General features: G+C 40.5%; 10 protein-coding genes and 1 long non-coding RNA gene across 20 annotated transcripts; 3 read left to right on the top strand and 8 right to left on the bottom strand.

Annotated features, from left to right (window-relative positions):
- Positions 1-59885: 59885 nt before the first annotated feature.
- On the top strand, positions 59886-186182 carry ccnd2a (cyclin D2, a). Of its 4 annotated transcripts, XM_049722768.1 has the most exons (9): positions 59931-60048; positions 87086-87270; positions 100857-101038; positions 130058-130111; positions 166397-166627; positions 167941-168156; positions 170539-170698; positions 177931-178079; positions 182500-186182. In XM_049722768.1, the coding sequence occupies exons 5-9, from the start codon at positions 166433-166435 to the stop codon at positions 182671-182673; spliced, it is 894 nt and encodes a 297-aa protein (XP_049578725.1). In that variant the 5' UTR covers positions 59931-60048; positions 87086-87270; positions 100857-101038; positions 130058-130111; positions 166397-166432; the 3' UTR covers positions 182674-186182. The 4 variants fall into 4 exon arrangements, with proteins under 4 accessions (XP_049578724.1, XP_049578725.1, XP_068507187.1 ...); XM_049722767.1 differs by lacking the exon at positions 87086-87270 and having other exon boundaries at positions 59886-60048; XM_068651086.1 differs by lacking the exon at positions 87086-87270 and having other exon boundaries at positions 59935-60044.
- Positions 186183-186821: 639 nt separating this feature from the next.
- tigara (TP53 induced glycolysis regulatory phosphatase a) lies at positions 186822-233055 on the top strand. The gene is made up of 6 exons (XM_049722776.2): positions 186822-187008; positions 187689-187726; positions 187802-187923; positions 230384-230461; positions 230538-230648; positions 232489-233055. Exons 1-6 carry the CDS (start codon positions 186932-186934, stop codon positions 232855-232857), a joined length of 795 nt encoding a protein of 264 aa, XP_049578733.2. The 5' UTR covers positions 186822-186931; the 3' UTR covers positions 232858-233055.
- On the bottom strand, positions 199634-206007 carry LOC125970462 (uncharacterized). Of its 2 annotated transcripts, XR_011086985.1 has the most exons (4): positions 205245-206006; positions 205002-205115; positions 204448-204479; positions 199634-202729 (listed from the first exon to the last, which is right to left on the bottom strand). It is a non-coding gene; the product is annotated as an uncharacterized lncRNA (long non-coding RNA). The 2 variants fall into 2 exon arrangements; XR_011086984.1 differs by having other exon boundaries at positions 205002-206007.
- LOC125970451 (uncharacterized) lies at positions 206733-211204 on the bottom strand. The gene is made up of 5 exons (XM_049722766.2): positions 210798-211204; positions 208638-209076; positions 208494-208562; positions 208149-208292; positions 206733-206992 (listed from the first exon to the last, which is right to left on the bottom strand). The coding sequence occupies exons 1-5, from the start codon at positions 210899-210901 to the stop codon at positions 206831-206833; spliced, it is 918 nt and encodes a 305-aa protein (XP_049578723.1). The 5' UTR covers positions 210902-211204; the 3' UTR covers positions 206733-206830.
- On the bottom strand, positions 212201-217638 carry LOC125970445 (uncharacterized). The gene is made up of 5 exons (XM_068651085.1): positions 214147-217638; positions 213954-214034; positions 213719-213844; positions 213468-213577; positions 212201-213390 (listed from the first exon to the last, which is right to left on the bottom strand). The coding sequence occupies exon 1, from the start codon at positions 217604-217606 to the stop codon at positions 214979-214981; it is 2628 nt and encodes an 875-aa protein (XP_068507186.1). The 5' UTR covers positions 217607-217638; the 3' UTR covers positions 212201-213390; positions 213468-213577; positions 213719-213844; positions 213954-214034; positions 214147-214978.
- Positions 217639-225227, bottom strand: LOC137839555 (uncharacterized). The gene is made up of 7 exons (XM_068651091.1): positions 225102-225227; positions 223856-223875; positions 222647-222694; positions 221873-222273; positions 220235-221740; positions 217757-220069; positions 217639-217671 (listed from the first exon to the last, which is right to left on the bottom strand). Exons 4-7 carry the CDS (start codon positions 222008-222010, stop codon positions 217639-217641), a joined length of 3990 nt encoding a protein of 1329 aa, XP_068507192.1. The 5' UTR covers positions 222011-222273; positions 222647-222694; positions 223856-223875; positions 225102-225227.
- A 637-nt stretch (positions 233056-233692) lies between the features above and the next one.
- On the bottom strand, positions 233693-236490 carry LOC125970455 (uncharacterized). The gene is made up of 3 exons (XM_049722772.2): positions 235897-236490; positions 235635-235738; positions 233693-235200 (listed from the first exon to the last, which is right to left on the bottom strand). Exons 1-3 carry the CDS (start codon positions 236093-236095, stop codon positions 234823-234825), a joined length of 681 nt encoding a protein of 226 aa, XP_049578729.1. The 5' UTR covers positions 236096-236490; the 3' UTR covers positions 233693-234822.
- A 3445-nt stretch (positions 236491-239935) lies between these two features.
- On the bottom strand, positions 239936-250507 carry LOC125971295 (fibroblast growth factor 6). Its single transcript, XM_049724397.2, has 3 exons — positions 248731-250507; positions 247985-248088; positions 239936-244367 (listed from the first exon to the last, which is right to left on the bottom strand). Exons 1-3 carry the CDS (start codon positions 249077-249079, stop codon positions 244164-244166), a joined length of 657 nt encoding a protein of 218 aa, XP_049580354.1. The 5' UTR covers positions 249080-250507; the 3' UTR covers positions 239936-244163.
- A 115-nt stretch (positions 250508-250622) lies between these two features.
- zgc:77158 (solute carrier family 45 member 3) lies at positions 250623-272093 on the bottom strand. Of its 4 annotated transcripts, XM_049724391.2 has the most exons (7): positions 264187-264588; positions 262504-262755; positions 259277-259594; positions 256017-256207; positions 253798-254461; positions 252996-253261; positions 250623-252907 (listed from the first exon to the last, which is right to left on the bottom strand). In XM_049724391.2, exons 3-7 carry the CDS (start codon positions 259422-259424, stop codon positions 252437-252439), a joined length of 1740 nt encoding a protein of 579 aa, XP_049580348.1. In that variant the 5' UTR covers positions 259425-259594; positions 262504-262755; positions 264187-264588; the 3' UTR covers positions 250623-252436. The 4 variants fall into 4 exon arrangements, with proteins under 4 accessions (XP_049580348.1, XP_049580345.1, XP_049580347.1 ...); XM_049724388.1 differs by lacking the exons at positions 262504-262755; positions 264187-264588 and adding an exon at positions 271941-272093; XM_049724390.2 differs by lacking the exons at positions 262504-262755; positions 264187-264588 and adding an exon at positions 266151-266271.
- Positions 272094-272776: 683 nt separating this feature from the next.
- ferry3 (FERRY endosomal RAB5 effector complex subunit 3) lies at positions 272777-284050 on the bottom strand. 3 transcript variants are annotated; one of them, XM_049724392.2, is made up of 15 exons: positions 283668-284050; positions 280542-280730; positions 279971-280116; positions 279119-279300; positions 278692-278791; positions 278478-278602; positions 278130-278236; positions 277736-277933; positions 277288-277416; positions 277113-277181; positions 276817-277019; positions 276204-276261; positions 275980-276047; positions 274721-274839; positions 272777-274567 (listed from the first exon to the last, which is right to left on the bottom strand). In XM_049724392.2, exons 1-14 carry the CDS (start codon positions 283729-283731, stop codon positions 274747-274749), a joined length of 1731 nt encoding a protein of 576 aa, XP_049580349.1. In that variant the 5' UTR covers positions 283732-284050; the 3' UTR covers positions 272777-274567; positions 274721-274746. The 3 variants fall into 3 exon arrangements, with proteins under 3 accessions (XP_049580349.1, XP_049580350.1, XP_049580351.1); XM_049724393.2 differs by lacking the exon at positions 283668-284050 and adding an exon at positions 281006-282058; XM_049724394.2 differs by lacking the exon at positions 283668-284050 and adding an exon at positions 280837-280995.
- e2f4 (E2F transcription factor 4) lies at positions 282255-288064 on the top strand. Its single transcript, XM_049724396.2, has 11 exons — positions 282255-282658; positions 283527-283636; positions 284050-284211; positions 284567-284610; positions 284719-284783; positions 284866-285033; positions 285175-285253; positions 285455-285601; positions 285984-286031; positions 286123-286167; positions 286523-288064. The coding sequence occupies exons 1-11, from the start codon at positions 282494-282496 to the stop codon at positions 286636-286638; spliced, it is 1149 nt and encodes a 382-aa protein (XP_049580353.1). The 5' UTR covers positions 282255-282493; the 3' UTR covers positions 286639-288064.
- Positions 288065-288358: the final 294 nt, after the last annotated feature.

Raw genomic sequence — 288358 nt, 5'->3', positions numbered from 1 at the left:
TGATGTGGAATAAGCAATAACAAAATCCAGTGTCCAGGCCGGTTCACTATAAAATTATAAAATTGTCAGTAAAATACATAGAAGGTATGCCAGTTTATTAAAAATTTAGCAGGATCAAAAGGATGTTGTCACCATTCCCGAAATAAATAAAACAAAGTCAAATTAATTGCAATTACAATGTTTTGAATCTGGTTTAACTTGCCACTGCACCATATGGATGAGAATACCGTTGTGTTGATTTTTGTCTATTCATGACCATTTTCTTGGTTGAGGGAAGATGTTACTTTTTGCATTATGATCCAGCTTGCTTGAAAAATAATAACTTCCATTTACAATTTGGCATAAAACTAAGTAAATATTGGGTAGATGACAGACTTAAAGTCTCTACCATATTTGCCTTCAAGATGTTGAGGAAAAACAGAGCTAATCCCAAGGTTCAGAGTAATCTTGACAGGGCAGACTGTCTTCAAATAAACTAAACCTGCATGTTATAGTATAGCAGGAAGATTGTGATGAGCACAGGAGAGCGCAGGAAAAACACAGACAATCAACGGTAGAGATTCAATTAGAGCCTTCTTGCCATGAGGCACGACAGAAGCCCTGACCACTCTGCCACAACCAAAGAAATTCATTTGTAACCGAAATAACACTCTCAATTCAATCTATGACAACAGTACCGGTACAAAGTCAAATCATTTCATGTTGAATTTGAAAAAAAAAAAAAAAAAACGCATCGAATGTTCCAGTCAATTTCTATTACGGGATCTGAGACTCTCGGCTGAGTTAACAGCCAGAACACTTCCCCGGCACATAAAAAATGCTTCCTCCTACAGAGCATTGGCTCACAGGTAATTGGCCTGCTGATTAATTCAAAGCACCTGAAAAGCTTCCTGGCCCAGATGGGCACATAATGTGGACTCATCTCTCGCCACTCCAGAAAAAGGATTTTACTTGGAAACTTTGACTGTTTCCAGGCTACTCAAGCAGGCAGCGTCCATTGGCATGCAAATTCATCATCCCTGAGGGGGTTGTAAAGTTGCGTGCTAAGTGAGCCGGTAAAACCCTGACAGTATCATCTCCTCAGCGTCAGTCTGCTCAAATCCCTTTTCGAGTTGACAAGCTTGTCAATATTTTTACCTCACGTACGCACCTCTCATTTCACTGCACACGAGCGGGCAGGAGAGTCTGAAGTGAAAGCTAGAAAAACATCAAGAGCATCAGCTGCAGACACCAGCTGCTATCCAACAGCACTCATTTGAATGCACTTTGCCTCCTCCCTGTTAAGGTCTGCCATGTCAGTCTAAGCACTTTCAGCTTTGTTACAATGACATGTTCACTCACCTTGAAAGGGCTATTTGTCTCATAGCTTCGCAAGGTAAATGCAGACAAAAAACCTTTCATATACTTTTTCAAGAGTCACTCACTCTCGTTGTTTGGGCATGTTGTGCCTAAGCAATAAGGCACTTGAAAGTTTTGCAATTTATGCTTTTGACCGTGACAGACACCTGATGCTTGAAGCACATTCCAGAAGTCCAAAAAGATGAATGAAAGTGTGAATGCAAGCCAATTGGAGAAATTAAACAGTATCACCCTTTATTTCAATGGCTGCAAATTGTGATGCAATTCAAGCTCGGTTGTATTTCATCAGAAACCTCACACTTAATCTTCGTATTGAGCTAGCCAACAATCCACTGAGGTAAAGATAAAGAATAATGAAAGACCATGTATGGCTTAAACATATCCTTCATTTGAAACATGCCTATAATTAATGTTGAGCCAGAGGCAAGCTGGAAAAAAATTTATCATTGAATTAAACTTGGCTAGTAATGATAGACAAGTTATTCAATCAAATTCACCGCCATTATTTTAAAGTACCTAAATAATAGTAATCATGTAGTCATGTTGTCTTTTCTTTTTCTGACCTCTGCTCATCTCCCCCTATACATTTTGCAACTCCGATTTTCATCTAAGTTATTAATAAATATTGTCGATGATAAACCACACTAAAGTCTGGTTCATGATCTTTTTTTTTTTTTTTTTAGCAACACCCACACATACACACGCTCATACACAAATATATGCAATCGGACTATTATGACTTTATTGCACGTTTCAAGTCGGGTTTTCTGAAAAGTACCCAATATATCATACGCATATCATATCCTCACCACTATGACAATGATCATTAATGAGGCAAGAAACCACATTAATGTGGGACACATTTGAATCATTAAACAAAATCCCTTATGGACGTTTTGGACCTAATGCAAATGAGCATGCCTCATTACATCCCTTTATCTATTGCTTTGGTGTGGCTTGTCTTAATTTGTTTTTTTCTGTTCCTTAGTCTGTTGTCAAGAAAAATCACTCAATTTGCTTGCATGATTGAAATCATGAAAATTCAAAAAAATAATTGTTTCAGTGGGCAGAGTCTGCTGCGTTATATACCACTGATTGGCTATCTAGACCAAGGGGAAATGAAGGGAACATGTGGAGTTGTTTTATTGCTATTTGCCTTAGCTGTAGATTTTTCTCACTTGTGTACTCTCTGCTTATATTTTTTTCTGCCAATAGGCATTTTTGTCCGTAAGCATGACTGTGATTTACTGTTACCAGAGTTACCTGTATTTTTAGCACATTGTTTGTGGCAGTGTTCTGCTGCTATTCTCCATCCACCTACTTTTTTACTATTTTATTTGATAGCTTGCTTTACCTTGTGTCTACTACCTTATGCTTGCATGATCTTTTTATGTGAATAAATTATTTAAAATCTGCTTAATTTTCCACACTTACACCCGCCTTGACACTAAAAATATCAATTACATCTCACTGTCTATTACAATGACCATTGCAAAAATTTCCCTGACACATTGCAAGAATTACATTCTTCTAATAGCTTTTCACAATGTTTGCTCCTAACCTTATTTCAGAAAGAATAGGAAACAACATAATGCCATATTTAGCCCTCCACGTCCATTCCGATTTCATTCTGAATAAAGTGCAATATAAATTGGGAATTGTATTTCTGGCCGTTTTCCATCTGGGGGATCACAGTCAGCAGAGACACAGAATTGGGCGGATAATTTTGAAGCATGCATTGCTGTCTGGCCTCACTGCCCTTGAAAGACATAAAACACTGTGAGTGTGTTATGCTGGGTTTCAGATTGGTTTGTTTGCTTCTACAGGTAAATGATTCCAGTACGTAGCTCTCTTGTAGGGAAGTACGCAGAAATATGATTTTTGGGTCTCAGCCCTTGTGGCAGCAAGAAAACCATACAACACTGAGTCAATCATACCATTAACCATTTTAATGAGAATAAGATTACACCACCAACCAATGTACGGATGTAACAGCTGCTCCAAGTAGTTCACTGCCCAAAAATACCCAAACAAAACTGGTGCCTACAAACTAGTTATTTGGGCATGTGTGACCCCAGAGAATATTCTTTTTTTTTTTTTTTTTTTGCCGTACGAGAATAATGTGTAAATGCACTACAATAGGTGGTGTGTCCGCAGAAAACTATCAATTTTCGGAACTGCTTTATCCTCACGAGGGTCACGGGCGTGAGGGAGCCTATCCCAGCTGACTTGGCCAGTAGGCAAACAATGTGTTTAAAATTATGTAGTAGATTTATATTTCTTTTAACATTGTTTTTTTTTTTTACTTAATAGGGATACAATGTTATGCAGATGAGAATTTTATAAGCACATATAAAATAAATACTAAAATAAATACTATTGTTATTTAAATTTAAATACTATATAAATACTATTTATAGCCAGGGTGAAGAGATAGGGGAGTGCTCAAAATGTTTTTTCTTCCTCCTGGGGTAACAGAAAATAATTGAGAGGCATTACCTTAGACATAAGAGTCTCATCATTAGTGATTCAACAACAATTTTTCTGTCCCTCAGACCTTCACTATCTTTGTCACAATGTCTTTATTGTGCTCCTTATTTCAACTGGAAGAGGTGGTTATTTGTCCTCTACTGCTTTTGTGTTTCACCACACACAGCTGGCAGCTTTTGTGAAGAAAATTCCGTTACGAAAAGTTTTTTTTTTTTTTCTATCTACCTGTCCATCCTTCATTCCAGTAATTATTAGTATTGGCTGAAGTGGAATAAAAGACTTTCTAAGACATTGTTGTGACTAAGACGTTTTAAGGGCGGCTTGGTAGCACACCCACCTCACAGTTTAGAGGGTGCGGGTTTGATTCCACCTCCAGCCCTCCCTGTGTGGAGTTTGCTTGCTCTCCCCGTGCCTGCGTGGGTTTTCTCCGGTCACTCCGGTTTCCTCCCACATTCCAAAAACATGCTTGGTAGGCCGATTGAGCACTCCAAATTGTCCCTAGGTGTGAGTGCGAGTGCGAATGGTTGTTTGTCTCTGTGTGCCCTGCGATTGGCTGGCAAGCAACCAGTTCAGGTTGTCCCCCGCCTACTGCTGCGATAGGCTCCAGCACGCCCACGAGCCCCATGGGGACATGCGGAATAGAAGATGGATGGATGGATGGATGGATGGATGGATGGATGGATGGATGGATGGATGGATGGATGGATGGATGGATGGATGGATGGATGGATGGATGGATGGATGGATGGATGGATGGATGGATGGATGGATGGATGGATGGATGGATGGATAAAATACCCCTATTATCAAGTGTTATCCACTTTCCCCAATATACTGAGCATTCAAAACGTAGTGGTGGAAAAAGTAATTCACTCCCTTTGATAATCTGCGTCATAGATATGAATGTTGATTCTCCTTGGAAAGTTATACATATTATTTCTGTGAAATTCAAACAAAGTAATGTTTTAACTATAACAATAGCAGGTTACAGACTTTAAATGCCTGCTTTTCTGTGGAGTTTGCGTATTTTTCTAATTGTGTGAATCTGAGCATTGTTTGTTTGCCTATGTTTGTGTAATATAAAATATTATTTTACATCAAATCAGGGATGCCACAATTATTCGCACCCCTGCTGTTACTACTCCGTACAACTCTCTTTTGTCATCCTTAAATAGCCATCCTCTCCTGTATTGTTGTTGTTTTAAACGGGTTGCTTGCTACTGTGTGACAGTATTTCTATCCAGAGAAAAAAAAATCCTCTCATTCACTCTCAAACCTAGCTTTGTATTCAAATTGCGAAACACTCAAATGGGAGTCTTTCTCATCTGCACACTATATAAAGATGTGAAGGACTTTTTTGTAAAGCAAGGTGAAGTTGACACCTTACCAAAGTTGTCTCACCTTCATTTCCAATTATTGTATAGCCAAGTGCTCAGGGCTCTATTATAAACAGATATGTGTGTGCATGTGTGTGTGTGTCTGTGCGTGTGTGTGTGTTGGGGGATAGGGCTTATCATCCAAGTTTTGCCTTTCACTAAATTCTATCAAATTACATTGCATTAATATCACTGTGTCAGTAGCTACAAATCACTTTTCAATTGTTTTACCACAAATTCCCTTTAACATTCTTTCAGAAATTACATTGCAATCTCGAGTGAATGGGAAAATTATGATGTCCCATGTTTTTCAAAGTAACATAACCACACACACTAACAATTATTCCAATTCATATTTTGAAAGTTCAATGTAACCAATCCCAGGAAACAAATTCAGGGGATATCAATTGCAGGCCCAATTGTCCATGTGGCATTGTTGAAGATTAGTGTTAGAAATAGGAACAAGTGCTATTCTGATACAATTCATTGCTTGACAATAAATTGTCTGTATTATCTGTCGTGCAGCAGATCCTGCATGCCGAAGATGGGACTTGGGTCGGGTGGGAGAGCTGTGGGGGCAGAGAAGGGAAAAGCGCAAACAATTTGTATAGATAAAAAGTGAAAAGGGACCAAGCGTAACTGGATAATGGTGAATGATGTAAAACATTGCATTACATTAGAACAAGTGTCTATGTACTCCAGTATGTATCTATAAAACTATTTAATTGAGTCAGCTAAAGGGTTACACTTGCTAACATAATACTAATAATCTGCTTTCCTGATGCATACAAAAAAGGCACATTTCTACACTCATCTGAGATACTGTCGAGCGCATGAACCCCTCAATATAATTTATTCTAATCACCTGTTTTACCACCAGTGCCGTAGATCCAGACTGCTATTTACCTAAAAAGGTTAAGTGGAAAATGGTTTTAAGACAAATGTTTTCATCACTCTACTCAACGGTATCCTACAGCAATTTCAAAACGGTCACCACACTTAGAAACCACAATGTATTTGCTGTTCAATCTTGACTCGGGTGTTAATGCAGTTCTGGCAGTGTTGGATCTCAGCGTTACCAATCAGGGTGTAAGCCAGTGTAAGTTCCCACTTTAGAGATCTTCCAGAACATCTTGAACTTCATCCGCCCCTTGAGGTTGGCTTGCCGTTCTTTATTAAAAGTACTTTGCGTGCTGTGACCCCCTGTGTGAATTCCAGCAAATCAATTTCTTATTCTGCTATGTCAAGGACTGCGCCTCTCGCATGCTGCGTTTAAAAAGAATGACAGGAGCCACAAAGTTCATATCCCATATATCCCATATGCTAAAATTATGTAGCGATAAGTCAGCTTGGAACAGAGGAGCCGATATTACACTTATTTTGACACAAAGTACATCATCATAATATCATTTCAGTGCAGATGTGCAAAATCAACCTATCTGGCCAAAGCATAGCTGCATTTATATTAGAATGTCTCATCGAGACACCTGCCAACCTTCCCTTGATGCATTACGTGTTGCCACATGCATTATGACTGATGGACTGTTGACAATTTCTGTCAAAGCAATTTGTGACTGGAAAAAGAAATGCAAGTGTTTGGGGTTATTTTTGTCATTTGGATGTCTTGCATGCATATAAATAAGTGTGATGATTTTGATACCACTGGTTGGTTTTGGTTGATTTCCAAATAGGCTCAAACTGCAGATGTACATAATTTGCTTGGCGCAAGATTCCAGGGCATGAGAATAAAACACACCGTTACAAGACGACAATCATTTGAGAATAAGATGCTGGGAAGAAAGTTTGCAACAAGATTTTGGGACATACCAAAATAGCACAATTGAAGAAGAAAAACAAACACGCAAAAAACAAGTCACTATCCTGAGAGGGGTAAACTCCACACTCCCAGCACAGGCACTATGATAATGCTGACAAACGATAATGATAATTGAGTTGACAGTGAGGATGAAAATACACTGCTTTTTTTATTTTTTGGGGGGACGCGGCTGACGATGGACAGAGGAACAGACTGGTGATGGATGCGCTTTTTTCAATGACGGGGACGGACGGGTGTCAAGGGATGATTATATTATGAATAAGGATGGACAGACAGAGAGTGAAGGGTGCCCGGGTCGCGGACTTACTGACAAAAATTTGCTAAAGTGCCCACCCCTGCTAATTCTAAGCAACAAAGAGAAGAGCAGTGCTTCTCCATATTTCCTTCTCTGTTGACCCGCCATCTTAAGAATCTACTAACTACAGGCAGGAGTATTTATGGCGTCCTTTTTGCCCATCAGAGCTCAGCAGATATATTTTTATCTAACCGTAGGTCTTACATTTGCTCACTCAGATTTCTATGCTTGTGTAGTTGAAGTGGTGTGAAACTACAAATGTGCAAGATTATAATTTCATCTCAAGAATAAAAACCTTTCAAAATGGATTCTATTTTAGTTTTGAGCAGTGAAAGAAATGCACCTTTGACAAATACTCTATAGCTGAATGCAGAATGCAGGCTCAAGGCTGAATTACTTAGTCCTCGGTGGTGACAGGTTTCCATTTTGCCATTTTTGCTCCAGAAGCCCCAATGACCCCCATCAGTGACATGCGTTTTCCATTTACATAAAATGATGCTCACAGCTTTGATAAATGATTAGAAAGCCAAATTGTGCGTAGACAACTGGAGGGCTTGAGGCATTAGGAAAGTGTATTTAGCCCACAAACTAGTTATGACGGAATCAGCATCTTTGCTGGTTAGTAATGCACTCCATTTAGCTGGAATTACTTAAATACATGATAAATCAATCTTCAAATTCACACAAATCAACAAAGAAAAACAATGTGAGTGAGTATGACAATTATTCATTCATTCATTATGGTCAAATATTTAGCTGATAAATATATGCACATTTAAAATATAATGGGAAGTTTTGTCATATTGGGTTTTGTTCCCCTTGGTTTTTCCTGTTTTTCTACCTTACAAACCCTAACTGGGGCTTCAATGACTGGATATGAATTGAAACCCTGAAAATTCTGGATATATTTTAACTGAAATACTTTTGTTTGTTACCTTAGAAAACATTGCTCCTGTTTGTTTTTGCTCCAGGCAAATTTTACAAGTGAATTAATTAATTTATTTATTTATTTAATTTCAGTGACACCCTCTTCTGTTTCTGTGGCTGTTTCGACCACAATTCAGAAAGTGTTCTCACACTGCCATTTTAGTTAAACACACATTAAGGAGTGAAACATGAACATTGAAAAAACTGAGGAGCCTCTGATGTTTTCTTTGTGCACGTCTGTCAGCACCACGACAGTGAAATGATAATATGCAGGCTGGACTTGGAAGTGCAGCAATATTGAATTCTGAAATTACTTACTGGTCCATGGTTATTATGCTTAGCAAGTCCATATGGAGGAGGTTCTCAGACATTTAGCATCGGGAAAATGGAAATGTCCCAGTTCAAAAGCTTTTAAGATTGTACAGTTTTAGCATTTTATTCATTTTTCAAGCTTTTTAATTATTTGTATTAGTCCAAGTAATACCATAATTGTAGCATCTGTATTTTTTTATCTGTCACAGTTTAAAATGAAAGTCTTTATACTTATATTTAATCATTGTTTGATAAAGAGCAACCCATCATCCCCTTTTTAAGTCATTAGAAAAGTACTAATGAGAAGCGATTGGGGTATCATTGGCGAATTGAGTCTGAGGGAGCCCATTCGTAGTTGTAATTCTGCTAGGAAGATTCAGTCGTGATGTCATCTTTAATTGAAGTTGCCATAAAATGACAACCGCAGAGAATGAATGTTTCATTTCACCAAACATTTGACCTCACTTCTTGCTTGATCTCCTTTATGCCTGGATGGGATCTCTAGTGAGAGGACCTAATGTGTAAACTTAGGAGTGACGGTCTTGGGCCGAGGAGATTGCAATTAAAAGAACGAGATGAGCCATTGTCACATCCGCCCCATGACCTGCCCCTGTGTCACCCAATCAGCTCTCAGCCTTCTGTTGCGGTCTACCCAGCCGTCTCTTTCCATAATTGACCCGACTATAGTTTCCAGTTTAATTTCTGTCTTGATTGGATCATTGCTGCTATTGTCACTGATGGTCAAGCTCGTTCTCTTTCTTTCCCGAGGGCTATGTGACAAAATAAACAAGGTTTCTTCTTGAATTAGAACTCCCTGTCTTCTTCCATTACTAAAAGCAATCTCTACTCAGATCTTCAAGTTGCTCCAAATTTTAAAACCGCAGTTGTCCATTATGGGTGACCACTCACCATCTGACTAGAATGTGTTTTGAAGTACCTTTTGTAAAATAAACCACTTTCTAAATCCATCGTGAGCAAAATGGAGGAAGAGCAGTTACAAGTGTCACCCTGTCACCTAGGGACCATTTGTCAAATCAGAGCAATTGACTGAATGAGAGCATGAGTTATTGTTGGAAAGAAAATCTGCTTATGACCCAAAGACCACTAACCCCACAATCAGGCATGCATGTGGATAAACTGTGCTTTGTGCCTTTTTTTTTTTTTTTTTTCTCGCGAAGATGACTTCACCACATTGAGGGGCCAATGAAAGGAACCTTGTACTGTAATATCTTGGGTGAAAAACTAGTTTCCTTTGCTAAGACAGAGGTATAATGGGACACTAGCTCACTAAATACAGAAATTTAGAATTTAATAGATTGAACATTCTAAATGTCTGGCAATAAAAGCAAGCCAGTATGTGTGATACGGCATCTGCTACTCAAAACTGGCATAAACAAAAAAATGTCTTCTGTCGTGGCGAATTGGTTTTGGCATCATCTCAGTCGATAGAAGGAGTGGATGTACGATGCGGATATTATTCAAATCCTTGTAATTATCCACATGGGTGTTTAAGGATGCATGGAGACAGGCAGGCTTGCCATTGTGCTGTGCGCAACGATAAATGCAACCACAAACCGGATACTGATAGAACTAATTCAAACAAATTTTAAATTAATATAAAATACTTTCGGTATGGTGCTAGAATTCTGCTGTTGTCTATGTACAATGGTAATTATGAGTTCAAACAGGCACTTTCAAGATGAGGGAAGCTGATAGTTGAAATTCAGCAGTTAGTTATTTAATCATTTATTAGAGATAATTAGAAGAATCAATAAACATGAAGGATAGCTTGGCTTTTGATCTTTTTCAGATGATACTATACGCACAATGTTAAGACGTGATGGCGGTACTCTTGACTGCAGTGAAAAACTTGAAAACTCTTTCCTAATGAACTTCTTAGCTTTCATCTCTTTAATAGAAACTGAGATGCACACAAATAAATGTCGATATAAGCTAAACAGAACTAGCTAAAGTAGGAACGATTTTCCATAGCGATAATGTCACCTACAAGGTTTACTGCGCGTGATGGCAAAGGAGAAAAACGTGAGGGTGACATGAATAATAAAATGAAAATCTCAATGTGTTATAGTTTTTGGTGAAGGAACTGACTTCACAAGTAGGATAATCTTCCTCTGCACATTTGATACCATGTAACGGTTGTTAAGACTTGTATGACAGCTAAGAATTTTAAAAAGCTGGATGCATGAAGTCTTCACTTCACTTGTCATTCCAGCCTAATTTTACAGTCGTTAACATAATTTTACACTGCACAGGTAAGAATGTTGAAATTGTTCTTACCTGTTGCAATATACAAATACTAAAGCAAACAGAATGGATTAAGTCAATTTTCTATGGAGAGATCGATTCAATAGTTCAGCCTTGGTGGTGCCACTGTATTATTTTCTCATTACTACTAAAGTAAAGTCTTGAAACTTAGGAGGTGGTCTTTTTTCATACCCGTGATGAAACATCTATTTTACTGTTCATTTATACTAAAATTAGGATTTTAATCCTTCAGTTCTGTGAAGGTTACCCAACATAATGTCACAAGTGCAGTAACATACAACCACGTTAGCTGGACTGATGTGCACCATTTCTTTCCTGGTCCAGTGACAAAACTCTAACACAATTCAATACATTCTGCATTATTACTCATGTTGCTCTTCAGTACTTAGTAAGCAAAAAGGCCTTTGTGGGTAACTATACTTCACAGAGTGCTTTTATTTGTCAGATTTTATTTGAGTTTCAAGGCACGGCGAAATCCATCATTGCATTCATCAATCTAGATGAAGAAAAAATGGTGTTTTGCATGTGTGTGTAATGACATAATCTATTACCCCGAAAGCATATAATCAGTTACTACATCGTTAAACATTAGACAGGTCTAAGCGGATAATGATATGATTGTTTGTATTGCTCGTACTGTTTCCACTGTTAAATTGTACCTACACTATTTCGGCATTGATAATCAAATGTGTTTTCTTTTTCCCTCTGAATGGCCATAATTTCTATGACGGAAAATTCTGAATTACACTGAACATTATTGTAACACACAGTACAGAATGTGAATTGTAAAATCATTGCATTTTCATGGATTTTTCAGTGGTTGTTGCTTTGTAAGCCTATAGAATTTTTAGGCTGCAGATTGTGACAGTTATCGAGTTATGAGTTTTGATGCATGTATCCAGAGCAGATGGCCACTGTTCCATTCATCCAAGGCCTTAATAAAGCTACAGCTGTGCACAAGACCGAGGCCATCTACCACCATATGGGCTTTCCAAATTCCTCTGAAAAAGCCCGCTCACAAAGTCTGAATCATCGCTGCTGTGACAGTCAAGTAGAACTATATTGTTCTGTATTTATGTAGCAACTACAACTTTCCATGCAAGCCAGTTTAACAATTTTAGTGACTGAGCTTGTCAGACATAAAACTGACATTAACAAGCTTACATGGATATAAACAACGCAATGTTTTGATTTAGCAAGACAGGATTCATTAACTACAGGTTGCTGAAATATTTTAGCGTCCCTGTCCGTACCTTCATTGAATTAAGTCGTGGAAAATACAATAGAAACTCAGTTGAGTTGAATACTGAAGTATAACTCAATTTAATCAATTGTCATTTTGAGAAAAAATCTATTTATTCTGATTATCCCATTCAAACATTATTGAGATCACATGAGACCATGAGTGTACCTCTAAAGAACTCAGTTGAATGACCATTTAATGTTCAATGGAATGGACTAGTCGCAACAAAGGGTGACAAGAGAAGAAGATAAGCACAAAGTTAATTAGTGCATCCAAGGCAGTTCAGCTGCAGCTTAACCTTATGCGTTGGCCACTTGCTTCCAACGTAAACATAGACTGTTTTCTAATTTTGCAGTGTTCATCTTTTTTTTCACGTGTCTGACAGCATGCTGAAAGAAATCTGTTATTGTAATCACCCTATTCAATTATTTCTCATGGGAATTTTTTGTTTTAAAAAGCCAAACAAAGGTTAATCATTGTACTGGAACGGGATTGTTTTACAGTGTTTCCACTACATGGCAATGTTGCATATATTCAAAATTATTATTATTTGTATTTTTCTGTACACTGGAGCACACCTTAAATTACTGTTTTGTAAATGTGCTATAGATTAATGTGCTATGGACATATATCCCTCTCCACCGTAGCTCAGTTTATTAAATCCAGTTGTAGCAAATACATTGAATGGAATGAAATAGAATATGAGGTCAGTCAGTTACTGGTATCAAATTATGTTGATTAAACTCCACACTATGTTATAGTGGTATGTCAACTGAGAAGAGATGGAGAGCATGATTATGAATGAAGTCATTACTCAAAATGGGACACATCACACACATGAGCTGAACCCGAATCAGGTTACAACATGTTATGAATAAGCAATATCTGTTTAAATGTTTACGACATCATATTCTCGTTACTCTGCTTTGGTGTTTAAACGCTGTGTGCTGTTAAGTTGTTAAATCTTATTGTTGGAAACATAGATGGATGTGAGTCCAAACTTGGGACTCGCATCCATTTATAAAAACCATTTCGGTGCAAACATGTTTTTAGTTAACGATCGGTTCAATAGTCTGTTCATTGCTGACCAACTCACCACAGACATTCAAAATTGGGAATTTCTAAACTGACTGGAGTAAAGTGCAAAGACTACCAATCAGCTGGGACAGCAAATATGTTGATATTTCTAATGAATATCAATTAAATCACTTCGGGGTGTGTTGACTGAGGAAGAACAGCGAAGCATCAGCAAACTATATTGCTGCAAGGAAACTATTAACAGCAATACGCGCATATAATCTGCATGTGTGCACAAACACCTATGCGCATTTCAGAATTTGAAAATATGCTTCACATATTGAAATACACTAATTGTCCCCAACATTTTTTTTTTTTTTTGCCATTGACCAGGGGAGTGGGGAGCATAACATGCTATTGCAGAAATATGTCAGTCTGAGGGTTATCATGTACACGACCTCTACAATATAAGATAAAAAGCATCACGTTGGTGAGGTTCACTAGAAAAGAACACAATTTACCACTTACAGACAGAATGGATTCCTAGCCTTTGAAACAGCAATTTGCTTTACGCATGGATGATTCCAACATCCTTGTTCTGGATACACTCTCACCATATTTCCTATTACAGAAGTCTGATCAATAAAAAATACAAGTCTTACACTGTTCTCATTTGATCATTTGTGTAATTGGATCTTAACACAAAGTTTGCAGCATCCCATTAGCGATCTAGCTCCACCATGTGAATGTGCAGAAGAATTTATGGCCCATTTCTCTCTCTGGTATAACCCTGTGATGGAGATAACCCTCTGATCGAGGACCTTCACCTGAGAGGCACATCAGGATGCCTCAATAGAATATAGCACCGGATAAATGAATCATTCATTTTGAATGGGCATCAATTCAAAATTGAAAAATGCAATAGCTTTTTCTGATTAAAATTAATTTTTGAACCATCAGAAGGTGTCGCTCTTGAAAAAGTTAACAGCCACAGTCCTATAGATGCCCTTGTAGCTAGAGAAGCTGATGGAAAAATCTCTGCATATAGATACGGCATATATATATTTATGGCCTGGAAATAGGTGCAATGTTATATTTAGTACAGTGAATTGGTTGTTGGCTTTCTATGTATATTGTTCGACAATGTTGTATTTTTACTATTTTACACTCCTCAAGAAATAAAAAGAAAGAACTCAAATCACAAATCCAAGATCGCAATGACTGAAATGGTCTTGTTGAAAAGTCTATTATTAGATACCAAAGTGTAATTAAAGACTACGTTAAATAAAACTAAAAATAGTTTAAGTATTCATAAAAGAGATTGTATGGACTCAATTTTGATGTGTGATTTCTACAGGTTACGATTTCTGCTTGTAGCGATTGTCGTAATTAACAACCTGGGCTCAAATCAAGCAAAATGCAGTGTAATTTAAATATTTCATATTTTCTCATGTTTTTTTTTTGCCGTTTGCTGTTGCTAGCGGGGGCTTCATAACAGTAGGACAGGATTCAAAATCCATACACACATTCCAAGTGAATACATGATTTGGAAATGATCCAATTTTGGTGAATTTCCTGAAGACATCTCAACCTTTTTCCCACCTCTTCTAGTTAATGGCCTGTCTCCCACACCTTTGATACTGTGCTGACGGATGGACTATATTGTCTGTTTGCAGCACTTATGAAAATCCTGGAGGAGCTCCACAACCAGAGTAATTTTTTTTTAGGGATTTTGATACATTAAAGCAACTAGTAGTTGTGATGGATCTGGGAAAATTTAAAACTATCCAGGTTGTTTGCTGGTGCGATTCCATATACTGTATTGTCAATGCAGTTTGCGTGAATACGTGCCAGGTGGCGAGAATAGAGCGTTTGAAGCATTTTGCTGGGATTTCCATAAGTGAGCTTTTCAAGATGTCGCGTAGCCAAGAACCAATCGGTGTTGAGAATGTAATTATCACATGCTTGAAGCACAAACAGATACGCACAGCGTGGTGAAATAAAAAAAATGCAGGACAATATCATTGCAGTCTTTGAACGCCGGGAGGTATACAACGTGAACCAGCTTCCAATGCCGGCCGGGACAGAGCCAAAAAGGAGCAGGTGTGGAGAAATGACATCACTAGTTACCAGATTAACTCGTTAAACTCAAACGCTCAAAGCAGCCTCCGTGTAGTTTTGTTACACGGGGGCATTGCAGATTTCATTTTTGGTATGAACATACCATAAGAACATTTGTGTCTCAAATCAATGTTCACTGACAAAATAAAGGCAAATGACATCCATTCATTCCTGCCTCTCATTGTTTTACTCTTGTGGTCTCTTAAAGCAACTCCCATTTAGGCACAACTCAAGTTGATCCCATTAACTTGGTCATTCAAACACGTAATTATGCAACAACACACAATAATAGCCTTCACAGAACGATCATGTTCTGATGGAGAAAACGAGAGAGTGAGTGAGCTGCCACAAACAAAAGGAATGAATAGAAGTCAAACTGATGAAAAGAAGAGGGGAGATGTCAATTTTTTTACTTGAGAATCAGCTGATTTTCTGTTTATCATGCCAGCATTTTTAGAATTTTTCCGAAAAGCTATTTTTTTGTCATTATTCCTAATAAACTGAATTAATATTATGTTAATGTCTTCTAAATCCATTACTGATGGATCACTCTATATTATATTAGAAGATACATTTTTATTTTTATTTTTTGCTCAGAAGCCCGCCACATGATTATTTGTGTCAGTCTTTGTCAGGTAATTTATTGGAGGACATTCATCTGTTGATACACTGCACTACAATAATAAGGCAGTTTAATAACACTGCATTGATGAGCAAAGTTTCCATCAACAATTCTGCATTATCTGCATTCATCATTCCGCACGTCCAAGCTTGGCAACAGAAAATAGTAACTTCTCAGTCTTACAAGGGAGAACTCGGAGTTGAAGTGTTTTGAGTGCTTATGCATTTTATCAAATAATGATTTAATTCAATGTAATTCAGACATTTGGCAGTGAGCATATGGCGCAGGCTTTGCAACAGTAAAGACGACATCCTCACGACTATGGAGTTGATGTATTTACTATAATGTAATATTCTGCTAAGGGTGAGTCTTTATCAGAAAGCGTGGCCAACTGATTAGGAATGCAGTCATCAATATGCACAAAACACAGTTTACATCTTATAGACACCGACACAGACAATAGTACAATAACATGCCTGCATTCACACACTTAAAAGTGTAGTCACAGTTGAACAGCTCACTGAAAAGACCCAGGCTTTATTCAATGTGAACCCGGATTGAAAAAGCACTTGCAGGTCACATTTGAACTCCACATGTGCTTCATCCTCCACCAGAATTTTAAAAATAGTTGGATTAAAATATGATTACTCTGTCTATCCAGTGGAACCTCAACTTAAACTGGAAAAATTGGAGGAAGGTGTCATTCTTTAGAACTGACTAGTACTTTTTTTCATGACCTGAAAGCCCCCAATACAGAACAACGTTATCATTGTGTACTTTTTTTGTGCTTGGAGGGAAGACACTTGCACCTACATCTGCTCGTGTCAATGAGCCACAATGCTTCTTTTGTCACCTCCGTTATGATTAGCTGACATAAGAAAAAAACACTTGTGTACTCTACTAAAAATAACATGGTCGAGAGATGCGTACACTACAGGTGACATAAAACAACAACAACCTGTATTGCACGTAGCTGTGAGGCATCTGCATGCACCACCAGCAAACAACTCCCATTAAAATTATTATAATTTATGGAAATAAATCTCAGCTGCATGTTGTTACCTGTGTAACTTGTTATGACATCTTTAAAAGGGTCATAACACACAAACAGAATAATGTGAAGTTTTACTGCCAATGGTAGAACGGTACAGCATCCTTCATCTATAATCTAACCAGGCTGTGCTCGAATGCACTTCTCATTATGCAATTATACACGCATGCTGAAAACAGTTAATATTCACAGTGAATGCTTATGGCATTGGAGGATTTTGACCAAATGTTACTGTTGCGCTGTTGAGTGTCATTTTGTCCTCGAATTTATGCAAATGATCCTGGACATGCTGTTGTGCTCTTTCTTCTATTTATTGTTAAACTATGTGTCTTCAACTGTCACTTTCTTTCCTATCGCTGTCGACAGGTGCCAAGGAATGCGAACAAAGGTATCAGGATAAAAAGGCCTCCTGCCCAGTTATCGACATAAGCTTTTCAATTGAATTTAATGCTTGGCTGCCCTGCTGTTTTCCATCTCAATCATGTAGACGAAGCCATCTATTCTAATTTCTTGATCTCCCCTTCTTGTATCTGTGAAGCCAAACATCCATTCCACCCTGTTTTGGTACTATGCTCACATATGTTAATTAGCCAGAAAATCAGATGCAATTAATGGAATAATTAGCATTTTAATTATAATAATTGCTATGGGCATTTCCAAACAAGGGTTCCAATATTTATCATAAACAGGTGAAAATGGTGGGCAATTATCCCCTCTCGTGTCAAGTAAATATTGACAATAATGCTCGTTTGAGTAGGGAAAAGTGATTTATCCATTTTCTGTGCTGTTGCAAATGATTAAATACTGACATTGTAGAAAAAGAAAAAGAAATCAAACAGGCAGCTGACTGACCATATGAGCAAAATACAAGCATTGCACACATGTAAGTACTTTGACAATCTCTAGGGTCAAACACCTCAGTATCCATCACGCAGGACATCACAAACCCTACCGAAAACTGTTCAGACACCATCAAAGGATTAGCCTAAGGCACAATTTCTTTTGCTTTCAGTTCAGGCACAATTTCTTTGAGAAATAGACTGACAGTAGTAGTTGGTGTAGTCAGCCGAATCACAGACACATTATCAAAGTTCGGAGTGTTCGTTTGTTTATATACCGTATTTTCCGGACTATAAGGCGCACCGGACTATAAGGCGCACCTTCAATGAATGGCCCATTTTAAAACTTTGGCCTTATGTAAGGCGCACCGGACTATAAAGCGCACCATTAATGCATCATGTCATATTTTTAATCCAAATCAAATCATTGTCCATTTTATCTTTTTTATTTCAACTTCAGACGCAACAAATTACTTTATAATCACAAAATAATCATCCATAGTCTTTGAGATTCACAATTCATAGTCTTCAGCGGGCCACTTATGATTGATTTCATGACACAATGCTTCGGGCCAGTTTAAATTTAGGAATTTGGTCCGTATATAAGGCGCACCGGACTCTAAGGCGCACTGTCGGCTTTTGAGAAAATTCTAGGTTTTTAGGTGTGCCTTATAGTCCGGAAAATACGGTGCTTGAGTGAGGATTTAGAAAGTGAGATGTGTGAGGGCGTATATGTGCAGCTTTATGTCTTAATCATTCATAATGACTGAAGAACGATTTTTTTATGGTTGTCAGAACGAAAAGTGAAACATGGAATTAAGTTTCTAAAGCTGTAGTGATGTCAACCTGAAACAGAAGATTTATGCCCAATCAGTTTTCGTGGTACATGGAAAAAAATGTATCGACAGGGTCAGAAGTTGTGGTGTCTGACAATGCACGCTTTATCAGGGTGTAGCTCTAATAGTCCATGGCTTGTCTTGAAACCAGCAAAGAACAATATGAACGCCAAGTGTGCTCCTCTGAATTTTCTGCTTCTTTGCCGTCAATCAACTCGCTTAAAATGGAAAACAAAGGCAAAGTACATACAAAAAAAAACAGGAATATGTTCGTATCCCCTCTTCTAAAAAGCTTCAGACGTTGACTTTTGAAATACCTTGGAACATATGCTTTATTGATTAGCTCAATCAAAGCTTTGCTCTTGAAACGCCCAAAAAAAATCCAACATTTATTGCCCCCAAGGATAGTGAGGTGGATGACAGAGATGGCTTTGTTAGCTGGAGAAAGGGCTTTGCAAAACAACCTTACATTTTCATGCTGGACCATTTATTTCACAGAAATAGAGATAGTCAAACCATCACCCAATGGTATGTGTAAGACGTGAAAATAAAATAATAATAAAAAGTCAATTACGGACAATTTGTGGTGACACACCTCAAAAAACACCACACTTAGCCTAATTATTTGACCTCTGTGAGTCTTTTATCTTATTATCCTATTAAAGTCATTCTACTGTGTAATTGTGTGTAGTCTGAAAGAGGTGCTCATTTAATCATGGAAAAACTTTGTTTTGATTAGCCTATGAGGGGGAAAGAGACTACAGCTAACAAATCATTGTCATTAAAAGTTGAGCTATAATAAAACGCTATTCCTCTGCTCAAGTACGGTAGATCATTGCTGTCAAATTGTCCTCCGCCTCATCAACCATAAAATTACAAATACGCTGTACACCTCCTGACTGCTTTGTTTTATTTGAGATCTTCAGTGTTTTCCAAGCTTAAATTTCTGCTTAAATGAGCGGGCTGGGAACCTTCTGGATTTCTAATGAATCTTTAATCAAATGAGATTAAACTTCAAGATAGTGAGTGTCAAATATGTGCCATTTTGCAACCTACACTCTTTGAGAAAAATAAAGGAGGAGCTTTGAACAAACCACCACACCTAACCTTACGTGACATCATCATAATGTACCTGCATAGTGTGTCTATTTGTAATTCCAGTTCCAATGCGGTCTTCTATTATGATCGGATAATAATACCATATGTATGGGTCCATCCATTTTCTCACCACTTCAACTGTTCATGATACATTTACATGCACCCTAAATGGAAATAGCAGACAAAGAGGATCTGACTGTATGGTTGTATGAACTGCATAATTTAGCATGTGGTTAGACAGAGCCATTCCACCATACCTGACCTGTTCAAAGTTGTGTTTCTTTCAACTCCTCACTTGATCACCTCACATCCACAGAGTGGTCCAGACCCGTGACTCTAGCGCTCTAGTTAATCAAATAGTGTCAGGGCAGCAATAAGTCCTTGACAGGGATTTTGTCAAGAGTGGCACTCTTTATCAAAGGTTTACTTTTTCCGTGTTTTCTGCAAAATGATTGATCCCAGCATGCTCTGCCCTGCCCTTCACGCTGAGTGATGGAGCACACACATATGCATTCCTATGACTGAATGTGTGTTATTGTGCAACATAGGGATGCCAGATGGCAACAGAAATATGTTTGCTTTTCAAACAACCTTATACAGTCATGCAGTAGACTTGCAACATACAGCAAGTGTTATGATGGAGTGATGTTTTCACCTTGCCAAAAAGAAATCAGCTAATCCACTCAACAAATTAAATAATATCAACAGTTGGATGGCCTTGTCACACAATACAGTATATCTGGGCTTTGTACTTTTGTTGTCTACCTGGGCCCAATATAGTGACAAAATATTGTGAACCAATTAAACTATTATATATAAGGTTAGTGCAATGTGGAAAAAAAAATTGTGTTGTTTTCGGGTGGAATTTACCATGTCAAATGAGCCAAAATTACAGATTTTCTGGGGGGAAAAATATACTTCAAAAGTCAAACCACAAATCCTACCATGAAGAATTCCACTTCTTATTATATCCAATGGGAGCTGTTTTCAAGTTAGAGTAACTGCCAACAGAATGAAGTGTTGTGGGCAGTTTTACTGTATGTGTCAATGTTAGTGTTGAATGCTGATCTAAGATGCAGCTTCATGGAAAAATGCTCATTTTTAAAGAAAGAGCTTGATAAAAAGCTTAAATCTGCACACTTTACCAACTTTTATTTCCCTGAGTATGGGAGCATATATAGAATTGCACAATTGTACAGCAGTGACCTTACACTGGGCTTCAATGTTAAAAACCTAGAGAAGAATTTGGACAATAACAGTCTTTCTAATCGGTGATCACAAAACACTTAACAATTTGAGTGAATATAAACAGCTTTGCAGTATTGCACATTTCTTGGAAAATATATTTAGCATCCATAATGCCACAATCCTTGAGCATACATCTTTGAATGAAAGACACCCTGAATGATCCAAACCTCTAGAGCACTCAACGTTGAATAGACTTAACTAGATGGAAGAGGATTTATGTAAATAGATTGTAATTATGAACAACAATTTGTAAATCTGAAACAATCAAAAACATGGTCAAAAATAAAAAAAATCTTCCCAATTGAAAATGTGTATGACTTTTGTAAGAATGTGTAGTAAGGTCATTTATTTCACAACGTTATTACTGCAACGCATTTAAAATTTCCTATGGAATCAGTTTGTCAAACTCAAGGACCTAGGGGCAGATCGGGCTTGCAACATCATTTTATGGGGCCTGTGACGGCAAATCACGACTTCATGTCTCTTGCAAATTTTCTTCACTTTTAACAACACTGAGATGAGATATTGCAAGAATTTTCATTACTGATGCCCCCTCCTTTAATTTAAATTGGAAAAATAGTTGAACAAACAATTTACAAAATGTTTTTGTGTATACGTGATAATCGATCGTACATTTATATGAGTTCACAGTTATAAAAGCCCTCCAAGGGAAACCAACAATGTGGCCTGTGACAAAAATGAGTTTGACACCCTTACATCAATCAGATTCAGATTCTACAAAGATATATTTGCAGATTGTTCAGAATCAAAGCTTGTTGGCACTTAAGGCTCTATAATCATAAGTGGCGCAGCTGTACTCAAACCTAAAAACAAGCACATCTTAATATTTATGCCGAGCAAGCCTTATTTTTTGTGTCTGGGAATTTGGCAGACTTCCATGTGCCATCGTAGGCAATCTGGCCGACCAAGAGCTGTTCCTTTGACATGCGCTCACATGCTGAAAGTCGATTAGACTTACAGTCTGTCCGAACGACATCTAATTATTGGCGCAGGTAGTGTGACGTGATTTTGAGGAATTTGATAACGGTGCAAGCAGACAGATTTGGAGCTCCGTGGACAAGTTTGGTGGATATCACAGTATTTTACTCCAACATATGGCAAAAGCATGCATCTAATCCTCTGAGTCATTTCAGCATTCATTTCATTTAACACATTATTATTATTGAACACATTTTATATGTGTGTGTGTGCGTGCGTGTGTTTGTATGCCACTTGTGTATCCAACAACCACTCATTAGCATAGCTGATAGAGGTCAATCAAAGTCCAAGGCAAGATCACACTCGAGTGATTGAAGACACTCCAAAATAAATATTTTGCCCTCCTTCCCCCTGTTTTGTGCTGATAACCGCAAACAACAGAGTTGTAGGCTAAGTCTCCAGACAGTGGATTTACATAGTGCTTGTATGCATGTATGAGCACATTCACCGAGAAGCAAAGATTATTGAGGACCTGTCCCTATCCTGCCAACACCTGTCCAACAAAGTGAAGGACTTGACATGTTTGCAATTGATGTGAAGGCTGGGAGGGAGACTCCAACAGCTAGTGACATGTAGGTTTGGCTTGCTGTCATTAAGGAAATGTCAGCACAGCACATTCAAAAATTATGCACAAATTGTCTTTCTGGCACAAATGTTTGGTTGACCCTGCATCTGTATGCCATGCTGGGGAATGTAATTTATAATGTAAAGCACAAGGCCAAGCTTTCCTTTAGCTGAGTCAGGTCAAATATTCCAATTAAAGATGCATTTTTTCCTATGCACATTTGTGAGTTAGAGGTGAAGTATTCATATCTTTATAAATATGTTCCAAACAAATGCAAATGAGATCATGGGGGACAAGGAACGAGTCTTGCCACGAATAGCAAAAACAGCCTATATTTGCAAATATACCCAATATAGTTTAACTTAATTCAAAAGAAACATACAATTTGAGCCAAGTGAAATAAATGAAGAACCGTAATTTCTGGACTATAAACTGCACCCAAATATAAGGCACACCAGCTAAAATTAGGGGAAAATCACATTTTGTTCATTTACACTGGACTATAAACCGCAAGTGTTTTAATGTTTCATTTCCACATGTAAAAGACTATGCACAATCATGGATTGTGTTCGACCTGCGAGTTCAACTGTTTTCTTATTCCTTCTCAAATTGGAAATGACTTGATACTGTGGAAACAATTCCTTTTGAGTCTAATGGTATTTGTACATTCTCAAATACTGATTTATTGTCACTCCTGTAAATGCACTCATGAGCTCCCACGGGTCATTCATGTGCAGTTTTAACGGTTTCCAATTGCATACGGGTTTAGTGTATTCTAAAGCCCACAGTGGCCCGTTGACCAAAACTGAAATGGACATTTTCCCTCAAGCAAGCTAAACTTCCCTCTGAGAGCAAGTCTTTGCTTCCTTAAACAGCACAAATTGAATTAGGACATTCTAGCAGCTGGCAAGTGTGAAATTGAATTGAAGTGTATCTCGAGTTGTGAGACGCGGGATTTAAACACCCTGAGACTAGGCCCGAGTGGAGTCGATTACAACCAAGAAATGAGAGGAATAATCCCGGCCATCTCAAATTCACTCACGTGTGTGTGTGTGTGTGTACTCGTTTTTTTTCCTCAATGGGACAAAGAAGTCAATTAACTGCTCAGTAAGCTAAACAGAGGGAAGAACCTTTCATCCATTCATCCATTCATGTACTCCACATGGCCCTACACAATGCTATCAATCCACAATTACACTGCTGTGGCCCGAAGGAACATTCAGCCCACTGTTTATCTTTTCCCCATAATTAAGACTTTTAGTGACTGTCACTCCTATTTCACCGTCCTTGTATAGCTCGCAGCACCTTTGTTTGAGCATCTCACCTTGTTGTCTACTTCTTTGTCCTCCTTTCTTATTTTGCCATTTCCCTTTGACCCTGCAGTCAGTGATTGCACCGAGCCTCACTCACATCAGTTATTTCCAGCCTTGACGGCAAGTGTTTGCTTTATCAGTCACATTTTCTCATCCATTCTTTGCCTCTAGCAGCAGACTGCTCCATCAGTCACTGCTCAACACCCACATTCAACCTCTCTCGCCCCCGTCGTTGTGATGGCTAATTCCATCAGTCACACGCCTCTCACACACCAACACCAACCCCAGCCACTTCCATCATGCCATTAATCTATTTAAGAAAAAGCAGCAGTACACTTTCTGTGACTGCAAACTGAGCCCAGGAAGGAGGGGCGAAAGGAAGTTTGTCAAAACTGATAAAAACAGTCATGGCACTAAACAGGAGTATTAATCTTCATATTATTGTCAGATAAATGCAGGCTATCGTATCAGCTGGAATGGAGCCACAAAAAGAGTCTCCAATTGTAAAGTAGATTCGTCACACCATAAGAGATCTGCTGGAGGCAGCGTGAATTTCAGAATGTTTTGCTAAAATCATATTTGAAGCCACCCAGGGGTGGCTTTTGCCACTGCCAGGCTATAGCCTACAGATAAGAAGTAACTTACTTTTAAGGAACAAAGGTCACTCATAGACAATAAAGTGTGAAATAAAGACACATTAGGTCACAGACTTGTCTGACCTCTATGCTGGCAGCGTGGGTCCACTTTTTACACAGTCACGCTATGAATGTGAATAGGAATGGTTGTCTGTCTCTGTTTATGCCCTGCGACCGATTGGCAACCAAGCAAGGATATAGTCTGCCAAAAGTCATCTTAGATAGAGTGCAACTTCCTGCAACTCTAAACAGAACTAAAAGCCAAATATAAATGTCCACAAGTGATATAACCTTTGTGTATTACCATGACGGCTGAAAATTTTGATATTCTTGTGTTTATTGTGGCAGTCAGGAGCTAGTTAGTACGTCTCGCTCATAGTTCAGAGGTGCAGGGTTCGATTCCGGCTCCGGCCTTCCTGCATGGAGTTTGCATGTTCTCCCCGTGCCTGTGTGGGTTTCCTCCCTGTGCTCCAGTTTCTTTTGCAAAAACATACGTAAATAATAGCACATTAGGTCTGTTATAACATATTACAAGGCAATTTAAGCTTATTTTTAAGCATTACTGATGCTTGTAGTAACAATGCAAGGTGCAAGATGCAGGTCATGCAATGTCATAGACAACCAAAGTACTTCAATCCAGGGCTGCCAAAAAATGGCAGTAGCAAAGGTAGCATTAAATTGATTTTGATTGTTATTTTCTGGACAAAGTTGGGAAGTGTACTGTCTTTGAAAAAGACCAAAGAAAAATAATTGTCTTCTTACAATGGTTGATGACAGAAGAGCAAATAGTTACAATACCTTGTTGATGATGAAAGGAGGGAACGATAAAGTGTAAGATCAGAGAAAATGAGCAAAGACTGAGCAGAAAGCTTTTTTCTTCACTGAATCCATTTTTTGGTCAGGATTTCATTGAAATCGTTTGTTAACATTGATCCAGTATACTCCTTTCGTCTTAGTTTTCTTTTCATGATATGAGCGGCTGCTCTGCCGTATTCCCTAGATTTCTAACAATGCATCTCTCATTCTTTTCATTAGCTTCCCTACGTTGATTCTACCTTGGGGGAAGTTTTCTTTTCGAAGCCCCAAGTGACACCATGCCTAATGAATACAAGAAATAAATAAAATATTCATCCAGTCATTTACTATTCACTTTCCACCACATCTCATCCTTTCTTGCCTTTTCATCTGTCGGATGCGCTGACAGCATCAATCTCATTTTATTCTTCTTTCTGTACCTCAAAGTCGGATTCTGACAATCAAGCGTTGTGGCTGTCTCAAGTTTCACATACTTTTTTATGTCCTATGAGCTTGTGGGTTTTTTTTCTCCAACCAGTCCATCTTAAAAGTCCCTTCAGCAACCCATCAGTGCTTTCATTCGGCACTTCTTTGCCTTTCAACTCACATGCCACTTGCCATCACTAAATCCTTCCCTTATCACTGTGGGACTTGTCACAGAAAGGGGGAAAGAAAAAACATTCCTTAGTCTGTTATTTCCCTCATAAATCTCACATTTTGTGAGTGTGAGTGTACACCTGCAGCATAACAGCCAATATTAATTTTACTGGAAACTTTCAACTTCAAGATTTGATCTGCCCTCACTTGAGTATGAATTCATAATTAATGGCATACCAGATTTTGACTGTTTGAATAACAATCAAAGTTTGGCAAAAATGCGATGTGGCACACCATTTGTTGTCTTTTGGCTTTTTTTTTTTTTAGCAAGATTCCAATCAGGATTTGAAACAAGAACAAAATCAATAACACCTCAACACCAGCACCGTTTTCACAGCTAATGATCTTAATTGGTCTTCCGCCCAATTTAAGACGAGTAATTTTCCACGTGTGTGTGGAAAATGCAACGAGCCCTAAAACTTTGCTGTGGCCACCTGAAAAGTTGAATATTACAGGTTTACTTTCCTGTCATGGTAATTCAGTGGCGAGAGGCTACGAGGTGGGGGCCAATGTAGCCAACAGGTGCCACTTGTAATGCTCTGGGGCCTGTTTTCATGTGCAGCGCAAGTCTAGTGCAAAGCGTGTTCTGCTAGGCGGAACGCAGCTGACTTCCAGCCAATCACCCCCTCCTCCTGCCTCTCCACCATCACAAGCATGTTTTTTCCTGCATGCTCATAAGGATTCTTGCTGCATTTTTTGCTAAATAGTTAAAATTGCAGACACACATTAGACTATTGTCTAAATGACTTCACTGTGAATTGTGCCCTTTATATGGATTTGCCCCCTTAATGCCCAGGGTCCCATGCCCCACCAGCCCCACCTATTCTTTTTCAAGGAACTATCTTAATGTTCTTCTTGCTCTTCATTTTGTTATCCATCACATTGTCAATATTTAAAGGATGTTACACACACGCTAACCAGGCTAAAAACATTTCCTTCAACGTCACTAACCTGAATGTGGGTGCAAAAGCAGCACCTGTATATGATCGCACTGTTCGTACATGTCACTCTCAGCCTCCTCACTTTCAGAGTCGTGATGAGTCTTTTCCCTGCTCAGCGTCCCTTCTCTTTAAACCAGTCTCCCAAGTCCTCTAGCGCTCTCTCTCTCTCTGTGGCGCTCAACTTGTTTCTCCCGAGCTCTTTAAACACCATCATCTGGTTTTATCTCGATGTCTGGCTCATTGTTATTCGCCTTTATGGTGCAGAAATAGGACATGGAGAGGAATGCACAACATTTTAGCAAACCACGTGATGAATAACATTTATTATAATTGGCTACTACTGCATGCATGGTTGTTTTTTTTCTCATGGTAAAGTTAACTAAGGTTGGTGGTTCAACACGTTTATACATAATTTTCCATCCATCTTCTGAAGCGCTTATCCAGTCGCAAACGTGCTGGAGCCTATCTCAGCTGACTTCGGGCAGTTGGCGGGTGACACCCCAAACTGGCTGCCAGCCAATCGCAGGGCACACTGAAACAAACAACCATTCGCACACACACACCTACGGGCAATTTGGAGTGCTCAATCGTCCTCCCGTGCATGGTTTTGGAATGTGGGAGGAAACCGGAGTACCCGGAGGAAACCCACGCAGCCACATGGAACCCTGCACCTTTGAAGTGTGAGGCGATGTGCTAACCAATTGCACCGTGCCGCCATCATGTATTACCTTATTTACTGTAATTTATCACTACAATGGGACAGTGTTGCTCAGTGGTGGAGTGGACGCCTCCCAAACCAGAGATTTGAAGTTCAATCCCCAGCCATTGTGACCTTGTCGAAGTATCTTCGAGCAAGAACTCTCAGTTTCTCCAGATGCTGTCATCAGTAGGTGAATGAAGAATTCAGTGTAAAGCCATTTGAGGGCATTAAAAGATGGAAAAACACTGTAAGTGAAAGACCATTTACCATTTATGTACAGCAATTTCTCACTAACATGACATTTGAATCAATGGATTTTGCAAAATATGAGATAAAAATAAACAGAGTGCACAGGTGGAAATCATGCCAGAAAAATCACTGATGTTGTCGTAGTGCAATTTAAGGTAAAAGCTAAAACAGGCATTTGAGGCGGAGAGCCATGGTATATGTGCAAGCATTTCCTCAAGACTTTAATCCATGCATGCTGCATAATATTTTAGGTTCAATGGTCAACGACGTCTGTCTTTAGTGTTCACGTTCAAGTTAAAAAAAAAAAAAAAAAAAAGACAACAGTGATAATTTGGTCTGTGTTTTATTAGTTGCAAAATTTAGTGTGGCATCTAGGAAAGTCACATGCTCACACTCGCTATTTGATTGCTTATAACTCAGCACTGACAAGAAATATAAAAACGACATGAATACAAAATACATACCTGAGACTTTGAGATTTCATCTGGTAAACATTTTGTTTATTTATGATGCATTGATTGCAAGAAATATGTAAGAATGTAAAGAGTGTGACCAAGCCCTGGTCATCCATACATACATTTTGAAGTATTTTTATTATAATATTTCATTTTTATTTATTTTTTGTCATTTAGTCTGGTAGTAGGGGACGCCACTTAATGCTAATACTGTGCTTCAATCAGATGTTAGATATCTGTTATTTTTTCTTTTTATTATTTTCATAAAGCAGCACAGTGACCAACTGGTTAGCACATCCACCTTCCTGTTTGGTGCCTGCACGAGTTTACATCAGGTACTCTGGTTGTCCCGCACATTGCAAAAACATGCATGTTGGGTTTATTGGATATTCAAAATTGTCTCTAGGTGGGAATGTCAACATGAATGGTGGTTTGTCTGTATGCACTCTGCCTCGCCACCAAAGTTGGGATAGGCTCCAGAAGACCCACACCCCTAGTGAGGAGTACAGAGAATGGATGGAGGGACTTTTGTTGACTGAGAATAGTTTTAAACAAACGCATGTGTGAGTACTATAAAAGCTCATTGTTATCAACTTGAGCTTTAGAAGCAGAGCATCACAGTTTGAGCCCTACTGCAGACTAAAAAGAGCAACTAGATGTTGGAGTCTGTTTACTGACTACTTTCGCAGTGCCCTTGAAAGGGTGGGACATCAAGAGGCTCACATAATCAGGAGGGACAGTTCTGTAATTGGTGTTGGGCTCATCTCGGTGCTGGGAGGCAAACTACAGTCTGTCTTTGTGTTTTACCTAATTACTACAAAAGATAAGTAAAAGTAAAAAAAAAAAAAGGATTTTGAAAAATAGACATGCATTAAATCAGAAATCCTTTTGTTTTCACAGGGGTGCTTTCCACTGCATTTACTGTGTGTAGATTTACAGTACATAATTAAAAATAAAGATCACCAATTTGGCTGAAATTATGAAATTCAGTCCGTTAAATCCTCCAGATAATGCATTGAATTATGAAATTGGATATCCTCAGATCAAAATCAGGCTTCTCCTAAATGTAGATAAAGATCTGACTCATCAGATACCAGTCAATGGCACTGCAGGGTAAATGAATCAGCTACAGAGTGCCAATGAGAGGATGATGTCATGGAGTTATGCCATTCTGTTACACATCCAGTTCACACTCTGTAAGTTCAAACAACATTTAAAGGGTAGGCCATGAAAATATGGCACTTTAGAGGAATGTTCATCATCAAATATAGCAACAATGTAATTGTTGCTGACAGTGACAAGTGGAAATTGCTCTACTTTAAAATCATTGCTACACTATGTCAGAAACAATGTGCATCACCATATTTTCCGCACCATAAGGCACACTTAAAATGTTCTCAAAAAAATGCAGTTGCGCCTTTTAATAAGGTGCGCCTTTTGTGTGGACAGAATTCCAAAATCTGTAAATCTGTTGTATGGCTGCCGCTACAGGGATGTAATATGTAGACTCGATGAACCAACCAGAGGACATCACGTTTTACATAGATTGGGTAGGTAAACCAATCAGAGGACTGTACCTCCAAGTATGTACCTCCGCCGCGATTGATAAACAAATATCATCGGTTTGTACAAAGCAAACAGCATTAGAACCCTCTAAAATGGCATTGACAAAGAGACATGCTTACGAGGCATAATTCAAGCTTTCTTGAAAGCCAGGGTCATTGCCGAAGAGCAACGTGACGACGACCCAACTGTGTAATTCGGATACAGAAGAGGAGGACTTTGATGGGTTTGCAAATGAATATCGATTAACAATATTGTGAGTACAGTAGAGTATATGGTTAATTACTTGAATAAAATACAACCAAACTAACTGTCTCACCCCCGTTTCTTTTCTTTTTTTTTGTCTATCATACGTCATGCGCCCTATAATGCGGTGCGCCACATGTGTGGATTCAGTCCAGAATAGACCCGCAATTGAGTTCGAGCCTTTTAACCCAAAGCGCCTTATGGTGTGGAAAATACGGTACTCCATTATTTTTTACTTCTATGTAGTCACTGTGTCAACAAAAGATCGTAGAATCTATTCAATACCACATTAAGTCTATTGAAATAACCCACCTTCTTAATGAAATTTAAAAAGACAGAAAAGAAAGAACAAGATGTGAAAGCAGACATACCAGCTCCAAATGGACATCTACTGTTCGGACTTACTCTTGTGCGATCTTTCTTTTTCTTCATACCCTTTCCCTTTGCCATTGCCACCTACCAAAGAATTGTGTTAATACCCTCCAATCACACGTACAAAGCCCAATCTTTCCGCGCTATGAGATTCTTATCCTGTAGGATAGAAAAAAACACACTCCTTTCAATCCTTTTCTGTCCACACTCGAAGAAGCAAAACCCACATTACAGTAGGTAAGCTATCAGCCTTCCTCTTGACACAGAGACCAAACATAAACACACACAGTCTTATTTGTTGTTGTTATTCATCATTCAATCGTTATCACAAATGATTTTATAACATACTGTACACTTGTCAAAATTGTTTATTAAATGGAACATTGCATCCTTAATATAGGTTCTCTAATGGAGGCTTTGTTTGGGTGTTGCTTTTTCCCCTCTTCCTTCCCCTTGGTCTCAATTCCTCATCAAAGAAATGAAGCGCCGACTGGTGACCCGTCAGACATCTTGCTCCTGTCTCCCTCTCTTGAGTTAGGTGTCATTGTCTTTTTATGTTTCTTGGATGGGTTGAAACGGTAAAAGAAATTTCATTGTTCTGTAGTACCGTCCTGGAGGCGGGGCTCGAAGGTGAGCGTCTGGTGGCCGAGCTTTCGGCCATGGGGCCCGGCCGGGCACAGCCCGAAAAGGAAACGTGGGTCCCCCTTCCCATGGGCTCACCACCTGTGGGAGGGGCCAAAGGGGTCGGGTGCACTGTGAGCTGGGCGGCGGCCAAAGGCAGGGACCTTGGCGGTCTGATCCCCGGCTGCAGAAGCTGGCCCTTGGGACATGGAATGTCACCTCTCTGGCTGGAAAGGAGCACGAGCTGGTGTGCGATATAGTCGGACTAGCCTCCACGCACAGTTTGGGTTCCGGTACAAGCCCTCTCGAGAGGGGCTGGACTCTCTTCCACTCTGGAGTTGCCCACGGTGAGAGGCGTCGAGCAGGTGTGGGTATACTTATTGCCCCCCGGCTGGGTGCCTGCACATTGGGGTTCACCCCGGTGAACGAGAGGGTAGCCTCCCTCCGCCTTCGGGTGGGGGGACGGGTCCTGACTGTTGTTTGTGTCTATGCACCAAACGGCAGCTCAGAGTACCCACCCTTCTTGGGGTCCCTGGAGGAAGTGCTGGAGAGCGCTGCTTCTGGGGACTCCATCGTTCTACTGGGTGACTTCAATGCTCACGTGGGCAATGACAGTGAGACCTGGAAGGGCGTGATTGGGAGGAACGCCCCCCCCCCCCCCCCGATCTAAACCCGAGCGGTGTTCAATTATTGGACTTCTGTGCTCGACACGGATTTTCAATAATAAACACCATGTTCAAACATAAGGGTGTCCATGTGTGCACTTGGCACCAGGACATCCTAGGCCGCAGTTCGATGATCGACTTTGTAGTCGTGTCATCGGATTTGCGGCCGCATGTTTTGGACACTCGGGTGAAGAGAGGGGCGTAGCTGTCAACTGATCACTACCTGGTGGTGGGTTGGCTCCGATGGTGGGGGAAGATGCCGGTCCGACCTGGCAGACCCAAACGCTCTGTGAGGGTCTGCTGGGAACGTCTGGCAGAATCTCCTGTCAGGAAGAGCTTCAACTCCCACCTCCGACAGAGCTTTTCCCACGTCCCGGGGGAGGCGGGGGACATTAAGTTCGAGTGGACCATGTTCCGCGCCTCCATTGTTGAGGCGGCCGACCTGAGCTGTGGCCGTAAGGTCGTTGGTGCCTGTCGTGGCGGCAATCCCCGAACCCGCTGGTGGACACCGCCGGTAAGGGATGCCGTCAAGCTGAAGAAGGAGTCCTATCGGGCCGTTTTGGCCTGCGGGACTCCGGAGGCAGCTGACAGGTACCGGATGGCCAAGCGGAGCGCGGCTTTGGCGGTTGCTGAGGCAAAAACCCGGGCGTGGGAGGAGTTTGGTGAGGCCATGGAGAATGATTTCCAGACGGCTTCGAGGAAATTCTGGTCCACCATCCGGCGTCTCAGGATGGGGAAGCAGTCAACACTGTTTACAGTGGGAATGGCGTGCTGCTGACCTCGATTCGGGACGTCGTGAGTCGGTGGGGAGAATACTTCGAAGACCTCCGCAATTCCACCTACACGCCTTCTATTGTTGAAGCAGGGCCTGAGGACTCTGAGGCGGACTCTCCAATCTCTGGGGTCGAAGTCACAGAGGTAGTTAAAAAACTCCTCGGTGGCAAGGCCCCGGGGGTGGATGAGATCCGCCCGGAGTTCTTAAAGGCTCTGGATGTTGTGGGTCTGTCATGGCTGACACGCCTCTACAACATTGCGTGGACATCGGGGACAGTACCTCTGGATTGGCAGACTGGGGTGGTGTTTACCCTCTTTAAGAAGGGGGACCGGAGGGTGTGTTCCAATTACAGGGGAATCACACTCCTCAGCTTTCCCGGTAAGGTCTATTCAGGGGTGCTGGAGAGGAGGGTCCGTCGGGAGGTCGAACCTCGGATTCAGGAGGAGCAGTGTGGCTTTCGACCTGGCCGTGGAACAGTGGACCAGCTCTACACCCTCGGCAGGATCCTCGAGGGTGCATGGGAGTTCGCCCAACCAGTCCACATGTGTTTTGTGGACTTGGAGAAGGCGTTTGACCGTGTCCCTCGGGAGGTTCTGTGGAGGGTGCTTCGGGAGTACGGGGTGCCGAGCCAACTGATAAGGGCGGTTTGGTCCCTGTATCACCGATGCCAGAGTCTGGTCCGCATTTCCGGCAGTAAGTCGGATTCGTTCCCAGTGAGGGTTGGACAAAGGGCAGCCTTGGCGGACCATTTGTCACCGATTCTGTTCATAATTTTTATGGACAGAATTTCTAGGCGCAACCGAGGCGTTGAGGGGGTCCGGGTTGGATTTTGTCGAATAAATTTCCCCCAAAATGCGACTTGTACTCCGGAGCGACTTACTATATGTTTTTTTTCACATTATTGTGCATTTCATGGCCAATGCGACCTATATTCCGAGCGACTTTTAGTCCGAAAATTACGGTACTTAAAATTTGCAATGACAATAAATTAGATTTCCATTTTTTCAAAATTTATTTCATAAATGGTTGATTGGGAGGGCGGCTCGGTGGCGCACTGGGTAGCACGTCCGCCTCACAGTTAGGAGCGCAAATTCCGTCTTAACGAAAGTAAACAGGGCTTAATTTGAAACGCTTGCACACGGCGCAAATGATGAATGCTATCTTTAAAGCTAGAGATAATAGCTAGACGCATCATTATTACCTTGACTTGCCTTTTTCAGGTGCAAGTGTGATAGTGATTTGAATGCTTTTGAAGCCGTTAGACTTACTTTTGCATCTTCTCCCGCGCTTTGTTCGCCAAGCGCTTCTGCGAAGCAATCACACCCTTCTCTGTTGTTCAACAGAACTGCGAGTTCAGTACTCAAGAAATCACTCCAGAAAACTCATTTCATCCACGTGTTTCTGTGCAGTGTTTCTATGTTAGCCATTTTTTTCTGTGTCATTATCTTAGTCAAGGGCGGCTCGGTGGCGCACTGGGTAGCACGTCCGCCTCACAGTTAGGAGGGTGCGGGTTCGATTCCACCTCCGGCCCTCCCTGTGTGGAGTTTGCATGTTCTCCCCGGGCCCGCGTGGGTTTTCTCCGGGCACTCCGGTTTCCTCCCACATTCCAAAAACATGCTTGGTAGGCCGATTGATCACTCCAAATTGTCCCTAGGTGTGAGTGTGAGTGCGATTGGTTGTCTGTCTCTGTGTGCCCTGCGATTGGCTGGCAACCGGTTCAGGGTGTCCCCCGCCTACTGCCCGATGACGGCTGGGATAGGCTCCAGCACGCCCGCGACCCCCGTGGGGACTAAGCGGTTCAGAAAATGGATGGATGGATGGGTTGATTGGGAGTGGTACAGTATAATTTGGAACAAAATTGGCTACATATCACCCTACTTGTTTCTTTTACGTGTGGTCTGCATTGTTGTGGGAGTGAACACAGCCGACTTGATTTGTGTACAATGGAAGTGGGCTCTCTCATTCCCTTCCAATTATTCTCATGAGAGGCACAATCCTTGACATGGCAGGACCAAAAACTAATTCATTAGAGTCTATGCAGGAGATCCAAATGCACAAAGTAACTTTAATGAGTACCTGCAAGCAGTGCTCCAGGGCGATCACAGATCAGCACCATGAAACAGACACTTGGAAACTGCTTTCCATCCCAATTGGTCATTAAATGTGTGACAACGGGAGCCCAAGAATTGTTTTATACTTGGGACAATGTTGGTCAAATTCCAATTTGCACATCGTTTGAACACAAGGTAGCACAAATTAGGAAACCATTTCAATGGTTAAAAAAAAGAGCCAACAACACAGTAGCCTAGAATTCCCAGCATGCTATGGAGCAAAGTAGTTGTTCAAATTACACAAGTTTGCATTTTTAAATCTTCTGCACAATAGCCAGATGCAAGACCTACTGAGAAAAACAATGCAGAGCCCTCTTAAAACAGAGGAAGGCGAGCAATGGACTGTTTTATTTCCCCTGGATTGTGAGGGACCTACCAGTAAAATTCAGTTAGACAGCAGATAAAATTGTGGTGACCCGGTGACATATCAATAAAAGCATTAGAATATTTTAGTGAGATGCACATAAGTGTGAAATCTGGCACAGGCAAAAAATAAAACCGCTTATTCTCATTCAGGTGGCGGGTGAGCTGCAGGTGAGAGGCAAGGTACACAGTGTACTGGTTGCCATTTGAAGGGCATATATAGAGACAAACCAACCATGTCCCGAACACTCGTATGCATGTAGAAGGAAGTAAAAGTACTTGGTGAAAATGCAAACAAGCACGGGGAGAACATGCAAACACCACTCAGGAACGCCAGAGCCGAGATTGCAACCACAGAGTTGTGAGGAAATATCATCATGCCTATCGACTGTCTAAAAGACTATGAAACTATATGACTATAAAAAGGAATTTGTAGTAGAAAAAATACAAAATTTACAATTCAGGACATAATTGTTCTTTTAAAAATTCCTTCTCTTTGTGCTTTTTAGCAACAGTTCAACCCCTGCAGCTGATTATTTATAGTTCCATGAAGTGCCTATGGGGAAAATGGATTCAAAATACACACAAATCAAACATGTCCTGGAAAAAGATTTGTCGCCAATGTTCAAATGTTCAATACAAACTATCCATCCATTCATCCATGCGAGTAAATGCCAAATATGTCCTGATAGAATGCTGAAATATGACATTTCAGAAGAAATTGGTTGTCAAGACCTGTTGGTGAAGCGTTTACCAAGCTAAAAAGCACAAGCACATGTGACAAGCCAATATGCAGTTTAGAATGAAGTTTCAATCTATCACCAAGTGCAGCGAATGCTAGATGATACAAGGTCGGTCGATTAGATGAACGATAGTCGCAAGTAAAACGGGGTGAAGGAATTGATGGGAATCAAATACAGGCCCTTACTTTGGAGACAATTTATCATACTACTACGCAGTCTGTGAACACTCAAACCAAATGAATATTCATAGAAAGTGGAAGGGGGTCGTTCACTCTTGTCCTCCCATCAGTGAGAAAAGCCAAGGTAAATCTACACCTGAGAAATGACTCTGTCAGGACCCATTTTAAAAGCACAACTCAGCCCCTGTCCGCACGTTAGTCTTTCTAGAGAGCTCCACCCTCTCTAGTTGTACTTCTTTTTCAACAACTTGCTTTTTCTCTCTGAGGATCTCCTCCTTTTTACCATGCGATCATTACTCCTACTTGTCTTGCTCTCTATTGTCTTTTTTTATCTGTAGCCTCCCCTCTGCTTATTTAAACTAATAGACTGGAGCGAGATGCTGAACAGGCACACAGGCAACTCTGTGAAGTGAATGTTAAATAGAGCTTAATCCTGCGTGATTTTATTTCTTGTTTTACAGAATAGGAGTTGACCAATATTTCAATCGAGCCAGGAGAAAAACATTTATGCTTATTCCAAGACTGAGGATGCGACCTAGTTAAGTTTTTCCCTCACATGGACTTGCAAAAAAAATGTAAGATGCACCATCACTCACAAAGAAACATTTTTTTAAATTGTTTTAATTGAAAAGAGTGTTATTTAAATTTTACTGATAAGTAATATTCTACAAGGTGAATTTAATTTCCACCTAAGATACTTACACTTTTACAAAAGCATCTTTTCAGATACTTCTCACAAGACAGGTATAGCGTCCTATTCTTCTCATAGCTGACGGAGCTTCCATTAGTCAGCCTCCACACACAGCAGTGGAAGTGCAAGACTAATTTTCACTGTACTATAAGAAACTGAACATCTATCCTGTAATTGATATGAGATCAGTCCAAGGTGTTATCCACAGGCCAACTCCAGCTTCCCTGTGACCAAAGAAAGGATAAGTACCGGATTTTCCGAACTATAAGGCGCACAGGATTATAAGGCGCACTTTCAATGAATGGTCCATTTGAAAAATTTGTCCATATACATATGAGATATATACATTTGGCCCGCGGGCCGGTCTTTGGACAGCCCTGCTGTAGTGGCTCAATATTGGTCCATATATAAGGTGCGCTTGATTATAAGGCGCACAGTCGGCTTTTGAGAAAATTGGAGGTTTTTAGATGCGCCTTATAGTGCGGAAAATATGGTAGTGATTGGATGGATGGATGGATGGATGGATGGATGGATGGATGGATGGATGGATGGATGGATGGATGGACGGACGGACGGACGGACGGACGGACGGACGGACGGACGGACAGGCGGAGGGGTTGGAGGGAGGGAGGTCCGGACAGACAGATTGATGAATGGATAGATTAGTCAATCGATCAATCAATGAAATAGAGAAGAACAGCAATGAAGAGAAAAAACTTCTCTGTGAATCTTTTACAGTTGGGTCAAAACTCAAACCAGCTGTCAGGTCCCATGGAAGAGCTGACAGCAGCCAGCTTTCAACTAAGAAACATATTCCCTTCTTTCCACAGGTAGCAGGGACGAGTGCCGTCATGTGTAAAATCTGCACAAAGGTGGATGTTGTGTGATGACATCTAATTAGCTGAGGCATACATGGCTGAGGGACGGACAAGCGGGGGAAACGAGGTCGGGTGTTCGTCAGAGAAATGCCTGCAGCTCCTATTTCAGTTTATGTGATGCTGGACACAAAATAGTCTAACATCATCTTATAAAACAATTTAATTTGTGATCACCCAAGGTAACTAAACAAAATTGAGGTTGTTGGGTCAATTTGGGCAGCACTCTAAGGGCTAAGGGCTCTAAACCCTAACCCTAAAATTGTGCCAAGAATACACAAGAAAGGAGCAGTAGCAGTGATATCAGATTTGTTTGATGATTAACAGTCTCTCCTGACTGAAATGACCTTTAAGACATTTCAAACAAAAGTACATCAAATTTAAACTGTTGCTAAAAGACATTACTAGACATTTAGATACAAATAAATCATACATGGTTTTATATCGGCATCATTTTACTTTTTACGCTCATAATCCTTATAGATGATGTTTTATTTAATGATGTTTTACCATATTTGGCTTTTTTCATGTCTTGCTCATTACAGTTTTGGTTCCAACTGATCGTGCCTCTTCAGGGTCAGCCTGTGTTACCTAAAGGTGCTTGGCATCGTTTTGAATATCCATCCGTTTTCTGAACCCCTTATCCTCATGGTATATTTGTAGTTTGTATAGTTGTTGTGCTTTTAATTATGTAATATTTTAATTTACTCTTCATACCTCATTTTTATCTCAGCGGATAATTACTTTGTTTTATGAAGTATCATCCAGCGACAGGGTTATCATCTCTCTGCCAAAATGCTATGAGCAACTCTAGGAAGTAACATTAGGTCAATGAGTTCAGTTAATTTTCAGTTATTTTGTTTCATCTAATTAACCCTGCGATTGTACTTACCAGATTTCATTAAATGGAAGCATGTAGCTGACTGATGGCTGTGGCTAGTCACTCACATTTCAAAGTCATATACTCAAAGAAAATATTTTTCTTCTATAGTAAGTCTTCAATATATGAAAAAGCACCTTGCAAAGAGGAGCATCTAATTGCAGTTCTGTTCATGCACATTATTTGAATTCTTCTAGCTTATTTAGTTTCTGTCACATGGCAGTGGTGTGGATTTTCTAGTGGAACAAAACAGAAAAGCCTTCTTTAGATTGGGTAGCAACAAGCAGGCTATAACCATAAATGCTCTCCTAAATAGTCATACAGCGTGACTGCACATGTAGCATGATCAATGAATGCTGTCCATATGGACGCCAGCTTAAAAGAAAATTGTTTCCAGTAAAGCATGTAGAGAGAATGTGAAAGTGAAGTAATGTAATCTAATGAAAATCAAATATATTCTGCGAAGTGCTAAGATAATTATAACAGAAGAAAACACTGAGCAAGGTCATGTATTGAGGGCTTACATTACAAACAGAGGTTGATTTCAAATTTATTAGACAAGTAAATTTGTTTCAAAATGAATAAATAAAACATAGCTTTTGTCATTAATAGTTGGAGATCAGTGCGCTCTGAGGTGAGAAGCTCCGTCAGCCGGGAAGGAATCAGAGTCGAGCATCTGCTGCCCACTGGATGGATGGAGGGACGGACAGACGGACTGTCATCCAATGACTAAAATTCCTCCAGCTTCTACTGCATACTTAAATATTTTGAATTTATTCAGTAAGTTGTTCAGGTACGCAAGACAAATTTTGTTCATGGAGTACTTTGACGCGCTCTCCCTTTCTCAAACCTCTATTTAAAGTGTTATACTATAGATCAATGTCTTTTTACAGGTTGAAAGGAAAATAAACAGTTGAAACCTGACAAGAAACATGGGAGTTATGGTGAGCCTTGCCAAACATAATGGAAGCTATTTATTTTGATATTATATTTTTATGCCCAGTTAAAGTCTAGTAAGCCCAGTCAAACTGTTCGCATGGTGGCGTTTTTGTTCTTAATGTATTTTTTTTAAGACAGTTGGAAAGGGGAATTAGCGCCGTATTGGGCGTGAACACAGACAAATACTTACCTGTGGAATCGGTTACTCTAATTCCCTTTATATTCGGTGCAGGAGAGACGTGTGTTTTGCATGGCTGAAGCATAAACTGATTCGCAGGTGTCCATGCAGGAGATTGATGTGCACTGTGAAGAGTGTACTTGGAGACCACCTATCCTCGATCATGCATCCTGTTGCGACAACCTCCCTTTCCCATAGCTGTGCCACGGCCAGGGAAATTTTAGATTTGATACACAATTGCGTTACACCACTTGCATCACAATTTACCCATGACTTCAAAAGATCGCCTTGATAGAAGCCATTTAGTCTTGTATACGCATGGAAATAAACCCACACTATAAAGTGTACACCTCATTTCTAACATTTAAATTGCATATTATAGACTGATCTTTGAGTGGCACTTAAGCTGGTGAAGCTTGGAAAATAATAACCGGCACGTTGTTGCCATCTAGGCAACATTATTGGTACAGCATTCAGGAACAAAAGATGGTTTTGAGTTTGATATTGATATAAGTTATAGAGAAAAGCACATGCCTAAATTAGCAGTATGATAATCAGCTTTGTGACATTTCCACCAAACAAAACATTGAGATTCATAAACAAGAGTGTGAGCTGGGTTTGACTAAGATAATGACACAGAAAAAAATGGCTAACATAGAAACACTGCACAGACAAACACGTGGATGAAATGAGTTTTCTGGAGTGATTTCTTGAGTACTGAACTCGCAGTTCTGTTGAACAACAGAGAAGGGTGTGATTGCTTCGCGGAAGCGCTTGGCGAACAAAGCGCGGGAGAAGATGCAAAAGTAAGTCTAACGGCTTCAAAAGCATTCAAATCACTATCACACTTGCACCTGAAAAAGGCAAGTCAAGGTAATAATGATGCGTCTAGCTATTATCTCTAGCTTTAAAGATAGCATTCATCATTTGCGCCGTGTGCAAGCGTTTCAAATTAAGCCCTGTTTACTTTCGTTAAGACGGAATTTGCACTTGAGATGAACTCTAAATCATCTGATAAATAACCCACGCGCTACCATTTGGTGCGGAATGGAAGATTGATACAAGGGAAATTGAGCAAACAGTGGATTAATTCTTGACAAATGGCACATACGGGTCAGCAAGAAGAGTGAACAATTTTGAGGAGGATTATATTCCCTGATATTTAAGATAAAAACATTATATGGACTCAATGGGTAAATAGTCAATCTTTTTAGCTTGAAAAAGAACATTTTGGGCAGGCGTGTCAAACTCATTTTTGTCGAGGGCCGCATCATAATCATAGTTTCCTTCGGAGGGCCATTATGACTATCAATATACGTATGATACACAGTATAAGCTACACAACAAACTGATGATTAACAACAGTTTTGAAATCAGAGACGAGTAAAAACAGATATTTTAAAAAGATGCATGATAATAAAACTTGATCAATATCTTTATATTTTAAAAGTGAAGACAATTTGCAATTTTAGTATTGACACAAGTTGATGCACAATTTGTCTTTACGGGCCACATAAAATGATGTGGCGGGCCGTATCTGGCCCCCGGGCCTTGAGTTTGACACCTATGATTTAGGGTATTGAAACTTGAGCTTAATCCACTTGGACCTCCTCTATGTCACAAAAACATTGAACGTGCATTAAAAACATCCATTTTAAAGAGTTTTAAAAATATAGTACAATTAATCAATCATTTAATTCCCCCAAAATTAATCAAGGAAACAGTACCCCTTGATGCTCAATATTATTACACCACACCCTCTCTGTTCATAAGAGCTATTTATGGTGTCAATTTTTGTCTTAGCTATGGCAAGGAAAAGCCCACAAAAATGAGAGTGAATATCCAAAAGAAGATCTCCATCGCACACAGTCCATTGGACTTCTTAAATCTTCCACATTGCGGTCTGTAGTGGAAGAAGTGTGACTCATAACAAACACATTCATGCTCCCACCAGCAACTGCTCCTTACATTTTCATTGCTTTCTACACTAATGTGCAGAACAGGTCTTCTGGTAGAAATAGAAAAAGCCCTTCTCCATGAAATAGTCTTAGTCTTCCGCTTGCACGGCATAGAGAGGGTCAACAAAATCACGTTCAATAATAATAGCATCTGCCAAATAAAGACTCGAAGAATGGGGAGTATATATCTAGATGTGGAAAGAAGACAGGCTAACAGGGAGGATGAGAGCCTCATGAATATGTGCAATGGATTACAGAGGGTGTTTGTCAGATGGCTGGAGGAGACAAAAGTGTGAGACAGCGAAAGGGGTGTAAAGTAAGAATTTGTTCACAGGATTATATCTCATCAACTATTTTTGTGGGGGGTTTTTTTCACTTTGGCTTTTACAATATGTCAGCTTTTATCATGAGCTTGTTCATGTACTTGGCAGACAACAAATTTGACAAGAACACAATGACATGAGATGAAAGCGTGATCAACTAGAGCAACAGCACGGCCTTTCACTGCTCTGTCCGTCACAGGTGAATTTAAAATACTCAATGTCCTCGCCTACCTCCTCGCAAACAAGCCATTAATCCGCCCGGCGTTCTTTTTTTCCCCGTGCCTGCCGTGTTTCACGATCGCAAGGCCACTGTCCACTGGCCTTTTGCGTAATTAGGTCACTTATAACAAATACGTGAAGATACTAATGGATGACTGAGGGGACATATTTACTTTAATGACCGCTCTCCCCGTCTTCAACCTTCCTCTTCCGTTCATCCACTCACACTCTCTTTCAGGTGACGGCTTGTCAAAGTTTACAAAATGGAAGAAAGCTTTGTTTTCGTTTTCTTCCTTCAAAAGGTCACCCCCCTCCCGCCAGACTTAAAAGCATTTGACCTTCTAGCATATCACAGGTCACTGATGCTCAAACACACACGCAAGAAACCAGCAGGTAAACAACAGCCCGAGTATAGTTCTCCCATCAAAAGAGGAAAAACTTGGAATATACCAGGTAGAGATGGCCATAATAATTGATTCAGTTAAGAATGAATCTGTATATACGTATTTCCGTTGCTGAAAGACTCTTTTTTTCATGTTGACATTGAAAAACACTTAATTGAAGGACAGCTGCACTGAGTAGGATTATGCAAAGGGTAAAAAAAAAAAAAAAGCCATAAACTGTTATTTCAGTCTCAATTAGTTTGTGATGGTAGGAATTTGTTCTTTATTTTATGTTTATTTATAGCAGCTATGGAAAGTTGAGCTGGATCCGAGCTATGCCCCAACTCTTGCACACATTTAACTAATCAGTACAACACTTTATTTCTTTTATTTACTTTTTGGTGGATTCCACATTCCTTTTGTTCTTGTTCAGTTAAAAACTGACATACAGTATTAGCACAGCAAATAATTAACGATGCTTCATACTTGTAGTAGAATACCTAGTTTGTCGGTGGCTTTTGCTTTTGTTAGCTAATAGTTGTTAACAATATATTGTCAAATCCCTGCTGTAGTGGAGAAGTGACCTGAAAGGGTGAAATAGCTCAATCCACCATAAGGATTGACGTTTCTCATTAGCCTCATCATAAGTCTTTGCAGCTCATCATTTCTGTGTAAGCAGTCACCGTAACAAAAAGACCTGAAGTTAAAACACACACACACACACACAGGCAGATGCCAGGTCTGAAAGGACACGGATACAGCACACAAGCATTCTCGGGAGGAATAGTCCGCCACAGGTAGTGAGAAAAATGATTCATTGTGACCTGTCACGGACACGGCACGCTTACATGGTTGAAAAGTGCATGTATTGACTCACCATCCCTCTTTGTCATGTGATAAAAGATGGTAGTTTATGACTGCAAATATATGTAAAAATGGCAAAGTAAGCATGGAATGAAACCGGATGCACTTTCACGGTCATACCTGTTGCTCCAGGTGTGGATGTTTTTTTTTTTCATTGCGACATCTGTGAACAGCTTTTCATGCTGGATTCAAATATTTGGGTGTCTGCACTTGTACATTCACACATAGCTTGAAATGTCCCATTACTTGGTGTGATTAGCATTTTCAAGAACATTAGTTTCACATAGTTATAGTTGATGTATCAGTTCGCACCACGCTTGCATTGGCAGCTTCATTCATGTTGAAGCGTGCAGTGAAAATCCAACAGTTGCATGCAGTATATCACCTGCTTTATCAAAGTAGAATTGTTTTGAATTATTATTTCCCCTATCACACACTCCATTTCGCTCCCCTCAGTATGCAGGCAATGCCTTAAACAGGACCTTTAATAGTCCATTGAGCATCACGCCTATAAAATCGAAATCATCCATCGGCCAAGTGCAAGTGCATGATTTAAACTGTGATTCAAATCATAAAGTCTTACAAAATATTAAACATTAGTGCAGTGCGTAAGATAGACAAAAGGGGGAAAATGAATTTGAAGATCAGTTATCAGGCTCGTAAGCATTAAAAAGGTTTGAAAAATTCTTCCACCTGCTGCTCCCAGCAGTGCTTAGCATTTTCCGAACCGTTGCTCAGCGCTGCGAGACTACTCAGCTTTTCATTTGGAAAAAAAAACAAGAATTCATAACAGAGAAGATGAAAATGTGTGCACTTATTGTGTCGAGGGACTTTACAATAATAGATTCTATAAATAATTTGCTTTGATCCCATTTTGACTACCCAGTATTGATACGGCTTGTGGAAGAAGACAACAGGTTTGCGATCCTGATGCAGTTAAGTAGAAGAATATTTGCTTATAATTTGTCGATACCTATATAAATAATACGAACATGTAGACCGCAGAAGAATCAATTTTGTAAATGATTCATGTAATGATCAGATTTACCTGGGGATTATGCCGAATGATCAAGGATCTTACGGTTTCTATTTACATTCTTTAACCATTATATTAAGTACAACATGCAATCGAGTGAGAGTGGACTGAAGGTACATTTAAAAAAAATAAAAATAATAAAAAAAAAACACTTCTCACTTTAGATCGACACAAATGTTTCTATCATGTTAGTCACTCAACAATACAAGTCATGACCCAGTGCATTTGTTTACATTAGTGAGCAATAAAAAAATTAAAAAGTATTTTTTTCTCTTGCTTGCACAATGCAAGTGTGCAATAATAACATTTCTGCTCTGCAAGCCTCTACCTCTCTGACAACATAAATCAAAACTTAACATTCCTTTCAAAATTAATAATTTCTTAGTGTCCACAGAGAGCAGATATTATTTTAAGTTTCCCAGGAGGATGAAAATGTGTTTCATTGACTGAACTATTATCAAGGGGGTCAAAGGTCAGGGCCCTGGTAATTGTCAAGAAAACGTCATAATTGCACTTTCAAAACAAATGCTGAACACACACACACACACACACACACACACACCACCCCCACCACATTATTAACAGCCCTCCAAAGACAACATGAGATTTTTTTTAACTATATGATCAAATGGGAGAGTGGCTCCATCACAGTGGGAAATTAAGTCTTTATTCAACATCCCGGGAGACTATTTCTGTAAGGAGCGAATGAAATACCCAGGGGGATCCAACAAATAGAGCAGCCGAGCTATAACTCCCTCTTACTTTCTGCTTCTTTTGACAGCTCCTGCCACCTCACTCACTTGGTCCTTCTCTTTCCTCTATGGCAGAAAGAGAGCGGGTGATGGTGGAGGAGTGGGGGTGGCAAAGAAACGTTCAAGTTGGTGTCTGAGTGGAATATAGATGCGACTGGGGACAAGGGGCTGAGGAGCAATGAGCTGCACACACTCGCTCTAATTATCCATCCTCATCTATTTGCTTGTCTTGATTGTAATACAGAAGCTACAGTATGACTTGCAGATCAGCCTTTCACCTGCTCTGACAGTGACAACTTGCATGGTGCACATGTACGCGGCACACGGGCAGCTCAGAGCTTTGTGCATGTTGGCAACAAACTTGTAAAGCCATCGTGAACTGAAGACACACGTACGCGCACTCGCATTCTTACCTGGTGAAGGAGGAAAACCAAGAAAATAAAAAGCTGGACTCCCATCTCCATCATGTTCGGTGCAAATTTCTCACGGTGTGGAGTGGATACGGGTTTAGGACAGGGCGACAGTGTCAATCTGTGCTCTGATCATAATTCCACTGTTCGGGTGCCGGGGGAGAGAGACAACGCGAGTTTCGCCGTGCGCGCCGCCAGGTGACACAACTTGGCCCCAATAACAGCTGCACTGACGCCGGCACAGCGCTGGAGAGTTGAGGCAGACCACTGCCGACGGATTTTTGAAAGGGGAAGCGACTGTGGAGGGGGGAGCTGGGCGGGGAGGAGGCGGAGATAGAGAGAAAGAGGAGGAGGGAGCGAAGGTACACCAGAGTGGACTCTTCACGGTTCGTGAAGCGGAGTCAACGTGGCACGATTTCATTGCTGGACTTTAATCATCACTGCAGCTCCAATAAGGGACATTATGTCTGATCATTGCACTCCATCAGACAGCTTTCGATCTATGAGGGACTATTCCATTTGGGAGTTCCCAACACCTTCCTGAAACGTGCATGGGATGGTCATCGCAGCAATGATCGAAAAGGGCACCGAATACGAGATCACAATTTAAACTGGTTGGCAACACTAAATATACCAAGTTATTGCCATTTCTTCATTTAAATACAGTAACATTATGTTAAAATTATCAATTATTTAACCCATGTGATTCTGTCAAGTAGCCACCTGGAGAGTGTTAGACAGATGTCAAACTCAAGGCTTGGGTGCCAGATGTAGCCCTTGACATCATCATTTGGGGCGCACCAAACAAAACAAATTAAATGTGTCTACGGCATGTTTCGGTTTGTTCTATTTGTTTCGATAATGAATCTGCAACAAAATTGCAACTTTTTTTTTGTTAAAGTCATCACAAACATTTCTTTACTCAAATTCCTTCTTCACAAACTTAACGTGCAATTATTCGGATTTGTATACTATTACATTAATATGGATACAATTTAGTAAATTTCTTTTTTTTTTTTTTTTTACAAATCTGTCTACAATAGCAAAAGTTCAGATCCAAGAGAATGACTGTATCCTAACTGTGTGGCATCATAATGTGAGGAGCCACTCCCATCCCGCCCCTGCAGACTAAACACACTGTTTTGAAATGATTCAAAGCTTCAAATAATTACTAAACAGGAAGGAAGACTCATATAACTATGACTGAAATACTCTCCCCCCCCCCCCCCCCCCCCCCCCCCCCATCCATTATGCATTTATTGGTTGCAAAAAATGATTGGGCACTTCTTTCACAGTGAAGACGATGATGAGGTCATTCTATTAGGATTACAACAATATGCTATAAAAGTAAAACAGATATTTGCTGCGTTTTGTGTTTATGGCTTAGACATGGGCCATTCTACTCAACACACAATTATTCACCATGCATCGCACTTGCCTTGCATGCCTAAAGGTCGGATGTCTGTTAAAGCAGACCATCGGTCTTCCTTCAGAGGCTGAGCTATCAGCGATCACACTTAATCTTCATGCAAAGTACCATTAACCTCCAACTCACAGACAAATCATCAAGACAGAACCAGATGGACGAGGTCTCTTCTCCCACAGAGACGCTAAGCCACACAACTCTGAGATCAACTTTAATCATTTATTTTTCCTTTCTTTTGTTAAATGGTTCAATGATACAGTTATTTTTGATCTATCTTGACTTTGACTCAGGGTGAAGATTAATCCTCACCACTAGTTGTGTTGGGTCTCAGTTGTGTTTTCCATGCAAGGAATACGGTCACATTCTGTCCTCACTGAATGCGGACCATGAGAGAATGTCCAAATGTTTTCTCCGCCATAGTCATTTAGCAAAAGGGCATTGATGTTATATCATATTGGTCTAATATCTCCGAAAATGTTCGAGTTGAAAATGAGCAATGTCAGCTACAACAAAGCCAGTTTAGAGAAGATAGATCATTGAAATAATTATGACACACCACTCAAGCGCCATCGACTGCTCCAAAATGTGCAGATATGAATCTGGAGTGTTTTTTTTGGTCTGGATTTATTTTATTTTATTTTTATACTTCATAAAACAATGTTTCTTTTTGTATGTACCATATGGAGCAAAAACAGTGCCATGTGTTGACAAAGTATCTAGTCAGAAAATTAATCAAAATGAGTCATGTTGGTGTGATGCAGAACATTCTCAGAAAGAGTTTCAGAGATTATACAAAATATATACTATCTGTATACATTTTTTTATACAAAATAATTTTACATTATGGCAGTGTATCATAGAATCCAATTCCAGGATAGAATTACAGCTACTATTTTAACTAATACAACCCAACAAGTCCTTTGCACTATTTAAACCTTAAGCTGTAGCACAATATAATCGTGTACTATACATGTTTGCAATTATTCACATTCATTAGGATAATCAACCGTAACAACAACACAAACACACTGGGGACATGATGAGCTAATTAGCTGCTGTATCTGATTCAAGCCACAAAACCGACTGGCTCCCTTTTCCTCTCTTCATCCACACAGGATGAATGTATTACCAAAGCAGTTTTCTCACTGGGAAGCACATGTGCATGGTGAGTATCGCTGACACGGAGAAAGGAGGTTGCAAATTTCGACTTGGGTATGTCTGTGTGGAGATTGCGTGTTTTCCCTCAGCTTGTGTGGGTTGTCTCCTGGGTACTCTGGCAGCCTCCCACAGTCCAAATATATGTACATTACATTAATTCTACACTTCAATTTACATGAGCTGGATCGATTCTTCATGCCTTCAGGCGAGTTAAAGTCCGTTTAAAAAAATACAGCGGGACACCGCAACAAAACAAGAGACACTGAAGACATTGGTGAGATGACTTACTCTTAATGAGATTGATTTTATCGTTGTTGTTTTAGAGTAATTTGCTTGGGCTTTTATTTCCCAAATTCTAAACGTTTTCTAGTTCTTTGGGGGAAAAGAAGTTAAGAAATAATACATTTACAAAGAAATGAAAAGCTTAAGCAAATATGATGTTCCTTTAAATGTTTTGCACGTTGAATATTTCATTTGTAAATTCATTGTTTCAGTCTGGCACCTACAGCAGATTGAAATGTGTTTACATATTCTGGACCACATTCTTGAAAGTAAAAGACAATTCAAGCAATTTTCTCTTGTATTTGAGATTGTAGGGTGATAGCAGCACCTTAAAAGTATGAGTGTAAATGCCAATATGCCAGAGGGTAACAGCTCGCGGCAAGCTTTTTTCTTTTTTGGTGGAAGAAAAGCACTATGAACTTTTCATTTTTGGAACGATAAACTTAGTTGAAAGAAAATCAGTCGTGAAGTATAAACTGAACAAGTTCATTTTAAAAATTGTGAACTGAACTTTCAACTACTTTGTGTAGAAAATGAACTTTCCCAACACTGCCCAGCAGGTATTAAATATATTGGTACGAAATAGTAGTGCTTGAGCGAATGGACCCACGGTGTTTGACTCGTGTCTAGGCTGATTAAACAGATTAAAGTTAAATAGTGAGAGATGAGTGGAACCTTGTTTCTGGTTCCTATATCCAACCAAAGATATGATAAATAAAAAAAAACTTTGGGACCCCAGCCACTAGTGACATCCAATACCTTTTTTCCTTCATTCCTTTCTAAATCACAATTTGTTTTCTCATGCAATTTATGTATGGTAGAAATACCGTATGTCTTCCGCTTGTCTTATTCTCTTACATGCAACCTTTTTAACTGACAGAGGGAAGAGAGGTAGGCGCCTTGCTTTCCTGATCGAAGATGGCTGAATTGCTAACCTGTCATCCAGATGCCACAAAGCAATTCTGGCTGCCTTGGGAGTTATTCATACAAGCTTTGAACTACAGACAACATTAAAAATTGATGCATTCTGTAACATTTGGGAATGTAAGAAAAAAAAAACAATGCCATCCATATTCAATGAACGTAAAAGATTAATTCATGCAAATTTTTTAGCCCACACAATGGAACCTGTCAGGTAGTTGTTAAAATGAATTTAATACAGGACCTTACTTTATGTTCTTGACTCATTTATCTACAGTGTATTTACTTTTTGTTTTGCAGTGCGTACAACCACATAATCTAGAGAAATAACACATTTGCCACAAAGATAACATTAATGGTTTGTTAATTCATGGAAGTCGGTGTAAGGATAGAATATTATGCTAATGGCCACTTTTCTGTAACAGTGGGTTGGAAAACCAGATGGGCTCACTCACAGACATGTTTTCATGAAAAAATATTCAACAAACATTGTTGATTAAAAGTCTTCTTAATGCTAAGACTGACAGACCTTGTTTTATTGTCGTGTATATGCTCACAAAACACATTCTCCTATTTTAGCCCAACACAGCAATGCCCATTTACGCCTCCAATCCACCCATATTTGATATTCAAGGGAATTGAGCCAGCAACCCTTCAGCGAAAAGCTGTATCCTAAACCATTTGGCCACAGTTCACCCCTGAAGCAGATTTGCATGAATAAATTATTTGTGTATAATGCGAGCATCCACTTTCGAACCACAAAAAAACTGCTCAAAATACGTATATTAAACATATGCTCTATTCATCAACATCTGGAGTCTGATGAATATAATTAAGCATAATATTTACAGTAAGTTATTGAACAATATGGTATCCATATTTAAAAGTTCAATGCTACAGCAATAGCTAATATTGATCAGCAGTCAACAATAAAATCACAAAATTTTAGGCCATTCTTAAACTGTTTTGATTCTGACTGTTCAATTTGCTCTCTAAATGTGTGTCTGTGGACTGGGACACAAACGCAAAGGATCCATTGCAGGCAGATCAATTACAATTTGGACAAATGTGTCCTGAGATATTAGGAAAGCAAACTCGTGTCTAAAGAGATATATCCTGATAAAAGTAAATGTGTTAACTATTTAAAAAAAATGCCGATTTTACTTAGAATTCATTCATCCGTTCATTCGTTTGTTAGTTCATTCATTTATTTATTTTGCTAAATTACCTCAGCCTTGAAAGAGACATCTGTGCGTCCAACCGTCTTTGGATGGTCACCTCTTCAAAAAACAAGAACTTCGTTTCTGTCAGGGTATCCTTGTATCCTGCAATCACAAAAGGTAGCATATGCCAACAGTACTGGGTCACTTCTGACCCGATTATAATTTGTTGTCTGTACAAGCTATACATCATAAAGTTGATCTCACTTACGAAATCGATTGGCTTGGCAATTTCTATTAGTATTTATGTAAACATGTAGTAGCTGCCCTGTATTACGTTAGCCAGATGGGGCTTAAATCTTCTAACTGCATTTGCTAAAGGTCAAAACTAATAGACTTGGCCTCGGAGTAGTCCATTTTAAACAGACACTTGTTTGCCTATCAATAATTTTTACTGCAAGATTGTCAAATTCAGTAACAAACTGAACAAAGAAACAAACCTCTCTGAATAAAAGAGTGGATGAATTGAATAAATGACAGATTTTTCAATAGAAAGAACAGGAAACACAATGGGATTTGATTGTAATTGCACAAGTTGAAAGTGGGTAGAAAACTCAAGGCGAGGGGGTGAACGAAATATTTCAGAGATGGAGAACAACACAAGACTTGCAAATACTTGACGGGCAACATAGAACGGGAGCACTATTTCCTCATAGGAATGATGTAAATCAAGAATTAAGACAACAGGTCACAGCCATCTTTGGGGTTGGATTATCACCAGCAAAATCCAACATCTAAAAAAAACATTTGCTTTCTCCTGAGACAAAGTAATTTGCACTTATCAACTCAAACATGACATTCATTATATTTCATGGGAACTGGCTTTTAATGGGTTCTATGTACTGAATGTGTAATTTCCTTTCAGGAAAAATCTAAAAATTACATCCATTTATCCATTTTTGAAATGACAAAGTGACATACATCGATGGCATAGTTTCTTTTTAATCGTGCAACACAGATCTTTGTTGAAGTTACACAATGGTGCCTTGGGATACGAGTTTAATTTGTTCAGTGACTGCAATCTTAACTCACATCACTCTTCTCCTAAATAAAACAATGCACTATAACATACAATTTGTTATCTGTTTTATGTTTATCTGGATATTCAGATGTGTCAGTTCCTCGCAAAGGAGAAAGAAATTGCATAATAATAGACTGAATCGGTCAGGAATAAGAATAAGAAGTGTAGCCTTATCTTCAAGAAATTGCCACTACTGGATAAACACACATCGGTTCAATAATTAGAGCAATTAAACCAGTGGGTAATCAGATGAAGAGAGCTAAATCTAGGAAATGTATTTCAGTGTGTGGATTGAAGGGAACAACCTGCATCTCGTTCTTATTGAAGTTTAACCACCCAACATGATAGCGCTCAGTACATATTGCTTCAAAGTGTTATTGCTGTCCAATGTTTCGTGTAGTATCCCAATGAATAAAAAAATCAAGAGATCGGAACTTATTGTAGAGAACTACTGCTTCGTATCCTTGATGTGACACGTAAACCACAATGTGAGCACAGATATTGATCATCCTGTCTCACCTCCCTCCAAAAAAGAGAAATAAATTTGTCTCTTCAGTCGGAACAGGTGAATTACTTTTACGGTACATTGAAAACGTCTTTGAATCCTGACCTTTTCAATATACCTAGACCGATATAATTATTTTTAATCCAATGTCTAGAACAAGCTTTTGTCACCCTTTTCTTAAGTCAGATCATCTTTTGAACATGCTCAAATTGCTTTTCTGTCCAAACACAGCACTGACACAGCCCTCATTAAGTGGCCAGTGACCTTGCACTCCACTAACATAATGTCCTCAACATGTTGTTCTTTCTTGATCTCAGTTCCGTCTTTCATACCATGAACCTTTCTAAGCACATCACATGCTTCAAATTCAATCTTCACCAGCACTCCCACCATGCCTTATTTATCAGAGAGTGCAAAGAACAGGTTTTAAATGTATTTGTACGGCTGAAATAATAGAATCTAGGTACAAAAAAAAAATCCATATTAAATGTACAAACACCTATTGCATACAAGCGAATAAGTAATGAGTGTTAATCAGAGGTGGGCATTCCGTGACGAGGGAATACCAACAGATCTCAGTTTGTCACTGATGGACCATTTTGATGATAAACGCACGTTGAGTGTTTTTGATCGTGAAGGTGACTACACGGGGGTTGCGTTGAGAAAAGAGGTTTTGAGGACAGGAAAAAAAAAAAAAGAAGAACACTAATCAATGTAGTGACCGGTGGTTGTGTTAGCTACTGTTCAAAAGCTGTAAACGTAACGATGACGGATTGGCTGAGAGTAATAAAGTAGCAGGGACGAACTCTAATTTAGCTGTGACAGAAGCGTGATTAAAATAACGATGGAGTGATGAACTGATGATGACAGATTTGGTCAGCCTGGACAGATGGATGGATGGACAGATGGATGGATGCATGGACGGAGAGAGAGAGAGAGAGAGAGAGAGAGAGAGAGAGAGAGAGAGAGAGAGAGAGAGAGAGAGATGTTTATTCGGTCATAAACCTGATTCCATAATGTATGTTGCTATGCAATTGCCGTTACCCATGCTTTGTCCTGTTGTTATGTCAACGGTGATTCTGTCATATAGGGCTGATATCTTACAGTATACATAAACTCGGGTTACATTGCGCTTTCTTCCAGGTAGGACGTCTAGTTTTCTTGAGTGCCCCGACCTGCTTTCTGTTGAAACTTGATTAAGGCTTTTACTTTTCAACTATTGTGTCATGTCTGCTTCTGGGTCCATATTTGGTTCCACACTTTCATTTTGTATTTTAATAATGATCATGAGGTGTTTCATCCTTTTAACATTTTGATGTACCTTTTCATATTTGTTGGGATTGTATCTTGATTTCAATTTCAAAATCTCATTCGATTTTATTTGTTTATTGAATCTTGTCTTTGATCATTACACTGATCATAGCTGTAGGTGGGCAAGACCCCCATTGCCCTCAGCACTCTGGAGCCAGGTTTGAAGTCTGTACAGGGACTAACTGGTCCATATGAAGCATCACAATGCAAAGAGCAGGCTGCCTTAGCTGCAGGGAGCAACTCCCTGATCGATTGTCAAGCGACACTTGGGCAGCCAGAGGTATCCGGGGAGACCGTGTGCGTTTGCAGTGTCGATACTCTATGTGTCCTGCAATTCACGTTTGTTCTCTCAGTGTTCTTTATCCAAGGACGATGCAAGTGATCCATCTCTAAGAGTTGTCACAGTTTGGTTGGGTCGAGCCTGTTGTTGCTGGCTGGGTCACCAGCACCGAGCAATCTGAGCGCCTTGTTTGTTCTCAACTGTGTTTCTTTTATAATTACACAGAGCCAACATAGCATCCATATGCTTCTTCTGTTCAGACGCCACAGTCGAGTAAACCACATACAGCCTTCAGAACAAGTTGACAAACTTGTGTTTCTAAAAGTTAACCTCTGAATCTGTTTTTTTTTATTATTACTTTTACTGGTTAAATGCAAGGCATGCTATAATGTTAGGTGAAACACTTTGTCAAAAGCTTTATCTGTGCTATTCAGCATACATTCGCACCTGATCACACTGTTATCTTCTCCCAGTTCTTTTATCTTTAATGCTCGCTCAGATAACAGTAACAAGCAGAAGACTACATATTCTCAGATGAACTATTTAATGGATGCCAGAAAGATCAATGCACAGCTGTGGAGCCTTTTCTGCGGGACTGCAGAAGAAGGTCTAACCCACAACTCTGCCTAGACCATGTGACTGTGTGTGGCTCTACGGTCTTCATTGCAATCAACTAACTAACTATATTCAAATAGTTATTACATAAATAACACGTTCATCAAACCATCTGAGTCACTCCAGTTCATTAAATCCATCGTATGTGCCACATATGCGCCGCTGACGTCGGACTCGTAAATTGCATTTCTAATTATTCCACAGACCCATATAACGATATATAAAGTATATTTCAAATAACTATCATATAACAACAATATTATCAAACCATCTGTGTCACTCCTAATCATTAAATCCATCGATCAAATTCCTCATCCTTTATATCAACAAGGCCGCGTGTGCGCCGCACAGATCTAGTATACAACTATATTGTAGCGTTAACAAAGTACAACGAGTTCAACGAGCCAACAACTACTGAACTGTAACAATAAAAACATATACAAGTTGCTACACGAAATAAAATATATCAAATAACTATAACATAAATACCGTTTTCAAACCTTGTGTCACTCCAAATCATTAAATCCTTCAAACGTGGGACCCTTTGTCATCTTCGTCATCCCGCGATAGAATCCTTTGTCCTTATGTAAACAACTGCCGCGCTGCTGACGTCACTTGCAGGTCAAATGACAGTAATCCCTTGCTACATCGCGGTTCGTTTATCGCGGTTTCACTACATCACGGATTTTTTGAATTTTGAAAATTTTCGAAAAAATTCACATATAAGTCGCTCCTGAGCATAAGTCGCCCCCCCACCCAAACTATGAAAAAAAATGCGACTTATAGTCCGAAAATTACGGTAATATATGTGCAAAGAGTGTCATGGAGAAGAGAAGGCCAGTGAAAGCAAGAGAAGGCAAGATAACAACGTAGCTCAAGCAAGCTATCTAATAACGTGTGGCAAAGAGGCCTTTTCTAACATATATGCAGCCATTTTACATGGCTTGTCCCCAAATGGTCTTATTCTCCTTTGTTTTGAGCACTGCAGTCAGTCACTGATATCTATGCGTCTGCTGCTTTCCACAAATTGTTACTCTAGTCTTAGTAAAGACAAAGATCAGCATTTGTTGGTTGAAATGTGCTGAACTTGCACTTAAATGAGATGTTCAGTCCCTCTCGTTGTTGTATTTTTCTCTTTAACTGCAGTGCAATGGGACCAGACTACCTGCAGAAAATGTATGCTCATTTATCCTGTGGCCTCTGTTCTCTTTTCTTCTATTGTACCGATCAAGCCAATCTTTTCTATCGGCCAGATTGGCACCACCAGTGGCACAATGCGTCAGAGAATAAAATTCTTGAAGCTGTTTTATTCAAGCGGCGGCTCAGTGGAGCGCTGGTTAGCACGTCTGCCTCAAAGTACAGGGGGTACGGGTTTGATTCCACCTCCGGGTTTGATTCCACCTCCGGCCCTCCCTGTGTGGAGTTTGCATGTTCTCCCCGTGCCTGTGTGGGTTTTCTTCGGGCACTCTGGTTTCCTCCCACATCCCAAAAACATGCATGGTAGGCCAATTAAGCTCTCCAAATTGCCCCTAGGTGTGAGTGCGGATGGTTGTTCATCTCTGTGTGCCCTGCAATTGGGTGGCAACCTGTTCAGGGTGTCCCCCGCCTACTGCTTAATGACTGCTGGGATAGGCCCCAGCATGCCCGCGACCACTGTGGGGTCAAGCGGTATAGAAAATGGATGGATGGATGGATGTTTTATTCAGTAACTACTGTTATAAAACCAAAAAAAATAAAGTTTGAGATTTGCAGCCCATTGTATGAACAGCAATGAAGAAACTGTTTAGCCATAGTAAAGGTGACAAAGAAAATACAGTAACTGGGAAGAACAAAGCACAGAAAACGTTGTGAGGGAGGGAGACAGACAGATGGTGACCATACAAAAATAAACAATTAATGTTAGTGTTTGTGTTGCATTTTAATGGCAAATGCAGGAAACTTCTCCACTCTGGTGTAAGGCTGCCTTCCAGCTAAATAAGAAATTTTCATTTTGTATGTGCATCCACTATATATTTACCCAAAAATCTTTTCCTAAAGAGGAAAGGAAAATCTTTCAGAGTGGCAAATCCCTGAAAAGTCCCTCTTTCTCTTGTGACTTCAGGGGAGGATTTGCTGTTCCTGTCATGGTTGGAATCGACTGCTATGAATACTCATCGAGTCAGGCATCAACAGTAGCAGGTGGCACGATCTGAAGCTATCGTACGCTCAAGGGCTATGCATCGCTGCAGATTAGCTAGAAAACATAAAGTCATGACCTACGAAGAAAATGTAAATGAAATATTTTAATTCCACACATTGAAATTATTACTTTAATTCCACACATTGAAATTATGCATATATATGTATATATATATATATATATATATATATATATATATATATATATATATATATATATATATATATATATATATGCACCATTTGACCCGAAATGCCTTATGGTGTGGAAAATACAGTAGTTTAGCCCGATTTCAAGGTTACGAATTGCACAGAGTGTAAGAATATATTGAAACACAGCATAAGAAGACGTACTAAATTATGGCCAAACTCTTTTTCATTGACATTTTGATTTTTCTAAAACAGTTTTCTTACTATGAATACTGTAATTATGACCAATTTTCTAGGGTAGGTTGAGTGTTTCAGCTTCTGGACAAATGTGGGTTATTTCCATTTTTCACAATAGGCTGCATGGACATACGCTATAAAATTTTGGTTGTCATTGGTTGACATTACTTCAAGATGGAACCAGCTGGATGAAGAAAAACAACCAAAGGTCTTTCACTTGGTACCATACCTACATACAGGGCTTTAAAATAATTTGGGTTTTTTAGGCCATTCAAAGACTGCTTTTTATGAAACTATGATTATTTATTTTTATTTTTATCAAAACCCCACCCAGGAAGGCTGGAGCCCAGGATTCAAAACCCTAAATTAAAATGGAGGCGAAAAGTGCCACTTGTACCATGTGCAGCCAAAAACAATTTCCGCTTTCCATGATCCTAGTAGCATTGAAGTGTTAATGATTGCGTCCAACCTAATGATATCAAAGTATCGATCACTTGCTGTTTCAATGAAACCTCGACCCTGTAAGACCCAGCAGTTTGTCAGTGATTTGGCAGGCAAAACAAGCAGACAAGAAAGGCATTTCTGATTAAATGGATGCAATTTCAGAGTCTCTCTTTTCATGCCAATATCTGGCATAGTGGAGAGTGGACTACAGGATTACGGCCAATGGTTAACGAGCAATTTCGACATGGCTATGCTGCCAGGAGATATGGCCCTGCTGTCAGTTTAATGAGTACAACCATGCCGTGCACGGAGCATGCACGTAGGTCAATTCTTCTGAGCTCAAACAGATGTAAAGAAGCCTGATGATGTGACATTAGCACATGTAATTGAATGGATGGATAATGTATAGTGTGGCAGAGCAGTTCCAAATTGTCATGTTTTTCCCCGAAACAACGATTTGAAGTAGAGCTCATGCGTAGAGACGATAAGTGGGCTGCTACATTGAGGGATTTACTGTAAATTGTCAGAAAGTGTGACTGAGTACAAGTGCGTATTTGTGTGCCCTTCATTTACGAAAACGAAGATGCTTGATTAGAAGCACCAGGGGCTAAAACCAAACAGCCAAACTAACTATTGCTTCTAATCAAATATTCTATTCTAATCAAATATTGGTTCTAATAAATTGGCTTGTCTACATGCCAGTTGATTGGAAGCACTTGTGGCTAAAGCCAAACTGCAAGGCTTTTTACTTTCTGGACTTGGATTTGACACCTCTAATTTTAGTGGAATTTTGATTTGGACTGATCAAGTGCCAAAATCAAGTGTCACCAAAAACAAGAAGTCTCCATTGTAGATGTTGACCTGGGCTTTCAATGGAGGTTGAGTCCTCTCAGCTGTTTTGCTCATATAAACCTTATCTGAGGCAATTTCTTCTAAATGCACACCAGAGCAACCAGAAAGAAGGGCTGTAGTTGTGTGACCCATTTTATGAGTCCAGAGAGCAGCGGAATCACCATAGCAAAGTGATTTTTGGTAAGAGAACTTTCTTGGAAGGGCTGGTGAATTTTAATCTCAAATTTGCCGTTGATCTAGCCAGTGGTGTCACAAAAGTACCGTTAAGCCTTCAAGCACTGCATGAACAGAGCTGAATTACTGTACAGCATAAGGTTCAAAATATTCTCGCTCCTCAGTTCAAAATAACGATTGGTTGTGCTCTAAAGCATAAAGGGAATTGTAAACCATAGATTCATCACTGCAAGCGACCCCTCATCCTCCAAAGCCAGAAAGATCCAAAGGTTATCCAGCTAATGATATTTTATTTCACAACACAAACTTCGGAGCGGCCAGAAAGACATGTTACTGAGAAGGCAATTACAATTTCTCGCTACTACTCTCTCCCTGATGGGCAAGGTGATAATAATGACAACCACAATTTCCTTGATAGGTGATAATAACGTCAATCACTATAGCTAACATAAACGGAGTAATCAGAACTGACAATTGGACCCAACAGCCAAATGACTCGAGACAAGGCATCCAACTGAGAGACAGCCACGGTGATGGCCTATTAGAGAAGTGTAATCAGTCACACCAATAGTGAGATCGTAAACAGCACCACTCATAGTGATTGTAGAGACTCAGAATGTGACCGTTTGAGTTTTAGTCCAGACAGAGTAAAAGTTCTGAAGCAATACAAAAATAAGAAAGAAAGAAAAAGGAAAGAGAAAAAAGAAAAAAAAACATGCCCAGTTACAGGGTAACATGATTAGCACAGCAATTCTCTAATGAAACCTTTGCCAATAGTGTCTTTTTAATCTGAAACAAAATAAACATACAGAATTTTTTTTTCTGAAGTGCATTAAACTTTTAGCTCAATGATTGCAAATGATTTTCCTTTCAACACACATGTCCACTTACTGCTGTATGGGGCCACTTGCAGAGCCAGGATTTATTCATTGGAGGGGCCATGGGGGTTGCCAGGGATATCTCGGGGGGGGGTCCACAAAAAAAATTCAGAAATCGTTTATAAACATCAGTATATGTTCCCGACAGAGGACGGGGATAAATCTGGAAGAAATTCCTTGAAAAATTGGAACATACCCAAAAGTAAGCACTTGGGGGGTTGGGGGGCATATTTCGCAATGTCGCCACGGGCGCGCTTCTATGGAAGTCTAAAAAAGGCTTAACATGCTCAAATCAACTATGACCAGTTGTCAGCAAAATTCGTATGAGCATCTGTAGTCATGCCCACTTCAACCTCTGAAAATTCATAAACTATCGTTCCAATATTTAGGATGTTATGGAGGGGATAAGCCTTTTCTTCATTGCAATTCAAACAAGAAAGTTCTGAACATTTTTCCTCCAAACATCGACCTCAACGTTTTATCTCACTGAAATTATTGCTGCAAATGACACAAACAGTAAACAAAAAGTAAATGTGTTGAAATGTAAGAGATGTAATAACAGTGTTTGCTTTGCCATTCGGGAAATTATTATTTAATCAGCTTTAATAATTTATTTTAATAACTCAATCATTTCTAATAAAAGAAAGCTCATCATTAATGTATTATTTACTAGTATGTGCAATCCGTACTTTGATGCCAAACGGGCGTCAAAAGTGACGTGCAGTAGTTTAGATCCGCTTCTCATTGACTGCTTCCTTCCGAATTCTCCAGTGAAAGATGAGAAGAGGGAGGATCTTAGGATTGAGACCCGGCCCAGTGACCGATTTTTGGGGCGTGGATGAAACTCATTTCAGACCAATTGCAATTCACGCTGAAAAGTTGTAAACAAGCCTGACACGTTGGTTCAAAACTGGATGGAAGTTTGCTTTTAGAGGAAGAAAGGAAGTAGATGTAAAGCGTGAGTGACCAAACAACAAAAGGCAGGTGAGTTAACTCCGTTTTTTTAGACGACGTCACACTTACTTACGTATTTCCACGTTTGGGCTTGCATTTACCGTGTGCGCGTACGTGCGCTTGTTTTCTTCTGATTTAGTAAAGTGGCGCAAAGCTGCTGCAAACATCTGACACAAAGTAACATTTTCCTCCCACTGCTGTCTGACATTTCTGTGCAGTATACTCGTGGGACAACTTTGATATAGTAGCTACTCGTTGGAAAACTACTTTAGTAATTAGGCAAACCTTAATTTGCACCAATTGATATTGGCGCGATACTTGTTACTTGATACTAGAAGTTGTCGTACTACACATTTTTACCGCATGACATGTCCTACTAGTATGCAAAGTACTACGAGCGTGGAAAAAGCCAGCAAGTATGTTGTATACGGCGTGATTTTTTACGCGTTGGCACAGTTTGCGCAACGTGAATCCACGCCTCAGTTTCGGTATTAATTTGAGCAACCTGCTGCAGTCGACATACGTTTTCACTTGAAACGGATGTGGGTAAAATTCAAGCTGCTGAACATCAACGTGCATGTTGTGAGATCCCCTTGGCACGACTATACAAATAAGGAGGGGCTGAGGAAGAAAAGCTTCCTGTCAGCTTTGAGCTTTGGCAGGGATTCAGATGCTTTGACAACTGATTCTGCTTTGCAAGGACTATGGATGATTGAAGAGAAATGATAGTTCCATGATTAGGTGTGTTGATCGAGCAAAGTGAAAGTCCCAAAGTGCAATGCCCTCAGGTTGTACTATTGTGAATTTCACAATTTTTCAGTAAAACAAGTCAGACTGAAATCTATCATTAGCCCTATTTGGATCCATTGCGAGACGTCACTCGCCCGCTAATACCGGAGGCGTGCCGTTTCGTAAATTAATATAAGGAATTAAGTCATCAACTTGCGATAGCAACTGATACATTATGGAATCAGGTTTATGACAGAATAAACATCTCTCTCTCTCTCTCTCTCTCTCTCTCTCTCTCTCTCTCTCTCTCTCTCTCTCTCTCTCTCTCTCTCTCGCTCGCTCTCTCGCTCGCTCTCTGGTGATTTTTTTCGCCTATTGCTATAAAAAAAAATGTGTAAAAGCCTTTGCTTGTGTGTCATATAAGAGAAATTAAAATGCCTCACACTGAGATGGAAGTTTATTTTCCGTTGAGTTACCCCTGCAGATAAACAAGTGCACTGACGTCACTGTTTCCTGTCAGAGCATCAGACAGGGTTGTTGTGTTTTGGGTAGGTCAAGTTAGTTTTTATTGATTGTTTTGACCTGTTTGAAGAACCTGGAAACCTCTCAGTCTTCATTGTCCCAATTTCAGCAGGGCAGAAGACACTTCATGCAAATGTGTTAACACATTCTCATTGGATTGACACAGTTTTGCCACACTTGCAAAACACAAATGTTATTCAAGAAGTCCAAACGCCATTGTTTTAGCTGTGCTTACAGAACATAAACCTCCAAGCTCTTAGAAACTCCCTGATCAGTATGCAATCACCAAAAGCACCTGCCTGACACTTCTTTACAACATTTTTCAATTTGCAGTCGGTCTTCAGACCTGTGTTGTTCTTTGCATGCATGGATCGTAAAGTCTAAGGCAGATGAAAGGTGGAGTGAGAGTAAGAGGTAGAGGCGTGAGAGGGAGAGGTGTTTGTGTGCAAGATGGAGGTATAGCTGGAAGGGCTCATTTATGCGACTATAATATAGCGCAATATAGAGTTTTGTTTTATACTAAATGTCTGTTTTTTATTTTCCTAATTTCTCACACAATAATAGATTTTATTTCTATTTCCATATATTCTGTGTGAATATTTGATTTATCAGCCATAGTCTGAACAAAAAGAATGTAATCAATAAAATTTGCATCAAAGCATATCTGATTTTTTGCATGAGTCCAAATTTGAATACAAACGGCACTGGCATGTAAGCTACGTTCAGTCATAGGTTGCAATGACAGGCAATAGTGCACTGATTCACATGAGTGCTGTATATTTTGTATTTTGTTGTCCATTGTGGAATGATTGATTGGAGGTGCTCATACCACTTGTCAAAGTTGAGTTGTATGAAGGCAAAATTTGCTTTTGTTCCGTATTTTAAATGTTTTGGCACAGGTATTGATTGCCTTTTGCAAACAAAATGTGTCATTTTGACCACTGTGGCATCTCTCTAGCTATTAACTGTTTTGAAAATGTGGATTTTCAGTTGACGGCTGTGTCAAAATAATCAATAAAAACTATAAATCCACAATGCAGTTTTACTGCAAATGTGTGGCCTTTAATATGGGTACAGTCATTGACATCTAGCATCTTTTAATTCTTGTGTATTAAAAAAAAAGATGTGACGTGGCGCCTACGGGCTGTCACTCTCCCAGATGAGAATGCAAGTTGAGAAGTCACAGAATGCTTCAGTTCAAGCTATAAACACCACAATTACCTCGTTTGATGTGCCGTATAAAGTACTTTTTTTTGCTGTCTTCATCTAGGAATGGGGTCTTCGCCTGTATTTTTAAATGTTCTTAGTTATTCATATTGTTCCATGTGCATGTGTGAGGGATTGAAAAATACGCTATTCTTATTCAAGTGTTGTCAAAAGTCATTGTTGCACCCAAGAGGCAGTTAACACGACTACTTGAAAGAAATTTGTGGCAGGTAGGTTTCTGTGAGCTGGTTGTTGTCAGTTTTAATATAGTAACATGTTCCATTAATTCTTAATGTAAAACATTGATTTATTAGAATCACATGTTTTACAGGCATCACTGCATGTTACTCAGCATTTTATTTGTCAGGTACAAAAGAGCCAATAGGTTTGATGATGTAACCATAAGTACTTAGTTGGGTCATATTGGGTCAAGAGGGTGTGGGTGGATCTCACTTTTCTTCCCTGCTTTCTGCAACAGAGTGTAAAGAAAAAAAAGAGATGCGCTAAAACTTTATCTTCCCACCGACGTAATGTTTCTTGTTGGCCACTAGAGAGGATGGGTGAGTTGCAGGTTATTTTGAAGTATATTGTACCTTTACAGGAAATAAAAGATGTGATGTCAAGTGTCCCGACTCCTGTGCCCCGGTTGGTGCTTTTACCTCGGGCGCAGCCGGCTGCCCTCAGTCTCCTGCGCTAGTCCTGAGTCACCACATTACTCACAGGCATGACTTGTGCTATCAGCATATATTCAAACGCCGTTCTCCCGTCGCTTATAAACCCGCGAATCCGCAATAAGTGAAGCGTGAAGTGGCAAGGGATCACTGTACTCCTCAGTGAGCTGCCCTACTCAATAAACTGGCAGTGCCTGATGCGTGACTTCCCACCAAATTATTGCGACTAAACCAAAATACAGAATTGCAACATTTACACCAACGTTGCATCCCTAGTGCATATTGCTTCAAGTCTAGTACACCCATCATATAAGAGCATCAAAGCTCATTTGATTTTTTTTTTTCTTTTTCAGTTTAATGTAGCACAGGGCTCCTGAGTGTAATGGTAAGAGGTAGAATTTTGCTTCTGAAATTTTAGAGAATGCAAGAAAATCCTTCATCAACTCATGCCTGTGCAGCCAGTTAATTTCCAGGCTCCTTGTAAAAAAAATAAAAAAAAATTGGAGCGCTGGCAGGGTGTTTCTTGATTTTGAAAAATTGGTTAAGACCTTATAGATGATTTTGTGTGTACCCAATTTAAGCTGCATGCTAGATTACGGCCGGAATGTCTGTATATTAGTCTAACATATTGCACAGTGTTTCTTTTGTTTTAATAAATCACTTAATATTTAATTTGGTGGGGATATGCTATTCTTAATTGTATTGCTGCTATTATCATTTCAAACAACATAAAAATGAATCATTTAATTGACTGATCCAATTCTTCTGCTGTAGATCAAGAACATTTAATTAAAATCTTCATCCTAGTGCTATATGGAGCAAATAGCTTTTACAGGGCCAACCCTAATAAAAATTCCTTTATTGTGAGTTTTAGGCAGAGGGTTGACACAGGATTTCAGTTTTAGAGGTGTCAGCTCTTTAAATTACTTTACAGTGACTGTGCAGTGCAAACTCCTGTTTGTTGTTTATTAAGGATTAAGGTAGTGTATGATGAAAGAATTGGTCAAATAGTGGCCTTAGGTGTTGTAATAATTCAAACGGTTGACAGTGTATCAGATTCACTCATGCCGCCTCATTTACAATTCTCCATGATTCTCTGGCGGGGAGTTGTCCGTAAATGGATGGATCGAACAATCGATTAACAACCGCTGTTGTGCTACTACCTGTTTTGTTTTCCTTGTTTGTAACTTATTTTCCATTTTGCCTTTTGGACCAGGCTCATATAGTTTTACTGGAAACAGATGGGAAAATTGCTTGGAATTTTTAATACATTTTATTTAATTATACTGAAGAATGTGGCAAGAATGTGTTGTTGGTGCTTTTGCGGCTTCGTTTATGGTTGTTCTATATCTATTGTTGCTTTTCGTTGGTTGTTGTATACTGTGTATCCAATCAAAGACTGCGCTCTGTGTTTTTGCTGCTTCATGACGTCTTTTTTTTCATAGTAGGGCTTCGATGACATTCATTCCTTTCCTGAATGGTACACACGACAGTAGCAAGCTCTTTTGAGTGAATGCCGGGCAGACTACTTTGACCTTCAAAAGCAAATGTCCTAAGTTCTTTTTAGACTAGATGTAAACGCTAGCATCTTGTCTTTTTAAAAATAACATGTATTTTTGCCTACTGAAATAGTACCAGAGCCATGAGACTGTGTATGTTTATGTGTGTCGGTACTCCACAAACATCGGGACCGGGGGTGAGAGGGGTGAGGGTTAACACCTGACACTCAAATCTCCCACTGTGTTTTGTTGAAAGCAATTGTTACTGTCTGATGATCTATTGTGTATGTCACACCAGACGCTGGCATTGATATCAGCAGGCAACTAATTTGTCGTCTCGCTTTGCTTGGTTTCGTGCAAAATGTAGATGACAGGCGCCTCATTTATCAAAGAGTGCGTACAATAGGCTTTAAAGGGAAGTAAACCCAAAAATATTCTTAATAAAAATATGTTGTATGCACCCTTACTAGTCTAAACACGACATTCTAATGAATAATGTGTTTGTGGAAAATGAGTTAAGCAGCAGAAGTCACTTGATTGGTTGTGACCTGAGACCTGGCAACTGTGATGTCATTTTCAGTCAACAGCAAGTGGCCAGCTGGATTTTGCCTGTTTTGTTCATATTCCATAAACGAAACATTAATTGTTAACGTAACTAGCTGGGCTCCACCGAACATTTTATTACAAAGAAGATTTTGGGGTTGACATTCCCTATAAATTAGTTTGTAGGACTGAAATTTAAGGTGTGTGTAGATATATACAAGTAATGTATTTTGACAAATCCAGTCTGTTCTGAAATGCCTCTTGTGTTTTAAAAGAGGCTTTGGCCTGAATCCCTTACAGTTAATGCACAAATGGGCTTTGTGCTGTGGGTCTGTGGTGTTTAATTTATATTGTTAATATGAGAAACAAAATTAGTTTTTATTGTCAGATTTTACAAAAATTGAAGACTTCCATCCATCCATTTTCAACAGTACTTATCCTGTTCAGGGTCACGGGAGGTGCTGGAGCCTATCCCAGCTGACATCGGGCAAAAGGCAGACTACATACACCCTGAACTGTTCACCAGCGCACATAAAGACATAGAACCAATCACACGCCACTGAGCGCGAATCAGTCCCACCCTACCCATTGAGGCCTGTGTAACCTTACACCATCGGCGGCTCCAAATTGAAGACCTATTTTCCGTAAATAAATGCAGTCAGGGCGGCTCCGTGCCGCACTGGCTAGCATGTCCGCTTCACAGTTAGGAGAGCGCCGGTTTGATTCCACCTCCGACCCTCCCTGTGTGGAGTTTGCATGTTCTCCCCGTGCCCACGTGGATTTTCTCCGGGCACTCCGGTTTCCTCCCACATCCCAGAGACATGCTTGGTAGGCCGATTGAGCACTCCAAATTGCCCCTAGGTGTGAGTGCGATGGTTGTTCATCTCTGTGTGCCCTGCGATCGGCTGGCAACCGGTTCAGGGTGTCCACCGCCTACTGCCCGATGACTGCTGGGATAGGCTCCAGCACGCCCGTGACCCCCGTGGGGACAAGCGGTAGAGAGGATGGATGGATGGATGGATGGATGGATGGATGGATGGATGGATGGATGGATGGATGGATGGATGGATGGATGGATGGATGGATGGATGGATGGATGGATGGATGGATGGATGGATGGATGGATGGATGGATGGATGGATGGATGGATGGATGGATGGAGTCATAGTTCTGCCAGACACTGCAGGAAATGACACATTAGTGTCAAATCACAATGATTTGGTGAATTATATTGCCACCATCTCGTGTGCCTATGTAGCTTTGCTTTTGATGTGGTTCAGTCATATTCTTTGGCAATCTCCTCTACGGTTGCTTTCAATTTTCAGCGTACCTAGTGTCATTTCCTTTGAGTTTTTGAACCAATTCTTGATTTTGTTTTATTCGTATTTTACTTCTCCAATACATTTTTTGTGAAACATACATTGAATTGATTTGTTATTGGATGAGTTCAAAGCACTGTTTTGCTTTTATTTATGGTTATCAGATCCAAAACATACATTCAACATCAGTGATGCTTGTTCTTGCGCTCATTTTGTCACTCAAAAGCTGCAGCGTGTGTGTTTGAAGTCACAGAGATTCAACAAGGGAATTTGAAAGTCCTGAGAGTTATACAAGTATGTTACTGCCCACACTGTCCAATTAATTTCATATAATGTGGATGGAATGAAGGTGACAAACAATGAGTAATATGTAAATCAAATACTAGAAAAGTATTCACTGTTTTATTTGTTGCTGTCTTAAAAGTGATGGCCGTTGATAATTTTGTTTATTTTTTATTCCTCGCAAGATGTCATGCAAGTTTTGTCCATATGATAAAACACTGACTGGTAAAATGCTGACCTCTGGTGGCAAGGAAATCTTCACCAAAACGTTTCAGTGAAATATGATACAGCTACGTCAAACGAGCAAGTATTAATATTGAGCTGGAATAATTGAAAAGTTAGAATACTGCATTCCAATGCAATTTAACTGATATTTTTTTTTTTATTATTTTATCATTTCAAACACTATGTGTAAGACTTGATGGATACTTTTACTAAAACACCTTAAACTGGTATAATAATAATAATAATAATAATAATAATAATAATAATAATAATAATAATAATAATAATAATATTTTTTGTTGGTTCATGAGTGTTCTGTGGTATAGTGACGATATCCATCACATATTGATGAAAAATAATGCAGCCTATCATAGTGAGAACACAGCAGGATTTTCAAGGTGTATGTTATTTAATGAATCATTGTCATTACATCCAGTTTACATTACTTTTACCTATTCAGAGTCAAGCTTGAGCATTTGAATAATTTAGCAGAAAGCCTTAGCCACCCTTTTGGTCCTTTCATACTACAATTCTTTTCGTTTTCCACCGCTAGGTGGCAGAACAGATCTGATAATGGATAGGAATGACTATCGGTATAACATAGTGTTTCTGGAGTACTGAGGCAATTTGAGGAGCTAAATTCGATTGAAAAACTGTCCCCCACCCATCCCTATACTACCATACTTTTTTTTTCCAATACTCAAAGACCTTAAGTGTGAACCTGGTATTTTGTTGGAAAGTACTTCACTGGTAAAAAGTGCAAAGGAGTAGCAATCCTACATCACAAATTTGGTACATGCTAGTTAGTCATAGATTTCTCAACAGTAAAAAAAACAACTTATGGCTGGGATTTTATTTGCATTTGAAAGGAATAAATCTGCAAGCTGGTTTTATGTCATCTGCAACCCACAGTTACCCAGTTGAATAGGCCTGATTGATACACTATATGCGGGTTTTGCACGTTAAAATAGGAGTTCCTTGCTTTGCATTGCTGAACCATTTAACAGAGTATTTCAAAACAGTAGAGCAATAGTCCCTACAATTCACTGGCGAGCAGTTCAACTCCAACTTCAGTATTCTGGCATAGAATCCACCTCACCCCTGACTCGGGTGGATGGGAGAATGGTCATTTTTATTGATGATGCATTTCATTTTAATACAACCTGTTACAAAGTCAAACAACTATCAATGAAGGTTGTCTCATTTCACACCCACCACCAAGCAGCACTTAGTGAATTAGTATTGCTTAGCACTAACAAAGTCATGCTGTGACTGAGGGCTTGTAACTCATAGCTGAGACTTGACCGGCTCAGAGTTTGACCTGATTCTCTTTGAAGTCAAGCTACATGACCCCTGTGACCTTAAAGTCTGACCCGAACGAGGAAGTTTACATGAGTAGAAAACCAATCCGCTGTGTTTTCAGGGAGGATAGATGTGGATTAGATGAGAATGTGTGCTTTAGGTTTGTGTTTGTAAGCGAGACAGCGCAGTAGAAAGAAAGCAGCACGCACACACATTTAAAGACGGAAAGAAATCGTTCTTTCTTTTCAGTTAAGTCATATATACTATAGGAAGGAAGGAGTATTATGCACATCCAAACATTGCTCTAAAAGAACAGAGCCATATTGTTACCTGGTGTTTTTCTTCTATTTTGAGCTCTGAATATCCTTGTGTTATGTAGTAGATGGCTCAGGAAGCTTAGGGATATCTTTGCGAGTGTGGATGTTTTTTTTTCGGGGCATATTGGATGAAAAGAAAACTTCCCTGATGAATAGCCTACAGTGTAGATGACCTTTAATGAACGTTAAAATCAAATGTCATTAAGATTTTGTTGTTTGCCAGTGAGTGAATGCACAAGGGCAAGCCAGTTAAGCAGAACTCTCCACTTTGTTTTCCTTTAGTTTGTTTTAATAGCTGTTACAAAAAGTTTTGAAAAGCTCATATTCAATCACAGTGCTTTTGTACTCACCAGAGGCCTTATATTGCCAAGTCTACTACTTTTTCAGGTAAAGGCCGGCTCACCACACCAAATTTCCAAGCGACGTGCATTGAAACTCACTCTATCGACCACAGAGTCTTTGCCTCTGTGGAGCTGCAAGTACAGAGCGACAAACCTGTTCACTCACTTGCTCTTTATCCAAACTGATGAGGTCGGCCTACCTCAATCTACTTCCATGCCCTCAACGACTCCCGTCTTTGTTGATCTCATCATTGTGGCCTAGATTAGACCCCATAGCCATACTTAGCCTCGTTTGGTTGGATTTTACTCCGTCAGCATACACCTTGGTTTTAATGTACGGAATTTGCTTGTTTTCTTCACTTATGTGTGGTTGTGCATGTTAACTTTCTGTCAGACCTTTCACCTCTCAGAATTACAGGAATTGATCTCTTTCCTGAGGGTGGTTGGCTTTTGCTCCCACGCCTTGTCATGTCAAGATTAATGACTTCATTTGTGCAGTCGTATGGCACTAATTGCAACAAATCAATTCTCCAAATTGCATGTAAGTCACCACAGACCACCAAGAGGCTCGAACTACCCAGCCTGATTTAAACGCCATTACGACCTCCACAATTACCTCGGAAGATGCTCTGTTCAATTTTATGACCACCAAAGTGAGATGGTTAAGATTCAGTTTGTTGTCATATATAACGTTTTGCCTTAATGATATTTGAGCATTTGGCTTCAATTAATGGGACTCAAACCAAGATAGTGATGTTTCTAACAGGACAGTTACAATAAAAGACCCAATAAGTGTGTTTGGAGGTCATTTTCACCATGTCTTCATCACGTCAATGTTCTTAATATAGATGTTCGTAAAGCATTTGGCTAAAGTAAATGGCTTTTTAAAATTTCCTGTTATTGTAGTGAAGGAGTACGTACTCGATGCTGCTTGCTACATATTTAAGAGAACACAAGCGAGGGGGGGGGGGGGGGGGGGTTCACAGCAGGAGTCAATAGTAATGTGCAATTGAAATGCAGTACACTGTAGAGGCCTTTACAAATAGGCCAAACATTGTGTGATATAGAGGATTAATCATGTGTGCGTGACAGTGTACATTACTAACCCAAACACTCGCCAATATTGATCGGTAAATGTGAAAACCTCAACTTATGAACTTAATTCGTTCCGTGATCAGTAGGTGCTTGGGGGACGATGGGAATGGGGAGTGGGAGAATCATCCATCCAACCATCCATTTTCTGAACCGCTTAGTCCCCACGGGGGTCGCGGGCGTGCTGGACCCTATCCCAGCCATCATCGGGCAGTAGGCGGGGGACACCCTGAACTGGTTGCCAGCCAATCGCAGGGCACACAGAGACAGACAACCAATCGCACTCACACTCACACCTAGGGACAATTTGGAGTCTTCAATCGGCCTACCAAGCATGTTTTTGGAATGTGGGAGGAAACCGGAGTGCCCGGAGAAAACCCACGCGGGCCCGGGGAGAACATGCAAACTCCACACAGGGAGGGCTGGAGGTGGAATCGAACCCGCACCCTCCTAACTGTGAGGCGGACGTGCTACCCAGTGCGCCACCGAGCCGCCAAGTGGGAGAATCATCTACTGTTTAATTTCCCCTTAATTTCTACGTACGCTTCACCATCTTCTGACTACGCCCAATGCTATTTGTACTAGCTTTCTTCGGAGACATGATTTACTATAAAACTATGGATGATCATGTCAATATGCTACCGCGCGCCAGGACGAATATAGGAAGTGGCAGAGCGAAGGGTAGAGAAACGCGTACACACGTCACAACTTTACCTGACACGCTCTGACAGAGTCGCCCACAGGTTCGGATGTCGAATTTAGTTCGTAAGTGGAGGCAAAAAAATCTTGAGGCTCCGGTTCGTATCTCAATATGTTTGTCAGTAGAGTTTTCACTGTATAGCTTTATATGAGCATTTGGGAAGCGCATCAGGAGCCCATGACCGGGCAGCGGGGTATCCAGAATTCCCCGGAGCTGCACCCAGCATGGAGGAACAACTACGGCCTTTGTTGGGAACGCTGTTGATCTCACACTCAGTTAATATAGACTTTTCCCACTGACTCTGCCAACAGTCTGAAGTCATTTAATGAAGTGGCTGCTGAGTTTAGAAGGAGCCAGTGTGCTTGCTGCTTGCTTTGACAGAATGGAAAATGTCTGTGTTATGCAGTGTACAGTGAGTGACAAGACGCGCACGCTCCGATACTTGCGCCTCTATACAAACATACTAGCACGTGTCGTGGGATAGTCGCACATTCCAAGGTGTCATAAAGCGTGACTGTGTTTATTCAAGGTCATATGTAACATATTTATTCGGGAAGAATCCCTTATGACTAGTTTCAACCCCCCTATTTGTGAAACAAACTGGTTCAATTTCTCAGATTTGGCTCCTTTCATCACCATCCTGAATGATGGCACACACCACACTTGAGGAGTTACTCGCAAGCAAAGTCCGGCTTTCTTAGAATCAGTTTAGTTGAAATATGAAAGCTACGTGTATAATAGATATAAAAGAAGGACAATATTATAATGACAATGAAAACTGCAGGGCAATCGAAAATTTAACTTAAAGTGTGGCGAAACAAAGAATAAATGATGATGATGGTTCTCTTTGTTTATATTTTGATGGAAGCCCTGTTGCAGTGATAAGACTATTACAACTGTTAATAATAATAATGATACATGTTACTATCTGAGGAGTGTTTGTTCATATTACAGAGATACTGTATCAACGGCATTATTTATAAGCAACTTTTTTTTTTTTTTCCAGACCGATCTTTGTTATAGTGCACAATTGCCAAGCATGTTCTTTCAGTGAGCAGTCTGGCAAGGAGTTTGAGATTGAGAATGTTTGTCATCACGCCTTTTTCATTTTTTTCCCCTTTTAAGAGATAATTGAAACTGTCATTAACTTTAGTGAACGCTTGCGTCAGTGCAACAATACAATTGTCTAGATGAGTTTTCCAGCTCGGTAGACAACCGGCTGTATGGGGGAAGGGACGCAATATGTGTCAGGCAATTAATGTCCTCCAATATGGTCACTGGGAATTATTGATGAACATTGCAATGTTCTGCTGTCTTTCTATCAAGTTAATAATTGACATGTTGTCATACCATGAGGCACATGTAGGCAAGCATACATTGAAAACTGTGAAGGCATTCCACTATTACTATCATAATGTACCTCTTTATTCGTTGTATGGGTGTGCATGAGGGGGGTGATGTGAAAGAGGAAGAGTAGCAGGCAGAAGCAAAGGAAGAGGTCAGAGAACACGACTCACGATAGTCTTGAATAGCATATTGTGTCCTTTTGTTCTAAACTATTGTTTCTAATTTACAGACCCAAGGCTGGGTACAAGGAACACCAGCGCAGACACAATGGGGCACCGCGCATCAGCACATTTTGGAGATGAATTCATTATTGACGTAAACGTTTTAGCTGGCTGCTAGGTTCATTAGACTGTACGTCCATGTGGCCAATGATTTTACATCCACATTTTCGTTTTGGCTATTGTCAGCTGATTGTATCGCTTTAACGGTGGATGATCTCTCGAAGTAACGGCCATAGGTGATTACAGCTGACATTTGTCGAGCTCCGCTCTCAGGATGTGGTTGTGATGGGACAGTCGTGATTGTTTTGCAACGTCTTTGTGGTTATTTCTTCGGTCCATTTATTCGAGCCAAACTTCACTGTTCATGTCCATTTTCACGCTTGTCCATTTATCCACATCTGCCATGAATGGACAGTATCGCTGCATGTATTTGCTCGCACCTCCATTCAAGGCCCCCATCTTTTCATCTAAGGGCAGAATGCAGTCTGTTTTGGTGTCCTATTATGCAGCTGTCAGTTATTTTCCAAACACTCAAGTGTCATTTGCCTCAGATTCCGTCCCTTTCAATTCCCACGTCTTTTCCATGGCTCTCCAGCATGCATTTCATTGAGTGTGCATCAGCGGGCAAATTCATTCTTTTTCAAACATTTTCATAGCAGCCATAAGCCTCCCTTTTAAATCCAAGGACAATGTGTTTTTGTCCATCCTTTTCAGCGGCAAGTGTGGGGATTCTCATTCTCTCCCTCTGCCCCTCGCTCCCGCTCTCATTTTCCGAGGGCATCTGGGGGGACCCCAGAGCGTGGTGCTTCTCTGAGCACTCAATTGTCTGACTGTAATGAACCATGATGAGAGATAACAGAATGAAATGTTATAATTCATGCAGACCTCAGTGAAGAGCACGTGGCTAGCGGCGGGCCTGGTCTGTGATTGCCTCCTGCTCATCTTCCAGAACAATACGTTTGCGCTGCCAGCACCACTTGCCCTGCGTGAGCCAGCGTTGTTTTGTCCTCTTGCCGCTATTCAAAGTCATTTAGAGCTGAAAGGTTGTCTGTGATCAGCGACATGCCAGAACATCTCTTTGGGAAACTAGGCAAACTGTCTCCCCAAACCAGATGTCGTCTTGGAATTCTCTCATTCTTTACACAACAACTCTTGATTTACATACAGTTGACCCTTGGAACTTCAACTTAAGGGGGCTGTTTGAAATTGTATTGGAGATTTCAGATTTTGAAATATTGTTGCCAACAAGACAGAGTAGAATAAAATCCATAACAGAGGTCAGACCTTCGCAGTCACTTGCCCATATTTGTCAAGTTGGCATTCATGTTCCTCTTTCGCTAAACAAAAGACATACTCTGAAAGAAATCAAGGTTGGCATGCAATTGAGTTCATGTGATTTGCTCGTCCCGTTTTGTTTTGGTTGCTGCATCGTGTTTTTGATTCTTGTTCAAATTTTGGATCATATATTTCCTGGAAAGTCTCGGTCCAAATTTTGAGTGTTTTGACTCTAAGATGTTTTTGACGGTAAAATATTCTAGCATTGCCCAGTCTCAGAAGACCAATTATAATGCCTGTGTGATCAATACACGTTTTACTAAAGTACTTTATTTGAATAATTAGAGACTCATTTGTTTCATGCCAAAAAAGTGCAACAATCACTTTGCGCCTCTTTTTGCATGCACAAACCTGCAGTAAATCATGCCTGAAGAATGCAAAGCAAATCAGAGAAAACCCAGAAAAACTTCTTTAACAAGTGTATTTGTGTGTGTGTGTGTGCGTGCGTGCGTGCGTGCGTGCGTGCGTGCGTGCGTGCGTGCGTGCGTGTGTACACGCATGTCTGCTCATGTCGATTTCAATGTTACTTAACTAGATTGTCAAGGAGCCAAACAGGGTAGTGCTATGACAATCCTATTTTTATTATTTTCTCCTCTGCTCATGTCGCAGATAAGAAGATGACAACATGATGTCAGCACCAGCATCTAATATGTTGTATAAAACGCTTGACAGCAATGTTGTTTTCAACAGAATTGTTAATATAATATAGCTAATAAATATTGTCTTGAACAATGTCTTTGTTGCAGGGCTCCTTGCATGGAATCAGACATACACAGGGCTAAAACAATGAACATTAGCCTGTTAGGGAGAATTCTAAATTGGATGACATTTTTGTGTTTACTTCAATCCTTTCTTGCTTACTCAAGAAATAGCAGAAGGAGCATACTGTGTTAACCAACTCCAAGGCATAAATATGTTAAGTGCAGATTTGTAAAGTTTGGAGAAACTATAAAAGCTTTGACGAAAACAGGGAAGCTCGCACAAGCGGGTGAGCTGGCAACACATCCATCTCAGCTCCACACAATGATGGCAGCAGCCTCCCCTCGCTCCCAGGCTTCACTGAAGGAAATGAATGTTTACCCTTGTTATTTAATGGTTCCTTTTTTGTGTTGGGAAAGAATAGAGCCAGGCACAAGAACGATCAAAAAGCTTTAAATCCTGCCGCAATTAATGCATGATGCACCCTAATCAGGTGTGGCTTCGCTCTCACAGTTTGAGGTGGGTAGAGTGGAAATGTGGCATTAAACAACTGGGCCTACCACACTCCGCACCTTAACTACTTTGCGCCCGAGATGTAGATAGCGATTCTGGAGGAGGAACGGTCGGATGGGAAACATCCATGCTGCACTCACCCTGGCTGGCCACACTGTGGTGCTTTGCGTGCAGCAGATAGAAGGGATGGATGAGGGCTTACTGTATTCAAACACACATCTCTTATACTCGGAAGTCTGCAACAAAGAGCTTTTTTTTTCTTTTACTTTCTCATAAATGGTATTGTATCATTTTGAGCTAGCAAAGCGCCGAAGCGTATCATTCTCTATTTGATCGATTTAGTCCGCTTCTACATCCGTGGATTTTCACAGCACGACGACAAAGATGGAGTAGTCTATGAAACTTTTGAAGCTTTGTAATGTTTTCCCAGCTTTGCCTCTCATTCTTTCTTTCTTTCTTTCTTTACGGTTTCCATCCCTAACATCTGCTCCCAGCCAGCCACCTGTCTACTGTCAAATGCAATATTAATGTACGCCATCCACTGTTAATTATTACCCCTGAATGTGGTCATGTCAAGCTGAATATGCATAACAGGATTGTAAAGAGCCATTTTATTAGAGGTGATCACTCTCCTTCCTTTGCCTTTCTCCTTCTCTTTTGCTCCCCGAGACCAAACGCCATTTCTCAGGTCTTTCTATCCACTGAAGTTGTAATTGTGAGTGTGTGTTTTTGCGCATGAGTGTGTTTGTGTGTACTCAGCGTGCCTCCATACACCACTACAGCTTGTTTCCCAGGAGACGCACAACTGCGTGTGCGAGGAGGGTGGCAGAGGGATGGTTGAGGGGTGGATGAAGGGATTGCGTGATGGAGGGGTGGCATGTCGACCCGGGGAAGGAAAAGGGGGACTGCGGAGGGGTGAAGTAATGAGAGGTGTTGTAGGAGGGGTGCTGCGGAGGGGGTGGCAGTAAAGCGAGGCCAGGCGGGTGGCATGGCAGTGGGGCCTCCTTGTGTCCCAGTCCCCCTTGTCCCTCCTGGTCCCCTTTGCGGACAGCATCTGCAGCCTGCTTTACATGCAAAACACACCCTGCAGAGAGGGCGTCTACACATGGGGATAAGGGGACAAGAAGAAAAGCATTCCTGAGGCAGCGCTGGGAGAAGAGGGAGGTGGGTCTCTTCAACAGCCTCGCTCTACCAGTGTCTCTCCCAGATGAATCCGTGGGGGAAAGCAGTAATGAGGGATGAGAGGATACGTTCACCGCAGATGATTTTGCTTGGTGCTCATTTCCATACACAGTCAACGCCATTTTTTTTCATGTCAAGTTTCATTTACACCAGACCTGACACTATCAACCAATTTCATCTCGACGGCAGGTTCAATTTAACCCAGGAACAGGCTATTAAGGCCGTGAAACTCAAGCGAGTGTGAACATGAGAAAACCATGAGCGGACTATTTTGGGAATTTTAGCACTGTATTTCAATTGAAATAAATTATTATTTTACTAACCACTAAACACTTTGCACCTCCGGGTGATCGCAGCATGTGTACGGCCAATAGAATTGAAGTTGCAAGACAGACATAAAATAGTATGTTGGACGTGGCACAGATGTGGATCCTATGCTACATCAAATATTTTGTTCCAAGTGTTTTGTTTTAGAATTGGGGGAAATAATTTTCAGCATAATTCATGTTAGGCAACGTCACAATTTATGGGTTTTTACTGTTTTTTTTGTTTTGTTTTGTCTTCTACCAAATTCAAAATTCAATAAATGCATTTTTTTAACATTATGCATTTGACTACATTTACTGTTATTGATTATGAGGAATTAATCCACATTTGTCATCTTTTGTGATCTTTTCAAATGTGTTAGAATGCTCTTACTTTCTCATCTACTCGTTTGCTCTGACATCACAACTTACAACTTTGGCTTGATTCCCTAAAAATGATTTGTTCATTTAGAGCTCTGTGATTAGCAGTTGCCCTAAAACGGCCAGGAAAGTTCTAACCCTGAATCTAATATTTTCCTCATTGTCACCATCTTTTCATGCTGAACTTGGGTGCAACCAATCTGTCCACAGTAGTTGTCTGTTGCTGGCAATAATGTTCCCTATTGTTACTCAAGGAAAGTAACATAAAGGGATAACCCAAGGTCTAATATTCTAATGCTGCATTCTGTTTCATTTCTTTCCCATTTTCCTTCCTTTATGTTCAGTGTTAAGTCACCGTGCTGCCTGTAACAATGTATCCAACACTAACCAGATGTCCTGGCATGTGTGTGACTTTGTGTGCCTGTGTGTGAATGCCACCTGCCAAGGCGAGCAAGCGCATATTTTAATGTAGTCGTAACCGCACGCCCCTTGTGCTGTGAAATGTCAAATCACACAGGTTGAATGGGTCGCGTGGTCTGCCAGCAATGGCATTAGAGAAATATCATTGGCACATTGTCTTCCATATTGGACTGTCATTTTGTGCCCATTTTGAAGAAACACGTTACCAAAAATGGCTGCCAATTGACTCCCTTTTGGGATGTACGCCACTCAAGTGATATTTTGTGGTGTTTCATCTGTTGCAGACCAACTTTGAAAGGTTGTCATCGTTCCTAGTGAGCCATGAAGGAAGAATATTCTGGTCTTTCTTGGGTTTGTCAGTAACTCTTAGAGGAAAACAAATGCCACAATTCAAGAGTGGAGAAAAAAAAATTACATAGAAATAGCACATACGGAAAGTCTAACACTTGCTGTGCAATTGCCAGGTTTTTGTTCTGTCAAACAAAATGAGATCAAGATCATTTTAATTTCAAAAAAAATTTCACAATTAATATACTTATAACGTGCAAGTAAACGAGGGAACATCATTTATTTGGAGAGGGGAAGTAAAAATAAGATGTTATGGTTGCACAATTGTGCTCACCTTCCTTTTCTTAAAAAAAAAAAAAAAAAAAAACACCCAAGCCCAGCTACAGTTTTCAAGACCATGCTTGAAATCTTAGAGACACGTGGGGAGATTTTGTTCCGGGGAAACCAGAGTTAGACTTCTTGGCCATAATTCAAAATATTAGGTTTGGTATAAACAACACTGCTCATCCCCAAAGGTTGTTTTGGCCTATTCAGAGAGTTTAAATATAATTGGTTAATTGTGAACCAAACCACATCCCCACTTACTGTACAGTAAATTAGGGTGTGCACATATGTGCAACCAGGATCTCAGCTGGTTATTTTTGCTTCTCCTCAAAGCAATTTTTTTGTTCTCACTTGAACATTACATGTTATACGGTCACATTAGCTATAGGAAAATATTTGAAATGATTTATCTTGCTTCACTTCTTTTAATACCACAAAAACTTGCGTTTGAACAGAGCTGTGTGGAGCTTATATCTACTGTACCTTTACAATCATTTGTGTTGGACAACCCAAGAAACACAGAAAAATGTTTCCCATTCATATTCCAGTTTTCCCTTCATTTCCAACAAACGATAAATTAAAAGTAACAGGCTATGATCATAAACATACCTCAATTTCTAAATAAGCCACACTAGCTTCTTGTACTTTCTCTTTCCTCAAAGGTGAGCTTCCTCTCTTGTTTCAATAACGCTGCAGAAAGGATTTGTGCAAGATTGCTTTCTTTGTGTAACTACTGTGTGTAACAATAAATGGAGGAAATGAGGGCAATTGACTGACTTTGTGCTAAGTTTGTACCTATCAGGAATTACATTCTGTCAACTGAGCTTTCAAAAGGCAGGCAAGAAGAGCGCTAGTCGAATGTCGTTTGATTTGCTGCCTAAGGAAGATTTTTATAGTTATAGTTTTTTTGCATATTTAACAAATAACAGACCTTCTGATCACATTTTTGGTCAAATATATACAAAAATGGACATCCGTGTTTTAAAGCGATGCATTTTCAGAGTCATAAAGCAACACAAAAATTAGCAAGTTGTGTTCTAAAGTGACCTGCTTCAAGCTCACTTTGGTATTGTCTGTCAATCTGAATTAGGGTGCATATTGATCTGAATTTGGTAATTATTTATTTCTGTATTGCCAGTCGCCATGGTATCAAGAGAATTCTTTCCCCCACCATTCAAGACATTGTCTACCAGCTATAAAATTGTCAAATAGTATTTATTTCACTAAACGGCGTCTAATTAGTCTCCTTATCATTTTCTGAATTTATACAAATTAAAAAGAATGTGACGTTGTGTCATTCCAGTATCGGTATTTTATTGTATCCAAGTCAAAATGTTGGTATTGTACAACTTTAATGATCAATAAAGCTCTTGTTAGCACACAGTTGTTGTCCGTGCGATACTGCACATAACATTTTGGAAACAAAGATGGAGCTTCACTTGGCACCGCTGCACTCATTCATCGCACACCAACTGCTTGTCCTGTTAGCTCCTATCCAAAACAATCTCATAAAATCTTTTATCAGCGTACTTATAAGTTTATATTTTTTTACCTATTAAGGCAACATGTGCCCTGCGACTGACTGGCGATCAGTTCAGGGTGTTTGGCCTGAGGTCAGGTGTGATAAGGCGCCGGCACCCTACGTGACCCTGAATAGAATAAGCAGTGTCGAAAATAAATGAATGCAAGTCAACACATGACAAGGGGAGGAAAAAAGATGCAACACCATTGTGGGCTGCTGGTGTAGGTTGGTGCATACTTGTGGCTGTCTCGAGTCTGCATCTTCCCTAACACAGACAAGATGCACAGGGAGTATGCCATAATCAATCTTAAATGATTGCAAACAGCGTGTGTCCCTCAAGATGATCCTTCTTTGGTGATCGCTGATCAGTAAAGACACTACTCCATAGCTGTAATTCTAATTCTCAATGTGACCGGAGTCACTTTTGGATGTTACCAAGGAAAGAAAGCAAGTGCGGAAGTATGCAAATGTCTGCAGATGGCGTTGAATAGAATTGACTGTTTTAATATGACAAGCATGAACAATGTTTGAGTGGTCGCTATCAAATTCGATGCGATGTAAATGTAATTATCAGACTTATTGCAACAGATATTTTTCACTTTGCTAATTTTTTTAGCTTGCAAACATAGTCATATGCCACCAAAACATAACATGTGGAGGCTTGTGCATGCTGTAAACTGCCTCTCAAAAGCTGCTGGGAGATCACAGCAGTGTAAGTTGAGGCAGCTGGGGCTGACTCAACAGCTGTCTGGTTTGTCGACTATTTAGTCCTTTACTCCAGGAATCATCCTTGGTGTCCTCCAGCGCATACCTTGCATGCTTGGGGAGTAAAAAGGAAAGCACGCCTTTGCTGTCTTGTCGCTGCCAAATCTTCTTTCCTGTGAAAATTGTGTTTCTTTCTCCTGAAGTTGTTGTTGTCTTGTTTATGGAGGAGTCTATCTTAATCTGTCTCCCCTTGCAGTGGCATAGAAAACCTTTTGGATACCCAATTCCAGATGTTCAAGCCACTCTGAAGGGAAGAGGCGTACCATTGTATAATTACAAATGTACACAATTAGTATCCGGTTTTAAGACTGGTTCTAATCTTAGCTGAATACCTCCCTGGGTAGTACTAAGAAAGTGCTTCATGGTATTGGAGTTTGGGTTGGGTGCTCAACTGGATGAGGTCTTCAAAAACTTTGAGAAAAACAAAATACATTGCTGTTACGGAACTTGACTTCTGTAGCACTCTTTTCCCCATCAGTAATGTTATTTATGTATTTTTATGGATCTGTTCAGTATATATGTGGCGCTCTGTGAATGCACGTTCATTCACATGATGCAAACCTGAATCATAATCTGTGGCACCTAGCACACTCGCCACCCTTACTGAACCTTAATGTCTTGTGAAGTGAGGTTTTGCTGCAAGATTTATTTTGTGGTGCGAACCGCCCTGGGACAATCCAGAATCTCATATCACAGCTTTGTGTGCTAAGACATCAACAACTCAGTGCGCGTGCACTCTTGTCGAAAATAGTTTGTTTCTCTTCATCTCCCTCCTTTTAAGTCACACTTCCGACACCAAAGACAAAATGGAAGCCACAAAGACCTCTCTCTGTAATTTCCCATGTCTCTCTACGCACACAGCATAAGCAGATGGAGATGCAGCTCCCTGCCCCCATGTGTACGTGTGCTTCTGTGTGAATGCATTTCCAACTGTCTGAAGTTTACAAATACGACCTAGCTTTCTACATTGAGCTTTTTGGTTGAGCTGCCTTTAACTTTTGTACTGGCACATTTGGGCGAGCCTGTTTTAAACAAGCTGTAGGTTGTTTCCCCCCCATGGTGCTGTTTATTTGGTAAACACAGTTATTTATAATGGGTGCGAACCAAAACAAGTCTTGCGAGACCACACTATGATATATTTTCAAGTGAATCAAAATCTAGATTGTCCATATCATTTTTTAGAATTAATAAGAAAGCCCATATTGTGTTTCATCAGAAACCCACCAACTTATTATGTGACAGCAAGTTTTCAACCTCCCGCAGTATTTAAGACTCCACATTGTGTCTGCTCCAACAATTTTGGTCTGAAGGACCTGGAGCTGGTCATCCCTGTTCATCTCCTCTCAAACTGGGAAGAATGAGATACAGTCCTTGTCTTTTTCTTTTCACTCACTCACTCACTCACTCACTCACTCACTCACTCACTCACTCACTCACTCACTCACTCACTCACTCACTCACTCACTCACTCACTCACTCACTCACCAAATGCCCCTGTCTTGTCCCAGCTAGCAAGCGGCTGTAGAGCGAGGGAACAAGAGGCCCCACCACTGGGCCAGCTGTTCCAGACTCCCTTGCCACCCTGGGCCCCACATTCCCTCATTCAAGAGAGCTTTGTAGTTCTGACATCTTGGAACAGTTTAGCAGCTCAGGTTCTAATGCTGCTGTAATAGTAAGGAGAGAGGGAGAAACAGAGGGAGGGTTGGGAGTACATGCGGGTGGGGAAAAAAAAAAAAGGCTTTATGTGTGCTTGCTTGTTCCACTCAATCTCTCCGCTTCCCCCTCTCTTGATCGGCTCAAAACCCCCATCTTGAATCTCTTACTGTACGCTAACAGGCCTTATGCTTCACCTACACTATCCCATAATACAGTTGTAGAAAATGATATCATCTTGCCTTTAGGGGTACACGACTTCAAAGATAACACTTTTGATTCCTAGATTCCGAGGTAATGCCTTTTTGGCTCTGGAAATAGGACAATTATTGATAATTTATCCTGTTAGTCTACATTTGTGAAGTGTTTTCTGCAAGGGGCAGAAATTGGCTCCTACTCTGTCCCCATTTGGCAGTGTTAATGTGCCACTTGATTGAGCACAGCCAAATCTGTACCTTCATCTCCTAATGTCCCCATTAATTATATAAAAGACTGATGTTTATTTCAATGTTCACAAGCTACTTGGTAAAAGCAAGCATTGAACAAAACCAAAATGTTCTGAAATGACAGTCTGACGTCACACAAAAGCCGAATCACGGTATTGACATGTCCCGAGACGGCTGTTGTGACCGCTGTCAATCTCCATACAGTATATTCAGTGAGCATCTTAAAATTTTAAAGCCTCTCCCCCAGCTTTGTCTATCATGCAAATTGGCCACACAGTCAGTGTCCAGGCTACTCAACACAATACGGTTAAATTGTCAACAATAAGTGAGGTAGTGTGTCAAAATGATACTTAGAAAATTGCTGTTAACTGTCATGGAATAAATTTCTTTTTGATTGACACTCTGCATCCAAGTCCGCTCCCTGATCCAAGCCTGACAGTTAACTTCATGAATTTATGACATTTTCCATGGCTCACTTTGTACTCTGTCTCCCTTTCATTAGTAAGTAATCTGTGCTGTATGGAACGGAACCCTCTGGTCAATGACATGCAGACCTCTTAGATTCCATTGAGTGCAACTGTCAATGGTCTCAGTGATAGAACTTATTTTGCAGATAATGCATTTTTTTTCCCCTCTCATTCCACTGTCGTGCTGATACATGCCACACATACAAGGAATGCCTTTTTGTTGGCAGTTTAGAAGTGCGTCTATATGAAGTCAGTCAACTACAAAAAGATGTTTGAAAGTGAGATATTGTTTCTTGTAGTACCCTTTGTGACCTTAAGATGGAACCACTGCATACATTTTATTGGCTTCTGAATTGTCATTTCATGCGTTTTTAGTCAAGCGCTAACTTAAACGTGTGCATTTGTTGATAAAGGTTGCTCCAATGATGGAAAGTGTGATGGCTAGTTTATGTTCTTCACTCATTAGAACACACTATCTGCTGCATCTACTGGTCTTTTTCAAACTGTGAAGCTATAGTTTTCTAAAGTTTATGATTAAAGTCACACTTGATATAGGAAATAGATTTTTTTTAATTGTAAGGTAACAGTGTGTGTATGCAAACATTGAATATATGAATAGTAAAAAAAAAAATCCATATTTCATTTTCTATATATCCTTCACATTCTATGTGTGAGGAAGATCTCTGGACTTTTTCCTTTTGGTTGGAAACTAAATGTGCAGTTTCTGTGTTTCATTTCTAGAAGGTCTATTTTAAAAAGTTGTCTTTGGGGGGGAGCTAGTGATGAGGTTGTAATAACAAAATAAAAATCAGCACCATGGTCCATGTACTCATGGCAAAAATTGCCACAGAAGCCAGGGTCTCTCATTAAAATAAATAAAAATAATATGTTTGTGTTTTGGTAATGCAATAAATCCATTTATGAAGCAATTAATTCAATGGGTAATTAACAATTCATTTTGGAGCAGGCATCACGGTGGGGTAGTGTTAAGATGTGTGGGCTTTGATTTTCTTTCTCCTGGTACACGCACACACACGCACACACACACACACACACGCACGCACACACACACACACACACACACACACACACACACACACACACACGCACGCACACACACACACACACACACACACACACACACACACACTCACACGCACACACACACACACACACACACACACACACATACATTCCAAAAACCATCAAGTAAAATTTATTGAGATGGACCATATGTGTGAATGTGATTGTTTGTATGTGCCCTGTAGTTGAGTGGTGAGCAGTCCAAGCGCCTCCCACCTCTTGGATTGGGTCTAGTTACCCGTGACCCTAAATGACAAAAAGGAACTTTTCTTTTGACACTTACAAATGATTGGAGTACAAAATCATAATCTTCCAAGTGGAAGAAGAAATTGAAAAGATGTTCTGACCTTGACTCCCCAACAGTGGCAAACGACATTATATTGTATTGTTAGACACCTTTTTTTTCTTCTTTATAAATGACATTGTGCTAAAAAAAAAAATTATCAACAAATGGCATTCCTGATTTATACATAATTACTGTCTCAAGTTCTCAACGCAGATGTATTCCTCGAATGATAAATTTCCTTTCATAATATATAAAAGTTTGATTTGCTCTATGCTCCTTGACTTTATCAACCGTGCACTTTGAAGCTATTGTTGGTGAAATACTTGAAAGCCATTTGTCAACAACGGTCTCCAATAAGACGGATTATCCCCACACAAAACAGCAGGTGTGAAAGCACAAAGAGTGAGGTCATAAACACTGAGACGATTTAACTGTCCGATATAATTTATCATTTCATTTAATTTTTTTAAGCGCTGACTGAGTCGGACACAAAAAACAATGCAAACATACAATATAAGTGATTTTGGTTTGTCCTTTAGTATCACATTAATTAAGATTACATAATTGTTCTCAAGGCATACAAACCCATCCACATTTACGTCCGTCTGAGTTTGAATGGTCAGTTAAAAATGATGCACATGTGGTCCGAGATTGAACGTCTTCTGCATTTTAGAGGAAGTCTCTTACTGGAAGTTCCTAACATATTCGTTTCCCCATGAGAGTCCTCAGGTGGATATAATAAATCTTTGTTGCCGTGGAGCAGCTGCAACCTATAGTTAAGATAGCTAGCTAGCTGGGAAAGACAGTCTCTGGTAATTAGATGGCTAACTACTCCCATAATCGTTGAAAGGAGCTCGCCTGACTTCACACGATGCATGCGGACTCTCCCAAAAGATGTTCCCTATTCCACACCCACTCAAATCCCAATCAGTATCACTAATTTGTGTACACATATGAAAAGCCAAAGACAATGCAAGAAACACTCAAATGGAGTTTGAGGACATGTCATGTCGTCACATTCGACCACCAAACGTGTAATGCACATGTTCAGTCATATTGCTTGTTAGGCATTTTGTCCCTAACTTAAGGAATGTCTAACTTCAAGCACAAAATTCAGTGAGGCTGTTTTTTTTTTGTGATTTATATCAGACTAAATTATGAGGTCATAAAACAAAAACTTAATGATCATTTTTGTTGTTGTTTTTTTGGTCATACTTAAATCTGTATAATTGTAAAGAATAGAGTAATGTATATAGTTATTAAATGCAAAATGGCTTATGCCAAATAACTGTACATGTAGTTGTAAGTGAAATATGCACAAGTGTGAGCGTCCTGGATAAGTGTTCACACAAGATCCGTTGACAAGTCACCAAACAGTACAATGGAAACATAGTGGCGCGATGACGACTTTGCGTACTTCCTGTTCTTGGTATTCATGTTTGCGAGGATTTCTAGGAATATGAAGCAACTGCTTGTTGTTGTTGTTTTTTCTTCATCTTTCTAAAACATTTGTCAACACATTTTATAAACTATTTTTTTCAATGATATAGTGCAAGTTTAAATGTCAACTATATCTTAATATGTAACTTTTATGAAGAAAACAATGTATAGCTTGTGGTTGACCAAAAAAAAAGTTTTCTAATCTTTTAGTCAATATTGGCGATATTTCCCGTTATTAGTAGTTATTGTTGTGCTATTTATATTATTTTTCTTTCTTTTGGGGGATCTGTTTTGGATTTAGCCATAGGTGCTAATCATCAAACGAAAGGTAAAGGACCTCACTCTCTGGAGCATGTTTACCTGATTGTTGATTAGAAGCCAAAGTGTGGCAGGTTTTTACTTTTTGGACCTGGATTTGACATCACTGAATGAGATACAAACCCATCAATCGCATCTTGTCAGTTATGAGCCTCAATAATATTTATCCTCAAAATAATTTCTCGCCCCCTTAAATACAAAGTATTTTCACTCACAGCAAAAACGGACCAGCATGAAGAGCAATCAGATTCATGATAATTATGGTCACGCCTCTAGAAAAGATTTCAGAAAATATCGTTACACATGTGAGCGCGAGATGATAACTATGCCGTGGTGTGGTACATATAGTATGTTTGTTATCTAGGTTACCATGGTTACGTATATTCAAGCTAAGAAATGATGTATCATTGTGACCTAAGTTGTGTGCTGAAACAACTTCAGATCATAGATATGACATTTAAATAGATATGCTTGAATTGATATTCATCATACTTTTTCCTCTTTTGATCTTTCAAGGTTTTACATTCATAGAACAAAATGAATTATGGCAAAATATTCTATAATGGTGTGTGGTCCTGATGTGACATTTGCCATCTTTCTTATGTGTCAGTCTGCTCCTCTGATGATTTAGCCAGAACGGAACATGGGTCTTTAGAGAGTTCCATCAACTCAAAAGTCGATTTTGGAACCATCTGGCATGCCAGGCGGGGACAGTGCGGATTACTCCAACACTGTCTGTGCGCTGTGGATGCCAACATTTGACTTGTGCTCACAAGGTCATGACCTTCAAGTCAGTTCCTTCCAGGCGGCCTGTCTGACAGCAGGGTTAAGTTTATTTGATACCCGTGCATGTGGTACTTGGAAGTGCTACGTTTCTGGAGTTAGCCCGCTTGCCTTTGATGCTAGGGTTTCTGTTATGTTCCCACTCAGTCTATTGGGGACTTTAGTCCATCTGGACAGACTTCTACAAAACTAGACGATGACCACCCAACATACACACGCACACACATGAAGTTTCTCACTCCCACATCCTTTATCAGCCATCAACCAAACCTTCAATCAAAAGTTATTTCCATCCCTTTTCCGAATTTGGAGGCCTCCACATCGCCGCCTTTTAAGGGATCAACATTTTTTACCCACATGCATAATTTGTATTCCTGATTCACATATTTTAATGATCTTTTAGACCTGGAATGTACAAGATGAAGATGAAGTTGAACAGCTAAGTTAAGTGAACAGCAATCTTAGAGGACATTCAGGCATCACTGTATCTTTAACAGCTGTAACAATATGATCTTCAAATATATGAGGTTTTTTTTTTTAGGATTTTTGTGGTCACTCACAAAGTAACTCTCCCCTGAGAGCTGCCCTGGAATTTGCTGAATCTTTGAACCCTGTGGACAGCCGGCTGGTTTCACAGGCCTGAGGAATCTTTCGGTGGTTCCTGGTGCCAGGAGGAAGGCATTAGGTGCCAGGCAAGAGCCTCACTTGTCCTTGTTCAAGCTAAAGGTATATTCAACTAAGATACTAGTTCGTAACTGCCTGTTGTTACATAATTTATAAGAATGTTTGCGTGGCAGGACTAGAATAATAAGTCATTTATCATATTTTTTGTTAGAGGAAGTTTTTGTCCTGTTCTAACAGGATGTGCTGTGGTATTGTGCCTTGAAAAAATATTCATACCCCTTGATTTTTTTTTTCTTCTTCACATTTTGCCACCCTACAACCACAAACTTCATTGTTTGTTTCATCAAGATTTCAAATGATCAACCTACAAAGTAGCACATCATCATGAAGTGGAACAGATATGATAGAGTACATAGCTTTTTAGGCAAAAGAAAATCTGAAAAATGCGGTGTTCATTTGTAGTCAGCCCCCCTGCCGCAATACTTTGTGTACTACGTTTACAGCTGCAAATCTTTAAAAATATTTCTCTACCAACTTTCACATATAAAGACTGATTTTTTTCATTCTTATTTGGAAAAAAAAGTCAAAGATTAGCCACATTGGATGGAGAACATCTCTGAACAGCAATTTTCAAATCTTGCCACAGATGCTCGATGGGATTTAGGTCTGGACATTGATTGGGCCATTCTAATGTGAATATTCTTTGATTTGAGAGCTGTTCCTCTCTTCACTGGTGTCATATGAGGTTCTAGAGTAGTCTTGAGGGTATGAAAATTGTGTCCACTTCCCCAAAAGTCCCGACCATCGGTCTTATCTAAAATATCTACATTGTGCAGGGATGGCATTCATTCAAGAGCTGCTGTGTGTTAGCTACTTGGTGGTATGATCACGATGCAGACATGCAAATGATGAAAACGTTTATTTTCGTTCAGCAACTTGGACAGACGAGTGGTAGATGGTCCTAACGACATTGCTAAAATATTTCTGATGGAGGAGGTTCTAAAATGCAAGGTGCAATGAGGATTATATTTCATCATCATTAAAGTGCGAGTTTTCATTCATGATTTATTTGGTCCCTGACTATCATAAAAGCATCACCCCATGTATGCTTTGTATAGTATTAAGTTATTGTTTCCCATGTACTGTATTACAATCGAGTGGTCAAATTTTCTGTGGAGTGATGGGCACCAGAGTTTGAAGGCATCACTCTCCAACACAAGCTTTGAATGTCAAGCCTGTCTGACTTGGTCAGGAGTTCAGCCATTCCGCATTCTTGACCAAAGTATAAAGCAGACCTAATCCCCTTTACCAGGTAGCTAGAGTTGGCAGTGGAGCCAGAAATTCCTACAGCATACCGATTTGGGGAAGTTGCTAGGGTTTGGATGGACAATTCCGACAACAATAGAGCACTCTCATTCAAAGAAAATAGGGTTTAAGTTGTGTGAGAAAGTCCTAGCACCACAGAGATAGGCACTATGTGGAATGTGACATATTTAGAGTGCTTTTGATTCACAAACATTAGCCACATTTGGAAAAAAAAGTGGGTTGGGATAATATTGGGCATCCAGAAGTATGGTCTGGAGCTGGGAAAGAGTGGGAGACAAAGACAGAAATGAAAACAGTGAGGGGAGTAGGTTATGGAAGTTTGGGATGTTTGTTTTTGATCTCATGACAGCCAGTCTGTAGTATGAATGTCCAGCAAGGGAGGACTGCGGTAGCACTGGGCTCTCCAGAAGCTTACCTGGCCATCAAACTGAGCCACCGACCTGCCAGCCTTGCTTCCACCAGCACAATGTCAGGGATCAGGATCAACTCGACAAGAGTGATTTGAGCGACACAGAAGGCAGCGTCTAGCTCCTTTATCTGGCGTCATAATGCTGCCAGAGTCAAAGGCCTCCTCAGAGGTAGAGCAGTATTACTGACCTGTCCTGCTGCTTCTCTCAAGCCCAGTGGATTAGCGGTGAAAAGGCCCCTAGAGAAAAACTGTGGGTGAAATACACTGGTCTGTCTTTGTCTCGTCTGTCTGCTCGGCCGGGGCGCACTGACTTTAGCCCTCTGTCAACCAGGCCCGGTGAAACCCCTCAACAAAAGCTATTCATCTGTTGTACTGTATATGCCAAATGGCGGGAATTCCTCTTCACGACTTGTTTTGTAAGCTGCATCTGTCCGTCTGTCTCTTTGCAGTTACAAGTCTGTTAGGAGAAGAATGGTTTCTGTGCAGCTGGGGGGTTTCTGCATTTGCCGAGTAGATCTGATTAACCTTCTGTGCGCTCGTTAATGGCCAATGGACCAACATGTCTTTTGTGTGATTTGGTCATTGAGACACTTGATTAGTTTTTCTCTTGTAAAAGAGGAGCACGTTTGGGCCTATATATGACCTGTAAGCTTTTCTTGTCTTGAGTATTGTAACCCCCATCCACTTTGGTTCTTGAGATATTGCACTGGATCTGTTCTATACAGCAGAACCTATGAATCAGAATCTCCCTTAAGTCATACAGTTTTCAAATCAATAAACAAAGAAGCAAATTAAGGAAACCTAATGGCTTTTGAGAACTTGCTACACTTTTCAAAGACCAAACCGAATCCAAATCTATATACAAACATGTTCGAACATTGCCTCAATTCCTCTCTGTTTCTCACTGCAAGGCTATGAAGGAGATTTACCCTGGTTTCATTTTATTTCTGTGTCATTATGTCACTATGTTACTCTACTCTCCAAAATGTGCAACAAAGTGTGACTCTGTGATGTTTACTACTAGGTTCCCATATTATAAAAAAATAAAAAGGCTGCCCAGGGGTCAATCGCCCATTCCCAACCAGCTCACCGTTTCAGTGGCTGGAAATCCCCCTGTGCACAAAGAGGCCAGAAATGATACCACAGCACTGCAGGCAAGGGAGGGAGCTTGGGACAGTATTGATACGGTAAGCACTTTTATCTGGGAAAGTCCTTAAGGCAATGTAACCAATTGTTGTTGGCTGCAAGTGTGCCAAGTATGTATTACCGGTTTTGAATTGATAATTATGATAAGCTCATTTCCTGTGTTTTGTATTTACAAGTCATTTCAATTTATGGTTTTACAGTAAATGATTTGTCCCAGTTAGAAGCAATATTTGAATTTATAATTGATATTATATATGGATAAAATAAGCTATGAGATTGGTCACAGAATGTAAACTCCCTCAATCAAGATATCACGGTCCCATTAATTGTACATGACCCACTCACTATTTTCCCAGAATCCGCTCTGGCAGAGGGATTTGTATTTTATTGGTCAAAGTTAACAACTTTGATGTGGTAGTTGTCACTGAGAGGAAATGTACCAAAGATGGAAATGAAAGTTCCCATGAGTTCCCAGAGTCTCAATGGGTATCAGGGTAAGTGAGTGGGACATTTTTGGTGACGAGCAGACGTGGATTCCTGGCCGTCCTCGAGGGATGAGCAAGGTGCATTCCCAGTTAGACAGTGCACCATAGAAAGAGAAACCAGAGAGTCCACAAAGAGATGAAGCGGTCACAGAGAGGATGTGTTTTCCCCTGGTATCATAATGCAGTCCTCAGTAGGTCGACATTTGACTGCACTTCAGAGAGAGCGGCAGAGAAGTGCCGCCAATCCATCTAGTTGCCACATAATCCTGTATTTTCACAGCCATGAACGTGCTTCTCACGCACTGCTTCTATTCCAATCCCAACCCATGTTTTTGACATCATGACTAGGCCTGAGCGTTATGGCAAAATAAAATTTAAGCACAATTATTTTTTTCTCATTAGGTCACATCTCAATTTTGACCACAATTTTTAGGTATTTCTTTTGAACTGCTCATTTGAAAGCAGTTGGACTGAAAACTAAAGAGACCAGATAGTATTACCGTTATTTCAACATTTTATTAACATATTACATTTTAAAAAGGGAAACGATGGAAAAGATGTACATAGAAAAACTAAAACATTTTTATCTCCACTACAGCAAAAGTATCAAATAACTCAGTTCACAGTCTTGAGTGATTTTGTAAGTATGCGAGAGATAAAATAAGCAAATTGCCTCCTTGGAAATAATGAAGATGCCTTAAAATCTCAACATGATAATTTTCAATTTGCAAATGTGCATCATGAAAATATGACACGATTGATTGCTGCTGTGGCCCAGTGGCTGCATCGCGGGTTAGTGGCAGCCAAATGCCAGCAGCAGAGGCAGGCTGTGCAAATTCCGCTCACTTTGTCATGCGTTCCATATAATCACACGGGAGTAGTATTTCTGAAATAATTATACAATGATGATGAGTAAAATGGTGTCACCTGCATAAAATTTAAGAAAAACTCATGCCTAACATCCATTTCACTGCAGGCAATTCAACTGTAGTTCCTACGTTAAGAGCCAAATCAACTACCTTTAACTTAAAGGTATGCATCATATGTATTTCTTTTGTCCCCCATAACGAAGGTTTGTGTATAAAAGCTTCCTTTCTTCTGTAATGTCCGTCTTGATCTCATTCTGTCTCTTTGTGTCAATTATACGACACTATTTACCTGGCGGATGGACATGCGATCAACACACCACTCTTCTCCCCAGTGACCGTGTCACATATCCCTCCGCCCAGCAAAGTGGTGCAGCACAGCGGTCCACAGCCTTTTTACGAGTGTATAAGTGATCAAGTCATCACAAAAATCACGAAAAATCCATAGCTACGCCGCATTGGACGACAAGCCGCAGGGTTCAAAACTTGAGTAAAAAGTAGTGGCTTATAGTCCAGAAATTACGGTATTTCACATTAGTAGGCATGATTAATTATATTATGTAACATATTTATACTGTAACATAATTTTGTTTTTATTTTGTGTATAGGTATACTTTCTTTTATGATTAACATTGGCCACTGTTCCTTGTATGAACCTTGAAGCTATACGCAACCTTTACCAATGTTGCAGTCCATTTCATTTAAAAAAAATAAGTTTTTGAAAGCCTGTACATACCACTTCTACACCCAGTCAGATGAATGCCTCCAGTTGATCATATGACTTGTGGAGGAGTTTTAAAAAAAAAAAATCTTAGGTCTGATGTCTGATCCTATGATTTTGATGGTCTAATAATAAACAAGACTAATAAGTTTCAGAAAGGAATGACTTGTGGATAACCTTATGAAACTTAGTGTTAAATGTTGCCAGGAAATAAATTATGTACTTAACTCCACATGCTGCTGCTTTTCATTAACACAACGTGACCACGTAGCGACAGCGCGTTCACATTCACAGAAACTACATTTCCCAAAACAGTGAAAAACAGTATGTGGGTGTGTGGATGTGCGCGCTTGTATTACCGTCATTTTCAGTGTATAAGCCGCACCGGACTATAAGCCGCACCAGCTAAAATTCTGGGGTATTTTAGTATTTTTCTTACATAAGCCGCACCGGACTATAAGCCGCACGTGCACACGAGTTTTTTACAAAGAAAGACAGTACACAGAAAGCCTTTTTGAAGTTTGAATAACATGCTTTAACATGTCTTTCTAAACATTGCCTGTGACGTAGCAGTAGTACCGCAGCAACACGGAAGTGTGCACGCGAGTTATTAACAAAGAAATACTGGACACAGAAAGCTTTTTTAAAGTTTTAATAACATACCTTAACATTTCTTTCCAAACACTGCCTGTGACGCGGCAGTAATACCGCAGCAACACGGAAGTAACACAGCACTAATAGGGTTTGATTAAATAAAACATACCGGTAAAAGTCACTGAGACGCGGCGGTAACACAGCAGCAACACGGTAGCACAGCACTAATAGGGCTGATTAAAAAAAACATTCTTATGAAAGTAAAATAAAGAGCTTCATCGTCTTCATCTTCCTCCTGTGCACTGAAACCATCGAAGTCTTCCTCAGTGTCCGATTGGAATAGCGTTAGATATCCTTCGCCTCACACTTTCTCAGTCTCTCTTTCGTCGTCGCTTTTATACATTTCTTCGAGTGTGATGAGGGTCTGTTCATGCTAATCTTATTCATGCACGAAGCGCTAAATTACATTAAACTAGCGAGCGACACGTATAGCTCCAGAGTAGACGGGACCACGAAATAAAGAAAAGGGTGCCGCAACACAATGTCATCAACATCGACTGCCTTTAGCTTAAAAGCGGCATCATATGCATTTCTTTTGTCCTCCATAATGACGGTTTGTATATAAAAGCTTCCTTTCAGTAATGTCCGTCTTGATCGCGTTCTGCGTGATGCGCGAAATGTTCAAAACACAAACTAGCACGTTTTCTTCGGCGCATTATCTCTTCTTCGTCTGTCTCGCTCTTGCTTCCTGCTAGAGCGCCCCCTGGAGGCCGTAAAAATTCATAAATACACCGCGCCGCCATTTAAGCCTTAGGGTTCAAAGTAACCTTCTGAATAAAATGCATTAAAAGTTCACATTCATTACAACTTGTTTTTGGTGAGCAAAATGTCAGAAGAATTGAATTTAAATGCTGATTGCTTGGGTTTTAATACAATGCAGATGGTCCAAACAGCGCCACTGCTTTGTGTAATCTCTGAGTGACATGGCAGAGTAAGAGAAAGGGTTTAGAGCACAGGTGTCAAACTCAAGGCCAGATACGGCCCGCCACATCATTCTATGTGGCCCACGAAGACAAATTGTGCATCAAATTCGTGTGTCATTACTAGAATTGCAAATTGTCTTCACTTTTAATAATATCTTTTTTTCAAAATATTTGACCAGTTTTTACTCGTCTGATTTGAAAACGAGTTGTCAGTTTGTTTTGTAGCTTTTACTGTATATAATAGTGTTAAGAGTAAAAGTGATCAAGTCATCACAAAAATCACGAAAAAAATCTTATATAAACTGCACCTGACTATAAGCCGCAGGGTTCAAATTTTTGGAAGAATGTTGCGCCTTATTCACCGGAAATTACGGTATATAACTCACCAACAGGACCGCTCTTCTCTCAATGATTGCATCTGCTTTAGAATTTCCTATTTAAAGAATCAAGGCGAGATGATGTCAGGTGTTAATCCCATTGGACCCAGTGGACAATCACCTTATTGTTTGCTGTAGTGATGTTATACACTAAATTTAACTGTTTTTAGGGAAGCGTTGGTCAGCCAAATAAAAGAAAGGAAATGTCAACATTTGTCTTTTGATGAACTACAAAAGGCAAACTCCCACATGGAGTGGTAAAACCAGAAAAAAAATCAGCTTCTGAAACAAAATCAACAAAATATGAATATGCAAGAAGGAAGATTCAAACTCTAAACGTGACCATGAAAATTTACCATTACAGATTGTTTTAGTAGGAGTCGATTCTTAATGGAAACAATGGTCTGTTCACCCACTCATTGGAGGAAGTAGAGTGGGAGAACAGGAGAAGGCCGAGATCAAGGCTGTTCTGCAACAAGGGAGGTCAAACAGTAGCATGCTGCTGGATGGTTTCCTTGGGAAAGTTTGCAGCTCGTGCTTAGCTCTCTGAATTTTAGCTGGGGACAAATACCACATAGTGCTGAGAGGAAGCCCATAGGAGAGCCACAAGCACACGAGAATGGAAAATCTTCAAATCTTCGTGTGTATTTTACATAAAACGTAATGTCCTCTGATAGTTTCATCACTGTCATTTTACGTATTTTGCGTAACACACAGTGTGTCGGCAGCCACACAACAACATTTATAGATTTTGGAACTCAGTCCACACAAAAGGCACACGTTATTAAAAGATGCATCGTTGGTTTTTGAGAAAGTTTAAGGCTTTTAAGTTCGCCTTATAGTGCGGAAAATACGGTAATTGAAGCCCATTGAAATGCTTTGCGAAAAATAAAATTCTTCCTAAAAGGCTGTTTAACATTCACTATATCTTTTCTACTAGTATTGTGGGGATAATGAAGAGAACAAATCACAGAAAAAGAAAAAAAGAAAAATATTGGCAATATTGGAATTTGAAAAACCTTCCTCCAAACAGCAATTCTGCAAGGGTCGACTAATTCTGAATTTATATGTATAGTGCAGCTCCAAATCTGCCGTTCGCTGCTAATACAACTGTATTTATAGTAAACATGCATGGCCGCAACTGATTTCTTTGTGCCTCGGCAGCAAGACACAGTAATGTTGAGAGAATATTGAGAACACCACCGACCTATGCAGACATTTATACCAGGATTTGCTTTTTTTCTTCGAAAACCACTTCCCTGCCTTCCCTTTGCTCCCTGTGACGATATCATGCTGGAATTCACTCCTGGTTGGTCCATATTGGTCTGAGAGCAAGAGAGAGAGAGAGAGAGAGAGAGAGAGAGAGAATAACTGTATTGCAGATGTCTCTGTTTAGCAGACACAAAACTTTACAATTGCTTACCCAATCCTATTTAACTCACTTATTCTATGATTTGTATTGTTTTCCTTGTGAATAATTATTTTGGCATTTGGGTTAGCGTCTTTAACACATGGACTAGGTTATGTACTGAGTTCCAAGATCTTGTCTGACATGTCAGACAGGTTTCAGTATACTGTGTGTGCAGTAACATGCACTGTAAGTTGCTGTACTCAAACAATGTGGTGCTGATAATCGGGTTCTGTCAGTGTGGATTCAGTAGCTGTGTGTGAGACATGGGGGGCACGCTGTTGAGTCTTGCGGAGGCCTACGAAGGGACTTGCTCCCACCTCCTCCCCAAAGCTCAGCGGCTCTAGATTGATGGGGGAGGTGTTGCCTCTCTCTGCTCATTCATCCATCACACATTTATTTGTCTTATAGAGGAGGGGAATTGGAAGAAAAGACAGGATAAAGAAAAAAAAGACTTCCAAAATTATCAGAGTTGGGGGCTGCAGTGTGGTGGGTTGAAGAGTTGAGCAAGGGGAGGCCCCTTGCCTGGACAGACTCTCCTCTCCTGCCCCCCTCTATGCAAGCAAATGCTGGAAAAGAAGTCTTACCCTCGTGACCCCCTACCATTCTCCAGAACCGGCACTGATAACAAAGGCAGATAAAGCCAATGGGGGGGCAGATTTAGTGAAGATTAGCTAGCCAGCAGGTTTGGGATTTCCTCTGAGGTTTTTGTCAAGTATGAGTGTCCATGCACATGTTTTATACATGCCTGGTAAACACCAATAGCAAATTTAGGAGAGGATGTCCAGTTGGTGGTCTCTGTTCTCGTGATTGGTACTAGTATATGTGTGACAGGACAGTGAGGCCAAATGACTTGGCAGAGGAAACAGTACCTGTAGTGTATAAATGTGCAGTGATTTCAAGCGAGCTGGAATCTCTCCATTGCAAGATGCAACTCATGAATAAAAAGTCAGTTTTGAATGAAGATTTTCGCTTTTGTTTATTAACATGCCAGCCAGAAAACGCCAAAGAAATAACTGGTTTGAATTATTGCTATCGTCAAGCTTGGCCATGGCTTCTCATGGAATGATGACTAAATAGCAAATTATTACCTACTGCAATGGCATGCTGGGTGAACTTCATAAAATGTTACCTTCTAATGTTTGTTTGTCTCTAATTGATGTTTAAAGACAAGACCAGATGCCATTTATCTTTTTGTTTTTGTTCAAACCACAGTAAGGAAAATACCAATGTTTTGTGATATAATATGATGAAGATGTGTTGTGGGGAAAATATGTGCAGGAGACAGGAGGACCTCCTTAGCTTGTCCTTGAGGCTATGGAAGAGTGTTTGTTTCCCCAACTGCATACCTCATGGTGGAACCCCCAGAGATCCTATTTGAATCACAAATGTCTTTCGTTTCTCAATCGTTCACAGGTTTTGGTCAGTTTAGGAATTTTGCGACCCATTAAAGCCTTGTGACAATGACTTTCACCCCTGGGACCACCGCAGGGGTCTGCCCCCCTACTGACCTCTCCATTGCTGCCCAGTCCTACCTCCAACGGTTTTCCTCCAGTGATCTGATTGGTTCAAATATGTACCCCACAAACCCTGTGAGGTCAACGTCTCTTTTCTCGCCGTCCGTCTTGTCCTATTTTTTAGGCTCAAGTCGGCGCTTATCAAAGACAACCCAGTTCTGTCATGTGGCCAAATCATCTTGACACCCATTTAGCATGCTCATCAGAGATAAGTTATGAATATTCAAGATGATGCTGGGGGTCATCAAGCAGAAGAAAAGGAGAGACGAGAGTGACATATTATGAGTGTGTGTTAAAGAGGTTGAACTAAAGGGAGAACGAAAAAATTCTAAGGGTATTTTAGTCACTAAGTGCAAAGTACTGGCATACATTTTTCCTGAAATAATTCTCAATCACAAATGCTTTTCCTGTGACTTTTGCAACTTTTATTTGAGCACACAAGCACTTCAATGCCTCTACACTGTACTGGAGCATTTATTGAGAGCCAACCTTTCCATATATGTTTATATGGGATGTCAAGCCAATATTTTTGGGGTGACGGAAATCTGGCTGGCCAGTTATCAGGGAAAACCAAGATCATCATCATTATCAGTTTGGGATGCAATAAATTACTACAGGCGGCTCGGTGGTGCACTGGGTAGCATGTCCGCCTCACAGTTAGGAGGGTGCGGGTTCGATTCCACCTCTGGCCCTCCCTGTGTGGAGTTTGCATGTTCTCCCCGGGGACTCCGGTTTCCTCCCACATCCCAAAGACATGCTTGGTAGGCCGATTGAGCACTTCAAATTGTCCCTAGGTGTGAGTGCGAGTGCGGATGGTTGTTTGTCTCTGTGTGCCCTGCGATTGGCTGGCAACCGGTTCAGGGTGTCCCCCGCCTACTGCCCGTTGACGGCTGGCACGCCCGCGACCCCCATGGAAGATGGATGGATAAATTACTACAATATATATGCACACTTTCACCTATGATGTTTTTTTTTTTATTATTGATAAACACTGTAGTATTTTACACAACAATCTCCACTTTTCTTTAACGGTCTGTTTTTCAAAAGGCATCTCTATGCACTCACCACCAGTCACTGGCCCAGAAGTAAAAACATTATTGTTGTTTCTTAGCATATCTCATTTTTACTGATGTATTACTTATGGCCAAGAAATGGCAAAGTTGTTAACAAACAAACAATACAATTATGAAAAAAAAAAGTTTGTTGATTTGATTAAAATTAATACAAGCAATTATAAATTATCCCAGTTGACGTTGGGTGAGCGGTGAAGTACACCTGGACTCATCATTAGTCAATAAAATGGCATATTATATTTAAATTCATAATTGTTAATAATTTCTAACAACATATATTTTGCTTTTCATTTCAACAATCAAAAAAAAAAAAAGAATTTGGCAACACCTTCAGAATTAGCTTGTTTAAAATGTCCTGCCCTTGATCTTGTTCGACAGGCAAGTGTGGTTATGAATGTGTTGGATCTTGTGAGAACAAGCAAGCAGATCCCAGCCAAGAAGAAGTTCGTTAGTCTGAAGGAGCCTGACTATCTCATTGGCAAGGATGTTAAGAACAAGTAGGATCTCATCCAAGCTGAGACATTTTGACTTTGGGGATGCGGCACCCTTCCAAGCTTTGATGTTTCAGCCGTATTGATGGCCGTTAGAGGGGTTATTAAGGGCTTCATGACATAGAAGTATAGTTTGCTTGCTGATTTGTGTGGGTTTAATTTATTGTTGATTGAATAACTTGATTTATTCACAGAAACATTAGAACATAATTAAAGAAGATATGAGTGACATCATTTAAATTTTTATGAAATTCCCAACACCTATTTAAGTCTGAGGGGCTTTCATTCATCTGTCGTCCATGCACCACTGTTTATTGTTATGAGTGTTGTGGGGTGGGGGATTTAGGTTGAGAGAGTCCCATCCAACATGACTATACTGATTGCTGCATTGACTGTTTTTTTTTTTTTCTACTATTGACATCAGTCTCCCAATCCACATTAAATAGGAACGTGATTAGATGTACCAGATGCATTATTTATTCACAAGGCATGAATCCGATCAGAGGCTACCAAATATGTTTGCCATGAAATGAATCTGAACCGTCACAGAGGACAAAATCTGGATTGGGTCACTTCAACCTTGAAATAACTAAATCCAGCCTTAAAGGCTTCAGTCATAATCAATGAATCAATCTTTAGGCAATGTCAGCACATTGTCCAATAGATTTTTTTTCGCACTCAAATGAATTACAAGTGTAATCCCTTAGTCAATTCGCCCCCAAATACTCTAGATTGATGTGAACCATAATCAGAGTGCTTTTTTGAATGCAAACCATAATCTATTCCCAAACATAATTTTGTGTGACCAAATTCAACGTGCTTATAAACACAGATGGATGGTTGGCTATTTAAGTGGCCACCAAAGCCATCTTGCCACTCTCATTGGCCTGGCCTCATTTTCATTTCCTTGAAATCTATACATATATCATATTTAGCAGACACATTGCCTTTGAACATCCCTCTTTCTACTTCTCACCAAGATGAATATAGGTCAGGACTGGATTACCCACTTCATGCCACAGTCTCAAACCTCGAAATGGACTAATTAAAATGTGCTTGAAAAATGTTAAATGCACTCAGATTGTACTGTAGTTACGTAAGATGTGCAGATGTGAAATGTATTTTTAACTCATAAACACTCATCACTTGCATGTAGCACTTCCACTTTAGCTGTCAAGAGTATGGGCCAATTCCTAAATTACTCATAATTTGTCAGCGTCAACTGCCGCTGAGATATCCCAGTGGAAAACAGTATATTATGTCTTTTAATAACAGATCCGAAGACCAAAACACGGTATGGATTGTGATACGTAGTGGTCCGCATCGCCACACCACATCAAATCACTAGTTTGCAACATCTTCGGACCATAATAATATTTCTTAAAATGTCGTTCTTTCATTGTTCAATTCCAGTCATAATTCTCTAAAAGAAATTCTCAGACTCAAGTTTTATGGAGGTTTTCTGTCAGATAAGGTCCAAGAGGCTGAGCTATTATCAGCTTTTTATATTTCTATATTGTTGTACTAAGTCTCTGTTGTTGCCTTATCCTGTGCAATGACCTCTTAAAAACAATGGGGAGGTGACAATGGTATTTGTACGCTACTTATAAAAATGTATTTGAGACAGTTTCCAAGAACATCCGGTCTTATTCAATTCAATATTGTGGTTGAAAGTAGAAATAATACTCCTTTATAAAATAGTATATCAATAAAGACATTCATTAACTTAAATGCATGTGATTTTAAACAACATTATGAGCAGTATTACATTGGTCACTGTATTGCTTAAAAGCCCACAGCATCCCTTTTTTGTTCCACTGGCTTTTATCATGATATTTTGCGTTTGTATCACAACCTTGAAGGCACTTCAATTGTACTTTAAGTTTTCTATCATTTAAAAAATACTCACAAACATTGTTTAACACAATTACAATTCTTATTTTTTTTATGGTGATTTATGTATTTTGTCTACACTGCAATTTCTGAGATAAACTCAAGGGATTAATACAAATTACATAAATAAGTGTGCTTTTTTGGGGGGGGGGGGTACAGAAATAGTGTTAATCAGCCAGACAGATGCTGCCCATCCTGTCAGCTTGTTAGCAAGGGCAGTGAGGTAGATGATAATTGTCAGCTTGGCTGTTTTATTGCCAATGACAGGGTGGGCTACACCGGGTGGTTTTGGCACGAGGAACACTCATTCACTAGACATCAGGTGTCCACAATACTGTGTGGAGAAGAGAAGCTTAAATAGCTCCTGTTCTTACGATGTTTTTTGATGCTTGATTACAGATGGCTACCCAGCACCAATGTTGACACAAACCACTCAGAAGGCATCACACAATGGAAGTAACATGCATCAGAAAGTCTGTTTCATTCTTGGAAAGCGGTCATCTGCCACACATGAAAGATCTCATAAACAAAGCCGAATGGACCAGCAAATAAGTGATCTTGCATCTGAGCATACTTAAAATGTAAGTCACATCTTTCAATAATTATCGCAATCGTTTAGATTTTGAGTTCGGAGGCTTTACATTGGCCCCCATATTTTTTCATTCTACAATGTCCTCTGTTGATGGAGACCTGATGTCATTAGCATGTTTCAGGTGGGTGGTAATGGTACAATAGGCATTTGGGTGAAACAAAGAAAAAGATGGATGTTGGCTGTTTGGCCCCTCTTGGACATTGTGCCTTTGGATCTATGCGCAACTTCATCCCAAAAGTGTTTGATACGATTGTGGTCACTCATCTCAATTTATTCAGCAGCAAGTTTATACAACCTTGTCCAATCTTTGTATTCCATTTGGGGAAATAAAGTAGATACTGTATCATATACGAGCGATTCCAATGGACTCCACACCATACCCAACGGCTGTCTTCCTTCTCTAAACTAAATAATGTCCTCTCACTGTGGGATTCACTTCTTGTTGCATGTACCCAGTTGTGAACCCATGATGAAGTTAACACTGCACCAAGCTTTTGTGCCATCATGTGCACATATGTTCGGTCTGTCGGAAAAGTCAGACAGGAAAATGCAGACCTTAAAAATGGGAGGGATGTACCATAGAGGAGTGGCCTTCTAATGAACTAATTAAAATAGTTAGTTGTATGCCAGGTGCCCTGGTTTTGTAGCCCCAGACTAATTCCTAGGTCAGTTCTCAGACAATGGTGTCCACACCCCAGTGGGGATTTCCACAGGCAATTATTACTGTTTACAGTAGTTACCTTGTACGTTCTCCTATCGACTATTGTACCGTATTTGTCCTGCCTGAATTTTATCAGAGCGTGAGAATTTGTACATTGATATGTATCTGATCTTAGATTTTAAGAGCAAATCAATCTTACCAAAAGAAATCCACAAGTTCAAAGTGTATATTGCTTGCTTGCTGCGATTGTATCGTGGAGGTAGAGCTTGCGGCACATTGTTTATTTCTAACGCATGGTTGGTGTTTGCCAGAATAAGCACCACCAGTTAACGATTTGTAACTCTGGCTTATCTCGGCTACTGATGCAACTAAAAGTGCAATTATCTGCAAAATTAACTTGCTTCTTTGATTCCTACATAAATAATGTAATGAAGAGTTGCAGATAAACATTGTTTTCTTCTATGTTGCCAACCCCCACAAAGAAAGTCATTCAGTCCACCAATTGTGCATACACATTTTGTTGCTACTCAGAAAGTACACTGGTTTATATTCCAGTGCTTCTTAAAATATGAACACTGATACTTGGTTTGTATCAGGAAAATACATTGTTGTGTTTCCTATATTGAACAGTATTCACATCATCATGGTATGCACCAAATGGCATTTTATATAGTAGGTATATAAACTGAGATATGTTTATTTAGAATTTTTTTCCTACCATTTTGTCTGGCCCATCTCCTTGAAGCCTGAGGATGGTTGGCACTGGCCTGAAACTGTCAGCCAGTCCTGGGCAGCTGGGGTTTGGGGTACTCCCCACAGTTCTCGAGTGAGCTGGCAGCTCTTCCTCATTTGCCCCCGCACTCTTGTTTCTGCCTTTTTTCTTCTCGCCAGCCGAAGCATACAATACAGAGAAGCACTGTGCTGTGCTGTGAATACAGACCCACACCCGAGGGCGTGCACACACATCCACACTTTTATAAACCATTGAAAGGGACAAGGCTAAATGCAGAAAGAAGAGCAGACGCCTCTCAGATGCTAGGCTTGGCTTTGTGTGCCACTTGACACAGACGGTGGCAAACAAGATAACTGTTGTTTGTTGTTTATAGAACGACCCTCTGCCACATTCCACTGTCATCTGGAAACCACGGAAATGGCAGCAAGCTTTGCGGAAAAAGAATATAATTAAAAGTCACTATGACTATTTCAATTGAGTTCCTGCATGAACACATGTGAAAGACAGTACAGTGGAAGCTCTAGGCTCACACACATGGTCCTGGTCAACCTTAGTTTTGGTCCGATTTTAGAACAATGAAAATAATAGCAATACAAATAATCAGTTCCAGAATCAAACCTACCATCAAACCTTAATCAGGTGTGCAGACAAGGATGGCAGATAGATACCATATTTACAATATTGAATATAATAATAATACATATTATAATGTAATATAATAATGATATAATAATTATGATATAACACATATTTACAATATTTAAAAATGTAAATAATCCATCCACTTTCTATATATCTACACTGAGCCTCTGAACTGTGAGGTAGACGTGGCCAATTTGTTGTGCAAAAATGCGAAACAATATTGATTAGTTCATCAAAACCTGACAGACTTCCTGAGAAAATATGCCAGTATACCTTCAGGTGCAAATGTAAGGATTTATCTTTGATATATTTTTGAAACACTGCATCAGTCGACAGACTCTACACCCCAGTATTTAAACCCCCTGGAAAATAGCCAATTTTAGAGGGAATCATTTTATCATGTCATCAATGTTTACATCAAAGGTCAAAATTATTAATTATGCTTCGACCTAAAAGTTGCACTGTGCATATATCGCCCATAATATTTGAATTTTTGAATGCTAGAGCGTACATACTGTAAATGTGCCGGTGTGGGTAGATTTTTTGCCTTTTTGCGAATCAATAGGAAATTGATTTCTTTTGTGTAATGAATGAATAAAAGTGATTATTCCCCAATATTATTGTTTGAACCGGCAACATTTCTTGATGGAAAATCACATTCATGTTCCTCCTGTTTCGTACATCTGACCCGTTTGATATGGTTTGATTTGTCTCCCTTGACCTTTGTCAAAATGTGCGCCTGGTAGGAAAAAGGCTGCAGCTGGACTCTGATGGCAATGGAGCATGAATAGCAGGGTAGCCCTGGGCACCATGAAAAATCCCGCTGAGAACTGTACAGACAGGGTCACAGCCCCTCCTTGCTGCTCTCCAAAAGGAGAGCGAGAGTAAACATGCGTAATAGGGAGAGCCTTAAAGAGACTTGGACTGTGTTCTTGTAAATAATTGCGTTCATTGTTCTCTGCCACTGTTGGTTATGGTCACAAGCTGTTTGATAGGCCCCTGTCTGTCTGGTGCTCCCCATGATCCCAGTGTCAGCTCCTACGCCCCCAAGGGGAGCAACTTGTGCCAGGGGTGAGAATGCCAGCTCCCTGACCTGGTGCCGCCCTCCCACCCCTTTACGTCTGATGTGCCCACGCTAGGAGCAAACAGTCCCTCTGCCAACTCTGAGACTCGGGGCGTGCTGTGCGCATGCTGCTCCGCTGTTAAATAAAGCTGGTTCAAAGAGCACATTCCTGCCCCTGGCCCAGCAGTGAAATGACGAGCTCGCCAGCTCATGGTGTCAAAGCAGCAGATTGTTTCATTTTACTGCGTCGTCTTTATCTCGACTGACATTGGTTGGATCTGATGCTTATTAGCTTCTGTTATTGGTTGTGGGTACAGCAGATGGCCCATTTGGGTCGCGTTACCTGGGCTCCTTAAGTGTCCTTCACCTTATCCGAACACCCACTTGCTCCTTTCAAATTTGCAATAAACGGTGTGAAGTACTCACAATCAAACACATTGGGTTAGAAAATCTTATTGTACACTGTGATAAGATAGAATAGGTGACTAAATATACGTGAATATATTGACGCACTTGACCTTTAACAGCAATTGCATCACACACTTGCTCCTTTCAAATTTGCAATAAACGGTGGGAAGAACAGACAGTCAAACACATTGGGTTAGAAATTCTTATTGTACACTGCGATAAAATATAATAAGTGACTAAATATACGTAGATATATTGACATACTTAATCTTTAACAGCCATTACAGCGTAAAATGAAAGTGAAAGAATTTGTAAATCTTTTAATCATTGTTTTGGATCTCGGAGCCCGCTTATTTGGAATCCAAAAGTCTCACTAAAACCTGTATGAGGAGAAAGATTATTCTGAGTTACAATCGAAAGATTAAAGTAGAGACTTCAAGAAAAAACATTCAAGTTTTGATTTTACATCTCTGAATCATTTTGTCCTGAGCCTTCTTTTTGATGTTGAGTGAGTTTATGTAAAATGATCAGGGAAACTTACAGTTCATCACAGTTAAGATATTAACACTTGTAGCTCTTACCTTCTGTAATTAGATTCTTTGTGCGCCATAAGCGAGAAACATGGCAACTCAACCAGCGCAACACAGAATCATCTCCAAGCTGTAATGATTGAACCTCAATGACATCATCATGTGTGTTTGAGAGTGGAGTGGGCTTCTGGTAACAGTGCTGTGCATCTCTGAATACTAGAGGCCAAATGGAACACACAAGCTGCACCCAGCAATGGAAGTCAGATGCTCTTGAGTCAGCCCATTCCATTCCTCATCTTTTGAATGAGACGAGGAGGCCTCTGTAAGGGCTCCGTATGGTTGATGTCAGAAAATAAGTGCAGGCCTTGGTAACAAAATGGAATTGGATCTAATCAGCCCCAGGCTCATGTGTTTGATCCGCATCCTCACAGTACAGCTACCCACATCTTGGAGGGGTGAAGAGTCAGGATGTTATGGTATTTTGCTGTATAATAATCGCATGTCACAGTGAAGGAAAAAACGTTTTCATATGTTGGTTGACACTAAAAACTTTATTTTATACTATAGTTTTTTAACATTTTCTTAAGTATCATATTTTCCGGACTATAAGTCGCTCCAGAGTACTAGTCGCACCAGCCATAAAATGCATAATAAAGAAAAAAAAAAGACATATAAGTCGCAGTGGAGTATAAGTCACAATTTGGGGGGAAATTTATTTGTAAATAAAATTATAAAATAAAATTCATAAAATCCAACACCAAGAATAGACATGTCATCTTGAAAGGCAATTTAAAATAAAAATAGAATAGAGGCAACAACAGACTGAAATGATATAATAATGTGTTAATAATTTCACACATAAATCGCTCCAGAGTACAAGTCCCAAACCAAGAAAAAACACTGCGACTTACAGTGCGGAAAATACAGTAGAAACCGGGTTCTGACAATCTTTTTTCAAAACTGTTTTTATATCGTATAAGTTATCCAGCATTCCTACAAAAAAATCAACATCTTCACCCAGCACCTAGATATACCAAAACTGAATGCCCCGTTTGATGGAGGGAACCCAATCATTTTTGAATGACCAAACATTTGCAAAAGGGGTACCCAGGATTCTTTTGGGGGGTTTTAAAAACTCAAATGACAGCATACTCAGGTTTCGGCATTTGACATTTGTGAGTCACTGGCGTAGTGACAGTACTCGAGCCTGACAGGTGTGAGCGTAAATTGTTGTTTGTCTTTATATGTGCCCTAGGATTGACTGGCGACCATTTGAGTGTGTAGTCAGCCTTTTGCTCAACATAGCTAGGATAGGCTCCAGCGACCCTCAGTTGGATAAATGATGGTTACAATAGATGGATGGGTGTCATTTGTGATTAAAAAAAAAAGAAAAGTCACCCCTACGCTTTATTAATGCTGTTGTCATGTAAACACCAGCTTAATCATATTTGAAAGCTGTTCTATCAAATGTTATCATAGGAACTATTACAAATGAGTGGTTTCATTGTGTAATTCATCTTTTTTTCTAGATGAGCATATGCAGACTATACTTCCTGTTTAACCAGAAGCATTGCACTAGTTCTTTTTTCGCAGGAAGTGTGGAAATATGCTACACTTCTGCAATAAAGTTTCTGTTGATATGCACTTGGATCTACCCCATTTTTGGGGCCAGACATGATTAAGTCATGAGCTGGTCTAGCCCGCCTGGAAATACGATCTCGTTCAGTGCAAGTTGCTCACAAACGTCTACCCTCATATAGATCACACACAAGCACACATGCTATTACTCACATCCCACATTTACTGTTTTGTTCTAAATCAACATCAGATTACTATCAGAGTGTGTCGGCTCTATGTTATAAAATAAGCAGTTGAACAACAAAGCCTTCTTTGTTTTACTGTTATTTCTCCTGATTTCTTCATATGGAAACCCTAAAGTTGAATGGCTCTAAAATTTGAACCAACATGAAATTTTACTCTAAAGTTGCACAAAAATTGTCATTTTGACTTGCTGTCGTGTGAGACATCGGTGGGGTGCGACCACACAGAAGGAAGAAATGTAACGTTGACCTCACCGATTGTAATTGAATTCATGACTCATGATGTACAGGCATTGAAGGTTAATCCAATGAAACATGACAAATTATGTTTAAGGTTATTGAAATATGAAGTTTTAACACCTGCCTCGGCTGACAACATTGCCTCCAATTAACAAAGCTGTGAAAATGTTGCTGATGCAATTCTTTATTGCAACGTAAGCCTTTAAGGTGACATGAACCTGTTTCAATGTGGGAAGACTTACTCGGATGATGTAAGGTGATGTCATATAGTATAGAGCGCTTGCACAATTGGGGGTCATTGCACACTTCGGAGAACTGTAAGGGAATGTGAGGAGAGATATGCTACAAAAAACAGAGAGAGATAAGCATAACTTGGTATGTAACCACCATTAAAAATACTAATTGTAGTCATTTATTTTCATCTGAGAATATGATGTGCTTTACATAGTTTTTGTAGGACTTTTTCAGTTGTAAAATTTGAGTATACAGACAGGTATTCTTTTTTTTTTCATTCTGTTGTTTTTTTACTTTCTTGAGGAACAACGGTGTTGCTAAACTCCAAGCACCAGTGTGATAATGCCATGTCACAACAGTTAAAAGCGAACTCAAGATCTGGATTGACTTCTACATTCAAAGGGACAAGACAAGATTTTGGAGGAGTTGCTAAAGGACTATACCAATTGACGATAGTTTGGGTTAAGATACTAGTCGTACTATAAGCTACAATAGATTTACACAACCAAAATGTCACACCCTGCAAAAGGAGAAGACTCATTTCCAGTCATCTCAGAGTCTCCAAAATCCAGTGAGCATTCAAATTCAAGTCGAAGAATGGATGCAGAAGCTCACCAGCAACAGCTCAACATATGGGAGAGCAACTTTAAACTTCGAGAGGCAATGCTGCAGTCAGAAATGAATCAGAAAGAAGTAGAATGGAAACTTAAAGAGGCAATGTTGTTGTCCGAATTGAAGCAGAAGGAATGGAAACTTAGAGAGGCAACACTGCTGTCTGAAATCAAGCATAAAGAATTTGAGATGAAGCTGAGACTCGAAGAGGAGAGAACTAAATTGCAACAGTTACAAGCAGAAAAGGAAACCAAAAATCCTCAGATGCTTTTGAGGCCATGCGACGGTTGCAAAGGTCTTAACCGTTTTGTGGATGAAACTCAGAGTAACTTTGTTTGTAAAGACACTCGAGGGAGCATTACAACAAACCCAAATGTTGCAGCATTCCTTACTCAACCAGTATCGCCTAAAATTTCAGTAACTCGGGAGCCTTTAAGTCAGACTCAAGCAAGTTCAACAAGTATGGATATTCCACAAGTCCCACAGCCGACAACCTTCAGCAGTAATCCCCGGAAATGTATTGACCGGGAAAACTCTCTTTTTATTGACAAAAAGCCACCAACAACGAAGATGGTTGCACTGAAAAATTGTCCTGTTGTTGAAGGATGCCAAGCTGGAGGTTTCCTCCACCGAGATGAACAAAAGACATGCAATAAAGCTTCAGGAGTATTCCGAGAAACAACTGATAGCCCCTTTGTTCTAGAGCGCACATTCAGAGATAAATTGATGAGATGGCCCAAGATCAGAGATAATGATCCACTGGCACTTAAAGCATTTGCAGACTTCTTGCAAAGCTACAGTGGAGCAGTTGTAAATGGTGATGAACTAACTTTTTTGAACAGTTGTGAGGAAAATTATAGGTTAGTTGAAAAATTGCCTGAATGGATCATACACAAGTGGAGTCAAATTGTCATTGATGAACTCGAAACCTATCACGAATATCCTAGTTTTGCTTGTTTCACACACTTTCTGAAAACAGAAGCACGGACTCTCCGCAGTCATATCGCCTCACCACTCATTATGAACTCCTTGGGTAATCAATCACTAAAGCAAAAGAGGAGTCCAAAAACAAGCACACAACCAAAGAATACCGTCTCCCAAATGGTGTCCAGCAGCAAAATTATACCGTTGTGCTTTTTTTGCAAAAAGGAAGGCCACGACCTGGCGAGATGCCCCATCTTTGCAGCAAAGACTCTTGAGACAAAGAAAACCTTCATACATGGCAATCATCTGTGTTTTGGATGTCTAAAGAAGGGACACTTCATCAGAGAATGCAAACGAAGGCAAGTTTGTAGCATATGTCACCGTTGTCATCAAACCAGCCTCCATACAAAGACGGTTAAAAGACCCGCAAGTATTGCAAAGAATTACTTTTCTCCCACAGAAGACCACAGAAGACCCGGGGTGCAAAAGTTTCTCATTCACTCATCAACAAAACGTTCTTTTGCTACATCAAGTATTGTTCCAGTTTTTGTCTCATCAATTGTGGAGCCAGATAAGGAAGTACTAACCTATGCCATATTAGATGCACAGAGCAGTTCCACATTCATCTTAGAAGATGTGCTTGACAAACTGAATGTGGGTATCCAGTCAGTTAAACTAAAACTGAGCACTATGACTGCTACCAACACAATAATAGCAAGCAAGAATGTTCAAGATCTACAAGTAAGAGGACTAAACTTGGACAGTCAAATTCAGATCAAGCAAGCGTACGCCCGTGACTTCATACCAATGAATAAGGGTCAGATTCCTACCAGTCAGACTGCACTACAATGGCCACATCTGGCACACCTAGCAGACAAACTACCACCATTTCAAAACTGTAGCGTGGGTCTTTTGATAGGATATGACTGTCCATCAGCACTCGCTCCTCTCGAAGTCATTATCGGGACTACGAATGAGGCTTTTGCACAGCGGACGCAACTAGGGTGGAGCATCATAGGTCCATCAAACCCCATGTTTGACTGGGAAAGAACCAAATCCGATTCCTTAGCAATAATACGACCGTCTGAAGGCAATGATGTGAAACTCAAATAAATTTGCATGATTTCTTTTACTGATTGAGAGTATCTATGACATATTCCATCTCCTCCTTGAATGATGGCCAGCAAATCTGAATTCCAGGCTTTTTCTAGGGATAAAGCCATGTTATTATGAGTGGCATGTCATCAGATGTAACGTCTGCTTTTTGATAACACGGGTAATTTTTACTTTTTATTCTCTTTGACCAAATTGATTTTTATTTTTATTTGTTAATTAAAAGATTACAGTCTATGTCCAGATTAGGATAATTTTAACTGAGCATAATAGCAAAGTTTTCTCTTTCTGTCAGCAGTATAACCACTATACTATTGAGAAACCATGTCAAGAACTCTCTCCATTAGTTGTCAGAACTGTCCACCAAACATCCACTGCATCCTTCATTTGTGTGCAGCAGAGTATTGATGATTGCACGAGCCAATCACCTTGACTGTTATTTTAAACCCAGTGCTAACCACCTATTAAATGTATGAATTGATTATTGACAATAAATGTGTTGTTTTACTAAACCAAGTGGGATCGATAAACATGGGTATCTTGAATATCATTATTATTATTGGTTGTTGTAGTAGAAGTAGTAGTATTATTATTCAGAAATAAATATCCTGGTTTAAGAGTCACAATGGGAAAATCTTGCTGAGATCCATGTCAGTTTTTTTAAATCCGCATAACCTTGGAATTGATCGTTAATACCCAATATCTGTTTATAATTATCTTTACACTCTGAATATTAACTCTATTCCTTTCATCTTGCATTGGAAAGTGCAATTTCCTTGAAAATGTCGTTTGAGTCATACATCAAGAGGCATAGTACCCTTCAGGTTTGGGCATGAGTCCAGTTCACTGGTAACCTGAGCTTTCTTATGCAAACTTCCAGTGTTCAAAGGCTGCTGAGTGCCCTTTCCTGCTTTGTCAAGCTCATACAAGGATGTATCAAGTATTGGCCGGGATGGCGTGACACTACGACCTTTCGAGTGGTCGACCCTATGCATGAAGGTTTGCCGTATTCTGTGTATTTATTTACAGAATTATTTTTTCTTATATTATGTTTGTTGAGATATATCAGTGTGGCATTCTGCACACATTTGTGTAAATTACGTGTTGCTCTGGTGTCCCACCAGTCGTATGTGTGTGTGAGCTTTAACTCTGGGACTTTGTACTCTTGAGAGGTATGCCAGCCAGTCAGCTGAGAGAGCAAAACACCATGAGTTGGAATTAAAACAAACACGGGTGTAAACAAGGGGGATGACTTTTCCTGCAGAACAGGAGAGATATGGTAAATGTACAAATGCTGGACTTTGCATTGGCGCTTTGAAGTTGGTGCCAGATGTTGAGCATTGCAAATAAATCTAACATGAGAAGTAAAACAAGCCAGATTGGACTAGCATTTATTCAACTGCGGGTGCATTATATTTTGATAAAGGTCATTCACCAGTTCTCGTAAATATTTTAATTTCAGAATTGTGGGATACTTTCCAGTGAATCACGCACTTAATACACCCAAATGCCTCCAGGGGTTTCCACACAGATGGTAAGATTAAATCCTTTGCATTTGCCACAGCCCAATATGGACTCCAGACTTAAAAGTTGCCATGAAGCGATTAAACGAACAGTCTGGGGATTAGCTCTATTGATTATGTCTATTATTCTGGGCTGACCCGTGACTTACAAATTATCTAAATGCCCTTGCTACCCTCAAGACAGAGTCTACCGGAAAAGTGCAAACAGCAACGGCACTGACCGACCTGAAAATTCTTTGAACTGGAGATGAATTGCAAGTCTATCAGCAGCTGTTCAGGATGACCCTACCCCGCAAAAATCAATCCGCTCAAACGTAGTGCAATGGCACCGGGGTGTTAGCGCAGTAGCAAAGGACAATAGTACATGTGCTTCTTTGCAAGTAGGTTATGGTGTGGCGCAAAGATAAATAAGACCCTTCCCAAAATGTTTTGACGTAACAGTTGTAAACCTCTCAAATGTTCCAGTCATTCAAGTTGAGTAAGTTGAACCTATGGACTCCTCTTCAGGGGAAAACACTCTGACCAACTTGTGTCATTGTGTTCTTTTCAATGATTAAAAGGTGACTGCACTTGTTAACCTCTTATTCCTATCCATTTGTGTGTACAATCCAGTCCAGGACCTGTTGTGGAGGATCAGGAACGCAGCCTATGTTCATGGCATCACTTGCATGCGAGGTTGCCTTCTCCATCTGATCATTGATCTGGACACATTGCCAGGTTGTCTGGCATTTGGCAAAAGTGGCCATCTCAAGCCTCTCATTGTCTTCCTTTTAACGTATTATTCGTCTCTACCTGCCTGTCGCCACAGTACATGCTAATGTGGGGCGAAGTATGTGTCAGTTATCTCCTGGGAAAAAAACACTGCCCTTGTTGCTTCATATAGCCCGGCCAGCTCCAGTGATCGGCTATTGATAAGGCTAATGTCTACCGATAGCTACCACGCTTTCATGTCCTGTCATAAAACAGCCGGCACCCTTTTATGTTGTTTTCCCAAGCCAAGGACGGAACGACCGTCCTGTAGGACCGGTCTAGCTAATCAGTAATTATTAACTTGCTGAGCCCAGCATTCCCCTTCAGATGTTCTACCATTTCACTTTTTTTCCCTCCATATTCTTTCTTTTGCTCCTTGTTCAACCTTCTCTCATCCTCCTCCTTTTGTTTTCCTTTTACCCCTCTTTTTCTTCTCATTCTCAAGCTTCCCTGATGCTCTCCTATTATTCTTGAAGCCCCCCCGCCCTTCGTGCCCCTCCCTCATTCCCTCTTGTTACTTTGCTCATCTTCGCGCCCTTCTTTCAAGCTGGCTATAGAACAAATGATGCCCCCTTCGCCTGCTAATGAATCAAGATACAGAGGGAGCGTGGTCATAACTGTGCCATTGACACATGGCGTTATATTAAAACATTAGTACCACTATATGACTTTATTTAGTACATGCCAAAGAAAATTGATTATGTAAAAGACATGGGACAAAAGGGGGAATCATCCCCAAACACCCCAACTGCGTTTCTCCTTTCTGGGCCAACTGCAGTAGCTCCTCTGTAAACGTCCCGAGAAATCATCTGGCGACACTTCACCTCTTATTCAAAAGCATCCCCCCCTCCCTCCCTTCCGTCTCTTGGTTCAGTTGTGTCTGATGCTGTGTCTGTGTCTGATAAACTTCTTGAGAGAAAAGGGGTGAGAAAATCTTACCGTAATTGTTGTGAACATTTTGATGTTTATTCTTTTTCTGTGTTTTGGGGGAAGAAAGTGCCATTGTACATATAGACTTGTGGCATTGAACACTCCATTGAAGGATCTGTTCTGTATTTGGTGGACAATCATACTGTAGCGTTTATTGAGACCATCCTAAACATGTGTGCCATGCCAAACTCAAGGATTATTGAAGTGATATTAACAATAAACACGTTCATGCACCTTCCTTCATTCTCCAGCAGGAGACATGGGCGATGCTTACACAGATATATATTTTTTCGTCTGAGCAGAGTTTAGTTTAAAAGTTTGATCGAATGCACTGTTTATATGGACACTAAAAATATTGATGTAATTTGGACTTGTCTGTTCATGCGTCACACTTTTGACCAGATCAAATCATTTTGACGTGTAGATTGACGAAATATACCGGAAATAGTAGTTGTAGGGGAAGAAGCCATAGCGACTTTCGTCTCAACAAAACATCTATTTCTATTTTAGATGTTAGCGTTATTTTGCGTATTTTCCCGTTTTGTCACATGCCTGCGTCACCTGCCGCACAGCCACTCCATCAGCCACGCCCCCAATCAAGGTCGTTAGGTCAACCTTAATTAATCCCCGTGAATCCAGCCAGTCACTGTCGGTTCCTCCTCTTACCCTGCCTGTGACGCCACCATTGTGCTCTGCCCAAACGATTACCGTTGCTGACATTGCCTGTGTACCGACCCGACTCACCTTGCTCGCTGCCCGTCCTGACCACTTGACTACGCTCTAATCCCCGCCTGCCTCGACCACCTGCTTGCCCCCTGACCATGACTGCATTCTTCCGCCTGGCGCGCCTGCTCTGCTGCTTTCTGCGCCAGGTTGGTTCCTGCCATCAGCCAGCTTGTCACTCCGAGGCCAGCACTCCGCTGTGACTCTATCCCGGTCCTCTGCCGGTTCCTGTTCCACTGCCCAGTGACACCAGCCAGCCCCCTGTTTCAATAAAGATCCGTTCTTTATTTGGTCGCCCTGCCTTGTTCTTGACACATTTTCGCGATTACATTGAGTTTATAACATAACAAAGCTGCAATCGCTCCTCCAGACTGCATTTTTGTATTTGCTAGTGTTGATTTTTAAGAGGCCAGCTGTATGTTCTTCTGCATGCAATGATGAACCCAGGGAGACGGCATCTTCTAAGAATAACAGAAACACGGGAAGTGATGTCACAGACATGCGCGGTAAAGGCGGTTTGTTCCGGCATAAACCACCCCTCGTCTTCAGAATAAAGTCTTGATTGGAATGAACTTGATCAGAATACACTAAATAGGGTGTATACATAAAGCATTCTTATTCTAATCAGGTTTTTAATTCGATTAAACATAGCCACGGAAGTTAAAGCAACCACAAGGCCATACTAAGTGGAAAAACTGAGGAGAGACCAAAGAGGACAGAGGGAGATATTTATAAAAACTTTCAATTTGATTTCACTTTCACTTTCCAGCCATTTTTTTTTTTTTTTTGCTGCTCATTAATGTTATTTTATCAAGCAACAATGGCATGTTCTTTTAAATTGCCCGACTATACACAAAGGTGTGTGGATTAATGTAAGTACAAGACTTTGATAAGACGATGTGAGTCCAATGTGAATGCTAGTAAGCTTGGCATCAGCCGTTTCTCCCCTTCAGATCAAATGTGACCATGTTGGCCTTTATCCACACAAAGTTTAATTATTAGTCAACTCTTATGTGGGGAAAGGTCCTGGTTTGTGAATTACTTTGAAATATTCAGTGAATTCAAGATGTGTTTGTATCACTCTGTCAGTAAACCGGAAACTGACCACAAACCAAATCTAATCTTTAAAGCTTTTGAGTTTAGTACTTCCAGTTATCTGTAAGGTGCTCCTTATCAAAAATACTTCTCAAGTAAATACAAAAATACAAGTTTCATTTTCACTAATTTCATGCAGAATAAGTCACAAAGTAAACTTTCCCCACCTACAGTGTCCCAAAAGTGTTTCTTTGACCTTTTTAATGTCCGTAACCAAAGATTGTAAGATGTGAGTCATATACAGTAAATTTCAGGATGTAGTATTGTTTCTCGCTCAATTTATCATCCACTGTGCCATTTAAATTAACTTGTTAACTTTTCTTATGCAGTTCAATGTTATTTAAATGTTTGCTGTACATGTTGTGGTTTCCCATGACTTGAACAACAAAACTAAAGCAAACATTGCTGGTGTCGTTGTGGTTATTTTTAAAACTGATGCACAGTCAATATAATGTAGAATTGTGGTATTTTATTTATTTGATAACACAGAGGTAAACAGATTATAATAGGCATTGTAATTTCACGTTGGCAAACTAAACGTGGTTGTTAATTTAAGCACACACACACTCACACACACGCACGCACACACACACACACACACACACACACACACACACACACACACACACACACACACACACATTCCTGGAGTATGATCTAGACATATAACTTACTTCTTGGTAAGTGTGAGATAACTGAGCATCTGTTTCCTGGGGGTGCATATACACACACCCACACACACACTCACACACAGTCTCGACACAGAGACTGGTTGGTGGTCATGCTGCTCTGTGCCTGACCAGCTGCCTGCACTGTTCTGCTGGAGAAAAAAAAATTCCGAGCTGCTTCTAGTGGGCGCTATTGAGACTAACTCTATGCAGCTGCTGGAGGGTGCAGTGGTAGTATGAGCACATCCTGTAGTTTGGCTGACCAAGGCTATCTAAGAAAGTCAGGCAGACATTCAACATAGTATTTATGCATGAAAGAAATGGGATATTAGCATTTATCGTTAGTTGACGGTAACAGGTCGGGGAATAAATTCAAATTTTCAAAAGAAAACCTTAACATTTTCATTTCTAATAGTCATCCCATCCAATAAGTTGGTAACGACAGGTGAGCTGTAGAAAGAATAGTAATTATGCTAAAAGAATATTAACTGTACAGTGTGTACTAAACTAATAACGTGTCATAGTTGCAGATGTGGACATCATTCTCGATTAAATTTACAGGGTTAATTTGCAAGTACAGAAAGAATGGAAAAGTAGGGATGCTGACTAAGTTGGGAATAGTCTTAGTTGGCGAGACCTTTTGATAATTTGGGAAAATACTTGAATGTAGTATGTCCTTAAATTTGAGTTGGATGCCTTGGATGTTGACAGGGGATTATTTTTGGTGTTCACGATGCAACACGTGTTGTGTGGGGACTGAATAAGTTTTATGAGGAGATTGAGGTGATGTATTCAACTTTGCCAGTTCCTGTTATTGTCTCCTGCTCTACGCTTTCCATCTCTCTCCTATGCAATTTCTGTCAGGGATGTTTTGCTACACTAAGTTCTAGGTTCTGTGAACGCGACTGCATTATCGCAAAGTGGTCATGAAAAAGGTTCATGACTAACAAAATTTGTATGTTAAAGCAATAACGTTATGACCACTCTCCTAAGAAATGGAATTTAACCAATAACGTTGTTGCTTGTAAAGCTACTACAGCCCAACAATGGTAGTTTGTGTTTGTTGTATAGTTCAAGTTTCAAGGTTGCTGCTGCTCTTAACTTGACACTGTATACATGGATGGATGGACGGACGGACAAATAGATGATCGGATGGACTGATGGTTTTTCATTAAATCTTGTGAACTGCTGATGTGTTTGTTGAGTTGAGTCAGTGTTATTGGTTTTCGTTACTGTTTGTACTTTGTACATTTCAGACATCATATAAAAAGGTGAAATGAGGTGCAGCAGAAAAGCAGCAAAGTCAAAACGAGACTTGTCAGTTGTTGCGAGGCTGCAGCCTGCTGCTTACCGCACCTCAGTTTACCTTTTGTTTCACATCCTTCTTGATTCATCTCAATGAAACATCCTGTTTGCTGCCATTCGGATGCATACGTACTTTGAAGCATTATAATATGCATTTGCCTCCCATTTCAATTATTAGTCATAGAAAAAAAGTCCATGATCTGAGTGTGAATCCCTTTCAGTAAGGTGTCCTACTTCAAGGTGGTTGGTGAGTTAATGTATTGTGTCTGATCACGGTTCACCAAAGCGAAACTTAATCCAACATATTGGCTTCTGTTAATCAATGATTCTGCCTTTCTCCTTTCATTTACAGGAAATTGTGCATGAAAGGTAGCGACACAAATTTTTTAAATTCTTTCCGTCATTCCAAACACGGCAATTATCAACAAGTCATGTGAGAATCTGTCACCCAGTTGTCATGCGACTTTTTTTTTTGCCTGACAACAGTTACATTTTAGTCAGATCCCTTTAGTAGCGGAGGTGAATTCTTCACACGGACTTCAAACACAGAGCTGTTTTTCCAGTGCTAAATTTATTTTTATTTTTTAAATAAAAAAATAAAAAGCATATACAGTACCTCAAATCCAAGACTGTAAAGGAGAATGAAATGTGGAAAAGAATTGAAAGCTGGCATAAAAAGCATTTAGCTATGATTACTGAGACAATTCAATTGTGCATCATATTGGTCCCACTCAAATTTGTCTTAATAACTTGGAAAATTTGATCAGTTTCTAAGACAGCCTAAACAGTCCAGTTCAAGGCCATTAGATTACAATGACTTTGATCAGGGATGGGGAACGCAAATGATATGGGGCCCACAGTTTTTCATCAACGCTATTGGGGCAGGCTACAAAGAATCATGCACTTACTAACCAGATGTATGACAGCTATGCCTATCCATGCAGCCACGGGGAGAACATGCACACTCCACAAAGGAAGGCCAGAGCCAGAATCGAACCTCTGAACTGTGAGGCAGACGTGCTAATGAGTGTTCCACTGTGCACCTATATAGTATAATTATAGTGATGGAGGTGGAGAAATGGAGAAATGGATAGATAGCAAGAGATTTACTCAGAGAAAGTGTGTATGTTATTTAAAGTTGATTTTTCCATTTACATTTAACGTTTTATTTATTCTCATTCTCTATCAAATAAATTATGTCAGTTTGCTCTGCTCTCACTTTCTAAGGTTCTGCTTTTTCACTTACTTCTGTGCAAGCTTCCTTTCACAATCATGAATATGTTTTTTGTTTTTTTTAAGTTGTGCTGCAGTATCTGCTTTATTCATCAAAGTGGCATTCTTGTCTAACACTCAAACCAGAAAACATGAAGATACCTTTAGGCCCCTGTGTCTTTTGAGTTTTCATGTCCTGTGTCTAATCCATTAAGAATGCACTCTTTGTACAAAATAATTAACACAACCAACCTTTAATGTGTCAAACTTAATTTTTTGCTCAACAAGCATCAAAAGATGTTTTACTATAAGAAACAGTATTAAGTTTCTCGCTCAATTGTGCTTGTGTCTGTGCAAGCATGGGCAACATTCATTATTTGCTTCCATTTATGATCTTTACGATAATTTGGTCGGTCGATTAAACACTTGAAAGTGTTCCAAACACCATCCGAGTCCCAGGTGACACTCTCGCTATTATTTGCGTACACAGATGTTTAAACTTCCACCTTCTGTATACATACTGTAGCTCAGCAAAATCCCCTAAGCCTCATTCTCAACTGTACAACAAGACTGTCATCCAGAATAGTGTGTGTGACTGTCTGATCTGGCATGCACATTTGACTCCACTCTTTTCGGGGCATTAGGCACTTTATGTATATATCTGAAGTGCTTAGCTGTCATTGCTAGTTATGTGTGTGTGAGTGCTGCCAGCAGAGGTTATGAATGACCTACAGCTGGCCTCGCTAGACAGCTGACCACTGAAGTGGTAATCATCGAAATAAAATTTTGGATGATACACCAACAGTCGCCTGCGTGCTCTCCACATCCATGGCTTTGTCACACGTGACTGCAGTGCCATGTTTTTTTCATTGCATAGGTAGATAAAATATCTACTTCATGTGAAACAATGGGAATGTGGCAGGATTCATCGCAGAGAGAGAGAGCGGATGTCATGAAGTCGAGCAAAGTCAAAGTTGTGAATTGAATGCAAAAGGGTGCATTTAACTTTTGAGTTTAAGATTTGTGTGAATTCCGCATATCGCGCAGAAGTTCTCAAAAGAGCAAGAGATCTGTGAGCATTGAAAATCCAAAACTTTTGACAATTTAAATTACTGACAAGTTTTCATGTAGCGCTGTCACACAAATAACTGGAAAACAGAAGAAAGACCAAGAGCATATCGAAATATACAAAGATGACACACTGCAATCAACGCTCATTTGAATCATTTCTGTTGCATGTTACTTTAAACTATTCAAATGAAAAATTATGGGGGGGAGGGGAGGGGGGGGGGGGATTGTGAGTCATGCCAATTCAAAATATATTACCTCTAGCTTCATGGTTATTTGGATTCCATTGATTTGTCGTGTAGTATACACGAATATTCATCTCAGTCAGGAATATTCATCTTTCAGCTGAGGATCCCAAATGAACCTTAAATACATGTTAACCTTTACAGTTTATCGTAATTTGAGTGACTCTGAACTTCTAATTGCACAGGTCAAACTGACTTTTTGCACAACTTGTTTTCTAACAAAGAGCTGAAGGGGCAAAATTCACAACAGGTGTGTCAACACCACCAAGCCGCCCACCCTGACTTCCAATTTTATGCCTTTCTGTGTTTCCAGTGTTTTTGCAGCTCTGTGTAACATGTTTCTTATACTATATGACCCGCTAAGCTCAGTAGGTATGCCCCTTTTGAGAACATCCTGTTCGCAATGGCGAGGTACCATAGATCAATTGTTTGGTGCCTCATGAAGTCAAAATGTTTTTAGCATTATAGAGTGGACTGTATGAATACCACTTGTAAGTGAACCATCAAATTTTGTGCGTGATTCATGGGTCAAACACCTGTTGGGAACTTTTGCAGTTCAACTCCTAGTTAGAGAAAAGCAAGCTGTGCAAAAAAATGCTAAAACATTGACATGTACATTCAAATGTTTAGAGAAAGTCTTAGTCCACCTGTAAAGAGTTTTAGGTTCATACTGAAATTCCAAAATGAATATCCCAAATATTTTGGGGGTACTTTTTGATTTATAAGTTCAAACCCCACTCCAAGGGCAACAAATATACAATGATTGGCAAATTCTATTCAACCTATATTCAATTGAATACACTATAAAGACAAAATATTAAATGTTCAAATTGACAAAGCATTGTTTTTCTTTCTTTTTTTTTCCAGATAGTTCCTCATTTACAATTTATTGCCAACACCCCATTCCACATTCTGTATATGTTACAACAATGTTGAAACTAGCACGTCAGCAGTCCAGACGTGTCCCTGATTGAAAATATGGCAACAGCAAACCGGGACGGAAGTTTTTGCCTCAAGCAAGAACTGGAAAGAATGCCTTTTTTTTTTTTTCTCATAAAGACATGCTCCCCTCCGTGAGTCGTTACCTTATCGTGGTGGAGGGGTTTGCGTGCCCCTATGATCCTAGGAGCCATGTTGTCTGGGGCTTCATGCCCCTGGTAGGGTCACCCATGGCAAACGGGTCCTAGGTGAGGGACCAGACAAAGCACGGCTCGCAAGCCCCTTATGATGAATAAAATAAATGGATTGCGTTTTCCCTCGCCCGGACGCGGGTCACTGGGGCCCCCCTCTGGAGCCAGGCCTGGAGGCGGGGCTCGAAGGCGAGCGTCTGGTGGCCGCGCCTTCACCCATGGGGCCCGGCCGGGCACAGCCCGAAAAGGAAACGTGGGTCCCCCTTCCCATGGGCTCACCACCTGTGGGAGGGGCCAAAGGGGTCGGGTGCAGTGTAAGCTGGGCGGCGGCCAAAGGCAGGGACCTTGGCGGTCTGATCCCCGGCTGCAGAAGCTGGCTCTTGGGACATGGAATGTCACCTCTCTGGCTGGAAAGGAGCCCGAGCTGGTGTGCGAGGCAGAAAAGTTCAGACTAGACATAGTCGGACTTGCCTCCACGCACAGTTTGGGTTGTGGTACAAGCCCTCTCGAGAGGGGCTGGACTCTCTTCCACTCTGGAGTTGCCCACAGTGAGAGGCATCGAGCAGGTGTGGGTATACTTATTGCCCCCCGGCTGGGCGCCTGCACATTGGGGTTCACCCCGGTGAACGAGAGGCTAGCCTCCCTCCGCCTTCGAGTGGGGGGACGGGTCCTGACTGTTGTTTGTGTCTATGCACCAAACGGCAGCTCAGAGTACCCACCCTTCTTGGGATCCCTGGAGGAAGTGCTGGAGAGCGCTCCTTCTGGGGACTCCATAGTTCTACTGGGTGACTTCAATGCTCACGTGGGCAATGATAGTGAGACCTGGAAGGGCGTGATTGGGAGGAACAGCCCCCCCGATCTGAACCCGAGCGGTGTTCTATTATTGGACTTCTGTGCTCGACACGGATTTTCTATAATGAACACCATGTTCAAACATAAGGGTGTCCATGTGTGCACTTGGCACCAGGACACCCTAGGCCGCAGTTCGATGATCGACTTTGTAGTTGTGTCATCGGATTTGCGGCCGCATGTTTTGGACACTCGGGCGAAGAGAGGGGCGGAGCTGTCAACTGATCACCACCTGGTGGTGGGTTGGCTCAGATGGTGGGGGAAGATGCCGGTCCGACCTGACAGACCCAAACGCTCTGTAAGGGTCTGCTGGGAACGTCTGGCAGAATCCCCTGTCAGGAAGAGCTTCAACTCCCACCTCCGGCAGAGCTTTTCCCACGTCCCGGGGGAGGCGGGGGACATTGAGTCCGAGTGGACCATGTTCCGCGCCTCCATTGTTGAGGCGGCCGACCGGAGCTGTGACGTAAGGTCGTTGGTGCCTGTCGTGGCGGCAATCCCCGAACCCGCTGGTAGACACCGGCGGTAAGGGATGCCGTCAAGCTGAAGAAGGAGTCCTATCGGGCCGTTTTGGGATGCGGGACTCCGGAGGCAGCTAACAGGTACCAGATGGCCAAGCGGAACGCGGCTTCGGCGGTTGCTGAGGCAAAAACCCGGGCGTGGGAGGAGTTTGGCGAGGCCATGGAGAATGACTTCCGGACAGCTTCGAGGAAATTCTGATCCACCATCCGGCGTCTCAGGAGGGGGAAGCAGTGCAACGTCAACTCTGTTTACAGTGGGGATGGCGTGCTGCTGACCTCGACTCGGGACGCCATGAGTCGGTGGGGAGAATACTTCAAAGACCTCCGCAATTCCACCTACACGCCTTCCATTGAGGAAGCAGGGCCTGGGAACTCTGAGGCGGACTCTCCAATCTCTGGGGTTGAAGTCACTGAGGTAGTTAAAAAACTCCTCGGTGGCAAGGCCCCGGGGGTGGATGAGATCCGCCTGGAGTTCTTAAGGGCTCTGGATGTTGTGGGGCTGTCATGGCTGACACGCCTCTACAATATTGCGTGGACATCGGGGACAGTACCTCTGGATTGGCAGACTGGGGTGGTGGTTCCCCTCTTTAAGAAGGGGGACCGGAGGGTGTGTTCCAATTACAGGGGAATCACACTCCTCAGTCTCCCGGTAAGGTCTATTCAGGGGTGCTGGAGAGGAGGGTCCGTCGAGAGGTCGAACCTCGGATTCAGGAGGAGCAGTGTGGCTTTCGTCCTGGCCGTGGAACAGTGGACCAGCTCTACACCCTCAGCAGGATCCTCGAGGGTGCATGGGAGTTCGCCCAACCAGTCCACATGTGTTTTGTGGACTTGGAGAAGGCATTCAACCGTGTCCCTCGGGAGCTTATATGGAGGGTGCTTCGGGAGTATGGGGTGCCGAGCCAACTGATAAGGGCGGTTCGGTCCCTGTATCACCGATGCCAGAGTTTGGTCCACATTTCCGGCAGTAAGTCGGATTCGTTCCCAGTGAGGGTTGGACTCCGCCAAGGCTGCCCTTTGTCACCGATTCTGTTCATAATTTTTATGGACAGAATTTCTAGGCACAGCCGAGGCGTTGAGAGGGTCCGGTTTGGGGACCTCAGCATTGCGTCTCTGCTTTTTGCAGATGACGTGGTGCTGTTGGCTTCTTCAGGCCGTGATCTCCAGCTCTCACTGGAGCGGTTCGCAGCCGAGTGTGAAGCGGTCGGGATGAGGGTCAGCACCTCCAAATCCGAGTCCATGGTCCTCGATCGGAAAAGGGTGGAATGCCCTCTCCGGATCGGGGATGAGATCCTGCCCCAAGTGGAGGAGTTTAAGTATCTTGGGGTCTTGTTCACGAGTGAGGGGAGGATAGAGCGCGAGATCGACAGGTGGATCGGTACAGCGTCGGCAGTAATGCAGACTCTGTACCGGTCCGTCGTGGTAAAGAGAGAGCTGAGCCAAAAGGCAAAGCTCTCGATTTACCGGTCGATTTACGCTCCTACCCTCATGGTCACGAGCTATGGGTCGTGACCGAAAGAACGAGATCCCGGATACAAGCGGCCGAAATGAGTTTTGTCCGCAGAATGTCCGGGCTCTCCCTTAGAGATAGGGTGAGAAGCTCGGTCATCCGGGACAGACTCGGAGTAGAGTCGCTACTCCTCCACGTTGAGAGGAGCCAGATGAGGTGGCTCGGGCATCTCATCAGGATGCCTCCTTGACACCTCCCTGGGGAGGTGTTCCGGGCATGTCCCACCGGTAGGAGACCCCGGGGACGACCCAGGACGCGCTGGAGAGACTATGTCTCTCAGCTGGCCTGGGAACGCCTTGGGATCCCCCGGGATGAGCTGGATGAAGCGGCTGGGGAGAGGGAAGTCTGGGAGTCCCTCCTGAAACTGCTGCCCCCGCGACCCGACCCCGGATAAGCGGAAGAAGATGGATGGATGGATGGATGGATGGATGGATGGATGGATGGATGGATGGATGGATGGATGGATGGATGGATGGATGGATGGATGGATGGATGGATGGATGGATGGATGGATGAAGACATGCTCAGTAATTGACTGTTCACCAGTGCGGGTATACCTGCCTCTCGTCCAAAGTCAGCTAGGACATGCTTCAGCTCACCCTCGAGGACATGCATTGTTTTTCAGGTCATGTTTTTCTGGCGGATTGGACAAAAATTGCCATGGACACAATCTAGAATGATACCAAAAAATATATATATATTCCAAAGAGAGTGGAAGCTTTTATAACAAATATTGTATTTTCAGTCTCTAAGTGTAATGGCCAGGTGTTCCAATACTTTTACCGGTATCAATTGTCAGAGAGGGAAATAGTGAAAGCGACAGATGGACAGAGAAGGAGGTGCCGAAGACAGGGAAACGCGGCTGGTGATGGATAGACAGGCATAGAAAAAGGGGAAGAAGGGAAACGATAAGGACAAAGACATCAGTCACGTTTATGGGGACTTACCCTCCTCCCCTTTGCGAGTGGACCTTGATCCAAGCCACACAGACTCCACAGTGTCATGGTGTGTGTGGGCTTGTGTCTGTGTGGGCTTGCAAGTGGTGACTGGACAAATCATGACTAAGCAGAAATTTCAACAAATGGAAGAGTAGAAAGCATTTTATCATGCCCAGTATTGTATTTAAGGTCAACCCTTTTTTTAGAGCTTGACCCAATTTGTGCTGCCTCATAAGAGATTTGTTTCAAAATCATGCTTCAGAAGTAATGAATGAGTCACCAAAAATGAAAAGTGGCCATTGCAATGGCTTTGACCAAGAACCAGTGAGGTGATGGTAAAGATTGTGTTCTGATTTCAACATTTTATAATCTATCATGAGAATATTCCATAGACATTTTACTTAATTTATACATAAAAGTGCCTTTTTAAGCATAACATCTGTCCAATTTTATCATTTTGAAAAGCTTAATTCCAGACTTACCTTGGCTCCATACTTACTTGGCCTTTATGAGCCATCACAATGGCTCAAATGGAGATGCTTTTTTTTTTTTTTTGCCCCCTCAACAGCATGTTCATAGTGCTTTGAAAATCATCAAGTCACAATATTTAAAAAAATTAACTCATAGCTATTTGTAGGGGTAAAGTGGTTTAGATTTTACTGATAAACCTTTATACATTTTTACACTGTTAGTTCAGCATTTCAGATTTTAATTACTGTGAACCTGTTTATATGTAATTGTACACAAAAGTAAGTTTGTTGTTAAAGAAATGTTGCGATTTTTTTTGCATGTAACTAAACTGATTGTTTTATTTTGTTTGTTTGTTTGTTTGTTTGTTTGTTTGTTTGTTTGTTTGTTTGTTTGTTTGTTTGTTTGTTTGTTTGTTTGTTTGTTTGTTTGTTTGCTTGCTTGTATGTTGTTGTTTTTTTTTCCATTCAGTATTTGTGTCCCGGATTTTTCGGGTCATTTCTTTCCACATGATACTGATAACTGATATGATCTTCCTAAAAGTATGCACGGATCCAAAGACACCCTCACTGACGTACAAGAGCTTAAGGCCCCGTGGTGAAATATCAAGTGCACAAATCTGCTTTCATAGTGCAATATTGCTATATTGGCGAGTTCGTCGCAAGTCTCCTCTTTAAAACTTGTACATCTCTCACATTTGCGGTCTTGAGGCAACTGAATAGCAGCAATCTCTACAATAACTTGGCATTAAGGCTTGTCGCCTGGAAACAAACTTACCTTTGTTGCGCTGGTAATTAATCTCCCTCGGTGATCAACTTGTGAATGGGGAGCCTCATTCTAAATATCCTCATTGTCTGGTTGCCTAAGATTCACACTTTTAAGTGATCAGATGAGCTTGTAAAATGTGGGACAAGGAGGTCAACAGAGGCGAACGCAAAAGAATGAACAAACTGAACCATAATGAATGTCACTTGATGTTATTCTCAAAACAAGCTCATTGAAATATGCACTGCTTCACATGCTTTTGAGTATGTGTGTCAAACACTTGCACTTGCAGTTCCTGTTTGGGAGGTCCGCTGGTTCTGGCAAACAGTGTCTGGTCTTATCTCTTGTGTTTTATGTTCCTAGCAAGCCGAGGGTACAAGCAGCCCTTTGTGGCCCAGAGGTGGCTGGTCTCGATCCAGACAGACCCATGCAGCTGTTCACCATTGTTGGGCTTACATGTGTGTGTATGTGTGCCGAGGCGCATGGATGGTTGTACGGGTAAATGCGTCCGGATGCAAACAAATATGTTTGTGTGTATCGTGTGCAAGGTATTCAAGAATGATTGATTAAAAACACAGAAACAATGTCACATCATATCGACCGAATTAGCTTGACCGCTCATCATGTAGGGTCGAAACTAAATAAATTGCTACGTAACAAAATAACTGGTTGTCTGTTCGACTGAAATCAGCAAGCCATCCTCACGGGTTGGTTTTATGATGTCTGGATGTGACCCTGAAAGAAACCCTTTGGTATGTTTGGATTCCGCTTCGATTTTGTCACGCTACACTGTTCAGTTCAGTCTAGGTTCACAATTAAAAGCAAAGAGCAAAAAGGCAAAGTTGCGTATTTCTCAAGTCACCCATCCAGCCTCAGTTTTTCAAGTTAACAGGGCGTCTTTCACTCCAACGTTAAACTTTCAGTATTGCGGGACACTTTCATTTACAGCATGGCCCCTTTTGTTATTCTTGGAGAGTCTCTTGTTCTGAGTGACTGCGATTGGTCGGACTGCAGGTCGGCGATATTCACTCAAGGTGGAGGTGAATGTGTGTGGTAAATGTGATGCTGTGTCTGAACTTCAGCCCAGTATTTTAGCCCAATTCATGGCTCTTGTCTCCCTCGTCTCCCTCTCCTTCACCGGAACCCTGGTGACGCCAGTGATCCCCTCCCTGGAGGTTTACTGCTTGGTAACACAAAGTGTATTGTGCGTGTGACCCATTAAGAACTCCTAAAAGGAGCCATCGGCGAAGCCTGCACAAAGCCACGTGCTGTGTTAGCAGTTGCGTGAGGGGAGGTCAAGAATGTGGCCCTAAGACTAGGCTTCTGGTTTTTCAGTGTTACAGACATCTACTGACCAGGGAATATTAAGTTGATTGGCCGATAGTTGGCCCACGGTCAAGGGGCTGCTTTCTAAATATTTTTTTAAATAATCAAAAAGATTTGTTCTATGTTTTGATTTCGACAGTGACTCAGAAGGATTGTCCCACGCTACGACAAAATTGTTCTCATGTAGATAAGAGCCGTTTGTACTAGTTTATAATTCTTTGACAAGTAAAAATGGGCCGCTTCTCTGGTAGCCAGCACCATCCTTCTTTCAACCTTCAGCATCCTCCTTTACTTCGTGCATTTGAAATGTATCTTTTGAGCCGACCCTCGACCTCCATGAAGGTGTCATTTCCTTCTTCAGTGGTGCGTCAATCCAGGCGGGGTGTAATGCTAGATGGATCGTGAAGGTTAGCAGGCTGAGCTGTCAGTACAGGTTTCACCTGCTTGTCAGATGGACCCACAGAGACTGCATGACACTGTGTGGGGTCACAACACACGTGACGGATTACTTTGGTCACAATTACATCCCTCAGCTCCCCGCACAGATGCAATTTTTTTTTTTCCGCTATACATACCAGGTCATTTATGTTAATTATTCATATTCATCCACATTCTTTTTTTTCCACAACAGGACTTGTGACTGCCTCAAAAATGTTGTTGGTTTATATTTTTATTTCGCTTTTGTGAGTATTGATGTTTAAAGCCCGGAGGATAAGTCAAACTTGTGATAGATATCACATCGCTTGATACTTGATGTAGTTTGAGTCTCTCCATTTTATTGCAATCTCTTTTTTCAGCCTTGCCTCCTTTTTTCCCAGAGGTACTAACCTGGGTTAAGAGGACAGTAATTCATACTTTGTTACACAAAAGCTTTATCTCACTAATGTCTTTGTTTTCTGTCCGAAAATTTTTATTTTTCCTTTATCTTTACATATTTGTAATTGCTTTCAACAGCCCGTTTGTGCTTTTTCATTCATTTGTCTTTCTTTGTATTCTCTGTCACCTGAAGCAACATGGCAATGCAAGCAAAGGGCAAAGAGATTCCTAACAGATGAACTTTCTTTACAAAAGAGACAATACTAAAGTCTGCTAAGTATATTTTAGGTCAAACTGAGGTTTAAAAGATGGACAAACCCTCCCTGAACAAATTCTCAGCGCCCAAAGCATTTTTACTCATAGAGCAACCTGTCGAGTCAGGTTCTCAAATCAAAGTGGGAAGCCGAATGAAAAGATTAAGAAATTAGAGTAGGACCAGGATTCCACCTACACCCGTCTTCTCTTTGTTGTCATCCACCTGAATGAAACTTCATGCTCAGTAACATCACACATGAATTTCCGAAAGCCTGGTAAAGCAAAAAGCAGCTGCTTTTTCTTTTCATTCAAAACTGATGTGATGAGTCTAGCATTGTTGGAAATAGGAGATTGCCATTCCTCTGAAGCATTATCTAGCTCTCTGTGTGGCCTTTTCCTGCAGCTGCAGCCTTTCCAAGACATGACATGAACATTAAAGCTGCTTGTACATTGTTAGAACACTTCTTCTCAAACCCATAAGGGGGACGAAGGAAAGCAAAGGGAAGATAGACGAGATCAACCGGGTTGTCGCATGCTTTCATCAAGTCAAACAAATTCAACAACAAAAAGTGAAATCCTATCAAATTTGTTTTAGCCCTAGTCATGAATGAAATGATCAGGTGTACCAGTTGTTTTTGTATGTCAAGAGGCTCTTGCCAAAAGTTCAGGTTTCAAAGACAAGGCTGGATAATGGAAGCTGTTTAAAGTGCGTTCAGACAATGCAGGAGCTTAAATCCTCAACGTCTGCACTTCATTCATCTGATCCCATTTCCTGGCTTCTGAAGATGTTGGGATCTGATTCTGTTTTTGCAGTCCCACTGTAAAGTTAAAGTCCCAATGATCATCGTCACACACACATCTGGGTGTGGTGAAATTTGTCCTCTGCATTTAACCCATCCCCATGTGATTTTGATCCATCCCCTGGGGGAGAGGGGAGCAGTGAGCAGCAGCGGTGCCGCGCTCGGGAATCATCATCACTTTTGCCAAATGGAATTTATTTTGATTAAAGTGAGTTTAAGAAACTACTATTAACCTAGTGAAAACACGGGAAGACTGTTCTATCTATGCATGCCAATCCAGTAAATGGCTGGTGATGTTACATTTTATAAAACCATTAGCCACAACCACACTTATTGCTTGTCTTTGTACAAAAAACATCTTTTGAAAAGATGGTTGTTGACATATGTGTAAAGTGGAAATCTGATGTAGTATGCAAGGGATCCAACTGTGCTAAACACAGTGGTGGTGTGTGGTAAATGATAGCAGTGTGTTCAAAAGATTTTAAAAAAAAAACTTCCAATTAAATTTGTTATATAAAATGCTAATAAAAACAGAATACATAAATTTGAAACTCTCAAACCTATTGTCAAATACACTACAAAGAAAAAGCATTCCATGTTCAAATTTATGAGTGTTATTGTTTTTTGTCAAAGTTTTTTTGAAAAATATTCTCTTTTGTATTCGATGCCTGCAACACGTTTGGAAAGAAAAGCTAGAGCAAGGCAACAAAAGACAAGTAAAGTTGAGCAATTCTCTGGGGCGACGTTATGTGCGCAAATAGTCTGACTGTTTAAGAACGTTTCTCAACATCCAATTGCAAGGAATTTAGGGATTTCATCCTTTGTGGTCCATAATATCATCAGTCAGACCATTTGGAAAAATCTATGACAATGCCGAAAACCAACACTGAATTTCTATGAGCTCTGATCCTCCAATGAGATTCCATGTCATGTAAAGAGGTCTTATTTCTTCAGTCATTTTTCCAAGAGCAGTTTCAAAACACATTTTTCATCTAACATTTCTCATCAATGTAAATGAAGGACACAAGCTAGAAAGTGTCACAGTTCATCTTGTTAGCTGATTCTAGGCAGTTTAAATGTGATCCCTTCATATTATTCATGCTCAATGTAGTTCTGCTGTGTGTTGTATCCCTTTAGGAATTGGATCCTGTTCACAAGGAATCAATCAGGATTTGCCTTTGGAGATCTCAGGTAAGTTGAATTGCATTTTTTTTTTTTTTTATTCAACTGCGCATGTGGGCAGCGACATACACAAGTGTGCTATTGTTTTGTTTGTGGTGGCTCTTGGCTTTTGTCCAATCCAAACTCTTTCATGTATATGATGCTTATTGTAAATCATAAAACCTTGACAAGTATAATTTTGACTAAATGCTCTCATTTTCAGTCTCACAATGATAGGGTAACACCATTGTGTCAGTGTGTGCCACGGAAACCCCAAATGTCGGATTCCCGTAAACAGCTTTCTCTCTCTATGATTCTGATTAAAATCGACCTTTTTCATTAAAGAGCTTAAGATAAGATGAGATATTCCTTTACTTGTCCCACACAGGGAAATTCCAGCTTGCATTTATGTAGTATCTGTGGAAAAACTGCAGTGGTCATGAAACACTTGTCCTCTCACGATGACTCAGCACTTTTGGTGTTCATCAGCAGCAGAAGCGAACTTGCATAAAATGTTTGCTGTGGGGATGAACACATAGCTGGCAATGCTTGTTCTATATGATGATGCAGCAGCAACAATATTTAATCAATAAAATGTTTAGCAATAAATTACTCATATGTGGTTTAGCACATTCAGCAGAGCATGCAGTCATGTGTTTTTGCACCCTCTCCGACAAAGTTGGCAAAGTCAAGGGTCGGTGGCCAGATGGTCCCCTACATCATTTTATGTGGCCCTCAAAAGCAAATTGTGTATCAACTTTATGTGCCAATACTAAAATTGCAAATTGTCTTCCCTTTTGAAGACAATTGGCAAATTGTCTTCCCTTGGCGGCTCGGTGACGCACTGGGTAGCACGTCCGCCTCACAGTTAGGAGGGTGCGGGTTCGATTCCACCTCCGGCCCTCCCTGTGCAGAGTTTGCATGTTCTCCCCGAGCCCGCGTGGGTTTTCTCCGGGCACTCCGGTTTCCTCCCACATCCCCAAAACATGCTTGGTAGGCCGATTGGAGACTCCAAATTGTCCCTAGGTGTGAGTGCGAGTGCGAATGGTTGTTTGTCTCTGTGTGCCCTGCGATTGGCTGGCAACCGGTTCAGGGTGTCCCCCGCCTACTGCCCGATGACGGCTGGGATAGGCTCCAGCACGCCCGCGACCCCCGTGGGGACTAAGCGGTTCAGAAAATGGATGGATGGATGGATTATTATTATTATTATTATTATTGATACGGGACTTTGGCTCTTCTACCATGGGTAAGTACGTTTTGTGTATAGTCTTATTTTGTCATGTTTAATTATTTCACCCTCATTATTTGTCTAATAAATGTCCAACATGTGTCAAGCGCCGCATACGCACTGCGGAAGGCTGTTGCTGTACTGTATTTTCTATATATTTTTTGTAGTTTTACATACTGTTTTAGACAAAATTTGGAACATTTCTTTGGAACGCGACAGATTCGCTTCTCGACGCTCCTTCTGGAATAAATTAGCGTGGAGTTCCGGGGTTCTACTGTAGAAGTTTAAACTTTTTGTGATTACTCTCTTCATTAGTTGATGAGCGCCCCTGTTTTTCCTTCATGGTCATGTACCAGTACCAAACAGAGGAAACATCTGCTTGACTGCTGTTCTAACCGCTCCTGATCCACACAGACACACACACACATATACATGCACACACACATATGCACACACGCTAACAGATGCTGCCTTTCTTCCTCCCATCCTCATCCTGTCTCAACTACCAAGCAGTTCTTGGCATTTTGCAACACAGCCATAAAAGTTATTCCGTCATCCTTCGACCTCCCTTGTAGGGCTGGGCATTTAATTGAAATCTACCGTATTTTCCGGACTATAAGTCGCAGCTTTTTTTAAGGGGACAGACACTGATATGTGCTGAAATTTGTGAACAAGAAACAGATTTGATTACTCCTTTCATCACTATCTACGGCAAACTAAATTAGTTTAGCTTTAATTCTTGGTGTTTTCTTCATTCAGACATTGCATTATAGCACACAAGTGACAATTCTCTGTCCAACAAGCTTTTGTGGCATTTAACAAATGACAAAACATGAAACTTTGTTTAAGCATCTTCAACAAATGATGTCTGGACAAGCCTGGAGTGTAGAGAATGGTTCAAGTTCAGTCATTCACAGAGATCTGCTGGAGTACAAAGATGGTGTCCAAAGATCTTTGTTGCGACTACTGGAGGTCAGGCGCAACATCAAGTGGAAACGGAAAAAAATTCTTGTGGTGCGTTGTGGGGATACAATAATAAACCTCGTCATCAGAAGGGGCAAACACAAAGTGTGTCCTTCCCAGTCGTGGTGGTGGGAAGGATCGATGACTTCCTCTATATTTTTCCCTTGTGGGATAGAGCAACAGTCTCGCTGGTATTCACAGTAGACCTTGGCTACATTTAGTCAGCCTGTGAACTGTTTGTGGTGACAGTCCTTAATCTCAAAACTATTGTTATTTAAGGGCTTTTTTTTTCAGGTTTACATTTCCTTGGTATGCTGTTATGTCACTGTACACAGACACCATTTTTACAGTACAAAGGATACTTTGTACTGATATTTGCCCCTTCAGACTGCTATGTCATAAAATTTTGATAGGCTTCTCACATTGACAAAGCCACTATTTTAACTGGCAGGTTGAGACCAGAAAAGCCAATCACCTCATCACATTGGTCTCCATGGGAGTTTTATATAAAGGCCCTCAACTTTTGGATTGTCTCATTGTTTCTAAAGGGAAACCTCATGGCATGCTCGAGTTGTGGTGGGAGAAGGATTTGAAAAGACAAGAGTGAAAGGAAAACAATAGCAATGCTATATTGAGAAATGATTTTTATCCCCTTGTTGAATACATATTATTTGTATTCCTTAACTTGTCCATAAGTTATTTTTGCAACGTCAGCTGGTTTAATGGCATTTACGTATGCTCTAAATAGGTCCGATGATGAGAGAGCATGGGAAAAATAGCTGGCATGTGCTAAACCGCTGGGAAAAGACTGTTTTCAATGGTAGAGGTGCACAGCAAAGTGGGATACTAATGCATTATTTTGCTCCCACTGTGGAGGAGGAAACATGGAAACATGGACAAGAAAAGTGCTGAGATTAGACCAGATCAAGCAGAACAAGCCCTTTGCAGTTTGTGCTCGCTTGGCTTCACTTCACTCAGAGATGAGAAGATGAGAAGTGGATGGTCTCTGATTGAGGCAGTAGCCATGTGGTGCAGTGTACCACAGCTAGTCCTCTCTTTTTTTTTTTTTCCCCTCAATCATCTGGTCCTGCTTTTTCAAAATCCCCCGACGTCTGCAAGAGCTGTGGCGGCGCACATTCCGACATACCAGCCTGATGGTTGCTGGCCCATTAGCAGGGCCCAAGTGGAGGAGCCCACCCAGGGCTGCCCACCCTCTCATGCCTACCTTCGGCCTTCCTGCCCTGCCCTGGCTCTGGATCAGAGGCAGGCCTCATGTCAGGGGACGGGGCTAATGATGACCACTGCCATGCCATCCCTTTCAAGCCTTCGCCCAAGAGTACAATTTGACTAATGCTATTTCCTGGTGATAAGATGCAAACAACCTCATTTGACTTTTTTTTTTTTTTTTTTCCAGAGGTTTGGGTGGTAAGGAGATTGTTCGCTGTGGTAAAATACGTGCTCTGTCTCTGATGCGGCTTAGCTCTGCTCGTAGTTGTTGTGCATTGATTGCTGACGTTTCTTAGCAATGTGCCGTGGTGCTCACTGGGTCATGTGGGATGATGACGTGAGAGGTCGGGTTGAACTACAATACAAGCTCGTAAGTAGTGGTGTTCGCCTCCAATGTCTTCATTGTCGGCTATAATCGCCGTACCCCAAGTTTTAACAGTAGTGGCAGTGCCTACTGCCACGTGCGTTATTGTCTTATGATATGATGTTAAGTTACAGAAATGGAACATTGCACACTTTTGTGGGCCTAAAAGTACTGTAAATATTATTTAAAAATAAAATAAAATTTTCAAAAGTGCATTTTTCTTACTGGCCACAAACTGGACTAAAACCTCCATTTATGAACAATGACTGGGAGTAAGGCGGCTCGGTGGCGCACTGGGTAGCACGTCCGCCTCACAGTTAGGAGGGTGCGGGTTCGATTCCACCTCCGGCCCTCCCTGTGCGGAGTTTGCATGTTCTCCCCGAGCCCGCGTGGGTTTTCTCCGGGCACTCCGGTTTCCTCCCACATCCCAAAAACATGCTTGGTAGGCCGATTGATCACTCCAAATTGTCCCTAGGTGTGAGTGCGAATGGTCGTTTGTCTCTGTGTGCCCTGCGATTGGCTGGCAACCGGTTCAGGGTGTCCCCCGCCTACTGCCCGATGACGGCTGGGATAGGCTCCAGCACGCCCGCGACCCCCGTGGGGACTAAGCGGTTCAGAAAATGGATGGATGGATGGACTGGGAGTAAGGGGTGAATTCTCCCAAGGGCTTGAGCCAGAAAAGATATGAAGCCGCACACCTTATGATTGTGCAGATTCCACAGTCAATTTAATTGTGTCAATTATGCACCTTCCTGAACGATATGGCGCGACATTTAAATGACGGCGTCTTCTTTCAAATTTAATTGTGTGAATATTCTTCCAGATTATGCATCTTTCCTCTTTTGCGCACAGAAAGCTGTAGCAAGGACTAGCGCCTCTTGAAGTTGAAACATCATATTTCAATTTTCATCCAATGAACTTTGTCTGTAATTTGCCGCGTGACCGAACGGCTGCTGAGTCATGCTGCATAGTGACTTGGAATTTGCCTGAATGCGCTCATAACAACTGCTGTCATTGTAATGGTGGTGATGGTGGATTAGATTTTGAATAATTTGTTTTAATTTGATAAATGATGGTCATGAAACCCATAAAAGGTCCCGTGCTTGTGCGGCGCAAAGTGTTGCTAGGCAATGCTTAAACAATGGCCGGCTCGCTCGCATTTCATTCAGCTCCAAATAGACATTTAGTCATGAGTACAGTCCTCTGATTAAATTGCTTTATTGTAGGCTATTATTTAAATATAGAATGCAAATACACATACTCCTTTAGCCCATTAGTTGCACCATGCACGCCACTCGGGATGATCACTATATACGTAACTTCCAGATCCATACCCAAGTGAATTTCATATTTAAATCTATTCGAAATGGAGCTCTATAGTTCACACAAATCACCTCGTCAGCTCCACGTAGATGCAAACTAAAACGAACTGAGGGTGTATTCACCCCTGACTGTTTGGTCCACTTTAAAAGGACCAGGGTTCGATTCTAACGCTGGTCCAAACATTTTATGCAGGTGTGAATACGTGCGGATAAAAGAACCGGACCGAGACCCACTTTTTAGGGTGGTCTCGGGTCGCCAAATGTTAAATACCAAATAAATACCAAATGTTCAAAAAGAAGGAAGGAAGGAAGGAAGGAAGGAAGGAAGGAAGGAAGGAAGGAAGGAAGGAAGGAAGGAAGGAAGGAAGGAAGGAAGGAAGGAAGGAAGGAAGGAAGGAAGGAATATATTGTTTTGTTCTTCATTTAGCTATCCATCCATCCATCCATCTTCTGAACCGCTTAGTCCCCACGGGGGTCGCGGGCGTGCTGGAGCCTATCCCAGCCGTCATCGGGCAGTAGGCGGGGGACACCCTGAACTGGTTGCCAGCCAATCGCAGGGCACACAGAGACAGACAACCAATCGCACTCACACTCACACCTAGGGACAATTTGGAGTCTTCAATCGGCCTACCAAGCATGTTTTTGGAATGTGGGAGGAAACCGGAGTGCCCGGAGAAAACCCACGCGGGCCCGGGGAGAACATGCAAACTCCGCACAGGGAGGGCCGGAGGTGGAATCGAACCCGCACCCTCCTAACTGTGAGGCGGACGTGCTACCCAGTGCCCCACCGAGCCGCCCATCATTTAGCTATTATAAACATATTTTGCATAGATATCTAAATAGAAAATGACGGGAAAATATAATTACTTTGCTCATTTTGTAACAATACAAGGCAGTAATCGACTTGGTAATACAATTACTTTTAGGAAGAAGCAATTTGCAAATTCCTTTTTACAGTAACATGGCCAACACTGCTTGTGTAACATGTCCCAAAACTTGTGACTATGTTTTTGCATAATGTGAAAATAGTGTGAAAGTACCTTGCGGCAATTTATTTTAAATACAACCAGTCACTTTGCTTTTCTTTGAACCCTGCTGTATTTCTGCGAAAAACTCATACCAGTGTTTATAGATGCCTAGAGATGAGCCATGTTTAGCTCAAAGCATAAAAATCCATGTGCTTGCTCTGTCCCGAATCTCCATCATAAAACCAAGTCAGGTGGAAATTAAGGCTGAGAGAGTTCTTCTCTGGGCATTTGGCATCATGCTTCCCGTGTGACCGCTGCTTGAAGATAACAACCATGGCATGATTATCAGAGGCCAGGCAAGGACTTCATCCACGTGCGCCTCTGATTACAATCATTCATAAATTCAGCTGCAGAGTTTTGAATCTTATCTGCATCATCCTCATAGCAATGGGTGTTATCTCTAACCCCCAGCCCAGTCCAGCCCACTACCACCACCCCACCTCTTGTTGGCTACCAGCAAGGAATTATATATATAAGCACACAAATAGTCCACATTTTACTGTTTCCACAGTAATGTATTTAAGCTTTGTATGAAATGGGCTTTTCCCTTCTCAGTGACCTCTGTTATGTGTTTTCCTCTTGTCCCTATCTCCACTTTTCAACAAGTCTTCCTATCCCGCTGCCAGACAATAGGCAGGGAAAATTCCCCTGGTCATTTAACCCAGATTCAACAGCACAAGGAGGCTGTGAAGTTGAGGCTGTTACATAGCAGAATGTAAATAGAGCAGTGTTTTTCACATTACTTCACCTCTTATTTTTAGTCCCGGAACAAGAGCAGGCAAGGGTGTGTCTTTTCAAGCCCCTCTGAGTCTTATCAGCTGTATACACAGAAAAAAAAAATGGGGACTTGAAAATCAAACACAACAATAATAACCCAATAGGAAGTGATGTGTTGGTTTATGATTTAACCGTTAACTGCTATTGGCAGACAAATCAGGGTCGACGTTTCTAAACACTGACTCTGTTTTTGCTTTCTCTTTCCTCGATTACTAGTTGACGCCCAGCTCTTCCCCTCACTCAGGCACAAACCAGTCACACAGGCCACTTTCAATCTTAACAATGCTGCCGTTGCTTCCTGACGCTGTGCATGCCTGTATGCGCTGTCGTTTTAATCGGCTATTTATGGAAAAGAAAACACAGATGTTGCTACCATTATTCGTTACCACGAACATTTTTGAATATGATACCTATAAGCTGTTGTGATGAAAGCTTTTACTCTGCACATTACCTCCTTCTCTCACCGCAGCCAGCATCTTTTCTCGATATTGACACTTAGCATGAGCAAATCGGGAATTCAAAGGTACTTTTAGCAATGACTATGAAGTTTGTCTGAGTGGGTTTTGCCGTGGGGCAAATCCACATGTGACAAAGTAAAAGCTAAAGACAATCTAAAGATTATTTTTTTTTGCCAACACATAAGTTAAGAAAGCTGTTTGTGTGTGTGCGTGCAAGTATGCGTGAACCAGTGTTCACTGCACATGATGACTCAGCTGGATTTCCACTGAGGTAAACTGTCACTCTCTAATGAACGGTAAACTCAGAGACGCACACACACATGCATGCCAACCCAGCCACTCCATCAAGTGTATCTGAAAGTAGCTTGCAGGTAGGCCACGCAAATATTCAATCATCAGCACATCAATGAAGTACAACGGAAATCATCTCATGATCTGCTGGAGCTACACACACTTAAACACACAAACATTTTACCTTGGCCTTGTCCCTGTACAAGCAGCCTTTCTATAGTGTGCGACTCCAATGGAGTGGATCAAGTCCAGCAAAGACACCCTCACACGCTTCCTCCCTCCCTTTCTCCAAATCCTCCCTCCTGTGTGACCGCAGGGCCTTTCTTCCTTCCTTCCTTCCTTCCTCTTGACACAGAGGCCTTGTCGAGTCGCAGGGGAGTCAGGATGGCCGGATGCGCTTCGACCAGACAGACAGACTGACAACGAGTAGACGTGCAGACGGGAGGATGCAGCTACTGTGGACTTTGGACTGGCTTTTCTTCCCATCCAGAGCTCCGAGGAGTATGACATCATTTCTGTTTTGACAGGACAACAGGAAGGTAGAGGGAGAGGGATGCCGAACGGCGGGAGGCGGAGTTTACTTGACAGCACCAAGAACTATGCGGTCGTGAAAGGAAGCATGAGTGGTGATCAGTGAAGAGGCCAGAGATGGACAGCTGTGGTAGCAGAGGTGCACATTGACCTTGGGAAGTTAGGTTTCATTTTATTTCCTTAATTTACCCTTCTTTTTCATTGATGAAGCAATGAAGACTCACTACAGAAAAAATGACAGGGTTAGGGCCACAAGAATTCTTCTAAAACAGTGTTAAAGCTCTAGCTGGTTGGAATTGCAGACAAACTGTTTGGGGTAAGTTAATAAACTCTAGTTGGTAGAAACTTTTGATTGTGTTGATCTCGGGACTTCCAAGTGCTTGTACGCAAATTATCATCCAAGCATGCCGTTTTGGACCTCGCTTTGTACACTGAGAATAGAAAAGCATTTTATGCCATGGACCAGGGCACATATGAATAAACACCCGTAAACAATTCAGTCTTCCAGTAATCCAACATGCATTTTTATCCGCACAAAGTAGGGGGGAACCTTGAGCCGAAATTCAAACCAGGGTGAGTCAAGTAGTCCACTGAACTGCCTGTGCCTGTCTGAGACATCATTATGTTGCACTACTACAGTTATCCTCAGGTTTTATGGAAATCTGTCTTGTATTCATTGTGTAATCCCGTCAACCAGATCTTTCCAACCATTTTTTTGTGTTAAAAAAATAAAAAAAAAGTTTGATAAAGGTCATAAAAGCAGCAAACTTAATGTGGGCTTTTGCACCGTACTGTGAACATTCTAAAGGAAAGTTCATGCACTTGTAGTGCAAAATGAAAAAAAAGAAACACTGGGTAAACTGACAGCCAAAATAAATACAACTTTGAGTCCTCCATGTTCCACAGTCGTATTCATGTCTGGTTGTCTGTCTCTGTATGTGCCCTCGGATTCACTGGCGACCAGTCCAGGGTGTCGTCTGCCTTTTGGGATAGGCTTCAGCTCCCTCAACAAAATGGGCTGTACAGAAAATGGATTGATGATGCCATGATGGAGGAGAGGGAAGATTGGAAGAAAGGACAGAGCGCCCACAGAAGCTCACATAAGCATAAATCCGACTTCATAGCCCCCTCCTCTATCTGTCTTTTTTTAAGAAAAGGATACAGTGGGTGCCAGCTGCAATACAGTGCAGCACTTGACAAAGGTTAACATCACCGCACTCCATCGAGTTCCTCTGCTCATCAATTCCGAGCCTTGTGCTGTCACTGCGGGCCTCCGGATGGAACAGCTGGCTGCAGGAAGACAAGCGCTCTTCCACAAGCTGCCCTCTGATCAGCTGCAGCCAGCTGTCCAACAGCAGCCCCGCTCCGCTATTCAGAGCGCTACCGGCCAGGCAGGCCTTCTTCTGGCGCCTGCACTGTACTTGTTTCTCTTGATCACGTCTTCCTTCCTACATTCCTTCCACCCCCAACAGAAGCATCCCCCGCCATGAGCTCCACAGCAGGGCCTCATCTGCCTTGATGAGTTCTTTTTTTCTCTATACCGAGTAAAATTGTACCTTCTAAATCCAGGCCGTCGCAAATTTTGCTCCACCATTTCCGTCTTGCTTTGTCTCGACAGCTATTTCTCTTCCTGTCTTTCACACTGGGGCTTCAGATGAACTTTTGTCCTTGGTTTGCTCCAACTTTTGTTTTTGTTTTGCCCTCGCAGCAATTCTTTATCCGTCCTGGATTACCATTCGCCCTTGTCCCTTCTGTCTGGCCGTCTTTTGGTAGCCATTCTTCTTTTCCTTCTTTGTTAACTGTGGTGTCTCACTTTCGCCAGTCCTTCCTCGGCGCTCCATTCTGCGTTCATTCTTTGACACGCCACTGCAATCTAATGTGCTTCCTTTTTCCAAATGTCACAATACAGTGTCTTCTCTTCTTCTTTAGAGCAACTTGCTCTATGCCTCCATTCTGCACGTTTTTTTTTTTTTTTTCACAGGTGTCTGTAAGGTGGGGATTTACATTTTCTCAGGACAGGGAGCCCGTGGAGAGAGGCCTGCTGGCAGATCAAAGGCTCCGCCAGTAAAACGATCTGAAAGAGTCCGACATTAGCATCCATCAGGGTACCTTGAAAGCTCCCTGGTCAGCCGAGAGAGAAGCTAAGGGCCCCCAAAGTGAAAGGCAGAGGCGTGATGGAGGGGAGGGGATGGAGAAAAAGAGGTGGAGACAAATCTACATGAGGGAAATGTCAGTGGAAGGGAAGATAATTCCCAATCCAAGATGGAAATATTATTTTGGATTCTCCCACCTTCTTCACCTCTTCCTTCTAGTACTTCTGCTGTTGTACCAACTTATTTCTTAGAACGTCAGGTCTATAAAGGGAGATTATCTCCATCTGGGCAACATCATTATTCAACTCACCAGATGCTGACATTTATTACTTCTTTTTGTGGTTCGCACATAGTGTCAGATCTACAGGGTAGAAGAAAGAAATAGAGCATGCTAGTTTTATAGGAAGCCAGTATTTTGCCCCTTCCAAAATAACACCCAAACAATTGGATTAGTAGGATTTAACCTACCCCAGCAATCTTTAGGCAGTAGGAGGGGTCCACCCTGAACTGGTTCTCAGCCACAATCACACCTTAGCGTGCTCAATTAATGACACAAATTTTCACTAATGACCCTGGTGTTTAAAAAAAACATGTGTATCAAATTGTCTGACATTGTCCATCGCTACTTGTCATAATGGCATCATTAACACTGTCTTGTTTAAAAATATTTCAAGGTCAGTATATACAGTACTACATTAGGAAGGAAAAATAAATATATCAAATTTCAATAGCTGTTTAAGTGTTCAAATGATGCTTACATTTTGAATGGTATGTGTCATGCTGCAAACTTTAATCAAGTAGACTCTTGATTCGGAAATAAAGAGCCTACATTTAGTACAATGAGTGTCCTTTTTGGAGATGCTTTGCCAGACCTACTGTCCACTTTCCAGCTGTCTCATGCCAAAACAGATTGAAATACAGGACCAAATATCACCTACCTCCTACAACTGCAAAAATGGGAATTTTATTTTCTTCCAGTTGCTTCCACTGAACTTGTTTGGTCAGGTAAAAACAGTAACTAGTTGATGATGTCATCCACCTTTTTTATGTGTTTGATGAACAAAAGTCACCCAAAACCTTCAAATGACCCGAAAACTACCATCCTTGAAAATGTTTTGGGAAGAGAATACTGTATGAAAACAGAGCTAACTACTCATCAACATCTCCTGTGAAGAAACAAGAGTTAATGATCAACACCCGTATTACTAATGAATGTAATGAACTTCCCGCCCTGGTGCACCTAAACACACTCACACGTACGCACTCTTGCCGACATGTGTGAAGCCTCCTGCCTGAGTGGCTGCATGTCCCGTTTGTAAAAAGCTCAGACAGATAGTGGCGTGTCCACCCCAAGATGAGTTCCTCCTCTGTTTAGGGAAAAGGATGTGATCTCACTCGTTAAAAATCCAACCTATGTCGCTTGCCACTCATGACTTAATCCAGGCTTTTCCTTTGTACAGCCCTCCTCTTCCCCTCAAGCTTCTCTCTCTCTCTCTCTCTCTCTCTCTCTCTCTCTCTCTCTCTCTCTCTCTCTCTCTCGCACTCGCTCGCTCATTTTCATGGCTATAGTCAGTGTATGGTTTGAATAGATTTTTGGGACGTTCATTCTCTTGCTAATTGTTCAATTTTTAATGTACACATTTTAGTGTGTGTATATATATATATATATATATATATATATATATATATATATATATATATATATATATATATATACGTGTATATATAGTAGAAATGACAATACACCTTTCGACTGCTACTATGGCCAAACAATTCAAATTTTTGGCAGCATTTTACATCTTCATATCTTGAATACGCAACATCCTGAAATCATGTTGAGAGATTAAAATGCAACATTAAACTCAAATATAAAGAATAGAGAAAAAAAGAAAAAAAATACCCATCAAATTAGAAAACGTCAATGCAGTAGGTTGTAGCTTACCTGCTTACACAAGTTTGAAAAGACTATAAACGTATCGATCCCTGCTCACACATATTATTTCATTATTAATAAATCCCATAATTTATCTATGTATACATAATTAAAACATACAATCAAAAGCACAAAAGATCAAAAGCAGTCGAGACTCCCAGCTAGGTAGAGGAATCGAACAGCAGAAAGTTCACTGTTTCATTGAAACACCCACACACCACACCTGCCACCTATGCAAACTTTCTTTGTTGGGATCAATTGCCTTGTTTGCACATGAACGACAAACGTTTCCTGGCAAACATAGCTGAGCCTAATTTTTATGACACGTGGATGCCCTTAAGGATAATGCTCAGGAATATGAATCAGTAGCGTTCACTATGGGTCTGTGTATATACTATATATAGGCACGGGGAGAACATGCAAACTCCACACAGGGAGAGCCGGAGTGGAATCGAACCCACACCCTTTGAACTGTGAGACGGACATACTAACCAGTGTTCCACAATGCCATGACTGACTGTGGTCCAGAACGTGCAAACACAATCTGCTACAGATGAGTAAGGTTGGAAAAAAAAGCCTGTGCAAATGAAGTATTCAATGTGCAAAACATTTAAAGTAACATATTTGCTTTTACTTTTTTTGTGAACGTTTTATTTCCCAACTTGTTTGCCAAAAAAAAAACTGAAAACATTTAGAATTTGAGACATAAACGTGCAAAGGTAAAGGTGAAAAGCCCAAATAAATTACTAAAACAATAACAAACAATCTCATTGAGAGTAATTTGGGTTTCAACGCCATTGAGCGCGTTACAACCTCTCGTACAATTCCTGAATGCTATCGTGGAATGATACCTTATCGTTGCTGTTTGACAAGAAAGACTGAGTGGGGTTGCTCATCGCGTGACATATGAGTTTTCATCGACTGGAGCGTTTGTCATCACGCTTTTGTCGCATTTTGATGATACACGCACTGTGCAACTGTTTGTGGCCGGGGTTGCCAAATATTTTGCCCCCGCCTAATTAAGCCTTGTTTACAATGTGTTTAAGTGGGGTTTTATTTTGAATTCTAAGAAGAGAAAACCACTCTTGGATGAAAAGGAGCTGCCTTTCAAAAAACGTTCATTGGCCGCAGAATGAGCTTGGTCACAAAAACGTGCACGGAGCATGCGCATACTAATACTCTTAATTTAATTTCAAAGCCTCCTTCTGTTTGTTGCACCCTCGAGTGCATTACGTCCTCATTCACCTCCTTCAAAAACACACCAGAAACACTTGTCATCTCAAGGGGGAGAAGAATTAGAAAACAACATCCTACTGACTTGCCACAAGGTACTTTTAACAGAGACATGTCAAATGCAGCTTTTCTTGTTATTGCTAATTGCAGATTGTTTCCTTTAGCTCATGCACTTCCAGCCCAGGTAAAAATGTAACTTTAACGTCTATCGCTGTCAGTGGCAGTAAATGAGTTAGTTTTGTCGGCAAGTAGTCTCATCAGAGCAGGCTCATTTTTTTCACGTTTGTCTCATGTGAGATAGTTTTCCCATATGTCAACGCTATACACATTTCATATCCCAACCCGATACACACACATACAGTATATCATCTCATTTCTTGAGCATCTGTCATAATATCTACAGTGAGAAGAAATGAAAACGTGACAGGCTTTGAAACAACATTTTGGAGTACAAGTACCGTAATTTCCGGACTATAAACCGCAACTTTTTCCCAAAATTTTGAACCCTGCGGCTTATAGTCAGGTGCGGCTTATATAAGATTTTTTTTGTGATTTTTATGATGACTTGATCACTTTTATACACTCGTAAAAAGGCTGTGGACCACTGTCGTACGGTATCTTGAAGAAAAAAAACAACAAAAATACTATTTTTGAACACTACTATGGCTGCTGCTTATTCTGGCTGTCTTGCTTGTGACTATTATGAGCTTTAGTAGGAATGCACGCTAGGTGACCTGTGTCAACCAGGGGTGTCAAACTCATTTATTTCGCGGGCCACATTGTAGTCATAGCTTCTTTCGGAGGGCCATTATGACTGTCAACCCAAATAAATGTATGAGCACCTCATATTATATACAGTAAAAGCTACAAAACAAACTGACAAATAACTCGTTTTCAAATCAGACGAATAAAAACTGGTCAAATATTTAAAAAATATATATATTATTAAAAGTGAAGACAATTTGCAATTCTAGTAATGCCACACGAATTTGATGCACAATTTGTCTTCGCGGGCCACATAGAATGATGTGGCGGGCCGTATCTGGCCCCCGGGCCTTGAGTTTGACACCTGTGCTCTAAACCCTTTCTCTTACTCTGCCATGTGACTCAGAAAAAACTAAAATATCCACGAATTTTAGCTGGTGCGTCTTATAGCCCGGTGCGGCTTATAGTCCGGAAATTACGGTAGTTTGTGTGTATTCTTATGCGTGTTCATATAGCATTGATCACAGGTAACTATGAGCAAAGGACACTGGCCCAGTGGTTAACGCACAGCATGAAGATTCTGGGTTTGTATCTGTGTGGGCTTGTACATTTTTGTGGAGTGTACGTGCTCCAGCTTGCTCCTCACAGCGCTCAAACTTGTATACTGCTGAACCAACTCATTAGACATCGGGAGCATCAGTTGCCTAATGTTTATGGAATAGTTATTAATTCATCAGTATGTAGAAGCTCCTTAATCAAAAGGAAAGGCAACTTTATTGATGTAGCAAATTTCAAGGCAACTCAATGTTCTTCACACAGCCAAATGCACATAACCTAAAAGCATTTAAAAATAAACAGCTGGATATATTCATAAAACAAAGAGAACCAAAGTCTCTCATTAAAATTACTAAAAGAATGTACGTTGAAAAAATATGAACTCATTTACAAACAACAGATTTACAGATATTTAAAAGCAAAGTAAAACAATAAAATAAAATAATGGCTAGTGACGTTGACTTTAAAAATGCTTAAAAACTAAATCAAAGATGTGGCTGTTAAAAAAAGCATACTTTGTTACATTAATTCAAACACATTAATACTTAGTTGAGGCTGACTTCTCTTCCGTTTGTAACTTATTCCATTTACGTGTAGCATACCAGCTAAATGATTTCACCATGATGCTTTGAGCTTCACTAATCGGCACAAGTCTGCAGACCCGAGAGCTCTACTGGGTTTATATTAAATTAGTATATTTAATCTATTCAGGACCCAACTCAATTCAGTGAGTTATGGAACAGCAACAGAATTTTAAAATCCATCCTACAGCTGACTGGGAGGTGGTGTAAAGCCTCTCGAAAAGAATAATCGCAAATAGACGGACAGTTTGACTGATTGAGTCCCGCATACTGATCAAAGATTGCAAAGTAGCTGAGCTGAAGTAAGAAATTCTTTTGATAATGAAGGACATCAGACCCAAGTATATTTGAGGCAACTGGACAAAAACAGCCGTGCACTCAAATTTAATTGTTTTATAATGCATCTCCATACCGTCATATTTCCCCTGGCTGAAACCCATTCGTCAGATTTATTCTATCACACAATTTGTACATTTATAATGGCAATGATGTAATGTTCCACTCGACATCTCTTTTACCACCCAGCCCCACTGTAATACGATCTTCCATGTCCTCCTCTCTTTTACTATACTTACATTTCTTCATCGGAACACCTGGAGGTGTGCATAGCCTCTACCACATAATTTCCAGATCAAACAGAATCCAGCAAGATGAGTTATGAGATAAGGTAGATCCTGGACAGGTGGCACGAATGACGGTAAAAGATAAATACATACTGAAGCCGTCCCACTCTCTGGCAAGGAACTCACATGTAACATTTATAACACATTTGCATGACCTGGGGATGTACTGGCATTCCCAGTCAGCTTTTAGAAAGCCCAGAGGACAAACTGTCAGGAAGTTCACAGGGTGTAAAAGTAGTGCCAAAATCACACAGAACCAGACCAACCGGATGTCTGTTTGTGGAAAGTGGACTGAAAGAAATTGTGAGAAAGCAAGAGACACCAAATGAAATATTGATCAGTGAATCCGCACCAAATACTTTGCTGCTGTCGTGATATTACGTAAGACAGCGAATTGGGAGTTCCCTTGTAGAGTCTGTTCCTCTTTTTCTGTGGGTGCTTTTCTGCTGAATGAAAACTGAATTTGTAGGAGAGCAATCCCCTTTGCTTTGTTTTAATGTGTTTAAGAATTAACAAATTACAGTTAAAGTTATAGCAATAGAACACCTTGCTATCACGCCTGCAGAGTGAAAATTATTAAAAAAAAAAAAAAGGTCTCCCTCGGGTTTCCCTTAGATTGCTTAGTCTTGACTAGTGTGAGCTTTCTATGCCTGTTTTAAAGCACAGTACAATGGGACCTCAAGTTACAAACACCTCTTTTTACAAACAATGTATATGTTATTTTTTTTTGATGATCCCAAATCTGACAAGTTAATTGGACACAAAATCTTGTTTAGACGTATACCAGTGCAGACCGTACCTGGGCACCGCTGCAACAAAGGTTCATGCCAAATAACACATGGACATCAATGGTCAGGCATGCTTTTATTTTGAAGTTTATCTCAGGAGTGTGTCTTGGCATAACGGCTGAGTTGACAATTTGTTGCTATTTGCTTCCGATATTAACAATGCGATTTTACATGTAGCATAATGGCACAACCAGTGAAAAGGCACTTTGCATTTCAGCTTGAATGAAATTGTGTTGATGGTTTGGTGGTGGTAATGTCAATAGTACACCTCATGCATGTGAAGAGATTAAAGTTCTTCTAAATACACATTTCAAATCAAATTACATATGTATGGACAATCATTCCCCCAGGTTTGACATTTGATCATAGATGGGAGACACCCTCAAAACAAAGTGCTGTAAACAAACATCTCCAAGAATTAGAGCTGGATGTCTTCCTTGTATAGCGCTGCAGCTTGTGTGCAGGTTGTGGTTGTATTCTCTCACCTTTGGAAGATGGCATACATGTCCATGCTGACATTGTTTATTCAGCTTTTGTATTACAGTCGTGGGAACTATGCTGGAGACTGTGAGGTCTTGGTGGTATCAGCTGGCTGCGCACAGTTGACCACACAACGTGCCCTCATCGGCACACACACATTGCGCTGAGGAATGCTGCTCACAATCCACCTTATCAGGTGTTTTGTCTGAGAGACATCCGAAGAGGGTTTGGCGTTTTAACTAATAGACCTTTCGGAATACATACCTTCCCTATTTTTTTTTTTTATTTTTTTTTTTTGCTGCTCATCTCTGTCTCATCTTGTATGCGTTCACCCCAACTTGTACTTCTCCTTCGCAGCTTGTCAAATGTGTTGTGACATCCCCGTTTAATTCACCTGACTGGTCTGATCTGTCTGCTTGAACACAAGCAATTACGCGAACATAGACATTTCAACATTTATAACTGTCATTCAAGAATGGGCACAAGTTCTCTGTGATTATCTCACAGTACATGAAGATGAGTAGCTCATTTTCTGCTCTACATACTGGTCTTTCACTTTTTTTTTTATACACTGCTTTTTTATACCGTTCCATAAAATCCATTCCATTCTCTTTTATATTACCGCTACTCTTCTGTAGTCGCATCACAAAAACATTCAAATATCCCAAAAACACGCTAAGAATTGCCGAGGTGTTTAGTTTAGTTTAGTTTAGTTTAGTTTATTGTTTAGCACATATTATTATAGCAATAACAGTCCAAGGAGGGAGACGAAGCCGAGGGCTTGTAAGAAGCTCCATTCCTGTTATATATATACAAACAAAGTGCAGAACAAACAAAGTGCTGTGCAGTCAAATGTCATTCAAGTGTTTAAGAAAAGGGGAAAAAAAAAAATATATATATATATATATATATATATATATATATATATATATATATATATATATATATATATATATATATATATATATATATATATATATATATATATACCGGACATTGTGGTGGTGGACAAAGAGCAGAGGAAAGCCGTTGTGGTTGACATAGCCATCCCAAATGATGGTAACATTAGGAAAAAGGAACATGAGAAACTTGAGAAATATCAAGGGCTCAGAGAAGAGCTGGAGAAGACCTGGAGAGTTAAGACTTCAGTGGTACCTGTGGTCATTGGAGCACTAGGGGCAGTAACCCCCAAACTGGAGGAGTGGCTGAAACAGATCCCAGGAAAAACATCTGACATCTCAGTCCAGAAAAGTGCAGTACTAGGAACAGCAAAGATACTGCGTAGAACCCTCAAGCTCCCAGGCCTCTGGTAGAGGACCCGAGCTTGAAGGGGAAAAGAGACCACCCACGGGGGGTGAGGAAAAGTTTTTTTTTTTTTTTTTTATATAACAAAAGCATAACAAGCTAAATATTAATTTGTCATATTTATATATGCATATATACGAGTGTGTATGTATACATACATAAACAGATACACAATACAAAAATAAGAAACAAGCGAAACAAAAATAGACACTTATCGATGTTGAAGCAATCAAAGAGACACCAGATAGGAATAGCTAAAAGGGAACAGAAGAACTGTAAACAGAAAATAACAAAACAAAACAAGGAAGAATCTGAGTCAAAATTGTGGTTTAAGTTGATGATCATAGTATGGATCAGTTGAGTGCGGTGGAGTAATTATGGACTGGTAGGATCATGAGTGGAGAAGGTGGTGTTTCAGGTGCTTTGTAAAAGCAGCCTGTGCAGATATGGATCGGATATGGATTGGTAGCTTATTCCAGAGTGAGGGCCCTCTAAAGTGGATATTATATTGATGGCGTGATGTTCGACAGAAAGGTGGGTGAAGATTGTCCCTCTGACTTGTTGGATAAGAATGAAAGTCTGATGCAAATGTGAAGAAATTATGAAAAGTGGCTGGAAGACAGTGTTTCCTATATATGTATTTATGGATGAGTAGACAGGTTTACTTCATCAATTGGCAGTAATGAATAATTTCTAAACAATGGTGCCGATGGTTCATATCTATTTGAAAAAGAGATTATTTTTAGGAACTTCTTTTGTAAAATGAGTAATTTGTTGAGGTATGTTGCAGTAATTGAGTAAAGGAAACAGGAAACTATAATACAGAGTGAGATGAGCAGAAGGATGAACCAAGGGACAAACTTTTCGTAAAATACCTAGCATTTTCATAGATCTTTTGCAAACCAAATCAATGTGTTCGGACCAATTTAAGTGTTCGTCTACTATAAGTCCTAGGAATTTGGTGCTAGTAACTTGATGGATTTCGTTATTGTTTATTGAGGTGTCACAAGATATGCCCGACATTTCACTGTACAGTCTCTGAAACGATCATGGCATAAATTCTTCACACTTAAAGCACCTGAAACATTTTTCTCTCCTTAGTCGATCCCTTCCACCTTGTTCCCAGGCCTGTCTGTATGCCTGACCCGTACCTTACAAGTGATTTATCCCTGATTGTTAGACAGCCTCTGAAGCCGCCTCTTGATTGGCTCCATATGAGAGCAATGCCAAGGGGTCATCTATAACAATCATTTTCAGTGGCTCATTATTCCCCCAGCCAAACAACCCAAAGACCTAATTTCCTAGTGCACTGTTCATAAAAGTGACAGATGGCCAAAACCTGGAAAAGCTTTACTCTAATGGCAACCTCACTGAAGTTCTACTACAATGCTCCTCAGTACGTTTGAAGGTTGCTGCCTGCTCGCTCGCTTTCTCACCCACTCCGTCTACCTTCTCTACCCTGTTCTTTTTTTTCAGAGAATAAAAATGTGAGGGAGAAGAACGCAATATGTGTAATAGCTTGATGCCGTATTTCATCCAGTTCCATTTTTCTCCTGTTTTTATGGCTCATAATGTGAATCCTGTCCCCAAATATTTGTTAGGTAGTTTTCCTCTCTCTAAAGGCTCCCGCTACCTTTGCGTGGGGCAGCACTTAAAGTCACATGGACAGACAGAGGCCAACACAAGGTCTCTTTTCATCCCACAGACCTGCCGCTCTCTGCTGTTCAGGGTCATCTAGTAACTTGAGCAAATCTGCACCCCTCCACGGCTACCCGTGAGGGCCCTTTGCAGTGCTTGTGTGATAAATGTGTGGCTTGGAACAACAGCTGAGACTATAAGCCTGCGCTCGGTGTTCCCACTGCCTGCTTCAGACACAAGCGTGGTTTCCTCATAGTTTGGCTCTTTGTCACGAATAACTTCTTTTCATTTCTCTCCTCCCGTGATTGCCAAACACTACTCTGCATTAAAACATTTCTTCGAGGACTCTTTTTTTCCCTCTTTTATGTATTTCCACTTGCGTGCATTTGGCAGATGGAAATGCTGGGTTGTAACTGCATCCGCAGCTTAGTTGCCTTGCAGGACTGTGGGGTGAGGGGGCACAAAGGGGGTTAGATGTGCACAGTCTTTCATTTAGTTATCAATTGATTGTCTTGGCAAACTTTGTGGTGCATATTGGCTATTTTTGTCTTCGGATGAAGTAGCATGTGCACTGGTTGTAGCTACAGCCAAATAGAACATAGTGGAGGGATATTTGCTGAATGTGACAGATTTTTTTAATGTTACTATCCATCATACAAATGTAAAAATATGTATTAAATTGATAATACGTCGATAGGTTTGTGACAGACATCAGTGGCAGCAGTGGCATGCAAAGGGGGTGCCAGAGGGGGAAAGGGCCCCGAGAAATCTACCAGAGGGGGGGCATCCAGCCAAACAGTCTGCGGCAATATATTGACCTTATGCTTCCGAATCTTTTGTCTTCTGTTCTCCTTTTCCAACTTGCACATAACTTTAAGTTAGTATTTAAGTTGAGTAAACACACGGCCCATCCGCTCACTTGAGCCACTCACTGTTTTTTACCTCCACTTCATTCATCCTACGGCCACTTTCACCGCCAATTCATCTAATAAAAATACGGGGCCTAACCCCCATCTCCCTTGGCCATCTTTCATCCTGATTTTGTGGCCCTCCCATATGTGCCGCTAATCTCTCCCTTGTGTCTCTGAAATGTCAGTGCGGAGGAGCGAGCATGTACTTGCTCGCTATGGATTTCCAATGGAATGCACCATTTTCAGTTCACCCCGCGTACGTTGCCTGTTTTAATGGGCGGCGACTACAGTGTATTTATTTTCCTACTGGGTGTGGGAACTCAACCTGTTGGTACACTACCATTGTGAGATGGCCTGCAATTCCTCCTGAAGTTGTGAGTCACACACATATGTCGACACGCACACACATGCTGCCAAACAAACACCCTCCGTCATTTAGATTAGATTAGATATGCAATTAACAGTCAGGCTTGTAGTAAAAGCCACCTCAAGGTGCATTGTTAACAATGGGGTGAGGGCGGGGGACCTGGCCCATGAGAAAGTAGAAAACCTGTCTGAGTAACCTGAGAATGATGAGTGTCAAAACCGGAAGCTGGGCACAATACTGCAAATGTGGCGTGATTGCCTGTGACTTTCAAAGAAAATGAATGGAATTTGAGTTTCGATCTGTTACCTTATCCCTTGGTTTATCTGAAGTTTTCAGAAGAGATAACCTCCTATTATTTTCATTCATTCATTCATTCATTCATTCATTCATTCATTCATTCATTCATTCATATATGTATGTGTGTGTGTGTATATATATATATATATATATATATATATATATATATATATATATATATATATATATATATATATATATATATATATATATATATATACATACACACACACACACATGCACATTCGCATACACATGCACGCACACACAGGTAAGTTGGCAAAACTTAGTGAGGGTCTGCGTGCGTTCTCCTGATTGTTTGTGTTTGAGAGGAGAGAGCCCTCACAAGTCAAAGAGGCTAAGTCCCAACTATCTGGCTCATTGGTAAACGCTGGAGGTCTGTGGACCAGGGCTTAGTGGAGGAGGGGTCAAAAAGAGTGAATGATGGAAGGAGGGAGCGCTGGAGGCCCCTGCAAGACAATTCCCCTGACGTTGGGTCATTCACAGACACAGGAAATGCTTGACCTCACACCCTGAGAAACGTCCACAGCGGCCCACTTGTGTTAAAGGTGTAATTGGGCATAATTAGAAGCTGGCAGAGGGAGAGAAATGGAGACGGAATTATATGCCCCACATGCCTTCCCTTCCCCATGCCTGGCTTCGTCTGGTGGCCTGCGACACAGCGGAGCCAAAATCTCACTGTGCAAATTTACAGCAAAATAAGCAAGAGAAATTTCACAACAACGACGAATCCTTTCAGCGCTGGTGCTAATTTAATACATCACACAAGCATGTGTGTTTATCATTTCAAGGGTGGACGTTTTTTGCGACACTACACTCAGGGAGCAAAATTGTCAACAAAATGTTTTTAGATCCGAGGTTTGCATTAGGACCCGTCGGTTCCTTCTTTGTTTACACACACTGCTTCACACAAGGAGCCACCGCTTGAGTTCTCCACCTCATCATCGTCATTGTCATGTTCATCTTTCTCCCAGGCCCCACTTCCTGTTGATGATGGCACTTTTCTTTTCCGTGGGCTTGTGTTCACTCTCCATCCAACTCTCCAGTGTCTCAACTGTGGAGGTAAAACACAGACAGTCTGACACAGACTCCAGCAAACAGGCAGCTGCTCCCCCTCAAAGCAGAGACTGGAATGCACTTTCGTTTGGCCCTTTCATTCATAAGAAATAAACCATGGTCCCGCATGCTGGGGTTTTAGTGAGAGAAAGGGCTGTCAGCCATTGATGTGATAGGGGGTTGGGTCAGTGGAGGTTGGTGGGTGGGAGAAGGCTTTCAGGAAGGATTTGGAAAGGCAGACGGGTGTAAATCTCTCTGCAGACCCATCAGGTAAACTTACAACTAATCATGCTCACTTTGTCCGGGCACGTATTGATTATGGTTCAACATAGGCCTACAGTATTCTTTTTCGTTTCAGTGATTGATGAGAAAAATGAGAACCATCAGTTTGTTGTGTATGGAATGAGCTCAAGCAAGCGACAGAAGTTATCAATGGGCTCGATGAGAGTAAAGTTTCCATAACGAAAAGGAGTGGGGGAAGAGCTTGAAATGTAAGAAAGCTTCTGGGGGCTCGCTGCGGCGCTGAATGGGGGGCTGGGAAAGCAGGCTCGCAGCACACAACTCCCGACTAGTCAGTGATCACTCAGGAGGTCTGGAACTCTGACCTCTTACCCCTTAGAGGAGCGGATGCCACCATGGTGAAAATGTGAGAGGTGAGGTATGCGAGCCCCCTTAGCCCTGGCGGAAACCATTCCCCCCCACCTGATGATGAATGGGATGTTAGCATTGACACAAATTGGCCCATAATAATGACACAAGGTCGCTAAGCATACAGGCACAGAGTGACAGACTGCGAATTACAAAATGAAAGGCACGGAGAGGGATGGAGACAGGCAGAAAAAAAAGTTTTGCAGGGAAAAATGAATTAGTTTTCCAATGCTGATGGGGGGGAGAGAATAATGGCTGAAGGTATTTGTAGTGGTTTCTTTTTTTCCACTCTTCTGAGCAGTGGGGTGGCAAAAAGGCCGCCACCACACAAAAAGTAGAAGATAGAGAGAGAAGCACACAAAAATCGCAGGATGCCACTCGGGAAAATGTGTGTCTTGTCGATTGGCTGCTGCGTACACAATACAGAAAATAGTAGAAATGAATAAAACAAAGTATACACATTCCGTGTTTATCTGGTAAAGTAACCCACTGAGTCGCGAACAATTGCGACTATTCACAAAGGTAGCAAATATTGCTTGTCAGCAGGAATCGTTCGGTCGCAAATGTTCGTCAAATGGTCCCCTGACGTTCATCACACATTTGCCTGTACTTTTCTTGTTGAAAGGGATTTTACCTTGCGATAAGAAAAAAAAAAAAAAATGGGATGACGATGTCAACACGTCTCCTAAACTATTGGAGTACGCCATTTCATGCTATAAAAAACAACATCCCAAATGTAGAATTTTCAGCCCATTTCTAAAATGTTTTATCTATTTTTTTTATATGTATCTTTTTTTTTAAATATATAAAAACTCCTCACTTTGAATCCAGTGGAGTGTTTACCTCATGTCCACGCGCCATGTACAGTTCTCTATAAATAGCTGCTCACTTCCCAGGCAGGATCAGAAGGAAACAGCGGCGTCCCTTTTTATAGCCATGGAATGACACAGCATGTTGATGCATGCTTCTTTTTCCCCCCCCCCCCCCTCTCTACCGTGTCTAGCCCAATAAGGCATCCTTCTGTGTTTTAGGAAACACATGTATTAGATTAGTCATGTTGGGAGGCAAGGGTCACACTCCTGTCAGTAATTGAAATGTGATTATGTATGAGCTAACATGATTACAGGGGTGAGGGGTTGGCTTGGTGATTGAGAGGTAAATGCCAGCCTCTGATCTGCTTGCTTACTCCACAGTAGACATTCCAGAGGTAATGGAACATAAACGGGTCCATCGCCATCATCGTGCCCAACCGGACCTCACAGTTTTCTGCTATTTCCTAAACTGTTATCCAACATGTTTATTGTGTGACACAAAATTCTCTAGCTCAGCGTTTTATAGCTTTTTGTCCTTTTGTCTTGTTTTGGATAGAAATATTTTAAATACGGGCATGAGTTGTTGCATGTAATTTTCTGCTGCCCCTCTTGTTGTGAGTCACGCGCATGCTTATTTGAAATGATACTCCGTGCTGTTAGACATTAAGCATACATGGTCACAATTTATGTGTTGTACTGGAAATATTGACCTGGAAAATTTGGTTTTCTGATTCTTTAAACCGGTTTCTTGTATGACAATTAGGAAATCGGATGAGTGGGGAAAAAACCCCCACCTGAACTGCAAAGTGGTTGTCATGGAAAGTGATTTGGGCCTCTGTGTAAACATGCAGAAGTGTAAATCCAAGTCAGACCAAGATCAAGTAGCTTTGTTGAATTGTCTTGCTTCTTGTCGGCAATATGTTTTGGTACATTTGTTGTGTTCCCACCTTTGCCTTCTAGTCCAGCTTGTCATATAGGTGCTCAGAGCAGGGAAGCCGATGATGATGATGATGATTTTTCATCAGATATTCAAGATTGTGGTGGCAGAATTTCCGGTTCCAGCTCACAAGACACTTGCCAAGGCTAAACATTTCTCACTCAATCATACACAATGGCAGAGCAGAATGTCCTCAAAGTAAACCAGATTCTGTTGGCTGTAATGTTCGTTGATCCAATCATTGATTGGATTGTCGAATTATTACGTTACACCTAATCCAAAAAATTGCATCAAATTCAAAGTATCAGCTGATCGGCCCAACGAGATGGATGGAAAGTCTGTCCCACAGATGTACCGTGCGACTTTTTTCAGTTTGACTGTTTGTTCTGTACAATAAAGTGATTGTGCAATTTGTAGTGACTGGCAGAGGTTTATCTTAATCTTCCACCTATTTTATAATTCAAGGTATCACAATGTGTTGTGCAAATTGTCTTATTCCACTATTACGGTTATTGTTTTAGAAATGTATTTACCTTTTACGTTACAGAGTACAGATTTCTTCTAAGGCCAAACAGTTGAATTGGGGGGGAAATCCAGCAAAGTAAGCATTTGTGTTTGTTTGCCCATCTGTTCCTTAGTTTGCAGGCTACTTGCAGGTTTATAAAGGCTTATGAACAGATGGGAGGTGCCATATGCTGATTGGTCACATTATTTACTGGTTTGCTGTTTTGAAATTAATGCTGTGAAAAATGTTAATTATAAATACAAAGCTAAAGGAAGGCAATAAAGTAGGGTTTTTAAAAGTTCGTGGACATTCAAGAGAAAGCCTATTATCAAAGTACAATTGCAGGAATCTTTATAAAAAATAAGGCACAAGGCATTACTAATGCATTGTTCAATAATATACGAATGTTGTAAGCCTGACACTCAAGGCACAAATTAAAATTTTGTGTTGTGAGCAGGATGACCTGTCTCCCATCTGGTTGTAGTGCTCTACATTTTAGACAAGATGCACATGAAGTCTTCATATTCAATGCATTTGTGGCCCATATTTTTGTAAAAAGAATCATAGAAAGGCATACATCCAACTCTATCGGGGTTACATTTGCAGATGTGCAGAAGATATTCTGATATGACAAAATGCGTTGAACCTGGGTGTGACCCGGAAACTTGTTTTTTCACCTCAAAGTGGCTTTACCTCCCTCTGCTCAAGTCAATAAAAAAGGTCAACTGTCATGATCTGATGTTGTTAACTTTGTTTAGTTTAGATTTCGTTGAGTTGTTTCATGTTTTCTCCTTTTCACATCTTGTCAACTCGCTAGGCTTACGTCTTCACCTGTTTTTGTCAGTCCTGTTCCTTGTGTCAGCTAATCATCTCCCTGGAACCAATTAATGTCTTGTCCAGGTGGACACCCTTGTCTTGTCTACTTGGATTTAGTTTGCTGGTTTTGTTCATTCTTGCTGGGTTCACTGTTGTTGCTATCATGTTTCACGTAAATCTAGTTTAGCTATGTGTATGTATTCCGCTACATTTAGTCTGTTTTTTGTTACTTTAATTGTCTTGACGACTGAATTGGCAATTCAGACTCAGAACCGAGACAGGGACGATAACCACCGTTTCATTCAAATTGGACTTTTTTTTTAAAAGCTTAGTTAGAAATCAAGTTATTTAAAATGGTAACACACTGAAGTCGTAGTTATCACATCTGTGTCACACTCAGGAGATCTGAGTGCCAACCTCCATTTGAGCGTCTCAGTGTGAAGTCCCTGTCCTTTTGTGACTTTTATTGCTACATGTGTCGCTTCCTATCTCCCGCACGGTTACATTCCCAAAAACCTGCATTCTGGGTGAAGACTCTAAATTGCCTATAGGTGTGAACATGAGCGTGAATCGTATGTGTACAATCCCCACCTCTGACCTAAATTAAACTGGAGTATAACTGAGACAATAATATGGACAAGCTGTTTGTTGTTTGTTTGTTTATTTCGAACATTTAAAGAAATACAAGAAAAGTAAAAAATACTGAAAATAAAAACTCCATAGTACAATAGAGAAGAAAGAAAAGAAAAAAAACATTGCGTTATAAATTTTCACATAGTAAATGAATAGATGCTTGTAGTTAAGAAATTTCAGAAACTTGACTACTATTGGACATTTGGCAATTTTACACTAACAATGGAAAATACAGTTTCATATGTTCAAATGCTAACCCTGTTAAAGTAAATAAAAACGTAAGCTCGGATGCCAAAAATCAGCCAAAATAATCTCGTTTTCCAAAACATCAAAACTATAGTAATTAAATCATTGCTTTCTCAGGTGACAAAAGTTAAGTGGAGATCAGTGCGCTTTGAGGACTTCACATTGAACTTATTTGTTGACATCATGAGGTCTTAGATTGACTTCTCCTAACTCAATTTCAGAGCCTCTTAATTGCGAAATTGTACTATAGCAAGTCAGCCTTGCCCCACCTAACAGTTGTCCCACGTTATCACAGGATGTACATACATTAGATATTGTATAGACACCCTGACCCCTGCCCCTCGCTGTGGACTGTAGATTACGTGGGCTGGGCACCTCTCCTACACCCATTTATCTTTCTTTCACCTCCCTACAGCTCCTCTCCCCTTCCCCCTCTGTAATGTCTCAGCTGTTCTTTGCAGCCAGGCCTCGCCGACTGAGTGCCTGCTCTGTTATGGGTTCATTGGGCTGGTATGCAGCAGGAATCTTTGGATCAAGGTAATTTCACACTGTTCAACTTTTTCCCAGGCTGTTAAGCCTCCCGCTACCTCTGTGCCACTCTGAGTGGGGGATAGGGAGCAACACATGTAGCCATTAAATACACACAGGGGTTGGCGGGCCTGACGCCACCAACAATGTCAAAGATTTTGCCTGTACATTGGGGTTGCCATTTCTGTGCACAAACAGTGAACTTAACAGCTTGACCAAAAAAACAAAATATCAATAAATGAAAAGGAAAGTTTACAGGTCTCCAGTCAATGACATCACAAATTCACAAAAGTGTAGGGGCACTTAGATGATCACGTCTGATATCATGTAACAGTTTCATTCATAACATATGACAACAGAGCATCAATTCATCCTCTTTGAAATATAAGAGCTGACCACTTGGCTGGGTGCTGCCATTTTCAAATTGCCTGACCGGAGGACGTGTTTTGATTGGTTACTGCTCAACATAGGGGGAATTTTGTTTGTAGCAAATTTTATACTATGCAACTAATTGTTCGGCCCTAATATATATCTAGAGTATTTGTCACTGTGGACACAATTCTAATTCAGTTATTATGCCCAGCCCTGAGCTAGATTATATTTGGAAAAAAGTATACCTGTGGCGTGTCCTTTACCCTCACAGTGTTTTTGGCTCCACTTGAAGCTGCAGCTATGTGTCTCTGAGACAGGTTTCTGGAATGTTCCGATGTTGTGTTTTTGGCTGTCGTCAGTCTGTGTTAATTTGTTGTCTCTGCTTCGACCTCTCTGGTGGATGCGCTACAACTCAATTCATTTAATCCCTTCATCCCCAAGCAGACGTGAGTACCTGATGCACACGCAGATGGAGGGAAGCCCACTAAGAATTGTTGCAGTAATCTTGTTCTCATCTCTGCTAAGGGCACCCACACATCCCATGTGCCATCTGTTACCATCTGCACACGGATAGGAAAACAGGGCCAACAGTAATTCCACTTAGTGTCATATTCACATGTTAGAGCTGTTGCACTCTCAGGTGTTGACTTGGTTTTGCTTAGGGCGGGGGTCTTCTGAGCACATTGGTTATTTTGGTAACTCTTCTCTCTTAATTGAAAACTTGTTGTGATGGTGACTCCAGCAAAGCAAACCATATAGAACATGTGTGCGTTAGTGTGTGCCTTTATGTTTTTCATATCGTCCCCCCACGCTATAAAAATATACATATATCAGAATGAATCATTGCATATTCAAACTGTGACTTTATGATTTTGCCTAACAAACATCCTCAGTCTTAATGCTAACATACCTTATGATTACGGGTTATGAGTAGATTATGAGAAGAATGCAGCTCAGTCAGCTTGATGGCAGTCAGGCAATTCAACCTCAATTCAAGTCAGCCGCCACGATTGCTTTTGACGGCCAAATTTAAAATAAAAGCTTAGCAAGGCATTGCTACCCACATTCCATCCTATTTGTGTGTTTTATTGCAAAGTTGCGCTCTAATAAAATGACGTATCAACACATTTACGTCTTTAAATTCATCCATGAGGTTGGTTTGGGATAAAAATGAGCACCAAACGACAACCTGTGATGCTCATTTTAGGACCACGGCAAACAGTTTTATGTGCACCCCTGATGTTAATTAGCATAGACGGGCTAACAAAAATGAGCATTTATGTTACTCCTACTTTAACACACGCAGTGCATTCGCACATACAGAGAGCATACAACAATGCTCACTCGCTATAGTGTGTTCTCTCTTCTCTTTACATTTAAAATTAATTTTAAATGACAAAACACTGAAGGGCATCCTCCTCTTTATATATTTGTGTAAAATCCTAATTTAAAAATGACCTAAAATCACAATACAGCAGGCAGCATCAACAATGCACCGACTAATATGACCTCTGTCACAACTATTTAGAATGGTTGATTTTTTTTTTATTTTTTTTTAATGGTTGCTTAATTGTGTGATTGGTTCCATTAATCAGTTGCCAGGCAGAGTTATTGATTGATTATTGAGTTAGTGAAGCCCAGCCACAAGCTCACCATAACTATGTTTTACTCTAAGGTTGTTCTCGTCGGGGGTGGAAGTCCTCAGGATGTGTTGATCCTTCCGAACTACCAACAGACACAATTTTCCAACATTCTTGGGAGTTTTTTAGCACAAAAATGCAGTTAGTGCTCCAAGGACTCAGCGGGATTAACAATGCCTTTGTTCTGTGTGTGCACAGTGAAAGAAGGGCTCGCAATAGGCTGGAACTTTGCTGTGGTATCAGCAAGCAGCTGTTGCATGAGTGACAAAGTCAAGGGCTGGTGATAGGAACATGGGAAAATCCTGGAAGAGCTGGAGGCGAAGAGACAGCGGCGGCGGCAGCTGAGCTGAGCTGAGCCGCACTGCAGCCTTCACTCGGGTGCAGGACAGAACGTGGCAAAGACAAAAGGACAGCACTTTGCCTTTCAAGACACTACGAACAATATTAAGCCTCTCAGCTCATTGGTTGGATTGTTCAATGGCAGCATTAGAGACTGTTAGTGGGGTCCAAAAGACCTGGAGAGGAATGTGAGGGGAGGAAGGGTGTAGGAATAAAATGGGGGACTAAGAGGAAAGGTAAATGAATACCAGACGGGTTGTTTCTTGAGTAAAGTAAAGCCACATCTGCCAGGCGTTATTGTCCCAGCGACTATGCGAGGCAACTTGTGCAGCCGCCGTTTATCGTCACCGTTGTGATGATACTCTGCACAATGCAAGGCTTCATATTTGGTTTGGAACCTGTGATGCCAGAGTGAATGTTAAAATCCATTACTGAGAATGACAATAAATCAGTCGGTATAGGTAGGATGTTTTCAATACCCTGTCTATTGACAAAGAATTCATTCTTAGATTTCCCATGAACAACTATCTCCAAACATTCCCAAGTTTTTTGTGCTTTATTTTCATATATATGTGATCTAATTCAGACATGCTGGATGGTTTTCGTAAAAATATTTATGGGACTATACAGTGAGCCCTCGTTTTTTGTGGGAGATGCGTTCCAGAACCACCCACAAAAATGGAATATCCATCACGGCACATTGCTCATGGCGTGCCCCGCACCATCAGGGCACATTGCAGCAATCCCGAATTCTGGACGGCAGTGCTTTTTTCCACCGTGTGCGGCAGCCAGCCACGCACCCCACGATTTTACGCAATGACCCGCATTGCTCAGAGGCACTATCAGCGTGTATTTAAACGCCGTTCTCCCATCACCTATAAACTCGTGAAGTAACGCATTCGCGAAAGATGAAACGCGAACTGGCGAGGGATCACTGTATTGTCTTACCATTGGCTGACCTCTTATGAATTTGCATTTATTTTGACATTTTTTTCATTTCGGTTGTACAACATTTTATTAGTCGTGATGCATCAGGTCTTGTACTTTATTATGGTGCAAAGAAATGGGATCCAGGTGATTTCTTTGTTTTTAAATATTTTTGGAAAACCATGATGAATGGAGAAGTCCAAATCAGCCACATTTCTTTGCATTTCCAATGTAAAGGACCCCGAAACATTCAACTGGAACAGTCTTCCTTTTCACCCTTTAGTGGGTGGGGGGGCAATAGTCACTGTTGTTCATATTCACATTGGTACTGAACTGTAGATAAGGTCGAGCAAGAAATGTTGCTGTTATCTGTCAAAATAGACTTGTCTGCATTCTTCGTTGTCTGTATTGTGTGAACACATTAATATGTATGTTTTCTTACATCTGGTTGTAAATCCTTCAGTATGCTAGTGAAGAGTGTTGATTGGTAAACAAAAAATGATCCTCCCCATTGTGTGTTTCAATCAATGAATTAAAATAGAATGAAAAAGCCGCCACAGCTGACCTGGAATGTCAAAAAAGGAAAGGAATTGAGGGCTCAATAATGTAAATAAAAGGTGTTAAACTGGCCAGCAGGTTTCTTGCATTTCAGACTGTTACATGGTGTTCCCCTTGCCTAAAACGTGCTTGATTTCACATGTGAAATCCTCACTAAGCATCATACAGTCAACACAATCAACATCTTTCCTTTTGCTCCGTCTCGTTTTATTTTTGCGTTCAGCTGTTGAGATATGGGATGTCTCAAAGAATTTGGGAGGATGTGTTTTTGTGAAGAATTTCTGAGGGAGTCTGAGGGAAGTCTGCAGGCAGGTCGCTCAATGCCAAATCCGAGCAGCAGCCCCGTGCAGGGGAAAAGCACCAGAAGAACAGGTGATTTAAGGGAAGATGCCAAATTTCAACACATCACAGGGAAACACTGTTGAAGATGAAAGGGAACAAATAATAGTATCAAGCCCAAGTATTTAGGGGAAGATAGGCTCCCTGCTCGGTGTCAGAATGATGTGTCAGTGCCTTGATATGCAAGTTATTTGGCAGTACTTCAGTGTACAACTCCACACAATTATGTAGCGTGATTTCTACGTCTTTCTCTGGTATTGTCAGATTATAGTCATATTCTAATTGATACCTTTAGGTCAGAGGACTATAATTCCCCCACTCACTTGGAAATATTGACTCACTGTGTTTCAGCTCTAGCTGGAGACTTGTGTTTTCCCTATTATGCTTTCATTTAAGACTGGCCTTGTTTTTGTTCTCATGTTTTTATTGGTATAACGAACTTTTTTTGTTATTGTTTGGCATGCACATCTGCACTTGGTGAACCATAAAGCCGTACAGCAAGAATGGGGAAATGTGAATGTGACAAACAAATGGTATTAATGATGTCAACTAATAAGTAAGACAAATGTGTGAGTAGGTGATTTCACATCAATGGGTTCTGTTTGTGTGTTACTGGATTGTTTTTCTGGTGATAAACTAAGGAGTGATGTTTTTTGCAGCTGTTTAATTAAAGAGGAAATTAAAAAAAAAAAAAAGAATGTAGCCGGAAATATTCTTCTTATTGAAACATGGGGAATATTTTTCACATTTTTAACATTACTTTAATACTGCTACATTGTGATACATATTCCTGGTGAAGGATTTGCTGTTGATTTTCATTATTGCTGCTGATTTATTGTATTATTGTTGTCATTATTATTATTATTATTTTAGTACTATTATTATTATCATTATTATTATTATTAATTTGCTTGTGTTCTAATCTCACAGAGTATTTCTACATTTATTTTGATTTGATTGCGAATATATTTTTCATGCTTGTAGAATCTGCACCAAATTGATATCAAACAATTTAATCAACTATAAATTTAAGAAATGAACATGTGTGAATTTAAAGACCTAAAATATTCATATTATTGCTCCAATTTTGTCACTATCAAATTGTGATTAATTTGAGACCAAGAGGATTCAACATCATTCACTGATTATAACTAAAGAAGATATGTCTTGTTAGAAAAAAAATATATATAAATTACAAATTCAGAGAATAAAGAATCATTAAAAGGAGCACAATATTTGAAAACATCCAAGAGTTAAATTATTTGATAAAAGACATCATTGAGATCCAGGTGGGGCTTGAAATGAATCATTTTTATTATATCAAATGGATAAATATTTATAGTTGTACTAAGTTTATCTTGTTTTTCCTTTTTAATCACTTCACTGGTTTCTTTTATATCAAACAAATTATTTTAGGTGCATTACCTGACATGTTTCGGACACTCTGATGAAGGCGGAAGAAACCGCCGAAACATGTCAGGTAATGCACCTAAAATAATTTGTTTGATATAAAAGAAACCAGTGAAGTGATAAATATTTATATTTTCTTTGCAAGCTCCATGCATTATAATTCCCCCAGAAATTAGTTTTTTTGTTTCCTATAAATTCTTAATGGAATTTGCAGGGTTTAAAATGAAATAAAAATGTGAATGGGGAGCCCCTGCATGTCAGGTATGCTGCCTCCATGCAGACTTGTCTGTGGGTATTTTCTTTTCACATACCTCAGCTGATCTTATCTATGCAAACGAGTGTGGCTACAGTTTGGCAAACACCTCAGAACAAAACGGACAAAGATAAGAAAAGAAAATGGAAATAATTTGCACACATTGTTTATTTTTGCTTTTCAGGCTACAGTGGCCACCAAGACCTTCTTAACTGCAATATTTTCCGATGATTACATCCATTATTTTTTTTATTTTTACATTTATGTGACTTTGAAAACGCTAAATATAATCTAAGAGATTTTCTTATCACCTAATATGTTTTGTGTGGCATGTACTCAAGTGAGCTGCTGTCATCTTTCTAGCTCTCTCGGTAGAGCTCTGATGAATTCCCCACCCGATTTTCCTCATCATTTCTTCTGCTCCCGAATCCGATTGTCATGGTGATCAAAAAAAAGAACAATCATCCATGACAGGGACCCGCGGGGAATTTAACTGTAAAAGTATGGTGATGATGACTCACTCCAATTGAAAACCCCGAATATTTTTATCTCGTCTTTCTATACATCGTTTACTTTTTTATCACAATACTTGTTCGGGTTTTAGGATTTTTTTTTAATTCACTTTTTTTGAAAAAAACTATACAGAAAACATACCTCTTATTGTTCGAATGTGCTCTTGCGGGGTGTTGCGCACTTAAACTTTAGTTTAATTTTTGTATTGACGGTTAGGTTCTTAGTAAAACGTCTGACCGCAAATGCCAGAAAGCTTTGACGTGTCCTAACAAAGGTGCGTTACAGCTTTATTCTGATATACTGAGTGAACGCTTCCGCCTGTGATGTGCCTTACGGTGTTCCTTCATGGAACTGCACAATGGGGCGTGGGCGCCTAGGCACATGTGTAATTGAACCACGTGGTGCTTACATGCATTTAAGAACTCACACACACAAAAATATAAACACCAAAAACTTCAATGTATTATTTTGTTCAGTCAATTCGCTCCTGGTTGCAGTTTTCCAGCAGACAAGCTCTGACATGTCAAGGTATGCAAATGAGCAAATAGGGGGTTGCATATCCTCCAATTTGCATGCGGAGAGATGACTATCGGTGTGCAAACAGCCGCAGGTGTGATCCATGCAGGTGAAGGAAGCGTCTGTGGCAGCATGGGACGCTCGGACAGTTTGGAGCACCTGCTTCCAACAGCGCACTTTTTTGTCGCTCTTTTCGTTTACATTCGTCAGAGTTGAAATATATTTCAGGAGCATCACTTAACAGTTCATGCCTGCTCTGTTATTGGTATCAGATGTTTTTAGAAGTACTTTTGAGCATAAAAATCTATCATTTGTCATGTGAGCACTGATTGCGCCTCGATTAGTTGAAACTAATTGAATCCCTTTCCATGCAATTACATATTTAGCTGCGCCACTCATTGATGTGTCTTTTGCATCCCAGCGGAGACAGCAAGGGGGAGGAAGGTAAGAGGAAGTCTGCCCAGTAACAATCGCCCAGCCTGGTCAAACTCTGAGGAACTATTGGCTATGCAAATAGATACACGCAGGGGGAGGCGGAAACTACTTTAGACTGACGAGACGAGAGGAGGGGAGAGTGAGGGGAAAAAAAACTTTAAAGAGACATTTCCTTTGCTTTTTCTCCCAAGAGCGCTATGCAGCCTATAGGAGCTTAATGGAAAAGACCAGCTTCCAAAGCATGGGAGGACTTTACAGTCTTCCCCTGATGCACTGCGGCCTTCATTCACAGCTCACAGCTTTGAAGTCGCCCAAGAAGAATAGGGGATACGGGGGAGGATTAACATATTTACCCATGCAGATTCTCAACTCTTTAGGCAGTATTTTTTTTTCTATCTTCTTAATAAACGCAATCTACCACTTGCTTGTCTATGCCATATTTCCAAAGGGGGGGGGGGGGGGGGGGGGTATTGTGCTATTTTAATGGTGCCCTGCTCTGGAAAAGCACATGGTGGCCCCTCTTTGTTCAATGGAATCCCTGTAAGAAACACAGAGGTCTTTTAAGAAAAAAAAAAATTCTATGACTAAACATAACTTGACGTTGTGAAGTACCTTTCATGAAAATGTAAACTTAAAATGAAATTACAACCCTCCCTGTAGTATTTAAACAATTATATGCTATTCAACGCTCCCAAAGATAATAAAGCCGCTTTAATGCATTATTCGACATTTGAGGGAAAAATGGTGCATAAGTTAAATTGAAGGTTGTTGAAGCGGTGTGTGCATGCGCACATGGTAAAAAAGAAAGAAAGCGAAGAGAGCCATGCGTGTGCTGCTCGGAGCTAATGAAGTGAATTGCGTCAGTTGCGCACGCCTGCAGCGCAGCCTTGAAATGCGCCTGATGCAAGTAGAGGCGCACTGAGGGGACACACAGGAAAAGTTCTCGACGAGAGGCAGGACGACGCGGACGGAGCCCCTGCAGTCTCGCCTCTTTTTTAATGCCTCCTTTACACTTTCCCTTCCACCACGGTGTGTTTTTGCTCTCCGACACACTTCCTATACAGTGATCCTGCTTCTTTTTGTGTGTTTTTTTTTTTTTTTTTTTTTTTTTAGTTTTTGTTTTTGTTGTTGTGACTTAAGCCAAACGCCATGGAGCTGCTCTGCCTCGAAATGGACACCAATATCAGGGCTCGTCCAGATCCGAACCTCCTTTGTGATGACCGGGTCCTCCAGAGCTTGTTGACCATAGAGGAGAGGTTTCTACCTCAATATTCGTATTTTAAAGGGGTGCAGAGAGACATTCAGCCCTTTATGAGGAGGATGGTCGCCACTTGGATGTTGGAGGTATGAACGCCGCACAAAGCTTGTGTCCTTTTAAAATGTTCCCGGTGCGTGGCTACATTTGTTCATCTTTCGTAAAACATTGTCTTTTTACGTGCTTTTCGGCGTTTTAAAGTCCGCTGGTGTCGCTCGTCTTTGCGCTGCTTTCATCTTCCATACATAACGATTGTAAATATTTGCCACCCGTGTCCCTTGAGCTGTGCACTGCGGCTGTTTTGGCCATTTTTACTGATTTTATTAAAGATAGACCGACTATTTCCATGCACACGTATGCACTCGCCGAGCACCGCGCTGGTCGATTCGCCATGTTGTTTTTTTTACGGGAGCGTTTGCGCTTTTTAAGAGGACTTTACAATGTCATAAACGCCATAACAGCACCTAAAATGCTTCGGCTATGGCACAGGGCGAACCTATTTGCCCCACGATTGGACAAATTATGTGTTTTAACGTTGCAAACGTTGTGGGTATCTGTTTGAAATGGAGGAAGGGCGAGGGCCTATTTGCGCCAGGCATTCCCCCCTCGCCATGCCTCATACAGGAATTATGTTCAAAAGTCGACCGTAATTCTTTTATTTCTCACTAACATCGAACTCCAAACATTGCCGAGGCTCTCCGCTTTATTTTCATGTGAATATTGTCCAGTTCCGACCTACTGGATATTTTTAATTAATTTTTAAAGTGAATATATCGGATCGCTGGTGACGCACGCCACCCCAACCTTATGCGACTTGTTTTTTATTTTGACATATTATTCACATTAATCCTCGGAGAATTTGGAGAGGAATAGTCGGGTATGATGTGTAAGGCGTTATAGTGTATTATGGTGCAAAAGAAATGCATCTGGACAATTTATTTCTATTTTTAAATATTTTTTGAAAAACATGACGAATGAAGAAAAAGTTGTTTCCGCGTGCTGCGCTACAAGCGGGGTGTTTTCAGGCTGGGCTCGATTGTGACTAGAATTCATATCTTAGTGAATGAACTGCAGGAATGTGACGCTATTGACGCGTTTCACACTTAATTCGCGCTTTGTGTAATCATCACTTCGATTAAATGTGATGTCGCAACCGATCAGGACCGAGCGCAAATTCTTGGCCGGTCCCCAACTTTTGAGTGTCATCCCATTTGTATGTGCTTTTCTATGTCATTTAAAGCTTATTTATGTTTTCAAGTGTTGGGGAATAAAAGTAGACGTCATTGAAAGCTGTTCTATTGTATGTTGTATTTATTGTAGTGCTCTCTGTCTCTCTCGCTCCCCCTCTCTCTCTCTCTGTCTCTCTCGCTCGCTCTCTCCCCCTCGTCCTCTCTCTGTTTAGGTTTGTGAGGAGCAGAAGTGCGAAGAAGAAGTTTTTCCCCTGGCCATGAACTACTTAGACAGATTTCTAGCAGTCGTCCCCACCAAAAAGTGTAACCTGCAACTGCTGGGAGCGGTTTGCATGTTTCTTGCATCCAAATTGAAAGAGACTCGTCCATTAACTGCAGAGAAACTTTGTATCTACACAGATAACTCCATCAGACCACAGGAACTGCTGGTAAGTAACATTCAAACGTCATCAGTTGCTCATCACCAACTTTTTAATCTTCCATTTTTTTCCCCTTTGTTTCGTGGCATTTTGAATTACCCGCTTCCCAAAAAGTCCAGGGCGCACTTGAGTCTATGTTTTAATATAACGCAAAAAGCCACACACAGGTGAATTGTTCCACAGGGGCTGCTTACTGTAAAGACCCCCTTTGGATGGGCTTTAAAGTCTGTCTAATGGTCTCCATCGCCATCTAGCGGCAAATATTTGCACACGCAGAGCAACGAGGTCATCTTGAAAAGCAGCCAAACTTCTGACTCTGTTCCTGTCAGAGTGGGAGAGAGACTCAGAGAAATCCGTTTGCCTTTTACAGTTCAGCCTCCATCCAAAAATACCCAACGACGCACACTCATGATGCCATGTTATCTCACGCTCGTTCTGTTTTGTATGTTTGCCATGCTCGTCGGGGCGATAGAACAATTGTTTATTTGCGGAGGCCTGCGATAGTTGCCTTCACCTGCGCAAAGCAATTACTTAGGCTCAGTCTCACATTTGATAACGAAGCCCTGCAGTGTTACATAAACATTCCTCGGTAAACAACAGTCAATCCCAGCCATGTTGTGAAAGAGGCCTGATTTTCTAATGGTGGTCTCGAAGCGACCGGCAGTTCCGTTCTCGTACCTATATGGTCAGCAAGTGAAAGCTGTGCTCTCCTTCAAACAGCATGTCTAACTTTTAACTTTTGAAGCCCTCTGCTGTTTGTTTGCTGATGCTTAGTCTCTGTGTTTCTGTATAAGGCAGTATTTTGGCTGTCATGCAGATACAGGAAACAGAGATCAGCTGCTCAGTGCATGTGATCGCTTGCTTCTCTTTTTTTTTTTTTTTTTTTTTGTGGTCCTCATCTTTAGTAAGAATTTCTTGCAAATGGAACCGCAATGTTAGAAAGAAGGTGTGACCAGAGGAAGGCAGTAGCAGAAGGAAGTGGGGCCCGACCTGACACTCAGCATTCAGCTCTGCTATGTTGCAAGGTTGTTTTTTTTTGGTCACAGATTAGTGCAGCTGCATCTTAAATGCATAAAATAATTTTGTTGCTCACATGACGGTAATAATTTTACTTAATTTAAAAAAAGTAATCATTTGCGACAATGGCACAGCTCCTTTGGATTGCATGTCATAAGTAGAACATTGCACATCTGAAAAGGTTAGCGGAAAAAAACATGCAGGTTCAGCAGTCGCCATATTGGATTATCTCATGACTGAGACCATGCTGTCTCTCCCAGGGAGAAAATGAGCAGCATCCGTGGTTGCAGTCACAAGGCAGTAGTCCGGAACCAAACCACTAAATGTTTTCCTAAATTAGTCACCAACTCTTAAGTTAATCACCTCCTGCTCTAGGAAGTGAAAGTAACAATACACCCAAAGACAGGAGAACACCACACCTAGTGTCATGTCCCATCACATGGGACATCAGCATGTGTCTCCTCTGCTCAATGTACTGCTACAAGGCATTTATACATCTGAATTGTAGGCCTGTTTGGCGCTTGACAATGGTGGATTTTCTGAGATTTTCCAAATGACATTTAATGGTATTATATGTGGGAGGAAATCTGTTTAAGAGTGTTTTTTACATTTCTTTCAACGTTTGAATACAGATTAAATCCTGATTCTTCCCAATACGCAGCCTTCCTCCCCCCCTTCCGCTCACACTCAGCGGAACCTCTGCTGGGCCTCTTTAGGAAAGTCCCAGATGCCAGACAGACAAGTGGGGAGGGAGCACACACTTGTGAGGTCACCTGAGCTGGCGACATTACTTGTGTCAGGCTGAAAAAAAAAACATGCAAATAATTGTCATTTGCACCAGATGACTTTTTGATGAAAATAATTGGTGGGTTTAGGTAAACTAAGTACCATGGAAACTACAACTATCCCTTTCACTGTTTGTTTCCTTTGATGGCAATGTTGTAATAAATTGTAGTGGCAACACAAACAATTACTAATTTATTATTTAAAAAAAAAAAAAAGTTTTAATTTTGACTGTCTGGCAAACATATCAAAGTAGAGCTATCGAATTGCTGTTTGGTCATAAACACATCACATGTTTGCATGACTAATTGTTGCTAGGCAGAATTCATACGGCATGCTCACAAGGCTGTATGGTAACTGAGGGTTAATTCAACGGAAAAAGGAAGTCATATGAGGCCACATTAAGTACATAAAATGACTACAAAATATTGTCGCAATTGAATGGAGACTTTGTATGAAAGTGAAAACAAAATGTGAAAAATGCAATCGATTCTGCAAAAACTATAAAACATTTAAACGTCTCCTCGGCCTTTTGTGTTTTTATTTTTGCATCATCATTACCACAATCCGCTGGTGTCGCCTTTACTTTAGGAATGGGAACTGGTGGTGTTGGGGAAGTTGAAGTGGAACCTGGCAGCAGTGACGCCCAACGACTTTATCGAGCACATAATGAGGAGGCTGCCGCTGCCTGAGGATAAACTGACTCTTATACGCAAACATGTCCAGACGTTCATCGCCCTTTGTGCCACAGGTAGGTCATGATCAACCACAGACGCTTGCTCATTGATATATTGCATACTTTGGAAAAACCGATGCAAACTACATAGTAGTGTATACTGTTTCTTTGCTTGCGATATTTAAAGTACATTTGTGGATGCACTTCTCAGCCATCTATTGAACGCCAGGAGAACAGACAATTACAAATACAATGAGTGCACTCACGCAAAGCTGCTCTCAGCCACAGCTCACACTGACTCGTTGAAATAATTTCACTCCATCAGGTCCTGCCTCTTAAATGCACATATGCACGACACCTTTTTTTTTTTTTTTTTTTTTTTTTTAATACATTTTAAGCTTGCGTTTTTCTTGTCGTCAAATATTTTTACAATTGATATAAAAATGTGTGTTTTCATAATTTCTGTGTTTTAAGAAGTTTCAGTGTGTTTAAAAGAGTCTGGGAGTGGTTAAACTATATATTAAAAAAAAGTTTGTCTGTATTGCAGATTTTAGCCCGTCGCAGGTGGGTGTGGGACATTATTCCCCGCAATAGACAGGTTCACTGTATATCCAACGATGGGGTCTTTTCCAGTACCCAGCTAACCACAACTCTACTCACTATTGATGCGTTTCCATTGGCTACTACTTCTAGCACAGATTCACGATGGTCCAGACATATGAAATTGGAATGGTGCAAACAGTGCACAATTAGCTAGTAAGTACAGCAGTACGCCATCACGCAGCAAAAAAGGCACGCTGCTTCACTTTAGATTGCTTTTTTCTTTCTAGTTGATTTTCATGAAAATATTTATTGATGACTTAACTACTCTGTTTAGTAGGCTAGTTGCGACTTAAATACATACTCGTGCTGCTGTAGGTGCGGGGTGGTTGAAAAATGAGGCCCCCCAGCATACTGAAGTTTTAAGTGTGCCAAGTTGATGATGGCTTTAGGAGTGACGTAAGCTACTTTCAAGCACATTTCAAACAGTGAAATGCAAAAAGCTACAATGTGAAAAATAACCCAAATGAAGCTTAGATCATCTGTCATGTCGCAGTGTGGTATGTGGCGGCGTTTTGGAGACTCGTCAGTAGCATCCAGTGACACATCAAACCAAGCTTCGGGAATGCTCGGTTGAGGAGCATTCCCATGGAGCACGGGGTTGTGAAGTGATGGACGTGGGTGTAGGCTTGGCAGTCTATTGTGAGCTGGATTGTACCCACAAGAGCATACATCAAGTGAGTCCTAGGAGGGACACGCATCCTTTAACCCGATCTGTAGCTAGCGTTGAAGGAGGTGCATGAGGTTTGACGTTACCTCAGACAGGAATGCACCTTGCATCCCCCTTGGAAAATAGTTCCATTTACTGACATAGTTCAGAGCAAGGTATAGTTTCATCAACTTAAAATGAAAAATACAGTCATTGTTTTTATATAATATTGAAGAAAGGCAAGGGTTAATCTGAATAATGGGGGGGGGGCAAAAAAAAAAGGACCAAGTGACTCCCACTGTTATGTAGATTCTTGTGTCATGACAGCATGTCAGTAATAGTATCTATTGTCAAAGCAACATTGTGAAAGACTCAGCGTGCACTTTGTCCGTAATGGCTTCATTGAGGGAGTGGAAGTGAATTTACGAGCCGAGTCCTCCTGACATCGCGTCTTCGGAGAGAGCCTGTCGACGGATAGTGCTGGATTAGCAACAGACCATTTATTTATGTATGCACTCGGCAAACACAGAGTATTGAGGGCAAGACGCAGAAAGGGAAGAGTGCAAGTGAGTCAACAATTTGATGCACTGAAGCTTTCCTGGGAATTCGAAACCCTTTTTGCTCAGTGTTCCCAGACGTAAATCTTGCGTTATCTGGTGAGAATCTTCCCGGCGGCATCTTCCAAGCCGCGCTGAAGAGCTGAAGACGCAGCTCGAGGAGGGGAGCTCTCAGGAAAATTTGCATTTGCAAGACAGTCTGCAGCAGGTCACCTGTGGCCTTGCCGTTTCATTCAAGCCAGCAGCCGCCGCAAATCCCACCGCCGCTGCCCGTCTAGTGAAAGAGCATAAAATCGCAAGAGAACGAGGAGAAAGGACAAGTGGAGAAGAAGGCCTCGCTCTCCTTCCTAGTAGCTCCTTGCTTTTGATGAAACGGTTCCGTTCAGGCCACTCGGTGGGTTTTTGTCAGGTGGCGTAGGCTGCCTCTGTATTAATTAATAACACTGGCTGGTCCATTCAGGACTATGCAAATGGCTTGGGGGGCTCAGCTCAAGACTGCGAGAGGGGAGACAAAAGACCCAGCCCTTACATTTCATATGCAGAGCCATGTGAGGGTCAGCGCCGCGGGGCCCTTAATAGGAAACACCGGCCTTTCCCTCAGGCAGCCCGCCGGATAACAGCCCAGAAACAAGCTCATTAAGGGAGATTATAAGGCTCCATTCCTCCACACGCACACCAAGCACTCCCAGTTTCCTCCTCTATTCTTATTCAATCAGGCCAGAGTGGGAGAATAGACGGGATGCATGGGGCGGACAGATGCACCCCAAACTGTCTGCTGTGCTTAATGAGCTTTGTCTTTTAGCCATATTGGCAGGGATTATGCTCTCTTTTTGTTTAATCTTCACTCCAATAGCCTTTACTGTAATGGTACGTATGCTTTAGATCAGTGGTTCTTAACCTTGTTGGAGGTACCGAACCCCACCAGTTTCATATGCGCATTCACCAAACCCCTCGTTAGTGATTTTTTTTTTTTTTTTTATTCTAGACATAGATGTTTTTTACTGGTGCACAAAATGAGCCATGCATGAACATCACCTTGTTCAAAGAACAAAACCAACACCATGCAAGAACTCACAACAAATTACATACTGGTAAATCAGAATTTACACAATAAATCAGGTTTGTTCAGGCCTCCTCAGCGGAGGCTCTGTCAAACCCCTGAGGCCGACTCACCGAACCCCTAGGGTTCGATCGAACCCAGGTTAAGAACCACTGCTTTAGATCATTACCATCAAACTCAAGGCCCGGGGGCCAGATACGGCCCGCCACATCATTATATGTGGCCCGCGAAGACAAATTGTGCGTCAACATCATGTGTCAATACTAAAATTACAAATTGTCTTCACTTAAAAAAAATAAATAGAGATATTACTAGCAGTTTTTATTACCATTTATCTTTTTAAAATATTTGAACAGTTTTTACTAGTCTCTGATTTCAAAACCAGTTATTGTGTATATAATATAAGGCGATGACAGTCATAATGGCCCTCCGAAGGAAACTGACGACGATGCGGCCCGTGACAAAAATAAGTTTGACGCCCATGCTTTAGATGGTCTTAGATGTTGATCAAACGCAACACATATCTGCCATTACAAACAGTACTTTGTACTGCATGATGGGATGTACCTGTGATTCAAGTAGCAGAGGACAAGCTCTTCAAGTTTTGAATGGGACAAGTAACTTGATCATTAACTTGTTAGTTCTACAGCGGAAAACTAATGTTTCACTAAATGGAAGACACCCTTTTCCTTTCCCCCTCTTGTTTAAAGTCCACTGAACCCGCAGGACATACGAATTCGGCATTGGATCTTCTCTCTTTGAGAGCAAAAGAGCAATAAATATAAACATTATAATGAAATAGTAGACAGTGCATAATTGCACTGCAGCGCAGCTAATCAAATTCAAATGGTGTCTGTATCAAATCGTAACCAGGTAAAATCAAGTTGACTGTTTCGCTTTCATTTTAAGTCCAAAGGTTCTTCCATTGATAACTTTTAGCTCCACAAGATGGTGAAACTGTGGGCAAATATGCCCATGCAATTTCTATGCAACCGTGCAAATATTTTTGAGTGATTCATGTCCCTTTTCATACCAATCTCACTGAACCAGAATGGCGTCGGCATGGAGACGCTCATCACATTGGTCAAATGAATGATTCATCTCAGATGTGCTCAATGAAACAATCTTTACTGCTATTTGTTATCGTGAAAAAAAAAATAAAAAAATCTTGGCACTGGATGCGTCAGTCTGAACAAATTAGCCACCATCTCGCACAAATTATCCTCACATCCCTGAAATGTGGGATCATGTCCGGTGCTGCCACATTGGCAACAGATGAAGCAGGAAGTAGCCTGCACCCAAAAGTGTGACACACTACGTGAATCACACAGCGGCATGTCCTGAGCAACCCACTCAAAAGCCTGTGGCCATCTGACTCACGCCAAAAACGCAAAGGGAATTTATCTCTGGATGCTGCTACATTCATTGCCATGTTTGAAAAGTCAACATCCTCATTTGAAGTCTGCATGTTTAACCTTGGTGCTAGTGATGCTGAATTGATTATTCTGTCATTTATATACTTTAACGGTGCGCTGAAGTTAGTTAATTGTACAAACAGTAGATGGACATGACCTTGCCACGTTGCCTAGTGTCTATCGAGTCCTCCCATCCAAGTATCCTTGTCGCTCCTGATGTTGCCATCAGTGTTTGACCGAACCATTTCTTTCTTTTTTTTTTTTTTAAATAATAGTGTCTTGCGATAGTCATAAAAAGACGTTCATGATGTTCAACATGCATATGCAACAAGTTTGCTGGTGTGCATGTGTGTGTTGTTTAGTATAGGAACGTGTATTTATTTATAGGAAAGACGAGTGTTTTGAATGACGGTGCATTAGTGTTAATAGTGACTTAACCATTCCTAAAATAATAATTTCACCTTTACCAAACACTCTTCACGATACACACTATACGATACAGGACCTTGATTTATTGCCTTGGAAAAACAAAAACATGGAGTTGGAGAGGAGACGTGATTTTCTGCCAGTTTTTATGGCTCCTGTTCAACTCTCCAGTGTAGATTAATTTACAAGTTGAACGTGCATACATTGCAGCCACCCGCAAGGAGTGTGCCATGTAGGGCAGCAGACTCAATGTGACCAGAGGCCAGAGAGGATGAAGTTGCAGACAGAGAGAGAAAGGGCCATTGAAGGCACTGAGCGAGCGGCGCGCTGGCCAGACCAGGCAGCCGCCGCTTACACAGAGCTTTCCATCGGAGGCGTGCGTCCCCACTCGGCTCCATACACTGTTTATCCTCAACAAGAATATTAATGAGCGGCTCCTGAAATACGAGCATTCTTCGCCCCGCGTGCTGCCGCCACCAGGCCGCATTGGCTGTACACGCGCACAGCCTTGTTTGTTGTTGTCTTGTGTTGAGTGCGAGAAATCAACTCGCAGTAGCCTGCTCATCCACAAAACTACATCTGCACCACCTGTCCGTGTACTGTATGTGCACGTATAGCATTCCTTCCCTGTGAGCCCCCCCTTTGCTTGTCAGTCTGCACTCACATAGTGTAAATCCATGTACTATGTCTTTCTCCTTTTACCCCCCTGGTGAAAGTTGTACTATTACAGCAGTGATGTAATGCCGAGGGGTCTTTGTGTGCTCTTTCCTCTTGGCTCAAGGTAGCCTTTAATAAATCGGCCGCTTGGCAGAGGCCCAGCCACGAACACAGGGGTGTATAATAAGTTCATTTATTTGTCAACACTGAGCCCACACGATGAGAAAGCGCCTGGCTGCGCATGTTAAAAAGGCAGTGAGGGGCTGCCTTTACAGCTATCAAAGGGCCCACCTCTTTGATTCCAGCTGGAGGAAGAAAAATCTCCTTCAGAGCCATCGCATGCTGTTGGCTTTGCTATTGAATATGGCAATATGGTAATGTGCAGGCTGCCTCTGCCCCCTCCCTGCTGCCCACTGCCCCAGCCCATAGGTGGCCCAGGAACAGAGGCATGCTTGTGGGGGAAGGAGGGGAGGTGAGGGTCACTGGAGGGCAACTCTTTTCTTCCTGCAAAACCTCACAAGGATTTGGCCACAGACTTGAGAGTGATGCGCAGGAGAGACGTCAATCCCCCCGACGCTCTCCCACCACGCCTACCACCTTCCCGTCTTTTCTCCTCGTGGCCTTGTCGCCACGCTGTCCATCCCTCCTTCTTCATCTTCCTCATGCTGTTGACCCCCCGCGCCCCGCTGCCCCGCAGCCCCGCTGCCCGGCCACACTCTTTGTCCGGCCCGTCTCGCTGAATTGCTACTGGCACACAGGGGATGACTGCTGTGTCTCTCAATTGGGTGAAATGAGGTGATGACTCCGGACAATGGAGTCACACTCTTCTGCCTTCCCTCTGGCTGTCCCGCCACTCTATTAATATGCTAAAAGATAGGAGGGCCGCCAACGTAAACCACCGCCTGTTGCCGCGACAAAGCCTGGGGCATGTGTGTCATTCAGTGGCCCCCGAGCGGACCGTGTGCTTTCCAAAAAGAAAGGCAGGAGTTGAGCAAGACGTACAGAGAGAATAGGGGAGTGAGAGATTGTGATTCTTGGTCTCTCTATTTCGATCTCTCTCTCTCTCTTGTGCCCCCCTCCCTCACGCCTGTATGCCAGTTGCCTTGCCTTTTCGGGCTTCTGGCCCGTTCACAAGCTGTCTCATTTGCATTATGAATGACAGTGAGGGGAGCTAACAAGGTTATTGGTCTTTGAGACGCACGCCTGTGACCACACGTGGAAAAAGGACCTACAGCAGTGAGCATTGGCACAGGCACTGAGCCTCTTTATTCCTCCCTTTCCAAGCGCTATGGGGCTTTTTCAGCGAGCACACGATTTACTCAGGAGATGGAAGAAAAGGGGCCGGCCTGGGGAAAAGGGAGGCGGGGGACGGAGGGAAGGGGGGAGGGCGGGCGGCTGCTTTTCAGCTCCTTCACAAGCCAAGTGAACCCTCATTATCCAGACTGCTGGTCATTAGCGAGCGCTACGTTCAGGCTGTGCGTAGTGGAAGGATTATTTATCAACTGACTGCTAAATTACAAAATCATACAGCAATGTCTCACGTCTGTATTTTTTTGTGGAGTTATTAATCAAAACCAGGAATTATGAAATGGTTATTTAAATCTTAGTGCACGCTTCTTTTTCTACAACTTACTCAAAACTTTTGGCTCCAGAAAAGTTACCCACCAGGAAGCCTAATATTTTTCAAGCTATCATTCTATGTGCCCTAAAAAAACACCAGTCTGTTTTCAATAATGTCAGGTTGAAGTTCAACCTTTAAATGCTTAAACGCTTGATTTGGGGCGTTAGGGTCCAAGATCTCAAATAAGTTATGAAATACAGATTTTTTTTATAAATCTGTCTTGGGTGCGTGCGCACACACACACACACACACACACACACACACACTCAAATAGCAGCATCACTCCCACGTTTACTGAATTAGCTTTTGTCCTCTCCAACAGATTTCAGATTCGCCATGTACCCTCCATCCATGATTGCCACAGGTAGTGTGGGGGCCGCAATCTGCGGCTTACAGCTGGACTCAGTGAACCCGTCCCAATGGGGGGACAGTCTGACAGACCTGCTGGCCAAAATCACAAACACAGAAGTGGTGAGTTTATGTTTAAAAAACTTGTTTTAGTCCCATTTTCTCTTTGCCCATGTATACCTGTGTTTGGGAAAATTGCATAAACAGACATCTGACCAGCTAATGCAATTAGACCACACTCACACTGTGATGTAAATACAACATAATGTAATAGTGTAGTGTGTGTAATTCAACAAAGCAGCATCATAGCTGGAGTTCCTATTATTTTGGATTGGATATAGTTTCTTAGCCCTGGCAATTGACTACGTAGAGATTTTGTGATTCATCTAATCAAATTAAGAGAACATTTGTTTCTTGTATGTTTGTCACAAACCTGACTAGTTAGCAAGTGGCAGGTTTTTGTTCGAGTAGGGCCTCCTCATATAAACAATCTTGGGAATGTCGCTGTGGCGGGTAAGACAAGTCCAAACAGCAGCAGGACCTTTTGCGACACCTGGCATTCATCATACAGCTGGAAGTCTCAGTCTCACCGTGCTTTATCGCATTTGTACTTAACAAAATGCAGCATTGGAAGTCCAAATTAATGTAAATGGGTGTTCTAAAATTGACCCATCCAATTTGCTGAGACCAAAGTTGCAGAGAAGCATCTCGAGCCTGAATCAAGTGCTTCAAGAATGGTGGTGTTTGGTTTGCACTAGTTGACTTAGTTGGAACAAGAATTTCTGTGTGCTCACTACACAGGGGGCCGATAGCTGTCGCCCCCGACGGCACTTTGTTAAATCCCGTCCCAAAAGACATCTAAGGAGGAGGTGGGGGGGACCATCAGGCTTGCATGGTGACAGTCAAGCCTCTCCCGCCTCTTCCTTTTGCTCCATCTTGGCTGGAAAAGCATAGCTCCCTCTGGCGTGTGCTGTGTGAAGTCCTGCTCACCAGCGAAGGAAAAACAAATAGCCCGAGCAGCACAGGACCTCAGTGTGTTTAAACTGCACGGTTCAGGACTTGAGGGAATTAAGTCGCTCCATGGCTCTATGATCAACTCCCCTACATTCCTGGATCCAGACAAGCCGTGCTTTGCAGCGCAGGCTGGAGGCGAAGCAGAGGGCACCTTTCCTAACTCAACATATATGAGGGACTTAACTATAAACTGCTTAGAAGCCAGCCAAAAAGTAAACATATTGGGTATGTTTTGGTTTGTAAAATTACTGGTGAACTTGTATCAGACCACCGCTAGTGGGACACAGCTCCAAGAAATGTGAATGTACGCAAATGTGTTGCGTATTTGTTTTGGAAGCACTCCCATGAAGTCGTTGACACGGTCACAGAGATTGTTCTCAAAAGTTGCTCTGTGTCATCATCCGATGCCACAGCGAAGGATGACAATTTGGACTGCAGTCACCAGGATGCTGGTTTGAACCACACTCCAAACCTACACATAACTTTCTGTATTTGTATTTGCAAGAGGGTATCGCTAAAGTTAGTTCAACAGCCAGGACAAATGTGAGGGGAAAGTTCTGCCAACGTTGCCGCTCTTGCCAATGGCATCTTGGACGAGGCCACCCTCTCCTGGCACCCTGCTGGCATCTGCGCTATCCACGAGCTGCGGTTTTCCAATAGAAATGTGACAAGGCCCAGTCATCACCTTGGGCTGCTGGGAAAATGTGTGTCATGACACACACACACACACCGGTATTCCTAAACTGTGCTTCCGATAGTATCAAGAAAGCGATATAAAAGAAGCTATGATCAAACAAATAATCTGTTGTGTTATTAAAAAAATGACATCAATAATTGCATAGCGCAGAGGGCAGGGCCTATGAGCATCTTGAGGGGCATCCACGCCCCCCCCCCCTTTCAACGATGTGCAAGAGCGCTGCCAATTGTGGCTGAATGCGCTTGTAAAAGTGGAATTCATTTGTGATCTAAGGGACATCAACTTTCCTCTGCAACTAACTCCCCCAACCCAATAACTTTGCAGTTTGTGAACTTTTGGAGACATACGCACATGATCATAAATAGCTTCATCCCACAGTCACTCATTTAAATTTGACTATTTCTCTTTTTCCTCCTGTTTTAAAGCTATAGTTTAAAATCCTCTTATATGAGTTGCAGAATGGCTGACTCCACAGCGAGTGAAATGTGTTTATTTTGGAAGATCAGTGCTTGACAAAATGAGCTGTTTTGGGCCACAGAAAAAAGAACGATGGCATTTTCTATACTTGGGATTTACACCGTCAGCCTCTTTCTGGAAGATTCTTGAGATAAGTGCGTCGTCTGTTGTGTGTGCTCGCTCCAGCTCTGACCATCCAGCTAGCTTTGTGCGGTACAATCGGCACTTGAAACACATTCCATGGCTTTACACATTTCTTCCTTTTGGTTTTGTCTGTCTGCACGACTTCCCCCTGCGACTCATGCCACAGAGGCCGCCCAAGAATAATGTGCTTGCCTGTCACACAGACAGATTGTTGCAATATGATGAACGCTTGAGGTGGGAGGGCCGTCGTAACAACATGGCGGGACTACGACACCATCATGTGCTGTCCAGGTTGAGGCAGCGCCACAAAGATGCTTCGCTAAAGCGCTCTGTCTGCAATAGCCTTGCTCACTCTTGGTCTTCCCTGAAAGCTACTAATGTTTCCAGTAGTCACACGCTGAAGTCATTAAACTTTCTCAAATGAAACCTTTAAGGCTTGGCAAGTCGTCGGAGTTGCCGCTCTCAAGCGCTGCAGAGACTGTGAGAGTGTCTTATTAGAAGTGAAGGCATGCATTCTTGCGGTAGAACACAGGCAGTCGCTTTACATGTTTAGAGCTTTGCTTAATGTTCTCACAGGAATTGAGATTTTTATGACCAAGTGGGGGTTCATATTGGTGGGTGCACACGCCCACGTTAGGGTCTGGCCACCCTAGAGGATGCTCGCTAGTTGAGTTACCCTCATGTCTGAGGAAAATCAAATCCACATTTTCGGATTCTAAGCAGCGCTGTTGAAGCGATAAGATTTTGTAGCGGCAATTACTTCAAGATGACCCTAAATCTGCAACAAGGAAAAAAAATCAATAGGCAGGACTACAATTCGGAAACATGTCTCATGCATGTTTAGCCTGTGATCTCTTGTGCTGTTTGACCGCTGACCTTTTGTCAGTGAGCCTTGCAGCTCCTGAAGAGCAACTCTGGTCTGAATTATGTCTTGTTCCTTCTTGGCCTGATGGCATCTAAAACTATAACACTGGCTTTTCAGGTTTAAATTAGGTACAGCTTTGTGTTGCCCTTTGAGCCATCACTCCATTAGGTACAATGAACACATGGAACTTTTTTTGTTACAGTATCAGAAGGTTCTCCATTAGCGCACTCAATTGTGAGCAAATTTTCCTGCAGCACCGTCAATTCAACATCTGTGGGATTCTTCTGCTAACAATCTTTTCAACGATACCAGCCCCTCTCTCTCCCCCATCCGTCCCCACTGTGGACCAGGCATCACAGAAGCATATGAGGGCACAGTGCTGTTGAGAGGCCCCTCTCCCAGGTGGATTCTCACATTGCCCGAGCGCCTTTGATGCTGAAAGGCGAGCCGCTCGGGTCTCCCATGGATCCCCGGCAGGCAGGCAGGCACAAGGACTGGCTCTCGTTAAAAAGGCACCCTCTTTGTGCTCCCACAGGAGGTGGATGTAATTAACATAACTTTGGTCCTACCTGTGTTTTCAGACATCGTCGTCAAGGCTACCTTTGTTTTCTCTGCGCTTGGGAATGACTGAGGAACTGGCGTGGGCTGACGTAATGCTCGGGTCTGCCCCTCAGCCTCACTGCTAGTGGGAGTTGCCAGGAAGTTCGTGGCCATTTAAAACGTCTGGCATACTGGCCCCCCCCAAATTCTTGTCATTCACAAAGATAGTTGTGGGGGCTCATTTTCTCCCTGGGCAACACTGGCACAATAGCTGCTTTGCACTGAACAGTTTGGAATGCTACATCTTTGGTTTCCAGTCCACCTGTTTCTGCTGTCTGAAGTTGAAATCTTTCAGGCCCGATAGCATCACTATATAAACTAGGCAGTTACACTTGTGTATATAATCTGCTTCCTGATTACCTGGAAGACATCCGAATTTTGCCCTGGTTTTTGGGCCAGGACCTGCTCGCTCTTCTTTTTTGGTGAAGAAGTACAGTTTTGGGGTTGGAGGTGCTCTTGAGCAAAGTCTTCCATCTAATGGTGAACACTGCTATTACAACATAAAACGGATCAGCTGCAGTTATACGAATAATCATCATCATCTTGAGCAACTATACTTAAAACTCATGTTCAACAACTTGGAAATAAGATGAGTTCAAGTCAAATGGTTTCTGCCAGCCATATTAATCTGGATCTGATTGATTGGAAGACAAATGAGTCTGCCATATTTTAAACTGAATTAGGTGGTTCCTGCTTCTAGTAACCTGTCATAGACATGGTCAGTCAACAGCGTCTTAAAGTTGTGTGTGTCTCTTGTGACATTGCAGGATGTTCTCAAAGAGTGCCAAGAGCAGATTGAGCGTGTGTTAGAGAGCAGTCTGCGCGAAGGCCGGAAGCAGCAGCAACAGCAGCAGCAGAGCCAGAGAGGCCCAAGCAGTAAAGGCCTGGATGAGCTGGATCAGTCCTCCACCCCGACAGACGTCCGTGACATCAACTTGTGAACCACAAGAGGGCCCCATTGCGCAGGATTTACAATGACAAAAAATATGAATCATGAAAAAAACTTTCTTAAAAGCAGAAAAAAAGAACAAAAAAACAAAATGCTAAAAACACAAGCCCTTTAAAAGAAAAAGAACAATGTTTGCTAGTTTTTTGTAGATTTTTCTGTTCTTCAAGAGAAAAAAAAAAAACGCCTGCCCACAAAATCTAGATTTTTTTTCATCTAAAAGCAACAGATTCAGGGCACGATGATGCTCCGTTGTGCCTTGGATACACAGAAGAGAAAGCAATCATATTTGCATTCTGCCTTTGATTGTATAGAATGATCATTAAGTTATATTGTAACTATAGCTGGTTGGCAGAAAGTTGCATACGTGGGATCAAAGTATGTGCTTAGTTTTTGCTTTTCTTTTTTTTCTTCCTCACTCGCTATTGATATATATTCATGTTATCATCTGATCTGACCATCAGTGAGATGTGGCGAGAAAGCCTTGAGAAAAGTATGCGTAACGTTGGTGGGTCCCAAATCTAGGGGTGAGACAGGATCATTTGAATCATCATTATTAGCCGTAGTAATTATTATTAGTCGTAATAATATTATTTGACATATTTTGAGTAGTCAAGATCAATAAGCTCCTTTGTCAGGCTGCTTGTATGTGTGCGCATGTGTGTGTGCAGTCTGAATGGGATCCTGTATCTAAATTAGCAGTAAACATTCTAAGGCGCGAGGCACTTACAATGTTCGAAGACGATGGAGCAGGCCAAGGTTACATACATACTTTGTCTATCAGTATAACAGGGCATCTATGCTATGTCACTGCCTTCATTCATTGGCAGTGTATCTAGGTCTCTTGTTGGCCAGCAATAAACTGCTGCATGGACCATGAATGAGACGGCGAGCGAGTGAGCGAAGGAACCTTCACTTCACTCAGAGCACGTGTCTAAAGTCTTGGAGAACCTCAGCCTCACAGGTCATGCGAGGCGGTTGTTTTATTACTGCCATTCTGTTAATGATTATATGACCACATATTGTGTTACAATGTTGCGCGTGTTTAGTCAAAGAAGGGGTTTGGAGTGCCCAACTCTCCAACACGAGCACAGTTAAGAGCACAGTTGAGCGGCGGAGAGGACAATGCCTCAAAGACAGGAGGACGGGAAACTCCTGTGAGAAGGGAGGCGACAGGGTGCGGGAAGAATGGTAAAAGACAGTTGGGCTGGATGAATCGAAGGAGTGTGGGAAGGCGGGAGGGAGCGTATTGCTGACGTACAGCCAATGGCTGAATGATGAGTACAACACCCAATAGAGGTTGGAGAACAGAGTGACTGGGTCGACTTAAAATTCTCTTTATGGAGATTTACTATACATAGATAATTGAGTTGGAATGAAAAATGCACCAGGTTCAATTTAGATGGATGCTAAATGAGGAACTAAAACCGCCAGATCATATGAGGATGAGTTTCCCTTTTTGTTGCTTGGAGGAGTACAAACTATTGTCAATGCATCTGGAGTCCCTTGTATGGTTGTGTTCGGCTCCCTATATGATTTCAATGGCAAAGCACTTTGAGAACATACTCCCCAGGAGAAACATCAAAATGAATTGGTGGTGATTTGGACGTGGGTGGGTGGGTGTTTGTTTTTAATTTTACTTTTTATTTTTAGCCTTTGGTTTACTTTGTAGGGCTGGTTTCCCAATCACCCCCCCTATGTCAAGCAAGAGTCACATAAAACTGGACATTCCAATCAAAGCGAACATTCCTATTCAAGCAAAGACCAACTTGATCCAAGGAGCCTGTCCATTTCCAAGGATTGGAACAAAAAACAAAAGGCCAAGACACACAGTTCCCTCATCTGTGGCTTTCCTTTACACTGTCAAGATTTTTTTTTTTTTTTTTTTGTACTTGAATATTTCTTTCTATTTATCTGCATCACAGCCACAGTCATGTCTCACAGGGCGGCGCTCGGGTGATCGTAACATCCAATATTTGCACATGTTCTTCAGAGGCCAATGACTTTTGTTTTGTTTTAGTTTCCAAACCACCACAATGATGTGTGTTTTAATGGCTGTTCACTTTTTATGGTGCTGGCTTGAAATTGCAGAAATGTTCGACAACATTGTGTCAGGCTGTGCTGCGTGTCATTCAGTCCTCTTTGAGCTTTGCTGCTTCGAATAATCGACGAGGGGGTTCATCGGGCAGAGAGACACAACCGTGTTCTTCTTTTTGGACTTTCACGTGTGCTTGAGTTTAGTTTTTTTTTTTTTCATGAACGACATTGTTGGTTGTCAGACTGAAGATAATGCGGGGATTTTTTGTTTGTTTGTTTGTTTTGTTTTAATTTTGGCTACTTGATTTGCCAAAACATTGAGTTTTCGATAATTGCCCTCCTTCATTTTGCCTCTGCCGGATGTAAGCTCTCACCCAAACTTAATGTCTTTCCTGCAATGTCTTGTTGCGTGTGTTATATATTGAGACCACACTTTCAATTTGTGTTTGATATATTTTATGGGGTGACCAGACTCACAAAAGGGTTTTTTCTAAGATTTAGAGATACTGTATTCCAAAGTGAAGAGAGGACAGAGGAGGTGTGAAGACATCAAGAAAAAAAAGTCAATATTTTTATTGAGTTATTGTTGTCTTTTTGCGCTGCTAAAAGCTATGAATTTGTTTCATTTATACAAAATAACATTACAGAGTTGTGATGTGTCACTTGAGTGTGCTGCTATTTTATAAACATTTGTATTATAATATAATTATTTTACTGCTTAAGAGATAAATTCAGAAAAACGAAGTAGAAGGTGATAGAAGAACATGAAATGAGTATTCGACTGGAAATGTTCTTTGTACAGTTTGACATTTTGCTTAGATAGCATGTCTCCTTTACCCCCTTTTTGAATCTATTTTGCTTCTTTTCTTCAGTCACATTCTGCATCGGTTGGTATATATCCTATACCTCAGGATTACCGGCTACATTCAAAAGGAAAAAAAAGCATACAAATAAACCAATCCATCATCAGTACCTCTGCACTTAGGGAACCTGGAATAGAATAGTAAGCAACTAATTAGCATTTTGTGGGTGCATCGCTGTTTGGCATTCACATGGACATACTGGAGAGGGGGGGGGGGTCGGAACATTTCTGGGGGTGTTCTAGCATATTTTGCTCATGTTGGTGCTACATCTGACATGTTGTGGGTGACAGAGGCTACAACAGCATTCCTATGATGGCCAAAGTACACTTGTTGCTTTATTCAGTCATAATTGCCCTGAATGTCCGATTCCCAATGTGGGAATGAGGTATTTTGGTCTGAGATCATGTGCGTGTGTATGTGTGAGTGAGTGAGGGAATTACACCTGTCATTTTGACCCATAAATATTGTGATATCTGGAAGTTTGAATGGAGCACATTTCCCTTTGACTCGCCTCCCCTCCCCACTAGAACCCATATCATGTACCTCAAATGTCTGTTGCACAACTTCTGTTCAATAAACTTCTGCTTTAAAGGGTGTGACACCACATCAGCTCACTGTTCTTTTTCTTGCCTTGTTTCCTATTCACAAAGGTTTATTAGAGCAGTCTGCAATGGGGAGCATCATACAGCACTGCAAAATTCAGGTGCAGGGTTCGATTCCGGCTCCGGCCTTCCTGTGCGGAGTTTGCATGTTGTCCCCGTGCCTGCGTGGGTTTCCTCCGAGTACTCCAGTTTTCTCCCACATCCCAAAAACATGCATGGTAGATCGATTGACCACTTAAAATTGCTCGTGGGTGTTATTGTGTCGATGGTTGTCTATGGTCTGGCAACCAATGCAGGCATTCCCACTTACTGTCCAAAGCCAGCTGGGATAGGTTCCAGCGCACCCACGACTCGCGTGAGGATAGGCGATTCAGATAATGGATGGATGATTACTTTTGGCCCACCATGGATGATGATGTTGATTATCAATCCATTCATTCTCTATCCATCCATTTATGACTACTATTATTATTACGATTATTTGTTTATTAATTATTTATTTATTACTTATACGACTAAAAGTAACAATGGATCACTTGTGAATGAACATTCACAATTTCAGAAACCTAAACGCAGAAGCGCGGTCTTTACCGTAATTGTGCTAAAATGGACGCTCTCCACAAAAAAAAAGACTTGCGTCCATATTAACAACAATATGCTTGACATTCATCGAACCGGGGAAGTAGAGCGGTCGACATTTTTGTGTGCCTGTGAACCTCAGTCAAGTGGCGTCGAAAGCAGCTGATAATTGATGCGGAGGGCTTTTTGCTCTGTTGACCTTATCCGGGAAATGACGGCACTAACATTCGGCTTGACATTTGTTCGACAGTAAGTGTCTGCTGCAGCAGCTCGCATTGACATCATAGCTGTGAGCCAGCAAATCTGACATGTAAAGGAAGGATTGCTAACCCATGGTGTTAGCATTAGCGACAAATGTATTTAGTTGATTGTTCAGGGAAACTGCAGTATGACAGAGTGACAAGCAAAGCGGTATCTCAGGATCCACTTCGCCCTAAATAGATGTGGAAGCAGTTGATAGCACGTTGCTATAAACAGAACGAATGTTACCCACTTTAAAACCATGCACACCATGTTTCGTTGCATGAAACCATAATTCGGTGTGTTGTCTGTGCAGCTGCAATCCAGTTTGCTCTAAATCGGAGCGCAATCTTGCACATAACGAGCCAACACGATGAGGGGGCCGTATAGTAAATGTATAGTAATTATTTGTATGGAAAACAGTCCTAAGTTATTAATATAATTCAATCGAATGGAAGTTTAATGATCTGTGCACTTTTAGTGTGTTGCATGTCTTAATTTTTTTTACGCATTTTTCAATTATAATAGCCGATAGCTTACTTGATAGAGTATTTGTAACAATGCTTCTGGGCAAGAAACCTTGCCTTGATTCAAAACCTCGTAATGTCATATGTCAGTACGATCGTAGCTATTTACTTTCCTGATATGTGTTCGATAAAATAATAATTATAACCATGTATTTCCACCAGTGGAGAAACCCAGTATAATAAAGATGGCCTGCTACAAGGTAAGGTGTTCTTTAAAAAAAAAAAAATGTGGTTGCAAATCAGTTTCATTGTTTTCCGTCTGTCTTGAAATCCAGGCCAGGCCATAGACTGTCCACTGTCTGAGGAGGGGCTGCAGCAGGCCGAATCTGCAGGTCGCTACCTGAAAGATGTCAAGTTCTCCAACCTGTTTGTCAGTGACATGATGCGAGCGCGACAGGTTTGATATTCACAATAAGAAAGCGAGAGAAAAAAGTCTTCTTACAATTGGAGAAACGACTCACTGGAAACAAAGGTCAAACAGTCTGATATGCGATGCTGTTTTGTCGATTTGTTCCTTATGGTGGAAAATATTGAGTCAAGATTGTCACTTTCATAAAACTGTTATTAAGTCACATTTTAACATTTCATTCCTTCTCAAGAAAAGTATCAAATAAAATTATATCAAATGAAAACTAGAATTTGCAATTCCTGAAGAAATTGCGTGTGAAGGTGAAGAGGTTGAATAAATACTTGGGGAATGTTGCAGAATGATGTTGAAAAGAGTTGAATCGGTTGAAAAATGTAGAAATTACAAGGGAAAAAGGAAATTTGGGAAAATTGGGTGTGAGTTACAAAATTGAAAATTTGGAATTTTGGGTAAGTGGGAAGTTGTGGAATAGGTAGGAAAATGATGAACAGTTGAAAGGTCGAATGGGTTGAATAAGTTGAAAAATGTAGAAATTAGATTAGAAAAACAAAATTGTAGAGAATTTTTGGTAAGTGGGTAGTTGTGGAATAGGAAGGCAAAAGAAGAACAGTTCAAAGTTGGAACAAGTTGAATCGGTTAAAAAATGTAGAAGTTAGAGCAAATCTTGAATCCTAATAGAGAATGAATGGGAATTAAAAGAAAAAAAATTGCACCAAAATTTTTTGAAATTTGGAACAAAAGGAAAAAAACAGCTTCAGGAGGTTCACTTTTGGGGTTAAAATGTTGAAATGGGTTTAATCGGGCAAAATTTGCAAAAGTTAGCGCAAATGTAGGTATTTAGGGCACTTAATGTTGAAATATGGTCATTTCCGGTTTGATTTGGGTCACTTCCGGTTTGATTAGAGGCACTTCCGGTCCAGCTGAGGTCACTTCCGGTTTATTTGGGGTCACTTCCGGTTGAAAAAGGTCACTTCCGGTTGAAAAAGGTCACTTCCGGTTTGATTTGGGGTCACTTCCGGTTTGATTTGGGGTCACTTCCGGTTTACCTGAGGTCACTTCCGGTTCATTTGGGGTCAATTCCGGTTTGATTTGGGGCACTTCCAGTTCATTCCGGGTTCATTGGGGCACTTCAGGGTCAATCCAAGATGGCCGCCACTCTGGAAGTGGGGGTCAAGGGTTGAATTGTGGAAGTGGGGGTGAAGGGGGTGAATATGGTAAGCATAAGGTGAAGCAAGTGAATAAAGTTGGAATGGGTTGAATCGGTTGAAAAATGTAGAAATTAGAAGGGAAAAACTAAATTTTGGGAAAATTTGGTGTGAATTTCAAAATTGAAAATTTGGAAATTTTGCTAAGTGGGAAGGTGTGGAATAGGTAGGCAGAAGATGAACAGTTGAAAGTTGGAACGAGTTGAATCGGTGGAAAAATGTAGAAACTAGAAGTGAAAAACTAAATTTTGTGAAATTTTGCAAAATTTTGTGCAAATTTTAAAAGTGAAAACGTGAAATTTTTGAATTTGGCAAGTTTGGGAATGTCCCCAATGTGATTTGAATGTGTTGAAATAAGTGAATTTCAAACTGGAACAACAAAAATGTGAAATGTTGAATCTGCCATTAAGAATGAATGGGGAAAAAAATGCCACAAAATCGTGAATTTTGTGAAAACGGAAAATTTTTCGAACAAAAAAAATGTAAGCAGCCGTGTCATGAATATTTGGAATAAGTGAAAAGTGGAACGGAGTGAATCGGTTGAAGTATGTGGAAGGAGTTAAGCGTCAAAAAAGTGAGCGGAATAAGTAGAATAATAATAATAACTAGAATTTGCAATTCCTGAAGAAATTGCGTGTGAAGGTGAAGAGGTTGAATAAATACTTGGGGAATGTTGCAGAATGATGTTGAAAAGAGTTGAATCGGTTGAAAAATGTAGAAATTACAAGGGAAAAAGGAAATTTGGGAAAATTGGGTGTGAATTTCAAAATTGAAAATTTGGAATTTTGGGTAAGTGGGAAGTTGTGGAATAGGTAGGAAAATGATGAACAGTTGAAAGGTGGAATGGGTTGAATAAGTTGAATGGGTTGAATAAGTTGAAAAAAGTAGAAATTAGAGTAGAAAACCAAAATTGAACAGTTGAAAGTTGGAACGAGTTGAATCGGTTAAAAAATGTAGAAGTTAGAGCAAATCTTGAATCCTAATAAAGAATGAATGGGAATTAAAAGAAAAAAAAATTGCGCCAAAATTTTTTGAAATTTGGAACAAAAGAAAAAAAAACGGCTTCAGGAGGTTCACTTTTGGGGTTAAAATGTAGAAACGGGTTTAATCGGTCAAAATTTGCAAAAGTTAGCGCAAATGTAGGTATTTTGGGCACTTAATGTTAAAATATGGTCACTTCCGGTTTGATTTGGGTAACTTCCGGTCTATTTGGGTCACTTCCGGTTTGCTTAGAGGCATTTCCGGTCTAGCTGAGGTCACTTCCGGTTTATTTGGGGTCACTTCCGGTTTAAAAAGGTCACTTCCGGTTTGATTTGGGGTCACTTCCGGTTTTATTTGGGGTCACTTCCGGTTTACCAGAGGTCACTTCCGGTTCATTTGGGGTCACTTCCGGTTTGATTTGGGTCACTTCCGGTCTATTTAGGTCACTTCCGGTTTGATTAGAGGCACTTCCGGTCTATTTAGGTCACTTCCGGTTTGATTAGAGGCACTTCCGGTCTAGCTGAGGTCACTTCCGGTTTATTTGGGGTCACTTCCGGTTTAAAAAGGTCACTTCCGGTTTGATTTGGGGTCACTTCCGGTTTGATTTGGGGTCACTTCCGGTTTACCTGAGGTCACTTCCGGTTCATTTGGGGTCAATTCCGGTTTGATTTGGGGCACTTCCAGTTCATTCCGGGTTCATTGGGGCACTTCAGGGTCAATCCAAGATGGCCGCCACTCTGGAAGTGGGGGTCAAGGGTTGAATTGTGGAAGTGGGGGTGAAGGGGGTGAATATGGTAAGCATAAGGTGAACAAAGTGAATAAAGTTGGAATGGGTTGAATCGGTTGAAAAATGTAGAAATTAGAAGGGAAAAACTAAATTTTGGGAAAATTTGGTGTGAATTTCAAAATTGAAAATTTGGAAATTTTGCTAAGTGGGAAGGTGTGGAATAGGTAGGCAAAAGATGAACAGTTGAAAGTTGGAACGAGTTGAATCGGTGGAAAAATGTAGAAACTAGAAGTGAAAAACAAAATTTTGTGAAATTTTGTGAAATTTTGTGCAAATTTTAAAAGTGAAAACGTGAAATTTTTGAATTTGGCAAGTTTGGGAATGTCCCCAATGTGATTTGAATGTGTTGAAATAAGTGAATTTCAAACTGGAACAACAAAAATGTGAAATGTTGAATCTGCCATTAAGAATGAATGGGGAAAAAAATGCCACAAAATCGTGAATTTTGTGAAAACGGAAAATTTTTCGAACAAAAAAAATGTAAGCAGCCGTGTCATGAATATTTGGAATAAGTGAAAAGTGGAACGGAGTGAATCGGTTGAAGTATGTGGAAGGAGTTAAGCGTCAAAAAAGTGAGCGGAATAAGTAGAATAATAATAATAATAACTAGAATTTGCAATTCCTGAAGAAATTGCGTGTGAAGGTGAAGAGGTTGAATAACTACTTGGGGAATGTTGCAGAATGATGTTGAAAAGAGTTGAATCGGTTGAAAAATGTAGAAATTACAAGGGAAAAAGGAAATTTGGGAAAATTGGGTGTGAATTTCAAAATTGAAAATTTGGAATTTTGGGTAAGTGGGAAGTTGTGGAATAGGTAGGAAAATGATGAACAGTTGAAAGGTAGAATGGGTTGAATAAATTGAAAATGTAGAAATTAGAGTAGAAAAACAAAATTGTAGAGAATTTTTGGTAAGTGGGAAGTTGTGGAATAGGAAGGCAAAAGAGGAACAGTTGAAAGTTGGAACGAGTTGAATCGGTTAAAAAATGTAGAAGTTAGAGCAAATCTTGAATCCTAATAGAGAATGAATGGGAATTAAAAGAAAAAAAATTGCACCAAAAGTTTCAGAAATTTGGAACAAAAGGAAAAAAACGGCTTCAGGAGGTTCACTTTTGGGGTTAAAATGTTGAAATGGGTTTAATCGGGCAAAATTTGCAAAAGTTAGCGCAAATGTAGGTAATTAGGGCACTTAATGTTGAAATATGGTCATTTCCGGTTTGATTTGGGTCACTTCCGGTTTGATTAGAGGCACTTCCGGTCTAGCTGAGGTCACTTCCGGTTTATTTGTGGTCACTTCCGGTTCAAAAAGGTCACTTCCGGTGTAAAAAGGTCACTTCCGGTTTGATTTGTGGTCACTTCCGGTTTACCTGAGGTCACTTCCGGTTCATTTGGGGTCACTTCCGGTTTGATTTGGGTCACTGCCGGTCTATTTAGGTCACTTCCGGTTTGATTAGAGGCACTTCCGGTCCAGCTGAGGTCACTTCCGGTTTATTTGGGGTCACTTCCGGTTGAAAAAGGTCACTTCCGGTTTAAAAAGGTCACTTCCGGTTTGATTTGGGGTCACTTCCGGTTTACCTGAGGTCACTTCCGGTTCATTTGGGGTCAATTCCGGTTTGATTTGGGGCACTTCCAGTTCATTCCGGGTTCATTGGGGCACTTCAGGGTCAATCCAAGATGGCCGCCACTCTGGAAGTGGGGGTCAAGGGTTGAATTGTGGAAGTGGGGGTGAAGGGGGTGAATATGGTAAGCATAAGGTGAACAAAGTGAATAAAGTTGGAATGGGTTGAATCGGTTGAAAAATGTAGAAATTAGAAGGGAAAAACTAAATTTTGGGAAAATTTGGTGTGAATTTCAAAATTGAAAATTTGGAAATTTTGCTAAGTGGGAAGGTGTGGAATAGGTAGGCAAAAGATGAACAGTTGAAAGTTGGAACGAGTTGAATCGGTGGAAAAATGTAGAAACTAGAAGTGAAAAACTAAATTTTGTGAAATTTTGCAAAATTTTGTGCAAATTTTAAAAGTGAAAACGTGAAATTTTTGAATTTGGCAAGTTTGGGAATGTCCCCAATGTGATTTGAATGTGTTGAAATAAGTGAATTTCAAACTGGAACAACAAAAATGTGAAATGTTGAATCTGCCATTAAGAATGAATGGGGAAAAAATGCCACAAAATCGTGAATTTTGTGAAAACGGAAAATTTTTCGAACAAAAAAAATGTAAGCAGCCGTGTCATGAATATTTGGAATAAGTGAAAAGTGGAACGGAGTGAATCGGTTGAAGTATGTGGAAGGAGTTAAGCGTCAAAAAAGTGAGCGGAATAAGTAGAATAATAATAATAATAACTAGAATTGCAATTTCTGGAGAAATTGCGTGTGAAGGCGAAGACCTTCGCACTATTGTTATTCTACTTTTTTCGAAATGAAAGAAAGGAAAAATGAAAAGGGAAATAAATGATGAATAAAATAAATGGGAAAATGATGAGAGTTACAAATGATAAACGTTAATAATAAGCAGGAAGAATAAAAAGGAAATTAAATTATTATAAAATAAATGGGAAAATGACAAAAGTTACAAATGATAAACGTTAAAAATGATACTCGGGAAGAATATAAAGGAAATTAAATTATTATAAAATAAATGGGAAAATGACAAAAGTTACAAATGATAAACGTTATAAATGATAAGCGGGAAGAATAAAAAGGAAAATAAATTAATATTAAAATAAATGGTAAAATGACAAGTTACAAATCATAAGCGTAAAAAATATGAAGCAGTGAATAAAAAGGAAAAAAAACACTACCCATAGTTGGAATCGAACTCACTCGGGGATGCGGCTAGAGTTAAGAAGTGCCCGCGTTACAAACTGAGCTAATTGGTTTTCTTTTTTGAAGTGGTGGAATTCGCTTAATGTGATGAATGTTCATGTTGAATGCGCCATTAAGAATGAATGCGTAATTTTATACCACAAATGTACTAATTATGCAAGAATGACAAATGTTTATAACGAAAAAAAACTGCAGCCAGTGTCGTGTGAGTTTGTGTAATGGTGAGACGCCCAATGTGACACATGTAAAATTCGAACCCACGCGGGAAAATGGCTCGTGTTGAAATCCCCATTAAGAATGAATGGGGATTTAAAAGTCACAAATTTGCTAATTACACAAAAACGGTAAATGTTATCAACAAAAAAAATGGTAGCAAGCATGACATGAATATTTGGAATGTGTGAGAGTTTGAACGGGGTGAATCGGTTGAAGCATGTAGGACTAGTTAGGTGCCAAAAAAGTGGGCGGAATAAGTTGTTTAATAATAATAATAATAATAAAGTAGAATAACAATGTGTGAAGGCCTTCGCCTTCACACAACTAGAATTTGCAATTCCTGAAGAAATTGCGTGTGAAGGTGAAGAGGTTGAATAAATACTTGGGGAATGTTGCAGAATGATGTTGAAAAGAGTTGAATCGGTTGAAAAATGTAGAAATTACAAGGGGAAAAGGAAATTTGGGAAAATCGGGTGTGAATTTCAAAATTGAAAATTTGGAATTTTGGGTAAGTGGGAAGTTGTGGAATAGGTAGGAAAATGATGAACAGTTGAAAGGTGGAATGGGTTGAATAAGTAGAAAATGTAGAAATTAGAGTAGAAAAACAAAATTGTAGAGAATTTTTGGTAAGTGGGATGTTGTGGAATAGGAGGGCAAAAGAGGAACAGTTGAAAGTTGGAACGAGTTGAATCGGTTAAAAAATGTAGAAGTTAGAGCAAATCTTGAATCCTAATAGAGAATGAATGGGAATTAAAAGAAAAAAAAATTGCACCAAAAGTTTCTGAAATTTGGAACAAAAGGAAAGAAACGGCTTCAGGAGGTTCACTTTTGGGGTTAAAATGTTGAAATGGGTTTAATCGGGCAAAATTTGCAAAAGTTAGCGCAAATGTAGGTATTTAGGGCACTTAATGTTGAAATATGGTCATTTCCGGTTTGATTTGGGTCACTTCCGGTTTGATTAGAGGCACTTCCGGTCTAGCTGAGGTCACTTCCGGTTTATTTGGGGTCACTTCCGGTTGAAAAAGGTCACTTCCGGTTTAAAAAGGTCACTTCCGGTTTGATTTGGGGTCACTTCCGGTTTACCTGAGGTCACTTCCGGTTCATTTGGGGTCACTTCCGGTTTGATTTGGGTCACTTCCGGTCTATTTAGGTCACTTCCGGTTTGATTAGAGGCACTTCCGGTCTATTTAGGTCACTTCCGGTTTGATTAGAGGCACTTCCGGTCTAGCTGAGGTCACTTCCGGTTTATTTGGGGTCACTTCCGGTTTAAAAAGGTCACTTCCGGTTTGATTTGGGGTCACTTCCGGTTTGATTTGGGGTCACTTCCGGTTTACCTGAGGTCACTTCCGGTTCATTTGGGGTCAATTCCGGTTTGATTTGGGGCACTTCCAGTTCATTCCGGGTTCATTGGGGCACTTCAGGGTCAATCCAAGATGGCCGCCACTCTGGAAGTGGGGGTCAAGGGTTGAATTGTGGAAGTGGGGGTGAAGGGGGTGAATATGGTAAGCATAAGGTGAACAAAGTGAATAAAGTTGGAATGGGTTGAATCGGTTGAAAAATGTAGAAATTAGAAGGGAAAAACTAAATTTTGGGAAAATTTGGTGTGAATTTCAAAATTGAAAATTTGGAAATTTTGCTAAGTGGGAAGGTGTGGAATAGGTAGGCAAAAGATGAACAGTTGAAAGTTGGAACGAGTTGAATCGGTGGAAAAATGTAGAAACTAGAAGTGAAAAACTAAATTTTGTGAAATTTTGCAAAATTTTGTGCAAATTTTAAAAGTGAAAACGTGAAATTTTTGAATTTGGCAAGTTTGGGAATGTCCCCAATGTGATTTGAATGTGTTGAAATAAGTGAATTTCAAACTGGAACAACAAAAATGTGAAATGTTGAATCTGCCATTAAGAATGAATGGGGAAAAAAATGCCACAAAATCGTGAATTTTGTGAAAACGGAAAATTTTTCGAACAAAAAAAATGTAAGCAGCCGTGTCATGAATATTTGGAATAAGTGAAAAGTGGAACGGAGTGAATCGGTTGAAGTATGTGGAAGGAGTTAAGCGTCAAAAAAGTGAGCGGAATAAGTAGAATAATAATAATAACTAGAATTTGCAATTCCTGAAGAAATTGCGTGTGAAGGTGAAGAGGTTGAATAAATACTTGGGGAATGTTGCAGAATGATGTTGAAAAGAGTTGAATCGGTTGAAAAATGTAGAAATTACAAGGGAAAAAGGAAATTTGGGAAAATTGGGTGTGAATTTCAAAATTGAAAATTTGGAATTTTGGGTAAGTGGGAAGTTGTGGAATAGGTAGGAAAATGATGAACAGTTGAAAGGTGGAATGGGTTGAATAAGTTGAAAATGTAGAAATTAGAGTAGAAAAACAAAATTGTAGAGAATTTTTGGTAAGTGGGAAGTTGTGGAATAGGAAGGCAAAAGAGGAACAGTTGAAAGTTGGAACGAGTTGAATCGGTTAAAAAATGTAGAAGTTAGGTCAAATCTTGAATCCTAATAGAGAATGAATGGGAATTAAAAGAAAAAAAAATGCATCAAAAGTTTCTGAAATTTGGAACAAAAGGAAAAAAACGGCTTCAGGAGGTTCACTTTTGGGGTTAAAATGTTGAAATGGGTTTAATCGGGCAAAATTTGCAAAAGTTAGCGCAAATGTAGGTATTTAGGGCACTTAATGTTGAAATATGGTCATTTCCGGTTTGATTTGGGTCACTTCCGGTTTGATTAGAGGCACTTCCGGTCTAGCTGAGGTCACTTCCGGTTTATTTGAGGTCACTTCCGGTTTAAAAAGGTCACTTCCGGTTTAAAAAGGGCACTTCCGGTTTGATTTGGGGTCACTTCCGGTTTGATTTGGGGTCACTTCCGGTTTACCTGAGGTCACTTCCGGTTCATTTGGGGTCAATCCCGGTTTGATTTGGGGCACTTCCAGTTCATTCCGCGTACATTGGGGCACTTCAGGGTCAATCCAAGATGGCCGCCACTCTGGAAGTGGGGGTCAAGGGTTGAATTGTGGAAGTGGGGGTGAAGGGGGTGAATATGGTAAGCATAAGGTGAACAAAGTGAATAAAGTTGGAATGGGTTGAATCGGTCGAAAAATATAGAAATTAGAAGGAAAAAACTAAATTTTTGGAAAATTTGGTGTGAATTTCAAAATTGAAAATTTGGAAATTTTGCGAAGTGGGAAGGGGTGGAATAGGTAGGCAAAAGATGAACAGTTGAAAGTTGGAACGAGTTGAATCGGTGGAAAAATGTAGAAATTAGAAGTGAAAAACTAAATTTAGTGAAATTTTGCAAAATTTTGTGCAAATTTTAAAAGTGAAAACGTGAATTTTTTTAATTTGGCAAGTTTGGGAATGTCCCCAATGTGATTTGAATGTGTTGAAATAAGTGAATTTCAAACTGGAACAACAAAAATGTGAAATGTTGAATCTGCCATTAAGAATGAATGGGGAAGAATTTGCCGGAATTTTGTGAATTTTGCGAAAACGGAAAATTTTTTGAACGAAAAAAATGTAAGCACCCGTGTCATGAATATTTGGAATCAGGGAAAAGTGGAATGGAGTGAATCGGTTGAAGTATGTGGAAGTAGTTAACGGACAAAAAAGTGAGCGGAATAAGTAGAATAATAATAACTAGAAAATGCAATTTCTGGAGAAATTGCGTGTGAAGGCGAAGACTTTGAATCACTTCTTGGGGAATGCTGGCGAATTATGCTGAAACGAGTTGAATTACTTGAGAAATGTAGAAAATAGAGGTGAAAAACGGAATTTTGGAGAATTTGGTGGAATTTCAGAATTTTGGAGAATTTGGTTGAGTTTAAAATCTTAAAATGTGGAATTTATGGCAAGTGGAAATTTGGGGAATTGGTAGGAAAAAGATGAAGAGTTGAAAGTTGGAATGGGTTGAATCGGTTGAACAATGTGAAAATTAGAGTAGAAAAACACATTTTTGGAGAATTTGGTTGAATTTCAAATTTCAAAATTTGGAATTTTTCGTAAGGGGAAGTTGTGGAATAGGTAAGCAAAAGATGAAGAGTTGAAAGTTGGAATGGGTTGAATCGGTAGAGAAATGTAGAAATGAGAGTAGAAAAACGAAATTTTGGAAAATTTGGTTGAATTTCAAATTTGGGATTTTTGGTAAGTGGGAGGTTGTGTAATACGTAGGCAAAAGATGAAGAGTTGAAAGTTGGAATGGGTTGAATCGGTTGAAAAATGTACAAATTAGAGTCGAAAAACGAAATTTTGCAGAATTCGGTTGAATTTCAAATTTGGAATTTTTGGTAAGTGGGAAGTTGTGAAATAGGTAAGCAAAAGATGAAAAGTTGAAAGTTGGAATGGATTGAATCGGTTGCACAATGTAAAGATTAGAGTAGAAAAACAAAATGTTTGAGAATTTGGTTGAATTTCAAATTTTTAATTTTTAATTTTTGGTAAGTGGGAAGTTGTGGAATAGGTAGGCAAAAGATGAAGAGTTGAAAGTTGGAATGGGTTGAATCGGTTGAACAATGTAGAAATTACAGTAGAAAAACGAAATTTTGGAGATTTTGGTTGAATTTCAAATTTGGAATTTTTGGTAAATCGGAAGTTGTGGAATAGGTAGGCAAAAGATGAAGAGTTGAAAGTTGGAATGGGTTGAATCGGTTGAACAATGTAGAAATTAGAGTAGAAAAACAAAATGTTGGAGAATTTGGTTGAATTTCAAATATGGAATTTTTGGTAAGTGGGAAGTTGTGGAATAGGTTGGCAAAAGATGAAGAGTTGAAAGTTGGAATTGGTTGAATCGGTTGAACAATGTAGAAATTAGATTAGAAAAACGAAATTTTGGAGAATTTGGTTGAATTTCAAATTTGGAATTTTTGGTAAACGGGAAGTTGTGGAATAGGTAGGCAAAACATGAACAGTTGAAAGTTGGAATGAGTTGAATCGGTTAAAAAATGTAGAAATTAGAGTAGAAAAACAAAATTTTTGAGAATTTGGTTGAATTTCAAATTTGGAATTTTTGGTAAGTCGGAAGTTGTGGAATAGGTAGGCAAAAGATGAAGAGTTGAAAGTTGGAATGGGTTTAATCAGTTGAACAATGTAGAAATTAGAGTAGAAAAACAAAATGTTGGAGAATTTGGTTGAATTTCAAATATGGAATTTTTGGTAAGTGGGAAGTTGTGGAATAGGTAGGCAAAAGATGAAGAGTTGAAAGTTGGAATGGGTTGAATCGGTTGAACAATGTAGAAATTAGATTAGAAAAACGAAATTTTGGAGAATTTGGTTGAATTTCAAATTTGGAATTTTTGGTAAACGGGAAGTTGTGGAATAGGTAGGCAAAACATGAACAGTTGAAAGTTGGAATGAGATGAATCGGTTAAAAAATGTAGAAATTAGAGTAGAAAAACAAAATTTTTGAGAATTTGGTTGAATTCCAAATTTGGAATTTTTGGTAAGTGGGAAGTTGTGAAATAGGTAAGCAAAAGATGAAAAGTTGAAAGTTGGAATGGATTGAATCGGTTGCACAATGTAAAGATTAGAGAAGAAAAACAAAATGTTTGAGAATTTGGTTGAATTTCAAATTTTGAATTTTTGGTAAGTGGGAAGTTGTGGAATAGGTAGGCAAAAGATGAAGAGTTGAAAGTTGGAATGGGTTGAATCGGTTGAACAATGTAGAAATTAGAGTAGAAAAACGAAATTTTGGAGAACTTGGTTGAATTTCAAATAGGGAATTTTTGGTAAGTGGGAAGTTGCTGAATAGATAAGCAAAAGATGAACAGTTGAAAGTTGGAATGAGTTGAAGCGGTTGAACAATGTAGAAATTAGAGTAGAAAAACGAAATTTAGAAAGATTTGGTTGAATTTCAAATTTGGAATTTTTGGTAAACGGGAAGTTGTGGAATAGGTAGGCAAAACATGAACAGTTGAAAGTTGGAATGAGTTGAATCGGTTGAAAAATGTAGAAATTAGAGTAGAAAAACAACATTTTTGAGAATTTGGTTGAATTCCAAATTTGAAAATTTGGAATTTTTTATAAGTTGGAAGTTGTGGAATAGTTAGAAAAAGATGAACAGTTGAAAGTTGGAATGGGTTGAATCGGTTGAAAAACGTAAAAGTTAGAGTGGAAAAACGAAATTTTGGAGAATTTGGTTGAATTTCAAATTTGGAATTTTTGGTAAGTGGGAAGTTGTGGAATAGGTAGGCAAAAGATGAACAGTTGAAAGTTGGAATGAGTTGAATCGGTTGAACAATGTAGAAAAAAGTGGAATGATGTAAATGTGAAATGTCGAATCTGCCATTAAGAATGAATGGGAAAAAATTTGTCGTAAGTTCGCGAATTTTGCAAAATCTGAAAATTTTCGGAACGAGAAAAATGGAAGCGCTCATCTCGTGAATATTTGGAACACGTCAAAAGTGGAACGGAGTGAATCGGATGAATTATGTGGAAGAAGAAGCGGGACAAAAAAGTGGCGGGAATAAAATAGAATAATAATAATAACTAGAAAATGCAATTTCTGGAGAAATTGCGTGTGAAGGCGAAGACTTTGAATCACTTCTTGGGGAATGATGCCGAATGATGTTGAAATGAGTTGAATTTCTTGAGAAATGTGGAAAATAGAAGTGTAATACAAAATTTTGGAGAATTTGGTTGAATTTCAAATTTGAAGTTTGGAATTTTTGGTAAGTGGGAGGTCGTGGAATAGGCAGGCAAAAGATGAACAGTTGAAAGTTGGAACGGGTTGAATCGGTTAAAAAATGTAGATGTGAGAGCAAATGTTGAATCTCCATAGAGAATGAATGTGAATTAAAAGAAAAAAGAATTGCACCAAAATATTTTGAAATTTGGAACAAACGGACAAAAAACGGCTTCAGGAGGTTCCCTTTTGGGGTTAAAATGTTGAAATGGGTTTAATCAGACAAAAAATGCAAAAGTTAGCGACTAATGTAGCTATTTAGGGCAGTTAATGTTGAAATAAGGTCACTTCCGGGGTGATTTGGGTCACTTCCGGTTTGATTAGAGGCACTTCCGGTCTAGCTGAGGTCACTTCCGGTTTATTTGGGGTCACTTCCGGTTTAAAAAGGTCACTTCCGGTTTAAAAAGGTCACTTCCGGTTTGATTTGGGGTCACTTCCGGTTTACCTAAGGTCACTTCCTGTTTACCTAAGGTCACTTCCGGTTCCATTTGGGGCACTTCCGGTTCATTCTAGGGTCATTGGGAGCACTTCAGGGTCAATCCAAGATGGCCGCCACACTGGAAGTGGGGGTCAAGGGTTGAATTGTGTAAGCATAGTGGAAGTGGGGGTGAAGGGGGTGAATATGGTAAGGATGAGGTGACCAAAGTGAATAAAGTTGGAATGGGTTGAATCGGTTGAAAAATGTAGAAATTAGAGTAGAAAAACCAAATTTTGTAGAATTTGGTTGAATTTCAAAATTGAAAATTTGGAAATTTTGGTAAGTGGGAAGGTGTGGAATAGGTAGGCAAAAGATGAACAGTTGAAAGTTGGAATGGGTTGAATCGGTTGAAAAACGTAGAAGTTAGAGTAGAAAAACGAAATTTTGGAGAATTTGGTTGAATTTCAAATTTGAAATTTTGGAATTTTTGGTAGGTGAGAAGTTGTGGAATAGGCAGGCAAAAGATGAACAGTTGAAAATTGGAATGGGTTGAATCGGTTGAAAAATGTAGAAACTAGAGGTGAAAAACGAAATTTCGTGAAATTTTGTCGGAATTTTTAACGTGAAAACGTGAAATTTTTGAATTTGGGAATTTTGGGAATGTCGAGAATCATTCCGAATGTGGTTTGAATGTGCTGAATGAGGTGAATTTAAAAGGGGAATGACGTAAATGTGAAATGTAGAATCTGCCATTGAGAATGAATGGGGAAAAATTTGTCGTAAATTCGCGAATTTTGCGAAATCGGAAAATTTTCGGAACGAGAAAAATGGAAGCGCTCATCTCGTGAATATTTGGAATACGTCAAAAGTGGAACGGAGTGAATCGGATGAATTATGTGGAAGAAGAAGCGGGACAAAAAAGTGTGGAGAATAAAATATAATAATAATAATAATAACTAGAAAATGCAATTTCTGGAGAAATTGCGTGTGAAGGCGAAGACTTTGAATCACTTCTTGGGGAATGATGCCGAATGATGTTGAAATGAGTTGAATTTCTTGAGAAATGTGGAAAATAGAAGTGTAATACTAAATTTTTGAGAATATGGTTGAATTTCCAATTTGATTTTTGGAATTTTTGGTAAGTGGAAAGTTGTGGAATAGGCAGGCAAAGGATGAACAGTTGAATGTTGGAACGGGTTGAATCGGTTAAAAAATGTAGAAGTGAGAGCAAATGTTGAATCCCCATAGAGAATGAATGGGAATTAAAAGAAAAAGCAATTGCGCCAAAATATTTTGAAATTTGGAACAAAACGTAAAAAAACAGCTTCAGGAGGTTCACTTTTGGGGTTAAAATGTTGAAACGGGTTCAATCGGACAAAAAATGCAAAAGTTAGCGCCTAATGTAGCTATTTATGGCAGTTAATGTTGAAATAAGTTCACTTCCGGGTTGATTTGGGTCACTTCCGGTCCATTTGGGTCACTTCCGGTCTGATTAGAGGCACTTCCGGTCCAGCTGAGGTCACTTCCGGTTTATTTGGGGTCACTTCCGGTTTAAAAAGGTCACTTCCGGTTTAAAAAGGTCACTTCCGGTTTGATTTGGGGTCACTTCCGGTTTACCTGAGGTCACTTCCTGTTTACCTAAGGTCACTTCCGGTTTGATTTGGGCCACTTCCGGTTCATTCTAGGTTCATTGGGAGCACTTCAGGGTCAATCCAAGATGGCCGCCACACTGGAAGTGGGGGTCAAGGGTTGAATTTTGTAAGCATAGTGGAAGTGGGGGTGAAGGGGGTGAATATGGTAAGGATGAGGTGACCAAAGTGAATAAAGTTGGAATGGGTTGAATCGGTTGAAAAATGTAGAAATTAGAGTAGAAAAACCAAATTTTGTAGAATTTGGTTGAATTTCAAAATTGAAAATTTGGAAATTTTGGTAAGTGGGAAGGTGTGGAATAGGTAGGCAAAAGATGAACAGTTGAAAGTTGGAATGGGTTGAATCGGTTGAAAAACGTAGAAGTTAGAGTAGAAAAACGAAATTTTGGAGAATTCGGTTGAATTTCAAATTTGAAATTTTGGAATTTTTGATAGGTGAGAAGTTGTGGAATAGGCAGGCAAAAGATGAACAGTTGAAAGTTGGAATGGGTTGAATCGGTTGAAAAATGTAGAAATTAGAGTAGAAAAACGAAATTACGAAGAATTTGGTTGAATTTCAAATTTGAAAATTTGGAATTTTTTTGTAAGTGGGAAGTTGTGGAATAGGTAGGCAAAAGATGAACAGTTGGAAGTTGGAACGGGTTGAATCGGTCGAAAAATGTAGAAATTAGAGGTGAAAAACGAAATTTCGTGAAATTTTGTCGGAATTTTTAACGTGAAAACGTAAAATTTTTGAATTTGGGAATTTTGGGAATGTCGAGAATCATTCCGAATGTGGTTTGAATGTGCTGAATGAGGTGAATTTAAAAGGGGAATGACGTAAATGTGAAATGTCGAATCTGCCATTGAGAATGAATGGGGAAAAATTTGTCGTAAATTCGCGAATTTTGCGAAATCGGAAAATTTTCGGAACGAGAAAAATGGAAGCGCTCATCTCGTGAATATTTGGAATACATCAAAAGTGGAACGGAGTGAATCGGATGAACTATGTGGAAGAAGAAGCGGGACAAAAAAGTGTGGAGAATAAAATAGAAGAATAATAATAATAATAATAATAATAGAGAATGGTGTAGAATAACATATGTGTGAAGGCCATCGCCTTCACACAATAATAATAATAGAGAATGGTGTAGAATAACATATGTGTGAAGGCCATCGCCTTCACACAACTAGAAAATGCAATTTCTGGAGAAATTGCGTGTGAAGGCGAATACTTTGAATCACTTCTTGGGGAATGATACCGAATGATGTTGAAATGAGTTGAATTTCTTGAGAAATGTGGAAAATAGAAGTGTAATACGGAATTTTGGAGAATTTGGTTGAATCACTTCTTGGGGAATGATGCCGAATGATGTTGAAATGAGTTGAATTATTTGAGAAATGTAGAAGTGTAAAACGAAATTTTGGAGAATTTGTGGTGAATTTCAAAATTGAAATTCATGAAGTGGGATTGAGCTGAACCTGTTGAAGTTGGAACAATACAAATAGGTTAAAAAAATGGAAACTGCAGGTGAATATGTACATTTTAGAAAAAACAGTAAGCAAGAAAACCAGTAGGCGAGTAAAAACAGTAGATGCGCAAGAAATATTAGTCAACAATTAGAAACAGTCAGCAAGATAACTAGTAAGAATCAAATCTGAATCTGTCCTTATTCGGCATAACATAACATCTGCATGACAACATAACATCCACCAGGTGTCAGTGCTGAGCCACAGTTATTAGACATAAGATGAACAGTTTAAGTTTGGAACATGTCGAAAAAGACATTCCTGTCCACAAAGCCCAGTGAAAGGATACTGCTGCTTCAACGTTGGGGATGTCTGGATAATCTGCAGCAAAATCGAAAACAACACCAAAAATAAATCCTCTATCCACATTAACAGTAAAATAACATTGAGTTTCTTTAAAAGTTGACAGAATTACATTGCATGTACAACGAAAAAATATGTACATCTCTTAAAACTTGTTACAAATGTAAGGCTGTGTGTGCAATTGTAACAGACAGAAATGATGAAGCCGGCTCATCCGCCGTGCAACATATTTATTTTCAGCGTCCTCTACTGGCAAAAATACATATTCCACTTGGACGCACAGGTTTCTTCCTCTCAATAGAAAAAAACCTTCCTATAAACCAAAAATTCTGGGGAGGCAAGTGCCACATAATGTTGATCTTTTATTTATCAATGTATGCAAACGAATAGTTTTTATGTATTATCTATCTGTTTACCTGGTCGTTTATTACACCCAAAATGTATTATAGCTTTTTCCATACGGTGCAGACATCCATTCTCATTCACATACATTCTCATATTCACCTTGATCAGAGGGTTTTAAAAAAAGTATTTACATACCATCTTTGTAGTTGCCTGATGGATCTGTCCAGGTTCCCCCTTGCTTAGTCTTGCGTTTTTTCGTTCGCGTCCACCGTGTTGCATGTTCCTTAACGTGAGTCAGTTCCACATGGACTATGGAAAATGTGCGTCGGCAGACAGTGCATATTTTCCTCACACTTTTTGACACATCTATTTTCTGCTTCACCGTCCTCTCGGCAAGATTGAAACTTGTGTGCTTTTTTTTTTTTAAGTAATACTTACCCCCTTGCGGTCGCAGTAACTGCCTGGAACGCGTCCATGCTGCTGAGTTAACTTCTGCAATCTACTTTGCGGTGCCACTGCACTTCAACCAATGAGATAATAAACTAAAGACAGCAGAAGTTGCAAATATCCTAAAATAAGACATAGGTAAAATACTATATACTATACATGAGAACCATATACGATACATTAATACCATTAACTATACATTAAAACAATACTTTAGCGACTGTATTTGCTATAAACAAATAAATAAACTGGGTCGCCTAAATCGGCGGATGACGTCGCCGGTAATGATATCCAACATCCACGAGGTGTCAGTGCTGAGCGACACAATCAACAGATTGTGAATCTATTTGCAATACCGTAATTATTCTAATTATCGCCCATATTCTAATAATCGCCCAGTGTGTGTTAGCGATGGGATAAATAAAAAACATTGGTACCTCTAATTATCGCCCATGCTGCTAAAAATTCCTTCCAAAACTTACGTTTTCCTCCGTGACCGCATGCCGACGTAATTGCGCAAGTTTCAATATAACTGATTTGACAGCACGTTGTGTGTCCCTTTTAAATTGTTTTTCTCCGTAAATTATGATACAATTATACATACAATATCCTCACACAATTACCGTATCGAGGCATGCGCTCGAACAAGACGATCGCGATAATATGACGTGGGCAACACGTGATGTGCGACGGTAACGTGTCGCATCGATGGCGCGTCAATGGACGCATCCCGCTGTTCGAGGTAGATCAGAACAGCCGCTGTTCTAGTGTTAAGAACACCAGTGAGATACTACATAAGGAAAATATACATATTATCGCCCATTTCAGTGCCCCTTGTAGATCGGACAATAATGGGTGATAATTAGAATAAATACGGTAATTTAATAAAACGGGTCACCTAAATCAACGGAAGACGTTGCTTGTAATTATTTCATACAGCCACTAGATGTCAGTGTTGAATGACTAAATCAAGATAGGGCTCTTATTTGCAATAGAAATATAATAAACTGGGTCGCTTAAATACACGGATGACTTTGCTGGTAAGGATTTTCAACATCCACCAGGTGCTGAGCGACAGAATCAACAGATAGGGAAGATACTGCTTATCACCCAACATATTGCACATTTAGCAAAGTTTAGTAAAGACCTACTTACTTTTTTTCTGGTTTTGTTGTAGCTTATGTGGTTATCAAGCCAACCTACGTATGAAAGGAAAACTAAATATGTCTAAATAACTTGAATTTTGGTGTAGGAATTGTCAATAATAATTCATCATAATTTAAAAAAAAACAGTAGGAAAAATATGGGGGGGAATTAAAGTATCTATTGCATTGATACAACTAATACATTTATTATAATGACACAACACACAATTTATACACAGACAACTAAATATAACTAAGTGGTGACATAATTATTTACTTATAATTTAGATTAAATTAATTCAATTTAATAAAAATAAAGAAAATAAACAATGACTATTTTGTGCATATAACTTTAATCATAGAACATTTTAAACAGAACAACAAACAAGTAACAAGAAATACAAACAATAAAACAAAAAAAATAAAACAAAATTACCACAAAAACCCCTCTGGGGGAAAATTAGGGCCATCGGGGAATCTTTGGTTCCACTTATTCAAAGGAACATCTTTGGTAGCATTGTTGGCGTCGACAAGCTCCACGTGTTCGCCTTTTATTTTAAAGGCCATCACGTGAAACGCCTCGTCTTCCAGTTCCTGCGCAAAGACATTTAATGACAATTTATTATGTGTTTAAAACACCACAAGAAAACATGATGGATGGATGGACGGACGGATGGATGGGGTTGGGAATGTAGGTAGGTAGGTAGGTAGGTAGGTAGGTAGGTAGGTAGGTAGGTAGGTAGGTAGGTAGGTAGGTAGGTAGGTAGGTAGGTGGGTAGGTGGGTAGGTTGCTTAGATAGATAGATAGATAGATAGATAGATGGATAGATAGATACATAGATAGATAGATAGATAGATAGATAGATAGATAGATAGATAGATAGATAGATAGATAGATAGATAGATAGATAGATAGATAGATAGATAGATAGATAGATAGATAGATAGATAGATAGATAGATAGATGGGTAGGTAGATGGGTAGGTAGGTGGGTAGGTTGCTTAGATAGATAGATAGATAGATAGATAGATAGATAGATAGATAGATAGATAGATAGATAGATAGATAGATAGATAGATAGATAGATAGATAGATAGATAGATAGATAGATAGATAGATAGATAGATAGGTAGGTAGGTAGGTAGATGGGTAGGTAGGTGGGTAGGTTGCTTAGATAGATAGATAGATAGATAGATAGATAGATAGATAGATAGATAGATAGATAGATAGATAGATAGATAGATAGATAGATAGATAGATAGATAGGTAGGTAGGTAGGTAGGTAGGTAGGTAGGTAGGTAGGTAGGTAGGTAGGTAGGTAGGTAGGTGGGTAGGTTGCTTAGATAGATAGATAGATAGATAGATAGATAGATAGATAGATAGATAGATAGATAGATAGATAGATAGATAGATAGATAGATAGATAGATAGATAGATAGATAGGCAGGCAGGCAGGCAGGCAGGCAGACAGACAGATAAAAAAACTTAAAACCTAAAACAATTTGATTAATTTCATGACCATAACCACAACCACAATGATTTTATACAGTCAAGGAAGCAAGTGAAATTATATGTCTGTAGGGCTGTATCTGAGACAAAATCTTATAAAATTGGTGATCCAGATTTAGAGAAAACTCCTAAAGCCTGAATCTGACTTCAGCCTTGATGATGATGAGCCACTGATAGCAGTTTTTGTCAAGTAAATAACAGTTTGTCTATACACAGGAAAAAAACTGCATGCTTTAGGTACCTTTATCACAGTATTTTCTGTGGAGTGGAGCTCCACACCACCAGAACAAGCTGTCTTCATGTGCGTCATAGATAGCCGCTGTCCAACTTTTACTTGAAAAAAGTTGCTCTCTCGCCACCTGAGCACTTTTATTTCCCTGTGATCCTATAATGAAGATGTCAAATTAGTACTAGCTGTTGAAATGTAGATCTAGGCTACAATTACGAAGGCAACATGATGCCCTAAGGGACCTTACTCAGGTGAAATGAGAGTGTGATATATATCAATATTTAGACACACACACACATGTACACATACACACGCACATATACGTAGTGTGTGAGAGAGAGAGAACAATCAGTTTACTTTTTTTAAAAAAAAAATGCCCAATGGGATCGGCATCCCACGTGCAAACACCATCCTGATGGGGCGGATCTAAAAAAAGAAAGACAGATTAAACCTCAATACTTCATGAAGGAGAGGGAACAAAAAGAGAGAGATTGATCTTACAGCAGAGACAATGCCATCTGTTGTAAAGAGGACACCCTCCTCGTGGTAAATGTCCTTCAATTCTTTGGCGATACTTGAAGGGTACAAGAGAGCTGTCCCCTTCTCCTCCAAATGGGCCGTCACCTCCATCCTCCCAGCCACATAGATGGAGGTGTTGTGCCGGGAGAGGAGGACCCCTTCCTCTCTTCCCCGGCCAAAATTTATAAAACGGAATGTACCTCCGACAGAGACGTCGGAGGCTAAATTCGGAAACAAAATGAATTTACACACACGGTGGCCGTCACAGAGGGCGACCACTGTGTTGCAGTGGGAGGTCCCAGCCTCCACTGTCCCATCCTCTTTTAAGAGCCATTGAGAGTATTTTGTAATCGTTTTTAACGCCACTACTTTGGCCGTGAGCGCCGCTGGCAACTGGTGTAGGGTCCATAGGTTTTCCATTCTGAAAAAAATTAATAAAAAAAATAACTGATCAACAGAGACATAATTACTACAGCACTTATATATGGTTTAATTAGTCTACATGATGACAGAAATTGATTTCATAAAATAGCAGCCCTACCCCTTTGGAAGGACTATGGTAAATGTGTATACCCTTCCCCAAATGGCTATTGTAAAATTGTTTTTTGTTGTTTTTATCTATCTATCTATCTATCTATCTATCTATCTATCTATCTATCTATCTATCTATCTATCTATCTATCTATCTATCTATCTATCTATCTATCTGTCTGTCTGTCTGTCTGTCTGTCTATTTATTTATTTATTTATTTATTTATTTATTTATTTATTTATTTATTTATTATTTTCCAATGAATTACTTCCAGTTTTGTGTATTTTGGAAGTTGTTAAGAGTTGACTCCTTTGATCTACAATTTCATTCCCTACATAATTTAGGAAGCTCATATCATGTTGGCGCCTGTGCATTTGTTCCCACGGTAAGCAAATATTCTAATAAATTAGCACTCTAAAATGTGTGATTATACATTTATATGTGCACTCTAAGAAAATAAAACGCTTTTACGAGAAAAAATACAGCGGATTGTAAAACACATTACACAACCTGTAAATCTTACAATTTAAAACTATAATTCCTCACAAAATAACATTTGTGTACAAAACTGATAAATCCAACATCAATTTTAAACCAATTTAACATGACTGCCTTCATTTTCTCATGTACAATTTGCACGGAGACATTGCTTATTTTACATCTGATCGCATTCAATTTCACTGAAAAACATCAGTGTAAAAGTATTAATAATCATCATTAAAAGCCTCATTTTGAGAAATTAATTAGACTGATTATTTTCTATTTGTTATAGTGAAATAAACATTTGCATACTACTGCCAGAAACGGTGCTGAGAGTTGACTCTTTTATCTAGCCGCGCAACTCGCATGATTGACAGCGCCACCTTTTTTTTTTCTGGCCGCTCATTCGTTCCCAGGATTTTTTTCCCTCATGCGGTACGGATCAAAAGAGGTGTCCAGCCTTGTTAAGGCGGCATCACAATGTTACACGGATAAAACAATATTGCCCATTTATAATTGTACAAATAAGTTTATACAATATGACTCGGATTATTTGCTCATTTCGTTTTAGAGTACGCACTACTAAATGATAATTAGTCAAGACACACAAAATGCACCAAGATGTACATTCTCTGTCTGTCTTAAAAACTAAACCATATGAAGAAATATATTGTTCGAGAGATGCTTACTAATGGATACATTTTTTGAGGTCATAGGACTCTTATAATAGATATAATAATATACATGTTTAAGGTCATAGGACTCATGTAATAGTTTTACACTTGCCGTCGTGCGCGAGGTTTATTTTGCTTCTTTTTTCCATCGTGCTAGAATTCCAGCTCTTCTTCAACCAAATCGGTACAATTGTTATTATACCTTGTAAGAAACGAACCTGAAGACGTCTTACTAAAATTCGCGTGTACAGGCTTTTTAGGAACATTTGAAAAGGCCTGTCTGTACACGCTAAAAAGTGAGGATGTGACTTAATTTTCACCCAGTTTAAAGTAGCAAATACTAATTTACACAGTAACACAATGGTGTACAGTACAACAATAGACTACAAAGTGTTTATAAATGTTTTGGGAAAATCTAATTTCGGATCGGGGTGACATTGATAAAGAGCGACTTACCTCTTTCGATGTCTGGGAAGCTCTGGCGGGAACCGTGCGCCCCAACATGTTTGAGGGTAGTGGGAAACTTCAACTACAGTGCAGGCTAAACAGATATGCAACATTTGCGTATGCGAGCAATAAAAAGAGTGTCAGATATATGCCTGTAAATTCGTGTGAAATGTGACTATACGATTGAGTGAACATGTTACAGCATTTTAAGCTGATGTTCATGATATGATATACATACTACGATCATAGTCCTTGTGAATTCAGATTTCTTTGAACGTATCACAACCCCCAACCCCCGCCCCCATGCAACTTTAATAGTATTGACCAATATGATATTAATTACACACGCAAGAAATAAAAATACTAACAGCTAAACACCTCATGTGAAATGTGATTCTACGATTGAGAGCTGTCAGTCATGGTCAAAATATATTTTTCACCATGACTACAGTTCTGATCTCGGTTCTAAACGCCATTCTCTGCGGCCAGATGTTGTTCACCAAGTCTAAATTGGCAATGACTAAGTGGTAAAATAAATGGGCAATTTGAAAAGGCATGTACACGCGGATGTCTAGTAAATTAAATGTGAGGATATAGGAATACTTAATTTTCACAACGTTTAAAGTGGCGAATACTAATTTCCACAGTAACAGTAACGCAATGGTTTACAGAGCACTGGGTCTGATTGGCTACCATTACGCTGCCTTAGCCAACCGGTCACGTAATTGGACGCTGCCTTTGCCAACCGCTCACGTAATTGGTCGCTGCCTTAGCCAATCGCTCACTGACTTATTACGTTAACCCGGAAACTGTCTTGTGTTCAGCAGTTCGATGACAATGTGAAAGTAAAAACAAAACACAAATGAAAATCTATTCAACTACATTTTCACTTTCACACAGAAAAAATCGACAGTGCTCTAAAATGGTAATAAGAAATAAAAAAATAAGATATGCATTATAAAAAAGTTAATAGTGTTTAAAGAAGCATAGAAAATGTCAAAATTATGTAATACTTGGAATAGAAGTAACTTTTAGAAACGCGAGAAATAACAAAAATATAATAAAATGGATGGATAAAAAAATATAACATGATTAAAAAATTATAAACATGAAAAATAATAAACAATAATTGAATAAATTGGACTTGACTTGAATGTGTTCAAATTCATGTTTAAATATTGGAAACAGAAAACATAATAAACAAGTATGAATAAATTGGACTTGACTCGAATGTGTTCAAATTCATGTTTAAATATTGGAAACAGAAAACATAATAAACCAATCACAAGGGGAATAAAAACACGGTGCTTTTTGGGACAAAATACAGTTTTTATTTTAATAGAATCAAAGAAGTAATGCTTGAAATAATATAAATAACTTTCAGAAACTCTGCAGAAATACAAATAAAAACATATATCAAGTATTTTACTGATTCAATAAATAATAAACATAAAAATGATAAACAAGAATGAATAAAGACTTGAATGTGTTCAAATTCACGTTTAAATATTGGAAGAAATAAACAATAAAGCAAGCCCAACAAAAGAAAAAAAATGGGTTCTTTTTGGGGCAAAATACAATGTTCTTTTTTTTTAGCTGAATCAAACATGTAATGCTAGAAATAATATAACTTTTAGAAACTCTCAAGAAATAACAAAAATAGAAAACATATTAAATGTTTTACTGATTCAATAAATAATAAACACAGTAATAATAAACAATAATGAATAAAGACTTAAATGTCTTCAAATGTACGTTTAAACATTGGACACACCAAACATAATGAACCAAACACAAGAAAAGAAAAAGCGTGCTTTATAGGACAAAAATGCAGTATGATTATTTTTCCAGCTGAATCAAAGACGGCAGTGGGGCAAAAAATATGCCATAAAGAAAGCCATGCTTGTGCATGGGGATGCAATTTTTTTTATTTATTACAAAAGATAATGCAAACATAATTTGAGGCAATAAATAAAAATATAGAATGTTCAACAACTGTGCAACTCCAAATGGTTACAACTTCAGAGTTTAAAGCACTGCCAAAATAACAAATTAACCGAATGAATGAATGAATGAATGAATAAATAAATAAATAAATAAATAAATAAATAAATAAATAAATGAATGAATGAATGAATGAATGAATGAATGAATGAATGAATGAATGAATGAACGAATGAGAACAGAAAACAGACTGTATCTGAGGCTTAGTAGAGTAAAATCAGAGGGACAAGCTTCCGACTGTTAAAGGCCAAGCTGTTCTTTTGTCTGCGCTTCCGACTGTTAAAGGCCAAGCTGTTTTTTGTATGCATTTCTGGATGCATGTAGAACCACAGGCAATACCCAAGAACATACTAAAAAAAACATGAAAGAGGTGTTGAGGAAAAGGAGCAAAATACTTCATGAAAATATTCCTTTTATATAAATAAATAAACAAATAAATAAATAAATAAATAAATAAATAAATAAATGAGAACAGAAAACAGACTGCATGTGAGGCTTAGTAGAGTAAAATCAGAGGCTTCCAACTGTTAAAGGCCAAGCTGTTCTTTGTCTGCATTTCTGGATGCGTGTAGAACCACAGGCAATACCCAAGAACATACTAAAAAAAATCATGAAAGAGGTGTTGAGGAAAAGGAGCAAAATGATTCATGAAAATGTTCCTTGTTGGTTACTCACAGAAGAATCAGAAGAAGTCCTGTGTGTTACCATGCTGTTTTGGGAGTTTGTGTTTCATGATGCTGGCCTCCCTTGTACAGGTCTTTTTGAAAGGCTGGGCTCTCCCTGTGCTATAATATAACATCATAATTAATTCATTTATAAAAATCACATTACAATACAGTCATACGTCAGCCATATGTACAACTTGCGTCCATCTACTAAAGAGTGAATGACATGAACACATTCAATTTGGAATGACAGTTACTTACGTGTTGCTTGGAGTCAATAGAAAAGGAGAACATTGGTCCCATGGATCTTCTTAAAATGTCGGTCATTTCTTTGGCTAGACAGGCCTGGTCAAATGGAGCATGTGGAGCCACACGCAACATAAAAAACTGAAGCAGAAGAAAAAACACAGAGGTGGTTGACGACATGAGTTGAAAAAGACATTCAAAATTAAAGAGGGTGTTTTGTGACAATAGTCAATAATAATTGGCTACTTACAGAGGAATGAGAAGTCCTGCTTCTTGCCACCCTGGCTTGGGAGTCATTGGTCCATGATGAATGTTTTTGCATGCGCAAGGTCTTTGTGGAGAAAAAAGGACAATCCAGCAAAATTGATTGAAAATGTATGATTCTATAGAGGGCTTACACAAGCTTAACTATAAATTACAACATGTTACAATGTTATAATTACATTACAATAAGGTGATATGTCATGCCTCTGGCCTCCATTCTGGGATGAACTGCTCTCACCAGATAAAAACTGTTAAAATACAAAAGAGTGAAATAGCAGCATTTACTGTCGTTAGAAAGAAAGGAAAAAACATGTTTCATGACGAGCAACTTACCTCATCTGTTTTCTGTTCTCGCCTCGTGATTATGACATTCAAAAAAATTCAAAATAAAAATTAAAAACAATTAAAAAATTAAAGTTTAAAAGGCCTTCCCTTAACTCTTCTGTAAAATTTGATTGTAAAATTGAAAAAGTTAAAAAGTCCCCCCTTATCTCAACCATAAGTTAATTTAAAAATGTAAAAAGTTAAAAAGTTAAAAGTTTTCAAAGTTAATTTAAAAATGTAAAAAGTTAAAAGTTTTCAAAGTTAAAATTAAAAAAAATAAAAGTAAAATTTTTAAAAATTAAAAAGTTGAGTTGAGGGAAGGCTTTTTGAAATTTAAAAAAGCCTTTGCCTTCCCTTAACTCAACTTGATTCCTCACCAACCACCAACCACTATCCATCTCAACCTACAGGACTATCTTTCCACCATAGACATGAGGTCAGCTACATTTATACTATCTGCAGAAAACATAAAGTATGTCATACATAGGTCTGTAGTTATGTTTTATTTTGAATCTAATGGTTTCTTTCATTTGTCATTTTGAGCAACCTTCGTCCCAGATCCCATCTACCATAAAGGCAACAAATCACCCACCACATCCCACCACTAATATTATACACTTACGACGACGTTCACGTTTTGATTTCCATCCTTTTTGCAAATGCTGAACGACATGATTTAGCTGTGGCTTACCTTTCAGTGGTCAAAACACAGAAAACAGGATTGTGATAGCTGTAGTACGTTTGCAAGACACCTGAATGAAGAGCACACTGAGGTCGAGAGACAAAAATTAGGTCAAGCAATGTGTTTTTGTCAGTGGTAGCAGTGGTTATGAGTTGTGTGTAACCTGTTGAGCGAAACAAATCAAGAATGGGCTTGAATGAGGCAGATAGCATATCTTCATTAAAATCTCCACATACCAAGATCTGATGATGGTCCATTACTTCAAGATACCTTAACAGATTTCCCAGGCTTGGCAGAAATGTGCGCAGACTGTTGCCTGGAGGCCGGTAAACGGCAGCAATCAACACATTGAGGGGAGCTTCAAGTTTCACCACAACAAATTCAATGTCGGTCACACCCTGTATGTATTTCTTTTCCTGGGCCGCGATGTGACTTTTGACACAAATACCTACGCCGCCACCAAGTTTTGTTGCCAAGTCAGGACAGTTTGTGTAAGAATCTCTTCGGTTCCTGTGAAACATTGTGAAGCCTTCCAAGCAGGCACGTCCATCAGCCACAGATCCTTGAAAGTGTGTCTCTGTGAAGCACAAAACATCAGCAAAATGCAGTTCGTGGTGACACCTGATATCCTGCACATGACAAGACAGCCCTTCGGTGTTATGATGGATGACAACCAGGTGATTTGCCCGATCTACCGACGGCATCACGTGAAGGAGGGGCATTACGCTCTCCAAAGAATCCTCTGCCATCTCAGCAAGAGCAGCAGTGATTTCTGGATTTGCATGAAGTCTTCTCTCATCCATATGCAGAATATGCAGACCACTGAGCGAAGTCACTCTACTCAAAGCTACGTACCCCATACCATGTTCGAAAACGCCTTTCAGCGAAACAGCAGCCTCTGATGTTGTCATGCCTTGTACCTTGTGGATCGTGCAGGCAAAAGCAAGCTTGATAGGAAACTGTCGACGCATCACTCCAGCCTTTTTCAGCTTTTCCTCCTGTCTGTCAATGTACACACGGTTAGCGGCACGCGCTGTGTTACTCACATGATCAAGTTCCAACCCAAGTTTCTGGACACGGGCTTCGTTCGGATAGTTGACCAATTCCACAATTTTTGCAAACGTCCCGTTGCACAAACCTGCTTGAACATCAATATTACGTGTGAGCATAACCCGAGCACCGAGGGCAACTTTGATTGAGTCCGGGAGCTCGCTCTTAGCGCCTTGCACAGGGAAAGTTTGCCTCGCCATTCTGCCAGTTCGTTTGTCCTTCTTGTAGTCATCTGCATCAATTTGTACAATGTCCTTATGAAGCAGAGTCAGCATCGCAGAGTTATGGCCATCTACCTGTTTATTGGTGGCAAAAACATGCAGAATATGACTTGGACACATTTCTGGAGAAGTGTACCTTGTGGCAAGCAGAGCTCTGTCCAGTTCCGACAGTTCTTCAGACTTCTCTTTGACCCTGAGTCGGTTCAGGAGTTCAGCAAAGGCAACATCATCTTTCTGCCTCATGATGGTGGTGAGCGTGATCTTTTTGAAGTTGTCACGCCAGTGGTCCAGCCGAGTGGGATCGTACACGCATAGAGGTTTGGACTGTCTCACGGGAGGGAGCTGAAAGAAATCTCCAACAGCAACAACAGACATGCCACCAAAAGGTAAATTGATGCCTTTGATTTGTTTCAACCTGGCATTCACATAGGCAAAGAGGTCTTTGGACACCATGGAAATTTCGTCGATAATGAGTATTTCGGCGATTGACAGCTCGGCTCTGACTTCGTCCAGTTTATTGCCCAGGCCGTGGTATGGGGGTTTGAGACATCTCGGCAGTTTGAGCAGACAATGCAAAGTTGTCCCAGAAATGTTGAAAGCCGCCGTGCCAGTGAAGGCTGCGAGAACAACCGTCTGTTTGGAAATGTCGGCCTCCTCAGCCAGCCGTGGTAGTCTGTTCAGTATTTTGGTAGCCTCTGCATGGATACATTTGATCAGATGTGATTTGCCGGTCCCGGCGCCACCGTTGATGTAGTAGAAGAACTGCTCGATTGGCTTTGAGTTACACACACGTTTTATGCACCAATCTCTGACCTTGTAGAAGACAGCCGCTTGCTTTTGGTTCAGGTTCCGATACATGTCACGTAACACTGTGGGATCGATGGCAGCAGCCTCTGTCACAATGGAAATTTCTGTTGTTTCTGACCTTACGTTATAGTCCGGGACATTTTCCTCCACGTTGTCATTTGGTTCATCTCTTGCGTTGATTTCCTCAATGCATTCGAGTCTTTGCAACTCACTCTCAGGAGCCAGGTGGCACCATTCGTTTATGACAAGCCCACTCTCCTCCACCTCTTGGATGGCATCGTCAATGTCTTTACTGTGTTTCTCATACCTTTCTCTGTTCCTTTTGACAATTTCGCACACACGCTCCACAGAGTCACTATATGGTAACTGTACACAGGCATGATCATGAAACAACTGATATGAGGGACAGCGTTCAGATTTTAACTGGCAATTAGCACGATGAGGCAGGTACAGCTTGAGCAAGGAGCAATAATATTCCTCTGGATTCTTTTGTTCTGAGAATTTGCAATATTTGATGACTGCAGGTTTTTCTTTTCTTTTCTGGACAAACCCCATGTCATTCAGCAGACGCAAAACATTTTTGCCTCTTACCTGTTTGCCATAAACAATTCTGCATGTTGCTGCAAAATCAGCCAAGCACATCACTTCAAAGTCCTTCGTTTGGGGTCTGCATTTATATTTGTCTGGCAGGCCAGTCATCCACACTTCATGAGACTCCTGCGTTTTGCCCTCAAGGAGTGAGAGAGGATAACTTATTTTCAGCGCATTGTCACTCGTTTGTACAAATATCATACTGCGAGAGGACTGTTTCATATGCAAGCCGCACGCACGTGCGACACACTCCTGAGCACTCACTTCTCTTTTTTTTGAGTACGCTTGCATGATTTGTTTCATTTCATCACTCTCATTGACATTTTCATTGCGTGAGTTTTCAATAACAGATTTCAAGTATTGACTCAGACCGTGTTCAGCTTTGCTGATGTAGCTGCAGATGTATGCGATGCACGAATAGGCATTCAGAATGTACTGGATGTCCAAGTTGCCATCCCAGGCAAGAAGCAAATGGCGGTTGTAGTTGTTCACCCAGCAGTCTTTTGGATCTCGCTTGAGCACAACCGAACTCTTTGAGGCGGTCATGTACAAACATTCCATGTACTCAGCATCAGTGAGCTTGCATTTAGCCAAAAGCTGTGGCAAAGTCAGGGATGATGTTTCAGGTTCATTCAGCAAACGCTGCACACGAACAAGCTTGTCATTTGCCACCACCTGCTTCTCCTTGTGTTGATCTTGATTTTCACAGGCTGCAGGTGTGATGATCATTGTGGTTTCGCACGGTTGTTTGGGAAAACCAAATCTGCAGTTTGCACCTTGGTGTTTGACACACGTTTTGGAGTGACTTTTGCTGTGCATCTGAACTTCTGTGACTTTTTTATACAATTCGGGTTCCTTTTCTGGGTCCGGCAGCTGAGCCGAGATGTAGCGAGACACAAATTCACAGATGGCTCCTTCTGAGGCTTCCTCAAACACAGGGGCACCTTTAACCCATATGAGACAATGAATGTGAGGACTTCCTCTGTGCTGAAACTCTAACCTGTAGAAGTAGTCAACGACTTCACCAATCGGTTGTGCCGGAGAGAGGATCAAATCTCTGAACAGAGCTTCCACACGTTTGTCAAACATGCGCATTGTCGTCACTGGATTGCTGCGCAGAATCTCACACTTGGTAGCCCAGTCAAGTTCAGCAAAATTCACCACCTCACCTTGTTGCGCTTTAATGGCAGTGATGACCTCTTCCCAACGCATTTCGGCAGCAGAAAATGTGCAAAAAAATGTGGGTGTACCCAGCTGTCGGATCATTGCAAAGAGATCTTTGGTGGTTCTTTCCCAATAGGCTGGCGTCCCTCTCAGGGGAGTCATAAAACGGACGGCATCTTTGCTGCGCACCAGTTTTTCAACTTCACGTTTGTCCTGCAGCATAGCATTGTTTATCCTTCGACCATCCCTGGTAAAAGGTTTACCTTTGCGTAGCTGGATTCTCATGCTTGATGTTGCCTGGTAAATTTCAGTCACAAACTGAGCAAAGAACAAGTAGTTTGTATCACGAGCAAAACGTTCATCCACACAACACAGACGTGTTTTGAAATATTTGCTTGGTGTGAGTTTTATTTGTCTCCCTTCATCAAGGGTGTTTTTTCCAGTTGGAAACTGCACTGGAAATGCCATTGCCTCAAGTTTGGGAGTCCTGAAAAAGCTTACAGGGTTATTTCTTTCTGCAGGAGCCACACAGTAAATGCCTTGAGTAAAACTCATAATTTCCTCTGACACATCATTTGGTTGGAGACATGACTCCAGGATAACCCCACCATTTGGTGCATCACCTTCTTCCACATTGTCAGCACTCTGTTGGTTTTGCACATTACCACAAGGATCATTCTGTGAGTCACTGTTCAATTCACAGAGAGCATCCCTCTCAAATGTGTGGATTGCCTCGAGGTCTTCCTCATTGTAGTCACTTTCGTTCATTTCGTCTCCATCAGAGCTGCTCTCGTCATCAGCGAGCGTCGGGTCACAAAGGTCAGCATCGTCGCGAATGGTTATGTTTCTGTACTGCGGATGAATTTGTTTCAGTTTTATCAGGGCACTCATTAGCTTGGACCAAGTGACAGTTTGAAATATCTGATGCCCTTTGTAACAGAGTCGTCTCTTCAGCTTCACTCGCAACACCTGAGACCTACTTCTTAGTCTGGGCAAGACATTGACCGTTTCTTCCACTTCAGATGGTACACACACAACATTCCCACGAATGGCTCGTTGTTGACCCTTTGGCAGAGGGACAATTTTGGCAAATGAAATGCATTTTGAAACAAGATGTCTTTCCAGAATATTCAGATCACACAGTTCAGTGGGAATGTCTGCAAGTTGGAGATTGTTACTTACAGCAAGTGCTGGCATTTTACCATCTTTGAGATGTGCATGGCAGGTGTGACATATCCATTCCATTTTTCTCTCATCCGGTACTTTGCAGCATGTGTTACATTCACGATTACAAACATGAACAAACCTTCGTGTAAGGCAACTTGCAACAACGTCCTTGTTTTTCTTATATTGGATCAGCTGGCGTACTTGATTGGGAAATAATGCTCTGTGGCAAACTGTGCAAACAAAAGTCGGTCCATTTTTTACCTGAACTTGGAATAGCGCAACAGCTTTCATGATTGCGCAGTCGTTTCTCTCTTTACATAATCTGTTGATGACTCTGTATTTTTGTAGCAGTTTCATTGCAGTGCGATTTGCATTTGCCTTCATTGATGAATCATGTTTGGCTTTCCAGACCAAACTCGTGTTTTCTTTCTGCTTGGATCTGAATACAGGATCAAGTGCGTAACGTTCTTTAATATAAGATCGTTGTTTACGCCTAAACTCATCGTCATGACCATATCTTTGCTTGATGTAGGAACGTTGTTTGTTCCGAAATTGATCGTCATGACCATATCTCTGTTTGATATAGGAACGTTGTTTGTTCCGAAATTGATCGTCATGACCATATCTCTGATTGATATAGGAACATTTTTTGGTCCGATACTCAACATCATAACTATATTTCTGTTTAACAGAATAACACTTTTTGGCTCGATATTCATCGTCATGACTATATTTCTGTTTGCTATAAGAACGCTGTTTCATCTTAATTGTGTCATGTTTGCAATAGCGGTCGACTGCAAACGACTTTTGTTTCACACGGAAATTAGGGTCTTGCTGATAGCGAGTCACTATGTAGGACTTTTTACGTTGTCTAATCTCTGGAGTTTGGCCGTAACTTTCCTTCCTTTTCAGGTTTGCGTTTATTCGCCTTGTTTCTTGTTTTGTGACTCTCGCCATAGCTTTATCAATTATCTTATGGGCTTGAGTTCGTCTTTGAAATGTTTTCCTTTTGGATTTCGCAATTTTCAACACATCTCGTTTTTGTTGTGTACATTCCACCTTACTGTTGTCATGCGCCTCCTCAATGGACTCGTAGTGTTTGCTAGCACATGGTCTGGACTCACCCGTCACCACACGCTGTGTCATCTCAGCAGCAGACTGGCTTATCATAGCATCATCATTGTGTGTTCTCATAAGAGATGATTCTCCATCAGTCGCCATTTCACGGTCACTTGCATTGTCAATAGGTTGAAAACTTACCGGCATCAATTCATATTGAGTAGTGGGAGCAGCCCCAGCCAGAGTGAAAACCTGTATGAGCTTATCTATCAGATCGTTCAAACGTGTAAAAAGCATCATGACAGCTGTACCATGTGGTGCACCGGCGGGCAGAGGGAGCCCATCACGTTCTCTGGCGTGTGGATCAAAATAGCCATATCTTCCTTGGTTTTGGAAAACTGCAATAAACAATGAATTCATAACCAAAAGAGCACAATTTACCTCTGACACCAGGCACTGAAGTCCGTCACGGAGCATCATAAATGCCACATCAGCAATAGAGGAATTGAAAAGACCATACATTGACTGGTACTTTATTAACACATGTTGTTTGTGAAAGCCACGCACAATGGATGGAATTTCATCGGTTGCCAAATGATGATGTTCGTACCGTCCTTCTGCTTTCAGCATAGCCACAGTAGCCACATAGAGCTCATTGCCTCGATCGAGCACAAGGTCCAGGTGAGCACTGGTCACATTGTCTGTCTCCTGCAGGAAAGCTAGAAATGTAACAGAGTTTGCAGCACACTGACTGTTTCTGGAATCAGTATACTTTGGATGATCTTGACTGTAGGATGCCAAAACACATGTTACAGGATCATGAGATGTAGACATCATTACCTCCATAGAGTTTTCAGGTTCAATGGCCATCAATTCTTTGGCGGCTGTTGGTTTACCTGCACTTCCAGAGTCTGTGTTGTTTTTACGCTTTTGCCAGCTTACTTTGAGAGCTTGCGCCTTCTTGCTTTTGCGTGGCATGGCTCGTGTGTTGTACTTTTCTCAACTGGATTCCGCACAACAGGTAATAAAGAAGTCTCAAGAGTCAGGCCCCGATGCAAGGGGATATCTTTCAATGCACAGCCCAAAAAGGGTTTTTTCATGAACAGCCCAAAAAGGGGTTTTGTCTTATCCACACCACAAATCGTCTTATCAACACCACGAGAGGGACAGTAATTGAAAGAAGTCAGAGACACAAGGTGGAGCAGCGATAAAGAGGGTTGGGGTGGGACTCAGTCGACAGCCTGGAGAGAAGGGGTACAAAAAGCATAAAAGCATTAATTCAAGTCAACCACATAATTCAAATAGGTGTTACAACGGTACCATCTTCCTACCACTCTTATAATTCAGGTCAGCTTTAAAACATTGTAGCACTGCAGTCTTATTTGTACTGTGACCACTGACCCGCCGTATATGAGAAATTGACTAAAATAAAATTGCCATGACAATTTATAATAAAATGTGAAATTCGGCGAGCAATTCTGTATAGAAAATCATGTTAATTATGTGGCCACATAAAATGAATGATAAAATGCACAGCAGTAAATGCTTAAAGATTGTAGTTATATTCCTAACAATAGCATTTATTTATGGCATAATGGGTGGAAGCATGGTTACCTGGCTGGATACAATCCGCACTTCACCTTTGGTCAAAGCGAATGAACTCTGCAAACAGAGACAAAAAGAGAATCAGTTATTGTACTTGAACATACATCTGCGTACAAAAATCATACAAAATGTTGCAGGACTATTTAAAAGATACAAATATTTTGATATTCTAAATATTTTTTAGCACACAATCTCCTTAATCAAAATTAAGCAAGAACAGAACATAAAAATTTGAATATTCTTCACGTCAAACACATCCACACAGTGGTCACAACTAAGGATGCTGATGTCACCAAACAAACCAATGATACAAAAAATTAGAGGAATAGTCACTATTCACACACAACACGACTGAAGGTCACAATTTGTTAGAAAACCCAAAGGGTTAGCTTAATATTACATTTGAATATGACACATATTCAACCAATGGTAACATAAACACACATAAAACATGCATTAACATCCTTTCGTCGTAATACAGCAAATGTATTACACCACGTGATGCATTATTAGTGGCGATAGCTACAAACACGATACGCAGTGTCTCTGCAGCGCTGCTTTGGCTTTCATCAGCATCTCAAAGAAAATAAACGGGAACGGATCTATACATGCTTTATAATGATAGCAGAAGTAAAAAAAGCTGCCTCATAAAAGTCGTTGAAAATTGGACAAGCTACCACTTGTTTTCAAAGGACTTGCAGTGGCGATGAAAAATAGACACTCCCCGCCTCGTCTTCATTGCAGTATAGCTCGGCAGGTATTCAATGGCCGTAAAATGTTTCAAAATGTGAGGGGTTGATGTATGATGTTGACAAACAAGTTTGACACTTGCAGTAATTTCAATAATTATTCTTATATTGCTTTTTTCATTTATTGTTTACGCTGCAACGGAGCGACAGCACCGCATCCGTTTTTAATGTTACTTGGGTGACACTTAGTGTTCAAACTGGGAAGTAACAGTACGTCAAGCACCACAACAACAAACGTAATACATGACAAATATCCCCCACAAAAAAAACCTCAAATCTTTGTGATATTTTGTCAGGGTACTTTCTATGTAACACCAATACCTACTTTGCAATCCCCTTCAGTCGTGTATTTTCAAAATCCAGTAAAAATAAAGAGCATGAAGGAGTATTTTGTTGACGATAAAAACTACAAATCTGTCTGAAAAAGTCTGATGCCATTCGTGAAATTAAATCATAATCCACACCTTACCTTTGATCAAAGCAATTCAGCTGCAGATAGAGAGGAAGAGAGAGAAATCAGTTACTGTACTTCAACATAAATTTGCATCAAATGTAAAAAATGTTTTAAAATGCATTATTTATCATTTTTAATTACAAAAAAATATTTGGGATTGGAATTTTTTAATACTTCTTGCACACAATCGCTCCCAAACAAAAAGATACAATACAGCATAAAAACGTGAATTTTCTTGTTTGGAGAAAATGTTCAAACTTCCACAGAACCCACAACACACTTTTACCACATCCGCAAAATGGTCAGAACCAGGGATGCTCCTATCATGATCAGCCAATTTTCATGAAAATTGGTGCAATTCAAATACATTATTAAACTACTCTATCACGATTCATCATCGTTCATCATCGCCTTCAGGGTTCTCACGGTGAGAACCTCACTGCACACATACAGACCAATCATACAGATAGCAATGCCTTAATGAGGCATACAAAAGTAAATTTATCGAACATGAGACAGACTTCCGAATCGCCTGAGTCTCATATTTTCAAAAAAAAATCATTCAACCAAAAACGTGCATGTAAAAACAAATATTTTGTTATGACCCAAAAACTATGTGTGTATTTATATGTATATGAATAAGTATAGAGCCACTGAACATTTTCAATAAATGTGAATACATGACTGAGTTAGCACGCCTCAAATGCCTCATTTTCTAAACAGAAATTACTTTGACACTAATAAAAACACCAGGTTGTCAGAAGTAACTCAACAAATCTTGAGTTCCCCGTTGTTATTGAATAACTTCAGGGAGAAAGACGCCATACATTTTTGCCGTAAAGAAATTTAAATGGGGGGCGTATGATGACTTTATAAACCAAACACAAGGCAACCTAAACAACAAATGGACATTGAACCAATCTTATTTACAATGTACAAACATGACACCAATCGTCCTTATTTTGCTGAGTCTAATCACCCCTCACGTTAGAGCGTCTTAGGACGCAAGGACTATAACGCTCAACGGTTGAAGAATATACGAATGTTGTTTACGCGCGCGCTAACAAGCTAACTGTAACAAACGCAGATGCTAGCGTGCTAACAATAGCAAGAAGACGCACAGACCGTTTGAAGCTAAGTTGCCAACACGCGCGGACAAACACCAAATGGACTTAAACATGATAGTTTAAAGTAGATTAGACCATATTGGAGAACATTTATCCATTTGAATTCTTAAGACGGCGTCGTGTCGCCACCTTACCGTTGTCGCGCAGCAAAGGCAGCACCGGAATGAATGTAATGTTCGCGTCGTAAAGCGTACATGCGCTCGTGAGGCATTTAAGGCAATGGGAAAATCAAAATTTCAAGTCCCTGGGGTAAGCTTATTAAATTACCGTGTTTTGAGCCACGTATCTAGTCACAAAAATGACGATGTGCTGCTGGTTGAACATCAAAAGTAGAGTTTGGACAATTCTGTGATAATTTTGCAATGTGGCGAGACAGTGTTGTCTGTGGTTGTTTTGGACACGACTTTTGTAATAATAATCTTGGGCTGTTATCAGTTATCTACCCTTAACGATAGACGCACATGCACTTCGATTGGGTAAATTGTGGATACGTTTCTTGTTTGCTGTCTGTATTCAGAGATGAATACAATGAAGCGGGTTTTTGATTCTTCGAGCAAACTTGAATGCGTCTTGCCGGTTGTACTTGAGCGTGCTAACAATAGCATGAAGACGCGAGGACCGTTTGAGGCAAGGTTTCCTACACTCACAGGCAGACAAACATATGGACGTAAACAGACTAGTTTATAGTAGATTAGACCATTATTGAGAACATTTGGCCATTTGAATTCTTAGGGCGTTCTGTTGCGACTTACCGTCGTCACGTAGCAGCGGCAACACCGGAATAAATGTAATGTTCACGTCTATACGTGAATACGTATACAAATATACGGGTTCAGGAGGTTCACTTTTGGGGTTCAAATGTTGAAAAGGATTGTATCGGACAAAAATTGCAAAATTAGAGCAAATGTTGAATCCTCATAGACAATGAATGGGAAATAAAACATAGCGCCAAAACGTGGAAATTTGGAAAAAAACGAAAAAAAAACCCGGCTTCAGGAAATTCACTTTTGGGGTTAAAATGTTGAAACGGGCTTAATCGGACAAAAATGGCAAAAGTTAGCGCAAATGTAGGTATTAGGGGCACGTAATGTTGAAATAAGGTGACTTCCGGTTTGACTTGGGTCACTTCCGGTCTATTTGGGTCACTTCCGGTTTGATTAGAGGCACTTCCGGTCTAGCTGAGGTCACTTCCGGTTTATTTGGGGTCACTTCCGGTTTAAAAAGGTCACTTCCGGTTTAAAAAGGTCACTTCCGGTTTGATTCGGGGTCACTTCCGGTTTACATGAGGTCACTTCCTGTTTACCTAAGGTTACTTCCGGTTTGATATGGGGCACTTCCGGGTCATTCTGGGTTCATTGGGGGCACTTCCGGGTTAATCCAAGATGGCCGCCACACTGGAAGTGGGGGTGAAGGAGGTGAATATGGTAAGCATAAGGTAAACAAAGTGAATAAAGTTGGAATGGGTTGAATCGGTTGGAAAATGTGGAAAGAAGAGTAGAAAAACGAAATTGTAGAGAATTTTTGGTAAGTGGAAAGTTCTAGAATAGGCAGGCAAAAGATGAACAGTTGAATGTTGGAACGGGTTGAATCGGTAAAAAAATGTAGAAGTGAGAGCAAATGTTGAATCCCCATAGAGAATGAATGGGAATTAAAAGAAAAAGCAATTGCGCCAAAATATTTTGAAATTTGGAACAAAACGTAAAAGAACAGCTTCAGGAGGTTCACTTTTGGGGTTAAAATGTTGAAACGGGTTCAATCGGACAAAAAAAGCAAATGTTAGCGCCTAATGTAGCTATTTAGGGCAGTTAATGTTGAAATAAGTTCACTTCCGGGTTGATTTGGGTCACTTCCGGTCTATTTGGGTCACTTCCGGTTTGAGTAGAGGCACTTCCGGTCTAGCCGAGGTCACTTCCGGTTTATTTGGGGTCACTTCCGGTTTAAAAAGGTCACTTCCGGTTTAAAAAGGTCACTTCCGGTTTGATTTGGGGTCACTTCCGGTTTACCTAAGGTCACTTCCTGTTTACCTAAGGTCACTTGCGGTTTGATATGGGGCACTTCCGGTACATTCTGGGTTCATTGGGGGCACTTCCGGGTCAATCCAAGATGGCCGCCACACTGGAAGTGTGGGTGAAGGAGGTGAATATGGTAAGCATAAGGTAAACAAAGTGAATAAAGTTGGAATGGGTTGAATCGGTTGAAAAATGTGGAAAAAAGAGTAGAAAAACGAAATTGTAGAGAATTTTTGGTAAGTGGAAAGTTGTGGAATAGGCAGGCAAAGGATGAACAGTTGAATGTTGGAACGGGTTGAATCGGTTAAAAAATGTAGAAGTGAGAGCAAATGTTGAATCCCCATAGAGAATGAATGGGAATTAAAAGAAAAAGCAATTGCGCCAAAATATTTTGAAATTTGGAACAAAACGTAAAAAAACAGCTTCAGGAGGTTCACTTTTGGGGTTAAAATGTTGAAACGGGTTCAATCGGACAAAAAAAGCAAATGTTAGCGCCTAATGTAGCTATTTAGGGCAGTTAATGTTTAAATAAGTTCACTTCCGGGTTGATTTGGGTCACTTCCGGTCTATTTGGGTCACTTCCGGTTTGAATAGAGGCACTTCCGGTCTAGCTGAGGTCACTTCCGGTTTATTTGGGGGCACTTCCGGTTTAAAAAGGTCACTTCCGGTTTGATTTGGGGTCACTTCCGGTTTACCTGAGGTCACTTCCGGTTCATTTGGGGTCACTTCCGGTTTGATTTGGGTCACTTCTGGTCTATTTAGGTCACTTCCGGTTTGATTAGAGGCACTTCTGGTCTATTTAGGTCACTTCCGGTTTGATTAGAGGCACTTCCGGTCTAGCTGAGGTCACTTCCGGTTTATTTGGGGTCACTTCCGGTTTAAAAAGGTCACTTCCGGTTTGATTTGGGGTCACTTCCGGTTTGATTTGGGGTCACTTCCGGTTTACCTGAGGTCACTTCCGGTTCATTTGGGGTCAATTCCGGTTTGATTTGGGGCACTTCCAGTTCATTCCGGGTTCATTGGGGCACTTCAGGGTCAATCCAAGATGGCCGCCACTCTGGAAGTGGGGGTCAAGGGTTGAATTGTGGAAGTGGGGGTGAAGGGGGTGAATATGGTAAGCATAAGGTGAACAAAGTGAATAAAGTTGGAATGGGTTGAATCGGTTGAAAAATGTAGAAATTAGAAGGGAAAAACTAAATTTTGGGAAAATTTGGTGTGAATTTCAAAATTGAAAATTTGGAAATTTTGCTAAGTGGGAAGGTGTGGAATAGGTAGGCAAAAGATGAACAGTTGAAAGTTGGAACGAGTTGAATCGGTGGAAAAATGTAGAAACTAGAAGTGAAAAACAAAATTTTGTGAAATTTTGCAAAATTTTGTGCAAATTTTAAAAGTGAAAACGTGAAATTTTTGAATTTGGCAAGTTTGGGAATGTCCCCAATGTGATTTGAATGTGTTGAAATAAGTGAATTTCAAACTGGAACAACAAAAATGTGAAATGTTGAATCTGCCATTAAGAATGAATGGGGAAAAAAATGCCACAAAATCGTGAATTTTGTGAAAACGGAAAATTTTTCGAACAAAAAAAATGTAAGCAGCCGTGTCATGAATATTTGGAATAAGTGAAAAGTGGAACGGAGTGAATCGGTTGAAGTATGTGGAAGGAGTTAAGCGTCAAAAAAGTGAGCGGAATAAGTAGAATAATAATAATAATAAAGGACAGCAATAACAATAGTGTGAAGGTCTTCACCTTCACACTAACTAGAATTGCAATTTCTGGAGAAATTGCGTGTGAAGGCGAAGACCTTCGCACTATTGTTATTCTACTTTTTTCGAAATGAAAGAAAGGAAAAATGAAAAGGGAAATAAATGATGAATAAAATAAATGGGAAAATGATGAGAGTTACAAATGATAAACGTTAATAATAAGCAGGAAGAATAAAAAGGAAATTAAATTATTATAAAATAAATGGGAAAATGACAAAAGTTACAAATGATAAACGTTAAAAATGATACTCGGGAAGAATATAAAGGAAATTAAATTATTATAAAATAAATGGGAAAATGACAAAAGTTACAAATGATAAACGTTATAAATGATAAGCGGGAAGAATAAAAAGGAAAATAAATTAATATTAAAATAAATGGTAAAATGACAAGTTACAAATCATAAGCGTAAAAAATATGAAGCAGTGAATAAAAAGGAAAAAAAACACTACCCATAGTTGGAATCGAACTCACTCGGGGATGCGGCTAGAGTTAAGAAGTGCCCGCGTTACAAACTGAGCTAATTGGTTTTCTTTTTTGAAGTGGTGGAATTCGCTTAATGTGATGAATGTTCATGTTGAATGCGCCATTAAGAATGAATGCGTAATTTTATACCACAAATGTACTAATTATGCAAGAATGACAAATGTTTATAACGAAAAAAAACTGCAGCCAGTGTCGTGTGAGTTTGTGTAATGGTGAGACGCCCAATGTGACACATGTAAAATTCGAACCCACGCGGGAAAATGGCTCGTGTTGAAATCCCCATTAAGAATGAATGGGGATTTAAAAGTCACAAATTTGCTAATTACACAAAAACGGTAAATGTTATCAACAAAAAAAATGGTAGCAAGCATGACATGAATATTTGGAATGTGTGAGAGTTTGAACGGGGTGAATCGGTTGAAGCATGTAGGACTAGTTAGGTGCCAAAAAAGTGGGCGGAATAAGTTGTTTAATAATAATAATAATAATAATAATAAAGTAGAATAACAATGTGTGAAGGCCTTCGCCTTCACACAATAATAATAATAAAGGACAGCAATAACAATAGTGTGAAGGTCTTCACCTTCACACTAATAAAGGACAGCAATAACAATAGTGTGAAGGTCTTCACCTTCACACTAATAATAATAATAATAATAAAGGACAGCAATAACAATAGTGTGAAGGTCTTCACCTTCACACTAATTATTAGTGGTCAGAGTGGTGACCACATCTGCCTCATAGTTCGAATCTCCTCGGTTAATGGATCACAATTGCGGTCATATAAATGCAGACAAAGTTAACCACCATATAATGTTCAATTTTGAAGAAAGTTTCATTCTTCTGTTATTATTGATTTTGTTGTTGCTTCAGCAGACATACTCTACTGAGCATCTGTGACTGAGCATAATGGATTCAGTGCATCACAAAAAAATAAAAATAATCTGGAGTTAGCGCTTTAGTTTCTGACTGCAGAGTGAGCAGTGCCCTTGAGTTGCTTAATTGCACAAGATGGCGCTTCCTTTAACTTTACATACAGGAAATACAATTTGCCTAATGATTTGAATTCTATGACTTCAATGGTATTCCACTTTTTTTTTTTTAATGGGATAAGCGTTATTGAAAATGGGTGGATAATTGCTTGTCTTCCTTTGCAGACTGCCGAAACTATTGTGAAACACAACAGTAGTTGCGCTGGTCTACAACTGGTATGTGAGCCTCTACTTAAAGAGAAGGTCAGTCAAAGCAATGTTATTTTGTTTTTTCCTGCATTTGAATCATCAAATAAATAACTTCCTTTTGGTTTTTCAGAGCTTTGGGATAGCCGAGGGTAAGCCAGTGCAGGAGTTGAGAGATATGGCCAAAGCTGCCGGTCAGTCTTTAGCTGTCTTTACACCTCCTCAAGGGGAAACTCAAGAGCAGGTAAGGCTCTTACATATAAGATTCTAAAAACAATAAGTCTTACAACACTTAGACTGTAATGCAAAGAACACTACAGACAAATATGGCCTCACCAAAAAATTCTCATGAAATCAACACTGTTGGAGCATAACTTTCAGTCTGGTGGTTTATAAACATTCCTATTTTAAACCCAGTGTAGACAAACATCTGATGTTAATACAACATTTGATCACATTAGTTTGATGTCCAGCCAATCTTTATATGTGGCTCCTTTGTAAAATATTTTATATGTGGACAAACATACATTACATTCGATTACACGTGAGAATGTCTATTTAGTATCAAGTATTGATAATTGTCATTTGACTGGAGACTGAATTATTGTAGCAAAAATACATTTACTAGTTACTGTATTTTTACTGTATTTGCCCTAGTTTTTATATATAATTTTTAGCCCTAGTAGTCTGCCTACTGCCTACTTACCACCTGTGAAAGTTCTAATGGTTGAGTTTAATGGACTATAAGTCTAAAACAAATTAAATTGCTTCAGTTTCAATATTTACAATTTTGACCCTTCATCTTCTGCAGTTTCTTGGTACGTAATTGTAACCGCTCGTTACACCAATATAGAATTAATGTGAATAACAAACATGAAATCTAACGCAGCAAGGCTGCCAAAGCTTTGGTCACATTACAGCAGATGAAATTACAGCTGGGCATAAAGTACGCCGCTAGAGGGCAGTACATACCAGGACAAGCAGAGCGTGGTTGCGCACCCGTGTCCTGTGTACTGTACCGCAAGAGGGAATAAGAGGGCCTCTTTGCATGCACATGCTTGAATGACATCTTGTGATCAAAGTACATCCTCTTTACTGCCAGAGTGGCTCTGATTAAAAAGTCACCACTTCTATTTGTGTTTGTCTGCATGTGTGTGTGGGTGCATCATGCATTTTTGGGATGTTCTATTTCGGAAATGAGCCGCCTCTATTCATCTATTAGTTTCTGGAATCGAATCAGCCCTATCTCAGCATGGGACGAGCACATGATGGTGAGGCTGATGATGAAGACGGTGGCCAAAGATAGATTGGAGGCTCATCGTCAGCGCCTGGCCGCTCCGTCGTTGCGGGTTGTTGCATCAGCATTCCAGTGCACTTGCACCTTTCACTTGGATCAGCCGGATAGAAAGCAGAATTTGTCGTGAGCCTCATCGCATTAATGGTTGCCCATAAGTGTGTTTGTGTGTGTGTGTGTGGCGGGGGTTACAATGTAAAGAGGATGGAACGGAATGCCAAAAATCGCATTTTGGCACATCCCTCGGTTTTAACAGTTCAGTTCACGTATTGCTATCCCCTCAACTCTCTCACTACTTCCCTTTCCAGCTGAGTCTTGGTTAAGGTCATACTCTAGATTGACCACTTGGCTGTGGACAACTTAAACCTGTTTCCTCTTTATACAGTCAGGACGATAAATATTGGGACCGGAACGCAATTCTCATCTTTTGGCGCGCAACACTGCCACAATGGATTTGAACTGAAACAAACAATGTGCTTTAATTGCAGACTTTACATCTAATCAGGTGAACAGTGTTAGAATTCAAAATGTCTGTATGCCTTCCATTCTTTAAGGGATCAAGAGTAATGTGACAGATTAAGAATCAAATCAAACTTCCAAGAGTTCCATTCTTTATTCATTCACATGAACATAACTTTTCTTTATCAGCCTAACTCCTTACACATCTATACAAAATTGTGACAAGCTAGCGTGGGATACATAGAGCCTGTGAGTGCTGGATCTTGCTTTTGGACCTTACAGAATGTTAGACACGTTTGTGTGTATAACAACAAATGTATACTGTGTTCAGGTGAAGCAGCGCGTCAAAGAGTTTTGGCTCAAAATGGTCCAACATGTCGGGGGGGAACACTGGCCCAACAGAGGGGAGAACGGCGAGCGCTCTTCAGCGCCTCACGTAGAAGGCGAGGAGGCGGACAATCTTCCTGTCCACGTGCTGGTGGTCTCCCATGGGGGCTACTTGTCCGTGACTATGCGCTTCCTTGTGGATGATTTACACTGCCCCCTACCCGAAGGCTATAGCAGAGCACGCATGTTCTCGTTGAGTCCCAACGCAGGTGTGAGTCGCTTTGTGCTCACCTTGACGAAAGACAACAATGCTTTTGAAGTGTCTAAGATTCAGTGCTTGTTCGTCAATAAGGGAGATCATGTAAAAACATAGCTAAGGCGTGATAGAAATGTCACGGGAACACTACTGTTTTGTGTGTTAAGGCCACACTCAAAAAGAAAAGCAATTGTGAGGAAAATAAGTCCTGAAGGATAAAAAGTGTCAGTCCTAATTTCAACGTTATAAAAATCAGTTCCTACAAATACATTTTGGTTTCACAACATTAAAAAGCAAAAAGCAGATAACTTCTTACCCATTTTTTCTCATTGTATTTATTTGTCTTTTCAGTGTGGCACAGATAATGCTCTAAAGTCCAGGAAAGTAACCTTTGTATAGTAAGCACTGGCGGAGCTGAGGGTGGGTCACTTGGGCACTGGACCACCCTTAAAATCTGCTTGCAGCCCCCCCCACCATGTGCCACTCCACATAACTGACATGACAGCAACTGCGTCATCTTGCAACATTGCAGTTGTTACATGTATGTTAGCACCCTCCAATGGCCAAAGGTTCATATAACAGCTTGTGCTGTAGATAAGATATTATTTCCACAGCATCTCAATAAGCTTCAACTGGACTTTCTGCTCCCCCCCAAAAGAGTTTACAAATTTCTTACCCCCTATAAATGTCACAATGTTCTAATAGCTCTTCAGAGCGAAAAGTACGTATCGGCACATTTATTGGTCAATAGATTCAATAATAATTTTGATACCTCTCACTTTAAGACATTTTGAACTGGTCTATCAATGTGAAAACTACTATTTTCTTTCATTTAGTTTTTTTTCTGTCTAATGTGTCCCAATACTTTTTGTCCATGTAGAATATTATTAAATGTATGACCATTAGTTTATTCATGTAACTCGTACTAGAAATCGACACATAAATTGTTGAATTTATTGTTTTCAAATTGTTTATTCATTCACATGAACAGAACAAATGAACTATATAAATAATAACACTTGGTAAGAAAAAGGTGTCTTTTTCCATAGTCCAATAAATAAATACCTTTATAGTTGATATGACTTGGTGTCCGGCACCTGACATGAATAGCAAACACACTAGCTGGTTCTGATGAATTTATACATGAAGCATTTTTTTTTAAAATCTACATATTTATAAATAAGCACAATTGCTCACAAAGATGACACCTTTCCCATATGCACAACAAACATTGCCACATCTCGTCCAGAGGGTCAAAGTTTAACTGACAAAAAAGGTTAAAGGGCAGCTGTGTGCTGAACCCAACCTGCCTCATGACACCATCCAATGTTTCCAAACGATCCCTCTGACTGCATTTGTCACCACGTGATCATCAGTCCAGAACCACACTTGGCAAAATTAGATCCATCCTGGATCAGAAAATTCTTCATCGTACGTCAAAAGACCTCAGTTCGGTGAGTATCAAAGGATTAAGTCTAAAACACTTGTTTCAAAAGAAGGACCAGCCACAATAGGGTGTTACATAAAAGTATAGTCCCCTCCAAAACTAATGGAACGGCGAGGTCTTTTGTTTTGATTGTCTATTGAAGAAATTTGGGGTTTTGAATATGAATGAAAAGTTGGGACTTCCAGCTTTCATTTCATGGTATTTAGATCTAGAGGTGTTCGTTAACTCAGAGCAGAATAATTGAATAAGCTCCGTTCCAATACTTTTGCTCACTTAAAACATGGGTGGCCCAAATGTCTTTTGGAAATGACCTTCAAGTTAAGTCACAGAAGCAAATTCCAGTGTCAACATAACCATCACTTGGTAGTCTTTCACTTTAAACTTCTTTTGACACAGAAGAAAAATTTAGATGCACGGGGTGACGCATCTTCGTCGTTTATAACGTTGGCGGCTTTTTTTAAACATATTTTCTAAAAAACAACAATTCACTCACTTCTCAACAATGTTAAAAACCTGCCTGGAAAAATAGCAAAGGTTTTACGTCATCATTTTCTGTTTTGACCATCTTCCGGAAACAGACCGTTTTCACCATTCCAGTGTTCACCCCTTCATTCCATTTGCCCAAGTTGATGATGTCACTCTTGTTCCGCTCGGTCCTCTATGTTGGTCTTGACTGGACTCACAGGCCCGTTTGCGTGCAAGACTTTTAAGGGGTCGTCATCACTGGAAGGGATGGTCTCTTTTGACACAGCTCCCGTCTGGTCCGGCTCCGGCTGGCGGTGATCCAATTCTTTGTGGTCATTGATGGAATGAGAGGGCTGCGACTCAGACCTTAACGGGTCAGACGGGTTCACCTCCTCGCTTCTCCTCTGTCTACTCACTAAGCGGGCCAGTAAGCGCTTTGGTGAGATGGAGGACAGCCCTGATGACTTGGGGTGAGAAAGTAGAAGCTGACATCCATTCTGAGAGGAGGTCACAACACGCTGGTTTGTGCCGATGAACTTTTTTTGTTTCTGTTTGGCAAGAAAAGAACAATAATGTGCTTGACACTTTCCCCACTGTATAGTGGTGGTTCATCATTCATTGTTCATCATTGTTTTAACGTGATCGTTTTTACGATGCACAGTCCAAATACAGAGGTGTGTGCGTGCCTTCATAAAGAGAATTTTTGACTTTTAAAAAGCAACAAAAAGAGCTCCCAGTAACAGGTGACATTCCCACAAAGCAATAAATATACTTGATTGAAGGTTGTTAGTAATTGCCATGACATCTACGGTATGCTAATTTCTCTCTGTTGTTTTACATTATAGGTTAGCAGACATGAACATGATGGTGCAAAGTGTGTTTTAATACATTTGAATCTGTGTAAAGCATAGGTGGTCAATATTGCGAATGGGTCTGCAATAAACAGAATCGACTGAGTGCAATCAAAGTAAAAGTTACTCACAAAGCTGTACAGCTCTCCTTCCAAGTCCATGCACACAAAACGCTTTCTTCTCAGGTCAAATATGGACACGTAGTTGCGCTTGTGTGTCTTTACTGGATGAACAACTGCAAGAATTTGAGGCATGTCTTGGTTAGTTTGCGGAAAAGATTTTTCAGAACTGTATTCTTAGTTGAGAAAGCTCCTGCACGAAGCTGCGTTCAAGAATTTCAAGCCTACTAAGAATCCAGACACGGCACACCAAGGCGTTTGGTGTTGGACTCACCCAGAAAGTGGCCAAGAAAACGTTTCCTCATGGATCCGGCACTTGGAAGAATGTAGTTATGTGTCCTACTGGATGGCGTACCTGAGCTCTGCTTGAGCTGTAGCTCCTCCGGGTCCTTTGACCTGAGCTTACAATCCACGGCTATGGACACATGGGCGGCAATCAAAAGGAATGGGAAGAAAGCCGCTTGCATGGTCATTTGGGAAAAGTGCGCTCTCCTTACTAGAGCAGAGTGAGCACCGTTGGTTAGCGTGTGAGCAGTTCTCTGGAGGGAGGAGAAAGTCCAGCGGGCCTATTTAAACACAGGGTCCATGAACCGGCAAAGTCATTTATCCAAATGACACAAAGCCTTGTTGTTTGTCAGTGGTTTAGGGTTGCCTTTGTGGAATTCCTGCAAGCTTTAACTGGCAGCAGAACATGGAATGCCGCTGCCTCTTTGGAAACTAAAATACATTATTTGCCTGGGCAAACCACCTTTGCCTGACTGTGTAAATCGCAAATACATTACAAAGAAAAGAATACATTTCCAACATTATTGCAACATTATCATCCACATAGTCTTCATTCTATTTGTCACTCACTAACCAACTAACATGTGGCCATTTTGTTATGTAAAACCATCCAGGCATGTATATTGTATATCAGACCTACAGTGCCCTCCAAAAGTACTGGAACGGCAAGGTTAACTTCTGTTTTTGTTGTTTCAGCTGAAAAGATGAATGAGACAAATGTTTCATGTATTTACATCTAGACCTGAATCAGGAGAACACACTTTATTTTCCAAAGCTACACACTTTTCAATAGAGCAAAAGTATTGGAACAGGCATTATTTAAATAATAGACGAAATGACTTTTCATATTTGGTGGTATAACCCCTTACTTCACTCTCTCTAACACTTTGATGTCTCAGAAGCATGTCAAATAGTGATGTGCATTCCAGTTCTTTTAAGTGAATCTTTAGAATCAGTTCACTAAAAAGATTCAATGGGTACACAACAGGAGGTAAAAATCAATAAATAAATAAATAAATAAATAAATAAATAAGAAAGTGTAGCGAACGATACGGTGAATGATTCTTTTGAACAAATCTTATGAGTGAACCGATTGTAAAGATTCAGTTCACTTGAGAACTGGAATGCACATCACAAGTACAAAACAGTGCTGACAACAACGGTGTACCAGGTCGAATTAGCCGACTGGTTAGTCACACGGGCTCTGACTTGGTAAGAACTAGGTTCAATCCCAGGTGTGAGCATATACCTTAATGTGCTTTTAGAATTGGAACTTTGCTTTATATGCATCTGCAAGTAATTATGTGTAAATAAATACATAAGACCCCGGGAAAATGAACGAAAGTGTGTTTAACGAGGGTAACTTGGAAAACATATTAGAACGCAGCCCCTCGAGGACTGGAGGTCGACACCCCTGGTTTAAGTGAAAAGTGCCACACCCGCCCTCACTCCCACGTTCTGATTGGCTGTTTGATCTGTGACGTCACTTGGAAACTCCATTAAGTACACCCCCATTTTCAAGTGTACCTAATAATAGGCCACTTTATTAGGGAAATATCATGGTCAAAGGTCCCAGGTATCAATCTCTAGTCCTCGGGGCAGCATTCCAACATGTTTTCCAAGATTCCCTCGTTAAGTGCACCTGCGTGAAAAGTTTTAGCTCCCGCAGAACGTGAAAATGAACAAAACTTTTCACGCAGGTGTGTTTAATGAGGGTAACTTGGAAAACATATTGGAACGCAGCCCCTCGAGGACTGGAGGTCAACACCCCTGGTTTAAGTGAAAAGTGCCACACCCGCCCTCACTCCCACTTTCTGATTGGCTGTTTGATCTGCGACGTCACTTGGACACTCCATTAGGTACACCCCCATTTTCAAGTGTACCTAATAATAGGCCACTTTATTAGGGAAATATCATGGTCAAAGGTCACAGGTATCAAGCTCTAGTCCTCGGGGCCGCATTCCAACATGTTTTCCAAGATTCCCTCGTTAAGTGCACCTGCGTGAAAAGTTTTAGCTCCCGCAGAACGTGAAAATGAACAAAACTTTTCACGCAGGTGTGTTTAATGAGGGTAACTTGGAAAACATATTGGAACGCGCCCCCTCAAGGACTGGAGGTCGAAACCCCTGGTTTAAGTGAAAAGTGCCACACCCGCCCTCACCCCCACTTTCTGATTGGCTGTTTGATCTGTGACATCACTTGGACACTCCATTAGGTACACCGCCATTTTCAAGTGTACCTAATAACAGGCCACTTTATTAGGGAAATGTTAATAGTCCAAGGTCACAGGTGTCAAGCTCTAGTCCTCAGGGCCGCATTCCAACATGTTTTCCAAGATTCCCTCGTTAAGTGCACCTGCGTGAAAAGTTTTAGCTCCTGCAGAACGTGAAAATGAACAAAATCTTTTCACGCAGGTGTGTTTAACGAGGGTAACTTGGAAAACATATTGGAACGCGGCCCCTCAAGGACTGGAGGTCGACACCCCTGGTTTAAGTGAAAAGTACCACACCCGCCCTCACCCCCACTTTCTGATTGGCTGGTTGATCTGTGACATCACACGGACACTCATATTTTTTCATATTTTCATATTATGTATTACTTGTGCACTCTCTGCATCCATTACAACCTGGTGATCCTGAAAGGGGGATCCTTCCATCTGTGGTCCCTTCTCAAGGTTTCTCATTTTCCCCTGGCAGGGGTTTTTTGAGTTTTTCCTTGCCCTTTTGGGAGCTTATGATCAGGGGATGCTTTGAGAATAATTGTCAATTTTGGCTATGTGAAGCCCTTTGAGACTGTTTGTGATTCAGGGCTATACAAATAAACTTGACTTGACTTGACTTGACACTCCTTTAGGTACGCCGCCATTTTCAGGTGTACCTAATAACAGGCCAGTTCATTAGGGAAAAATCATGGCCAAAGCTGAACTGAAAGTGAAAAGTGCCACACCCGCCCTCACCCCCACCTCCTGATTGGCTAGTTGATCTGTGACGTCACACAGACACTCCATTAGGTACACCACCATTTTCAGGCGTACCTAATAACTTTATGCATTTTTTGTACGTGTCAAGAATGTGTATTTGACTACTTGCTCTTTATTTTGGGGGACACCAACACATATTACACAACATAAAACACATATACATATTGTCATATAAAGTAGTTAACCAAATGTCAGATTTTTGTCTTCATGCCCAAACAAAAACCAAGGAATAAAACACCAGACAAGTTTTAACAGGTTTTAATATTTATTAAAATAATAATAACAATAATAATAATAATAATAATAATAAAAGTAAATTTCAAACCAGCAATCTAATGTGAAATTGCAGTAGATATATTGGATAACAATATTTAGGCGTATATATGTATACACGTTATTTTAAGTGTTATAAAGATTACCCAAAGAGAAGCATAATCTCCCCGTTTTTGCATAACGGCGCATCCCTTCATGCAATAAAGTTAGCCGTTAGCTTGGAGAAAACGTGCATAAAAGAAGTGCTGTTTCAGTGAGTGGTCCTTTCTTTCCTTCGCAAATCGTAAATCTACATTCTGGCTTACATAGTTCACGCCAGGAGATTCAACACGTTAACTGACTGATCCGTTGATGCACGGGAAGGAAGGCAGTTGACCCATTGACTCGTTCGCGAACGGGAAAGTCCGGATTCGTTCCCTCACTGATCCGTTCTCGCGATGAACTGGAAATGCAAATCACTCACTGACTGAGTCGTTCACTTACGGAACAGATCCGTTCAGTTGGTGAACAGGAAATGCAATTCACAACTCGTTCGTGAACGGTAAGTTACGTCATGTTCTTCTTCGTTTTGTTTTACGGCGTGGTGGCACCAGCTTCAATGCGCATTACCGACACCTACTGGTTGAAGTCATATGAACTGAAAAAAGAACGAATCACTTTAGGAAGTGATTCGTTCACTCACGTTCACTGAAAGAAATTTGTTCTTTTGAACGAATCGTTCACTCGCGAGCCAATACTAATGTCAAACATGGAAACTTGAAGACATCACAACAGCTTTTACAAAATCTCTTTTATTATCATTTCAGGAATACAGTTGACTGCTGTGCACAGCACATACGTACAAAAATAAAAGGAAACCCATTTGTAATATAGTTTGTTTTTTTCGCCATCATTTTTTTTTCTCAGAAACAAATGATTGAAGAAGTCTGTTGTTTCAAACTAATTTACAATCATTTTAATAATCGGAACTAAGGCAGAAGGTGAGGTATATGTTCCAAAAGAGGAGGGGGACTCAAGAGGAAGCACTCTCCCCTCAGTGCAGGAATAAGAAACTGAGAGGAAAACATAAAGGCTGCTGGCACACAGGGACACAACCCATACACACGCACACACACAGTCAGACACACACGGAGCACAGAGCCACTCGCTTGAGATCCCTGTGAACCAACACATCTTTAAAAGCAACTGATGACATGGGTGCATATTCAAAAGGGACCATTCCGAATTCTTTGTGCATGAGAGGGGATTTAAAAAATGGGAGTTTATTGACAGGGGGCACTGCGGTCTTTTCCCCCCCCCCCACCATATAAATATAATATAAATACTTGTCTTAGTTACATCAAAACCAAACCAGAAGTCTACCTCAAAACAGGATCATGCAATAGACTTTCTTGTTGCATGAGATGCAAGACCACTACTACTAATAAAATCCTATTCCCTTGCTATTGCTGGTTTGCCACTCCAACCATCTCGCGTTGTGTTAACAGTGTCCTCTGCAACACCCAATAATAGGCTGGAGATGGCAAAACAACAACAAAAAAGCATTTCACAAAATCTTGCCTTCAAAAACAAGTGCTTTGAAACGTAAATATTTGTCTTGTTTGCCTAGGATTAGAAAATTGCACTGCATCAAATAGTTTATCTTCATTTTAGTAGTTTTGCCACTAATGTTACTCCCTCACATTCATTCCGGGGGGGCGGGACTATGTTATTATTTTCTGACACTCCATCATGGATTGAATAATGCACAACAATAAGTAATGGTGATACAACCAAAATATGTATTATAATCACAGTATTCAGCATGTTTAACCAACCAACCTTTCTGGAAACATTTGATTCTCTTTGCTACTTACAGTGCATCCCACTCTTGTTCTCCCCACCCCCATCCACCCTTTTGCCTCACCATGTCCTGTTATTCCTGACTCAAGGTCAATTGATATGGCCTCTACTGTCACTTTGGCAGAAAGCCAACAACTTGAGCATGCGCTGGCATGGCCACACTTGCCATCCAGGTGCCATGCACTCATCTCAGTTACTAAACATGAGCGGAAGCCTGTGGGGCCCCCTAATGCACTGCCCACAGCATGTTACAGTTAAGAGTGTATGAGGTAAACCGTGACGTTAATTTAAAAAAAAAAAAAAAACATACTCCACCAAGCTGGACTTAGTGGTACTTTGCTACATGCATAAAATTGCAAAACAACAACCATTTCATATCATTTGAGTAGTACAGTAGAACCTCTTAAGTTGAACACAATGCTAGTCAAGCTCCATTTTTTTCAATACCTCAATTAAGTGTACAGAAAATATTTTAACATTCTAAATTGCCATACACATGTAGAAATAATTTTACCGGCCTTGAATGTAGTAAGTGCTTACGAAACAAATAACTGAGCATGCCATTGCGTGAAAACTTAACCTTCTGATTTGCATTTTGTTCTGTTTCGAAAAGGACCATCAATGCATCCCACAATGCATCTTGAAAATGGCAGATGAAACAATTTTCTGTTTCCAGGGTATTGTTTCATTTTCAGACAGATTCATGAGTTGTAGCAGGACAATATCTAATTAAAGTATAGCGGTTCATCCAGTATGTTGTAACTATGCAATGGCACTGACATAATTAATGTCCAGTTTGAGTAGTGCTTCAAAACTAATTTTCATTTGACTGATGAGTAAATTATTTCGGACACTACAGGCGACCCCCGCTAATACAGGTGAAAATAAATAGATAAATAATAAATATTTTTTAAATATTTTTAAAATATGTTGGGGAAAAGAAAATTTTTGAGTATGCGAATGTCGCCTGTATATACAAATTAAAGGGATGGCATAATACCATAAGTGAATGAAACAAACAGTCCAGGTGTTTGTTTTCCCAACTACATTGGGGACTAGGCATCTAATAAGGGGAAGACGTTCAGCCTAGTAATGTTAGTAAATAATTGAAATACAGTATGTCAAATGAAAAGAAAATTGATATGGAGGTATAACGCAGGGAAATGACAAAAAATAGGCAAGCTCTAAAGAGGTAGACTGCGTGGAACTAATCTGAATGTATGTGCTACTTTAGAACATAATGTGGAGTGAGTACACAATCCACAAAAACAGAAAATCCCTGTCCTGACAAAGCACAAGATCATCATTGATACTGCATAGGGATCTTGTTTTTAAGACTCCACACATTCACAGAATATGAGCACCACCACTTCCTTCCGATCAAAGTCTGCAAAAGCACAGGGCTCTAAACGGTTACTTAATATTTAAAATGTCAGTCGATTAAATTGTCAAACAATCGATTCGTTTTGACACCCCTTTTTTGTCCAATCATATTTCAGCCTTTTTGTGTTGCCATGTGAGTCTAATCTACCCAGGGCCTTCACAGTCATGTTTGTGGCGTTTGAGATTTGTACTTTTCCGACCGTTGAAATGTTTTCTTTTCAACTTGCTTGACTGACCAATTTTAGTCCTTCAGAGGTTCCACTGTACGCCAAAACTAACATTGATTGCAGTGCATTTCAACAGGACCGAAAACGGTCTTAATGAATCAATCGTGACATCCTCATCGCATTGCACATGGGAAAACACGAGAAGCTCGCTCGTCGTCTCGCTCAAAGAACAAGTTTGCAACAAGAAAACTACTAAATGTCAGTAACCCGAGAAGCTGATGTCAGCACCTATAGTCTTAGTACACAAGTGGCTCGGATGGATGGGGCCCACAATTGCTCGTCCACATTACTTGCATCCTCAAACCAACAATGGAAGCCACGAGCAGAGGCCCTTAAAAGTCCAACTCTGAGCATGACTGTTGCCGTGAGCTTTGTCCCCGCCCATCGCCACATTACAGTATCTCAAAGGGTTGCATTCATGTAAAATACGCTCCATAATCAGTGACCACTTTGCATAAATAGCTTTCATCAATCATAAAAACAAATGTGAATCTAAATGGGAGGGACTGGGGTACCTGAAATGTAAAATCCTGATGTCCCTCAAAGCATACCCTCATTGACAGTGAACTGACTAATCAACAGTAGCATCCACACTATTTCCTGCAAAAAGGCCTTTAAGTGCCAAACCAAAAGAGATCCATTTTGTCACTTTTTGTCCTAATTTCAACTAACACATAAAGTAGAACCTAAGTGGGACAAATGAATTTTGTTTATACTTGATAACAATGGCATGTCCACAAGCTTTACTGATAACCAAATTGTGGGATTGTCAAAGCTCCCTCTGATGCCCTAGAGCTGGACAAAAAGGCTCCGCTGCGTCATGTGCAGCACACAGTCACAATTCACTTCCTTTACATTGTTCCCAGCGGGAACATTTTGTGCCCCACTGGGATTGGGGATCAAGACCAGCGGTAGCGTCTGGCTTGTGGAGTGATGACTTGTCCATCATTCTTATTTCTGATTTCAGCACCGGCATTACTTACATGCAAAGGGAGGGGGGGGCAAGGAGGGGGGCCACAATAGGAATTCAAGGCACCGCTACCTCATGACAAAGCAAGAACAACCACCGCCATATTTGCAAGTGCTCTACTTACCCTGTCAGAGCTGATATCCAACAAACAGAGATGGTGCACAACAAAAATATGTTCACAGGCATTTTTTTCCTCAGTAGTTCCATGCATGTATATTTTTCAGACGTTTTGGTGCTTTGAGGTAATACAATGATCATATCCAAAAAGAAGAGCTGACAGGGCACGCGCTCCACTGACTTCAACAAGCACCCATACAGTAGAATGAAGAGACCAATTGGAGCCTCTCTCGCTCTCGCTCTTTCTCCCCAACACAAATTGGTTGAAATCCATAAAAGCAGCAAAGAAAGGCATTTCATCATTTCTAATACAAAGTAAGCTACCCAAATATACATATAAAGTCTGAATAAATACTATTGGATATTCTCTCTGTGACAGTCGGTTGCAGGTTTTTTAAGGATGTACAGTATGGACAGGGCATTGACGTTACCTGGGAAAGAATCCACATGTGCAAATAAGTGTGTTATTGCCAGTCTTTGCTCGGGGGAGGTAATATTCGGGGTAGGAAATGCGTCACAGTCATGGCAGTGGTGGCCTTGTTGCCCCTCTTGACGCGGCCGTGCTTGCTGAGCGCCACGAAGGAGCCTCTGTACGCCAGCGACTCGTAGGCGTTGTAGTTGTTGGGGAGCATCCGCTCTCGGAACTTGCACTCGTCTTGGAAGACTGTCTGCAAAAGGGACACGTGGGACACATTTTCAGAAGTGCTATTTCTATCTCTTTCATATATTTTAATAAAATATGTTGCATAGGTAATTGTAACGATCTCATTTTCTGCCAAGGTGAATTGGTTTTAGTTAGCTGTCATTTAAATTCATATTAAAATAAATACATGACATCTTTACTCCCTGTTTAACAAATCTAAATCATTTTCCTTTTTGAATTGAACAACTGAAATAATTTCACGATCCAGCGGTACCTTGGCATACGAGTTAAATTTGTTCTGTGACTACACTCATTGTCTTGATCCGTTAGAATGAATAGAAATGTCAGATCCCCTCAAAACAAAAACAAAAAAATGCTGTAACTTCGGTTTTAATGAGATAAATAGCACTCCATGCTATTACACCTTTTAAAACCTAGTTAGAGTAATATTAGCCATTGCTTTGCAGAGGCTAGATATTATACACTGGAGTATTGTTATATTTTTTTGTCTGTCTACATTTGTTGCAGCACTGGTGGTGTTCAAATACCTTGCTTAAAGGGTTACAAGTAACATGCTATTGATGCTGGTATCATTAGACTTGCAATTGCAAGCAGACATTCTGCAAGGCAAAGTTACATTTGGTTAAACACACAATGAATAATTAATAACTGAACGTGTCAATAAACACCTTGAAGCAAGTACTTTGCTTGATTTTTTTTCAAGAATAATTTTCTGGCTGCCAAACTTCTGCTTGTTGTGAAGTTCACTTCCACCGTCTGGCACTGCTGCTTAATTTTTAGAAGACTACATCTCAGAAAACTGACAAGTCGGGTCACTTGTAAGTCGAGTTACCATAATACTCTGATTCCTGTGTAATTTGAGCCACACAAACGGCATTGCGGTGAAAGCATCAAGAGAAGATTTATTGACCTGTTTAGTGTGTTAATTAGATTTTGGTGGAAATCCAGAAACAAATGCAGCTAACCGCAAATAATTTCACCTTTCTATTTTTACAATGGAATTGTTTTGACACACACCCTTTGGTGTAATTCTAATGTCATCTTTCATAAACCAGGACGTGGCCCCACTAAGTAAACTTATATACAGACATCTAGAAACACAACACTTGACCAGTGTTTTCATTTTTCTTGGTTTGATTGTTTTAAAGTTTGGGTCAAAAGAGGGAGCATTCCTCAAGCCCCAGAGAAAATAAATAGTCCAGTCCCATTTATTTCTCTTTACTTATTGTCCATGAAACAGACAGCAGCGAGTTAGGCACATGTAGGAACAAATAACTTTTCATAGTCAAAATGACATCGTCACTAAGTGGAAAATTAAGCATGACCTATTGTATTAAAACTCCTATTAAATATGAATGAAAACACACTTTATGTTTTGGTCAAATATAAGCAAACCAGCATAACCCAAAATATGTAAAAAGTGATCAAATTTCAAAGCAAGGACAATGGAAGTAAATAACCAACTATTTCTCAGAGGATGACGAGCCGTTAATATTGTTAGATTTGCTTTTAATTTGGCTAAAAGAAGTTTGTTTCTTTCAACACATAAAGTCAAAATACTGTACATTTAAATAGAACATAATCAAATAGGTGAGGCATGCTTCAAGATAAATAAGAATATTTCAAGTCCCTCAGTAGTCAACTAAACATCAGCCACGATTATAAGGAAGGAAACCCTGACTAAGCCAACATGGCGTATATACAGCAGGCGAGCCGGCTGCCCCCATCAAGATGCATGAGGCTAAATTCAATCTCTTATCAGATCGTCAGCACAGTGGCAAGCTTACACTTCATCACTCAAGAGGAGATACATTCTGTCTGTCAAGGATGTCGGCCCACAAGCGAAGTGGCCGCCACTAACGGGAACACATGTCATTGTCATTTCAGCGTCAATGACATCAAGGTTACTGCTGACATGCTCACTAATCTCTTCAACTCAAGTGAAGTACCATTCAGCATGTCCAAACAAAAAATAAAGCACATAAGGTGAAGCGTTCGCTATGTTATGAGACCATTGTACGAGTCAGAGTTCAACTTAATTCCTTTCATCCATGTCCTCATTATTAACTGAACAAGGCAGACACTTCCCAACGACAAAACCATAAAATATCGATTAATTCACTCGCGGGGCACATTTAGATAAAATACTACTCATCTTCATGTCTGGACAATTTAGAGTCTTCAATAGACACGACGGGTGTTTTTGGAATGTGCGAAGAAGCCAGAGAAAACCCATGGCAAGAACTCAACACAGGAAGGTCGGAGCAGAGTTCAACCCCAAACCTCAGAACTGTGAGGCAGATGTGAAAACCTCAAGTCCACCGAACTGCATTCAACCAAAACATTCCAGGAAAAATGCCTAAATTACAGGAGACAAAAAAATAAATAAATAAAAATAACCATTATGACCACAGCATACCGTTCCTCACTTTGGGCATTTGTTTCGGGATTTTTTTGTTTTGTTTTTAGCTTTTTGGAGACACTCTTAAAAAAGGAGCAGCCAAAACAAATGGTATTAAAAAGCAAAGAATAGAAAAAAAACACTAAGCACTGGCAGAAGAAAAAAAACTCACAACATAACTTATCAAAGTCATTTAGACTGTTTTTCTAGTTTTTAATAGTGAGTTTTTTTATGTCAAAAGTTTGCCGTTCATCTGACAGATTTACGGCTAAGTGTTTCATGTTTCGGTTTTACTTTTAGCGATCGTAAAAAAAGGTCACACTTGATAATATGAAGAAAATTGAAATCTACTCAAAACACTTTTCTAAAAAGTTTATTTCTATTATTAAAAAACAAATCTACTTATGGCGGTGTCAGATACTTAGCCATAAAGGGGCCATTTCTCTGCTCTAACGATGCAAAGGATGACTAAGTTGTAATGTTTAAGGTGGCTTAGCGACCAACTCGTAAAGTGTGGCTTTATGGGACCCACTTTTAAAACTATAAATATAGCTCCTAGAGATGGTGTGACACCTATAAAATATTACTGTCAATAGGTTTTGTAGGTGCTCATCAACTGTCTAAAATAAATCAATACTGACAAATAAACCTCCAATCACTTTGACGGATGCCCTTCAAAACTACAATACTTGAAGAACTAAAAAGTAGATCAAAACTGTAAATGGTGTACATTCCCACCGGCACTTTAGATGATCATAGTTTTATTTATGATGTTCAGCATTTCTAAGGCAAACGTGGTATCTTAGTGGTTAGCACATCCGCCTCACAGTTCTGAGGTTGGGGTTTGAATCCAAGCTCTGATGTTCTCCCCATGTTTGCTGGAATTTCATCCCAATTTAAAACATGGGCATGTCTAAATTGTCGTTTCGTGTGTGTCATGACTAATTTGATTGCACTTTTGCATTAGGCTATTTATATAAAGGCCCTAACCCTAACCCTCCATGCACAGGTCTGAACCTGATGCTGAGTTTGTGATTCAGCATCATAAGATTGTTGGGAGACATATGGGGGCAGGTGCAATGTACAGATCGATGTCTCGACTTAAAAGTTCCTGATGTCAAATACTTGCAATGTGTCAATCCCACTGGCTCATGCACATTTCTCATCAGCCCCATGTTTACTCGTCGTTCCGGTGTAAATAAAACGGGGTGCATACCTACCGTCCCATATAACCTCCCTCGTCTGTTCATGGCGACATACAAGTCACTCTTGACTCCATACAGGCTCACTACTCCTCTCTCCACCGTGGAGATCTCAATGAGACCTGAAATCACAAATAATTTGAGGGAGCACGACGGCTGACGGCTTTGAATAGAATTATGATTACGATTTAGCATGCATTGTACCCCCTCTCTGCGCCTATGGGGTGTAACCTTGCAGAGTGGCGACTCTTTGTTCTGCATCCTTAACATCCGATCACACGCAAGCACATTTATTTATTTATTGATCTACTTACTTATTGATCTACTTACTTATTGATCTACTTACTTATTTATTTATTTATTTATATATATATTTGTGTGTGTGTGTGTGTGTGTGTGTGTGTGTGTGTGTGTGTGTGTGCGTGTGCGCGCGCGCACGCGCGCGCGCGTGTGCGGCCGGATTGCGCCATTTGCGTGGTCGTGCTGGGCTCCACGGCCACCGGCCCGTCCTAGCTGGCCCGCAGCGTAAAAATAAGTTGTGTCTAAAAGCGGCCACACATTCATGTCATGCTCAGGGAGGAAGAGGAGAAGAGAGGAAGAGCAAGGGAGAGGAGAGGAAAGGAAAGGAGAGGAGAGGAGGGGAAGGGAGGAGAGGAGAGGGGGCCGGGGGCGATCGCTCGGTGCTGTTTGTATTTTAATCGAATTGTCTTTGCGCCCCCAACTGAGATGACACGCGATCATGCAAATGACACGGAAGAACTCACTGTACTGGTTCTCGTGATGGACACCGTTGATCGTGCCGTCGGGGAGGATCTGGAGGTGGAAGCCGATGCCCACGTTGCAGTAGAGCCTCCTTACTCTCTTGATGCCCAGCAGGTAGTCACTCTCCCAGTTGAGCTCCGGCTTCTCCCCGGAGATCCCGAGCACGGAGCGAGAGAAGAGCGTCTCCCAGCGCTTCTCCAGCAGCAAGGTGCCATTCGTCCGGCCGCTCGGGAGCGGGTACGCCGACACGATGCCCAGCAGGAGGCTCAGGAGAACCGCCGTGGTCAGCGTCCAGTGCGGCGTGCCGGCCTCGCAGGACATACTGACGAGGAGCCTGTGAGCTCCGGCCATCCGGTTTACCTTCAGACCACGTGGTCCAAATTAATGAGCCTAAAAATACCGCTCTTCTTGTTTTTCTCTCTTCGGCATGCTGGCTGAGGGTTATTTCTGGAGCTGTGCAGGGCATGAAACGCAAGCCCCGGTGCAGAGGAGGAGAGGAGACGCTGGAGGTGATGGTGCTGGTGCTGCTGCTGGTGATTACCATGTTTTGCAGCTCCTACCTCCACGCCTCTCTCTCTCCCCCCTACACGCACACACTTGCTCTCTCTCCTGCTCCTCGACCAAAAAGAAGAGTTGCAAGAAATAATCCGCCATGCACCAAAAATAAAAGAGAAAGAAACAAAGAAATAAACCAGAGCCCGCAGTCAGACCAGCCAGGGGCTCCACATCACCGGTCCCTCCTTGGATCCGACTCCCAATGCAAGATCGGAGACGCCCCGATAGCAGCAGGAAAGTGCCTTCAATGATTTGTCATTGCTGGTCCAGAACGAGGGGGGAGTTGAGCAGGCCCTCGGGACAGCACCCAAATTGGGTCGGTGGTCATATGTCTGTCAGGCCGCTTCCTTATTTAGAAAGAAGGTGTAAAAACAGTCCCACTTGTCACTGGTGAGCAACGACAGGGCTCCCTGCAGTGCCACTTTTTCTTATGCACCCTCTGATAACTTTAGAAAACAAATCAACTTAACCATTGATTCCCAACCATTGTGCTGAATGGAATTGTCTAAATTCACTTGGCTCAACAAGTATTTATTCTTTACAAACAGTGTAGTATCTATTATTCTGTGCCATACAGTGACAAGCAGAATAATTATGCACATTTCCACTAGCTGTCAATAACTCTCTGCACACACCGCGTCTTACAGTATTTTATAAATATAAAATAGAGTACAACACTCTCACCACCTACTAACCTAAGGTTGAAATCCTCCATTTCAGTAAAAACACTGAATCCTGCCACCCAGATGTCAATTATAGGTAGCAGTAGTGCTAAAGTAACACATTAAGATCCCAGCATGTTTCCCATCGTACATAAGTAAGATCCTGCGTGGAGCAAAGCACAGGCCTGACATGGAATGGCACACATAGCCAGCATGCCATTCCCAGTGACACGAAAGCCTATCGTCTTTTCCATGTAACAGATAATGTCAGCAGCTGCATGGCCATGTGTCAGTGGGGCCACAGCGGTCAACAGTCAATTCTCGAGATCTCCAAGGGATGGCACCATTATCAAGATAGTTTTCCCAAGAGCTTCAGGGAAAAGCAATTTGGAAGGAGAAGACATCTTTTAGGGGAAGAGTGCATTTTAAAGAAAATTTTCTCTGTCAAAATTCATTTGGAGAATAGGAACGCCTTTTTACACTTGACATGACAGTCCAGAATGTTTGACATTTTTTTCTGGAGTGGATAGGGTCACTCTATCCACTCTAGAAAACCACTCAGAGAGAACCTAGGGAATCACTCAGTGGTTCTCCAATGCACTTTCCACCCAAATGGTCACATGTGCCACATATACTGACACACATCTGTACTTGATAAGAAAAGAAATAATTAAAACTTGTCAGCCATGTTATGTTTTATTGTTTATAAAAAGCTGTTTGGCGAGATCACACATGGATTACAGAGTAATCTGTCAGCCGTAAAATAAAGTACTCTGTCATGGCTGCATGGATCAATGACAATCAGTTTTATCATGTGGTACATGGTTATAAAAACACATTTCTAGAATCTGACATTGGCACTTTTCACTGGCTTTAAAAATCCAACAAGGCAGATGGGTGAAATAAGAGGCCTGAGAACATCTCCAAGCCATTAAAGTTAAGAATAGGAAAAATATATTTCCTTCAAAAATGAAACAAGAGCCATCTAGTGGCAGTAAAATAAGTGCTGACAAATTAGTAGAGATCTAACAGAATGGCAAATGAGAGTGAAAGAAAACATCAAATGGGTGACGTTTTCATGTTAAAATAAGTTAGGACTCAGAGGATGGTTTGCACATAACTGCACAAATAATTTAATTTTTCACAGAAATTGGCCTAATCTCTCAAGAAAGGCATTATAAATAAATACATAAATGCAAGAGGCAGAAAAATACAGGCACTTTTTTTGACCATTGTGCTACTGCTAGATAGATTTTGTTTTCATTCAGGGACAAAACTATTCATGTGTTTGAAAAAAAACTTTTTCAAACATCTATCTACAGTACCTGCTTAGGGAGAACATACACAGGTCTAGTTTGCGCAAATGTTAACCCAGCCTGGTGATTACACCAAATGGACTATTGTGCATGACAACGCGCACACACACACGCCTTCCACAGTGCACGTCCACTCCAATACCCAAATGGTTGACTCCACTTAATAAATATGGTCGTTTAGGAATGGGAGAAATATGTGAATTTCATTAACAGCGCTACTACATATGATACGCCCAGGCTGATTGTCATGGGGCATAATAACGTTGAAACATGAAGGTGCAGCAGGGAATAATCGGTGACATTGAACAGAAGAGGGCACAATGACAAAGAGCTAACCTGAGATAAAACAGTGCACTTTTAGGGGCATTTATAGTACAGTTCTAATAAAATGCCACGAGTGATGATGGATATGATTTAATCTACTATGTAGCTCTCTTGACTATTATCTAAACTGACACTATATGGGAGGGGTGTCCTGTTTAAATGCACATGACAGTGCAGGATATTGTTAGCGTAGTGTTCCTCCTTGGCACCAAGTTTCTGAGAAAAGGTATGTTGACTCTCATCCAGAGCTACAAAGGTCAATATAGAGATACAGTACAGCATATCCAATGGCGAGACAGCAGAAATGTCAAGAATATATATGTACCAAGAATAGATCTATAAATCTCCCAAATAATCATCATGTTTAAAAGTGAAAAGAGTTTGATTAGTCAAAAATGATCAACGGCCTATGAGGAGATTTTCGCAAGTGGTACGTTGGTAGCACTCCCGTATTTGTTAATTTATCAAATAATTCCCTTGATCACATAGCTTTGTGAAATTAACACCTGGCGTGTGGTTGGTGAGAGAAAAAGAAGGCAACCATTTTCACACTTGGTGTCACCTTGTGTTATTGTACCAGATATAGTCTGTTATTTTCATACCCTGTATGTATCCAAAAACTGAATAAAGTATACATTTGGTGGGGGGGCGGGGGTCTCGGGCACAACTTCAATTTGTCAAACGTTGTGGCTATTTAAGCTAGCGGCACATCCCTGATGACATATTCACTCTTTTTACATACCAGCACACTTTTATGAAGGTGCAAATCCACAAACATAGAGCAAGGCCTCCTGGGATACTACACAATAGTGCATTGATGGAAAAAAGGAAAAGAAAAAAAAAAAAAAGCATTACTCCACAATCTTTCTCAGAGGTTTTCCATCTGAGTCACAGCCTTTGAGGTCCTTTTGGTCAAAAACAATATGATTGGCCAAACAGATGGCGACAATGCCTAAGATTACAGAGCAGGCAATGTAGGTGGTGACTGACTGTGCAAATTGAACAATGGTACCCATGAGGAGGGTGGGAATAACCTGAGAGAGAAGGAAGGTGCTGTCTAAGATGGCAAAGTCCAAGCCGACGCCGCGGTCTTCATATCCCGACTCCAGCTCCTCCGGGTCGGACCCGGTGGAGCTGTGAGCTGAGCCGTTCGGGTTGAGAGGAGCAGAGTAGTAAATGTCCTGGCTGAGGAAGGCGTTTCCAAAGGAGGGGCCAGCCGTGTTATTTAGCACGCTCTCCTCTTCCGCTGGACTCAAATAGTCTCTATTAGCTGTAAAACCTTTTTTGTGAGGGTTTTTGGTTTTCCTTTTTGGCATATACACCTGAAATGGGACGAGACATGTTTAAACCGCCGTCCGAGATCGCTACATTACTCCCTAAAGAAATAACTTCGTGGCAATGGGTGCTTACCTTTTTCTCCTTATGGTAGTGGCATGTGAGTGTGTAGGGCAATGTCTGCAGCGCTGCGTACGCATAGCCAGTGAGGGCAGCCATGGTTGTGACGAGGACCACGCTTTTAGACAGGCAGATGACCAAAGCAGACACGGTAAAGCTCACCATGCTGCTCAGGTAAACCCAGCGTGACCCAAAACAGCGAACCATACGACTCATGATCATTGAGAAGAAGGTTGAGGTAGCACACTGCAGGAACAAACCCAGACTTCCCATACGGATACCTAAAATAAGAACATAAGTTGAGTTACAAGAGGCGATAGAAGTCTTCCAGCTCTCATTAAATGGGATAATGAGAAAGCCAGATGTTACATGCTACATTCAAAAGTGTCAAAAAATGAAAACCAAATGCCAGCTAAGGCTGTTAAAATATTGAGGTTATAAGTGTCTTTGATGGCACCCTTTAAATACACAGAAAGGGAGAATGGGAAGGGAGGATATTAAAAAAGCTTCTTAAACCCTCACATTAACCTTACATTATGAAATCATTGGGAAGCATTAGTGCCTCAAAGTCTGACCCGCTTGGCTGACCATACAAGTATTAAGTCGGCATCCTGCCAAAAGAACAAATAGCAAGAATCTGATCTTTAAAAAACAACAACAAAGACATTAAAGCCAAATGGATGGGCAGTAGTCTTCGAAAAATCAATATGTTGACACTTGAACCTGACCAAACCATTTGTAGCTAGATATCAAAACTGTAACAATGGTTTTACATGATTGCACAATCAGAACAGACAGAAAACAGATTGTTTCTGACCTTCATCATATCGTTGTCTGGGCACACTTCCTGGTACCGCACTAGGAACTCCACCATATAGGCCTTCGCCTACAAAGACTGTGAAGAAAAGCATGAAGGACATGACAGCCATCCAGCTGCAGAGCTGAGCCACGCATAGCTGCCACATCACCCTTGGGACATGGCAGCAGCTCCTATAAATGGCAGGGGTCATAGACCAGCATGTCCTCAGCAAGCATAGCAGAGGTCCAGACTTTAGCAGCTTCAACTTGCACTTAAGCAGGTAGCAGCATGAGCGAGGCACACCGCACTGGCCAGCTTCCATTGCGCTGGGTCCCGGTTCCAGCAAAGATGCGGCCCCAAGCGAGCCGCTGATGGCGCTGGAGGGATCTTCGGAAAACTTCATTGTGATGAGTATGCTGGGAATGAAGATAAGGATGAGGAGAAAGAAGAGGCACTGGTCTTGGCCTCCGAGGTAAACAGAGAGCATGCTGTGGCTCCAGTCGAGTGCAGGAAGCAAGTATCCCACACAGCCTCCCAAGCTAACCATGAAGGAGAACATGGCGAAGGCTTGGTTACAGTCCTCCCCATCTCGATACAGGTCTGATAAAAGCGCCTCCAATGGCGTGAAGCAAACTTGTCCACAAAAGTCAAGAAGGCCAACTCCAAGGATAAGGAAACCCACCTAAAGCAGAGAAGAAAAGAAATTGTGTTGGACGGGTCTTTCGATGACCTGATGAAGTATTTCACACAAAATTCATTTAATTGTTTCCCCTCATTCTGCAGATTGCTTGGTCGAGCGTGAGCATAATTGATGCGGACCTAATAAACTAGTCCAAGACCATGGCCACTACCAAGTTTATTTTGGGACGGTACTTTGTGCTCTAGGGCCTTTGGTTTCAGAACTAGCATTGGCCTTTGTTGGAACGTGAAAAATACATTTTATTACCAAGGTATACCAGGGATGTCTAAACTACAGCCCGGGGACAATTTGTGGCTGCCATCCATTTTTAGCGGCTGCCATCCATTTTTAGCGGCTGACAGGATAGGATATAAGCTACAACTACTCCAAGCACTTAAAATAAATAAAATACATGCACTGAAATTATTTACTTTACTCATGAGACTCCAATAACGATTTACATTTCTCTTCATAATTGATTTGATCATGTTTAGTCAAATAAAGCTGAAGATTTACTACCAGACTAAAATAGACTTTTAATGGTCTCATTACAGCTTCAAAGTCACCGCAGGTCCCTTGGGGTGAGAAACCAATCAGACTTCAATCTACTCTGTGAAAAATGAGCTAAGCAGGTCTGACCCCAAACAACATTAACTAGTGGGTGGCGCAGAAATAGCTGAGACCACAAATTTACCAGGTTGAAATGGAGCACATCTTTTAGACATAATTTGCCCAAGACGTCTACTTTAAGTCATCACTGCTATTTACTGCTGCACTGTAGCCTGGTAAATATTCACATTATTAGAAAACATCAGCAAGAGAATATTTCATTACGTTTTGTGTTCAGGATTTACTATTTCCATCACTTGTCTGCATACCAAGTGTTTTGTTTAGAGAAGAACGCAAACAAAAAAAAGTCCCAAACAAAAAAAAGTCCCTGTAAAGTGAATGTCTTGTAAATGTGACATAACAGGAACAAGTGTTAACAGCACTGCCAGTTTGAATGGTTTAAATTTTAAACTTTAAAACAACAACAAAAGCAAAAACCCCTATATCTACTGTGGAGTCCCTACCTACATTTATTATTTCATGTGTACCTGTGGCAAAACCAAAAGCATAGAGTGAGTGATTGTTTTAACAAATTACTATGACTCATTAATTAGGTTGTGTAATTGGCTGGCGACCAGTCAAGAACAAGCCCAGGCCCGCCTATGGCGCCTGTCAATTGGGATGGGCTCCAGCTATCCTGTGACCCGTGTAAGGGACAAGCTACATATATAGGAAGTGAGTGGATTGATCAAATTAGTCAAAGTCAAAGTCTCCTTTATTGTCAATTCCTCCGCATGTCAAGACACACAAAGAGATCGAAATTACGTTTCTCACTATCCCAGGGTGACAAGACAGAGTTCACAACGCACATACAAGTAAACAACACAGGAAAAATAAAACAAGATGATGAACAATAAGAGTGATAGCACGCGAGCCACTCCCGATGCGCAGCGGAGTCCGGAAAGATGACAGTCAACCAGGCCACTGTGAACAATTAGGAGTTACCCACCTGGAAAGTGCGTCCTCTCCAGGCAAGGTGCGCAGCCAGGATGTCGGCATGGGGAATGATAAAAAGGGCCAGAAGGACTCCCAGAGATAGCAGCAAGATAAAAGGTTTCCTTCTTCCGTAACTGCTCTTGCAGTTGTCACTGGCTGAGCCAATTAGAGGGATGAACAGAAGCCCGAGAACCGGACCAATGCCTGTGAATGAAGCGCATAAAGGATATAGTGCAAAGTCAACGGTTGGCAGCCCAGCACAAGGCAAAATGCAAAATTGAAATGGAAGCATCTGCAACATAAGGATTATTGGTTAAAATGCATTGTTCAGCTTTGCAACTTGTTAAGGGGACTAAGTCTACTCATCATTTGTTCTCTGTATTAGAGCAGTTTATGCATGTAGAGTATTTTTGAACTGGTCATTCCAAGGAAAAAATTGCCATCATTATTGACTGACGTTGGTGACGCTTCCTACAGATGGGGCCCCTGCTCGAAGGCACGCCTTCGTCAGCTAATATTCCACACATGACTGCATATGGCTAATTGGAGCACAGCACACCACACGCAGTGTCCACAGCTAGATGGCCATGCAATATGAAAAACTGCTTGAACTTTAGTTTGACAAAAAAAAGGTACCCTGTAGTTTTTCCTGGTAGAGATATACTGAGGTAAAATGTAATTGATGGATTTAATATACAACAAGGAAGAACTATGTTGGGCCGCGACCCACCCTCAGACGCTGGCTCGACTGGGGCAGCAGAAAAGAATGCGACCAGTCCAGCCTTGACATCGTCAAACAAGTTTTAGGAGATAGGCGTGCCAACACCAGGTACTTTACGGCACCATTTGTTTTTGTTTGTTTGTTTCAGCAAGTCTCCATCAAAATACGCCTTAGCGTGAGAACGATCTGTGGTGCTAAATATTTCGGGGCGTGAAATCTTTTTAAAATATTTTTCATTCATCTATTCAATGCCTTGATTATAGTGCAATTATAGCAACAAAAGCGTTCACACTCACACCTAGGGATAATTTGTGCTCAATCGGCCACGAGGAAACCGTGAGAAAACCCACAAAGAAACATGTAAGCTCCACACAGGGAGGGCCGGATGTGGAATCAAACCCGCACCCTCCTAACTGTGAGGCAGATGTGCGAACCAGTGCGCTACCGAGTTGCCTTTGTTAAAACATAACATATCTTATCATGAATGTACAGGGGCAGTACAACTTCAGGGGGGCACTGAATGAAATGAAAAAAAAGCCTTTTAATGTCTCCTTTCTTAAGATTTTTAAAAAATATTTACATTATATTACAGTGCATCTCACTTAGAGGTCAGCTCAAAAGCAATTAATCGGGAAATGATGTTTGATAAAATACTGAGAGTATAAACTAGTTTATAATATATGTCGACCACAGAGAGTGGCAGATCGGTAGTAAAGGAGACAAGTTAACTGTAGCCAGTCGTCGCCTCCGTCCTGCAGCTGTGCAGGCCAATCACAACATGTCTGACCAGCTACAGCTGTTCACACGGCTATTTGCTCAAAACACGCGTTCGTTCACTCACTCACTCACTCACTCACTCACTCACTCACTCACTCACTCACTCACTCACTCACTCACTCACTCACTCACTCACTCACTCACTCACTCACTCACTCACTCACTCACTCACTCAAACGCATGTGATTACACATATGAACGCACACAGGCACAAATAAACTGCAGCGTGTTTTCAGGATCACACGGTTTCCATTTTTAGACACACAAATCAGATTTACATCCAGCCCAAACCACAAATACTACACTGAATGTTATCTTTAACAAAATATGACCGTTCATACTAGTAGTAGTATTTTCTTTAGAGGAGTGAGTCCATTCCTGAGACAGTAAATTACCAAAAGAAATATTACCCAGAGGAGTGAGCAACCAACAAATGGCTATTAGATAAAGAAAGCCATTTGAGAACCTTACACTAGCTAGGGGCAAAGTGGCTTTTAGCCTTCAGAGACACAATATCCATTTTCATTCAAATAACACTCAGCCCTTCCATTATGATAATAGGATTGTCGAATAAGGCTGAATGCCTTGCAGCACAGCCTCGTTGCAAAGGACATCCCAATGAAATAATTTTTAGCTAATGGAGAAACCCAAGGCATGTAGACTATTGAAGATGTAAAATACTTGAGCTATCCAAAAACATGATTTGTTTTTTTGTCCAACTTCAGCTATAACCTGTCGGGCACAAGACAGTTTAAAATTAGATGCTTTAAAGGGATAAAAGTAAAGAGGGTTCATTTTCACTAACTAGCCCTGTTTAGGTATTTTTTGAGCAGGAAAATGAATTAAAGTTAGAATGTTCTATTTTCATTATAATCATTGCAGATACATTGCTTATAATGTCACAATAACCGGGATCAGCCAGCCTTAAAATGCATGTGGACATCTCTACTTAGGCCCATTTCAACCTCTGAGACCATCATAAAACGATTTGCCTTTACATGGCTGATTTAAGAGGAGTTAAGTAGCAGCCCCTACGCAGATAAAGTGCCCTATTTCCTTTCATCAGTCACCAACATACGCAAACACGCTTCCCAAGAGGCTTTATGCATGATGATGAAATGTTCATAGGTTGTTACATATTCAATTGAAATCTGTGAGGGTTCATTAGACCTTCATTTCCCCTGAAGGCCACTTATGGAGTACCCCCTCCGCCGCTTACCCGACAAAGACATGCTTTAAACGGCCACTTAGCTCAAGGGTCGGCCTCCTCAATGTTCCTTGATAATGTATGTCGTGACAAACCTCAGGGATTTCTACAATTTGGACTTGAAACCTTGTTTATTCCGGAGTGTAAAATGTAAGAATGTATTCAAAGTCATGCTCTCTTCTAATCGCCGCTATCCCACTGAGCGGTGGACAATTACAAGTGTTTTCAAAGTCCGCTCAGAAGGATAGTCTTGAAATCAAGTCTTTAGTAGTATATGCCTAAAAGTAGTACATATGTCGAATATTTTGCCGTTTGAGGGCCAATATGAAATGGAAACAGTGCCTGGAAAGCCCCTCCATACTAAAACGTCTCTAATCACATTAAGACTTAAAGTTGCACAAATTGCATATTTTTTCAGTCATACTTTTCGATTGTCATGGGGTTGTTTTGTTAGATTCCCATGAATGAGGTTTTAGTTCTCCCTTTGCTGTCAGTAAAATGTGAGGAACTGGCACGAGTTTGGCCATTAGCACCAGAACTGCTTTGCTTCTTAATGGTAACCACTTACCTAAAACCATAGTCATGTATCGCTCCTCCACACCAGCCTCGAGCAGCAAGGGTGGCACATATGTGATCCCTGCTGCCACACAAATCTCGAGGCCACAGGTAAGGGAGTTCAGCAGGAGCAGACGCCACTGAGACCTCCATCCAGGCATATTTACGAGGGCTGGCTCGCCTCTTCTCCCCTCTGAGATGGCCACTTGTTGAGCTGGGTGGGGGTTTAACTTTGGGGAGGCAGATGGGGCCGCAGGGGACAGTCCACAGCAAAGACGCGTAGATGTCGTCGATCACTTGGAGAATTCATCGTATTCTCGGCATTCTGGATCTAAAAAGGAGGAAGTTATCAAATGATCAAATTTCCACCCAAACCATGTTGCAATGCATTCTTGTAAAACAAGCCGCAGACTTGAAATAACAGTTGCTCTAGTCACTGTCTTTTCGCGGTAAATCTCAGCATTTTCCAAGAGATTGTCAAAATCAGCAACAAAAGGGTGTGATTTTTGATGGATCGTCAAAGCTCCTCACCAATAGCTTTGAGACAGCAGGAAACAGAACAACAGGCGGCAAAGAGATGAGTCAGCTGCAGCAATGCAATGTGGCAAACACACTAAACCATTTGCCAAGAGAATTCTGACTCCCACTGATGCTTTGCTTGTCTTTTAGAAGTGTCAAAACACCTACGAGAAGTAATTTCAGAGTCTCTTTCGCACAGTTCAACCAGTCACCATGTGAGCAAAAAAATACCTGTAAGCGTAACACCAAAGGTTAACAGCAACATCTGTTCCCTTCATATTTTATACACCCTATTCATCACCAGGATGGAAGGCAACTACATCATTTTGACAATCATTGCCCAGTGACATTCTCCGCATGTCAATCCTACCAGATGTCACTCGACTTCACCCGTTTAGAGTGATCACTCTGCTGTAACCAGCAATATACACCCGATCACGGAACGAATTAAGTTCATAAGTTTCACTCTACATGACTTAACCCCTAACCAGTAAGACTTAACCCCTAACCAGTAAGACTTAACAACCAGGTAAGAAACACTTCGTCAATCTCCGAAGGCAAAAGAGGACAGGCAAAAAAAAAAAGAATCAAGTAAAGATGAAGATGTATGTATCATCATCAGCTCTAAAATAATACACAACAAGAACAGTGAGCACAAAGACAAACGTGGTGGAAACCACATAAAGCTATATTTGTATTTGGTGAGATATTTCTCCTCAAACGCTGCCCATCTGTTCTCTCCGGGAACCAGAAATGTCATCATCTTTTTTGTGGAAAAAAAAAACACTATGCATTGCAAGACTATACAATATATTATTTTGTTAAGTAATTGTTTTTTTATTTGTGTGAAATTGTGAATATGTTTGCTGTAAAAATATATTTTCCGTCGCTGGATGAATAAAGAAGATGCCATGAATTACATTTTTAATGGTGAACAAGTGACTGTGGTATGGCTCAAGTGATACGTAGAGTGGTCAAGTGGTCAAGCCCTTGTGACCATGTCACACATGTTCTCTTGAGCACGACACTAACTGAACCCCCAGAAGTTTGTTGAACTGAGCCACTCACATTGAATTGTCAAAGAAAGCAAGCCAATTTCAACACTCAATGTTGTTCAATAATTTGATCGGTCATTTTTTATGCTATTTTATGTCTGTACAGCGACCTTGAGTGCCTTGAAAGGCGCCTTATAAATAAAATGTATTATTATTATTGTCATAAAAAAAAGAATAACTGGGGATTGAGCAAAAGAATAGATTAGTAGAAAATTATAAATTTGACCAAATTTGTACATGGCTTCATTCTGTTTAGAACAGTGGTTCTTAACCTAGGGGTTCGGTGAGTCGGCTTCAGGGGTTCGGCAGAGCTGGTATGTCATAACCCCCCTCCCCGTAAAGAGGGGTTCGGTGAATGTGCATATGAAACTGATGGAGTTCGGTACCTCCAAAAAGGTTAAGAACCACTGGTTTAGAACCACTAACAGAAGAGTCATGAATCCCGAGACAAAATGGTTTGTTTAAAAACATAAGGACGACGTTAAGTGTTTTTAAATGGTTGTGTTAATTAGAGGAATAGATAACCAGAGAATTTCACATCTGTCCGATGCGATTCCTCCCAAACATGAAAATAAATTGGGCACACTGATAACACCCATCAGGGGACCAGCCTTGGGCATGTTTGGCCATTAAAAGTTCCGGCCTACTTATTGTGAGCACCCTCCTTTTCCACACGCTTCCATAAAACCCTGAGATCAGCTTGGTCTTTGACCATAACAAGAAGAATCTATTTATGCTTAGTATGCCTTTATGATTCTGACTCTGTGAATGCACTCTATTGTAGAGCCAGCTGTGTTTTGGACAAATTTTCTCACAGAGAAATGAAACCAACAGTGATAAGAGAATCTGATTGCGTACCGCATTTTCCGCATCATAAGGTGCACTTAAAAGCCTTTAATTTTCTCGCCTTTTGTGTGGACCGAATTCCAAAATCTGTAAATGTTGTGTGGGTGCCACTACAGGCACGTAATAAGCAGACCCGATGAACCAATCAGTTGTACGTAAAATATCTAGACCAAGGCGGTAACCCAATCAGAGAACTGTGCGTAATACGTAGAGTATGTACCTCCGCCATGATGGATAAATAAATACTTTGTGCAAAGCAAACAGCATTAGGACCCTCTAAAATGGCATTGACAAAGAGACATGCTTACGAGGCACAATTCAAGTTTTCTGGAAAGCCGGGGTCATTGCCGAAGAGCGACGTGACAGCGACAAGACAATGAGGGAACCTGACATGTTTCACGGCGAACTTACCCAACTGTATCATTCGGATACAGAAGAGGAGCACTTTGATGGATTTGCGTATGAATATTAACAATAATGTGAGTACAGTACAGTACATGGTTAAATAGTAGAATAAAGTACGTGTAACCGAACTCACCGTCTTGCCCCGTTTCTGTGTTTTATTTTTTACCATAAGTCATGGCATGCATGCGCCCTATAATGAGGTGCGCCCTATATGTGGATGAAGTACAGAATAGCCCCCGCAATTGAGTCTGTGCCTTTTAACTCGAAGCTCCTAATGGTGCAAAAAAATACAATATATACTCGTGCCTCTGATGCGTCTCCCTTACTACACAACAAAATGCTACATAGCCATGCCACATGTTGCTGTGCTATTGGTATAAACTGTATGTCATTATCTGGATAGAAAATGACCTACCTGTATATCAGGATGTGTAGTCTTGCCTAAACTCTTACTTCAAATAATCTGTATATGGCTATCTTCCAACAGTAAGTATGGCTTGGAAGAGAAAAAGGCTACAGGATGACATCAGAGACAACCACAGTTGAGACTGTGGTGACAGGGTGGGTGGGTTCCTTGTGTTTTTGGCTCAAATTGAATGGCAGCTGCTGCATGCAGCATTCAGGCACTCCTCCCTTTGGAGTTCCTGCACTCTCACGGGACTGATCGCTGGTACAAAGAAGTGGAAAACCTTAAATTTTGACCGCTTTCCATTTGTATTTCTAACAGATCATAGACAACATAATGAACATCAGAGGTCCATAACACCAGATAGGCTTGTGTATACATTGCACACATCGGCCCGATTAAAAGCTACATTATCTGGTTAATTGGTAGCTCTAGAATATTGTCTACAAGTTGAATGTGTCAGTCAGATTGTATCACACAAATCATGTTGTTGTTGCTCTACTGTCAAAGAATGCTTCAAGTATGTTTTTTGTTGTCGGCAGAAATCAAGATGAGCGTGACTAATTCCGATCAAACAGGTTTGCTGCCTAAATGGCATCTAAACAGGTTCACCAAGTTGAATGCAGACCATTTTCAAAAAGAGAAAAACAAAGTTCAGCGCAAATATTGGATTAAAGTATATTTGGATATTACAGTGTGTTAAGCCTGTATGCAGTAATTATGAACGACGGCAATGTCAACAAGCTCCATTTGCCTTTATACTGCTTATGTGTGTTTTATTATTATGTTGCCGTTGAGGGGCTGTGGCTTACATGTCATGTTCTTTTACTCGGAGTGCTCCGATTTCGGCATCATTATGTCCATAACGCAGTTGTGTTTTGGAAGTTAAATGTGAATTTACTGACGAATGCTTCCGGAATCCTTAATAGTAACTACATCATAATAGCATGCCCTGGCATGACTGTGTTACAACATACAGCACATCAAACATACCCCACAAAATGTGTGTGCGAGGCTGGCTTCCAGACGGAATACATTTTTAAAGTAACCCTTGAGACAACCACCTTAACATATGCATTTACCAGGTGAACATGAGAAATGCAACCTCCACCAAGTCGTGGTGACCTAATAAATGTGAGCCTGCTCACCTTTCACTGAGGCCAGCAACATTTTTGGAAGTTGCCAGTTATTGTGCTGGCATCTGCAAATAACATTAACAATGGGCTGTACAATGGAGCCGTGGAACCTGTTGTGAATCAATGAGGCTGATAACAGGGCTCCCTACAGAATTTATATTGTGAATGGCGAGAACTATCGAGAGCTGACGCAACAGTTAATGGGTTTTCATTCAACCAATATCAGGTGCATTTACGTGTCTTCAAAAGAGCAGTTAGTTTGGTGTTTAAATTTTTTTTTTCACAGGAAGATGAGTACATAATCTAGCTAATTGAGTTTAGTCCACAATGTGAATAGCTGGTAGTTGTACTTTTCTGGTAAAATACATTTTTTAAGTTTATTAATATGAGGGGAGTTTTACATAGCCAGTGTCACAGGTTTTATGTTCTCTATGTGTGCATGTGTGTGCATATATATCAGTTAAAAGATGAGCAGTCACGTCTGATTCACAGAAGAATTCATGGTACCAGATTGTAATACATAATGTAATGAAATACTGTGAAAAATGATACTCACCGCTCGCTGGTCCCCAAGGAAGACGATGGATAATCATCAAGTAATGGATAATCATCCCCATAAAGAATGAAAGAGCAAACCTGGCTAAGGTTTTCAGCTTCTCTACTTTTATACTGCATCAGTTGACATCGACTGTTCCCTCCTCTACTGAATCACCTCCCTTTCCTCCCTCTTATTAGTCACTCTTCCTCCCCCATTCCCTTTTATAAACCTGTAAATTAGGAACTGCAAAAATCCCAAAGCGTACTTTTTTCTGTTTTCATTTGCAGCAAAACATATTGTTGCCCGCCCCAGAAGCCTGAGATTGGATGTGTGCAAATACAAACTGCGCTTACGGCAAAAGTGAAAATGAGACACTTGAGTCACACCTGTTTTTGTAAAAAGAGCCCATGACAGAATTGAAGTATACTATAACAACCCCACACAAAGGCCATGTCCCCGAGCTAATCTTTTTACAAGCTTGTACGCTCTAAAAGTTCTGTTGTGGGCTCACTGACTAAGTGTCATGCCAAACTGCCTACTGCTTCATCGCTATCTCCTCAACTCTAAGGTCATACTCTTGAATGACCACTTGGCTGCGGACAACTTAAACCTGTTTCACCAGCTTAGCAAGTAATAAGCCTCTTTGAGTGGACGCGTGCGTGCGTACATACGTATGTATGTATGTATGTATGTATGTATGTACAGTCAAACCTCGACATAAGAATTTAATTTGTTCTGGGACCTACTTCGTACGTTGAAATCGGATCAAATATTTCCATAAGAATACACTGTAATTCATGTAATTTGTTCCACAGCCAAAAAAACAATGATAACACCTTAATAAATACTGCAAGATAATACACATAGCAATAAAACAAATGCATTACAGAGAGATGTATTGTCACTGTACCTTAGAGACGCAGAGATACATACGTACCGTAACTTACTGTAACTTAAGAGTATGTGAATCTCAAACTAAAATACAGAGGAAGAAAAATGTGGGGCACAGGGAGCTCTGAAAGGGAGGTTGGTTAGCGCTGCGAGGCAGTGGAGTGGGAATAATATTGTTACAATACGACTGGCTTTCGGGAATCTCCATTTCTAGAGCCAAGAGGCCGATCAATAAGAAGACGGGGTGCGGGTGAAGAGCTGCAGCTGAGTAGTGGGATTGGCTTCCCCAGAATTAAAGGAATTCAGAAAATCACAGATAAAGCTTGATTATGACCTCTTTTGTCCTCAAGGACAAACACAAGTATAAATGTGATATTTATAACAAGGGCATGCAACATAAATGTCCTTGGTTGAAAAAAAAAAAAGATTTTCTCATCAGTGGAGGATTAGAAGAAATCACCGCACCACGCCTCACGGCAACACTGCTCAATACAATACGTGGGAAAAGGCGTTAAGAGCATTCATAGAGTAATTATTTCTTAATAGCACACTGATTATATGTTAGGTTAGCCAAGTTTGAACATGGGTGTGTCTGCATTATTCAGCTGTTTTTGCATTGAGACTGTCTCCATACATGTCGACATCATAGTCACATTTGTCACCGAGAACCAGGAAGACTTAGTTTGTTTTCCCTTGTGCGGTGCGGTTCTATATTTATCATATTTGGTCGTTTTTATTACAAGCGTTGGTCAAAACATACATGCACGTTTAGAAAGAAAAGAAGTTTAAATTCCGTGGCACCTATTTCCACAAACATGCATTCGCCAGCAATTGCCAAACCCAACAGTACCCATAAAAGCTATGACACACTGTTCCCTGCTTTGATTCAAAAAAAAAAAAGGCCAAAAATGGAAAGTTTTTAAAGCTTTAATGTCAGCCACATTATACTAAACACCCGTGACTGGATTGGAGGAATCAATCACTCACTGTGTGCTTCAACAACAAATTAACCTTTAAGTAAATACGTGACACAGATACTTAAACAGAGAGCAGACATGTAGCTATTAGCCTGCATTGTGTTAAAAAGTTACCGTTCGACTCAGGTCGGCAGAAAAGTCACATGATTAAAAAGGACATCGACGCTTTTGTTAATCCCAATAATGCTAGACACAGGTTGTTCTGGTGCACACCTTTTGTCTTCCTGATGTTTTGACTTAGTAGCCTTTTGTAATTACACAAGGCGGTACATAAAAACATGTTAGTCCACATACTTACTCGATAAAAGGCAAAGCCCTGGAGCCAAGCTTTCTGGAAGAACAGGAAAAATCAAGCATCACTTCTACTAAACCAAAAGCACCCGTCAGCAAACAAAAAAACCTAATCAAGATAAATTCCTTCCATTTTAATTACGCATCCTGAATCAGGCGTGCACGGCACGTCGTGCTGCTAAAACGGCTTCACAAATAACACATTGTTTGCTATCAACAATAGCGGAAGACTAATTTGATTGCGGCCCAGTGTGTACGCACCCATCAGCTTTTGGACGACAGTCCCGGCCCTCCCTACACGCTTTACTGAGATCATGAGCTTGATCTTTTCACAAAGCAAAGGATGGCTCACATATCAAAGGTCGCTCCACATACTTTCAATCCGTGACATGAAAGAGAACCCTTGTAATACCCACCAAAAAAAACATCAGTCTTTAAAACAAGAGCACAGAACGTTTAAAACCTCCAATTGTCCTCTTTGCTGGTGTACGTTCCTGGAAGTTTGAGGCATCTTTCTTTTTGATGCACTGCCTTACAAACTTGTGTAACAAGACGTCAGGAGCGTGTGTCAGTGCGAGCATCTGGCCGAGCGAGTCCTTATCACTCTGGGAAAATGTTGAGGCCCAAGTCAGTGTTATCCTTGCTCCAGGGCCTATATGTCCTTATGTTGACCTAAACTCCCTTCAGCAGTGCTCCTCATTGATGGGGAATTACAGAAAAAGTGATAGGTTCATCTGCCATCTGTTGTACACCTTTCCCATGAAGAGAGCTGGGCCGGAGGCTGTTTTGCTTTCAATACCATGCGGCCTCATCTACACTTGAACAATGTGGGCAGAACTAAATGGTGTCGGTGAATGGAATTAGTGAAGGAGAGCAGGGTAGGAGTGAAGCAAAAGCACATTACTTGAGGCAACAACAAAAGGGGATTCGTTAGAAAAGCAATCTAGAGGAAGTTCAAATATGAAGAATTTATTTTGAGTGTTGGATTAGCTGAACTTTGACAAGGCTTCTTGTCTTTAATCAAACTAGACATTCAAAGTGGATAAATGTACCTTCGCTCTCTTGCATCAATTTAACTTGGCTGCAATCCCAGCAGGATGTCTGACTGCTATTTTATTTATTCAGGTAAATCACATTTCCACAAAGAAGACAAGTTGTATTATTATTTTTAAAAAGTAACAAGTAGGATAGCAATATTTGTTTTGCTATTGGGAGCCAAAAGGTACGATTCGTTGTTAGCTAACCCTTAAAAAGTGGCCACAATGTCAACCAATAAAAAAAGCTGGGCAACAGTGTCACAAAGGTGACATTCCTTGTTGGCGGGGTAGCTGACATCTTTTCGTTTCACTTTGGCCCATTAGCGGAACATGTAAGCGGTCTTTCTCTTTGGTGCAGCTGACTGAAGAGCACTATTACAAGGAGGCTGTTTGGACTTTAGCCTTGCAGCTTGCACAGAGCTAGGAAGAAACAATTTTTGCTTCTCATCGATGAAAGATTCAAAAGGAATGAAAATGTTACATATTCATCCCTTTGCTGCACTGAGAGAGCTTAGTGGCCTCATGTGCACTTATGAGAGGAAATCTTCCTGGTGTTTTGCTTTTGATTAATGGTTACTACTCCCCCTCCAGTCGTAACAAATGATCTCACTATGCAATTAGTAGCTAGAGCAAAATATTTGCTTCAAGAGCAAAAGCGGGGCAAACTGATTTGCCAGGTTAAAGAGATTGTAAGAAGAAAGCAAACGGATCTGAGCAATTTGCTCAATTTAATTTACCAGTGAGATAACCAACAGTGGTACATCCCAGTGGAGCTCTCCCTGAGGTCATATAATCGGGAAATCACCAAATACCAAAGAAGAAATATATCACTTAAGTCACACTAAAGCCTCAAATCTCAGCTGAAAGAAATTACTGTTTGAACTTTTGATGGCCAAGCAATGATCTCTCCTTTGCAAGAGAGCAAAAGATCGAAAGCTGGAAAAGATATTATTATGTCTATTATGGGTCAACAACATTGCAAGAATGCAGGAAAGTGCTGTGCAGCATTGTTTCTTGCCTATCAAGACATTGTGGTGGTGGGGAGTGTATTCCCACAAAAAGTCTTGAATAGTTACCATGGAGGGGGGGGGGTCTTGGAGAGATAACATACCTGTGATTGTTTATGGCTACACTTGCTGCCAGAGCAACTGCAGCAAACAAAACTTTGACCGAGAAAGACCTCACGATGACCTCGACTCCCACACTTGACCTTAGTATAGGTGACACATATTACATGATTATTTTCCAACTTGATAGTGTCATAGTTAAAGTTGAACCCGTTTTATTTTGCACTTTAATTTATTTTGAACAAATAGAAAAAATCTGGGAGTTTTTCATTTCATTTAGCATTTTTGTTAATGTATTACAAATTAATCCTAAATTCAGGGAAATTTTAAACTAACTGCGTGGACTTTCATCGGGAAAAAAAAGAAAGGTTTTGATTTAAATTTATCTACTGGAATTTTGTGCATCAAAAGTACTTGTGGTATCATTTACTTGTTATCAGTAAGTACTCAAGGATAAAGAACATCGATCAGTCAAAAAAGTGATATAAACGTAATAAAACGGTCCTGTCGGAGCAAACATAGAAAAAGTTCCACATGATTTTGAAAATTGCATGCATTATTTTTTTTTTAAATTGAGAATCCAGTTTCATGTGGAAAACACAAAGCTTCCTCCACAAAGTTTAGTTAAGTGCCTACAAGTGATTAAAACTGCTAAGCCTTTAGTCCGCTTAAGTAGCTTGGTTTCCTCGACGGTGTGCCATATTCACCGCACTTGCTTTGGGCTGGGGGGGTTGTATTTGACTCGAAGACAGCCATAAGACGACAGCCAGCTGGTTTAGCCTTAGCATTTCAGTTCTCAACTATTAACTCCACAGGTGGGTTTTGCATTTTCTTCAGGTTTTTGTGACACCACCAGACAACTGACAAATATAGTACACAGTTATAGCTCCTCAGTGCAATAAGGCAGTGGAGGCAATAAATAAAGAGTAAGTCATGCTATTATTTTTGCAGGCTTTAAAGCAGGTAAATTCTTTTTACATTTGTAGGACGGTAAATAACATTTACCAAAAAAGCCTTCAAAGCCAAATTGCCTTTAGCAACCATGCATCAACAAGTTGTTGTTTGAGTTAGTTGTTATGATTAACTATTTTATACACTTGTCTAGCCATTTAGAAAAGTTCAAATTTTATGGAATTGGGTGCACAGTTCGTACATGTTTTATTATGCTTCTGCTATTCTATTACAAAGCTGAGTTTGAGATTGTGGAGCTATCAAAGCAAACAAAAGGTACTATTTACTATTCAGTAATACAAGAAGGACGAGTTCAGCGTATGGTCCAAAGTGGACAATAGAGAAAAGTCTATTTTGTCGGCTCGGGTGAATAACCCTCTTGAGAGGTCCATGGAGAGTGGAACAGAGTGGGCAGATCGAGGTATTTTTTAATGGCAGAGCAATCACGGTAACAATAAATGTTCTTTTGTCAGGACATTTGTTACGACATTTTGCTCCACTCTGCTTCTCAAGGTAGTTTTGATTCTAAATAAAACGTACCAAAGGAAATTGAAGGAAAATGTTTGTCTATGAATGGCGATTTAAATTGAGAGGTCAACCTAAACAGAGATAGGAATTCATGCAAATGTATCCGTAGTTGCAATGTTCTAAGTTGGGCCTTAGTACAATTAAAAAAAAAAAAAAAAAAAAAAAATAGTCACCTATTTTTGTAGTTGCTGTACAAAACTAATAACTGCTCTGTATAGTACACATCTTGATGTGTTAAACAAGAACTGACAAAATATTCTCAAAGATTTACAGACAATACTTGAGCACATATCTTGTCCAAACTCCATAGGTTCTAATCTACAGTAGATTGATATTTGTATAATTGCTAAACAACCTCAATCCTCGGAGGTACCTCCAATCAAAAGCAGAATGATCATCCAATTTGACATATCTCGTGTACCTTTTGGTCAGGGAGCATCTAAGAGTGGTAAGAGTGATAATTTCATTATCGTGGTTAAGTTCTTTTTTTTTTATTTCTTGTCACCTGTAGTACTTATGAGCCAAATTTCTCCTCTAATAGTAAGAAATTGTTCAAATATTCATTACTTTTTCAGTTAAGCTTTTATAATGGTGACTGTCACAGAAAGGAGGATTGTGTTTGTCCTTGAAGGATGGAAACTTGTTGACTCTTGTAAGAAAAGATGTTTGGAACTCCACAAAAAAAAAGTACAAAAACAGTATTTGACAGTCTATGAATTGTTGAAAGACACTGGGCAGCATTGTGATATGTGTAGTGCAGCTACAGTATTTCCATGGTTAGTGTAACAAAACAGGGAGATAAAAAGGGACACCATTTAGTATAGAAACAAAATTCTAAAATTATAGCCAAAATATGCACTTCAAAACTATTTTAAGATGGATTCACATTTCATGCTTCAAGTGACAAAATTCAGATTCTTTTTTCTGACGTGCCACAGTTGGTATATGGGTCATCACGGAATTATAAACGAATGGAATCAATTTACTTCAAATTGGAATAAGGCATCACTTTATAATACCGCACTCATTATGGCCAATTGTGAGTCAGATGTTTTACAGAAGTATTGTTAAACTGAAAAGTAAACTTGGAGAAAGGTTTTTGTGGTGGTGAATAATTAATACAACTTACTGTGATGAATCACACGACATCTTGATTGGGTGTTGTATCGCATTGGTAATTGCTGTTAAATTATATTTAATTTCTTGGAAATTTTGCAACCGCAGTGGTTGATCAATCACTTCTCCTAAGAATAAAACATTGCTATCTAGTTGCACAACTAGTCATCATGATAATCAGCAAATAACGGAGCGACTTTCCAGTAAGTGACCAAAACTCCATCCCTCCCTACACTCGTGTTTTCATGTATCACAACAACAGGGTTTTGACACCGCGTCAAAAACGTTTACGCGACAACTAACAATGAATAAAACATTGCTATCTGGTCGCACAACTAGTCATCATCACAATCAGCAAAGAAGGGAGCGACTTTCCAGACAGTGACCAAAACTCCATCCTTTCCTGCACTCGTGTTTTCCATGTGTCACAACACAGCGCCAAACACGTTTACGCACAACTAACAAGGAGGTTGCTACGACAGAAGCGCCTTTTTAGTCAGTGAAGATAATGACACGGTAATACTCTTGTGCGATCAAAATAGTTCGTGGATGAGAGCCAGGCGCACTGACGCAGACTGGAGGGGGAGGGGGTTGCTTCCAAAAAGCACCACGCCGCTGGACCGAAGCTAACCGATGCACATCTTTCCTCCCCTTCTATACTACGCGACAAAAACGCTCATCAAATCTCATGGTTTCATTCTCAGTCGCGTAACCTGTAGCAGGAGTAAATAAGAGCCAGGCTTCGTCTGGGTCAGACGTCGTCCAACAGCCGCGTACAATGAATAAGTTTCATCCAACTTAGCAACGCTTCGTTTATACGAGCGTCACTTACGATAAATAAGCCAAAACCAAATCACAGCGCTTGCACATCAAAGATAAAAAGAATGAGGGGTGTTTGAAAACGTAAATCTAACCTTTAGTTACGTTCACATCAGCTCGGCTCTGAGAAATCCATGCAGCGAGTTGCTCGATCCCGATACACGCACCGATCTTGCTTAACTTTAAGGGCCAGCCAACTCGCCAGCTGTGACTGACAAGTACGTTCAAAGTCAGAAGAGGGAGAAACGTACCACTTCCGCTTTTTACTTTCAAAATAAATCAACACCACCAAATTGTAAAATCACGACATAGATTATTAATTCATTCATTTTTCTTGCTATATTAAATACAACGCAACATAATATAAGAATACAGGATCTTTGTTTTTATAAAATAAAATAGCAACGTCTCTGACGTGTGAAGAAGCAAGCAGAACTTGAGGACTTTACAATCAGAATTATAGTGAACTTGATTTTTCCCCCCATGTATCTTTACTTTGAACCTTGAAAGAAATATTTTGTGCACGACTTTTTAATTTTACTCCCTAAATTTGAGTATAAATATCTGAACAATGTACTGGGTCCGATTTCTGTCCTAAGACACCTCATTCCCAATGTTTTAAAGATGATCATACGCTTCATGTTGTCATGGACTTAAATGACCTCACCATAATGTTGGGTTTACGTAGGGAAAATAGTTTCAATGGAGGTTATGGGAGTTGGGTCATGGTTATTTTTGATACTTTGTTAACATAATCTTCTGAGGCTACTTTACATATTAGGTGTCAGTTGGTGGAATATTTCACTCATCGTTTTCCAAGCAGAGAATCAGCACAGAGGACAAATTGACTAGCTCTTGTATAGAAGAGACTGAATGAACACCGTTAAAGGAAACCCAACACCTCATACCACCGAGACAAATTCGAAGAATGTTGAACTCTGTGCAAAACATACAATTTAATCGGTTCTCAACATGGCAAGCGTGATAAACTGCACACTTTCATAACATGAGGTTAGGACATTTCCTGTGCACATCCTGCCCACTGTGTTCATCATGAAAGATGTGATGCAGCTTTTGGTTTGGTTCTCTTCCGGTGACTACAAATCATCTTGAATTGACAGACGCAAAATACTTGTCCTTGGACAACTCAACAGATTTCACGCTGCTGGATGACAAAAATGTAAATCATCTACAATGTGAAACTGAGAAATTTACAATTTGCTGTTCAAGTTTTTTTTTTTTTATTAAAAAGTACATTTACAAGAACGTTTTACAAAATCAAACAGAACACATAGAAACCATAAGACTGTCATCAGGATGAATTGCAGATGTGTGGTGTAAGACAAACAAATGCAGTACTATTTTTTTTTTTAAACATTTGCATTCAAGAACAGTGCCATCTGCTGTCATGAAAGCGGAGAGGCGGACCCAAACACACTTAAGCAGTGATACTCCAGCTCACTGCAATGCAGCATTAAAAAGCTGCATGCTGCTCATCTTTGCACCAGTGCAAATGGTCTTTTAGGAGTTGGCATTACTCATCTCCACAGAAAACCTTCCCCAGGACGTGATTGAAACAAACCATGACAGCATGAGCTATGCTTGATGTGATAAAGCCAGCTGGCAGACTTGAGCGGCCATTGCAAGGTGAGAAAAGCCACAATATACCACATAAACATGTTTTATAGTGTAACAGCCATGACAGCTTACTTTTAGAACCAGACCATTAAACTCACCCCAGAGCTACAAAGTTGACAAGTCAGAAAACTCTGCTACTGAGTGAGCACATGCTACCTCTCTTTATATTGCAGCGTGAAATCACATCCATCAGGAAACCTTTATTACCAGTGCATACACTTAAATATCAAATAAGTGCAAAATAGAAGTTGCTCGCTGCATAATGAAACCTAAAATCTATTGTTAACTTGGACTTTTTATAATTTCAAAATCTTTTTTACTGCTGATCACCAAAGAATGTTAAAGCAAAAGAATGTTGTAACAATATAATGATGCAGACGGCGGTTACAGCTTTTTCTACTTGAGTCTCTTCCTATGAAGACAAGAGAATTTAGCGGCGTATATTCGTTTCATTTATTATTGGTGAAAACTTGTTGCTTTAGTCATATTGCATGTACTATGCAGCCAAGACACAATTTGTGTTTTTTTTACTTTCACTGTGTAGACATTCACCTATTTACAGGTATACATTTCCATGACTGCTGCCTTTAGCAAGCTTTCCACTGTTCACATAAAGTATCACGTCTCGTGCAACGGCCAAATTGTATGATGGTGAAAAACTAAATGTTAACTAAAACTGTTAATAAAGGTTTGGCGACAGATACGGTTTGACTATGGAAATGATTATTGTAATTTGCATTTTATGTTACGTTATTTTAAAACCAGCCGCACTTTTGACTTGTCTTTCTTCGTTCCACTGTATTAGTATTCAAGACATCTTCCAAGGCAGTAGTTATTTACACTGCCTAGCGGCGAGATTCAACTATAACACTTCACATCAGTCGATGCAGCATTCTAACTGCGACTCCAACAAACAGAATACGCTACAGAGTGCTGCTCTGAGGAAATGACATGAGCTCCTGGGGTTTGTTGCTGATGTCAGAAAAATCTGTCGGTGGCGCTGCACCCTGGAGGTTTGAAATGATAATTGCAGCAGCTGCTCTCTGAGCTGCGGGACCCAGTCGTCTCTCACTAAGATATGCGGCTTCAAAGACAACACAAATAAACAAACTTATTAAATTGATTAAGGTTCCTCACTTTTCCACAAGCGCTTAACACACACCCCACCAAATGTCATGATAAAAACACAGCAACAACTTTAAAAAGAAGTAAAAAGATGATGACTGTGGTGCTGCACCTTGAAGTATGATTCATCTTAACCCATCATGGCTTCGACGTGAGCGTTAACGTGGAGGAGACACGGAAGATCTGAGGCAGCATGTTGCTTAACTGATAAAACATTTCCTCTGAAATACTCTGTCAACATAAACACACACACACACACACACAAACAACCAATGAGAAATGAGGAACAGGTATTCGTCAGTAGAGCTTAAAGATGAAATATTAGCCATGCCAAAATTGCATCGTGTGCGAGAAGGTGATAAGAAAGATGCACTGAAGATGAAGGTATTTCCTTGTCGGGGTGAGTTATGAGTATGTTGAATGTTAGCTATGACTCCAACAAAACTAGACAGCACCCGTCAAATGAAAATGTTAAGTATTGATCGTATACGTCAACATACAACACCACGGCGTATATTTAGTCTCTTTGAAGGCACAATGTTGTTTCGGTTGAGCTATTTCCAATCCTGTCTGAGCATGGAGCTGACAGGAAGCTGATTCGGTCGGAGCTTTTGATGCCTCTGGTTTTATAGTCTTACGGTGTCAACATGACTCCATGCTATAGGCTCAGCTGTCTCTCAAACCACACAGCCCCGTAGGTATAAACATTCTGCAAAGCCGAAAATAAAATGTCATGTGTCACAAGGCGGACAAGTCCAAATGAATTTTGGAGAATGTTGAGCCAAATCGCGCGGAAGCATCTGAACCTTGTGGTGACATTCTTCAGCTGTTAAGACAAAACAATGGGATGTGGAATTCAAGGTAAACGTACGTCAGTAATGACAGCTGCGTGTAAATTTCAATGCTTGTCACGCATGTATGCGGATGAGTGTCAAAGCTTGCATATATCACATATTGTAAACACAGCTCAAGACAAAGCAAGGCTCACTAAGCTATTATGTATGGCAAGCTTTTTAAACACTCAAAAGTTATGCGCTGCAAAGCCAGGTGTTCACCTTCGGTATGCGTTTTGGTTGAATTAAGAGAGCGCTTTTCTGGCAGCCAATAAATAAAAGGGAGTTTGTGCATTCACTCGTGTCAATGAGACATTTAATGTCGTCCGATTATTGTTCACACTACTCAACTACGATTTGTTTCCACATAGCAAATGCAAAGACAGTCTTAGAAGACTAAATAGTGACTGGCATGAATTTCCTGTGCAAGATGGCAGTGGCCATGAGGACTCTGATGATGTTACCTGATACTTTCGCAATGGGCATAGAGAACAAGGCTGCATAACTGTGACATAAGACAAATATACACACATCTCACCCTTGGCACGAGGAACTGCACTGTGCGTGATATGCCTCCATCCCATGAGGCCATCTCCATCATAAAACCTGCCAATAAAATAATAATGAGCAGGAGTACCACCCACATATGAACCCACTTACATTCTGCTCTAATATCTGCGATGCTGATCATGTGTAGCGCCGCAAAATAAAAACATCATTTTTTTATGTTACAGATGCAATCACATTTGTTAACAATTGTACCTTTCACACACTTGAAGACCAACTCTGCTCTCTTCAAACACCACGGTATGGTCATTTCCTGTTGGCAGAGAGCAAGAGAAACAATTACCAGCAAGGAGAACACAAACATTGATGTTGTTTTGATTTGAAAAGTAGCTCAGTGAACTGGTTTCGAAAACACTCTTTAAAGTATACAGTGGTTTAGCATTCTTCTACATTCCCCTGTGTTATTTTTTCTCGAGTGCCCTTAACATTGGAAAAAAAAAAAGGCAAGAAACCTGTCGAATACTGTTTGTTGTCTGTAATTCAGACAAACACATTTCAATTGGAGTCAACAAAGACGAAAAGGCCCGCATTGACTGCATTGCTTTGATGTGAAACCAGAAGCCATCAATTAGGACTCAAATGGGAATTCAAGTTGCTCAAAGGGGTCAGTCATGAAAACCAAATGAACCACTTGAACCAAATTGAAATCGTAAAAGTTGAGGCATGACACCACCACATTTCCTAGACGACAGCTAGACAAAGCTTTGTTTTTAATCAAATTAAAATACTTGCTGTATGATATTTAATTTGTACAGTAGTGCTTGTCACAATTTTTGGCTGTTATGTCATCAGATTATAATCCATTTACCTCTGACATGTCATGCACCAGCAGTAGTGGGACGGTGATGGTTGTTACGTCATGTGTGCAGCAGACCTTGAGAATATTCCTCAGACCCATAATGGCCGGGTCCCTGGCCGTGATGTTCCCTGAACGCACGTTGTCGTCCACACACAGGTGGAAGACGACATGGACCTCGGACAGGTTGGAGTGGCGCGAGACATAGAATTCACCTTGGCAAAGAGAAGGGAGTGAGTGAGATATTACTGAGGCCCAAGGTTTGGTAGGAAATTTACATTGCAGAATAATATCAACAACGTTTTTACCTGGTAAGATATTTGAAGGATTTCTTTCTACATTTTTACTTTTATCGTCACTTCCATTCCTGGGGAGCTCTGCGAGGACAGTTTTGAACAAATAAGATGTTGAAAACACAGAATCTGTAAAGGGTTTTTATAGATAGTTAAAACAGTTGCAAAGAGTTGCAATCAAAGGTCTGACCAGGTTGATCTTTCTGCTTGCTGCTCCGCTGTGCTCTGGCATAGAGCACCACCTGCTGCACCTCTTCAAGCTGCTCCTCCAGGCAGAGAAAGTGGAAGTCTGTGCACTCCTTAGCCACCGTTGCAAAATCTAGGTCGATAAAGAGTCATGACATAATGACTAAATGATACTCTACTATGCTTGCTAGTAGAACCTTCTATCAGAATTATGTCTGGTTGCCATAAACACATCCCCAAAAGACTCAACAGTCTTAATTTCAAGGAGAGGAGCCTTTTAATGTGACATTGAAGAGCATATGAGTAGGGCCATTATTTTTGGCTAACTATAGCCCGGCAAATGGAGCTATTGAATTGGAAGATTACTTAACTGAAGAGGGTTGATTAAATAATGCACCAATAACAACAAAAGGGAAGATACAAAACATATGTACTATTTACTGTAATCTAACCTCTCTTGATTCCGCTGTAGGAGTTGACCCTGTTGTCAACCAAGAGTACCAGACCACACAGTGATGATGAATAGAGCGAAAGGGCCGTCTGCAGGCGACGCAGCTTTGCTCCGCTGCTGCCATGACGTCGGTGCTTACAAAGGTCCAACACGTCTGCCCGCACCAGTCGCAGGTTATGCATAGTCTTCAATTGTGCTCCTAGTCAAAACAAGTACAGAGGTCAAGGATACAAAATAGGTTCAACAGCTATGTTCTATAAATATCAACAAACCAACACATGAACAAACTTATCGTTTGAGCAATGCCAGTTTTCTTTCAGGTGCTCTTGAGCAAATGTAATTGAACAAATTACAATGAAAATATGCTTGATGTTTTCTCAAAGTCAAATGCTTACCTAGATGAATAGTGAAGCTTTCTTCCATTTGAGGCTTCTCTTCAAACATTCGGTCTCCAGAATCTGAAGGTTCTGACAGCGGGCTGGACTGCACCTTAATCTCCTCACTGGACAGTAACCGTATAAATTAGCAATATGATCATTTATACAAATTGAAGAGTTCTATAGGTTGCAGAGCTACAGTATGTACAGTACTGTGCAGTTATACTTAAAAAATGCCAATTGCATCAAGAAGTTTCAGTAAGGTCTGGAATTTTGTGTAAAAAGAATAAACAATGTGCAGTGTATCATGCATGCAGTGTATCATGCCTACAAAATTCTTCCTATTGTACACAGATACACACATACTTAATTTGGCTGCTGTTGTTGGATTTCTGCAGGTCCTCGTGTAGTTTAATGACCCACGCTTGATATTCTTGCTTTTGAATACAAGTCACTTGCTTCAGTTCAGTGACCCATTTGTTCTCCAGCACCTGTTCAAAGACAAGACAACAGCTGAGGACCACCTCATATTAAAACATGAGGTCTATATGATCATAACTCTCCTGAATATTTTTTTTACCTGCTGTGCATCAAAGTGCTGGGAAGCTACTGCATTCACATCATGGTCACTGAGTGTATTCCCCAACTCATGCATCACTTTATCCATTTCTGCAGCTTGTCTGACACACGGAGGAAAAATGAATAAAGAAAATTCCACCCATGCGCATGGTGGGGACCAAAATACGGCCCTTTGTGTTAAATGATAAAACACTGTTGTGCGGATGCAATTATATAATGTGGAAACATTAAATCAGACTTTCATTTTTTGTATAGTCTAAAGATGTTTACATGTGGTTAAAGATTTTATGTTTTTATGTTTCTAGCTTTTCAAATATTTGCAACCAAATCAAGAGAGAATCTAGCAAATTACGTTTATAGATCTAAGGTGCATCTGGGAAAAAAAAAAAGGGGGGGGGGGGGGTGGTTCCAGCCTCTGAAGCACGAACCTCTCTTGTATCTTCTTGATCTCCATGTCTCTCTCGCTGATGAGCTCGGAGATACGGACAAAGTAATTGTGCTCCAGGTTGAGAAGTGTATCTGAGGCAGGCGAATGGATCAACTCGTGGTAAACATCTGCAAACTCTTCATCCCAGCTGGACTCCTCAGGTCGTGCATGCTCTAGTGTGGTCTGAAATGTTACACGCAAAAGGAAATAAGAGACTTACTATGTAGCTTTAGCACACATTTTTGAAATAAAAATGTATCTGGTTTTGTAGCACATCCATGAATAGAAAAGAATCACAACTCCTCTATCTATACTTGCTCAGGAATCATGATGAACACTGAAAGGCCTCCATGGTTATTTTTGAATGACTATCATAAAAGCTAGTCTTAAATGTTTAAGTGCAGGAGGCAAGAAGCCTAAAAGTCCAAGTTAAGGCAGGCCAACATGGTGGAGAAACTATTTATACTCAAGAACATTTTCCCAAAATAATATGTGTCAGTTCTATCATGGGTGACAAACAAAATTGTAATCAAACAGGGAGAGTCAAAATGCAATAAAGAGGCTCTCCTCATCAGTACTCACAAAAAAATAGGTCATACATCATCACATCTGCTCCCATTATTTTAATGATCTGCGACTTGACATAACACTCCACTGTGTTATCATGAAAATAGGACAACAGTGTCACAAAAAGCCATATAAATGATTGTGCTGAACGCAAATTGTAATTTTACATGTAAAAAATCATTTTGTCAGCATGCAAAAAAAACCCAAAAAAACAGCGTGATAATGGCAATCAGTAAGTAAAATGATGCCCTGGTGTTTTAGGTCTAATAGTGATCCGTGTCCTCACCTCTGCATAGGCTCTGGTCCACGCATTGGTGAGCTGATTTATGTCTACATGTCCCATTGTGAGTCTTTGCAGGGCCAGTTCTGCAACTCTGTCATACTCCAAAATGGTCTTCTCCTCAATGAAGTCGGACAGTGCCACTTTCAATTCTAACAAAGAAGCATTTTGAGAACAATACAATCATATTAAAGTGTTTTGTATTTTTTATTTTTACGAATTGTAAGCTTGTCACTCAATAATATAATCAATAATTTAATTCAAATACATAAAATAAAACATAAAAACGTATTTGTTCAATGCAATTATCAATATCAACATCCAATGTAGCTTTATATTTTTCAGTTGTGTTCAGCCTCAGGGTCATAGGAAGTTATAGCCCAGCCGTCTTTGCATGAAAGTCAGGCAATATCCCACCCACATATGTTCATAACAATCAACAAATGGGACATTAACCCACCGTGCCTGCACTAATGTAAACTAAGTATACAGTACGACTACATCAGAGGTGCTAATAAAAACAATCAGACTCTGCCTCTGCGGTTCAACTGAATTCTACATAGTGAAGGCATCTCACCGTTTTCTACGTAGCAAGGTATTTTATGTAGCAGCATCAGACGTCCATGAAGGTCGTTGACGTTCTCCTGAACAGGAAACTGCAAAGGTACTTTGAGAACACAGTTGTGTTTCCCTGCCTTGAACTCAAACACAAACTCCTTCTCAGTCGTGTTACTTCCTTTGCCTTTGATTTTCTTCATGGTCGCGACTAAAAAATAAAAATGAACACATTTAAAAGAAGGACAGCGGTATTCCAATAAAATGAGAGCGGTGAATCTAGTGGTGTTGATGATGGGTTGTGATGCTATCACTACCTGTCTTGCTTTTTCATTCAAGGATCTCTACGTTAGCTAGAAATTTAGCTCATTTTTAAAGACAATACAAAGAATGATTAAATAATATCTCCTTGCTTTTACATTTAAGTTGCATACGATTCTCCGTGCTTTTTGTCAACAGAAAAGCAATAAGATTGTGTAGCTTTACCCGTGTAGATTTGTCGTCCTGTTGAGACAGTCAGCTGACAGCTTTGAACCAAGCATGTGGCAGGAAACGCACTTTCGTTGTTTTGTGAATATTGTGTTTGACATTTCTACCGAATATTTCATACAATTTAAAAGTCGGTTGCATTTCTTATCTGTATTTATTTGGCTGCATTATATTTTCGCACAGTTTAAAAAAATATTTTTTTAAACAAAATGACACTAATGCTAATTTCCACGGGCACTATTGCCCCCTGGTGTTCATATATATATTTTAAGCGCCAAATACAAAATAACCTAACTATTATTGTCCCCATTCGGTTATGTTGAAGTTCAACATATGTTGAAATTCAATTTGCATAATGTCTCCAATCAATATCAATTTGTATTCGGTTGACTTTTTGAAGATCACAGTCTTATTGGGAATTCACCTGTCTAACAAAGTTTGTAAAACTGAAAACATTTTAACTAGCGCAGTATTTGTGACGACAGTGTGCTCAGGGGAACTAAAATATAGTTAAGAGTAGTTATAGCTAATCTCAGTGCCGTGGTAAACTAGTGTGCCGTTAGGAGTCATTGGGGTTTTTTGTCCTAAAAAAAAAAAAAAAGTGGATTATTCACCACAAAAACACAGTTTGACACGCTCTCTCCACATTTTTCATAGGGTGTAAAAAGATACAATAAAACTATGTGTCCACCTGTTGCCATTCACACGACAGCAGAATAAGTCATTGCTTCCTGCAGGTATATCAGCTTTTTGCTCAATTAAATTTCACACAGAGTACGTCGATGACAGAACTTGTGATGCAAAATGGGTACATTAGCGCAATAAATGTTGGGGAAACACTAAAGGAATACATCTCAGCGTTGTAGTCGTGTATCTAGTATAGCGCTTTTTTTCAAAAATTGAAAGATGAATAAAAATATAGAAAGATTACATCTACATAAAAAAAAAGATTGCAATCATCCGGCAATTTTCATGACTGCGCCTGCGCAGAAGTGTTTTCGTCAAGTTTGTTGCTTTAAGGGTCTATCTACAAATAGCAAAATACAGATGCTTGTTAAATTGATATTTCATCTACAGTAATGAAGTATCAAAAAATATACTTGCTTAACTTTTAAATTTAGAACATATTTTATTTTTTAATTTATATAGGTTACCACTATTACGCTGTTGTGTGGGTTTGACATAACTAGGCATCGATACACGCTCCCTCCACTGGTTGAACAGTCCCGTCATACCTCGCGTGGCCAACGGCTCTCCCAACCGAATGCTCGTTCAATGAATCGTTAACCTCGATTTTTCACCGGTAGATTTGGCGATTTTTTTTTTTTTTTTTAGAATAACGCCCCGTCAGGAAAAAACGGCGAAACGCTCTTATGCCACGGACACCACCGTCGTTCAGTTTGGTTGACTAGGGTGGCGGAGCGTGCGTTCTTGGGCTCGCTTCCGAGGCTTTAGGCAGGGGGACTTCGGCGCTGGTCCCGAGAGATGATGGAGCTAGAGTCGGCCAGTAACCGAGGAGAACTGGGCGCTGTGGGGGACCCGCTGCAGCCACAGACACCGAGCAGGCATGAAAAGAGTCTGGGACTCCTCACCGCTAAGTTTGTAACTTTGCTGCAGGAGGCCAAGGACGGAGTACTGGATCTGAAAGCTGTAAGCATGCCAATCAGTCTTTGTTGTTAGCTAGCACATGTCATCGGGAGCTGCTTTCTGTCGTTAGGTTTCATGCACTTTTTGCTAGCCTGCCTGTTAGCATAGCCTAGCTTTCTGATTGTCTTGATTTGAATGCGCGCTAGCTGCATTGTCGTGTAAACATCCGGGTTACTTTTCGACGCAAACTCCAATGTCTTCACTTTTCACGAACGCGGCCCAATTCAAAGTTTTGGAGCACAACTTGATCAACTTTTCCAGAATGCCCCCCCGCAGATTCCCAAATGCACAAAGTGGGTCAGCCTTTGTCGCTGTTTTCTGAGCGAGTGCAATGTAGCATGATTGAGTCATACAACGACTTTTCTATTCAGTTAAAGTGTTTGGTTTTCTTCCTGCTTTAAATACATCAACCTTTACAGTAACCCCCTGTCTGTATAAGCTAAACTTAAAGGAATATTACTGGCATTGTTCTTCACAAATTTATAATGCCCGTTTGCAGTCTTTTCTGTTAGTTTCTTTCTTTCTATGTTAGGTTATTTCCGTGCCTAATCAGTTAAAAGATAGTATCAACTTCCCAGAGTTCTACAGTCAAACCACACAGGGGCTGTTATCCTCAAGTGCAACTCGGCCACTATGAGGATGCACCTGCAGGCAGCAGGCCAAGCATGGAGTTATCAGGACACAGACATACGCTGTGGTTATCATGCCATTATTATGCACTCAACTTGGCACAACACCTTGACTAGGAAGGAAGTTAACTAACAGTTTTTCGTGTTGATTGAACACTGGTCTCTATGCCAACTTGGTTATGAGTTATCATTTAAGTGTTACATCATTTTTAAATGCATTTTTCCTTTGTTTTGTGACTCAGGCTGCGGACACATTGGCAGTGCGGCAGAAGCGGCGGATCTACGACATCACTAATGTGTTGGAGGGAATAGGACTGATAGAGAAAAAATCCAAGAACAGTATCCAGTGGAAGTAAGTGCACTTACTCTGTGGTTGTACCCACCAATGTTTGCTGTTTTGAGTTGATGCCCACTCAGATGACATCCTTCTTCTTCACTCAATACCATGTCCCACTCTGTTACAAATCACACAATTTTAGGGGAAGAGGAGGGTGGTAGTGCCGTCTCATTCAAATGATACTTAATAATGAATTTGTTGCCATGATGACTTGAGAAGACATTCAGTTTTGCCAAATTGGCAGCTTTGGGACTATATTAGCCACTTCTTATAGTGATAAGCAACAAATCTAAGGTAGATGATCAATTTGCACCAAAGGTATGGTCTGGGTGTCTACATTAAAAAAAAGAAGAAGAAGAACAAATGTCTTCATGATTGAGTATCAAGAATTGACAACTGTACATGTCTGTTTTTGTTTTGTGTTTTAGGGGTGTAGGTCCAGGTTGTAATACCAGAGAGATAGCGGACAAGTTGATTGACCTGAAGGCAGAACTTGATGATCTGGCTGTCAGGGAACATGAGCTGGACCAGCAGAGAGTCTGGGTGCAGCAGAGCATCAGGAATGTCACAGATGACTCCAGCAACAGCCCATATCCATTTTAGTGCATTTATCTGCCAAAATCCTGCTGCAAATTGCACACACACAAACACTCAATGCAAGCGGCACAGTTCAGCTTTCCGTGGCATGCTTTGGTTTGCTTTTGCGAAAGCAGCGACCGTCATGTTAATAGTTTGTGTCACAATCCAATAATGTTTCGTGTTTTTATTTTCTACCCTAACTTTAAATAAAAAATGGGAAAAAAAAGGGGGGGGGGGGGGTGGAATGGGGAATGGTGGACAGGATTCACCCTGAACTATTCTGCTTGGTGGAAACATGGCTTTCTTAAGAATTTTGAACTCTGAAAATGTTTGTTCCTGACCAATTAACCCTTAACACACAAATACTATGGCATATGTAAAACATGAGGACCTCTGTGGAGCATTCAAAGGTATTTCTTTTTGTTGAACTCAGTCTCCTTTATCCTGTTCTGTCAATCCACCTTGATCTGATTGATGATTTCAAATGTTCCTCCACTTATCACTCACTGCATCCACAGGTGACACTCTTCTAGCGATACGAGCCCCCATTGGCACTCAGCTAGAAGTACCCAGACCAGAATCTGTAAGTACATTGCAAATCAGAGTTACCTCTGTCCGCCTTCTGCTCGTCTGTATTTTTTCTGACCGTGCATGTCTAAATGCAGGTTATGAATGGACAAAAGAAATACCAGATCCGTTTGAAAAGTTCTTCTGGGCCCATTGAGGTTTTACTGGTTAATAAGGACCCGTCCAGCGCCTCTCCAGTTGTTTTGCCTGTCCCTCCTCCAGATGATATACTTCAGAGCCTCCCAGCACCGTCGCCCTCCTCCCAGGTCCAGATGTCAGCTTTGCTATTAGTCTCACTTGTTTTGATCTGTGGACAAAGATAAAACAAAAACTGTTGTGTTTGTGTAATAAAAATTGTATGGCTCGACTTGACTTTCTTTTTAACACTTCTCAACTGCTTTCCATAGGCTCCAAGAGCAGTTCCAGAACCAGCGAAAACCGGTCCATCCACCACGTTAGCCAATAGCCAGCCAACCTCAGTTACAGGTGGGCAAGAAAGTCCCCAATTTATCTTTTACGTTTAGAAATCTGTCATCTGTCCATCATGTCTGCTGCTGTGCTGATTTTTTTGGGGTGGGGGTGTATGTAAAAAGCCCAAAAGAGTATTTCTATTCAATTTTGATCTATGTGTGACATTTTGCTTCTATCACAGATACAGTAGCATTAATGTGACCCGCTTTGTTTCAGAAATGAAAAGCACCACGCCACTCTCTCCAACCCCAGAGGCTCCCACTGCCATTACTCAGCAACTTCAATCCTCCGCCTCCTTGGATGGGTCTGCGTCGTCTTCTGCGTCTGCAGCGTTTGAACCAATGAAGTCAGACCCGTCTGAACGTGAGTATGCTTATCTGGTCATGTTTTAGTCATATGGCAGCGACATAGGATCAATTTCATTGAGCAGTTAATTTTGTTACAAACATGAAGCACAATTTGAAACAAAGATATTTACATATATTTTATACAATTTATAAGCTACGTTATTGTTAAAAAAACCATTGGCAACTATGTGTCATGCTGTCATTTTTTAATATCAGGAAAAGCATGCTATATGAAAATGTCGGTGTTTGTTTTCAACCTTCTGTGTCAGCTGTATTGCAGACAACAGTGTTGCGTTTAATTCCTTAGTGTTGATTCACAAATGTAGGATAACAGCATCCTTTTTACAATGCAGTCTTTAGTAACAAATTGGTTGATCTATTTCTAATGATTTCTACAGTGCTGGACTTTCCCAAAGAACTTTCGGAAATGTTTGATCCGACAAAAGGTAAATAAAAATGTCTGCCAAATCTCTGCAATGTGAAAGTAACCTTTAGAGAAAATGCACTTGCATACAGTATCCATTCTTTATTTTGCAGAGATCATGAGTGGAGATTTGTTGGAAGACCTGATGTCATCAGAAGGTGAGACAAATAAAATTAAAAAAAGAAAATAGCAACTTTAAGGGGTGGCATTGGGATTGAGCCCTAAGTATTGACCACACACCATTGATGCAAGTCGTAAATACTGAACACATTTAATGTTGACGGCCCGACCTTTTTGTGAACAGATGAAAAATCACTCTCGCATAACTTGCACCGCAACATAATCAGTCAAGGTATTCCTTTAAAAATATCCGATTACCGACTTTCATCAGAATGGTAGAGAAATGCACCAAATTAGCCTGATTAGCAGCATGTGTTAACACGCTTAAGTCAAATTCTATTATTTTCTTGTGTGGCTTGGCCTTATATATTTCTCTTCCCGTTCTGCCTTTAGTGTTCTCGCCGCTCCTGCGTCTGTCGCCTCCACCAAGTGACCATGACTACATATACAACTTGGATGAGACAGAAGGCCTGTGTGACCTCTTTGATGTCCCCATTTTAAACCTCTGACCCAAAGACGGCCATCGCAGTGGAGAACCCCCTCCAAGTTAATGCCGCCCTAACTCTCTTCATGTTCTGTGAAGGTGAGCGTGAAACAACGCAAACCAAATCCGAGCGTTGACAAGACTCCTTTTGAATGCGGATTTCAACATGAGCTCAGTAGCGCCGCTTTAGCTACATGTGGAAAACACTGGCATGATGAAAACCTTTTATTTTCAGCTTTTCCAAGAATCTGAACAACTGAAAAAGTCTATTTTTGGATTGTTGTTTATATGTAAGTGTCACATCGCCATATGTACTTGCAAATGAATGTGTGCAGGCTTTACGCCTGTGTGCATAATATGCGAGATTTTTATTAACTCCAGTGTCTTCATGAGGAAAAAAAAGAAAAGAAATTTCCTATCAGGTCCAGAGTCATGACAACCTAACGGAGAGCAGCCTTTATCACCCACCAGCTGCTCACACATGGCTCGAATCAGTCCAAACGCAGCTGGTTATATATGCACTATCTTTGTGTACATACAGAATATATATTTTGTCTTAGCAGGACAGCGTCCCAGTTTATTGTCTAACGAGCAAAAGTTGTAGTGCAGAGAAATAGTGGACAAGTACAGCTATCAGACTCAAAGTAAATATCAAAGGTTTTTTAATCAAGATATAAATATGTAAACATTGAGGGTTTTTTTTATTTTTAATAACCACACTGTAAAATTGTATCACTGAATCCTGTTGGCATTTCCCTGAGTTCACTATAAAGGCAAATGTGCAAAGGACCAAAAAACGTTAACGTTTGACAGATTTTATTCTTTTAACATTTGTTTTTCCCTTTAGGTAGTTGAACATTGCGGTGTGTTTTTGAAGAATTTGGATGTTTTATTTTTTTTGTCTTAAACTATCTTGCTCAAGTTAATACACTTGAACTTGACATGCTTTATTTTCCAAAGTCCTTGAAAAGTTGTATTATTTATATGTAACATAAGAGATTTGGCAAATACCAATGTACTCCCCTCTGCCGATTTTTTTTTTTTTTTTTTTTTTTTTTTTTTTAATGATTTGCCTTGCAGCTTTGTCTAGTAATTGTCATGTATTTTGTTCACTTGGATGTAAAAAGCATGCTTCTTTTTTAACGCAATGATGTACTTTTTTTTTTTAATTCATCATTTATGCTCATCATACAGTAAGTAGATACACATTTGTTTTTTTTACTCCTTTTGAAATGATCCCATTGCCCTTTTCACCTTTGTACAGTACATGTACATGGAGCGGATCCATTGTTACTGTTTGACAAATTTAATCATTTTACATGTATTCTGTCAAATCCCTTGTGTATTTTTATTTCCCCAGACACTGCACATATGCTAAATAGAATAGCTTTTTGTTTTGTTTTGGGAGGGGGGCGTCTGCTAGCTACATTAAAGGATTGTTGTGATGTTCACTCATTCAATTTCTTTTACTGAACCGTCCACTTAAAAGTAGCTAGAAGTGATTATCAGTTTGTCCGGCATGGGTCTGGTAGGCGTTTAATAATTTTGCCATGAACACCTCAGGGGGGCAGCTGGTTCACGTCTACGCACGCATTTTGTCATTTAGTAAAATACAGACATTCTAAAGCGGTAGAATGGACAACATTTAACTAAGATCTCAAGTTTGAGCAGATATTGCTACTGAACTCTTGGATTTGTAACCCTCGGATTTTAGGGGGAACATGTCCTGCAAAATCTGTTTAGAA

This window comes from Syngnathus scovelli, chromosome 6 (genome assembly GCF_024217435.2).
Source record: "Syngnathus scovelli strain Florida chromosome 6, RoL_Ssco_1.2, whole genome shotgun sequence".
In the NCBI taxonomy this organism is placed as follows: Eukaryota; Metazoa; Chordata; class Actinopteri; order Syngnathiformes; family Syngnathidae; genus Syngnathus; species Syngnathus scovelli.
The sequence above is the reverse complement of the archived record's forward strand: the minus strand, read 5'-3'. Positions and strand labels throughout refer to the sequence as shown.

Bases quoted from the DNA above. Each gene is read 5' to 3' on its own strand.
- tigara (XM_049722776.2), top strand. From the start codon at position 186,932: ATGCGGAGGGCTTTTTGCTCTGTTGACCTTATCCGGGAAATGACGGCA. The intron at 187,727-187,801 runs GTAAGGTGTTCT...CTTGAAATCCAG, and splicing joins TAAAGATGGCCTGCTACAAG to GCCAGGCCATAGACTGTCCA. The intron at 230,649-232,488 runs GTAAGGCTCTTA...TACTGTGTTCAG, and splicing joins AAGGGGAAACTCAAGAGCAG to GTGAAGCAGCGCGTCAAAGA.
- zgc:77158 (XM_049724388.1), bottom strand. From the start codon at position 259,424: ATGCCTGGATGGAGGTCTCAGTGGCGTCTGCTCCTGCTGAACTCCCTT. The intron at 254,462-256,016 runs GTGGGTAACTCC...TCTCTGCTTTAG, and splicing joins GGAGAGGACGCACTTTCCAG to GTGGGTTTCCTTATCCTTGG. The intron at 253,262-253,797 runs GTCAGAAACAAT...TTCTTATTTTAG, and splicing joins CAGACAACGATATGATGAAG to GTATCCGTATGGGAAGTCTG.
- e2f4 (XM_049724396.2), top strand. From the start codon at position 282,494: ATGATGGAGCTAGAGTCGGCCAGTAACCGAGGAGAACTGGGCGCTGTG. The intron at 283,637-284,049 runs GTAAGTGCACTT...TTTGTGTTTTAG, and splicing joins AAGAACAGTATCCAGTGGAA to GGGTGTAGGTCCAGGTTGTA. The intron at 285,602-285,983 runs GTGAGTATGCTT...TGATTTCTACAG, and splicing joins GAAGTCAGACCCGTCTGAAC to TGCTGGACTTTCCCAAAGAA.
- LOC125971295 (XM_049724397.2), bottom strand. From the start codon at position 249,079: ATGGCCGGAGCTCACAGGCTCCTCGTCAGTATGTCCTGCGAGGCCGGC. The intron at 248,089-248,730 runs GTGAGTTCTTCC...TTGTGATTTCAG, and splicing joins CCATCACGAGAACCAGTACA to GTCTCATTGAGATCTCCACG. The intron at 244,368-247,984 runs GTAGGTATGCAC...TCCCTTTTGCAG, and splicing joins GAGGGAGGTTATATGGGACG to ACAGTCTTCCAAGACGAGTG.
- LOC125970445 (XM_068651085.1), bottom strand. From the start codon at position 217,606: ATGGGGTTTGTCCAGAAAAGAAAAGAAAAACCTGCAGTCATCAAATAT.
- LOC125970455 (XM_049722772.2), bottom strand. From the start codon at position 236,095: ATGACCATGCAAGCGGCTTTCTTCCCATTCCTTTTGATTGCCGCCCAT. The intron at 235,739-235,896 runs GTGAGTCCAACA...AAATTCTTGCAG, and splicing joins TTTTCTTGGCCACTTTCTGG to TTGTTCATCCAGTAAAGACA. The intron at 235,201-235,634 runs GTGAGTAACTTT...CTTGCCAAACAG, and splicing joins AAGGAGAGCTGTACAGCTTT to AAACAAAAAAAGTTCATCGG.
- LOC125970451 (XM_049722766.2), bottom strand. From the start codon at position 210,901: ATGTTGCATATCTGTTTAGCCTGCACTGTAGTTGAAGTTTCCCACTAC. The intron at 209,077-210,797 runs GTAAGTCGCTCT...AATTTTTTTCAG, and splicing joins CTTCCCAGACATCGAAAGAG to AATGGAAAACCTATGGACCC. The intron at 206,993-208,148 runs GTACCTAAAGCA...GTCTTTGCGCAG, and splicing joins CAGAAAATACTGTGATAAAG to GAACTGGAAGACGAGGCGTT.
- LOC137839555 (XM_068651091.1), bottom strand. From the start codon at position 222,010: ATGCCACGCAAAAGCAAGAAGGCGCAAGCTCTCAAAGTAAGCTGGCAA. The intron at 221,741-221,872 runs GTAATGATGTCT...GCTTTCCTGCAG, and splicing joins AACCTGAAAACTCTATGGAG to GAGACAGACAATGTGACCAG. The intron at 220,070-220,234 runs GTAAAAAATGGA...ACATGCTGCAAA, and splicing joins TTGCGCTATTCCAAGTTCAG to GTACCGGATGAGAGAAAAAT.
- ferry3 (XM_049724392.2), bottom strand. From the start codon at position 283,731: ATGGTATTGAGTGAAGAAGAAGGATGTCATCTGAGTGGGCATCAACTC. The intron at 277,417-277,735 runs GTTAGATTACAG...TTATCGACCTAG, and splicing joins CTACAGCGGAATCAAGAGAG to ATTTTGCAACGGTGGCTAAG. The intron at 274,840-275,979 runs GTGAGATGTGTG...TTATGTTGACAG, and splicing joins TGCAGTTCCTCGTGCCAAGG to AGTATTTCAGAGGAAATGTT.
- ccnd2a (XM_049722767.1), top strand. From the start codon at position 166,433: ATGGAGCTGCTCTGCCTCGAAATGGACACCAATATCAGGGCTCGTCCA. The intron at 166,628-167,940 runs GTATGAACGCCG...CTCTCTGTTTAG, and splicing joins TCGCCACTTGGATGTTGGAG to GTTTGTGAGGAGCAGAAGTG. The intron at 168,157-170,538 runs GTAAGTAACATT...CCTTTACTTTAG, and splicing joins TCAGACCACAGGAACTGCTG to GAATGGGAACTGGTGGTGTT.